The sequence below is a fragment of the Equus caballus genome, chromosome 30, assembly GCF_041296265.1.
Source record: "Equus caballus isolate H_3958 breed thoroughbred chromosome 30, TB-T2T, whole genome shotgun sequence".
Taxonomy (NCBI): domain Eukaryota; kingdom Metazoa; phylum Chordata; class Mammalia; order Perissodactyla; family Equidae; genus Equus; species Equus caballus.
Window position 1 is genome coordinate 19,060,113 of NC_091713.1, and position 227,315 is coordinate 19,287,427.

General features: G+C 39.9%; 2 protein-coding genes, 1 long non-coding RNA gene and 1 pseudogene across 6 annotated transcripts; 3 read left to right on the forward strand and 1 right to left on the reverse strand.

Moving 5' to 3' along the window:
- The first annotated feature begins 23,205 nt into the window (after positions 1-23,205).
- Positions 23,206-37,026, forward strand: LOC138921544 (uncharacterized). Its single transcript, XR_011434183.1, has 3 exons — positions 23,206-23,652; positions 24,482-24,568; positions 25,587-37,026. It is a non-coding gene; the product is annotated as an uncharacterized lncRNA (long non-coding RNA).
- A 5,198-nt stretch (positions 37,027-42,224) lies between these two features.
- MARK1 (microtubule affinity regulating kinase 1) lies at positions 42,225-165,080 on the forward strand. 4 transcript variants are annotated; one of them, XM_070256039.1, is made up of 18 exons: positions 42,225-42,383; positions 103,420-103,623; positions 104,790-104,843; positions 118,648-118,696; positions 119,776-119,841; positions 123,646-123,716; positions 126,751-126,807; positions 130,197-130,433; positions 130,522-130,641; positions 141,455-141,554; positions 142,633-142,745; positions 145,343-145,496; positions 145,800-145,993; positions 150,451-150,551; positions 151,992-152,156; positions 153,122-153,373; positions 159,070-159,114; positions 162,988-165,080. In XM_070256039.1, exons 1-18 carry the CDS (start codon positions 42,240-42,242, stop codon positions 163,340-163,342), a joined length of 2,481 nt encoding a protein of 826 aa, XP_070112140.1. In that variant the 5' UTR covers positions 42,225-42,239; the 3' UTR covers positions 163,343-165,080. The 4 variants fall into 4 exon arrangements, with proteins under 4 accessions (XP_070112140.1, XP_070112141.1, XP_070112142.1 ...); XM_070256041.1 differs by lacking the exon at positions 42,225-42,383 and adding an exon at positions 47,141-47,506; XM_070256042.1 differs by lacking the exon at positions 42,225-42,383 and adding an exon at positions 61,053-61,123.
- On the reverse strand, positions 72,923-74,603 carry LOC111771298 (HIG1 domain family member 1A, mitochondrial pseudogene; annotated as a pseudogene).
- Positions 165,081-181,884: 16,804 nt separating the features above from the next.
- On the forward strand, positions 181,885-193,742 carry C30H1orf115 (chromosome 30 C1orf115 homolog). The gene is made up of 2 exons (XM_001488950.5): positions 181,885-182,273; positions 191,266-193,742. Exons 1-2 carry the CDS (start codon positions 181,983-181,985, stop codon positions 191,383-191,385), a joined length of 411 nt encoding a protein of 136 aa, XP_001489000.1. The 5' UTR covers positions 181,885-181,982; the 3' UTR covers positions 191,386-193,742.
- Positions 193,743-227,315: the final 33,573 nt, after the last annotated feature.

Consider the following 227,315-nt stretch of genomic DNA (forward strand, 5'->3'; position numbering starts at 1 on the left):
CCGTCTTCAAGTCTCCCCTGTGAGACTGAGCTAAAGTTACCCTCTGTGGGACTTCCCATCCTGGCCCCACTTCCCCACTCCCCAAATCATTTTCGCTTTCATACAAATCCCCATCTGGGGAGCCCAACGTAAGATAGAAACCTCTTCTTTTATAGCCTAGTGCCGTTCATATTTTTTTCTTGTTTTCAGTTGTTTTCCTGCACTCAATGGTTGCAGTAAAGCGTTCCATGGGGATAAGCAGAGCCCTGACAGACTGCAGTCTTTACACTCCTCACCGTACAGTTCTTCACATAATAGGCACTAGACATTTTTTATTGCTTTCTCAATTGATTCTTAAAAACTGACATCAAGTAGTCTCAAACTATATGAAAAAACAAGGTGTTTGGAGACTGTGTGTATTTACCATGCAAAGGATGTTATTCACAGTCATTAGAATTTTAAAGTTATTGTCTGAATACAAAACTATGTTATACACATTTACAAAGATCTCAGAGAATATTTAGGTTGACATGAATATTGTATGAAATTATTATATGGGATTGAACAACTCAGTGTGTGCTCTTAGAGACGTTTTAGTGTTGAAGTTCCTTTTAAGAATTATTAACTAGTGAATAATTAAAATGTTGTCAGAATGGATTCAAAGCCAATTAGCTTGGTTGCAGATAAAAGGTCCTAAGAAATCCACGACTGCCAACAAGGGCAATTAATATGATTTTATTTGCATGCTAAAAAAATTCAGCATGGGTACCAAAATGTGCATTTTCTAGAATACAGTAATTTAGCTTTCATGCCCAAACTGGAAATGTGATACTAACATAAATGAATCCAATAATCGAGATGCAGAAAAATAATGGCATAGTAACAATAGCTCACATTTGGATATGCTTTATTACTTTTCAAACAAATTCTACAGCTCTTTTATCCAGATTGCTGGACCTAAGACCTGTTTATAACAGTTTATGCAGGCTATAGTTTCCTTCACTTTGATTTATGAATTTCAAATGACGAATCTGACATTTTTATACAAACTTAACTGGTTATTTGGCCAAACCAACTGACTTGACCTGTCATCCTGGTGACAAGCAGATAATTCCTGAGACAGTCTTGGTCAGTCTACGCCTTACTTAGGCATGCTCAGCCCGTCGGTCTCCAAGAATCAGATTCAGAACATGTAGTTGTGCAGGTACATATCCCCAACTCTGCATTCTACGAAGCACTTGGGGCAGGGGCTCTCCAACGCCTGTAAGTGGGCTTGCATCTTCCTTTACTCCTACTCTTTGTGTCCTTTGCTCCAAGATCTGTTTGTATATTCTGCTCTCCTAGGTGGCTCTCCCAGCCCTAATTCTGCCATTCTTCTCTCAGTTCTATCCACTGCCAACAGCAATGAACTCCATGCATGCCTTATAATAGCATCATACCACTCAAGACCATATTCAGTTGTGTTTCGGGTGAAAATGTTACTTCTAGAAAAGATATTTGGCTAAATAAATACAGAAGCTTTTCCTACTAGTGATATCAGTAGTAGTAATCGTAATAATTTTTCTACCTAGACTCCTTGTATTTAAAAAACTATAGTCAAATAGCGTCCTCAGGCATTTAATAAAATCTGTAGATGTCTTTTGATTATCAACTTAATTCAAAGCTCACGAGGGATATTTAAGTTTCTCTAGCATTCAAGCAAGTTGTGGGCCAAAAAAAAAAAAGGAAATAAATCTAGGAAGTTTTCTATACATTTTAAAACAAGGCTCTCTCTTAGCAAATTGGAGATGTTAGTTGAGGGTATTTTGTGGATGACCAGGGTCCCAAAATATTTTGAGCTGAAATATTCCAATCCCTAAGAAAAAGTATTTGTTTGGCTGAAATTGATAGGTTAATTGTTTTCATTTTTAATTTACACCTTAGCATGTACATAACCATTTATTGTCTACTCCATTCTACTCCTGGAAATTTAGCCCACTTCACCAGTCTTCCAATAAGATAATGACGATCATAACCTTTTGGAGAGACTCATTCATTGATGATTCAAGGAGGAAAAATTTGCATTCCTTTCCCCTATGGAAGCAGTGGGGCAGCCACATGTGCATATTCTTTTTTAAGGCTACAAGAAAGTATCTTGGCCAACTAACTGCCCACATGGATTTCTAGCTGGAAGGAGAAGCTCTTTTTTAGAGCCAAGTAAAGATTTCGTTCAATAGTTGAATGCTCAAGGTTAAGGTACTCAAGAAATATTTTTTGTTTTTTATGGCAGGGGAACATCAAGGTCATTATTTGGAACCCAGGCGATGACATAAAAAAAAAATAGATATTCCTTCAACAATGGCAATCTATTTCCTTCTTTGCCCTCAAGAAACCCACACTATTGCCCAAGTACATTTGAGAGCACCAGCCAGTGCCACAATTTATAACTTGCCCTCTTTGTAACAACTATGAAGTCTCGTTGGATTCATCTTTTGGTTTGTGCTTCATTTTGACAAATCACTCGGAAGACTGCCAGAGATAATAATCTCCCTTGAGGAAATAAATATTTCATACCATTGCTTTCCTCCCAAACTGAAACTCTGGATCACTACAATCTGGTGTAGTGTCCTTTCTTAAATCAACTTCTGGCATAAAATTTATCCCATGGATTAATGGAAAAGAGTTTTTACAAGTTGTTTACACATTGGTATAGAGTTCCTCTTATTAATATTTAGTCTTTTGACCTTTTTGAAGCATCATCAATTGTTGCTCTGCACTGTGATGGGATGTCAGCCAATCTTAGAACAGGTCTAGACAGAGCAATCAACCTGGCCGAGGACAATTCGATATTCAATCATTTAAGTGGATGACCGTAACCTGATGAACTGTGTGGTAGTTTGATTCAGATTTTGTTGTTGAGATAGACCAAGAAGCTTTGTCAGCTATGTCATGATCTTTCAGACACGGCAGGAAGTTGTTTCTACATGGCTTTAACCACCATTGAAGAAAAGAAATCTCACATGCTATTAAAGCAAACGAGCTGCGTCAGAGTGTTAGGCCATCGGTCTATATAGACACACAATCCTAAATAATAATACCATCTCTCATTATGGAGTACTTACTCAAGTGCCAGACATGACTCAACTCAATTCTTTTCATGTATTAACTCAATGAATCCTTACAATGACCCTATGAAGTAGGTACCATTTTTTATCCTTACTTTACAGATGGGGAAACCAAGACACACAGAAGTTAAGTAATTTGCCCAAAATCGCACAGTTGGTAAGTGGCAGAGTCAGGATTTGAACTGCCGGTGGTACCACCTGTCTGTAAACACTCATCTCAACATCTCAAAGTGCAGTGATCATCAAAACATAGGCCTAACACTTTTGGATCCCCTACATACTCTGGTAAAGTAAAGCTACATGATCTAAGTAGTGGGGCCAGTTCTTCATTCCACCCCACGTAGGTAGCCACAACTTCATATTCTATGTGCTGAGTCATTGTCTTTTCTATGCTGAGTAGTGGAGAAATAATAGGTGGCCCACCTTCAAGGAATCCTATCATCAGAAGTGTCTTTGCTACTGGGAAAGTCACAGCTTTAAGAGAGAAAGTCTGACTTTTACAGGATCTTCACAAAGATGCCACTGATGGTGACTCCGATAGTTCAAAGCATAATGTTAAGAGAGTGTCCTGTGCTGTTCGTTAAATTTCTCTCACACCTCTGCTGGCAAATCAATTGTTTTATCCTCCACTTAGGACTGCATTTTGCCGTTTTAGAAACTACCTTAGAATGACTTTAAACAACTCGTCCTTGGAGAGTTAGTTTCCTTATCTCTGAAGTGGGTGTAGAAATGTAGACCTTTAAATGTTATGGCAAAAAAATTGACAATGAAAGACATCTAAACCTTTTAATAAATGTTCAGGTATGCACAGCATTCCATAGCTGACTGATGAGACAGAATTTCAACAAACGCCTTCAGAAATGGACATTCATTTCTTTGTATATGTGGTTTCCTAACAGTTGAATTTCCTGGCTTTGATCATTGTAATCAATTCAGCTTCATTTAGGGATATTTCATTCTTCGTGCAACTTTTTTCATAGTGTCTGTTCTTATTTTCAACAGTCATACACATTTTGGAATTTCAGGAAAAAAAGAACCATGAAATATATTCCCTCATCCCTCCCTCTCCCACTAGACTGTAATCTCCATGAGGCCAGGAAGTTTTGTTTAATTTGTTCATTGACTTATCACCAACCTCTGGCACATAGTAGACACTCAAGAATTATTTGTTGAATAAATGAATCTATAAATGTACATATCCAGATTTTAGAGGGAATTAAACTATTTTTGCTATTAGCTTTTGCAGTCTCAAGATTCTAGGTTAGAATTCCAGCACTAGTTACTAGTTGTGTGACCCAGAGCAAATTCTTAGGCTCTTTGAAATGCAACTTTCTTATTTGAAAATTGAGGGTGATATCGAATTCACAAGGCAGCTGTGAGGATGAGGAGCTCATGGAGGCAACATGTCTGGCTAGTGTCAAGCACCAGCTGAAGCCCCAGCCCCCAGGAGGGCTCAATACGTATTAGCTCCCACCTATCTGTGATCTCAAAGCACTTAGTTATTTATGTGTAACAGGCAGGTAAAGTTTATTTCCTAGCCAATGGGAGGGAAAAAAGGCATGGTTGGCTAAAGACTATTCAGGAATCTAGCTATTTGACTACAGTTACACCTTGCTTGCCTCAATCTCTAGGATACTGAGGGATGACTTGAAATTTAGAACAAAGTTTGGAAGTTTGAGGAAGGTGACTCTGGGAAGCCTCTTCACAGTGCCTCGTTTCTTTGTAGTCACCCTCAGCAGCAAAGAAGAAACCATGGGTTATCAGCCCATGACTTGAGGTTTCACCCCTCTGGGAGGAGGCGGGACTGTGGGGATCAAAAGACACGATAAGAGAGCAGGTGACGACATGCTCAATGACTTTAAAATGTTATTTATAGTCCACTGCGTTGCTCACAACAATTTCCATTGCAACTTTCCTCTGGAATTCTTCGGGCTGGGAAACAGCAGCTTCAAAGTCTGCTTTCTTAAAGAAAACTGAGAGTGACCTTTTGCTGACAGTGTGTTTGGCGGGTTAGGGTGGTGGCTGGGCGGCTGACTCTGGATAAACATCTCCACATTGCAGTGTGGGTTTGCATGGCCTTCTTGCTCCTTGTGGTAGGGGACGCTGGGCTTAGAGGAGGCTGGAGAGGGAAGATTTGCCCATTTATGTTTGCAAGATAGTCTTACAGGTTCCAGAGCAAAGTTCCAGCCCCAGTCAAAGAGAAACACATATGTGCTGCATGTTAAACTCCTTCTGGGATGGTGTGGTGGGAGGGAGGAGAACACAGAGAGACGGATAACAGGAACCTTTGGATTGACGTTTCCAAGGAAAGCTGGTTTTGGCTGTCACCAGCATCATCCTTGCACTGGCAGCACGACTGCGGAGAAAGAGCAAACCGATAAGTCTTGGCAGAACACTTCCCATTCCTCAGTTTTTATAAAATATGTCTCGAGATGCTGTGTTTGGTGGGAAACTCTTAGCTATCACTTCAATGCCATTAATTCTCCACTACTACATTAATCATACAACCATCTCTTTAAGAGGATCTTGTTTTTTATTGTGACACATCTCAAGCAAGATGCTTTAAGAACATGTTGAATAAAACTGTTCCTGATTATGACCAGGACAGTAAGGGTGACTTGATTCTTCCAGTCTGTCATTATTCAGGTGGAACTGATCAGAGTGATGAGTTGTTGGAGAAAGCCAGGACCAGACAGGACCCAGAGTGGAGAGCAGTCAGCTGGCCACATGGAGATGAGAGGCCAGTGCAGAGGATCCAGACCAAAAGAGAAGGGCACACCAGTAGGAGATGTGTGCAGGCATTCAGATCAGCAGAGGTCCAATTCACAGAGGAGGCAAGGCAGCCAGAACCCAAGCCATCAGTTTCTGGACATTCATTTCCTTCGCTGCAGGATCCCAGACAGCAGTTAGGTGTATGAGCAACAGGGAATGACAGAGACGGAAATGATGTCAAGACCCCAGTCAACAAGATGGGCTTTCCACAGGGCTCAAAGCCCAGGGCCAGGCACAGTTGGACTGTGGGCTCTGTGAGGCAGAGTCTGCATGTCTTCCGTCTACATCTAGGTCTTGATGCCAAGGACCGTGCCTGATAGGAACACGCACCTACTGAATATTTGTCGAATGAACAAATGGAAGAAAACAAAGCAAAAGGCAAGCCAAGCCATCCAGGCTGAGCTAATATTGGGCTGGGCAGGCAGGCTAGGACTAGGTGGGCGTGTAGGCACTTAGGAGAACAACAGCCTATGGGTCCAAGGCAGCAGGACCAATTAAGTCCAACCCACCACCCCACCCCACCCCAGTGGGTGGGCTGAGGTGGAAGGACTATATCCTGGCCATGACATGACTGACTCAGGAACTGCCAGGGACAAGGCCTTTGGTTAGAGGAGGGCCATCCCTCCCAGGGACCCCATCCCCAAGGGCTGACAGAGGTTGATATCTATAGGTTAGCCTTGGAGGTGGTCTCCCTGAAGCAGGTTTCATTCCCTTGTGTGACATCCTTTTGTGACTCTGGCTCTGTCATGAAGGACAGACACTCAGATTACACACTTAGCGCGGGATGGATCTAGAGAATTTGAAGGCTGGAAGGGGTTTTGAAGGACATTTAATCCAACTTCCTTGTTATTCAGATAAGGAAATCGGGACTGAAAAGAGATTAACGACCCGGACAGAGTCCAAAGTATTTTCTCTTTTATTCTGTTTGTTTTCCAGTTTTACGTGGTTTTTCTTTTGTTCTGAGCCCCTAATAGGTTGCAAACTCCCCAAGGAAGCTATTTTCGTAATATCACCATCTCAAGTACACATGGCCTAGTTTTATGGGCAAGCTGTCTCAAATACAGCTGTTGGCTGACTGATGGAATGAGTGAGCAAATAATTAAAAGAATGCATTTTTTAAAAGGCAGAGTGACTTGTTTTGAAATTCTGATTCCCTGCATAACAAAAAAGGTACAGGGAGCTCAGTGTAGCTGCTCTTCCTCTCTTGCTTGTCCAGTCTGCAGGATTCAGAATAGAAGTTGTGTTCCAGGTAACACCACCTCTGCTCCAGGGCATGGTACTGGAAACAGCAGAGACAGCTCTGGGGGTTTATTATCTCTGAAGACAGCAGCTTCAAGCCCAGGCAGGAAGAGCCTTTTTATCTTAATTTAAGGGGACCATAAACCAGAAACATCACTTAGTTCTTTCTTTTTTTTCCAGATCTAAAATTTTGAGATTTTTATTAATTCAATTTTAAAAATGACATGGTATCATTTAAAAAATTAAAGCGTGCCCTCCATATCCTTTCTAGCTATGCATTTATTATGCGTAAATGAAAATTGATATTTTATAAACGACAACTTCATTCCTGTCGAATTTTGCTATTTTACAAGCTATCCTTCTTAATTTCATTAATAGTATGCTAAACTGATTTAGGAATTACTAGGCCATTTGTAATCTAAAAATCAAAACAAACAAACAAAACAAAACAAAACCAAGTTCACAGATACAAAGAATAGATTGGTGGTGGCTGGTGGGGGTGGAGGTGGAGGATGGTGGAAACTTCCAGTTACAAATTTCAGTCCTGGGGATGTAACGTACAGCATGGTGACTATAGTTAATAACATTGTATTGCATATTTAAAGGTTGCTAAGAGAGTAAATCTTAAAAGTCCTCATTATAAGAAAACAAAAAGAAAAAAATTTTTGTAACTGTGTAGGGCAACAAATGGTAATTAGACTTATTGTGGTGATCATTTTGCAATGTATACAAATATCAAATCATTATGTCGTACACCAGCAACTAGCATAATGTTATATTTCAATTATACTTCAATTAAAAAAAAAAAGAAATAGTCAATTCCAGCATTGAAGGCAGGCAAAAAAAAGTCATAAATTCTTCCTCAAAACAGTTGTTTTTTTTTTTTTGCGGGGAAGGATTTGCCCTGAGCTAACATCTGTTGCCAATCTTGCCTCTTCTTTTTCCTTCTCTCCAAAGCCCCAAGCATGGTTGTACATCCTAGTTGTAAGTTCTTCCAATTCTTCCATGTGAAGCCGCCATCACAGCACAGCAACTGACAGCAGCTGGGTGGTGTGGTTCAGCGACCTGGAAACGAACCCGGGCCACCAAAGCGGAAAGCAGGAACTTTAACCAATAGGTCATCAGGGCTGGCTCAACAGTTAGTTCTTTTAAAGTGGAAACTCCTCGTTTGGGAAACCAAGTCTGGCACGGTGGCCATACTGGCTAACGGTCTTTAGAGCATTGGCTTGAAGCCAGGAGTACACATCCTGGGGCCCTGAAGAGCTCTTTAAAAATACACGGCCAGGCCCAACTCTAAACAAACTTCAAGAATGGAGCCTAGGCAATCTATTTTGAAAATCTCCCCAGGGAGTTTTGATGTATACCTTGATTAACTGGATTAGAAGAAAAACCAAATTATCAGAGAGTGTCCCCTCAGTGCCTACACCAGAGAAGGTGAAATTTCCCCTGGAGTTTCAATTTTGAATTATCTTCACCAATTCCCACCAGCCCCTACCTCCACCAGTATCCGAATAGTCCAACTCCCGCCCGTTCAAACTGCTCTCACGAAGGATCTCTTAAAGTCATTCACACTACACTGTACATAACTGGTAAGACTTAATCCTTATTCCCACTTTAGGGCTAATTTGATTTATTTTTCTTTGAAATAGTATTATAATACAGCTGAAAATGCAGAGATGACATCCCTTGAGTAAAGCAGGGCCTCTGAACCTTGACACTGTTGAAGTATGGGGCTGGATACTTCTTTGTCATGGGGTCCATCCTGGGTATTGTAGGATGTTTAGCAGCATCCATGGCCTCTATTCACTAGATGATAGTATCACTCTCCCGAGTTGTAACAATGAAAAATGTCTCCAAACTATTTAGTGACTACTGGGGGGACGTGGGTGGGGAGGTGGGCACAAAGGGTGAAGGGGTGCACGTATATGGTGGCTGACAAATAATAACGTACAACTGAAAATTCACAATGTTGTTAACTATCATAACCTCAATTAAAAAAAGAAAGTCTCCAGACATTGCTAAATGTCCCCTGGAGGACAACCTGGCTCTGTCTTGAGAACCAGAACAATCCAATATGGCATATCAGTAGGCAATAGGGTGCTTAGTGCACAAAGGTAGACCCTGTAGGTATTCAGAAGTGGGGAGGACCATGGTGGGCTAAGAAATCTGGAGAGCTCCATATAAGAGGCAGAACCTGTTGGACCTAGATTGAGAAGAAGAGGGCATTAGTGCCTTCACTCGTGTTTTTGTACTCTACATGTAGAATGATTTGAATTTTCACTATGGTCAAAGGACAGGAATGACTCAAATTATGGAATTTTAGGCCTGAGTTAATTCATGGCCAAAGTGTTTGAAGAATTGGAGAGACTTTCCTGGTGCTCCCCAAATCTAGGTGCTCACCTAAAGGTAAAAATGGCCTTGAGGAAGCAAACTCTGGTCAAAAGAGGCTCTGGGAAGCTGGAGACAGCTGAGGCAAATTCCAGAAGTTGGGTCACCGAAAAGTTGCCCACTTCCCAGTGCTGTGACAATACTCCAGAGCCCTGTGACACTGGGCAAAAGACAGCCTTGGCCCTCTTGGTAGACCTTACTGTAGAAACAGTCACAGTTCAGAAATAGTGTTGCTGTTTGCCGTGAAACAATAAAAAATAACGATGAAGGGTGCAGCGCCAGCAGGCCAAAGAGGCCTCCACTAGGAGACGTTGCTGAAATCTGAAGGTGTGCATAGGGGTGGTGTAAATAACTTCCCCATTGATGAGTCCTGAATCAGAGGACAGCATTTCTATGGTGTCAGGCAATCGTCCTATTCAGGCTGGGGTGTCACCTGACAGGAGCCAGGGGAGTAATGCCCTGGGGAGTAGCTCCACTGTAACCTTCTGCCATGTCCTCTCAGGGCCTAGTTTTAATTACACCAGGATCCAGGGTTTCACATTTGTCCTGGATGACACTGTTCCTTCCAGCTACCTTCCCATTGTTTTATCTTTCTCTTGGGCGACTACCATTTCGTATTATTGACTCATTGCCATGGTTTCCATTTGATGTGGGATGATGTCACAGCCAGTGAGGAATAGAGCTCCCTGTTTTCTCTGTTTACAGCCTGCTACAGCTCTCTTTTCACACTTCTTACAGCACAGCTAATGCTCACGCAATCAGTTCTCTTTTACACGGCTCTGCCTTCCACTGGACATGTGATTTCCAGCAAAATGAAATGAAAACTGGGGTGCACAGCGTCAGTGGTGAGCATCCAGAGGCAGGTTTGGTTCATTATCACAGAAACAGCCTCAGGCACAGGCAGTAAAAAGTCCTGATACAGGATGATAAATTCTACATCTTTTAATAGTTTTTTTATTACACAAATAGAAAACTTTAAAACTAAAGGTCCATAAAAAGACATCAAAACCATCCATCATCAGACCACACAGAGCTCACTGCTGTCAACATTTTCACTCGTATCTAGACTTTGTTCCGTGCATATGTGTAGCAGGGATGGGAGTCCCTAAATGGAGATTGGGTGTGTGGACACGGCTTCACCCTTTATCAGACATAGAACGGTGTGTTTTGTTATGTGCCGATACGCACAGGGACTTCAGCATTCTGGATGAAGGAGAAGGGATTTATATGTTTACTTGGGGGAAAGAAATGAGGCTCTCCCAGGTCCCACTGAGTGAGTTTGAGACACTGTGGAAAAAAAAGCTAGATATAATTAGATCCGGAAGGAGCTAACTCTCCTGAGACTCTGGGACTCAGAGCAAAAGCCGCCTTGCTCTGGTGGCCTAGTTGGCAAAGAAGGACACAGAATAAAGGGAGGCCCTTTCTCCCTGGGTCCACCACAAACCACCATGAAGCTGAGGCAGCCTGAGGTTTCAGGCCTTCTGTGGCTCAGGAAGGAATAGCCTTTTGGATGTCTCCATGGAAACGCCTTGCAGGCACTCACCCTCAACGTGTCGGAAACCGAACTCTTACCAAATCCGTTCCCCTCGCTGTGTTCCCAACCGGTGAATGTCACCACCACCACCTACCAGTTGTACAAGTGACACACTTGGGAGTCACCCCAGCCTTTTACCTCACCCTCATCTTCCATATCCCATCACCCATCAAGGCCAGCAGAATCTACACTCCACTTTTCTCTTGAATCCATGTCCACTGCCACTGTCCTAGTTCAGAACAACATCATCTGGTTACCTGGATTGTTCCATAGCTTCCTAGAAGGAATGGTAGCCTCTGTCTCAGCCCTCCTCAATCCCTCCTCCCCAATGCTGTTGGAGTGGTCCTTCTAACACAAAATGGAACCATGTCACACCGCTGCTCAGATGATGTCAGTGGCACCTCATTATCTATGTAGCCTGGCATACAAGGCTCTTCACAGTCAAACCTTACTGGGCAGCCTTATAATTTTGCCTCAGCCCATCTCTGCATCCTATTCACTCCTCACGCTTTTATAATGTCAAGCCATGTGAAGCTCCCTGAACGTGCCATATTCTCTCCCCCTCCCTCTCTACTTTCCCCTACTTATCTTCCTAAAAAACACTCTCTTTTCAACTTTCATTTAAAAGATTTCTCATCTTTTAAGCCATCTCTGGCTCCTCTAAGGAGATTTAAGCATCTCTTCTCCTATGTTCTTATTGTAGCTTGTTCATAAATTTATTTTAGTTTCTTCAGATTCTACTGTCATTGTGGGTGAGCAGGCCTATGTCCTCAATAATTTGTAAGCCCCCTTGAGAAGAGGAACATGCCTTTTGATCTTGAGGTCTCAGCATTTAGCACTGACCGTCGTTAGTACACATGGGGTGTTCAGGAAATATTTGACATATATACAAATGAATGGATGAATAAACAAATGACAAACAAATAAACCCCAAATCCTAAACTTAAACAAATAAGCCCAAACTTTTGCCCTGTCCTTAAACTTTCCCCTCGGTGTGGATACTGCACATCAGCATAAGGCAGATTCTGCCTGAGCCTATTAACACAACAGGAGGTTAGGACTCATGGAAATTAGAAGCACAAGCTTCGGAGTCAGACCACCCTGAGTTCAAATCTGGGTTGTGTCACTTATTAGCCATATGACAGTTAATCTGCATGAGCTTCTGTTTTCTACTAACCTCGGGGCAGCCTTACAATCTTACTCCTCTCTATCCATCTGTGCAGCCCAACTCCTTATTTATGTGATGCTCCCCAAACACGCCATTTCTGTCTCTTTCTGTTCAATGAAAGGATATTAGTACATACTTCCTAGTGTTTTTGCAAGGATGAAATGATGTATTTTATGTAACGAATTTAGCATAATACCTGACATGTAGGAATTGCTCAATAAAAGACATTTGTTATTTCTATTATTTTTAGAGTTTATTTCACTACTGTGTCATCTAAGCACTGCAATAATTGTTCTTAACCTTTTTAGTGGCAAAGAACCTCTTAAGAGTCTTTCCACATAGACACAAATGTCACATACAATTTCAAGAATGTCAAGAAACTCTCCAAAGAGTCCCAAGGAATCCACATTGAGACTCCTCATACTAGAAGGTGGAAAAGCAAGAAGCATTATGGTTCTAACTGTCCTTTGCTTTTTAAAAAATCTGAAATGTAGTTGCAAATTGTCAATGACTAGGGGAAGGACCACAGATACATCTGAATTTCTTAATACCTCTGGCAAAATGCCATCAGACTAGGATAACTATTTGAAGAAAAACTTTGATAGTTTGGGAAATTCAGCCCAGGGACTTATCCTAACTTTCTAGTGAACCCCATTTGCTCCTCAGTTGTACATTGGCCCGTGATTCTCCTAAAACTTTTCAAGATGGATAAAGTCAATGGCAATCTGTTAGCCACAGAGTCACCTAAATTAGCACTATCAAATATTGCATTATAGGAAAGTTTTAAATCAAAATATGTCCCTGAAACCCCCCTAGAAATGCCTGGAGTCTTCCTTCCCTACTACAGAGATGAAATTGCACACTGCAAAGTAAGTGCGTTACTGAGAGGTAACACACATCTTAGAAAAATTCAGAAAAACTGGGTGTTATTCTGAGTCTCCTCCAGTCAGCCGGGAGTAGTATGCTCCCAGTGTCTGGAAATGACACTGACACTGTGGCAATCAAAACCTAATCGGTGCTTGCATTTCTAATAGAATTTATCAGGTACAAGTTTTTTTTTTGTCAATAGGGGAATATAGATTTTTTCTTTTTAAATAAATTTATCTTTTACAGCCTGCTACAGCTCTCTTTTCACACTTCCTACAACACAGCTAATACTCACACAATCAGTTCTCTTTTACACTAGAAATGCACTAGAAGCCCTCTTGAATTAATGAACTGTGATGACGAAATGTATAAAAAGTTAAGAATCCTTTTCTTATGTTAATAATTACCCAATAATTTGAAAATTTTCTAAGTTTGGATTTTAACATTTAAGGCATGTAAATAACAAAATACAGCCACATAATGTTGAGGTAATCTGTAATGCACTTAATTTTTCTTTCTACTTTGGTAAAACACCTCACTTGAACTGACCCTCATTTGGACTGAAATTAATATTTTAATCAAGTAGAAAATTGCTCATCTAAGATTGGCAGCCTTGCCTGCCAACATACAGTATTTTCTAGGTAATCATCATGGCTATAAACAGAATGTCAGAGCTGGGACAAATAAACATCTGTTGCATGACTTGAAAGTAACAAATTAAATGTTCAACTCTCCATTCATCCTTGGCCATTTTGGTGAAGACTGCTTATTACTTCCCAATATCCATCCTCTTCTCTTCCTTTACTAAGAACCTCCCTCTCAAGTTTTGACAGAACATACGGCTGATCAACAAAATGTGCTCCAGTTCCCACCAATGAGATGTGAGTAGGAGTGATTTGTGCAACTTCCCCACTGCATTACATCCTTAAAATCAGTTAGATTCAGTTCTTATTCCCCTCCTTTTCATTCTCAGGGATTAGAGTGAAGATGAGGTCTAAACCAGTTTTGACCATTGGGAGTAGAGCAGCATCCTGGGGGAGGGCTGACAAACAGGATAAAAGGAACCTGGATCCTTGGTACCTGGGGAGGCACAGCCACCTCTTTACCTTGGATTGCTTGCTGGCCTCTGGTCTGTTATGAGAGAGAGAAAACTAAACTTCTATCCCATTTAAGCCACTGTATGTGAATTTCTTTGTTACAGCAGCTAGCTTGTACCCTAATTGAGCCATGGTCCACTTTACGATGATACATGGTATGTTAGGTAGCCTCTAAGATGGTCCCCAACAATCCCTGCTCCCTGGTATGCACGCCCTTGTGTAAATCCCTTTCTGTTGAACGTGGGCTTGCTTAGTGACTCTTTTCTAACCAACAGAGTGTGGCAAAGATGATAGGATGTCACTTCCATGATTGTTTCAAAAGATTATAACTTCCCTTTTGCTAGCAGATTCTCTCCTTTGCTGGCTTTGATGATGCAAGTTGCCATGTAGAAGAGGCCTATGTGGCATGGAACTGAAGGGACAGCCAGCAAGACACTGAATCCCTCAGTCCAACAGCCTACAATGACCTCAATTCTTCCAACAACCCTGTGAGCTTGGAAACCGATCCTTCCCTGGTCCAGCCCGAAGATAACTATGTCCCAGCTGACAGCTTGTTTGCACTCTGAGAGACCCTGAAGTATCAGAAGTAGCTAAGCTTTGCCCAGATTCCTGACTCACAGCAACTCTGAGACAATAAATGTGTATTGTCTTAAGTTTTGGGGCGGGGGGTGGGGTGGTGAGGAAGATTTGTCCTAAGCTAACATCCGTTGCCAATCTTCCTCTAATTTGTATGTGGGATGCCTCCACAGCATGGCTGATGAGTGGAGTAGGTCTGCGCCCAGCATCCAAACCCACGAACCAGGGCCGCTGAAGTGGAGTGCGTGGAACTTTAACCACTCGGCCATGGGGCTGGTCCTCTATTGTTTTAAGTTTTGTGTTCATTTGTTATGCAGCAATAGTTAACTCTTGCCACAGAGACATAATTTTACTTCTGTACAATGATACGATGTAGACGTAGTGTGTTGAGGTGAGAAAGTTAATTTTAAAATATCAGAGAAGGAGGTAGGACCTCACAGAGAAGGTTGGACCTCACAGGGTACCAGTTCTTTGACGTGCCAGCGAGTTCCAAGGCATGATCCTCTGCTTTGGAGGTCCATAGACTTGATTTACTAGTAAGCCCAGAGTTGTTCATGCTCAGGGGAACTTAACTGGCTAAATAAACTCTCAAGAGGGTTCTATCTGAATCAGAATGCTAATTTGTTAATTTACCCTGAGGAATAAAACTGCCAAGTGGATCAGATAAATTATATCTTTATAAGGTGGAGCTTTTCAAGGCTCATTTCAATGCCACCTTCTTTTCTTCTTCTAGACTGTCTCCAGAAAAATCTCTAATAAGCATACACACACATATAGATAGATAGATAGATAGATAGATAGATAGATAGTTAGATAGATAGATAGATCTCACACATTTTCACATTCAGACTATCTTTTGCAAGCTCATGATACCACTGATTAGGCCATAGCTTGCTTTCACAATCAGCCATACCTTGATTAGATTTCTAGATCTGGTTAAACCCGGTTGGTCCTAGTAGACATCTGAAGGCCAAATGAGCCTGGATCTTCCCATCTGGCCTGCTTCCTTGGGGCTGAGTCTTGCTCAGGCACAAGATGACTTTTCATCCAAATTCCTTTGGAGTCCTGGCCAAAGTTGCCAAGGGCTGACGGGACTGGACCATGGCCATTAATGCCATCCATCTTCAGCACCCCTGGTGCCTATGCCTGTGTTGGCTTTCTATTTGTTTCCACCTACTGCTTACAGACAATGACTTTCTTGCCCACTGTAACAGGGACCTCTTGTGCCCCACCTCACGTTCTCTCTGTCCACCTTTTACTCTAGTCACTGCTGTGACGACCAGCTTCAGGTGGGTTTATACCTGATGGCATATTGCCTCAGCTGCACTTTGTTGTCTTTTGATTTCTACTGGGGGCCTCTCAGAGGTTTTAGAGTAGGACACCTGCAGAAAGCTGCTTGGTACTCACCCTGGTGCAGCCTCAGCGATGGGGAGTTTAATCCCCCTAAGGCGACCCTGGACTAATGAGGGAAGATGCCAGTGGATCAATACTGAGGTCCATTCTGTTTGTCTTCCCAGGAGTTTCTGAAGGCAGGATGGAGCCCTCCTCACCTACAGTGTTGATGACTCAAAAGTGTACCCTGGCCTTGGCTCTCCCTCTCTCCTTGCATCACCCTCCCAGTTCCCCAACTCCTGTTCCCTAGGATTGCTTCCCCAAATCAACTAACTACGTGCAAGTCCTTAACTCAGGCTCTGCTTCCTAGGAGAACCCTGACTGAGATTTACCCCAGAGGCTCATTCCCTCTGGGCCATCCCTCTGTGATGCCATCACTTACTGATTTCCCTGTCAGTGCTCCGCTGATGCCTTTGGCCTCTGCTACTACTGCTGGCATCCTACACAACAAAGAAGACCTGTTTACCTCCCAAGTCTTACATTTTACTTTAGTCTTCTCTACTTAAATGCCCTCCACTCCACTTTAGCATCCACACTGGAAATTGACATTACCTTCCACAGCTCCCTTTCTGAAATCTTAAACGTCAATATCCCATCCTTATACATCCATATCCTCTCTCTGTCCTGTTTCCTCATTTTTAACCCCATTCTCCCATCTTTAAACCTCATTGAGGCCTCTGGTTCTTGGACCACTCTATCTTCATTCCCTTTGAGCTCATTCCCTTCCCTAGCCATTCTAGACTTTAGACTTTGTTACTTCAATTACTCTGCAGGAGGGCTCTTTGCCTTTCTGCATCTGTATCTTTTGCCTTCTGGAACTTATTTTTTATCATCCAAATCATCCAATGATTCAATTCACAATCAAGCAGCTGTGCACTGCTGCACAAAATCACACCATCAGGCAGAATGGTGTCACTCTAGATATAGTCTCCAAACTCAGCTGAACATTCCTCACCATCCAACCCTGTCTAATTATGTGTCCTGCTTCTATGCTATCATAGCACCCTTTGCATTTGACACATACACACATCATTCAACACATATTTCATTAGCATTTATTATAAGTCAGGTGTTGCATTAAGTGTTAGAGATGGAATTCTGAATGACAAATATCGTCCCTGCCCTTTGTGATGCTCATATTATACTCAAATGATTGTACTGTACTTGGCTAGGTCCATCATTAGACTGACCTTGCCTTACTTATATTTAGGATCCAAAGTTTGTGGCCTATAGTAGAGCTTTTATATATTTTTGTTGTATAAATGAACAAATGACTGGAAAAGATAACTACTGCAGACAGCTAAGCCTATCTGTAATATCCAAATTTTCCTATTCAACACTTAAAGGGTCATCCGTTCTTAGGGTAACTACAAGGTCCATGAGAAGAAAAGAAGCATCATTTGATTATACTTCACTTCCCCGAGTGTTTATTGTCATTCTCCGTTTGGATGCCAAGTTTTAAAAAATCTGTAGAGAAGTTTAGCCCAAATTATGCCCAAGACAGTACATCTACCCTCATGTAACTTGCGTGAGCTTCCCTGTCCATGTCTGCTAAGTTTCTATCTTTTGGCCTCTGCCTCCACGTGTCTCTGAGGGTCCTTTCTTGTTGGCTGCTCTCTGTCTGCTCTGGACATTAATTCCTGGGTTGGGGCGGGGAGTGCTGCAGTACGTAGGAACCACCTAGAATACCATGCAGTTGCCTGTTGGTTGGAGGAGATCTCTCTGGCCAAATGGGCCAACAAATTAAGGGGAAAGCATGGCAGTGAGGAGGGTCTTGAGACAGATAAGGCTCCGGGAATTAAGAGGAAGCTCCCTTCCTTCCAACTCCAAATGTCTATGTCCAGAATGCTTTTATTTCAGAGTCTTTCTACCTAATTACTACATTGATGTGGTAATTGAGCACATGGTCCTATAAAGCCTGGATGAATAGCAGTCATCAGGCAATAGGAGAAAAGGAAGAAATTGCAAAGACAACAATTTCCCCTGATATGAACCATTGCCTCCTTGATGAGCCTTACCCAGACACATCATTTTAACCCGATGGCTCCAGATCTGGGTTATAGGAATGCCTTTTACAGCTCTCCTACAAAATCTCTCTTTTACACCTCTCTCTACAAAATCACAGGAATTTGTAGTGTTTCTTTGTAAGTTTCCTAGACCATGGGCACATTGGAGAGATATTTTCTTATGTAACTCCAGGACATGGCTATTACCAGTTATTCAACCAATTCTGTGCTAATTAATTATTTTCTTCTCTAAAACGCATAATATTCAGATAAAGAAAAGGGTTTCAAACCCAATTTGTAACACACCAGCATATTGCTATTATTTTGAAAGTTGGTCAAGAAAGTCTCAGAAAAATTCTTCAAGTAAAATTAATTTATTTTGTATCAATAAAATACACGTATTTTTTAACGTTTTCCTTTTTTTCCGATAGGCCTGTGATTCAGGTGAGGAACATAAAGTGAAGCCGTAGTTTGATCGTATGTCCCAGTTTTAGAGAGTTGGTGTTAGATGCCAAGGGGTGCCTTTAAGGTGTGTACTTCTGACTCAGGAGTTCTGGTTCCTCCAGGGAGAAAGGACGCAAAGTACCAGCCCAGATTGCAGCTTAGGTTTCAGTCAAGCACAAGATAAAGGAAGGAAATGGAATTGATCACAGAGGGTTAGAAAACCGAAGATGTGGGAGCCAAACACGGAACTTTCCTCTCCAGCCTCTCCTTTTTTTTTTTTTTTTTTAAAGATTGGCCCTGAGCTAACATCTATTGCCAATCTTCCTCTTTTTTTATTTTCCTCTTCTTCCTAAAGCCCCCCAGTACATAGTTGTATATTCTAGTTGTAGGTCCCTCTAGTTCTGCTATGTGGGACACCGTCTCAACATGGCTTGATGAGCGGTACCATGCCCGTGCCCAGGATCCTAACCAGTGAAACCCTGGGCTGCTGGAGCTGAGCGCATGGACTTAACCACTCGGCCATGGGGCGGCCCCTCCATCCTCTTCTTGACTATTCCTGTCCTGCTCCATTTGCACCCCATGTCACAGCCAAATGAGCTCCTTTGTCGACTCTCTTCAAGTTGCCCATGCTTTCTCTACTTCCTCGCCTCTCTGCTTGCTGTTACCTCTGCTCCAAAGACCTTCCCTCTCCCTTCCCACCTCTTCTCTATTTGTCCTGGATAAACGGATAAATGAGCGAGGAGGTTTTGGAATATTGTCCCATTTCACTCTGTACTTCCCCTACCACTTAGCACGTTATATTTGAGTTGCTTGTTTAATTGGGCATTTCCCTCAGTAGACCAGGCTTCTTGAGGGCAGGGACCATGTCCGTCTTGCTTGCTGTTGTAGCCCCAGCACCCAGCTCCACATCGTGGCTCATGGTAGGTGTACAGCTGACGCTGAGTGAATGAATGAACTTTCATCCTCCCCCTCTACAGAAGACTTATCCTTCTGAACGAAGAGCTTTACCCAAGTTTTGCCTGAACCTTCCTGTCTAACTTGGATTTGGGATGGCACTCCCAGCAATACAGCCTACCGCAAAATTTCCCAAACCATTTTAGACATCAAAACCCCTTGAAATTAGAATGCACTGATAGAACATCGACAAGAGGTCAAGAGATGTTATAGGGACTTGATTTATAGTCATACCAGAAAAATGATGGACAAAATAATTGTTATAATAAATTATTAAAATTTGATCAATCTTGTTTTTTATTTTTTTTAACTTTATGTGATGGCGAAACACATTTATATATAACCCTAGATGGATTTTTACGTTTGTTTGCCATGTAGGTTCTAGTTAGGCAAGTCTGGAAGAGCTGGGGGGACTAGAAGTGTATACCAGCGGGGGAAGGAGGAAAAGAAGATGGAGAAACACAGACAAACAGACCCTGCAGTTGGCAGGCTAGAAGTCAGTCTTGGGGAGCCACGTCTTAAGGGACATTTTGTAATGAAGTTATCCATGATGTGAAGGAAACATCTCCTCGGTTTCTACCACAAAATCTTTGGTAAAATCTACCTTGGACACTAATGCCCTATTGAATAGGTTTTCAATTATGGAAATTGGGAGAAGAACTGTCAGGAACAGCACAGGACAAACACAGAGGATGCTGTGGAGACAGGCAACTTTCTGAGTGCCCACTGGAAGGCCCACCTCAGCACAGTGATGAACCTAAATGGACCACATCTGGTTTCGAAGGCCTTAAAGGCTAATAATGATTATCATTGAAGGTTATCTTTAGAGCGTAGTAAAAGTGAATTATACCGCAAAGCACAGAGAAAAACTAGGCAGTTTTTACCCATCCACCTCAATGCAAAAGCTATATTATTCACAGATGCTGCTTCCAGCTCTCTTCTCTGTCTTTCAAAAATTCTAATGACCTCTCTCTGTCTCTCAATTTCTGTGTCATTCTTTTCTTTGTGATCTTTTTCTGTGAACTCATTGACCTTTTCATAGTTTCTCTCACCTTTTTTATCCCATTGGCACAATAAAGTTACAAGGAGCTAAATATAAAACATAATATTCTTTAGACGGTATGACAACAGAAAGCCTATTTAAAGTTCAGTATTCTTGTCTCTTTCATAAAATTGTCACAACAAAAATTAGGAAAACGGAATATTTTAAAAGGAAACACATAAAAATCTAATTTTACCTGTTAATATAAAATGTGATATCAAAAAGTACATTTTCAGGGGCTGGCCCAGTGACATAGTGGTTAAGTTCATGCACTCTGCTTCCATGGCCTGGGGTTCATGGGTTCAGATCCTGGGTGCGGACACACACACCATTCATCAAGCTGTGCTGTGGCAGCATCCCACATACAAAAAATAGAGGAAAGTTGGCACAGATGTTAGCTCAGTGACAATCTTCCTCAAGTAAAAAGAGGAAGATTGGCAACAGAGGTTAACTCAGGGCCAATCTTCCTCACCCACAAAAAAATACATTTTCATTGAAAACTGTTCTTGTGTCTTTTTTCATAGATTGTCGTAATTGTAGGAATGACTTTGTTGAATCAAAATCCCAACGTGAGGTGTAGCATTAAATCTATATTTTCCTTTCATTGCAAAAATCCCATGTTGTACATGTGTGTTAGAGTGAAAAGAAGAGCCCAAATAGCAGATTTGCAAAATCTTGGTAGTCTCGACTTAGATTATTCCAGAATAATTCATTGTTTTACTTTGGACAGCTTTCTTCTAGGAACTTTTAGAAAGCAAAAGTATAACCTTCATTTGATGGTTCTAACTTTTGATTATTTGATTATGGCACAGTTTGAGAATCTCGAGACTCTTCTTTTTGTTTGAAAACATTCTTCTTTGAGCCACAGATCTGTGGAGAATGAGTTTGTGTAGTATAAATATTTAATATATAAGAAACATTAAATATTAATTTATGTTGAAATTGTAAGACAAGATACATAACATAGAGCAACAGTCATTGAATAAATGACATGGATCAACCTGAAATCAATGCTGCTTATGCATCAATATGGAGGGAGAACATTTTGCATTCTTATATCAGCATTAGTCTTTCAAGGAAAGTCTTCTTGGGTATGGCAGATTATTACATAATATTTGGGGTCATCCTATAAAAGTATATTTTGCATTTCTCTTTCTGAGAACATCTAGATTAAAAGGAATCACTAGCGTTGGTCCAATTTACCTTGTTTTCTAGCTCAAGAGTGAATGTTTTGAGACACAGTAGTGTTTCAGTGAACTTGGTTTGGGAAATGCTTCTATGGCAGGCCAACTCTAAGATGGACCTTAATGATCCCTGCTTCCTGGTCTTCATACTCATGTGTAATCTCCCCTTGAATGTTAGTGGGATTTGTGACCTACTTCTAGCCAACAGAGAATAGCAAAAATGATGGGATGTCCTCCTATGATCAAGTTACGTAAGATAGTGACTTCGTCTTTCTAGCAGACTCTCCCTTTCTGGCTTTAATGAAGAAAGCTGCCATGTTGAGAGGTCCAAATGGCAAGAGATGGAGAGAGTGGCCTTGGCCCAAGCTAGCAAGGAACTGAATCCTGTCCACAACCACAAGAACTTAGAAGCAGATCCTTCCCCACTTGAGCCTTCATGTAAGACCTCAGCTCTGGCAGACAGCTCAATCAATCTCAGTGTAAGAGACTTGGGAACACAGGACCCAGGCAAGCTGTGCCTGAATTCTCAGCCCACAGAAACCAGAAGATAATAGGTGTGTGTTTTTAAGTCAGTAAGGTTGTGGTTATCTGTTACACAGTAATGGACAACAAATACACTGCTCTGACCTGAATTCTAAGTTAGAATTTAAATATTAATGCTGATAATTTTTCAGTTTTTATTAAGAATTTTCTTTAAATCAGGGGCTTTCAAGTATAATCTGAATTACAGGGAACAAATCCTCGTTCCTTTGGATGACATAAATTGATAAGTTATGGATGTTAAAGGATCCTGTCTTAAGTTGACCCTTTTAATGTGAATTAATAAAATACTAACTCTCAAAGATTGACCATAGAAGAATATCCAGCTCTTCTCCGGACTTTTAAAGGAGCTAGGAATTTTGTTTTCGTTGTATTTTCCCCAGCCCCGTTTCAGGCAGGTCCCATTCAAGCAGCTTTGCTGCATTCTCCAATTTCTACTTAGGCAGCTTCAGATCCAGACAAGACAACAACAGCTAATATTTATCAAGAATATACAGCTGCCAGGCACTGTATTCTATGCCTTGCATTGATTCATTCATTTAATGCTCTTAGCAACCCCATGAGACAGGTACCATAACAATCTCCATTTTAGAGATATGAACACTGAGGTGCTGAGGTTAAGCAACTGCTAGTCCTCATACCTGTCCTCATTGACTCTGTCCTGGGTCACTTCTTACTCAAGACTGATGATATCTTCCTGGATGTTAGATGGTTCTTAATCTGGGAGGTATATCATGGTCCCCTAGATTTTTCAAAGTACACTGAATCAGAATCTATGCAGTGAAAAAGGTATTTTGAAAAAGCTCCCTAGTTAAATTGAATAATCATCCTAAGAACTTCCTGTGAGAAACAGACTAGGAGTCAGAAGTACGAGGCTGTCTCCATGCCTGGCAACCATGACCACAAGGATTTCAACCAAACCATCAGCTGTACTTGGCAGGAAGAGAACCAAGAGTACCTCACAGCTTTCTCAAATTATGCTACTGTTATACAAAGAACGTGCTGATCTGTTGAGTGGTCACAACCATTTTAGGTACTTCCAGCAGACTAACGACACCATGGAAACTTCTGCCAATTTGGAAGGAGCAGTTCTGGGCAGGTGCAGCTTGTTCCCTTCCCTTTCAACACAGTGGGTAGGTAGTATGGGCACACCATGGGGGACTGGAGGAGGGGAACATTTCCATTCTTCTCCTTTGCCAGCTCAGGCCCTGATGTACACATGGCCTAAACCTCAGGCATTCCTGTTGCTGCCTTATCAGTAATGCTGGACCCATCGTCCGTTTATCAGTGTTTCACTGTTTTTCTTGGGAGATCCTTCCTTGAAATTACAGTCAAGATTAAGAAGTTCAAGTCCACAACTTGTTCTGTAAGTGTGTCAGGGTGCCGTGGGGTGGGGGCAGCTTGAAGTACGGAAGGAAAAGCTACTGACAGATTTTATTTTCTTGGCTTGACACCTGGCTGACTATCCCACCTTCCCTGACTGTACTGGCAGGTTTGGAATTATTGCCTAAGGTGGGAAGGCCACCCTCATTAAAGCAAAGAACACATTTTCCTTCAAAGCATTTGTACTCTTTGTGTCTAGTGTATCTTTATCTGGTACGGAATAACAGGGACACACAGGAGACATTTACCCTAATGCTAATCCATTAAGGTCAAGCATCACATAGCAGACAGCACATTCTATACCCACTTTGAGCCCCAAGGCAGCTGACATATTTAAAGTTGTGTTCTTGTTTGCTTATACCTACTATAAGTTCTCCACTTTGAACTCTTCGTAGGACTGCCTATAGTGTTAGAACATTCTAGGTTTCTCCCTAAAGATTTTTTTCCCTGTTTCTCCTGAGAAACATAAGAAGTCTCTCACTGAATACCAATAACGTAAATTGGAATTTTGTATTTCGAGAAGAAAATCTCCATCTCTCTCTCTCTCTCGACTTGGAGTATACAGGTGAAGGAGAAGGGTGGGGATTCTCTGTCTAGTTCTTCATCTGAAGTGCCATCACTGTATCTGAACACCTCGATATGTGCATAAAAACTCAGGTAATAATGATGATGATAAATGTTGTGAGTGATGTGCAAAGAGAAGATGCTAAAAGACCTACCAGTGATAAAATGACGTCCTGTATTTCTTCAGCTCACTTCCTTGATACCCTAGGGTGTCAATAAATAATAGCAGATTTCCTCTACCTTCTAAGGTGATGAAAACCTGATTGGAAAAACCTCCATTTGTGGTTCCAGGATCATCTCTTGATGGGAGAAGAGGAGATTGATGCCATAGGCTGGTGAGACCATATTTTGGGGGCTCTTGGGGTCTTTTAATGCCCTAAAAGTTAATCCTCCTCACAAGATGGCTTCTATTATTGGCTACTATCTGCAATACAGAGCACTTTTCTCTTGCTGCACTATGATGTAATACGTGGTTCTGTATGATCATAAAATTGGTTTAAATGCAATTATTTCAAGACTAGTTAATGGACATTTATTATTTAACAGTGCCTTTAAGGTCATTTGCAGCCAGGAAGGAAAAGCTAACTTCTCTATCCTCTCTACTCCACTAAGAACCTTATGTGCAGTACTGAGAATACTCGCTAATGACTTTGGCTTGTTTGTTAATTTAGGAGGTTTATTTCTTGATAAAACAGGGGTGCAGTTATTTGGCTACCTTAATTGGTAGCAAAGAGTCTTTTAAAGAGAAACACTTCGCTCCCATTATTGCACTGGTTTCTGAAAGGCTATAAGCTGCCATTTAGAGGTGTTCCCAGACTTTCTCCCCACATGAATTCACCTTTCAAGCTACCTTCCTCAAGGTTATTATCTAGTTCAGGCAGAGCCTGCTATTATAGAAAGCCAGAGAGCTTTCTCCTATTCATTGGTGACCTCTAAGACGTCTTCACCAATTATTGTTTTGATTCTAGTCTGTCAAAAGCCACTACCGGTAAAATCTATAATAATTGTTGCAACATCTTCTCCCTGTGATCCTTCATCCCAGGATAGCAGCTGGATTGTCTTTGAATCGACAGCAGTTCAGCCCTCCCAAATGTTATTAAGTCCCAGGGAGTGTTTATAACATCAGCCTTCAGATGGCTGCTCAGCTCAGGGCAACCGTGTTTTCTCTAAGGTATGTTGGGCAGAGGGACAGGGCTCTGCAGGAGGGAGAAAGGAAGGTGGCATCTAATGAAATTTCATTTTCGAGTTTTGGAGCTGGAAGGGCTCTTGGAGTTTATTTAGGCTGTCGTCATCATCAGTCTTTGTCTTAACAGGGTCAAGCAACACTAAAATCTTTCTCTCTGTTGCCTGCAGCAGTGGAATGTGCAAACCCAGACCTCACCAAAAGCACAGATCATTAAAACAAGGAGGGATCTCAAAGGATATTCACTCCCCCAACCCTGCCCCAGGAAGAACAGGAAGAGAAGCGATGCAAGGTCTATTTGTGTGGTACGGCTCTGGGCGCTAGAATATGGGGCATGGTTCTAACCCTCTATGGCTCCCAGCCTGGTAGGGGAAAACAGACAAGTCAATCACGCCTTCTTCTGACATGGCCAATAAGTGCAATTATAGAAGCTTGCGTGGGGCACTGAGAGCACAGAGGAGGGCATTTAAATGTGACCGTGGAGCAGGTCACTGTACGCTTCCTGAAGGAGGTAAGGCTTGAGCTCATTTTGAAGAATGAGTTAGAATCAACTGGTATGAAGATAGCTGCCTGGGGGCCAGGAAATCTGAGTTCTGCATCCAGCAATGTCATTCATATGACCTTGGACTAAAATGTCTCTGCGGAAAAATATGTGGCAAGAAAACCTTATACAAGGGCTCAGAGAAAAGCAAGACCATGTTCCTTTCCCAAACCTGTCTGTCCTTGGACCCCTTCAGCAGGCGAGAAGACTCAGAGAGGAGCTGTTCACTAGTGCTTGTCAACAGCGGGAGGCCCTGGGAATCTGGTGATATTTTTTGTACTTGAAATGACAAGTGAGAATAATCACTCTCTGAGGTCTTCTGCCCTGAAAACCATAAGCGTTTGCAAATTGGGAATTTCTCTGATTGCCCTCAGCTCTTGCACAAGCTGTTGCTGTTCACACTTCGGAAACTTGTACGGTTGCTTTAGCCAGAAGCTCTCTACAGCAAGATCCGTGTCCTTCTCCCAGATGTATAGACTCTATGTTGTTATGGCTTATTTATTAATTCATTATTAACATATACTAAGTTTCTTTTTAGTGCCATGCACTAGACTAGAAACAACTATACAATGATGACACGGTCACAATCCCTAAGACACGTGCAGTTCAGCAGGAGAGACTAATAAGAAAATCAATGATTAAAGGACAGCATCATAAATCCTGTGACAATAGCACACATTGAATGGACATAGAGGAGGGCCTCCTGGGTGGGACAAGCCAGAGAGGGATTCCTGAAGAAGACCAGCCTTGAGCAGAGATTTTGAAGGAGAAAGAGAAATTAGCTGGGTGTTAGCGGAGGGTGGAAAGGGATACGGTTAAAACAATCTTTTGAACACACTGATTTCTCTGTGCCATTTTGTCAGGTATTTTGAATACAATTCTAACTGCTTAGTACTTAAAAAATAATCCCAGAGGGATTTTCATCTTTTTCTCAGTTTTAAACTTAAGTACTTATGAAACTTGGTTTCCCCACGCAGTAAGTGTTTAGGATAATCTTACAGTTGGAGGAGATGTTAGAGATCATTTCTTCACAGTCCTCTCTAGGGCCCAAATTTACCATGCAATGTCCTTGAGAAAGAACTTCTCAGGTATTTCAACAAAGATAAAGTAACAATATAGAAAGAGTTCAGTAGACTTGAACTTCCTCTTGACATCTAGAAGAACATTAAGCATTAAGGGTTAAGAACATGGGCTCTGGAACAGACTGTCTGGCATCAAATCCTGACACTGTGACTTTCTAGATGTTGACCTTGAGCAAATTGCTTAGCCTCTATTATTCTCAGGTTCACCACCTTCAGAATAGAGAGAGGGAAGCACATCTACTTCATGGGATAGTCTTTGAAGTGGATTTAACACAGGACCTGGTACAGAGTAAATGCTCAATGAATTACACTCTATCTATCTATCTATCCATCTATCTAATATCTATCCTACTTACATAAACCCCACCCCTCACTCCTTCCTAAATAGGCAGCTGGACTATCTACAGTTCCTCCTCTTACACTTGAGTTAACATTTGCTCTCACTGAAGTCATCATGAAGCCTCAGGGAAAGCATAAAAATAAATTTCATTAGGAAAAAGATACGGCTACTTGCATGTTTTATAACAGTTTATGATGTGAGAAATGAATACCTCTTGGGAGATGATTGTAAAACTGGGAACATTAAATTTATGAGAAACTGCAGGGTGGACGTACATGGGCACCTACCCTGCCCTTTTTGTGTCTCAGTTGACATCCTTTCCAAGGACTAAATGACCCAGGATACATATGCCAGTGACACTCCAAGCTATGCAGCAGCAGTGATATGGATGAGTAGGCTCATGGGGACACAGCACTGGTCCTGTCTCTCCCTAGTGCCCACATAAAAAATTGCTGACATTCTAGCTGACCTTTATCATACCTGGCTTTTCTTCTCTCCACTCTCAACATAGACCTAAAGATGGATTAATATTTATTTCAACCAAACTGCAATTTGATTAGCACTGTGCTAGGACCTGAAAGGGAAATGAAAGTCTCAGGTGAAATAACTTAATCACAACACAAGCAAGTAAATGATTATGTTAATTCATATTGTGTTGGCTTAACAGTAATGCTATGGTCACTGGGGAAAGGGAAATAATAGAGTGAGTTATAATAGTCAGAGAAGATTTTCAGGAAGGAGTTGGATATTTAAGGTTAGTTAGGATAGAAGAATCAGGAAAAATGATTTAAAAGTTGAACAGGCATAAAAATGTAAACCTCCAGATTGGGTGCTCAGGTGCTGGGTCACACCAAATCGCCAAAGGGGATTAAAATATTTACCCCAGAGTTTTAGATGTTGAGGGATTCGACATTGACAATAATGTTTGCTCTCCTATGACCACAGTGAGTGACTTAATGCAGGTTCGAAGCTAAGGAGGAAATTAAGAGATGAGCAGAAGTGCAAGAGCAAGACGAGTATAAGAACACAGCAAGAAAGCTACAGAATGATACCCGGTTGGTCTGGAGTGCAGTGTTTTCTACGGGGAATATGGTTGGTATGAGAGTATACTCTACTGTAAATACTGGGAGTATTTCAGAGGCTCTTTAGGGTGGAAAGAAGAAGTACCTGGGTATATGAGTTCTGTGGAGATTGGTCACATCGTTTTCTCAGGCTCCATCAGAGATGTGGTGAACTTAATCGTGTTGAAGGGAAAGGTAATGTCTTTTAAGGTCTACACTAGACAGAGATGATGAAAGAAAAAGGAAGGTAAGATAGAGACAAGGGCATGACAAAATGGAAAGGAGAAGCAGAAAGGTGGTGAGGAAGAGAGGATGGGGCAAGAGATGGGAGACAAAAGGATGAGCGGGGTTTTTGTCTGCAGGCCTTTGTGGTTTCTGGGTAAATTGATTCAAAGGCTTAGGGCTGCAGATGATTGATAGGTATGTTGGTTAAATGATTCCCTTAATTTTTTTTATGTTTGCAATATTTCATTTAATAACAAGATAATTCTGCAAAAATACTAGCTGAAGAAAATGGTTCTGTGGGTAATTCAAACTCCTGTATCTCCACAAATAAAACTTAAGAGATGTTGGGGCCGGCCCGTGACCAAGTGGTTAAATTCACTCACAGCTAGAATATATGACTATGTACTGGGAGGCTTTGGGGAGAAGAAGAAGGAAAAACAAAAAAGATTGGCAACGGATGTTAGCTCACATGCCAATCAAAAAATAAATAAATAAAAAATAAGTGAAAACTCAATGGATGTTAACATTTTCCAATATTTGCTTCAGATCCTTTTTTTCCTTCTAAAGAAAGTATTCATTATACAGGCTGTCTTGACCTTTCCTCTGAGCTCCAGATTCACCTGCAGCTTGAATATCTCCAACTGGATGTCCCGTAGATAGCTCAGACTCATTGTGATAACGACTGAACTTGCTACCTTCCCCCTAGAATCTGCTTCTCTCCTGTATATTCCCTTTATTAAAGAAGAACGCCATCATCAATTCTAGTGGCCCATGAGCTTGCTTCATCTGCCCCACCATCACTTTGCTCATGAATGCACAGGCTGGTGCCTCCATCTTCCCCTCTGCCCTTGCAAATGGGTCTTTGTAACCACAGAAATTATTTGGGTATCTAGCCTTTAATATATAACAGAGTATATATATATAGATATAAAAACCAGGCATGTATTGTTCTCCAAACCCTCACTTGTCTCTATACATATTTTGAAGAGCATCATGCCCTTGTTTCAGCCAGCAGCTGCCTCGAGCAAGGATCTCTCCTTTTTTTAAAGATTTTATTTTTCCTTTTTCTCCCCAAGACCCTCCAGTACATGGTTGCATATTTTTAGTTGTGGGTCCTTCTAGTTGTGGCATGTGGGATGCCGCCTCAGCATGGCTTGATGAGCGGTGCCATGTCCGCACCCAGGATCCGAACCAGAGAAATCCTGGGCCGCCAAAGTGGAGTGAGTTAACTTAACCACTTGGCCACAGGGCCGGCCCCCTTGAGCAAGGATCTTAACACCTTCCTGCTGTACTTTGAGACTATATATTTCGAGAGCAAAAGGCAGGAATACAAACCTTATCAGTGTCCATTATCTTCAAGTCCAAAAAGAAGACTTAAATCCAAGTTTCTGTCATTTGTCAATTGGAAGATTGAGAGATGTGTCTAAAGGTATGTTTGTTTTCTGTGTGTATTGTGTTGGGTGTGTGACATTATTTTCCATTTTATCACATGTGATTTCCTCAGCCTAGAATGCTTTTCTTTCTCCAACTCTATCCTCCTGTATTAGATGTCATTTTATTTAGATATCTTCCCTGGCTCTCCACCCCTGCCCATGATGCATTAAAGTTGGGAGTCATTCTGTATGTGTCCATGGAGAATCTTTCATGGAGAATCTTCCATGGATCTCCATGGAGAATCCCTATAATGGTGTACTGTGATTGCCTGCTCTTTTAATTGTCTGCCTCCCTCACTAGAAGGCAAACTCTGGGAGGACAGGGTCATGCGTACCTTGTTCACCATTGATTTCCCAGGGCACAGCAGAAGCTCCTGCACTTATCAGGCACTCAGTGGATACTTGTGGAGTGAACTAAGTCTTTTCAACGATTCTCAGATTCCTTCCTCTTTTTTTTCCCCCTCCACTCTACTCCTACTTCTACTGCTCTCATCATCTCACGTGTGGATTATGGCAAAACCTCCACTTCCCTCCCCACCTCACAATTCTCATCCCCCCAAATCATCAGATGTACCAATGACAGGTTATCATGCCCATACTCTTCCTGTCACTTCCTTGAAAAGAGTTTGTAATTGTTTTCTATTGCCTATCAGATTAAGTTTAACTTCCTTTCACCATTCTAAGATTTTAATGCTCCAAGCTTACCTAAATATACAAACTTGAATATCTTCTATTCCTAAATATAAACTCCTATCTCTAGATAGCCTGATTTTCATACTAATCCTCCATACATTCTAAAATCAGGCTTGCCTCATTTACTTTTTGGTGTTTCCCCCGTCTTCTCTTTTCTCCTTCGAAGTTCAAGCCCAGGGCCTCCTCCGTGAAGACTTCTTTCAACCATTCATGCACACACTAATCTTATAACTTTATAACCATTTCCGAAATTTATAACCAGTTACACAACATTAGTACTCTGTGGTTTGTTTCTAATTTCATAGACAATTTCCTGAACTCCATTTTAAGATGCTTGACGTCAGGAACTGTGCCTTGAAATAGTGTATCAGAACTTGACCTACCACATTAGATTGACTGATAGACTCTTCTTAAGTCTCTTGACTGACTGACATCCCTGAGAAGTAGTCCCAGACATCTAAAAAGCCCTATAAGAATGATTTAAAGTTTTAAGTACTTTCAAATTAAACGTTACCTTGTTACCCAATGGAATAAGTAGGAATCCTCTACACACCTCAACTCCATCCCAGGCAAATATTTTTATCGGGAACACAATTGACAGTTGTGACATTTGTCATGGGTCCCAAGCATTGAGGCCATTTGACATTGCAGTCACCAGACGACTGGAGCTTTACTTGGCAAACCCAATAAGCAACAATCAAGAAGAGGTAGAGATGCCAATTGGTGCTGGAGTATAGTCAGGGCCTGTGCAAGCGCCCTCTACCCTCTATCACTAAGGAGATGGAGGATGGACTTTTTTACGCTGACAGGGCATGCATAAAAGAACGAATCACAGTTTCTGCCCTCTGGGCACTTGAATCCAGTAGGAGAGATAGAGGAGCACACACATAACCATAAAACAATTTGTGTCAGGTGGAATACGTGTATGTAGGGCTAAACTACAGAACATTCCAAAGACGTGGTCTAGGATACTGAAACAAAATGGAAAGTCAGGAAAAGAAGCCACTGTGCGGAACAAAGATGCAAAATTTGGTTTTGAAACCATCTGAGGTTAAGGCATTGAAGTAGAAATGTATTTAATTTCATTGGGGGTGGATCAGAAACAAGCGGCCTTGGTGGGAATGTAATCTGGCAAGTTGGGGGCATGGAGGTACCAACTGAATTATGTAGATAAGTCACCCAGAGGTTGTGAGTGAGTTTTCCTGAGCGTTATTTTTTCATCTCTAAACCAATGTTGATAGTAATTGATTTCTACTTCCTGTGAAGTTCTGAGAATGACTCTTAAATCTTGAAAGTGCTTTATTTAACTTGTACTGACTGATCAAGGGAGTGGGCTTTCATCTGGCTGCTGAGAAGTTGCTGGGAGGCTTCGATAGAGGGGAGGGGGCAGGAGGTTGCTCTCCCCTTGCACTCAGGGCGCTGTACCTGAAAGTGGTGGTGTCTTGGCTGACTGTGGCCCCTGCTGGAGGGCACTGATGGAGGTGGCACATCCAGGACGTGTCTGAATTTGTACACTGGTTCTTCTTTCAAACAACCAAACTGTAGGACAAAGCATCCTGGAATCTAATTAAGAAAGTTCACATCAACTCATATCATTGTCATAACAGCTAGCTTAAGCACATGTTAATTATACCTTGGTCTATTTATAGCGGAGTGCTTTGTTCAAAATGTTTTTATATAAGATGCCTTATATTTATACTTAAATGTGCTCTAGCTAGATAAAGCTGCCTCTTTTTGAGTGTTTTCTATATGTTAAGCACGGTATTAGATGCTTTACACACAGAGGGCTGGCTTCATACGTGTGCACCTGTGTGTTTAGTTGTACAACACGCTGGGCTCAGAAAGACCCTGTGCTTGGCTTATGCTCTGCTGTCGCCATCTGGAAATTCTGAATAATTTTTGAACAAGGGGATCTGCATTTTCATTTTACAGTAGGCCCTGTACATTATGTAATGGATGCTGTCTACACGTTATTTCCTGTAATCCTCACAACTCTTCTGTGTGATAGGATATTCAATGCCCGGCTCACGGAGTAATTTGCCAACATCCTTAACGCGCCTGAGCTGGTCTTTCCACCCCGGTCTGTGTGACTCCCATGCCTTTGTTCTCAGTCTGTGCTTCCAGATGAGTGTTGATCTGAATGTGCCCACAGCCTACCGCCATCAGGGTCACCTGAGGAGCTTGTGTACCTGCAGATTTCTAATAAGCAGGTTCTGTGGACAGAGCCTGGGAATCTGCGTTTTAATTCACTGCCCAGGTGATTCTTGTATTACACTCAAGCCTGAGAACTAAAGTCTACTTCAGTAGCTTTCAAACCTTTTTGGCCCCACTCACGTAAGAAGTACATTTTACCTCAAAATCTGGTAAACACACATGACAAAAGTGTCATGAAATAGTACTCGTCCTTAGTACATGTGAAGCCCTGGTGATTATTTCATTCTATTCTAATTTTTTAATGCCCAGAGTGATTCACTGTACAGATCACAACTTGTAATTTGGAAAACACGGTGTCTAGATGAAGAGGAAACCTTACCTAAGGCTGGAGGCTAACACTGTAGAGAACCGAGGCTGAAAGGGAGCTACTCTTCCATTTAGGATTGCTTAAATAAGAGATTTGAAACTTTTTTTTCAAGAGTTGTATGCAACTCTTGAAAATCTGATTAAAATGAAGGCCCCATTTTACAGGAAGATTCACATACGCACATGCTTTCTCATACCTTTTCTGGGAGTTTCTGGGTCTCCCTCGCTCTTAGACTCTGGATAAACAATCCTTAATTTAATTGTAGCTCCATGAAGAAGCAAGAGTAAGGAGTGGGAATCTTGCATCATTAAGTCACGGGGGGAGGGAGGGGGTGGAGCTTGAAGTTCCAGGAATTTATTTCTTTTCAGTCCTAAAGTCATAAAGACTGATACCCATTGGCTGTTCTTTATTTTCTAGTTATCTGATATCACAGGAATGCAGTCATTAGAGAAAAATGTTGCCAAAGGATAAGGATGGCTGATTGGAAGCATTTTTTGAGGAGGCAGAGGTCGTTAATCCAGGTGGCAGAGGTCTCTAACGACAAAGGGTGGGAAGAAGGAAGGACTTCTGGAGTCCTGACTCACTTGAGTCCCACTGGCTCTGGATCAGAAATTGGGCCATGGAGGACCTAGCATTTCCCTCAGATGTGTGTTTAACTTTTGACTAAGCACAGCCACTGCACATCTCAGGAATCCTCGAGAGAGCCCAGGAGTGGTGCACAATTTTGGAGTTGTTTGGGCAAGCCTAGATTATTTTATGCCAATTCCCAGTGATTAAGGAACTGCTCAGACGCATCTCTGGACCTGAAACAGAGAAAAAGGCTGAGAAGATGCTGTCTCTAAGCCTCCTAGCACTAACTGTGAACTTCTCCATGCATAGTCACACTATTAGAGTTAAGAAGAGTTTCAGTTGGAGCCGGCCCTGTGGCCTAGTGGTTACATTTGGCATGCTGTGCTTCATCAGTCTGGGTTCGCATCCCCAGCATGGACCTATGCCACTCATCAGCCACACTGTGGCGGCAACCAACATATAAAGTGGAGGAAGATTGGCAATGGATGTTAGCTCAGGGCGAATCTTCCTCAGCAAAAAAAAAAAAGAAGAAGAAGAAGAAGAAGAAGAAGAAGAGTTTTGGAGGAAGGGCACAGGAAAAAAATGATGGAAATAGAGTTTGGAAAGGGTGCTTGAGAGCCATGCTGCTCAAAGCATGGTTGTTCCACACCTTAGTGCCAAACTCTGAATTGTTCATTCGTTGTTCAGCAATGAGCTGAACACAAATTGGGAATGTTTAGAAACATATAGAATTTGACAGAGTAATTTTATGTCTGTTGAATCTGCAAATACATTTAAGCTTTTATTTTGTGTGTCTACATTTTAAATTTTTCTATGAATTCATTCTTGTTGTATTTGACAAAAGTGGCAGTCTTTGACAGATTTGAAATTTGGGAGAAAAAAAACCTGGCCCATTCAGCATAGATAATTTGAGAAGCACTGTTCTACAGCAATATATGCATCTTCAGACGCTGGGGGAGTAATTCAAAAACCAGAGCTGGGAAGCGCTCCCTCAGACCTGGGTCACATACAAATGAGTACAATTTTCAGTGTCATTTTGTTCGCCCTCTAAGAGGGCTGAGGTCAATGCTCTATTCTGGGGACTTTTTTCATGCCGTCACAGAGATTTTGTATTTTTACCATAAATAGGAGGGAGTACTTTCAAGCCTATATTTATATACTTATTTATCTTATTTATTTATATTTGCACTTATTAAGACTTTGAATGTATTTTATAAGCATTTACTGTGAAGTGAAAAATGGCTATCTCTATTTAATATAGGTAGAGAAACTGAGGCACAGAGAATAAACATAACCGAGACATGTTGACACCAGGAGCCAGACCCAGAATTCCGATCATTCCATCCATCTGGTATGGCTTAACATCAGACCCACTTCCTCCCCAGAGGAGATTCTGAGGCATTGGGATTGTGTTCATTTATGTTTATTGTTTAAAGCTCTTGCTATCGCAAATAAATGGTCTATAAAAATAACAGGCAGCAAAGCAAACACATTTCTCCAGTAACGCATTAAAGAATCTTATCAACATGAGTTTCCACATGTTGAACTGCAAAATATTCTTCCAGTGCAAATAGCTGTGGTCTTCTTTTGGGAAAGAATGTCAGAAAACACACAATAATACATTTCAACTATAAACTAAAATTGTATTCCGTACTCAGGGAAATAGAAAGCTGTGTGATTTTTCTTCTCTTCGGGTCTATAGACCCAAGGGAGTGAGTGATGCTAGAATTCAGAGCCGCCCAAAGACAAGGAGAATGAATGGTCCCATTGGGAGAAAACTATTAAGGAATTGAAACGACCGTGCAATGGTTCCCAGTATTATTTTCAAGCCGCCTCAGTAGAAGCTCATGGTCCCACTCAGGGAGAGACGACTTTCACAGATAAGCACGCACAGTTGAGTCCTTAAATATTTTTGCGCATGAATGATTCTTCTGGCCTGCTTAAACTTTGTCTCAGTCAAACAAATCTACTTGTCGTCTCCTGTCTACAGCGTGCTAATTCTTGCCTCTGTGCCTCTGCCCATGACATCCTCTTCAGAGAATGCCTGGCTCGCTCCTCTTCCTTTATATTGGTCATTTTTGTCTTTTAAAATGCAGCTTACAGCTCTGCTCCCCAGAAAGTCTTTTCTAATTAACCCCACATAACTCTGACCCCCTAGCTGTTTCCTCATAGCCTGAATAGGTGCATTTTATGCTATATTTCTACGCAGTTATTTTCCTGTATGGGTGCTTTTCACTTTGGGGGTCTGTGTGTGTGTTCAGATCGTGTGGCGGAGCAGTGAGATGCGGTGGGTAGGGATCCTGGTCTAACAGATTTGACTGGAGGCTCCTTGACAGCAGGGACGATTTCCTGTGGTGGCATCAGGGTATGGTGGAATCGGCCATATTCCACAAGTGTGTGTGACTTTGGGCAACTCCCCTAGGGTTGCTGTGGAGAGTAAATGTGAACTGCAGGGTGCTCAGTAGTGTTAAATAATAAGAGCCTTCTATTTTTTCCATGATTCTAGTACAAAGCTTAGTACGTGAGCTCCCACTTCCTGAGAGCTGGGTGTTTTTGTTGCTGTTGTGGTTACTTGCTAAGAATGGCCCACATTTACTCTTCCGAAATAGCTAGATGGTCATCAAAACTGACCCTGGCATTTGGGACACACTAAGTGCTCATCTATCTTGGGCAGGTGGTTATGAGGTTAGTATGCTTGCATGGGCTGGGGTCATTGCCTCCTTTCCCGGTATTTCTGGAGCATATCTAATAATAATAAGCAACAACAATAAATAACATTACTGAGAGATTATGGTGCTTAGAAGTATTTCATACATTTTCTGTGTATTAATGCACTTAACCCTCAGAACAACTTTGCAAGAAGCGCTCGCTACATAAATTGTGGGCCTAGGGCAGGACCCCTGTTTAAAAATTATTCATTATTTCAAGACGGCAAAACCGGAGCATTAAACCAAGCACAGGGCCCCAGTGAGTGTAGGGCACTGTATGATTGCATAGGTTGCCTGCCTATAAAGTCAGCCTCACCTACAGGAAAGGTACAAGTTTTCTCATTTTTGGCAGTTTATTTCTTTTTGTCCAATTGACAAAGAGGACTGGATGGTTCCTAAATCTTCTGAGGGTCCGCCCACCCTGCCACCATTTCCTCAGTGCACCAACTCAGGCATTTCCAGACTTTCACACACTTCAACTGCTAAGCAGATTCAGGTGGGATTTCATATCCGATTCCTTTGCTGCTTGGTGGCCTGTCTATTCTTAAGTGTGCACTGATGAATATATGAGTCATTTCCGGTGTGATACTTGCTTAAGCGATTTGACCTCCTCCCCCTAAAAGAAAAGACCTAATATCTTTAACAATAGAATTAGCCCACAAGATCTCACCCAACCATCATCCAGGTGCAGTTTCTCTCTATTTCTGCATATACATGTCTTTCCCCTTCTCCTGCCGCCTCACACACAAACACACACCCTGCAGGCTGAAAGTGACATCTTTTCATGATTTCTTTCCTATTTCTAGTTTGCCTTTGGTTTTAATTCTTATCTGATTTCATCCATATAAAAACATCTAACAAACTCCATAATGCAGTTTGGCCTGGATCCCACCTCTAGAGCCAGACCTGGTTTTTTTCACATATATAGCGGATAAGCTCACAACAGTTATTCACACATTCTTCTGTCCTTAGCACCTACTTTCATGTCTCAATTACACTTTTGTTCTCATATTCAGAAGGCTGACATCAGTTTTTAGGACGAATGAAATAGAAGAGAGATGAGAGCTACGGATGTGAGAGTCAGCGGTCCTTATGTAGATGCCCAGATGTAGATGTGAGAGCCTCAGAAATGAACGAAAAGAGGCCTAGGTTCCGGGCTGGAGGACCCAGGTTTCCGGATCAGGTTGTCATGAAATGTATGCTACTAGGAAATCATTTCACCTTTTGAGGTTCGGTTTCTTCTTTGAGGAATGAACTAAGAATATGAGTCTATTTACCAGATTTAGTGTGGATTACAGGAGATAATGTAAACAAAAGGCTTTAGAAAATACGCATAAACATTGGCCCTTTATTTTGTTTTGGTTGAGGTATAATTGACATGTAATGTTATATTAGTTTCAGGTATACGACATGTTGATTCCGTATTTGTATATATTGGGAAATGATCATCACAATAAGTGTAGTTAACATCCATCACCACACATAGTGACAAAATTTTTTTTCTTATAATGAGAGCTCTTAAGATCTACTCACTTAGCAACTTTCAAATACGCAATATAATATTATTAACTATGGTCACCATGCTGTATATTACAACCCTATGACATTTATTTTATAACTGGAAATTTGTACCTTTCGACCTCCTTCACCCACTTCACCCACCCCTGACTACTTGCTGCTGGCAACCACTAATCTGTTCTCAGTATACTTGTGCTTGTTTTTTTTTTTTAAGATTCCACATACAAATGGGATCATATAGTATTGTCTTTCTCTGTCTAATTTATTACATTTAGCCTAATGACCTCAAGGTCCATCTATGTTCTTGAAAAATGATGAGATTTCCTTCTTTTTTTATGGCTGAATAATCCCATTATACATATATATATATATATACACACTACATTATCTATTAATCCATCAATGGACGCTTAAGTTGTTTCCATGCCTTGGCTATTGTAAATAATGCTGCAGTGAATGTGAGAGTTCACATAGCTTTTCAAATTAGTGTTTTCGTTTTCTTCAGATATATATCCAGAAGTGGTATTGCTGGATTATATGGTAGTTCTATTTTGGATTTTTTGAGGAACCGCCATACTGTTTTCCATAGTGGTTGCACCAATTTACATTCCCACCAACAGTGCACAAGAGCTCCCTTTTCTCCACATCTTCACCAACACTTGTTATTTCTTGTCTTTTTGATAACAGCCATTCTACAGATGTAAGGTGATAGCTCATTGTGGTTTCAATTTGCATTTCCCTGATGATTAGAGATGTTGAGCATCTTTTCATGTACCTGTTGGCCATTGGTAAACATTGGCTGTTAAGGGAGATGATAATGATGTATACTGATGCTCCTTTATGAAACCTCTTCTTCACCTTTGTTTGCCTCTAGAATCTTTTGGACACAACAATTAACACTGTATTTTATTATTTAAATTCTCACATCATTCTATCAAGATCACATGTTCCTTAACTGCATGAGCCATGTGACCACACGTAGAAGTGATTCTAAAACAATGAGAACATCTCTTAAAATAGTTACTTCTCAAGGTTTTATGCTTATTCCAAAGATATCATCTTTCAGTGTTTTAAATGTTTCCTTCAAGCATGATCCAGCTTGATGAATACAAGAAAATATTGTTGCAACCATTGCCTTTCTAATGTTTAACCAAACATGAGATTATCCAATTTAATCATCCATACTATGCATCAAAAGTGATTCTGAATGACTCTTGGTTAAAAATAAGTACTCAGAAAATAAAGACCTACCACCATTGGGAATACACAAAAGCTTGTTCCATAGGCTTTAGAGGGAATTAAAGAAGAGGAGTTTCTAAGGTGTAACATCACATCAGTATATAGCTTCTCAGAGTGAGCACTCCAAAGGGTCAACTTTTGCTATATAAGTCTTGCTATATTTATGTAAAAATTGCTATGTGCTAGCATCAGCCCTTGTGCACGGTTCCTCTTTGAATAGTACTGAGCACATAGTAGGCCCTCAATAGTATGCAATTGATTTGTAGCTTAGTGTTAAGGTGGAATTAAGATTTGATATGAGACAAATAGATAGTAAAAGAATGGTTAAAAATATTGCAAAGGAAATACATTTTTTCACATATATGTAAACCTAGATTCTAGCCATGGTAATCTTCTGAGATGCGTATTCCATAATTTTAATGCTTTCACAAAGAGCCATTTATAACTTTAAGAATTTGGATGCTTGTTTGAGAACTAGAAAAAGAAGATATTGGCAAATAGTGGAAAAAGTCAAACCAGGATATTGTCAATTTGAGCTTTTAAGCAATGGATGGCAAGTGCCCAAGGAGTGACTACGGAAAGTTAGTTTGCAAAAGTTGAAGGACACCTAAACTGGGTCCTTCACTTATGAGTGGCAATATGCTAAGGTTGTCTGGAAGAAATCTGGGATCTGAAAACGTATGTTCAAACTCAGAGAACTTATTAAATTTATGATTCATTCCTCCAGTCAACATTAACTGAATAACTCGCATACTCTAGGCACCGTACTAGGCACTGGAGACACAGTCCTGGAAGCAACACTCACAGGGCCTCCCTGTTAGTCGTTATTATAAGAGCTATGAAGGAAAAGTGGAATAAACCACCTAAGTGAGTAATAGGGGGCTTCATTTTTATAGAGTGCTGGGAAGAACTTTCCAAAACTTTCTTTATCTGAAAAAAAAGTACTGCTAAAATGGTTATAAACATAGATTCCTATTTATTATATGATTCTTGCTGCTTATTAAAATATTGACAGTTTATCTAGGCTAATGGAAATAGGAAGAAAACTACCAGTGATTGAAGAAAAAGCAACTCATAGTGATGAAATGTAGTAAGTATACTGGTGTCAATATAATAAAGCTCGGAAAATATTACAGAATGTAGCTCAAATACAAGTCACCTGGTCAGCAAGCTATCTTTATTATGGTTTTAAAGTACCAAGCTACTGGTGGAACCAGTTGAAGCTGTTTATACAAAAGCTCATTGGAGAAAGGCCAAAATATTAAGAGAGCAAGCAACTACCTTTGGATTCAAGAAAAGATCTAGCCACTGCAATTCATTATTTAAAAAAAATTAAACCTGGGTTCTTATGTTTGTTAAAAGAGAAAAATACCCATGCATAACATAAAGTGTTATTTCGTTTATGGGAGCCTCTGGTTTTGAACTGTCTAGACACTGAAAGTGCCCATCAAAATGTAAACTTCATGTGGGCGTGGATTTTTGTATTTTGTCGACTGATCTTTCTGAAGAGCTTAGAATAGTGCCTGGCATTAGCAGGGCTCAATATTTTGAATGAATGAATGAGTGAAAATCAATGTAACAAATGAGGTCAATATTTATGTAGGAAAGAAAGAAAATCATCAAAATGTAGGTAATGTAACATTTAACATACAAAAAACAATTTGAAGGGATTGAATAAATGAAGTTGAGTTTATGTAAAGAAACTTACAAAGCTGATATTTTTATACCAACAAAGTAAGTATAAAAATATAAAGGAAGAGTTTATCCAGTATGTTGTCCATGAAATCAGATATTCAAATCACAAGGTTGTTTAAGAGGGTGTGAATTACATGATGTTCAATCTGTGTTTGCAAGTGGCAAGTGGAAGATAACCAAACTCTTCCTTTGGGGTGGCTCTCATAAGACTTTCAAAGAATTGTTTTGCTTCCTATGTGACATTACAAAGCTACAGTTTGGAAGGTACGACAATGTGGGTGTATCCACACCTCTATGAGTCTATTCGTAACCGATGTCCCTTTATTTGAAGATTATACTATTAATGCTGATTTTCATCTGCATTTTTTTCAATGTTGCTCAAGACCAGTCATCACCAATAGTCACTTCTGTGTCTCCTGTCTTTTGTTTTGCTGTCCCAATTTGCAATGCCAAATGATGCTGCGACACTCAGTCTGCAGAAAACCTTTTGCTTATGAGGAGTCACTCAGTTTCTGATGACTCTTCCCTGGTGTTGGTCTGCTAGCTCTGTTACTTTCAGCACTCTGTCATCATGTTGTTCCATTTTTGATTTTTCAACGTACCTTTGAGGTGCTTCCCCTTGACCAAGTACTTGCTGTCAGTACTGGTTTATGCAGATACTTGTTTAAAAGACTGTTTTATTGAAATATCAGGGATCAGCAGCCTCTATGTATGGATAAAAATGAATGATTACAGTAAAACCGCAGAGTGGTGAAATTAGCAGCACCATATTAAGGTACTACTCTGTAGGGAACAGAGCAGTCACTTTGCTACCTAGTCAATAATATTTATTGGGAAGATATTTTGTATACCGTGTGAACTCCTATTTACTCCGATGGTCCTTAGTTGTAAACTTTGATGATTCTCCTATAATATATTTTTCAATTCCTATATGAGGCTTCTTAGAAATTGAAAAGAATGTGGAAGTGCAGGAAATTTTACAAGATGGGACAAGTCAATAAAAGTCAGTTAGGAAATTGGGTGTCTACTAATTGCTAGGCACTGTGCTAGGTCCTGGACAAAAAGAATTAAATAAGACATACTCCCTCCCTTGACCCAGCTCCTAGTCAGGCAGGGGACCAGCCCAGTGCACGGTGCAAGGAGAGCAATAGCAGAAGAATGCCCGGGGTACAGAGGTAGTACAAGAAATCTGTGGGTATGGGAAGGAGTAGGAGTGTCAGAGAAGCCTTCCAAGAGAAGGTTTTAAAGACCAACTCTGAGTCCATCAGGCAGAAAAGAGGGGAGGACGTTCCAAAAACAGAGAGCAGACGACAGAAAGGTGCAGAGGAGTCAAGCAGTGTGGTGAGTTTGGGGAATTCCAAACAATGCAACATTGCTGAACCTTGCGCGCTTGTGGGGAACGGAAGGATATTAAACGTCACTTAGATATAGATTGCGTTTGTGAGGTGTGGAGGGGCCCAACCTAAGCAACTCCATTAGACTTTCTCCTGGGCTGACACTGACAGCTATGAAGACAAGTGTTGTGTGTATAATCACAAGGACTTTTCAGTCTTCTATGACCATATATACAATGTAAAAGGCAGCAGCCTTAGACAGTTTTTAAGACAAAGTATATCTTTTCTCTTGAGGTCCTTTTCCATTTCAGTGATTCTACGTTTTAAGTGGTGACTGTTGACTTGCAATAAAAATGTACCTTGTTGAAGATAGGAGAGCAACGGGACCCAGTTTATTTTGTGTAAAGAACTAATTGTTCTTTTCCTGCTGGACATTAAGCATGTTTCTCTCTGGCTGGGACAACTCTTTGATACCTTACAGAACTGCCCATCCTGTAGTTTTTTTGTGTGGGTTAAATCAAAGATTTTAAATAACTTTGTATCATACTGAAACAAAGTATGGTCAATAAACAGTTATTGGCTGGGCAAGTCTAGCACACATTTGATACACTTAAAGCACGTGATAAAAGAAATGTACAATTGTATGTGTTCATTATGAACTCTGCTGAATGTGTCATATTTGATGAATTCTTTGTTTACAAATGACTGCAATCTGTTCACACTCATTTGTATGAATTCATCGTGTTTTTCATTTAGCTCTCTAAAAAGAATATTATAATGCTAATTGCTGATAACTATTAGGTGAAGAATATTCCCTTTGAGCAATGCTTGGCATGTGGTAGAGTGGTACTTAATAAATGTTTGTTGAATCAAAGAACGAATTATTAATAGATTCTAATCAAGGCCTTTGATTCATCAGCAACTAAACTTCTTTAGTCTTAATTTTTACCTTATAGAGAAGTGCTGTCAATAGAGATATGACTTAAATCATATATGTAATTTTCTTTCAGTGTCCACATTTGAAAAAGTAAAAATAAATAGTTGAAATTAATTTTAATAATATATTTTATTTAACCCAATGTCAAAATATTGGGATTTCAATATATTATCAATATATTTTTATTAAAGAGCTATCTTAATACGTTTTAAAGATCTTTAAGGTATCTTAAACTCTTTTTTTCCCTACTAAGTTGTTAAAAATCTGGTGTGCATTTTATACTTACAGTATATCTCAATTCAGCTGATAAATTTTCAGCAGAAATACTCGATTTGTATTTAGATTCAGAATATTTATAGTTAAAAAGGTAGATTCATGTACTCATTTTTTCCAACATAATTAAAATTTTTCCAATATCTGAATCAATATCAGTTTTTAAATTTAAATTGTTTAAAATGAAACTGGGGGCCGGCCCTGGGGCCGAGTGGTTAAGTTTGCGCTCTCTGCTGCCGCCGCCCCGGGTTTCGCTAGTCTGGATCCTGGGCGCAGACATGGCATTGCTCATCAAGCCATGCTGAGGCGGCATCCCACATGCCACAACTAGAAGTACCCACAACTAAAAATATACACAACTATGTACCTGGGGGCTTTGGGGAGAAAAAGGAAAAATAAAATCTTTAAAATGAAATCAAATAAAAAAATTCAGTTCTTCAGCCACACTAGTGACGTGTCAAGTGCTCAACAATTGCACGTAGCTAGTATCTGCAATATAGGACAGTGTAGTTCTAGAGAATTCTGCACCATTGGGCTGCTGGTAGGCAATGCTCTTTTAGCACCTGTCAGTGTGGGTTTAGCACCTTGCAGATCTTTATTTTTCTTTTGTTTTCTCAGAACGTCAATTTTTTTCTGAAACCTTTGTTACTCTACCACTTTAGGTAGAAATCTCTAAATTAAACATGCCACATTTGGTTAATAATCCTAAAGAAAATTACTCAAAGCCTTAAAATAGTCCTTTTGTCATTTCTTCATGGTGACAAGCACAAGAAGTTATATGTAGTGACACAAGAGAATTTTGCTCAAGAGTATTCTCTTTATTAAAAATGATGGCTAAACAGTTTTGTTTTAATCACAATTCTGCCTCATGCCATTTTAAGAGGAGGAGAGCTCACGTAGGGTACACACTCAACTCCTTTTCAAAAACGCAATGACTTTTTCAAACCTAGGCTAAGTGAATTTTCATTATACATCAAGCCCAAAATTCTGGGTATGAATAAGGATTATTTGAATGCTACCTTTTGGATAGATAGAGTTGTTTCCAGTCTATTTTATCTGCCAGAATTATGGATTTGAGTTACCCACCCAATAACAACTTCCTTTGAATACAGTCCCACTGTTATAAAACTTGCTTTACGGGTTGATTTTAAAAATAAGTATCCTTTACTATTATTATGTAATACTCAGTAAGTTTCAATGTGTGAGCACAGTGTAGCAAATATAGCTAAGGGATTTGCCCTTGGCTTTTAATGTACATTTTAAAGTCTTAGAAGCCACTACGCTAGGATCCAGGGCTCTCCTTTGAGCTGTCTCTAGCCATTGTAGGTTCTAGGTATAGTGAACCTTACAAGGGTGAGGCTGTGGGTCTTGTGATTGGTGCAAGATTGAACAGTACTGCATATTCCAGTTATCTTTTTCTGTACACTATGAACCTGATGAATCTGTGATCTTGAATAAGTCAATTTAGTAGACTTTTTAAAATGGAAATAAATATGCCTGTCTGGGTCACCACAAGATAAAGACTTAGATACTGTGTGATTGGGCATTGAAAAGCAAAATCCAAGCTACCAGTTGAAGGAATGATTCATATTCTGATGGGGTTGAACACCTTTTCACAGACAGTTGTTAATTCCCATGTTAACACGATTACTATTGTAACACAGGTACTCTTGAGTGGCTGTAGCAGTCAAGGGTGACACTGTGGAAACGCTGACACTCTATTAGCAGCCCCTATAGGCAGCAGTGGCTCCAGTTGATCAGAAAACTACAAGTTTCTGCCCTGGCAACTTCAATACATCTTGGTGATTCAGGATTTCTGCAGAGGGACTGTAAAAGCTTGGCATTCCCAGTTGCACACCATAATTCAGGAGGCAGCCTTGCAGTTCCAAAGCCTGAATTCTGTTTGAGGAATGGTGATGAACACCAAAGGGATCTTGTGATTTTATTTGCTTTGTGAAATTGAGAAGTGTTTACAAGACGAAATGCTAAAGAAATAAATACGTAGATGCTGTTCTAGAAGTGAATATTTACTGGGTGGGAATTTTTTTCTCAGACAATCTTTGTATTTGCTATTTTTAGGTCTTTTGAAACGTTTTAAGGGTCAAGTGTTAACTTTTCAGAAACAACCTTTAATGAGTCAGGATAAAAACCATCTGGTGCAAGGATGCTGCCTTCAAATGGATGGGAAGTAGCTCAAAAATCGGATCTATCCTTTTCTATCTATTGCCGCTTTTATCTTTCTGCCCACCCATGAAAGGATGTGAAAAAGAAATATTAGAAAGAAGAGGAATAGAGAGAGATGGTAAGGTTTTTGTCCCAGAGGCTGTGTGCAAAACATAAGCTCTCAAATCAGACAGAAAGCAGCAGCATTGCTTTTTAGGGACTAATGGGCCCTGGACGATGCATTATGTAGGGATGTCTGCAGGATGTAAGGAGTGGCAGGCGGGTGGAAGGGTGAGGAAGACACCTGGAGGAGGTAGGACAGGGCCCAAATCAGCCCTCCTCCCTCCTTAAACAAACTCGCCCAAGTGACACTTCCTTGTGTCCCAGGAAGTGACGATCAGCCAGTGTAGACGTTGTGACTCCGGGGTCTCACCCACTCAGGGGGTGCTGCGGTGGGCGCCAGGCGACGTCTTCCGCCGGCCCCATTCCCGGGGCGGCCGCGCGGTCGGGGCCACCTCGCCAGCCGCCTGGCCTGAGGCCCTCGCACGAAGGATTCTCGAGCAGCCCCCGCGAGGCTGCGGACGCTTCTTGGGGCTTTTGTGCGCTTTGCCCAACTCTTAGGGTGACCTGAACCCAAGCTTCCCTGGAGAAGGCGACTGAGAGAGGGCTCGGGGGGAGGACACGAATCGAAAAAGCTTGGAAACGGGGGCGCAGGAGAAGACGACTCTAAGAATGGGAAAAGTCCCGAGGTGGGAGACAGGCGGTGTAGGCTCCCGGGTAGGATCGTGCCCAGATCTTCCCAGGGAAACAGACAAAAAGGGCCCCCGCACTGCATCAGCGCCCTCTCACCTCCGCCCGGCAAAACCCAAACACGAATAAAAATAAAAACCACCAGAGGCTCTCAGACGCCCGTGCTCCGCGGGGGGGCCCAGAAACGAGAATAAACACGGGCCCCGGCGGCCCGGAGCGCGGGAGGAGGCGGAGGAGGCGGCCCCGCATCCCTAATGAGGGAATGAATGGAGAGGCCCCCTCGCCTGGCGCCCGCCCACCCGGCGGCGGCCGCCAAGTGCCTCTGGGCGCTGCGTGCCGCGCCCGCCGCTCCGCGCGCAGCCGGCTCGGCCGCTCCTCCCGGCTGCGGCGGCGGGGACCGCGCGGAGCGAGGCGGGCTGGCGCGCCGGGGGCGCCGGGAGCGCCGGGAGCGCCGGGAGCGGGGGCGCCGCGGCCGCTGGGCCCCGCGCGCGTGGCTGCGGCTCGGCCGGGCGGCGCCGCACACCTGAGGCGGGGCGCGGGCGCGCTGTCAGGGCCGCGGCCGCCGGCCCCGCGCCGCGCTCGCCGGCCGCTGATTGGAGGCGCGAGTTCACCTTCAGCCATGGCCCGGGCCGCCTAGCGGGGCCCGGCCGCCGCCCCCGGCTCCCTGCCCGCCGCATCCCGGCCGGCCCGCGCCCGCAACCGCCGTCGCCCCGAGCCCTCCCTCGCGCCGCCCGCGGCCCCCGGCGGCGCCGCCGCGGGCAGCGGCTCCCCCTCCTCTTCCTCCGCGTCCTCTGCCCCGTCTCCGCGCCCGGCGCCCCGCCCGCGGCCTGCGGGAGCCGCTCGCCCCGGCCCGGGCCCGGCCTCGCGCCCGCCTCGGCGCCCACTGCCCCTCGGCCCGGCGCCCGCAGCCCCGCGCGGCCAGCGAGCCCCCGGCCCGACCCCGGCGCCCGCACAAAATGTCGGCCCGGACGCCATTGCCGACGGTGAACGAGCGGGACACGGAGAATGTGAGTAGCCGGAGCCTCCCGGGCAGCGGCGGGGCGAGACCCTCCTCCGAGCCCCGCTGCCCCTCCGCGTGGGCCGCCCCCTGGCCCAAGGGCGGTCCCCGCGCGGCAGGGCGTCCCCCTGGAGCCCGGGTGCCCCTGGCCCCCCTCTCAGCCCCCAGGCTTCTTTGCAAGCTCATTTCGCTGCTTGCCCCTCAAGGGTAAAGGTGGGGCATGTCACTGGCGCCCTGTCCTCCTCGGAGGTGGTCCTCCAGGAGAGGCTGGGGTGATGGAGGGCAGAGAGCTAGGAGGTGGCAGAGTGGGCATCCCGGATTGCTTTCTTTCTACCTCGGCATTCCCTTTCCCCACCCGACTGTTTGCTTTCCGATAACAGACAAGCCAGCTGACGACCTCGGCCACCCCTGCTTTTCTGGTTCTTTCACCCCTTTGCACCCCCGTCTCCCCCGCATTGCCCCATGACTTTGCTTTTTGTAGCATCGTGTCCACGTTTGGGGTCGTGAGCACCCAAGGGGGAAGGTCGGGAGTGGAAGGGACGAGAACGGTAGTAGAGATGGATGTGTGTGTCTGTGTATGTGAGTTTGCATCGCTGTGATACTCTTCCTCAGAGATGAGTACAAGAATTTCACCAACAGCTTCCGTGGCCCTGGGGTTACAGCAAAATGTTTCAAAGCCCTGTGAAGCCCAGGGCTTTTTATTCTTTTCCTGAAGCCAGTGGCAAGAATTCAGGGCAGGTTTTACTTTAAATCTCTCTCCTCCTTCTTGGAGTGTCACAAGGTGCGTTTCTTTGAAGGAAGGATTTTCTGTGTCTTTGATCAAATTGCCCTCAGGAGTTTTTATCTAGATGCAGATGTCCCTAGTGTTTAAACTCTTGAAAAAGAACAAGATTAGCTGTATTTCCACCTTCTGAAAAGTACAATTGTGTGTGTATGTGAGTTCCTTGGTGGGAAAGGTTTTTTTTGTTTTGTTTTGTATTGTCTTCCAAACCCTCCTGACCTGTAAATAGGGCCTTGGCTGATTTTTCTGACTGATTTTAAGGAGCTAGACGGGTACCAAGTTTTGGTTGGCTGTCCAGATCTCTCTGGTTGCCTAGTTAGTTCATCACCTCTCCAGCTCTTGGTGTACCACTGTCTTCGTAGGGCTGGTAAGATGAAATAATGAAGTGCTTTGCTGTTCTGAGACAAAAGGCATGAGAGAGAAGAGATACAAGCTCCTCTCTGAAGTGTTGGAGGGAGGGATAAACAGATTATTTCATCTTGGAGAGTAGGGGGGCACAGAAACTTAATATAATTATATGAAGGGAGAAGAAGTTCTAGTAAGAGACTATTGTTAAAGGCTAGGAAGGTGTTTCAAAGTATGCTTTTGTCCTCCCTCGTGTGGTGCCTTTAAAATGGTAAAGATAGTGTAAGGCTGCTGATATCGTAAATTGTAACTTAATTTGCATCATAACTATTTCAAAAAATATAATTGTATGTAATTTTGATTGAGAGATTGAAGAAGATGAGAAAGAGATGAAACATTTGATTAAAGTTGATTTTAAAGCCAAGTTGGTACAGAATTTTTCTAATAGGAACTCTAAAAAAATTCCTGTCATTCAGTGTGTCATTTCAGTGTGAATGAAAAGACAGATGATGACCTTTGTTTTTATTTGCAAAACACGGTGTGTGTTAACCCAGCAAGGGTAGAAAAACACATTGTTTTTATTTTCCTTTGGATTTTGAATAGTATAGCTCATTCCATACTTGTGTGAGTAAGGTACTGTATACAGACATGAGATAGCATTATAGAAATGTGCAGCAAGGAATAGTAGAAAATGCAGCATCGCATGGAAGACCAAGAAAAAGGATTTTTAAGCTAAGTAATAATAGTGTGTTAAATTTTATTGTACCTTGTGAAAATGATTATGCTGTGTAAACGCATTTGCTCTCTTTCTGACCGTGTTATTTCAAAGTCACTTTTATGATCTTGTCCCAATGTTGTCATTGTGTTGTACATAACTTATACCTCCATTTACGTTACTTTACCCACATCCTGATTTTCTCCTGATTGCTGTGGAAAATATCTATAGTACTGTGCTCTTAATTTGTCAGTAAGTATGCGCTGAGCTCTGTGTTTGAGCTGGAAGGGATATGGAAGTAGTATTTAAGATAAGACTCTCCCCTCAAGGAGTTTATAGGAAAGGTAGATATAATCCCAAAGAGTGTACAGTAGAAAATGCTGTGTAAGTAGGGCTAAATTGGTTTAGAAGTGCCGTAGGTGTTTATCAAAGGGACCACCAGTGATGCCTATAAAACCACCGTTGGTGTCTCTCTTTATTCCCTGGTTGGTAGTAAATGTCATTATCCATTCTTTCTTACCTCTCAGCAATGAAATAAAGTCACACACCTGCTTGTTAGCTAATTTATTAATGCCAGTATGGCAATCAAAACATACATTTGTTTGTAGTCGTTTTCAGTTACAGTGACATGTTTAAAAAAATGGTTGTGAAAATTTAGATTCATATGACTTTTAAAGGCTTCTAAGTCTTTTGGAATATTGAGGACATAACTAAAAACATTTTACTACTGCTAGAAATGTTTTAATTTAAACAAATATGGAATTTAAAAAGCCGTCTTTGTATTTTATTGTCATTTGCAGTTCATATAAAAATTTGTTTAGTCATACATGAACATATTTGGATTTTGTATCCTTGGGAATATTCATCATGTAGCCTTGCCCACGTCGCTAATGTATATTCAAGCTAAATTTAAAAATTCCAGAGAGGAATGTTATAGCACTGATCTGTTTACTAATACTGGATGTAGTAGAGTAAGGAAGAATTGCTTTTCTTTGAGAAGGTTCTGTGTGTTCTTTTTCAGGAGTATTTTCTTAAATGAAGGATTTGTGTGTGCATTGGTAATAGGCCTCGAATGGCTAAATACAACAGAACAACCAATGATTAAGTTGAAAAGCAGTAATGCTTCCTAGCGCAGTAGAAAAGACATGTTGCAGAGAATAGAATTCATTTATGCAAAGTGTGTTTGATTTTGTAGAGTGTAAGTCCAGAAAAAGAATGAGCCTTTGAAATATTTTTCTTTCTTCTGTTAGATTATATTTGGATAATTCCAGCATGCATATAGATAATATATTACCATTACTGTTATGTGCTTTGAAATGAAGCAAAAAAGAATTTTTTTTCATGTTTTGGAAAAACTCTGATTATGCTAATTTTTATGGATCCAAAATGTCTAGACTAGCTTTCTGTGGTGAAATTTTGATCAGCATGAAGAAAATTGATTTGCCTCCTTCTTGGGATGTTTTAAAATGGACTTTTGTTAAATTTATTTTGAAATTTTTAATAACGAAATTCTTGGCGGTGATTCTTTTCATAGATCTGAAACTCACTGGGATGACAAGTACTTAGTGTAACTAAAGTGGCCATCAGTAGTTTGCCCAATGGGAGCCATTGTTAATAGTGGGAACAAGCAAGAGGGAAGCATGCATGGCTTTGCCACCATCCTTGGGTTTGCTCAAGTAGCATGTGCATCCCTCATGTGTCACAGGACCTGTCACACTGCATTGTAATTGCTGAATTGCTTTGTTTCTTTTATTCTGTATTGCCAGTACCCAGCACAGTAACTAGTAATAAGACGAAAGAGATCAGTGCTATGGCCTTCCCCTTTTGAATTTTTTCACTTGTCATCAATATATACTAGTGACACTGGGAAGGGTAGATGTTACATGTTACACACTGAGAGACAGAAGCCTTCAGAAAGTTAAGTGAGCTGCCCAAGGTAATAATGAATCTCTGACATCTTCCACTGTTGTTCTGCTCATGTGGTTCCTCCTTGGAGGTAGTTTTTTGGTTTGTTTTGTTTTTGTCTTAGAGATTTTCAAAGAACATGTGAAATGATACGATACTTTATTAGAGGAAGAACAGCTATGCCATGCTCATCTCTACTTCTGAACCTTTGCTATTTTTCCCGTTTGGCGTACCCTGCTCCTTTCCCCTTATTGCAAACTTACAAATTCTTTATGGCATGGCTCATGTCTTTAAGGTTTCTGAAATGATAGCAGCCGGCATTTCTGTCTGCTCTAGCTAAATATCTATCTATCTATAGTCTACACCGTTAGTCTCCAAAGTGGGTGTGCAGTACAATCTGTTGTGAGAAAAAACGTCTTTACCTTCGTCTACTTCCCTTCTGACCTACATGCCACCATTAACTCTTCTTTTTTATTTTATAAACCTCAGGTTGTTTAGAATCAGCCACATCATTTTTAAGTTATTATATTTTTTTACCATTCCTTCTTCCATCTCAGACTTTCCTTCGGGCATCATTTTCCCTTTTCCTCATGAACATCTTTGAAGTTCTTTTGGTGAAGGATTGTCAGTCATAAACTTTCTTTTTTAAACCTGAAAATAATTTTGCCCTTATTCTTTTTTTTTATCCCCCTGAGGAAGATTAGCCCCGAGCTAACATCTACCAATCCTCCTCTTTTTTCTGAGGAAGACTGGTCCTGAGCTAACATCGGTGCCCATCTTCCTGTACTTTATATGTGGGACGCCTACCACAGCATGGCTTGCCACCCGGTGCCATGTCTGCACCCAGGATCTGAACTGGTGAACCCCGGGCCGCCGAAGCAGAACATGCGCACTTAACTGCTGTGCCACTGGGCTTGCCCCCTGCTCTTATTCTTGAAAGATAGCTTTGCTCAGTCTCCATTTCTTAGTTGATGGTTATTTTCTTTCTCTCCTCAGAAGGTAATATTCCATTGTCTACTGATTTCCATTGTTTTGGTTCGGAAGTCATCTGCCTGTAGGTAGGCAATCTTTTCTGTCTCTTTTTAAGATTCTCTCTTTTTCTTAGGTGTTGTATTTTCACTACAGTTGTGTTTAGGTATGGATTTCTTTCTTTTTTTTTTTTCCTGCTTGCTTTCTATGTCTGTGCATTCATATTTTTCATTAGTTCTGGACTTTTATCAACTGTTCTCTTTTTGGATGTTGCTGTGCTTCTGGTCTCTTTAGAGTTTTGTTGTGGGACTCTGAGTAGATTGTTAGACCTTGACTCTCCCATATGCATTAACTTGTCATTAATTTTTCCCGCAAGTTCATTGCCTCTCTGTGCTATGAACTGTTTAATTTGCTTAGATCTAAACTCTGTGGATTTATATCTTTCATCAGTATTGGAAATGTGCCAACCATTATCTTTTTGAATAGTGCCTTTCCTCTGTTCTCTCTAGTGTTTCTATTGCTCTCATTAGATATGCTTAAATATCTCATTCTAGCCTATGTATGTTTAAACTCTCATTCCTTTCCCTATTTCACTGTTTCTCTGTACTGTAATCTGTAGTACAATTTACAGTACAGTTACTGTATGTAATATGGTTAGATGTATCTTTTAGTTAGCTAAATCTCTTTATCTGTATTTAAATCACTAACTCCTCTGTTGAATTTGTTTTTATTGTGATAAAAAAACATAACATGAGATCTACCCTCTTAACAAAATTTTAAGTGTGCAGTACAGTATTGTTAACTATAGCACAATGTTGTACAGCAGATATCTAGAACTTTTTCATCTTGAGTGACTGAAATTGAAATTTTATACCATTGAATAGCAACTCCCATTTTCCTCTCTCCCCATTGCCTGGAAACCACAATTCTACTTTCCGCTTCTATAAGTTTGACTACTTTAGATACCACATTAAGTGGAATCATGCAGTATTAATTATTCTGTGACTGGCTAATTTCACTTAACATAGTGTCCTCAAGTTTCATCCATGCTGTAGCATATGATAGAATTTCTTTCCTTTTTATGATGGAAAAATATTGTATTGAATGTATATAACACGTTTTCTTCATTTGTCTATCTGTTGATGGACATTTGGTTTGTTTTCATATCTTGGCTATTGTGAATAATGCAGCACTGAATGTGGGAGTGCAAATATCTCTTTGAGATCCTGATTTCAATTCTTTTGAATAAATACCTAGAAGTGGGATTGCTGAATCATATGGTAGTTCTATTTTTAGTTTTTTGAGGAACCTCTATAGTGTTGTCCGTAGTGGCTGCACCATTTTACATTCCCACTTACAATGTACAAGGGTTCCAGTTTCTCCACTTCCTTGCCAACATTTGTTATTATCTGTTTTGTTTTGTTTTTTGATAATGGGCGTCTTAACAATTGTGGCGTGATAACTCATTGTGGTTTTGATTTGCATTTCTCTGATAACTGGTGATGTTGAGCATCTTTTCATATATCTGTTGGCCATTAGTACATCTTCTTTGGAGAAATGTCCAATCAAGTCCTTTGCCCTGTTTTTAATCAGGTTTTTTTTTTGCTAATGAATTGTAGGAGTTCCTTATATACTTTGGATATTAACCTTTTTTCAGATAGATGGTTTGCAAATACTTTATTCCATAGGTTGCCTTTTCACTCCGTTGATTGTTTCCTTTGTCATGCAAAAGCTTTTTAGTTTGATGTAGCCTCACCTGTCTGTTTTTTCCTTGGTTTCCTGTGCTTCTGGTTTTATATCCATGAAATCATTGCCAAGACCACTGTAATGAAGGTTTTCCCTTTGTTTTTCTTCTAGGAGTTTTACAGTTTCTGGTGTTATATTTAAGTCTTTAATCCATTTCGAGTTGGTTTTTGTGTATGGTATAAGATAAAAGTCCAATTTCATTCTTTTGCAAGTGGATGTCCAGTTTTCTCAGCACCATTTGTTGAAGCGACTATCTTTCCCCTCTTGTATATTCTTGGCACTATTGACCATATGTGTCTAGGTGTATTTCTGGGCTCTTGATTCTGTTCCATTGTTCTATATGTCTGTCTTTTTGCCCCTACCATACTGTTTTGATTATTGTAGCTTTGTAATATGTTTTGAAGTCAGGAAGTGTGAGGCCTCCAGCTTTGTTCTTCTTTCTTAAGATTGTTTTGGCGATTCAGGGTCCTTGTGGTTCCATATGAATTTTAGAATTGTTTTTTCTGTTTCTCTAAAAAATACCATTGGGGTTTTGATAGAGATTATATTGAATCTGTAGGTCTTTTTGGGTGGTATGTATTTTATCAATATTAACCAATCCATGAACACAGGATCTCTTTCCATTTATTTGTGTCTTTAATTTCTTCTAGGAACATTTTGTAGTTTTCAGTGTATAAGTCTTTTGCCTCCTTGGTTAAGTTTATTCCTTGAGGTATAGAGTTGGGTTATTTGAGAGTTTTTTCCCCAGTGTAGGCATTTATTGCTGTAAACTTCCCTCCTAGTACTGTTTTTGCTGCATCCCATAAGTTTTTGTATATTGTATTTTCATTTGTCTCAAGATATTTTCTAATTTCCCTTTTAATTTCTTCCTTGACCCTATTGGTTTTGTTAAGGAGTGTGTTGTTTAATTTCCACATATTTGTGAATTTTCCAGTTTTCTTTCTGTTATTGATTTGTAGTTAGATGCCATCAGTTTGGATAAGATATTTGGTATGATTTCAGTATTCTTAATTTGTTAAGACTTGTTTTGTGACCTAACATGTGATCTGTCCTGGAAAAATGTTCCATGTGCGTTTGAGAAGAATGTGTATTCTGCTGCTGTTGAGTGAAATATTCTGTTTATGTCTGTTAAGTCCATTAAATTTATAGTGTTGTTCAAGTCCTCTCTTTCCTTCTTGATCCTCTGGCTGGATATTCTATCCATTATTGAATGTGGGGTGATGCAATCTTGTACTGTTATTGTGTTGCTGTCTGTTTCTCCCTGCAGTCCTGTCAATGTTCATCTACTTAAGTGCTCTGATGTTGGGTCTATAAATATTTATAATTGTTATATCTTCAAGGTGAATTGATCCTTTTATCATTATATAATGTCTTTCTTTGCTCTTTTGACGGTTTTTGACTTGAAGTCTATTTTGCCTGATATGAGTATGGCCACCCTCTCTCTTGATTATCATTTGTGTGGAATATCTTTTTCCATCCTTTCGCTTTCAGCCTGTGTGTTCTTAAACATAAGTGAGTCACTTGTAGACAGCATAGAGTTGGAATTTTCTTTAAAATCCATTTAGCCACTCTGTGTCTTTTGATTGGAAAGAGTAATCCATTTATATTTAGAGTAGCTATTGGTGGGGAAGGTCTTACTATTCCCATTTCATTGCTTTCTGTTTTCTAGTTTTTTTGTCCAGCTTAACATCTTTTGCTGTCTTTGTATGTGTTTTGGTGATTTTTTTGTAGTGACATACTTTGATTCCTTTCTCGTTTTCTTTTGTGTATCATCTATATGTATTTTCTTTGTGGTTACCATGGGGTTTACATAAAACAGCTTATAGTTATAACAATCTATTTTAAACTGATAACCACTTAACTTTAATCTCATGAAAAAATTCTGCACTTTGACTTCTCCCTCTCCCACACTTTATATTATTGGTGCCACAAATTGTATCTTTTATACTGTGTACCCATTAACCTTTTTATAGTTTTTTAAAACACTTTTGTCTTTTAACTTGTATACCAGAATTAAAATTACTTATGCACCATCATTACAGTATTATGGTACTCTGTATTTGTCTGTATATTTCCCTTTACCAGTGCACTTTATACTTCCATATGCTTTCCTGTTGCTGTTTAGCACTTTTTTGTTTCAGCTTTAATGCTCCCTTTAGCATTTCTTGTAAGGCAGATCTGGTGGTGATGAACTCTCTCGGCTTTTGTTTATCTGTGAAAGTTTTTATCTCTCCTTCATTTTGAAGGACAGTTTTGCTGAACTGAGCATTCTTGGTTGGCAGGTTTCTTTTTTTTCTTTCGGTAGTTTGAATATATTAGCACATTCTTTCCTGGTCTGCAAGTTTTCTACTGAGAAATCTGCTGATAGGCTTAGAGGGGTTCCTTTGCAGGTGACAAGTTGTGTTTCTCTTGTTGCTTTCAAAATTCTCTGTCTTTGACTTTTGACAATTTGATTATAATGTGTCTCAGTGTGGACATCTTTGGATTCACCCTGTTTTGAGTTCTAATCCTATTTAACTTTAATCCCCTTTCTTGGGTTTCTTGAATCTGGATGTCCATTTCCTTCCTTATATTTGGGGACTTTGCAGCCATTTTTTCTTTAAATAAGCTTTTTATCCCTTTGTCTGTCTCTTTTGGGACTCCCATAATACGTACATTGATCCGTTTGATGGTATCCTCTAAGTCCCTTAACTTAATTTACTCTTTTTCATTATTTTTTCTTTTTGCTCCTCTGGATAATTTCAAATGACCTATCTTCAGGTTCACTGATTCTTTCTTCTGATTAATCAAATCTGTGGTTGAACTCCTCTAATGAATATTTCGGTCTAGTTATTGCATTCTTCAGCTCGAGAATTTGTTGGTTCTTTTTTATATTTCTTATCTCTTTGTTGAAATTTTCATTTTGTTCACGCATCATTTTCATGAGCTCATTGAACATCTTTATGTCAGTTATTTTGAGTTCTTTGTCAGGTAATGCATATACCTCTGTTTCTTTAGAGTTGGTTTCTGGAGATTTATTTTCTTCCTTGATTAGGCCATTTTGCCCTGTGTCTTTTGTAACTCTGTGTTGGTATCCACACATTTAACAAAATAGCCACCTCTCCCAGTCTTTCTGGCCTGGCTTCATACATGAAAAGATTTTCACCATTCAGTCCAACTGGGGATTCTCAAGGCTTCCTAACGTTTTCTGTAAATGTGTCTTCTCTGGACTTATGCATGTAGCTTCCTTATTAGAGTATTTGCTGGTTTCTTATTTTTAAGAGCTTGTAATCTCTTGCTCCTTCTGGTGTCTGTCTACTGTACCGTGGTTCCCCTGAAGCAGTGGCACACTGAGCAGTTCTTTTTGTTCTCAGCAGCCCCCAGGCATCTAGCATATGCCGATTCCCATCAGCACTCTGAGTTGAGCTGGACAGAAACCAGTCCCTTGGGCAGTTCCCTGCAAAGTCAGAGTGTTAGATGCACACTGCTCTCGTTTCTTTCTCCATCTGTTGCATTTTTAATTTCATTAATTCTGTTTTTCATTTCTAAAAGTTCTAAGGTTTTCTCTCAAACCAGTCTGGCTTTTTTAGTAGTCTCTTGGTCTTTGTTTATTTTTGTGATTTCTTCTTCTTTTTCTTAAACATTTAATATATGGTTATTTACATTTTGAATCGGGAAATTTCATTATCTGAAGTCTTGGAGATACAGCTTTATTGTTTGTGTCTCCTGATTCTCATCCACTGTGGCTTGTTTCTTTTTGCACTTGCTAGTCTTTGCTGATGAACTCATATTTGCCTGATTTTTATCTGTGCGAAATGGTGTGTCTGAATTGAGGATGACTTCCTCTAGAGAGAATTTGGGAGCCTCTACTGACCTGAGACACTTTAGTGTCCTATAGGGATCCTGACTCAAATGAGGGAGTTTGTAGGTTCAGCTTTCCCACCTTGTAGGGGTCCAGTGCTAAGTATTCGACCCCAGGGAAATGCTGGCTTTTGTGGTAGCTTTCAGATTTAAAAAATTTTTTTAATTTATTTTTCTTTTGAATGTTTCCCTTACTTTCTTCAAGCTGAGCAATACATTAAAAAAAGTGTTTTGTCTTGGAGGATCCTTCACAATATCTTGCCTATTATACTGCAGAAAGATTGGAATTAGCTTTTTGAAAGTAAGTGTTTAAAATTTCCCTGCTCATGTGATTATCCTGAATTATGTGTGATTTCTGAAATTCTCACATCTAACCTGTTTTTAAATCTTCTAGATCAAAAATCTTAGTAGATTTTGGAAACCATTTGTTACAATTATTAAAATAATAGTTTTCAAGAACAGCTAATTGTCAAAAGGGAAGGTATCTACTAACATGACTTTTATTAAAAATTTCCACGTAATTGGTGATTGGATTGAAATGTGAGAATCACAATTAAAGAAATGCAGCCAATGATGCACTACTTTTACTTGTTTGAGGTACTGTTTTTTAGCTATGACAGCCATTGAAATATCAGCATAAACTGAACTTACAATTAGTCCCTCAAATCTTTGTATCACAGATTTTTAAGCCAAGATTTAAAAAATTCAAGAAACATTTATATTTCATAGTATTAATAATGTGATTTACTAATCACTGAAAAGTTTGTGCCATTAAAATTTAATATATTTCCAAAAACTTTCATCTTTTTAATATGTTTTTAAATGTACCTGATGTGTTAGTAAAGTAATACATATGTAACTTATAAGTTACTGTCCCTATAGTGGTCTGTACTTAAACATTTTAAAGATGGAGGTACTTGATCTAAAGTTTGAAGGCCATTCTATACCATAGAGTTTAGCATTGTTCTATAATTCCTCTGTGTGTACACTTTTTCTGCCTAATTAAATTGGGGATACTTTGGGGTCAGGTGCTGCTTCCAGCATTACTTCTGTATATCCTGTACTGCCTGTCATAGTATTTGGCATATATTTTGGCACTCAACAATTTAATAAATGAAGATCTAGTTTATTCATTTATTCTCAAATACAGTGAGTCTATTAGCCAGCTGGGGAGATCATTTGAAACTCACATTCCCTAACCTATGCTCCCTCCCACTCCATGTTTTTACTCAGTTTTAGGGTGGTATCCAGGAATCTCAATTTTCCTAAACCCCCAGGTAATTCTGATGCTGCTATCCACTGACTAGGCTTTTGAAAACTCTGATTTATATGATGATAGTGATGATTACATTGTAATAAATCTTATCTTTCGATTAAAATGAGAAAAAGAACTATAGTTGATGGTTATATTATAGAAAGTGGGGTGGGAGCAATGATGAATCAGTCCTTTCAGTAGGTGATTAGTAGAGAATAGGAAATAACAGGGCATTGTCTGGCTTGGAGTTAATAAGATTCATGTGTGTAATATTTGCGGGTATAAGATGGTAGAAAGGGTAATGAGGAATTTCATTCCCTTCTTTCCCCCAGCATTACGTGGTTCCTGTATTGGTAGGGGTGGGCAGCAGCAAAATAAAGGAGTTCACCATGTAGTGCCTTTGGTTATAGGCTGAATCTTTCTTTTGAGAAAGTATTATTTAATGCTGTTTTGAGCACCGTGTCAGTTTAGTTCAGGTTGTAAACAAATCAGAAGGTTAGAAACAGTCCAAAGTTTTAATGAACTACCTGTAAAGGATATAGTAACAGGTTTATTTTAAATCTTTAAAGCATGACTACCTTTCTTTTTGGAATCAACAGTGCTGCTTTCACAATTTCAAAAGAAGGTTTGCTTTTATTTCCTTTTTTTCTTTGTTTCACCTCAATTGGAGATGATTGGGATACAAAGGCAATGAAACCTGTTCCCTGCTCTGGAGGGACTTAGAACCTGAAGAGAGAGATAGACATAGAGACAAGTGCAGTCGAAGGTTACAGTTCCTTGTCATCTCAGTGATCAGAACAAAGGAGAAAAAAGGAAGGGGGAGGTGGGAGGGAGCGCTCGAGAAAGGTTCATAGCCTTTGAACTGAGGCTTGAAAGATAAGTACTCCTTTACCAAGGAGCTCTGTGGAAAATTGAGTTGTGGGAAGAAGAGAATATTGGGCTGAAGGAACATTGTGCACAAAGGCCCTGAGTGTGAAGTTGAGAGGAGGGGGTGGCAGCGTTTAGTGAGAGGACCAGGCAGGAGAATAGGCAGGGCCTCACATGCCTTAGCAAGAACTGGTCCTGGAGGCAGTGGTAACCCTTGGATGGTTTAAGTAGAGGGTCAGCATGATTAGCTTTGTATTCTGCGTATGCCTGCGTATTTTAGAAATGCTCCAGTTTTTAAATTTAGTGGGCTGCTTTCTCAGGGTCCATGAAAGAGCTCTTAATATGGTATTTATAAAAACTTTATTTGGCATATTGGGAGAAGAGTTTGGTAAAATGCTAGTGACAGAGACTCCTTCCTTAACCCAACTTTAGTTAGGCTCCTCTGAGCCTTCTTCTCAACGAGGCTTTGACCTTGGTCTTCGTGTCTGTCTTGTCCTCGTGGGGCCTGCTAGCCCAGTCTTAGCAAAGAATTCTGCAAAGTCAGTTTAGTGAGAATTGCCCCACCCTTGATATCTGACCACTCTGGGTATCTAATCAGGTTCCTCATCCCACATCTTTGATGTCTAAGTTCTTGACCTGCCTTCAGCAAGAATCCTGTTCTGCCAGTTTAGCAAGAATCCCCAGACCCTTGATTTCTCCTCTTAGTAATTTTCCATCCACTGACTCCCGGACTCTGTGTCTTGGCTGTAAATCCCCAGCTGTCTTTGCTGTGTTCAGAATTGATCTCTCTTCCCTATTGTAATACCCTTGTTGCAATAATCTTGAATAAAATCTTACTTACCATTTTAACAGGTGTCAGAATAATTATTTCTTTCACACCAGTTAAGATCACATTTTGTAATGAAATCTCATACACATTTCACTGTGGTACTGTGTATTGGCAGTGAGGTTAAAGTAAGGTTAAAGAAGCCCATAGTAACCATAAAAATATTAGTAGACCGGAAAGCAGATCTCCTCCAGACCTAGGGCAGAAGAATATGGTGATATAAAGGGGCTAGGACGAGAATTTGGGAAATGCTAGGATTGGTAATTCGTTATTCTTTAATGGCCTCCTGTCTTTTTGATTTTCATCAGTGGTGAATACAGTTGACCTAAGGGGGAAGATTATTTAGCCACTAATGAGTCACTAGCTGGTTTATCTTGGGTAAGTCATTTAACCTTTCTTCCTTCTGGCACTTACAATATATCTCATTTTGGTACTTACCTATACACTGTCTTTCATACTTTTCTGTATAGAAATTATTTATTGACTGAATAGCACTTAGTAAATTATGCCATTGATCCTTCTGGCCACTCTAGATTCTTTCTGTTTGCTGCTTAAATACTGAAAACTAGAGGGAAATAAATTATGTACCAGTGGCCACTTGTTTAAACCTGGATAATTGACTTTCTAGTACATTCTTAACTGCTAGTGCCCAAAGGACGTGCTAAGGAGGCAAGCCTTAAATGGAGAAGGTTGGTACCTGCTTGGTTGATGGCTTCTGCCTTTCCGTTCTACCTTCCGCTCCAGGAGGGGAAAAAAACCAAGGGGAGGGAAAAGTATGGCAAGGAGGAAACTCCTCTTTCTATTCTGCCAGAATTGAATATTTATCATGCCTCTAATTCTACCTTGTATGTACTTTGGGATAGTGCTTTCAAACTGTAATGCAGTTTTCTTGAATCATTCCCACATGTGATGCTGCAAACTCCTTGAGACCAAGAATCCTACTTCTGATTCGTGTGTCAATCAAGCAATGGTTCCTGGCATAATTGGTTTTCAAAAGTTTGCAGAAATGCTTGCTGTATTGTATTAAAAACAGTAAGAATATGTCAGCAGAATACATTCTCCCTCTTAAAGTACTTTAGCACAGTGCTGTGCACATAGTAGCTACTTAATGGATGTTAGTAAATATATACAATTAAGATTCACTCATTCTCTGGAAACTTTTGAAGTATTTTAAGAATCTGAGGTGCCTTTAAAGATACAGTATTTGCTTTTAAAATTCTGGCTATTTTTTAAAATGAACTTTCAGGGTCTTTTTGAGAGAGATTTTCCCCTACCCCTCGTATTCATGTTTGTAAGTTCAAGTCATGAGTTAAAAATTTATTCAGAAAGTGTATTGACGTTTAAGTTGATATGATTATTAGCTTATATTAGGGAATAATTACTGGATTTTGTTAGATTTACTAAATATATCTGAACCAAAGATCTTAGAATAAAGCTTTGACTACTAGAGTGTTAAATTAAATCAAACCTAATGATTTAAAGAACAAACATCCATTGTGATTTTTAGCATGAGTTTGCTGTAAGGTTTTTGTACTTGTGGGAGTGAAAGAACTAGAAAGTTTCTAAGAGAAGTTAACAGCGTATTTTTAGATATAATTTAGGCAGATGCTTTCTTTTATCCCCTGGGGACTCAGTTGTGTCAGCTCGTAATGTTTTCTGGCGAGCAGTAGTGAAAGCCCTCCCAGAGGAGATTTTTGGGGTGTTGGGGGGTATTTTAGGGAGGAGTGCGTCTAGAAATAAAATAAATACAGCCTCACCCACCCGCTCTCTGCATCCTGGAGAGGAGTTATTGCCCTTTGAACATCCCAGTTCAGGGTAGAGGCAGTATAGCTTCTTGGTTAAGGGCGCATGCTCTGAAGTTAGACTTTGTGGGTTCAAATCCCGACTCTGCCCCTTATTAGCTCTGTGATCTTGGGAAGCCACTTAATTTCTTTATGCCTCAGGTTCTTTATCTGTAAAATGGAATAACAATGGTGCCTACCTTATAGAGTTCTCAGGTTTAAATGATGGAACACATGCAATGCCCTTTGAACAGGGCCTGGCTCCTGGTACAAGCTATTTGTTAGCTGCTGCTGTTGTTGTTATTACATTTAGATAAAGGAAGTAAATATGCCAAAGTTTTAAGTTCTTACCTCAGGGTGACTGCATTATATGTGATTTTCATTTTAAAAAATTTGTGTATTTTAAGGCATGAATTTATGTTCCTTTTATACCCCCAAATTATAAAAATTGTATTAAATTTTAATATAGGAAATTGTATTAAATTTACTTTGCAAAGTATAACCTTCTAGTTTACTGGAATGCGTGTATTAAGTGTAAGAAAGCCGAGTGGAAAGCCAGATTATCTGCAGGTGGCCTGGTGAACGAGGAATCGGAGCAGGCTGCAAGGAGGATAGTGCTTTAGTGACGCTGATGTTCTCAGTGGGAGTGGACGTACCTGTGGTATGTCATGCTTAATAGCACAAACTTTGTAGACAAGACATCCCTGGAGTTGGTTAATTCCCAGCTTAGCCATTTACAAGGTATATAACATTAGACATATTTGCTTATCTGTAAAGTGAGTATAATACATACCTGCTTGGGTGGGTTGTTGGTTTTAAGTTATTAGGTGTATATTACATACTTTGCAAAAGTAGGTGTTCAGTAATGGTACCAAAGAAACCGAGAATCAAAACCAGGGTGATGAGAAAATTCACAGTTGCCCATCAGAATGTATTTTCTCCTAGCCCACGGTGATGAAAATATGCAACTAAACTCATGTTCTTTGGTCTTGCCTTTTTCCCATGCTTACCATTTTCTTCATGTCAGTATATTCATCCTTCTGACTGAGTACAAATATACTTGATTGATTAATGCTTTAAACATGCTAATGGAATCTCTCTTGAGACTGCATTGATTTTACTGAACCCAAATATAAAGGCAGATCTTAAGTCAGGCATTTACAAGCTGAAGATAATTTGGTAATGTCATCGTGTATGCTGGAATATAATGTTCTTCTGTTGTCTTTTCTGAATCATAATGCTTATATTTTGCCCCCTGAGAAATTATAGATAATGGCTTGATGGGCAAGGTTTTGGTGGAGTTATGGAAAGTTCTTGTAATTCTGTATTTGTCCTCCTTCTCTTTAAGGAACTGCATTTGTCTTCATCTTTCTAAAAATAATGTTTGATAGGTATTTTTTTTATTCAGAGGAATTAATTTCACCTTAGTCAAGTTTATGTAATAGTGACTTAAATTAGAAATACAATCCCACGTTCAACTACCTTTTAAAAGTAAGAACATTGCAATCTTACTGTATTATTACATCTGAGTTTAGTCGGGGAAATAGAATCCTGCGAGCAATATAGATTAAGGCTTTTACTCTGCGATTGAAATGACACAATTGTGGGAGCTGGTTAAGCATTCTGTATATGGTTGTTGCTTTGGAGTCTGGTATTAAGAGGCTGAAATCCACCAGGCCATTAGTCAGAAAGGAAAGAGGAATGTGAAGTGAGGGAGAATAAGACACTTTGGAATCTCTGAGCACGAACGGGATCTCGTCTCTCTCTCTCACTGCTTTCCAACCTCTAAGATGGGTGGCTGCAGGACAAGCTGATGCCCTTCATCATAGAGCTGCACGTGCACCTGGATCAGGATTCAGAGCAGCTGAAGCAGGTGATCCAGTGGGAGTTGAAGGAGCTGCGAAGCCTGGCTGCTGCTCCATGTGCACAAGATGTGTCAACAGATCATCTGGGTCAGGTGTGAGCTGCAGCTGTGTCTGGCCCTGCACTGACCTTCAGAGCATATAAATAGCCACTTTTTCAGTTCTGCCTTTCAAGTCTTGTGTAAATTTCTCTCATGGCCAATACTAATCTAGGACCATAGAGGGAAGGGAATTCTGGGAAATACAGTTCCAGCTTAGTTAACGTACTAGAAGCCATCACAGCCCATCCCATGTTGCCTTCGCCATCCCTTTTAAGCATGAGATGTGGCTATGCTTCTCTTATCCATACTTAACTTCCAAATAAAGATAATAACAACATTATCCTTTTGCCTAACACGATGCAGCTATCCTAGGTGTACCAAAAACATGCTAACTCTCTCCTCAAAAGATGATATAAAGTCCTTTTATTCATCTTTTGGGTGATGTTCATATCTCTTCTGAGTCACACACTCCTTTTTGTATCCTGTAACTTCAATATTAACATAAAAAGTTAGCTGATGTTAATACTTTAATGTTGGGTGATAAGGAAATGGGGAAGGGGAATAAAAAGTAAGAAAGAATTTGTTAGTATATACACAGGTATATTCATACCGGAATAAGGAAGAAATACTCATAAGTATTACAGTCCTTGTTTCTGCAACTGGTCATTTGGTCATAGATGGTATTTGTAATTACCTCTTTCTACTACTAATTCCGTATTCCCTTTGCCTTTAGCAAATAGTTCTGCTGATTATAATTCATTGCCTGGTGAGGTAACCCAAACCTTCATTCCTACTGAGTCTGGGCCATCAGAAGTCTGGCCTGTATTGGGTTGTTGTAATTTTCCATTGACTTATCTCAGAACATGGGAGTAATAAGAGGTGCCCCCAGAGGATCTCCTGCATTTAGACATACTCCTTCTTAAGCCATTATGTAAGGGCAACCCAATTTCCCGGTGGTAGTCAGGATCAGTCACCCTAGCCAGTATAATAATCCCCTTCTTTGCCTATTGATTCACTGCCATGAAGCAGTCTCAACTTGCAATTTAATGGACCATTACTCTGACACCTGGTGGAAGCATTCCTCCCTTACGTACTAAGACTTTTACAGTAGCAGAACCCAAAGTTGTGGAGACTAGAAAGAAGAAATTCACTGGTGGATCACTAAGGGTAATAGAGGACCCATTTCTATCTCTTTTTTTAAAATTATTATTTAAAAATTTTTTTGAGGAAGATTAGCCCTGATCTAACATTTGCCACCAATCCTCCTCTTTTTGCTGAGGAAGACTGGCCCTGAGCCAACATCCGTGCCCGTCTTCCTCTACTTTATATGTGGGACGCCTGCCACAGCATGGCTTGACAAGTGGTGCATAGGTCTGCACCTGGGATCTGAACCGGCGAACCCTGGGCTCCCAAAGCGGAATGTGTGAGCTAAACTGCTGCGCCACCAGGCTGGCCCCCATTTCTCTCTCTTGATTCCTGGACTACAAATCCTAGCTGTGGGAGAAATAGCACCATGTATTAGTCACTGATTCAGAGTGCTCTGCAAGGTGTTGTTACCCAGGTGGCATCATAGCAGAATCTTTAAAGGGCTGTTCCACTGTTTTATCAAGCTAGCTGCTTCAGGGTATTGGGAAATATAATAAGACCAGTGAATTCTTCAAGCATGAGCCCACTGCCATGCTTCATTTGCTGTAAAGTCAGTTCCTTGCTTAGAAGCCACGCCGTGTGGAATACCATGATAGTGAGAAATGTATTCTGTAAGTCTACCCATGGTGGTTTTTGCATAAGCATTACGGACAGGGAAGGTAAATTCATATCTACAGCAAGTATTGTGATGAAAGTAGCCCAGTATAATCAACCTGCTACCAGGTAATTGGCAAGCCTCACCCCCTCCTCTGGGGAATTGTGCTGTCATTTGGGCAGCTCAGTATTGTTCTATGCAATTGACAGATGAGCCTTGGTGAATGTTAGTCTATATTGCTAGGAAGATGGGTGGCTGGAGAAAGAGGCTGATATCTACAGCATGAGTCGTCTTTGTGAGCATTCACATGGGACACAACTATCTCCACATGCTGTGATCATTCAGCGAGACCTATTCACATACTTCTTTCTTGTCATTAATATTCAGACCATGTTCCTTCTAGGTCCTTGATCATTCAGCCAAATCATTAGCACCAGTCTGTGGATCTCTAGATCCATGCTTCACACTCTCTCTTTTTCAAAGCAAAATAAACAACCAGGTGCAGTGCTTAAAGTTCCACCCACTGGGGAATTTTCTCTTCACCATTCTTCCTTCAGCTACTCCAGAGTGGGGCTGTAGTGCTACAACTATCCACTTTTGGGTGATACCAGCATATTATACAGAACCACCTGTAAACTTGAATTTTTTTATTCCTGTATCAACTGAGAACTCACCCTGAGGCCGTAGGTGTGGATTTAGACAGGACAAGCACTGTAGCAGGAGTATGGGCCTGGGGCATCTTAGCCACTTGCACGTGCAACTTAACTTATGCCTTCAGGACCTGCTCAAGCCTTACTCCATTTAATGGTAGAACGTTGCTGCACATGCCCAACTTCTTGGCTTGATGGATCAGCCAATACCCAGGTCAACGAGAAGCTCATATTGAATGGTAACTTGGTGGCCTGTGGTCTACTATTTAGTCTCTGCTGGGGTCCAACAGCAAGCTAGAAGTTGTTTCCCCAAAAGAGAGTGGTTATCTGCAGAGGATGGCGTAGCATTGCTCCAAAATCTTGAAAGTCTGCACCATGATTCACATATAGGAGCCTGCCAAAGGCTCAATACTTGATCTCTCTCTGCCACAGATGCTGCAAGCACCTGTGAGTTTTCTGGGTTCCATGGCAGAGCAGCTTGATGACAGCCTTAGACCTGTTCCAGATCCCTGTTTTTCTGGCCCCCATTTAAAATTGGCAGGCATTCGGATTACCTGTAATGGTGATGAAGTCTATGTTCCCTTCAAAGTCCATGTACCTGGTGTCCCTTTCTTAAGGGTAGGAGGGATCAGATGCAGCAATTTGTTCTTCACCCTGAAGAGAGATCTTGACACATCCCAGACCCTTAGACTCCTAGGAATTTCACTGAGGAGGCAGGCCTCTGAATTTTTGTGGTATTTCTTGCCTACCCTCTGGCACACAGGTATCTTATCAAGGGGTCTAGAGTAGTTGTGACTTCTCACCAGATCCAGTCAGTATAATATCATCAACATAATGGACCAGTGTGATGTCCTGTGGAAGGAAAGGTGGTGAAGGTCCCTGTGGACTAGATCAGTGGTTCTTAACTGGGGGCAGTTTGTCTCCCAGAGGACATTTGGCAACATCCAGAGATGTTTTTCTTTTTCACAAGTTGGGGGCAGGGTGCTACTGGTATGTAATGAGTAGAGGCCAGGGATGCTGTTAAACAAGCTATCATGCACAGAACAGTCCCCTACAACAAAGAAGTATTTGGCCCCAAATGTCTATGGTGCTGAGGTTGAAACCCTGGACTAGATTATGACGTAAGGCTGGAGGTCTGAAATAGCCCCGAAGTGGCATAGTGAATGAAGCAGCAAACCGCTTCCGATGTTCTTTACTAACCAGTATAGAGAAAAAGGCATTTACCCGCACAGGAGCTGCACACCAGGTGCCAGGGGGTATGTTGATTTGATCCAGCAAGGAAATCACATCTAGAATAGTAGCTGTAATTGGAATTACCAACTGAGTAGGTGTTGATAACTTACTGTCACTTTCTGGGATTTATCTGTCTTCTGCACAGGCCAAATGGTGAGTGGAGATGTGTGGGCTGCGTCTTGATGGTGACACTACCCTCTGTAATCCCTCCAGGAGGCAATATTGCTTTTGGTTTACTATTTTGGTAAGACCATGTAGTTCTCATAGCTTCTACCTGCCCTTTTCCAGTATAATAGCCCCTATATTAACTCACAGGCCAGGAAACCAGTGTGAAGGTTCTGGCAGGTGCTGAGTGTGTGTATTCCAGAACTGGGGAAGTAACCACAGGCCAGATTTGGGGATCCACTGGTTCCACTGTGAAATGGGCCTAGTCCACAAGTTCACTGATCATCTGATTGGCTTAAGCTCCTGCTCTGACTAGTGGAACGCAGTGGAGTTTTGGGTCTTCAGGAGTTATCGTTAGTTTGGATTTTTTCCCCACATCTCCAATGTGTAGTCACCCTAGTAAACTGCCACAACTCCCTTTAGGAGAAAGCTAGGAGGAAGATTTACAGTATGCATTTTGGGGTATAAAGCATTGTCTTTCCTCAGGGACGTAGCCTTCCCTTCATTCAGGGGGCTCTAGGTCTTTGAACTAACTCAAGTCTGTGACTATATTTGATTCAAGTCACAGTGTGAGGTGTAAAAGCACCTGACTGAGATCCAGGGCATAACGGTCTGCCTTCCAAATATTGCCCAATTTCTCATGGCCGGTGATAACTCACAACCATATAGGGAAGGGAATTTGGGGGAAACATTGCAGCTTAGCTAAGTTGACGGTACAAACCACCACAGTAAAGTTGAGTACAGAAAAGTTGTTATTACTCGTATGACCGGTACGACCAATTAAATGGTATTGACCATTTAACTTTCCAAGCTGATCTATGTTGCTTGTATAAAGTCATATCAATTGCTGCCTCAGTTTAACTACCCATTTGGAAGAGCTGAGATCAGGGCCACTGAGTGTGACTGTGTACAAGTCCAGGGGCATCATTCGCATGGATTGGAACGTGAAAGGTATGCCCTGGAGTTGTACAACACGCAACCTGGCTAGGGTTAATAAGTGACTCTGTGTGTGACCAAAGAGGATGAGGGTATTCCTGGCTTCTGATGGTTTGAGCTCTTTTTGATCAATGTTAATTGGCGATGTGCATTTAGAAGGTTGAGGCTTTTGAGAACTACTCTTGCAAGGCAGTGGTTTTGTACAATTTGTTCAGATAACACATAGGAGATGTTTTTCTCTATAAATTTTGGACAGTGTTCAAAACAGTAGCTTTGGCAAATGAAATGCCTCTGAACATAGTCTGTGTCTCCTAAAAAATGGCTAAAAATCTATATATTTTTATTCCTTGTATATTTAGAACAACTGGATGTATATATTTAGTGTTCAGCTTTCTAAACATCTAACGATCCCATAAAAACCAGGCATTTGAGTCACAGTTAAGTAAAAGGTTGACGGGTAGTTATTTTAAATTGAGATAACATTTACATACAGGGAAATGCACAGATTTTGGCACGACAATTCAATGAGTTGATAAAAATATATACCACCCCCACTCAAGATAAAGAACACATCCATTATTATCCCAGGAAGTTCACTTCTGCCTTTTTCAAATCAGCACTCTCCCCCAAATAGACAGCACTCTTCTTATTTCTGTCACTGTAGGTTAGAGTTGCCTGTTCTAGAACTTCATATAAGTGAATCAAGCAGTGCATTTTCCTTACTTCTTCCATTTATCTTGGGTGTGAGAATCATTTATGTTGTGTGTATCAAGTTACTCATTTTAGTTGCCAAATAGTATTCTTTTGTATGAATATAGTAAAATTTGTTCATCCACTCTCCTGTTGATAAACATTTGGGTGCTTTCCAGTTGGGGCTGTTAGGAATAAAGCTGTTATAACATTTTTGTACAAGTCTTTTTGGACTTATATTTTCGTTTCTTTTGGGGAAACACGTAGAAGTGGAATTGTTGGGTCTTAGCAAAGGCATATTTTTAACTTCTTAAGAAACTGGCAAAATATTTTCCCAAGTAGTTGTACCATTTTACACTCCCACCTACAGTGTACGGGAGTTCTGACTGTTGCACCTTTTCACCAACATTTGGTGTTGTCAGTGTTTTTTATTTTAGGCATTCTAGTTGGTATATGTAGTGGTATCTCATTTGTAATTTTCAATTTACATTTTCATACTTTTTTAGTAGGCTTATTGGCCATTTGTGTGTATTCTTTTGTGACGTGTATGTACAAATCCTTTGCCTATTTTTAAAATTGGATTGGTTGTCTTTAAGTTCTTAATTTATAGGAGTATTTAAAAATATATTCTGGATATAAATTTTGTTAGAGGGAAATTCAAGGAAGAGTTACAGTGGAGATAAAGTTTTGGGAGTCATATGGTGCAGATAGTGTTGAAAGTCACATGACTGAGTAAATTCACCTAGGGAAAATGTGTAGCTATAAAAAAGAGGCGAGTACAGTACTGTGGTGGACTGAGTTGACATGGTTCCTTCCTTCTTGCCGCAAACATGTAGATAGGCTTAAATATAATTAAAATATGTAACTTTGGCTTTAAAGGAGGCAGGAATGAAGAGAAATCAAAGCCAGAATGGTGAGCACAGCCAACAGCGTGACAATCCTCAGTGCTTTTGGATCTAGTGTAAGCATTGTCAAGTATGGAACCCTCAGGGGGACGGCAGATGTGGCATCAACACCACCTGTGCTATGGGAGCAGAAATGAGCCTCCTGTATGAGGCTTGAAGCCTAGATGGCTGCATCTCCATGCAAATAAAACTAGGAAAAACTCTTCTTCTTGTTGAAGGAGTTGACAAGGAAGCTTGCCATCTACCTAAGGCCTAAACTTAAAGTGAGGAAAAAGTTACTCTAACTCTGTGCCGTGTCTGGAATAGAAACCCTAAACTGAGAAATTAACATAAAAGTAGTTTCATGACTTTGGCAGACTCTGGTAGAAACAGATGAAAAAGTGCTTAGTAGAATTACAATCAAAATCTGGAGCTCATAGGACTATCACCATAAAAAACCCCACTATGGATTACATGAGGAAACTAACTGTCTTTGGGGAGCGTTAATAAATGCAAAAAACCAGAGAAATACCACCCCAAGAAGTGGAAAGAATGGAACAATTTGAAATAAATGAAAATATAAATTTGTTTAAAGTAATTTTTTTTAAAGGCAAAAATAAAAATCATAATGAAAGAGTGAAAAGAAATAAGCTGCTTAGGAAGAGAGCTAAATAGAAATTCTAGAAATGAAATATGTAGTCACTGAAATTGAAAACTTAGTAGAATGGTTAAGGAGCAGATCATAGCTAGCCGAAGATAGACTTGATGGACTTGAATATAGATCTGAGGAAATGACTTAGAATGAATCATAGAGAAATAGACGTTGAGGATATTAAAGAGCAATTAAGAAATATGGAGCATAGAATGAAAAAGTACGACATAGATTTAATAGACATTCCAGAAAGAGATAATAGAGGAAATCTTTGAGAGGCGCTATTTGAAAAGATGATGGCTGAGCCTTATCGAGAATTGAAGAGATATGTCTTCAGATTGAGGCACACCAAATACCTAGTAGAATAAATAAAAAGAAATCTATACCTAGTGGAATCGCAAACTCAAAATAGGAGGAAAATCTGAATAGCAGTCAAAGAGAAAACACGATTTCCAAAGTAACAACAGTTAGATGGACAGCAGAGTTCTCATCAGCAATAATAATATATTAAAAAATGGGATAATATCTTTACATAATGTGAGAGAAAATAACCATTAACCTCAAATTCTCTTAACTAAATGATCCTTTCAGAATAAGGACAAAATAAATGTATTTTCAGAGAAATAAAGACTGAGATCTTTTCTACCTACATATCCTTTCTTCTTCTTTTTTTTTGTGTTCACTTACTTTAATAACACTACATTTACCATGTTATCACCATGGAATGTAAATCCAGGTTAGACAAGAGAATTTTACAACTGCAGTAAAGCATTCTGTAGTATACCAAAACCTGTGTATAATACCTGACCAAACCAGCTTGCTCATAAATTAATCACTTCCATTGTAGGTAATTTGTTGAGTTTAACATTTATGATCCTTACAGAGAATATAAATATACTGCACACATTTAAAAGGTGTTTTTCATTTACTTTTGCATTAGCAGTGAAAATACATATTTCTATTTCAAGATGAGATTTAAAAATTATTCTACTATAACAGCAGCAAAAATAAAATTCTGCAATTACGAAAGAGCTAAACTGGGATCCATAATTAAGTTACTCTTACGTTTACGAGTTTGATTCTGAAATAAATAGTACTTCTAAGTAGCTGTTATCAGCTTTTTAGGTTTGGTTTAAATACACACACAGTGTCCATTGTGGGGAGGCTTACGATGTTATATTCCATGCACTGTTCTAAAAGGGTTTTTCTTCAAGGGCCAACTAGCCCTAAAAACCAAAGCACTCAATCAGTCCACACGGCAGGCAGAAAAGTTAACTGGGGTAAATAGGATTCCTACATAACATCAAAAGCATGTGCTATTCTGCAGCAACTGGGAGTACTCCAGGATTGGTGTGTTGTCTTCTTCAGAACTAATTTCATCAGAAGGGTGGAAGAAGGTAGACATTTTACCACTATCAAGTGCATTTAAAAGTGACATGTTTCTTTTGTGCTAATTTGACTCCCCTGAATGACCTAAGTTAGTGAACTAGTTACTAGTAATCTGGTCACCAGGCAAATCAAGCCTGCAAGAAAGGAAGCCAATATTCAAATTACCATGTTATTGTCTGACCCAAATGATTTATTTTCAACATAAACATATAAGCTCAATATGAGATGTGTAACTAAAGCAAGCACCACCAAGAAGACCAAGACAGCATCTCTTCTTCTAAGGTTTGGGTTTTTCCCAGAATTCCTGATACATGTGATAGCCCATACCAAGAGTCATTGCTCCCACAACAAAGCCTTGGGCTGCCACTCGCATGTGGATCAGGTGAATGGACATTTTAGTATTTCCCCTGCTCTTCAATTTATATAATCCACATGCAACAATTACTGCAAACCCTGCCATTCCAATGGGGACAAAGGGTGCCTCTTTAGCTTTTTGGATAAGTTTAGATCCCTGATCTTCATCACATGAAGAAAGAGATACATCTGTGTTGGTCGACATAGTGAGTGAAGAATCTTCCTAGAACACAGGAGTGCTCACCCTCCAACCGGTTTCTGACCCCTGCCCTCGTGTGCTGCCAGCCGGCTTGTGCCTACCCTTTCTTCTTGAACCACCAAAAAAATGTAGTTCAGGAAGAAGGAAATTGAATCTAGAAGAAAGGAGTTGGATGCATGAATTAAAATAAGCAAAGAAATTTCAGGTTGATAAATATAAATAAACACTGACTATAAAGCAACAAAAAGCAATTGCTTATTTTTAAGATGTTGGGGAAAAAAGTGAACAAAACTTGCTAGATAAGAATAACACGGAAGATGACAGGGGAAACATTGGAGCTAAAACTTCTGAGGTCTTGTGTTACTGGGAAGCAGGATAGAAAATGGATTTTTTTTTTCAGCATATTATGCATTTTAAAATTTAAGAGAAAATGTTTACCAGCTTGGAGTGGGGATAAAAATTAAACTAAATCTTGTAGAAGGAGGAAAAGGAAAAAAAAATTAGATGAAATAATCACAAAATAAATGTAAGAGAATTAAACTCTCCTATAGAAAGGGTTTCTCAGTTTGTATAAAAACTAATAAAACCTAACTTCAGCTATTTAAAAGTCATTACAACTTAATGACAAAGGTTGAAAAAAGGTCATAAAAATCTAGCATATTAACATTAATATCAGACCAGCAAGATAAGGGCGTTATTAGAGATAAAGTCATTATCCTAAATAATCAAAGATATTATTCACAAGGAACTATGTTACTGAGTCTGTAAGTATGTAACAACATAGCTCCAAATATACAAAACAAGAAATTTGACATATTTATCAAAAAAATTGATGGAGACAATTTTTAAAAGCATGAAACAGATTTTTAAAAAGTAATGAAGCAAACAGAAATAAAATTAGTAAGAATAAACACAATTTGAACAAGCAGCATAAATTTTATTCAATGGAAATGTGTAGAATTGTATCCTCAAGACAGAGTACACTCTTCTCTTTGAACATATGTAGAATATTTCAGCTAAAGTACAATTAAGATGAAAATTTATTACCCTGAATGTACATATTAGGAAATAAGGTAGTAAAAATTAATCAGCTAGTTTTAGAAAGAAAACTAAACAGGTTCAGGTCAGTTTTGCAACTTAAAGAACAGGTTAAACATAAAGGAAAGTGGAAAGAAATAAAGAAAATTAGAGCAGACATTAATGAAATAAAAAATCAAAGAAAAATGAGAGAAATTAGTAACATCGAAAGCTAGTTGTTTGAAAAGATGAATAAAATAGAAAGAAGTGTTCAGAACAGGGCCCTGGCGGATGCCAACATTTGCACTAGAGAGGGAGGAGCAGAGAGCACTGAAGTAACTGTTAGTAGATTAGGAGGAAATCTGGAGAGCGTTGTGTTGCAGAAGCCAAGAGAATAAAGAAAGAAGGGTCAACTGTGTCAGATGGAGCTGCTGGGTTTTTCAACATAGAAGTAACCGGTGACCTTGATAAGACTAGTGGAAAGTGGAAGCAAACCTGGTTGGAGTAGGTTGAAGCAAAGACTGAGAAGTGATGACAGCAACTTACAAACAACTACAAAAACTTCTTTTAAGAACTTTTTCTGTGTAGGGAAGCAGAGATGTAGACCCATAGTTGGAAGGGGACATATGGTCATGGGAGAATTTTCTCTTTTAAGATGAGATACAAGTGTATGTTTATATGCTATTGGACGAAGTCCATCTGAGAGGGAGTAATTGACGATGCAGGTGAGCAAGAGTAAGTGCAGGAGCAAAGCCGTTGAAAAGGTGAGACTGAAGGATCCACAGCATGGGAGGTGGTTTTGGTTTTTGATAACAGCAGGGACATCTCATGAAGATTGTGGATAGGCTGTAGTTTTGATGTGGGTGAATAACTGAGTGACTCTCCGATTGTTTTGTATTATTAATGAACTATAAAACAAAACATCAGTTGGCAAATGGGGATGTAAGACGAGGGAGGAGAAAGCTTTCATGAAATGAAAGTTTTAGAGTAAAGTGAATGTACCCAAAGTATAGAGGATTGTCAGCTGCTGTTGAGTCCTCATTTGGGATTTGTGGCCAACAATGTAAGTGAAATCAGGTAGCCCATTTGTATATGTGTCTCTAACAATGTTGAGCTGTACAGGTGTGGAGTAGGGGCATGCGTGGGTTTCACAATAGTAAGGGTTTGCCAAGGAAATATTGAAGAGGGATGGAAAGGAGGGGAGTTAAGGATATTTACAAGGGAGTAGAATAATAAAGGATCATGGCATATCACCTGAGGAAAGAGATAAGTGAGGACATGACAGGGTTGAATGGTAGTGAGAATGGGGAAGGGTCATGGATTAGAGATTTTGAGGTTGAAGAAAGCTTTGAATATTCCAGTGCAAGATATTGGGGACAGGAGTTGACCACATCAAAATGAATACTCTCAATGCTCTCAGCTTGTCTATGACAAGGCTTACTTAGAGAGGATGTGTGAAAAGTAAAAAAGTCACACACAACAAAGTCAAGAGCACAGTTTGGTTATAGTGTTTATGTCAGTGCATGACAAGACTTAAGCATTTTCGGGAAAGGTCCATACCGTTTTCAAACACCTGGTCAGAAAAATTTTGTTAATATTATCTGAGTTATAATTAAGATCTACTGAAATAGTAGACAATGGTTAATGAAAATTGGGCTTACGTGAATGAAGAGACACTGTGTCAATGAATAAAAGACCAAGTATTCTGCATTTGGAGTTTGGCCAGGCAGCTGTTAATTGTGTTCTGTTTACTTCTAGATGTTCTGGATTTCAGAATCTCACTGATAAAATTTGTAAAAAATAAACAAGCAAAAATAAAAACCTTTTGGGAATGGGATGCTGTTGCCAACTTTTTGTTTGTCAATTAAGTGGGGAGAAGCTCACCATGAGCTATCAACATAATTACTTATTTAAAGAAAGGACAGTTTAACACCAAAATGAGTAGAAGGACACGGCCTCAAAATAAGGGATGGTCCTTTTGAGAGTGAACTTTTGGCAATCTTATACTAACGTGTATGTACATTTACATACACAAATATATTTTCCTTAGTTTGCTGAGGACCTGTGTAAACTTTTATCTATTTGGGAATAATTCAGAAGCATCTAACCAGCTTAAATTTGAGAACCTAGGCAGTAACCCAGTTTGCCTTTTGGTGATAGTGTTATCAAGAAAAAAAGTAACTAAGGTAGAGTTGTAGCCATAATGAGTCGGAATTTGAAGGTCCACATGGAACTATGTGGAGATCTCCAGTAAGTGGTCAGCACCCTTTACAAACTCCCACCTCCCCTAACTCAATTATGGTCTGTACATATCCTCCTTTCTCCTCATAGTGCCTTTAAGTAGGAAACTTGGCCGGAGGCAGGCACTAAACTAAGATGCAAGTCTCTTGGCTAACTGGACTGCCTTTCACTGCTGTATCTACAGAAATGTGTTCCTAGTATGGTGCCCAGCAAATGTCTGAGGTGGACTTAAATGAAATAATCTGTCCCAGTGGCAGCTCCTAACAGTGGAAGGAAAAAGTTAATGTAATTCTTGATTTTGGTGAATAGTAAATGAAACCTTCAAAGAGGGTGACGGAAATTCTTTAAAGAAAGAACACAAAAGCCTGAATTATTTATTTGAATAATAATGGCTAACATTTATCGAATGTTTACAGAATACCTCTCTCTCTGTTGTATATTATTCATCCATTTACTCAACAAATATTTATTGTGTTCCTGCTTGGGTGTATTGGGTACTTTCTAGGCACCAGGGATATAGAGGTAAATAAGACAGACAAGATTTTTACTCCTATGGGGGAAGTCATATGACAACAAATAATTTTTAAAAATAATTTTAGATAGTAGTAAGTGATACGAAGAAAATAAAGGGGAATTAAAGGGTGGAGAGAAACTAGTGGGAGGCTGTTTTAGAATTGGTGGTCAGAGAAGGCCCCTCCGTGCACTCGGGTGACAGTTGAACATAGCTCTTTGAAGTAGTACTATCCTCACATCGTTTTCCACTTGTAGGAAGCTAGGAAGACCCAGGTTAACTTGCCCGAGGTCACACAGCTAATAAGTTGCAGTGCCGGGGTTCCAGCCAGGCAGCCTGACTCCAGACCCATTTCTCTTCATCACCATGCTAAACTCTTCGGAAATGAATAATCGAATCATATTTTCAATGGAAATGTTTTGTTTGAACCCAGTCATTTTTTGCTTTAAAAAACTGATAATCCTGTTTATACAGGCTGAATGCTGTCCTCCTTCTTTGTGCTGTCTTCCTTTTGTCGATTTCATTGTAAATCAGCACTTCTATTACAGGATCGCAGTAAAAAAGAGAAGGATTGCCAAGTTGAAATGGATTATATTCTCATTTATTAAAAACATTAGTTTGGTGAGAGGAAAAAGTAGAAACTATGGCATGAAATGGCTTTTAAATAGTCTGTGGATTTAATTTCTCTCTGTTCTCTAGGATTTTCATTTAATACAAATACTTCAGAGTTTTTGTTTTATGACTCTTTGGTCTGTAACTTCTTTCTGTGGCTTGGAGTGAAACTGTGTTTAACTAAAAGCTGTGTGTAATCTAGTGAATATTGGAGATTGCATCGAGGAAGCCCGGTCGTTGGGCTGTATATTTTTGGATGTTCACTCATTTATTCCACATGCGAGAGCCTGTTGTAGGGCAGGGATCCTGGACCAGGTGTTTTGCTTGATGTGAGACAAACAAATCAGCAGTTTTTCTGCCCTCCGGGATGTACAATTAATTATTTAATTATGGTGATAATTGCTGGAAAGGTGAAAGACCAGATGTATATGCAAATTGTTTCCTATATATATTATCCAAATAGGTCCCATATGGTACAAGGTAGGTAAAAGAAGATTTACTGAATGACAACTCAGGTGGCCTGAGAATACTGTTTAATGTCAGGACACAACTCTAGCTGATGGAAAAATAGCACCCTGTGTGTACCTATCTTATTAATTACTATGTCATATCAAAACTGTTTGTATTAGATTTTCCGACTAACCTTTAGTATTTAGGGTCATTTCTTATAATCATGTTTATTCTTTCAACAATTGTAGGTTCTCAATTAACATCAGTTAAGTTAAACTAAACAATCCTGAAGTAATTCTATTTTTAAGACGGTTTATTCAAATATCAAAGGGAAAATTCTCCAAAATGATTTCTTCTTTATTCTCATTCTCTTTTTTACAAGATTGTTTTCGCCTTTTTTCTCATTCTGCTTTTTTGAGAGAGGAAAATTCTGCTTATGTTATAATTTAGGTCAGAACAAAGCTACCTATTTTGTGCAAAAGGATACAAAATCCCAAGTGTGTACCATTCTGCTTTTATGTTTCAGTAAGGCATAGTTTGCAACAGCTCTGGCCTTAAGAATGGAATAGTAGGTGTGAAAAATGGGTAAAATTTAAGGGGGAAATGACTACATTTTAATCGTATCCCTGGGATATTTTTCCCTTCCTTTCTCACTGAGCACTGAAGCGGTGGCATGGATGATCAGTTTTCTCAGCAGTGGCCATCACTTGGCGCCTGTGAATGTCCTCAATCAGCTAACAACCGACTTCAGATGATGCCACAATAGTGAGGTCCTCCTGGGGGCCACCAGTATCCCGATGGTAATATCCAGAGAATACTACCTTAACACTTGCTGTGGTAAAGTGCTCTGTAACCTCGACTTGTTGACGTCGTCCTCAGAGTTTTGAGGACTAGGGGGAAATGCTGCCAGATGAGAGCGTGCCTGTACTTTGCTGTCCTGTGAGGGTTGGCTCCTTGGTGAGCCCCTGGTCTTGGATCTACCACACAGAGGGGCATTTGGAGCAACAAACTATACAATTGGGAGCAGAAGGAGGCAAAGGCCTCCCCAGCCCAACAGCTCTGGCTGAGGACTCTGCTGGAGGAACTGCCCGTGTCGTGGTGGCCCGTGAGAGATAAAATGGGATTTCTCCTTGTCTGTGGCCTTAGGAACTCCCACCAGACCTTTGACCTCTTCCTGCCGCCATCTTGTTTTTAGTTATTGGCTGGCAGAGCCTGCCCTGCAGGTGAATGAGAGCTGATAAGGACACGTGTTCTTGTAAGCACTGAGTTCAGGAAGGGGTCCCGAAGGACGGCTATAGATATTTTCAGACACTGGTAATGTTGGGATAGGAGGAAGGTTTTGGGAGGTAACTTAGCATTCTCCTGGAGGGCATAGGCTTTAGACTGAGCCATACCTGGCTTTGACTCCTGGAACTACTGTTTACTAGCTGTGTAGCCACTGGCAATTTGTCTTACTTGCCAAGCTTCTGGTTTCTCATCTGTAAAGTAGGTAATGTTATCAACTTCTCAAGCTTACAGTGAGGATTAAATAAAATCATGTTTAAAAAAGCACTAATCACAGAGGACTCTGTAAGTGTTGAGTAAATAATGGCTGCTATTATTATTGGACTAGTAGTGTCATTATTCCTATTTTCAGCAATTACAAGTAGTTTCCAGTGTGTTCTGGTGATAGTAAGAGTCAGGACAAAGTGAGGGAGGAGCAGCCAGATGAGAGAAGCACCATTTAAGACATAAATCTATGCTATTTAGTCTTGGTTGATCTATTAATGGATGATATTGAGTCACACGGTTTCACCATAGCTCTGACCACTAGAATTTTCTAGTTTGGATCTCCATCTGTAGGCCAAAATTTATTTGCACTTGAAACTGTTATCCATCAAGCAGTTTACTGAGAGCAAACCACTGCTAGAGATTTTTTTTTTGAGAAAGGACGTAATGGGAGTAGATGTAAGTCCACTGTGCTTGCCATGCTCAGTAAACGCGTTTGACTAAGCATGGTGTTTCCTAAGATTCACAGCATTCATCAAGTAAAGAAATCATGAAATTAAAAAATGTTTTTGTTGAGAGATAATTGACATACGTTATATTAGTTTCAGGTGTACAATATAGTGATTCAATATTTTTATATATTGCTAAACGATCACCACAATGTCTAGTTAACATCCATTGCCGTACATAGTTACAAAATTTTTTTCTTGTGATGAAAACTTTTAAGATCTATTCTCTTAGCAACTTTCAAATCTGCAAATACAGTATTATTAACTGTATTTACCATGCCATACATTACAGCCCCATGACTTACTTATTTTAGAACTGAAAATTTGTCCCTTTTGACCCCCTTCACGCATATCTCCCACTCCCCATCCCCCACCAACTTGTTCTCTGTATCTCCGAGCTTGTTTTTTTTATTCCTCAAGTAAGTGACATCATGAGGTATTTGTCTTTCTCTGTCTGACTTATTTCACTTAGCATAATGCCCTCAGGGTCCCTCCATCTTGTCACAAATGGCAAGGTTTCATTCTTTTTTATGGCTGAATAATATCATATTCCATTGTATCTATATGCCACATTTTTTTTGTCCATACGTCTGTTGATGGACACTCAGGTTGTTTCCAGGCCTTGGCTATTGTAAATAATGCTGCAGTGAATGCGGAAGTGAGTGTATCTTTTCAAATTACTGTTTTGATTTTCTACGGATAAATACTCAGAAGTGGAATTGCTAGATCACATGGTAGTTCTGTTTTTAATCTTTTGAGGAACTTCCATACTGTTTTCCTTAGTGGCTGTACCAATTTACATTCCCGCCAAGAGTGCAGAAGGGTTCCCTTTTCTCCACATCCTCACCAACACTTATTTCTTGTCTTTTGAAACTAGCTTTTCTAACAGGTGTGAGGTGATACTTCATTGTTTTTTTGATTTGCATTTCCCTGATGATTAGTGATGCTGAGCACCTTTTCATGTACCTCTTGGCCATCTGTGTGTCTTCTTTGGAAAAATGTCTATTCAGATCTTTTGCCCATTTTTTAATTGGATTGTTTTTTTTTTGCTGTTGAGTTGTATGAGTTCTTTCTATATTTTGGATATTAATCCCTTATCAGATATATGATTTGCAAATATTTTCTCCCATTCTGAGGTTGCCTTTTCATTTTGTTGATGGTTCCCTTTGCTGTGCAAAAGCTTTTTAGTTTGATGTAGTCCCACTTGTTTATTTCTGCTTTTGTGATCTTTGCTTATGGTGTCAAGTCATGAAATTGAACATTAAAACTTCAACACTTAGGAGGTATTCAGTTAACATTTGGTGAATAAATTCAGGCTTTATCTAATTTGCCTATCACTGATAGAAACTAACTATTCAGTAGTCTTTTTACTTTATTTAAATGTTTTTGATGACAGGTGATACATTCAAATAGGCAAAAAATTAAAAAATTGAAAAGGAGCATCAGTGAAAAATTTTCTTCTTAATCTAGTCCCTAGTTTCTTGAGTTTGCTTCCAGAGACATTTGATGCATGTGCAAACAGACATAGATATAGATCCCCCTCTTTACATAAGTGGCAACATTATAATGCTCACTTTTTTCCCCTTGATTTTTTTCTTTTAAGAGTATATCTTGGGGGCCGGCCCCGTGGCCAGGTGGTTAAGTTTGCGCACTCTGCTTCGGCGGCCTAGGGTTTCGCTGGTTCGGATCCTGAGCGTGGACATGGCACTGCTCATCAGGCCACGCTGAGGCAGCGTCCCACATGCCACAACTAGAAGGACCCACAACTAAAGTATACAGCCATGTACTGGGAGGATTTGGGGAGAAAAAACAGAAAAAAAAAGTATATCTTGGAGTTTATTCCATATCACTACATAACGATCTTTTTAGAAAGACATTGTTTAGTATGCTAGTGTGTGGATATATTTAACCAAGTTTCCTACTGATGGCTATTTATTTCTGATCTTTTGTTATTACAAATGTTTTATTGCAGTGAGTAAGCCTGTCTTATACATGTCATTTCACATTCCTCACAAATGGGAGTTTATTTTTAGGCTAAATTCTTAGAAGTAGAGTTGCTGGCTCATAAAATACTTAAGAAGCCTCCTAGAGGACATAGTAAGTATTTTTTGTTTTACCTGAGAGGGAAGGAAAAACATAGTTAGCATAGGCTCCTGTTATGTGGTAAGACTTTCAACATTAAAGGCTTCTTCAGGCCTCTTCAGATACCTGAATAGATGTCTGAAAGCTAGAATCACCACTCTGGTGTTCCTTTCGTTTTAAAACAGCTCTTATCAGGACTGTATTTCTGATAGCAGAGCTATTGAAAGGCATTTGTTCCATTTTGGGATATAGCAAGGGCAATAATTACACTAGGTTCCAGTATTGATCATGTGCCAGACCCTGTGCCAGATGCTTTGTTTCATGTAATTCTCATTAAAAACCCTTTGAGGTATAGATAATATTGCCATTTTGTAGATGAGTCAACTGAGGCTCAGAGGGGTAGCTTCCCCAGGGTCACATAGCTAATAAGTGGCGTAGGCACTACTTGATCCTAGGTCTGTCCAGCTTCAAAGCTTATTTTCTTGATTGCCACATGACTCCTGTTTTCTATCCATTTATGTTTGCCTGGTATTTTTTGGTGCATTCTGTTACTTTTAACCTTTTTGACTCCTTTTGTTTTAGATGTGTCTCTTAAAGGCAGCATATAGGTGAATTTAGGTATACCCCTCTACCAGCGTAAAAGCCTTTTTCTTTTGAACAGATTATTTTGAATAACCCACTTATGCTCCACAATATGATAGATATATTTAGTTGTGTTAAGTTATTTTACTTGAACCTTTTTAGTGCTTCTTGATTTTGCACTTTCTCGGGCACTTTGAATATAACAGTAAATGAAATAGAGAAATCTCTGTTCTTATCTGGTCGGGGAGGGGAGAGAAAGCTAATAAATAAATAAGTAGAGCAAGGGGGAATGTGGTATCACATAGGTCAGAATAAGCCTTCCCGAGAGGACAAGGTTTGGAGAAAGACTTGAGTTGCTGAGGGAGCTGGCCAAGCAGGTATCAGAGAAGATGGCTGCAGGCGGAGGGAGTAGCTAGACCAAAGGTCCTGTTGTACAAGTGTGCCGGACATGCTTGAAGAACACCTGTGAGACCAGTCTGGCTGGATCAAGGTGAGAGAGAAGGGGAGTGGTAGCAAATGAGGTCAGAGAGTTCATAGGGGGCCAGATTTTGTTGGTCCTGCTCAACAGGCCATCATAAGGACTTTGATTTTTACTGAGTAAAGCGGGGCAAGGTTAGAAACAGGGTGACATGTTCCCAGGCTGTTAGGAGGCTAAAGCTGTAATAAAGGTAGCCCAGACTTGGGTGGTAGCAGTAGGGATGGTGAGAGGAGCTGGATTCTGGATATATTTTTAAGGTAGAGCCAGCAGGACTTCTTGAGAGATTGAATGTGGGATGAGAGAAAGAGAGAGAGGGAGGTTTGGAAGGGTCTGAGTTAAGGATGACCCCAGACGTTTTGGTCTGAGCGCCTGGAAGGATGGATTTGTCATCAGCTGAGATGGAGAAGGCTGTGGTGGAGCAGGTTTTGCGGGACTTGGGGGTGGAGATGAAGTTGGGGTATGTTGAGGCTGAGAGACCAATGGACATCTAACTGGGCATATCAAGGTGGCAGTCTGGAGTTTGGGAGAGAGAGAAATTTTGGAGTTGTCTGCATATACATGTGATTTCAAGCTGTGAGACTGGATTGGATCACCAACAGTTAGTATAGTGTGGACAGGGAAGACGAGAACACGAAGATCTGAAGTCCTGGGGCCCTTCAGTATTAGGAAGAGGGGAGAAGAGAAGCAAACAACAAGGTCTGAGAAGGTGCAGTCAGGCGGGGGAAAATGTGAGAGCTGAGTAAAGACAGTGTTTGAAGGAGATCAGCTATTACAAAAGATGCTCATAAGTCAAGTTAGATATTTTTCCTCTATTCTGGTCTCTGGTTTTCATCTCTTTTCCCCCTCTTAATTTAATTTCTCTTGTTTGAGAGGTAGTCTAGAATAGTAGTTAGGAATGTGACTCCTGAAGCCTCACTCCCTGGCTTTCAATCCCAGCTCTACTATTTTTTTCTTCCTAAAATCCCCCCAGTACATAGCTGTATATTTTTTTCGTTGTGGGTCCTTCTAGTTGTGGCATGTGGAACACCGCCTCAGCATGGCCTGATGAACAGTGCCATGTCCGCATCCAGGATCTGAACCGGTGAAACCCTGGGCTGCTGAAGCGCAGTGTGCCAGCTCAACCACTGGGCCACGAGGCCGGCCCCCCAGCTCTACTATTTAATAGATAGCTGAGTAACATTGGGAGCCCCGTCAGGCTGGCTCCTGTGTCTGTCTGACACAACTCCGTTAATAATTGCCAACTTTCTTGCTTCGGGCACAAGATATCCCAAGTTTATTTTGTAAATCTCCTGCTCTCCAGACCTGGAATCAACCATTTTCCTAAAGAAGGTGCTACTGTAACTGGGTGGTCTAGGCCTTTTTTGTAGACAGAGTCAGGAAATAGACATTTTGTTAAAGTGAAAAAGCATGAGTTCATACTGATATTTCTATTTCAAATTTAATATTGCATGATTTGTACTTTGATTTTATACTGAAACTTTCAATAGCATTAGTATATAATTATTCTCTTTCTTTTTGTATATTTGTGTGTGTGTATATATATATTATATAGTTTCAAAATAATATCACTGTTAATCAGACTACTGAATGATATTTAGCAGTTCTTTGTCTAAAAGTATATTCCACCAAGGATGTACAGTCAAAATACAGTTCTAAAGTCACTTAAAATAATTTTTTTCTTTCTGGTTTTATTACCAGTTTGACATATAGTTAAATTAATTTGCTTCATTTTATTTTAAATATTTCAAGATTACTTTTTTCTTTTAGTTTTGCTTTGGTTTTTAAGTGTTTAAAATATTTACATGGAGGCCGTCCTGGTGGTGCAGTGGTTAAGTGCGCACGTTCTGCTTTGGCGGCCTGGGATTCGCTGGTTCGAATCCTGGAGGTGGACATGGCACCGCTCATCAAGCCATGCTGTGGCAGGCGTCCCACATATAAAGTAGAGGAAGATGGGCACGGATGTTAGCTCAGGGCTGGTCTTCCTCACCAAAAAGAGGAGGATTGGCAGATGTTAGCTCAGGGCTGATCTTCTTCTTCTTCAAAAATAATAATAAAATAAAATATTTACATGATTTCTAAATTGAAGTTATATAGCAAAGTGTATTCAGAGAAGTCTTACTTCCCTCGTAGTCTCCCTCGTAGTCATTCCTGTTCCCTCCCTCCCCTACAGCTAACCATTTTCGTTAGTCTTCAGTTTATCCTAGTGTTCTTTTGCAAATATAAGCAAGTGTGTGTATGTGTTGCAGAGAAGGTTTGTCGAAGTGTTTTTTTCTTTCCTGTTTCCTGGAGTAATTCTTCTTCGTGATTTCTTCCTCTAGTCCTCCCTCCCCCCACCATCTGGTGTCTAGGCACAGGTCCAGTGTTGCAGTCTTTTACATATAGTTCATCCTCTGAATGGGGGAGTTTTGCTCTTTGCTTAAGAGTAATGTAAGTGGATTCTTCTTGATTTACCTCCCCCTTTAGTGGAAACAGAACTTGGGCTGACAGTCAGGCATAAGTATTCGTAGTTTGATAGTCTCTTTTCAGTCTTTCAGCAGCTTGAGGGAAGTGGTGAGTGGAAGGGGACTGAGATTGTGGTGGAGGGTGAGGCAGAAGGGGTCAGGGAGCCTCGGGTGAGGGTATTTTCTTACAATAGTTTCACTGAACGTTAAGGGTTTTGGAGTCACATCTAGTCCATGGGGCAATGCTCCTTGGATTTTGGTCTTCCTTCCCAGAATGAACAGATTTACTATCCTTTTGACTAGTTAGGAAGTTGAGTTGGAGAAAGTTAAGACGATCTTACCACATGGTTCTTTTTTCAGGCACCAAGTGGCCTGCCTGTGCATCTGATCATCTTCTCTCCTTGTTAGGGATTATTAGTGAGGTCCCACTGAAACTGTTCACTTACTGTTTTTTATTTAATTTGAAGTTTGAGGAATGGCGTTGTGGCTGTATTATTATTATAACTTGTTTCTTTCCAACTTTATTTAAATTTTGGTGAGTTTTACAGAAGGAGTTTTGCAAATGTGCTGTCATTCTACTATTTGCCCCCAAAGCTCTAGTTCAAATTTTAATTTTTAAAAATGTCTCCAACTGTGTTTATAGCAATTAACATTTGAGTTTGAATCCCAGTAATGCAGCTAACTATTGGATTGAATTTGGGTAAGTTATTCAACCAGTCTAACAGAATGTATGGCACATATGGGCATTCAGTAAATGCTGCTTCCCTCTCCCTTTGCCCGTTCTCTTAGACAAATTCTTAAGAATTGCTCGTTTCATCATACTGAATAGTTAATATATGTGCAGATAGAACAACATTCCAAATATTATAAAAAGTACATTAGAAAAAGAAAGTGTTCCCTCTACTGCTGTTTCCCTGTCCCCTAGGTCCCCTCCTTAGAGAGAATGACTTAGACTTGTGTCTCTTGTGTCATCTTTTGGAGATATTCTATGCTTATTGAAGCATGTGGATGCATGCACACACGCGCACACACACTCACAAAGAGCATACCACACAGGCATAACTGGTTCCCTATGGATGGACATTTGTGCTTGTTTTATCTTGTGCTGTTACAGAAAGTGCTGTAATAAATATCTTTGTATGCATTCATCTTTTTTAGCTCATTTGTGACTGACTGTACAGTAAAGTACTAGAAAATGTCTAGTCTAACGATTGTAGGAATTTGATAGATATTGCCAAACTCCTTTACATAGAATTTGTATTGGTTTTTGCTCTGATCTGTGATATATGAGTGTGCCTATTTCTGCTGTAGCTTTACCGACCAGTACTGTCAAACTCTAGTCTTTGCTAATCTGATAAGTGAAAAATAATATTTCATTGCAGCTTTAATTTGTACTTAACTTATTTGGTTGAGTGTCCTTTCATATATTTAAAAGTCATATATATGTCCTTTTCTGTGAACTATCTGTAGCTATCCTTTGCTTATTCTCATTTTCTCATTGAGGTTTTTTTTTATTGATCTGTCAAAGGTTTTAATATTAAAAAATTAACCATCTGGGGGCTGACCTGGTGGCATGGTAGTTAAGTTCATGCACTCCGCCTCAGTGGCGTGGGGTTTGCCGCTTCGGATCTCACGCACAGACGTACACACCGCTCATCAATCCATGCTGTGGCAGTGTCCCAGTACAAAATAGAGGGAGATTGCCACAGGTGTTAGCTCAGGGCCAGTCTTCCTCACCAAAAAACCCAAAAAGCAAAAATACAAAAAAGTAACCATATGCCTGCCACATTACAAATTTTTTTCTCAGTTTATTAATTATCTCATTACTTTGATTTAAGGAGAGTTTTTTAAAAATCCAGTGTTTTGCTAAATTTGACATCATAAAATTAAAAAAAAAATTTTTATGGCTTCTCTTGTATGTCGTAATTAGGAACACATTTCCCATGCTAAGACTATAAAAACAGTTGCTAGCCTGTCATTTTTTGTAGTGCTTTACTTTTATGGCCTTCTTGTCTTTGTATTTTTTTTTTTACATTAATATCCTTCATCCATTGGGAATTTATTTTGGTGTTAGGAGTGATATATCACTCCTAGAGATCCAACTTAATTTTTTTCCAGTTGTTACAGTACCATTTGTGGAGTAATCTATTATTTCCCCATTGATATGAAATACTAACATTTACATTGACCTATCACTAATTCTTCTTTGTTTTTGGGTCTAAGGAAAATTAGCTGCAAAGATTCAGAAAGTATATCACTTACACATCTATCTGAAAAAATTTCGCAAACCAGAAAAAGTGAACCTAAGAAAGGGAAATGCAGGCATGTAAGAAACTACCATGAATAATGTAACCAGTGAAAATTATAGATAATTAAAAGTGATCTAATAGTGTGGCTATGAAGTTTAATGCAGTTCTTTAAAACATTTAAAAAATGGAATAGGCACGTGTGTAAAAAATCTGAAAAAATGCAGAAAAATTCTTGGAAATTTTAACAAAACATTCTGTACTGGTAGCTTCTGGTAATTGTCCTTCCTATATCCATATCCGCTCACCCACGTCTCTGACTCCACGTACCTGGCCACCTAGCAGCGGCTTTCTTAGCCAGTCTTGCTGTAATTGTTCTCTGACCTCATTCGACCCTCCAGAATATTGGCCTCTACTTCTCCCTGTCCATCAGCTCTTTCTTGTTGTTTCCTTCACTATCCAGCTTAGATTTTATGATCCATCATTTCTCTGAACTCATATATCTGTTCCCTTGGTAACCTGTCCGTGGGCATATGAGTATTGCTGAAGAAAATGACACAACCGGAGATTAGAGCCACAATAAATTCCCGGTCACCAGCCTTAACTAGATTGTCAGTACTGCCTAGCAGCCCTACTAGGCTTCTTTGGTTAACTTGTTTTTCCTCTTTCTGTGGAGATTATTTCATATCTTTTCTACTCTCTGCACACCTCTGTGGCCCTCTTCGCTCTTAGCAGGTGGCCTCACCCCCAACCACCCAGAGAAAGTAAGAGCCACCTATTGGAACTCCCTCAGCTTCTCCTGTCAAATGTATGCACCTTTCGCCATGTAGACCTGATTTCTCCTCCTTCCTGCTTGTTACAGGAGAAGAGATGTCTTTCTTCCTGCATCAGGGTGATCTCTCCATCTGTGCTCTGAATCTTCTCACTTTCCACCTTCCCCGGAACTTTATTTTTTCCCTCTCTTGTCTCTTCAGCCTCTCTCTCCACTGGATCTTTCCCTTGGGATTTAAACATGCTCAAGTCTCTCCCGTCTTAAAACAAGCAGGTGAACAAAAATCGCCCTCCACTGCATCCCTTTTTCTTCCCAGCTGTCACACTGTTGCCTCTTCTTCAGAGTCACACTTCTCACTGGCCTTATCTCTGCCCTAGCTGCCTCATTTTCTCATTTTCTGCTTTTCCCCAGCCCACTGCACCTTGACTTTTACCCTTAAAATTTTTAGAGTAACCACCAGTAGAATAGATGAAGGAGGTAGAGCTTCCAAATCACTGGAGGAGAAGAAAAGGAAAATCCAATGAATATAGGGAAAATATAGAAAAGAGAAAACGTTTAAAGTAAAAAACAAAACAAAATGCAGAAATAAGTCCAAATACGTCAGTAATTACAACAAATGTGATAGGTTAAACTCTTTATGGTGTGATCTGTTTATCTAACATTCTAGAAAAGACAAAAGTATAGTATCGGAAAGCAGATCAATGAGAGGAAGGCATTGACAGCAAAGCGGCACAGGGGACTTCTTGGCATAAGAAAATGTGTTATGTATTAATTGTTGTTGTGTTTCATGACTTTATATGTTTGTCGCAACTGTTCAAGTTGTACACTTAAATTTGGTGAATTTCATTGTGTGTTATTTACACCACAGTGAAGCTGACAAAAAGGAAGTTTAATAGAAGCATCATTATATACTACTTGACTTCCAATGAGTTAGCATTTACAAGATAGAGTCATGTAAACACAATACTTTTTTTTTTAAGATTTTTATCTTTTTATTTTTTCTCTCCAAAGCCCCCCAGTACATAGTTGTATATTCGTTGTGGGTCCTTCTAGCTGTGGCATGTGGGACGCTGCCTCAGCGTAGCTTGACGAGCAGTGCCATGTCCGCGCCCAGGATTCGAATCAATGAAACACTGGGCCGCCTGCAGCGGAGCGCGCAAACTTAACCACTCGGCCACGGGGCCAGCCCCTAAACACAATACTTTTTAACTGAAAATTTGATTATATTACATTAGGAGAATGAGAGGAAGAAAGGGGGGCTAAAAGATCTTAATCCTAACTGACTGTAGTAGGAAATTGGGAGAATGTCTAAGAATGATGAACCAAGAATTAGCAAGGAAAGCATTTTGTTTAGAATCATCTAAGCACATATTAGAAGAAAAAGCTAAAGGAAAGGACTGAGGAGCAGGCTTGAAGTCTGGAAGGGTGGTACAGGGGACTGATATTTTTTCTTAGTAGCGTGTTAGAGTTGTTTGACATTTTTGACCATGTGCTTATATCATTTTAATAAAAATTAAAAATTGGGGGCAGTGCATTGCTAGAAATAACTATAGAAAGACCAGAAATGGGCCTTGAATCCAGCTTAGTTGAGGGTGGAGTAGACGCTCTGATGTGACCTATGGCCTTTCCTGGGAGGTACAGTCTGAGCTGGGTATGAAAGGATGAGATAGGAGTTCACCAAGTGATTCTTCCAGAATGTGGTTCATTGTTAAGGATGTTTCTTCCCTCTTGTAACTTTGTTGAACTCAAGTAGTACTCCCAAAAGATATTTTATTGATTTACTTGCATTTTCTAGGTTTATGTTCATGCCGGTGATGGAACGATGTTACAAATAAATCTTTCCCCTGTATGTTTTTCTTCTTAAAAAGCCTTGCTGAAGTCCGACACTATGTCCGCAAGTCTTCACATGGTCAGTTCATCGCTCCCTTGCCATGGTCAGGCTATTTTACACTTTTAAATTATTTTTGTTTTTAGCTATATTTTGATTAATTTATATCCATGATGGATTGTTAATCAAAAACAGGAAGCATGGATGTTGAAACATAATCTCTTTTTAGATGATTGTAGAAAAATCGATATTTTTGCAAATTTGCTTAAAATGATTCATTCATTTACTTAAAAAATATAGACTGAATGGCAACTGCGTATCAGGTATTATGCTAAACGTTGGGTCTAAAATGAACAAAACACACAAGATTTCTACTCTCATGGATCTTACAGTTTAGTTGGTGAGATAATAAATAAATACAGAAATAAAAATATAACTATAAACTTATGATCACTATGAAGAAAATGACCAAGGTACAATAAGAACATAAATTGGAAGTCAGGTAAGACATCTGTGAAAAAAATTAGTATTTAGGATGAGATGTGAATGATGAAAATTTAGATCATTCCAGAAAAAGAAATGAAATAGATGTTTTTGCCATTGGGAAACAAAACAATACCATTGTGGCTACAGCGTGGGAGCCAGAGGAAACATGCACTGAGAGAGTCAGGCAGTGACAGACCCTTGTTGTCCCTAGTAAGGATTAGACTTTTATTCTAAGTGCCACTGGAACTATTAAGCAGTAGAATAAACTGATTTGCATTTTCAGTGATTATTTATGACTTCTATGTAGAAAGGGCTAGGAGAGGAGCGAAGTTGGAAGTAGGGATGCCACTTAGGAGGGGATTGCTGTATTCCAGGGAGGAATTTACTTTGGTGAGTGCTATAAGCAAATCTACAGAGTGGCTCGGACTCTGGTGGGGGCAGTGGAGTTGGAGAGAAGAGATATTTGAGAAAGTTTGGCCTGTGAACTGGATGGATTTTTGGATATGGAGGATGAGAAAAATGAAAAGATAAAGTTAGTCTTTTGCTGTAGGTCCAACACCCAGAATTACACTTGGCACAAAAGAAATAATAAATATTTGTTGAATGAAAAAAAAAAAAGCCTTGCTGGTCTCTCTAGCACTGCTGTAATGTTGAATGAGAGCATTTGATGGGATATTGTTAGCTTGTTTCTGTTTTTATGGCTTATCACTCAGTGCTGCTCCATGTTTTTCAAATTGAAGTGATAAAGTGTATGATTTTTCTTGTATAGAGTTAACTTTGCCTTCAAGTTATGTACGTAATTGACTGTAATGATAATTATTTATTATGTTGTTGACTGGTATTGGTGAAGATTTTCTTTAGGTTCCTTGGATCTCTATTAATAAATTGTATTGGCCACTTTTCTTCATTAGTATCATACTTTTTAGGTTTTAAATTCAAACTCATTTCTGGCTCCTAAAAATGGAAAAATGGCCACTTATAATATGAAAGTTTGGGAAATTATGCAGTTCTCTTTAGGGACAGGCAGGATCAGCACACTGTGTGACTTTGCCCCTGGATTCGTGGAGTGTGTGGCCTGGTAGCTGTTGGAGGGTTTTCATGGCAATTCATTTTAATAACTTTTTCTGTTTTCATTGTCGGACTTCATTTTCTGTGTTTTATCCTTCTACAAATAGTTACATGACTGTCTTATCAAATCTATTGGCATCTTATTGAAGTAAACTTTACTAAATAAGATAAAATGGGTTTTTTCCTATTTGTAATTTAGGTGTGGTGCTTACAATAAAAGATAACATATTTAGTGGGTCCATTCATGCAACAGCCACTATTTAAATGATAAAGAAATGTAAAAGGTATAGTGCTTTGACAACTTAGAAGCTCACAATTTAGTACAAGAGAGTTTTTTTTTAAAAGGCAGTTGCATTGTAAGGTATTAAGTGTTGTGGAGAAGAGTGTAGGGTCCCAGGTGTTGTAGGAACACACAGGAAGGGAATCCATAGGCCTTCCCTTTTCGGTAAGTATTCTTTTTCCGCTGTTTAAGTTTCTGACACTCAGAAATCTGCTGCTTTCACTGTAACCACTCATCATTGTGCTATTTAAAATGAGAATTTACCTTGTAACACAGAAATCGGGCAAGGAGGGAAGCATTATTGTACAATAATATAATAAAGGAAGCATAAAGGTTGAGAGAATTTTTCTGACAAACTCAGGTTTATTGCTGGACTCCTTCTGAGATAGGTATTAATCACTATTAATGAGATCTTATACAGATGTGGCTGTTCGTTAAGTTGTCCTTGATAAAACAGCTGAAGTTGTCATTCCAAAGAGAACTAGAATAATATGTGTGTGCAGTTTTTCAGTAAGGTAATTTGATATGTAGCGCTTCAAGGATCTAGAGAAAGTTCTTGACTTGGAGTGCGTGAACTGTGCTTCAAGGAATCTGTAGCCCACCTTAAGTTGATGGTGTTGTTCAGATCTTCTTCACCCTTACTGCTTTTTTGTGTGAAGTTCTTCTTTCAACTATTGAAAGTGATGTTAAAATCTCCAGTTGTTATTTTGGATTTGTGTATTTTTTCCCTTTCCTGCTGTCAATTTTTGTTTACTGAAACTGTTACTAGGCACATACACATTTAAGATTGTTATATCTTCCCGATGAATTGGCCCTTGCATCATCATGAAATGTGTCTTTTTACTTGTTAATACTCCTTGTATTGAAATCTATTTTGTGTGATTTTATTACAGCTTCTCAAACTGTCTTTTGTGTACTGTTTGCATAGTATATCTTTTTCCATAATTTTACTTTGTCTATCTGTGTATTCATACTTATATCTCTTGGAGACAACATATATTTGGATCTTTTAATTTAAAAATTTATTTGATAATCTCATTCTTTGAATTGAAATTTTTAGTCTATTCACATTAAATATAATTATTGATATGTTTTGGTAAGTCAATAATTTTGCTCTTTTTTTTTTTTCTTTTTGTCCCATCTGATTTTTGTTATTATTGGTGGTGTTCCTCTAGCTTCCTTTCTTTCCCACTTTTGAGTTAATCAAATATTTTTTAGTATTCCATTTTAATTCCTCTGTTGACTTCTTACTCATGCCTCTGCATTTTTTCAGTGCATTTTTTTTCCAGTGGTTGCTAGAGATTACAGAATGAATCCATGTGTACAGTCTACATAGGGTTAATATTGTACCAGTTTAGATAAAATGTAAGAATCTTGTAAGATCTTTTAATTCCCCTCACCTTTTTCTTATATACTTCCGTCTGCTTATGTTGTAAGCTCCACAATATGGTGTTAGAATTTTCTGCTTTAAACATTCATATGTCTTTTAAAGAAATAAGAGATGAAAAAATACGTACTCTTGTATATTTACCCACATATTTACCATTTCCAGAGCTCTTTATTCCTTCGTGTACATTTAGTTACCATCTATGGTCACTTCCCCTTAGCCAGAAAAACTTTCTTTAGCATTTCTTATAGTTATGTCTTCTGCCAGCAAATTCTTCCAGTTCTTGTTTATCTAAAAATATCTTTATTTTGCCTTCCTTTTTTGAAGAATATTTTCACTGGATAAAGAATTTTAGGTTGCATTTGTTTTCTCTGCAGCACATCAAAAATTTTCCATTGCACCTGACCTCCATTGTTTCTAATGAGAAGTGAACTACCGTTTATAATGTCGTTCTTTCGTATGTATTTTGTTGTTTTTCCCTGGCTCCTTTTAAGGTTTTTTTCCCCCTCTATACATGGTTTTTAGTAGTTTGACTGTGATGTGCCTACTTTTGGTTTTCTTTGAATTTATCCTGCTTGGGGTTCACAGTTTAGAGGAATTATATGGCCATTACTACTTCAGATACTTTTTTAATCCCTTTTATTCTTTCTCTAGGACCCTGTTTACAGATATGTTAGTCTGTGTGATACTGACCCACAGATTATAGAGGCTATCTTTATTTTTGTTTAATCTCAGTTCTTCAGCTTGGCTAATTTTTATTCATCTGTCTTCAAGTTCATTGACCCTTTCTTCTTTGCAATCTGCTGTAGGCCTATTCAGTGAATTTTTCCTTTAGATATTGTACTATTTAGTTCTAGAATTGCCATTTGTTTCTTTACTGTAGTTTCCTCTTCTCTGCTGATACTTCCCATCTGTTTGTTCTTTCTGATCACATTTTCCTTTACTTGTAAAGACATGCTTATCACAGCTGCTTGAAAGTTCTTGCCTGCTGATTCCAACTTCTGGACCATCTTGGACTCTGTCTCTATTGACTGCTGTTGCTCTTGACAATGAGTCACATTCTTCTGTTCCATTATGTATCTAGTAAGTTTTGATCATATAATGGACATTGTCAATAATACTCTATAGAGACTCTGGATATAGTTATCTTCCTCTAAACAGTGGTCATTTTTGCTTTACTAGTCCGTTAATTTGGCTTCACTCAGACTTCAAATTCAGCCTCCTCTGTGGTGGTCAGCAGCCAAATCTCCATTATTTTCTTAACCTTCTAGCTGTCTCCTTCCAACATGTTCCCTGGAGTTTCTCTTGCTCACTTTGGTTCAGGGCTCAGCAAAGCACCTATAGTTTATATAAAGATTTCACAGTTTTTTTCTTTGTGAAATCATTTTTGCCAGAGTTTTCTTTTTCACTCTCCAGCTATTTTTTTAGCCCCCAACTCCATCCTCTGACTCCATTAGCCAGTAAATCTTTTACTTTCTGCTTGAGTTTCAGTCACCTGGAACTAGGTGGACCAAGGTTTGCCCCAGGTGGAAACTGTAAAAATGAAAATTTCACCCTGTTTGGTTCCCTTTTTACAACGATCAACCTCCCTCCAGTTTTTGCCTACATTTTTTCTAGCTCTTCAGGGCCTTCAAACAATTGCTTTTAATATTTTATCTAGAGATTATGTTTTTATCTGCTAGGCTTAGTTAAATACAAACTATTCATCCATTGTTGGAAGTAGAAACTTCCCTTTTTAAAAAAATCACTTTGAGAAATAGAAATTTGGTTATTGTTTCTAAATTGCCGTGGCCTGTATTTGTGCTAATGTGAGCTGAAGAAAGAGTTGTTGTGGTGTGCAAAAGTAGCATATTCTAGAGTCCTGGGAAGGAGGGCTGTGGCAGCCCTAACTTCAGGTCTAATACATGATGTGATATCTCAGGAACGTTTGAATTTTCAGTCACCAAGCAGATCCAGTGGCTGTTATCAAAGACACGGTTTGCTTTGATATTAGAGTGAGTTTTAACAAATTGATATGGTTGACACTAACCATAGCAGAGAATAAGGAGCTGTATCTGTTCACCGTTGGATAATTTGGAGAGTTTGTTTTCTTTCTTTTTTTAGTATCTCTTTCAGTCAGTATCACCTTTTCAAGTGTGGTGAGAGGGCATTCATAAAGGAGAAAATCCAGTCCATTTTGAGAGTTAACAGGCTTCCTTATCTCTGGGACGTGTTTGCTCCTTCCTCATGGTTAGATACTAGGTATCCTCAACTTGGAGAAATGTTAGAGGGATCAAGATCAGTGGGTTTTTGAGGAGTGTGTGTACACATACATGTGGGAAGAGAATAAATAAATGTAATTTTATTTTTCAACTTTGATGTTTCAAAAGGAAAGGTAAATAGGAAGTGCTTATTTTTTTGAAGAATTACTTACAAATTAGTACCTCCAGCCCAGACCTCTCTCCTGACCTCTAGACTCCTTCCTTTCATTCAGGCCTTGACAAAATGTCACCTCCTCAGAGACCATCCGTGACCACCCTTTCCTGTTTCTTACCCTGCCTGATTTCTCTTTTTATTCTGTAGACCACAGTTGGCATGTTATCTTTTTACTTGTTTGCAGATTTATCATCCTTTGCTCTTCCCTCCACCTCCCTCTGCTAAAATGTAAACTTTCTGAGGGATTTTTTATGTTTAGTTTTCTTTCAATTCTCTAGCATGTTGGATAATGCCTTGCATATAGTAGGTCAAAGTAAATTTTTCTTGATTGAGTGAGTAAACGAGTCACTGAATAGTGAGATAGGAGGTGGACTTCAAAAAGTAAGATGAAGCAGACGGCTTTGGAGTTACTTTGGTGACTTTCTGTTAACTCAAGATTTTCTAACGCCGTTGTGAGTGCCATGTGGGAGAGCTCTTCCTGCTCAACTGTTGGTAATTCTGTGTATGAGAAGATGTAGTACCTGTCCTTTTTAATATCTGATTTGACAACAGTTGATGGGTAGTGAAAATCATAGACAGAAATAAACCTTATCCAAGCTAGTGAGGTAGCATGTGGAAGAACATCTTCCTTGCTTAGGAAAAAACCTAAGGATAATACATCCTTGTGGGAGGATCTAAGTTTAGCAATTAAAATTGGGACCTAATTTTGAGGTATATTTACCTGTGGCATGAATACAGGGAACAAAATTGTGGAAGCTTAGATCCTAATTGACTTCTAAGGCACCTGTTTTTCTTTGATTTCCTAAACCACATTCAGTAGCCCAGATCTTTATAGTCCCCAGGCAACTTTCTCATTTTCACAACAAAGTCAGAAATAGTTCAGCCAGTTGAAAAACTGCAGCCAAAATAAAACACCCAGTGAAGCTTTCCTTTTTCTTGCGCTGGCAGCATAATCCATCCCTTTTTTAAAAATAGGACAGTTATCTCTATTCCCTCAAAATTCCAGCCCTTTTGACTAACTCTACTTACTGTCTATGTGGTTTAAATAAATGTATGCCAGTTTTCTTTTTGGTATGTTCCCAGTGTGGCCAGTGTTGTCCTTGGGAGTTGATAACTTTCTGGATGATCATTACGCTATCCATGTTAGGAATAGCATAAAATCACGTCCACTAATTTTTTGATTGTGAAATTTTTTATCCAGAGAATAGGATGTGGAGGTATAAGCTCATAAAGACCACAACCTACCCCAACATACACACATTTGCACCTTGATTGATATTTATATAGGACCTGGTATTAACACTAGAAGAGTCAAAATCCAGGGGGACGTAACCTCTCTGAGCCGTTATTTTTCCTATCTGTAAAAGGGGGATCATCGGAATGCGCTTCTTGATAGAGTTGTTATGAAGATTAAAAGAGGTAATGCATATAAAGCATCTAATACAGCTCCTAGCACCTAATAACCCTGCAATAAGTGATAGCTTCTATTACCATTTTCCTTCTGGATAACTCAGATTTTGCAGTTCTCATATAGTAAAAAATTATGAAAGCAGAAATTCTAGTCCTAGCCAGATTTTCTCTTGATTTCAAAAGTTGTTTGATTCAGGCAGAAAAGAAGAACTGTTTAGGATGAAATTAAATTGTGAGATGGACATGTGGCTTATCATTTAATCATTTGTTTGTTACTTGATTTGTTTATGCATTCATTTGTTCATTCATTTTGTTAGCCAAGCTGCACCTTCTTTTGCCATTTAAACCTGGCTTGGTATGGTTGAATGTACAGGGATTTATATCTGTAACTTAAACAGTTTGAATGCTAATAGTATAAAGTTGTAGTTTTTCCTTTGATACAACTGAATTTTCAAAATGTAGGCCTTTGAAAAGGGTATCTGGTTTAATGTACTGTGTTCTTAGGTATTTTTCTTCTTTGAACTTACAAAGCATGATCTAACCTTGGGATTTTTCTATTTATTCATTTCACTGCGTGGAATGCTTTCCCTCTGTTTATCTACCTCCTTGACATCTTTTAGGTCCAGTTCCAACAGCATCCTTCCCATACATTCTGTCTAAAGTAGCACTCACCCCAAGTCCGTCCCTAGTCACTCTTGTCACGTCACCTCATTTTGTTTTTCTTTTTAGCCCATATTACCAAGTATAATTATCTTATTTTGGCTATTTGTACATTCTTGTCTCCTTTCACTAGAATAGAAGTTTCATCCTTCAGGAGTTTTCAGGCTACCTGAAAAAATTCCTTTTCTTTTCTTTTCTTTTTTTTTTTTTAAAGATTGGCACCGGGGCTAACGACTGTTGCCAATCTTTTTCTTTTTTTTTTCTGCTTTATTTCCCCAAACCTCCCCTGTACATAGTTGTATATCTTAGTTGCAGGTCCTTCTAGTTGTGGGATGAGGGATGCTGCCTCAACGTGGCCTGACAAGCAGTGCCATGTCTGCACCCAGGATCCAAACCCTGGGCCGCCGCAACGGAGCACGTGAACTTAACCACTCAGCCACGGAGCCGGCCCCAAAAAATTCCTTTTCTACTTGAGTTAGCCTGAGTTGGTTTCTGTTGCTTACAGACAAGAAACCTGACTGATACAGAAATTGGTACCAGAAGTGGTTGCAGGCAAGAGATGCTCAGGGAAATGGCAGAAATGTGGGATTAGTTGTCTGGTCTTGGAGGTGGGTTATTTTTATTTCTTTATTTATTTGTGTGGTTTTAATTAACAAAAACTTACATATAGTGCTTATCATGTACTTTTCTAAGCACCTTTATTAAATTATTTGATCTAATCCTCAGAATGACCATGAGGTAGGCTTTATTATTATCCCCATAAGGAAACATGCACTTGAAGGTTAAACAGCCAGCCCAAGGATGCATAGCTAGTGAGTAGAAGAATTTTGTTTCAGTTGGTATTGAAGGCAGAGGAAGTTCTATTATTATTCAGGAATTGGAGTCTAGTAATGTATGGGATGCAGACTTGAAGAGTTGATGAAACTGTCACCTATAATCAGGGCAAGCTTTAGTGTCATGTTGCCACTGCTGCAGAAAGAATGGAGGAATTCAAGGTCTATCGGATTGAGGTGACACCTTGAAGAAAGAAAATGACAAATCTGAATTTGTATTTTTAGGTAAAGATGAGGGCTAAAACTTGTAGACATTCCGTAATTGAGCTAACATAACTTTTTATCTCTACTAGTCTTAGGGCTGAGATAGTTCTTAATTAAACTCACTGTCTAATCCAGCATGAGCTGAATTCGTATTTTTGCCAGGTTTCCTATTGGAGAGTTAAGCGACTGATCAGGGAGAAGTGAGGTCAGTTAGCCCACATTACTCTTCAAAGAGTTTGTTAAAGAAAAGATTGTGCTCCTGAGGGATGCGGTGACAATCCTAAGGAAAGATGGTTTTTTAAAAAAATATTTGTTTGAGGGGGCTGGCTCTGTGGCTGAGTGGTTAAGTTCACGCACTCCGCTGTGGCGGCCCAGGGTTCGGATCCTGGGCATGGACATGGCACTGCTCTTCGGGCCATGTTGAGGCGGCATCCCACATCTCACAACTAGAGGGACCTGCAGCTAAGATATACAACTATGTACGGGGGGTTTGGGAGGATAAAGCAGAAAAAAAAATTTGAGTGAGAGTTTTATAATCAGAATTATATAATATAAAACATATGCTATATATTCTATTTTACTTTCTAATTTAAGATAGCTAAATGCATTTTGTGTAATTTGAATGGCTCATAAAATGATCATGCTTAATGTTGAAAGTTAGAAGATCTCATTTTAAAAAAAGGATTTTGGAGAATATACTACCCTTCCCAATTTAGGGGGTGGGATAAGAAGGAATGATATTTTGGGGAGAGCCCTCTGTCCTCTTCTCTGCTCTCCAAGTACAGACACAGCCATGCCTGTGCTTTTCCTGGAATCTACACTCTGTTGGTAGAATCAGCCAGAAACAATTTAATCCTGCATCCCAAAATATGATGTGTTACACTAGGGGTCAGCCAACTACATCCTATCGGCTGAATCCAGCCTTTTGGTGTGTTTTTGTATGGCCCTGAGCTAAGAAAGGTTGTTATATTTTTAAAGAGCTGGAAAAAAAATGAATATGCAGCAGAGACAGTGTACAGCTTGCAAATCCTAAAGTATTTACTGTTTGACTTTTTACAGAAAAAGTTTGCTGACTCCTCTGTTTTGCTGTTTTTGCTGGGGATACGAAATAGTCAAGGGTTCTGCCCCTATGTAGCTTACCTGATCAAGAGTTTCTCCTTAGGGATTTGATTATATAATAACCCCCCCTCTATTTTTTTGTTTGCAGACTCTACTAGAATTTGAACATGTCTGATAAAAATCTCCTAATTGTTCGTTGTTCCCTTATGTTTATCTCTTAATCTAAAAATTGTGAGTTTTGTGTATCAGTGGTCATTGCTGCGTAACAAATCATCCCAGCACCCAGTTGCTGAGACTAACAAGCATGTATTACTTCTCATGAATCAGAGGGGCATCTGAGGATCAGTTGATTTAATCCAGGCTCAGCTGGGAGTGGCTCTGCTCTGTGTATTTCTCATCTTCCTTCTGCCATTAGCCTGGCCACGTCCTTCTCATGGTGATGGCAGAAGTTTAAGACAGCAGGTTGAAACACAGCAAGGCCTCTTGATGACTAACTTGGAACTGGCATAGTGTCACTTTCAACTTATTTTATTGGCCACAGCAAATCATATGACTGATCCCTAAAGAGTGGGGAACTATGCCCTCCCCTAGTAGGAGGATATTGGAAAGATACCTGGCAAAGGGTATGAAAATTTGGGGCTAATAATGCAGTCTATCATAGTTTGGTTTAGTGTTATAGTTTGGTTTAGTGTTAGGATATACCCTGCAACCAGCATTGGGAGCTAGATTACAACTCAAATATTTTAACTCATCCTCCTATTATGCACATCAAAGATTTGGACAGCAAGGAATCATTCCTTAGAAGTCATTCTGTATGGGCATTAGCACAAGAGTCCTAAATTCCTTAAATTTAGCTAAGTATGCATTGAGTTCTTTCTTTGTGCCTAACATTCTATTAAGTTAGGGAGCTCAACAAGCTTGGGGTCTAACAGTGAAAATGCACCATGGACGCACTCTTAGAAGATGGTGTGGCAATTCCAATAGTAGAAGTTTTTCCTGGATGTATAGATAGCAGTAGAAGACAGGGGTAATCAACTCTGCTCTGTGAAAAGACGTAGAAAGCTTTGTTGAGGAGAGATAAGATTACATCTTGAAGGACGGACAAGACCACATTCCCTACAGAACAAGTTGAGGTGGAGAAGTACTATTTGTGGGAAATATCACAGCAACCTGTAATACTTCTGTTCTCAGAAAATGGTTGTAATTAAAATCTCTTGTTTGTGCTCAGATAGTAGAAAAGTCTCTAAGAGCCGCTGAATAACTTTGTATTTACCTCCTTTTCACATTGTTTATTGCAGTAGTTTTCAAACTTTGGCAGCATCAGAATCACCTGGGGGCCTTGTTAAACCACAGATTGCTGACCCCGCCCCCAGAGTTTCTTATTCAGTAGGACAGGAACAGGGCCAGAGAATTTGCATTTCTCACAGGTTCCCAGATGATGCTGGTGGTGCTAGTCCAGGGACAGCATCACGAGAACTATTGATTCTTTGAATCTTTCCTTTGTGTCTGGCACTCTACAATGTGGTGTATATAGAGATGAAGAGAAAACATCCCTGCCCTCGAATTGCTCACGGTGGGTGGCAGAGACAGAGAAGTAAGTGTCTAATAGTACAGTGGAATGGTGCTGACATATATGGAAGTACAGTTTGCTGTGAGAATACACCGAAGGAGCACCAACTCAGAATGAGGCCAGGGCTGCTGGTGTGTGTAAGACACTGAGAAACCCTTTGATACTGAGCCAAGTTAAAAAAAAAATCAGAAAGTAATAACAGATAGAAAAGTGACCTTGACTTGTGCTTTGCATGAGACTGGGAAGTGGAGTCATTTTTAATGTTGCCTCTAAGAAATTTCTGATCACAATTTTTCACAAGCTTTGGTCAAATACTTAGGATGACATGAGGAGTCTGAATTAGTTACTTTGCAAATAAAAGGTATCCCTTTCTTTTGCTAATTTGTTCTACTCATCTTCAGCTATGTTTAAGAAGCCAGTTAGAGAAAGATGTTATGTTTATCGCGTGTGATTCTATGTTTTCACAAAAACTGCTAGAAGTTTTACGTATGTCAGAATGCAGACAGGGGCTGGCCGGATGTACTGGTTAAGTTGGCACGTTCCGCTTCCGTGACCCGGGGTTCAATGGTTTGGATCCCAGGTGCAGACCTACGCACTGCTTGTCAAGCCACACTGTGGCAGGCATCCCACATAAAATAGAGGAAGATGGACACAGATGTTAGCTCAGGGCCAGTCTTCCTCAAAAAAAAAAAAAAAAAAAGGAAAAAATGCAGACAAAACTAGACAAGGGCAGAGTTTGTGAGGCAGCTTTACCTGGAACCTCAGGCACTGAGCCTGCAAGTGAACAGGCTCAGCTATTCATTGCAGTTGTAGGCTAGTGTGAGGCTGAGACAGAGTGACATGTTAGCCTCAAGAACAGCACTGAGGAGGAATACAGTGGGTGCTGGGTCATGGATCCAGGCAGGGTGATAGATAGCTCTTGCTTGGGCGTGGTAAGCTGTGTGTGAGGGGGTTGGGCAGGCGTCAATCAGACATCTACTTGAAGCTGGCAGCTGGTTGGTCAGCTGGCCAAGTTATCTGCCCAGCAAATGAACGAGTGACCATGACAAGTAATTGGGCTAGTTTACAGAAACAGAACTGTACTCTTAAGCTTGGTTTTCTTGGCATTAAAGACTCTGCCCTTTTCATGAAGCAATCCTAGACTGTGTTGTCATCTCAACCTAAAGGGGTAGTACCCTTAGAGGAGTAATGCTCTGTGGGCTCCTGGCTATCTAAGCATTATATTTTTTAATCACATCATATGCCTAAAGCACTGCAGAACATTTCATTTTAGATAGTCATATTCCCCCTGGCAAAGGGAGCCAAAGTCAAGTAGAAATTATAAATAGAATGCTCAGACTTTAAAATCATGTAGTGCAGTGTATTTTCACTGAAGATGAATTTTTAATGAAAATATTTTGCAGTTTTTTTAACTGTCCTTTTATAATGTACGTTAATTAACAATGAAATCTTGTAACCTTTTTCTTAGCATACATCTGTGGATGGATATACTGAACCACATATCCAGCCTCCCAAGTCAAGTAGCAGACAGAACATCCCTCGGTGTAGAAACTCCATTACGTCAGCAACAGACGAACAGCCTCACATTGGAAATTACCGTTTACAAAAAACAATAGGGAAGGGAAATTTTGCCAAAGTGAAATTGGCGAGACATGTTCTAACTGGTAGAGAGGTAAGTTTTCGTGATGCCTTTTAATATTTCCTTGGACCTCTCCAGAGCCTTGTTAAAAAGCTTTCCTGTAGCCGATGCCGGGAATAAATGACAATTGCAATATGCTAAACACGGGGATGTGTGTGAATGGAGCATACATAGGTAGCGCTATATCGTACCATAAAAAGTTGACCTTTTAGTCTTTAGAAAGACTCATCCCTATATAGTAGCATCTCTTATAAATCAGGTGTGCTACAGATGAGTTTTTCTCAGACTTCTGCCTTCCATTATATGGTTTATGTAAACATTTTTGATTACCTTTGCTTCCCAAACCCGGAAACAGGACTTTTATTAATTACTGGCTAGGGTAAATTTGGTATAAATACGTAGAAAGTTACCAGTTTTTATCTATTTAGAGACCACATTGAGCAGGTGTTGTTTTACAGATGGTTTTCTTAGGTAATAAGAGAATTGGGTTTCTAAAATCCCGTGTGTTTTACATTATGTATGTTTATATATTTAATAGTAGTAATTAATATTATATTTAATAACATATATTAAAGATGAAAAATAAACATCTAACATTCTATATTACATAATGCTTACTGGATCCAATTAGGACATTGTGAAAAATCTTTGTCAAAATGTTTTTAATAAGTTCCTTTTATTCTAGACATAATGTTATTGTCATTCCACTTGAATTTAGTTCTCTCTGTCCTTTCTGACCCCAGGAACTATTCAAACACAGGCTGCATTAGGCAGAGACTTAGAGGACATTCAAATCCATTTTGTTGGTTTGCCGTAAGAAGCTTGGGTATCTGGTCTCTCTAGCCACTTAATCATTTTATTCACGTAATACTTAATTTACTGGAAGCTTATAAGCTCCTCTCCTATGATAATTGTAATATCTTACCAAGATCATGAGTAAAAGATCAAGATACAGATGATTTTTACTTTAAAGGGAGAAACTTGGAAGAAATAAAATGTAATTTCATTGACTCGATCCAATAGGTTAAAGACTTGGGTCCATGGAATATATTCTGAGGCTGCCAAATTATCAAAACTTTACCATCCAAATATAGCTAAATTATACGTTGTTAGGAATGAAACAAAAGATGTTTTCTTTATAAGTTTTTATTCATTGAAATATGTATTCTCAAATATAGTTCAATGATTCTCTCTTTTAGGTTGCTGTGAAAATAATAGACAAAACTCAGCTGAATCCGACTAGTCTACAAAAGGTATTTAATTATTTTAATAGTAAGTAATTACAATATGAGTTTATTAATTAATACATGATATTGTGTAAAGTCAGTTATCCTAAATTTCCTGTTAGATACAATACTACGTTACATTAATATATGAAGAAAAGACATGATATAAAACATACTGTTTATATTTAGTAACATTTAAATAATATTATCAAGTTGTTATTTGAGAAATATCTACTACTCAAATGCATGTGCGATATGGAAGGAATTTGTGTGTTCTAATTCAGTAGAATAAAACTTTATATCAAATATTTCGAAGTATTCAGGATTCTGCTTTGTTAAAAATCTATTTGTGAGTTAACATTGTCCATAGGTGGGTTTCCTTTTGTTGCTTCACTCGCTTTTCTTCCTTCTACAAAAACTAGCTTTTCAGCTAACTTACAGGAAAAGATATGAACACTGCTTCAAAGGGTGAAAATCTAAAACGGCAGGGGGAGGGAAAAAAGCAATTAGGATGGAGATTACCTCGTAAACCTGGTAAAGCTGTTTCCTCTTGCCTTATTAATTGCTTATGTGGGAAACCTTCCTCAGGTACACATTTTAGTACTTTAAAATGAAGCAGATGTTTTAACATTTATGCTGTATATGTTAAGTTTGTATATAGTAAGATAATATACGTTGTGATTTTTATTAGAACATAAGATCGTAGTCACATATTTAAATGTTATATGAATAATTTTGGATTCCTAAAACAGATTGAATCTTATCATAAGAAATTTGTAGTACACTGTGTTTAACTATACCTGATGTGATTCTAACATTAAATTAAAAATTTGAGTCTGATAATCAAGGTTTTCTGCTTGGCTTAGTGCCAGATAATTCAGTTTATTTTATGTATTTCTACTTAGAGATCTGTCTTTGTAGTTATTGAGATTCCTTTTAAATTTGACAACCAAAATAACTTTTCATAGCGTTGATATTTCTAATCAGTGAGAATATGAAAGGGTTGCTAGATTCTTTTTTCTCTGTCAGTGTGAGATAATATACCTTATGGCTGTCTTCTGCGAGAAACTTCTAGCACCAGTCTTTCAGCAAACCATCATGCAGTAGTATGAGTTACAAAAAGGCATCCTCCCTTCTGGACAGATGAATTGTCCAAAGATGCTGTTTTTTCCTAGGCTGGAGCCACAGTGGGACAAATTTTTCCCGCCCTTCTGCTGGGAATCCTTTTAAGATGCACGAACAACATAGCTATGCCCACTGGCCCAGTCCATGGCCCACCTAGCTTTTCCACTTTTCCTGGATTAAGCTATATGTTACTTTGGTAAATTGAGTGCTTTTCAGTGACATTTAGAGCTACTCCAGGCCTGTTGTGCTAGTTGGATATATAGTAATGTGACCCCCACTCTGTCTTTCCCAAGAGGGCGCAGAGAAGGTTGTGGAACCAAAGTTAGGCTTGTTGAAACATGCAAACATGAAGCTAAATGTTGATTTATTTACTGAATAAAAAATGTACTTGTTGATGATAGGTAATTTCTGTTATAAGTTCTGCTAATCTTGCTGATAAAATTTTACTTTTCCAAACAGGCATATAAAGAATGATGACAATTTTGTTTTATTTAATCTGTGAAAATTAAAGCAAGGAAAGATTGGAATTCACTAAATATAGTCAGTTCACTGTGTGCATGTTGTTGTTTTTTAAATCATTTTCATTTATGTTCATAGATTTGCATTCTGTTGAAAGTTTTGGAAAAAAGAGATCAAGGCTTGATTAGTTCTCATACATTGTAGAACATTCAACATTTGGCCTTACCCCTTAGATGCCAGTAGCATCTCCCGGTCAGTTGTAATTCATTTGTTTTCCTTAGCATTGACAGTCAAGTTCTATAGGTAACAAATAGCAAAATATGCTCTATATGTCTTAAATGTGCTTGTTAAAAGAGAGGTAATGATAGTGCGTATATTTGAAATAATGATTCATTTTAATCTCATCTCCAGTAGTATTTGGTTAAATCTTGTTCTGGATTTGATCTGAATTTAAGCCGATTTTCCTTCTTTATCCTCTTGAGTGTATAACATTTATAGGAAATATTACTTTCCTTTGCCAACATCAATGATAGATAAAAGTAGTCTAAATTTGGTGCTCCAACTGTTCAAAACTTCTAAAATATAAAGTTCTTAAAAACAGTTTGGTCTTTGGAATTATTAAGCATCTTTGGCTTCAACATTGTTCACCTAATATGCTCCTTTGTTTGTATCACATATTTTGAATTAATGGAATCCAGTTTAATGAGTTTTCATAGTTTAAAAAGTATTGAGATAGATGCTGTATTACTGCTTCCTTTTTGGAGCATGAGTCCCTACTCATACGTTAGTGGTTTTTGGAGTGGGTCTATGAACTATATTAGTGATTCCTAGGGATCTTTTAAGCAGCCTAAGAGGAAAAGCAAAACAATGAAGCAATTTTATTCATAGTTCACATACTTAAAATGTAAGATTATTGTTTTCTCAGAAAATCCACTAAATTTTGAAACTTGGACACATTAGTGTATACACAGATGACAAAGTTTGTGTTAGCTTGTCTCAACTCACAGTTGGCAGGGTATGGTTTGCTGTCTTCTGTGTATTGTCAATTTGTATTTTCTATTGTTTTACTGTGTTGCATTGTATTCCCAATTCACAAAAATGGCTCAGTGGTTCAGAAGAGATTTGCTGAGTAGTAAAACCTGTAGTGGAAATAGAAACAAGAATGCTACAGCTCAGAATCGTGTCGTTAGGTAATAAAGAGGACTGCTGCCTTATGGTTACGGAGAAGGTGAACCTCTGTGCGAGGATAGTGGTTTTGCACAAGCAGGGAAAGTGTGAAAAAATTTCAGTAGTTGACATCTGAAAATTAGATTTATTAAATGAATAATCCATTTACTGCTAGTGTCTGGTGTGTTATCTATTGTATAAAGTGTTGTCAAATGGTGACGTAAGCCTTTTAAATTTGAGTGAGTTTTCAGATAAAGCCCATAGACCTCTCTGCTCAGCTAGTCAAGTTTTCCAGAACATCTGCGTAATAATCTCTGTTACGTTGATGAATTTTGTCACTCTAGGTAGAGAGGAGGACAGATCCATGGAAGCAATATTCAGAATTAAATTTCATTTAGTAAATTATCAAGAAACCAAACTTGTAAAAGCAATCGTAAAATTATTGACAAATATTTTGATCCAAGGAGAAAGCAGAAGAAGCTGTTTGGCAATATTCCTTAGCAGATATCCCTCTCAGACGTATGTTGAAATGTCAGTTACTCTCACATATGCATGCTTTATAGCACGTTTCGCTTTATCCCTGAACAAAACCACTTAGGTATTGAGGACTTCTTCCTTCTAGTCCTTTTCATGTGTGCGAATCAGTTGAAGGAAAAGTCTTGACCAATTCTTTTGTGGGTCAATGAAAACCTACGTGATAAGAGTTAGCATTTTGTGAGCTGGGTTGTAAACTGCAGAAGTTGTCTTTGATTCAGTAATAAGATAACACCAGGAGGGCTTTTTTGGGGGGAGGGGGATATTCTGCAAGGAATGATACTGCTACGTGAATAAACAATATTATACGTAATGCCCACTTGTTGCTTCATTCTCCATGAAATTAGTGGTCAGCAACATGCCTCTGATCTTGATTTGGTTTTGAAGGAAATACTGAAAACAGAGGTTATCGTAAAATCATGGCTATTGAAAGATGTCTCTTTAGCACAGTGTGAAGAATTGGTGGGAAGTAAATCTTTCCCACTGAACTGTGATGGATTTTGAGGGAAAAAGTGTTCAAACAAGTTTCTTTTAAAAGATGATACCGATAATGTTACTGCCTAGTTAAAATATCAACAGTTTAAATGTTGAAGATAAGATAACCAGATTTTCTGAAAAAAACAAACTGTGTTTCAAGCAGTCCACTGACCAAAAATCTGACTTTTCTAAACTTGTTTAGTTATAGACAAAGGGCAATAACATATGACATATTATTGGGCATATTTAACATACAAATGCTACATCCAAATATGAAAAATACCTTCCAGAGCAAGCATATCTGAAGAGTATATTAAGAATCCATTTACTGTTATCCCTCATCGAAACTTCCAGTCTTCCAGCTTTTTTTTTTTTTTTTAAGATTTTTTTTTTTTTCCTTTTTCTCCCCAAAGCCCCCCAGTGCATAGTTGTCTATTCTTCGTTGTGGGTCCTTCTAGTTGTGGCATGTGGGACGCTGCCTCAGCATGGTCTGATGAGCAGTGCCATGTCCGTGCCCAGGATTCGAACCAACGAAACACTGGGCCGCCTGCAGCGGAGCGCGCGAACTTAACCACTCGGCCACAGGGCCAGCCCCAGTCTTCCAGCTTTTGAGTGTGATAAGATCAGCAACCTGGAATCTGGTCTGAGAGCTACACATAATCTTCAGGGAGGAATACCTTTGTAAGGTTGGATCCAATAATCAAGCTGAATGTCTCTGACACATCAGCTAATGTTTGTCCCATTCCCATATCTATCTGCGATTGTGACTTAGGGATTTTTAATTTAATAGAAATAAAAAGTAAAAAAAAAAAAAAAGAAAACTAGAAGTCGAAACTGTCTTATGATTGGAGCTAAGTGTCATTGAGCCAAATACATGTGTTTATTAATTATTTCTTAATCTAACAAATATTTATTGAAAGAAATACATATTTCTCCTTGTGTTTTCCTCTGCCTTTTAGGTTCCTCCTTTTCTGTTTAAATAGAGTCATTGTCCTTTTTGTTGGCCACTCAGTGTGGGGGTTTCACAAGGCTTAGTCCTAGGACTTCTCTTTCTGTGTTCTCTTCCTGGTGTCTCAAAGGTAACTGTGGTTTAAATTATAAACTGTCGGCAAACTCACAAATTTATATCTTCAATCAGACCTCCCCTAAATTTGTAGTCTCTCAGAGATAGCCCAAATTCATTATGTCCAAAACAACTCCTGATCCCCATGCCACCACCTCACCCCCTTGGTCCTCTTCCAGTGTCCTCTCTCAGTGAAGGACGCTGTCCCCAAGTTGTGTAAACCGGAAACCTCAGAACTCTCTTTACTCCCCCCTCTTCCTCATTCTCACCACTGATCCATCCTTGAGTTGTACTGATTTTATTTCTTATGTATCTTTTTTTATGTCTACCTTTGCTTTTTTCCATCACTACCATTATAGACAAAGCTGCTATTATTTCTCCAATGGGCTACCCCAGTAACCTTCTTTCTGCCTCCACTTTGCATCCCTACACACACACACACATACATGCATGTGTGCACACACAGAGTTTAAAATGTAATCATGGATGCAAAATTCATCTCTGATTATACCATCCCTTTATTTAAACTTTTAGATGGCATTCCATTTTTGGTAGCATAGAAATCAAATTCAAGGCCCTACCTTCCTTTTCCACCTCACTGTCCGTTAACTCCCTCCAGCATCTCCCCACTCTGCTCATCCCCTGCTCTTCCAACTTCAGTGACTTTGTTTCGTTTCCTATTCATACTGGTCATTCCAGCCACCAGGCCCGTGCAGCTTTGCATCGTACCCTCTGCAAAAGTTAGTTAATCCTTACTCATTCCTCATGTTCAGCCTTAGAGTCATTGCTCAGGGAATCCTTTCTTGTCTCCACAACTGTTAAATCCTCCATCCTCCTTAAAATTAAGCACTGATAACCAAGGATTTTTCATAAAACATCACTTAATTTTTATTTGTTTTGGTTTTGGTAGTCGTTTTGGGTTTTGATGTTTGTATTCTTCCTCTGCCTCTTAAAACCTCTATTCTAAGTGCTTGGCCTTATTGGCTGTACAGCGTACATCTATTTCTTTATTCTCAGGAAGCTACGTGAGATTTAGTAAAATAGATATGGAAGAATTTTCTCTTGGAAGTGGAGGAGGCTAGGGATCTTTAAATCACCTATGATTTAGACTGACCATCTGGCTGTTTTAAGTAGTATTCTCAGTTATTTGAAGAGTCATACTCCTATTTTTTTCTAACTTGGGCAGATTGTTGACATAGTAAACTAGTCTATTTTTAATTTTTTGATGGGGACTGCAGAATGTCTTTCTCATTTTAAAAAAGTTGCTTTCTCATGATTTTTTTTATCGGGCTAAATGTTTCGTTTCTAATCTTTTTTTTAAAGAAGTAAAACGTTACAGATGCTCTTGAAGCCCTATGTGTCATTTCTTGGTTCTATTTCTGTCTTTTCCTACCTAGAAATTACTACTATTCTGAATTTGGTCTTTCTTATTCCCATTCAAAATTTTTTTCTGGTTTTCACGTGTATCTGTACATAAAATACTTAACATTATTTGTTTTTAAACTTCCTATTCTTCTGCAACTTGCTTTTTTCATTTAACAGTCTTACGGTTTTAATTGTGTTAGTCTATATAGTCTAGTTCATTTATTTTCACTACTATTACTATATGCCATTATATGAATATGCCATGGTTTACCCATTCTCTTATTAATAGATATACTACAGTTGGTCCATTTTTCTGTTGGTGGATATTTAGATTGTTCCTGGTGTTTCTGTGTTTCATTTTGTTTTTTTCCCAGTTCATTAGCTTTTTGTTATTGCTATTACAGACAATGCTGCAATGATCATTATTGTGTATATCTTTTTGTGAAGATGTACAGAATGATATATCTCTCCAAGAGGAATTGCTGGGTTGAAGGGTATGCGTATCCTCAGCTTTACTAGATAATATCAAATTGCTCTTCAAAGTGGTTGCACCAATTTATACTTCTGCTGACACTGAATGAGATTTACTGTTGCTCCACATTCTTATCAACACTTTATATTATCAGATTTCTTAATTTTTGCCAATTTTATGGACACAAAATGTTATCTCCTTTTAATTTCCGTGTTTTTTAGTGAGGTTGGCCATCTTTTCAAATTTAATCTATTTTAAGTTTAATAACTTCTCTCTGAAGTTATTTGATTTGATAGCCCAAACAATTACATTTATTGAGCACCAACTTGAGTCCAGAGTTGTACAAGGTCTTGGGAAAGACTCAAGCAATATGAAATTGGTACTAGTTCATAAGAAATAAGAATCTTATAATCTATCTATAAAGATAGAACTTTGAGAAAGTGCCACAGCCTATCATTTAAAGAGTATTTTCTTCTAGTGCTTTGCAATGAATAACTGACTACAAGTTGTCAGGTTTGGGAAGTAATACTGAGCATCATTTTATGTTTTTAGTTAGAAATCATCTAATGTGTGTTCACTTAATTATATTCAGATCTCTTTTCCTGAACTACTGTTTCATGGGAAGAACTTAAGAAGTTAGCCTGAGTTGTTATACTGCTACTAGTAATAACTTTATAAAATATTTAGTGTCCCAATAAGATGTCTGAAGGCTAAAAGAAGAGTAACACGATGATCCTAGAAACTAGAAAATTTGAAAGTGTAATCTGTAGGGTTCTGTTAATGTACAAAAGTCATATATAAAATCTCTCAATGAATGGCATCTCTGAGAAAGTCTAATTCTATCTCTTACAACTGAATGTCATCTACCAGGTAAAGCAGCGCCCACACTTGGCATTAATAGGCCAGTAAACTGCTGTCAAAGATACAGATAGAATTTTTGAAAAGATTACAGTAAAGGCAAAGAAGGACTCCTGCCCCTCCCCAAAGCCAAATCAGAGCAAAATACTTGACAGGCTAAGAAGGCTGTGTTGAAAGGTACCAGAAGATCTCAACATCCCTCCTATAAGCCTAGTTTACTGGGACTCTGATGACAGCCTGGAAGAGCTCTCCCAGTAGGAACAAGCTTGACCACTGCCTTTGTCACGTTCCCCAAGGCCACAGAGTTGTCCCCATCTGCCTCTGGAAGAAGCAAGCAGTGAAGTCCTGTGACACTGATGAGGCCAAGGGCAACATGGTGAGCAGGGCTGATGGAGAGAAGATGTGCGCATTTGACTAGCCCCTGAGTGTGGTGCTTTGGGTGTAAATAGAGTGGGGATTGTCTGTAAGCCATGTCTACTTGGCTACTTCCAAATAGAACAGGTTTTCCCACCATCAAAAGGGGTAACAGGCAGAAGGAATGGAAGAGGTAGGAAAGAAGAGAGTAAGTAGTTGAGAGGAGAGAAGGAAAATGCTCATAACTGAGGCAAATGTTGATTAACACTAATGGAGTTTGACTAATCCCGACCCTAAGCCCTAACCAGGAAGGACTCACTTGAAAAGGAAATCTCTCTCCACAGAGTTGAGGATTGTTTACTAGCTTCAGTTATCTGGAACAAAGCCAAGGACCAGGAAGGAAATAATAAAGGCCTCTGAACAGCTAGAATATCTGCCACACAGTTCGAACAGTGAAGCCCCTGCCTTTCAGTCATAGAAGACCCGTCTCAAGCCTTCACTCAGGACTGACTTCTCTAGTTCACCACGCAATTTTAAGAAACTCTGGCTTTAGTTTCTAGCCCACAGCAAAGTTGAAACAGTAAGTTTGAAGGGCATAGTGAATTCAGAACTTGCCTGCTAAACTTAGGATATCACAGTTTGAAAATGAGAAAGAAAATAATAGAGATAAAATTAGAATCAGAAACTCAAATAATAATGTGGAACTATTTAGTCTATTTGCAAACCTCAATTTTCCTTTTGTGTGCCTGGGCATATGATACATACAATAATTGACTTCCTTCCTTTCTTTCTTTCTTTCTTTTTGGTGAGGAAGATTGGCCCTGAGCTAACATCTGTACCAGTCTTCCTCTACTTTGTATGTGGGATGCCTCCACAGCATGGCTGATGAGTAGAGTAGGTCCGCACCCAGGATCCGAACCCACGAACCCTGGGCTGCCAAAGCAGAACGTGGGGAACTTTCACCACCTGGCCACAGGGACAGCCCCAATAATTGGCTTTTTAAGTAATAACTCTCCATTTCAGGGTAAACTTCTTATCATAGATCTAAATGTTCAGCTCTCCTTCTCTCAACCCTCTTTACCTTTCCTAAGGAAAGCGAGCACTGATAAGATTGACAGCCTTGCTAGTAAAGATCTGCTCTGTATATGTGACTCACCGGCTCTCGCCCTCTCTGTTCCCTTTGACTCATGCAGCTGGTGCAGGAGACTCTGACATTAGTGCAGATTCTGTCCTCTTTGCAGCCAACTGGAATATTAGAGTTTAGGAAGGGGTTAGGGGGCTGTGGAGGTGAACAGACGCCATAAACCTTTACTGAAGCCATGTGCTTCTAGTTAGTTGGCTGAATTCTCTAGATTTGGAGCATTAATGACCCAAATATAGCTGATACTTCAAGTGTTTCTTTGAGAGGAAGGGTGATTGGTGGGCCAGGATTCTGGCATTTCATTATCTTTAGTCAATATACCACTTAAAACACCATAATCACTTCTTCCAACGGCAGCCACTCTTCCTCTTTCCACAACTACCTATTATTTTTAGCCAACCGACGCTCAACCCACACACATGCTGTTGCTTGTTATGTTTTTTTCTTATTCCTTGTCAAAAACTACTGAAGGAGAGGAAACTAAGGATAGAACAATATATGCAAGACAACTTTGAGATGTAGGAAGCCAATGGCTGTGTAGTATTGTTTTAGCTCGCGTCAGAATTACTTTCAGATGACCTTGGCCTTTCCTATGGAGACGGTAAAAAGATCAGTGATTGCCAGGGATTTGAGGGAAGGGAAGAACGAATAGCTGGAGCACGGAGGATATATAAGGCAGTTAAACTATTCTGTATGATATTATAATGGTGGATATATGTCACTATACATTTGTCAAAAGCCGTAGAATATACAAAACCGAGAATGAACCTTAATGTAAACTATGGATTTTGGTGATAATGATGTATCAATGTAGATTCATCGGTTATAACAAATGTACCACTCTGGTGTGGGATGTTGATGATAGGGGAGGCTGTGTGTATGTAGGGGCAGGAGGGTAACTCTGTACTCTCTGCTTAATTTTGTTGTGAACCTAAAACTGCCCTAAGAAATCAAGTATACACATGCACACACACACACACACACACACACACACACACACACACTTCTGATGCTGTATTCCTCACCTTGTCCTGGTTCACATACCTGAGTAAGGCAATTTGGTCAAGGAACACCACTGGGGGACAGGTATTCAGTTTTGATAGGAGCCTAGTGGCTAACTAATAGCTGCTTTTTAAAACTTGTTAGCCACGTTAGGAAGAGGATGATGAGTCCAAAACCCCAAGGGCCCCCTCTGAGTGGAGACTGTCTCCTTTCATCAGACTCCAGTCACCAGAATCATCAGTAACAGAGATTTGTAGCTCAAAGCAGTCAGTAGGGCTGTGGGGCGCAAAGATAGAGAGGGCCAGGCACAGAGTAGACACTCAACATTTCTTGAGTTCTAGGCTTTCAAGTGCAGAATGGAGGGAGGAGGTAATTTGGCAAGACCTAATAAAGTAGAAGATGCATATACACCATTATCAAAAAATTAAGCTTCTACAGTTCTACCTTAGAGAAATACGTTAAAAATGTTTGTTATAGCACTGTTTGCAATAGTGAAAATATGAAAATAACTTAAGCATCCTCAGTATGAAAATGTATAAACTATGGTTTCATCATATATTGTAGTAGAACACATCAGTTATTTATAGATGAACCAGATCTATACGTAACAGGGATAGAACTCAAAAACATAATGTTGAGTGAAAGGTTTAGAAAGATATATTCAATATGACTCCATTTATATAAAGTTAAAACACAAAGAATAATTTTGCTATTTATATATACACGTAGAAAAAGTATAAAAGTATGTGGAATGTTATATACCAACCTTAGGGTAGTGGTTATCTCTAGCGTGAGAAGGAAGAAAAAGGGATGACGATGAGTCTCTAGCTTTGACCATAATGGTTAATGTCTTAATATTTTATTTAAATAAAATTATTCTTTAAAAATTCATAATTTTTCTTAAAGATAAAACTCTCATGCAAATGTGGCATGAATATTAACATCAGTTTGATGTTGGCAGTGGATACAGAGTTGCTAGATTGGTTTCTGTACTTTTTAAGAAATTTAAACTATTTCATAATTCTAAAAGTGGATGAAAAACATTCTTTCCAGACAGAGAGGAACAGCTTGTGCAAAGGCCCTGAGTAGAGAAGGATCTTAGCAAGTTCAACTGAGAGAAAAATGCTGGATGACTGGAGTGATGTCCACCTGGATGTTATGTAGAGTGTCATGAGATAAGCTTGGCCAGGTAACCAGGATCTTGATTTTCAAGGCCGGGTAGCCCAGGTTAAAGGTTGTGGATTTTGTTCTAATGGCACTGGGAAACCACCAATGGATTTAAAGCGATGTAGTGCTGTGCGGATAATGGATTGAAGGATGGGAGGACAGAAAAAAGAATGCAGAATGGATGTACAGAGACCAATGGGATCTAGTGACAGTGGTGCCAGTATGGATGGATAGACATTGAGAGATTTGAGATCAATTTTGGAGGTAGAGTCGACAGGTCTTGGTGATGTATCTTATGTAGAGATTTTGGGAGACTGTGTTGTTAAGGATGATTCTAAAATTTCTGTAATAAGGTGATGAATGGATATACAGAGCTGGAGGAAACCAGGGAAAGATCAAATTTGGTGTGAGAAATCAAGTGATGAGTTTGAATTCCTGTGAGACAACCAAGTGAAAATATTGACTGGTTACTTGGTTATAAAGGTTAGGATAAGAAGAATGTTCTGGATGAGAAATTTACATTTAGTAGACATCAGCAGATTGATGATAGTTGGAGCCATGATAAATCACCCAGGAAGAACACAGAGAGAGTAAGAAGACAAAGGGTCTAAGAACTAAGCCTTGGGGAGCTCCATGTTGAAAGATTGAGTGGAAGGGAGAGGACCCAGCAAAAGACTGAGCAGCCAGTGAAGCAGAAGGAATGTCCAGAGGATGTGCTGTCAGAGCCGAGGAAGGAGATGGTCTCAAGTACTGAAGACTGAGAGGTTAACTGCATGTTCTTTGTCCCAGTATGTTGAAATGAGAATGCGTTTCACAGTTACAGAAAATAGCGTAGCTCTCTTGAACGGGAATGAATTTTCTTTGACATTCCGTTTATTGATGTACAATTTTAATTATTAAACTTATAAGTATCATGGATTTCATAAAAATTTGTTTATATGAAGCAGACACACGCAGACTTATGTACTACCTGGATTTGGTATAGGAATTAATGAGGATAGCCAGGACAAGATTTTTGTGGTAGATAAGCCTTAAGTAGGTTTTGCCATTGGTGTGAAATTTTCTTGAGGCGTATCAGCACATTATATTTCTGTTTTTAAATTGTGATAAAATATACAGAAGATTTACCACTTTAAGCATTTTTAAGTGTACCATTCAGTGGCATCAACATTCACAACATTCACATTGTTGTGCAGTCATCACCATCATCCATCCAGAGCTTTCTTTATCTTCCCAAACTGAAACCCTACCCATTAAACAACAAACCCCTATGCCTCTGTCCCCCACAGGCCCTGGCAACCACCATTGTACTTTCCGTCTCTCTTAATTTGACTGCTCTATTCTAGGTGCCTCATATGTAAGTGGGATCATACAGTATGTATTCTTTTATGACTGGCTTATTTCACTTGGCATAACGTCCTCAAGGTTTGTTCATGTCCTAGTATGTGTCAGAATTTCCTTCATTTTTGAGGCTGAATAATATTCCACTGTATGTATGCACCACATTTTGTTTATCCATTCATTTGTCAGTGGGCACTTGGGTTGCTTCCACTTTAGCTGTTGTGAATAATGTTGCTGTGGACATGGGTGTATAAGTATCTGAGTCCCTGCTTTCAAGTCTCGTGGGTATATACACTTTCTCCACATCCTTGCCAACACTTGTTATTTTCTGGGTTTGGTTTTTTTTAAGCAGTAGCCATCCTAATGAGTCTGAGGTAATATCGCTTTGTGGTTTTGATTTGCATTTCCCTAATGATTAATGATGTTGAGCATCTTTTCATGTTCTTTTTGGCCATTTGTATATTTCCCTTTGAGAATTGTCACCTCTGAAAGCACCAACTTTAGATTTTATTCTGATAAAATGCATGTGTCATATTACAGACTTTTTAGAATATGACTTATTGGTTGTTCTATTTTTTAAAACTAGTTCTTGATTTTGAATCGATGACATAGTCAAAGAGAACATAGAGAAAAAAAATACCAAATCCTGTTTTCGAAAAATAGGCCTTATATAGTTTAAAAAGTAAAATAAAACAAAGGGAAATTTTAACATTCGTATTTTAAGTGGCTTATTTTCATTTTTGTTTTGGTTTTATATAAAGTGGTAAATATATTTTTATTATTCTTTAATCTTATTATATAAATCTACCTAAAAATGCTAATGAAAATAGTTTGTTTCCTTTTCAAATTTCATTTAAATGTAGGTTATATCATTTAATATTTCATAAAGTGTCTGATCAACTGGTAGAGATGACTTTAAAGAGTCAGACCCTCAAGGAAGGTTGTTTTTGGATAAAAATCATGTGAAAGACCATTTAGTTTCACTTCCACAGTGTTTTTCTTTTATTCCTAGAAATGAAGAGTAGTTGAGTCAAAGTTTAAGTTTTATTGTATGTGGTACACACACACACACACACACACACACACACACAGAATCGTTTAAGTTAATCTGGTTAAAATTATCCTGGAAACCAAGTCTCATTAAAGTTAGATTTGGAACTGAGAAACAAATCTCATCCCTTAGTACATTACCAGGACCCTGCACTGTCTTGTAAACGGTTGAATTTCTTCAAATGGATGTTTTGATTGGCTCTCTGCTTTAGTGTTCTTTTTTAACAGAAGTGTGTCTGCTTGTTTTCTTTAACAGTTGTTTCGAGAAGTACGAATAATGAAGATATTGAATCATCCTAATATAGGTACGAAATTTATATACACAATTAATGATGAAGTATTTTCCTTAATTTGAGGCTATTTGAAAAGATACAATTTTAAGAAGGTTTTATATAAAAAAGAAGAAAAGTGATAACCTGAGAAAGTGATACTTCAGGTAAAAATAGAGATGTTAACTGAAGGTTACAAATTGCTGTTTTCTACTACCTTACTATCTTCTACTCTCCACTAAAATATATATGACTTGAAGGTAATGCATACAAGTGTGTTTTGTATCTCTTTAATAAATCTCTCTAAGTAGATTGCATGCCATTTAGGTATTGATAAAAAAATGAATTCCAGATCATTTGATAATATGCATTTTAGTTTGATCATAGTTTATAGGCAAAGTAACTAATTAGAATTTTAAAGAAAGTAAAGAATTGATTTCAATTTTAGTGAATTTATTTCCGTAAGTTCTGATTTCCCCCCATATTTACAAATAAATATTGATTACGTATGTATTATATGAAGTCATTGAATTGTAAGAACTAAAAAGCAATGCTTTTTTTAATCTGTTTACTTTTTAACAACATATTCCTTGCACCTTTAAAACTTTTATGTTTATTAGAGATACTAATGTGATTGTTTTTGGTGTATAATTTCCACTACATAAGTCTGATAATTTATTGTTTTTTTTAACCAGAAACTTTTATAATATCACATAGTTTTGGAATTTTTTTGGATTTGTACCAAATATTATTTAACATTTTAAGATAGACTCATTATAATATAGTTTCTTTTTAAGCTTTAGTTAAAATTGTATTCTGATTTTAAGATTTTCCTTTTTATTACGTTATTCTAATTAGAAAAAGTAATGGTTTTTTAATCCCAGAAACGTAACTCTCTTTTGACCCAGCAGTTGGTTCCAAATCACTTCATGGTGAGTAGTTTTCTTCCATAGTAGTAATAACCCTTGAGAGAATTTTTAAACTTAAATTTGTAATTAATAATTTTTAGTAACTACTTAAGTTTTCCACTGGTTCAATGTTACCTTAAATTTTCTTAAAATGTATCTATTAGGTGCTAACCATTGCAGAGTTATATCTCTAATTTCTTTTTTCAGTAAAATTGTTTGAAGTTATTGAAACAGAGAAGACCCTCTATTTAGTCATGGAATACGCGAGTGGGGGTAAGGATGAGGGGGATTGAAAAGTTATCTTGGATGAGTCATACAGAATTATCAACACCCAAAGGTTCATTGTATTATTTATGTTTCCATTGTTGTTAATGAATCTGTAGTTTTATTAAAATGCCTTTAAGTGATATCTTAAGGAAAATTCAGTGTTTGCTTTCAAGATCTATTGCTCTTACATTTGGAAGTTAGATTTTGACTTATTTAAAAATTACTTATGGACATTTTTCAAAGCTCTAAATTTGCATTGTTATCTATGAATGTTTCAATTCTCTTATCTAAATATTATATGATAATATTATGATTAGAAGCTTTAGACTGTGAGCAAGAAATCTCAAATTTAGAATGTATTTAATAAAGTTTATAGTAAAAGCGTATTCTAGGTCAGATGTTTATTTCATTCATTGTTTATATATGACAGATTCTCAATGTATATACTTTTTCAAAATAATCCATAAAATGTTTCAATTTGAACGAGTATTGATCTATATATTTTACAAGTTAGAAGACTGAGTTGACAAGGAAATAGGAAGATGCATTTGTAGTAGAATATAATGTGTATTTTGACTACATAGTGTCAAAAACAGGAATGATTTCTAAACACTGAAATATAATAGAAAATTATTTTCATCTCCTGGACTTTCCCTAAAATGAGAGAAACGTCAGCTCAAAATCACTGTTCTGTTAGGCATAGTACTTAACGTTTTCGGAAACAGGTTTAAAATTTATGGAGTTAAATCATTTAATAAGTAAAAAGAGAGCTCTTGAAGGTTTTAAGGGCTCAGAGAATTTAAGCAATTGAAGGAGAGGGCAGCTGAAATTATTTAAACCACTTTGGTTAATTAACTTTTTTGCTAATCAAACTTCGTGTTGGATTGTATTGAGTCCTTTTAGCTAAAAAAGTATATATATTTTTATGGTGATTCAGATTTTATGTAACTAGAATAAAGAAGATTTATTCTAGCCTAGAGCATCTAAACTATGTGATTTTATATTCTCTTAGATTTCTAAAATTTTTTACTACAGATATATATTTTTTAATTGCTTTTTCAGTTTTTTATGCACATTGAAAGTTTTAGTAAATTTGGTTTTTTGCAAAGCTTTATTTCATCCTGAAAATATTTCGGTGTAGGTTTTTGACTTAATCTGAAAACCTGTGTCATTAATGTTTATTATTATAGGATTTTGAATAAGTATCGTGCAATTCACATAAAATATAGGTCTATAATAAAATTAATGAATCTAAAAATACCACGTAATGAACTATTTCTCTATTTTTCTATTCTTTAGTTAGATTTATATAATAATTTGTCAGCTTGGGAACCCTGAGTGTTATTTTTAGTTCAGTTATTTTTTTTTTTAGTGATCTAAAGTCTAAAGAAAGGGGCTAGACATGCTTTGATACTTTCGTATGAGAAATAGACTGCTAAAAGTCTGTGGACACCATTCTGTTTTTATGAAGGTCCACCGAAAAGCTGTGTTAATATTAGTATGTATACTGTATTAACGATCCATGGTAAGTACAGTCAACTCTCTATTGGTGCTCATGAAAGGGAGCAATGGCTGGAGTAATAGAGCACACAGGGTCGTCGCTTATCTCCTTCAGTAGCATTAGCTGGACAGGCAGTGTCGTGTAGAGAGCTGTGGACTGGAATGCAGCCCCAACCAGGTGGTCCATCACTCAATTCTGATTCCTGGTGATGGATTCTCTTTGGGTCTTGCCAGTCAGTGATCCTGTAACAAAACCATCATGGTTCTGTGGCAGTAAATCTAGAATCATTTTCTTGCCTTTTTAATCTATAAGTGGCAAGGCAACTCTGGAAAATAAAACACTTAGTATTTTTCCTCTGAAATTTCCAGATATTTTAGGATTGAATCTTACGTGCACACTACAAACCTAGCACGAACAAGAGTTGAGTCAGACAGCTCCCTCTTTGCCAGGAGTAGATCAGTTCATTCTGGTTCACTAATGGGGCAAAAGCTCTTCAGTGATTAGAAAAGTAGGGAACTCCTTTATGATTTTGAACCATGTTTAGTCCACAGGAGCCCATTCTCAGCCCATCTGAGAAAGCTTCTAACCATTAGAAGTAGGTTTCAGGGCCACTCTGGAATGGTGTGTTTATTCCTTCTTTCATTCATGCCAACAATATTTATTAACTGTTTACTGTGTACTAGGTAATATTCTAAGGGCTGGGGACACATGGGTGAGCAAAGACAAAGTCCCTGCCCTCAAGAAGATTACATTCTAGTTAGGGAAGCAAATCCTAAGTAAACAATATTTCACAAGTGAAGGACTGAGTCATGTAAACATCTGAGGGATGAGCATTCCAGGCAGAACTTAAGAGTAGTCCAAATCTTTGAACTCTTGCATATATCTTTCCCAGCCTAAATTCACATATGTAGAATTAACTGCTATGATGGGTCCACTAGGGCATCCATTCATTTCTCTGTTGTCATCATCCCATTTAATCATTTAAGTCTGCTTGATATATGCTGTCTGACATTGTAGATGTATTAGTTTCATCTGACATACGTCATTACGTATTTGATTTTTAATATTTTACTTATATCTTAGGACTGATATTTCATATATGTGTATGTAATATATCTGTATACCTGGATACAAATATATAATTTATTGAGTGCTTACTATGTGCCAGTCACTGTGCTAAGCACATGCATTGTTTCATTTAATCCTCACAACAGCTGTGTGAGAAAGGCCATAGATAGAAACTGGGTCTTAATGAAGTTAAGAAATCTTCATAGTGTCTCCCGATAGCTCCTTAAGGCTAAACCAGGACATACCAAAATTGGTCTGATTATAACGCCTGAGTTTTTAAACACTTTCTGTACTTTCTAAGAGCTCTTTAAGCCACTTTGTGTGTTTTTGATACACATGTTTATCTATATGTTGCAAATTATAAGAGCACAAAAAATAAATTTATCCCTTGCACTGAGATATTTTATTTTTAATATTGTAACTATACATTAATTTTTTTTACTATTATTGACTAGAGAAAAATGAAAAGCCTTAGACATGTAAACTAATGGATCTATCACAAGATTTCTACAGTTTCTAGTTATCTTTAAATTATTTCAACAAATATGTTTTGTCTGTCCACTTTGTGTTCTGTCATGGGGATGGAGATACAGATAAAGTACAGACAGGGTGATATTCAAGTAGTTTGCAGTTCATTTGGGGTAATAGGAGATGCGCACAGGATGATTTAATTCTGTATTATAAGAAGTTAAATACCAAAATAAATGAAATGAATGTAGTGAGAATAAGCATAATCAGAGTATAGGAAGGAAAGAAAGAAATCAATGTGGATGGAAGTAGTGAGACGGAATTTGACTAAGACTACATGACAAGTGGAATTTAAAAGAGAGAGATCCAATGTAATATGACTTTTGCTATTTTGTTTCAAACATAGGCCCCAAATGCAAAGCCAAATGTAACTTTTGATTGCCCATACTGTGGCGTCCCTTTATTAGAATGGATAATAAAGAGTTGACTGTATTTTTACATACTACTTGAAAGCAGAAAGCAAGTTTCCTTGGTTGTGTTTTTATGACTTTCTTAAAGAGTTTTGCTAAATCATAAGATGCTACAGGTATTCAATTTTATATATAATTTTTTCCTTTTTTTCTATTCATGTAATGGTTTGTGATTTACATAGAACTATCAGAAAATTGTAGGCCAAAACCTCCTTTAAAAACAAGACAAAAACTTGACGTTGCATATATTGTTAATTGAAAATCTCTGTGTATTTTACTGCCTGCTTTGCCTTTCTGATTCAGGTGAAGTATTTGATTACTTAGTTGCCCATGGAAGAATGAAAGAAAAAGAGGCCCGTGCAAAATTTAGGCAGGTATGGAAAGTAGTTTTCAACTTTGTTTTTTGATATTTTTAGTGATGTACAGTGCACAGTATCACAAACTGGACTTCAGAAGACATGGTATTTTAAAAAGAAAAATTCCTGTTTTCTTTTTAAGAATGGAAAGCTGAAAAAGAAATCTTTTCCTCCTTAATTTAAATTTAAAAATAGTTACAAATGATTATTTGTAGATTACCATAAATAGTGAAATGTTTACAGGTGAGACTCGTCTTATTAATTCCTTGATAGTCTTAGAAATGTAGACTAGACTGAGATAGATAGCAAAGAAATACTTCATCCTTTATCCAGTAATTCTTGCCAAGTATTATTAGTTTTATGTATGTAGTATAAATATGACTGTTTAAAGAGGTTATTATTTTATTTTCTTTTATAATTAGAGATGTCTTGGTGTTAGAACTCATATTTTGTAGATTTAAAGACTATGGTCAATTTTATTTAGTCAGGTAGGCAGAGAACTTTGCAAATGTGGCAGAAGAATATAGTGATATTTGTATTTCTGGTTCAAGTTGAATATGACTTGTTACAGAAATGATAAAATAAGAAAAAGTAATTTAAGTTCATCTAAGATTTCTTTTTTAATTTTTAGGAATGAAGTGATTAAAATTAGCATTCTTTGTAAATTACTGTGGAAATGAGAAATTAATGAATTGTAAATTGTTCATAAAATTGACTTAAGTAAAGTTTCAGCAGACAACTTACTGTATCCCAAACTTAACCTCTGTGAATGTTTTGAGGTGGGAGGATCTCGCCATTGAATAATGCAGTAAAACTTGTGCATGTGGATGGGGATTCCAGCAGGAGTCAGAAGCCAGAACTCTTTCATGGCAGAAATTCCACCCTGCTAGAGAAGTGTGTAATATTATAAACCTCCAGGTTTGACTGCTAGAGGTCAGTGGTCATAGAGTTTGGGGAGAATGACAGCATTCTCTTTAATTATCTTTCCTTTCTTAAGTCTTTAAGTCTCAGGAGATTTTGTCTTCTAGAAATGCCTCTAGAACTGCTTCATAGAGACCATTCCGTCTCATGTGAAATGCATGTTTGATAACCAAATGATTGTCTATAACATGCCTTCTTCACTGTATCAAGACAAAGTGATTTGAAAAAGATAGTGTCATTATCAGCGAGTTTCTGTCATCCATGCTAGCCCATGTAGTATGTCAATAAGATGTATTAATATTTACAGATAAAAGTGTATATCCATTGGCTAATGAACATGACTTTAGTGAAAATTGGATATTAGAATTTTGAAGCATATTGCTTAAGAGAACTAATACTATAAATGTTCATTGTAAGATTCTGCTGCATTTTGGGGGCTCACACTTCAAATTGATCATAGTCATTCACAGTGGCTCTGCTCAAAAACATTTAATGGCTCTGTAGTACCTGCTTAGTTTGGAATTCAGAGACTTTTACCAACCTGTCTATCACGGTTTGACTCCCACTGTTACCCTTTTCCCACCTACATTGTGTTGCCCCAACATCAGTGCCTTTCACCGCATTACCGTCTACTTCCCCATCACCAAATCTCCACGTTTTAAAATATTACTGTCCTTCAGGGATGGCTTAGATCATCCAGGAAGCATCTCTAACTGAAATTTTTCTTCATGATTCCCCCATTTCCCTGTACCTCTGCTTCTGCGATTCTGCCTTGTATTACAGTTACTCATATACATGTTTTCTTCTCCTAATCAGACTGTCAGCTCCTGAAGGGCAGGGTCCATGTAGTGTTAATTTTTGTATTCTTCTAGCAACAAGCACATTTTCTTGCACATAACAGGTACTCAATAAACTGTTGAGTCAAAATAAATTTAATTGAATTACATATTACTCATTGTGTGTTGATTTTCTTTTGAATTCATGTTTTCTCTGTTTGAACCATGTTAGTATACATTAGCATAACTTTATAAAACAGTACTGAACTATCAATTTCATCACTTCTACTTTGAAGTTCCTTTTTTTAACCCATGTTTCTTTCAGCGTGGTCATACTTCACATCACCTTTGGGTTTCTAACAATCTCATTTCTATCTCCATTTGTCAATGCCTAATCAATATTTAACATTCAAACTGGGTTTACATTTAACTGAATCCACAGAATTGAACGTTCTGCTGTGCATTCAAATGGTCGTCCTCCTATACATCAGATATAATTGTATGTACAAAATAGTTCTTGATTGCTCTCAAATTCTTGCCATTTCTGTATTTTATGTAGTAAATAACTGTCATAGAATGTTCATAACCTATTTCTCATTTGTGTCTTTGACCCTTAAACTGTTGGGTTCCTCCCTGTTTAGCCTTGTCCCCAAAGAGCCCTGTGTAATGGTTAAAAATCATGACTGTATACAAAATATAGTTACCGTTGTAGAATGCTTTGCCTGAATTAGTGACAAGTTTGAGATTGAATTTCTTTTTTCCTTCTTTTCTTTTGATAATTGGGTTTCTTTTTAAGGCTCAAAAATTTTCCCATTTCTTTGTATGTGAACAGCCAAATAGAGGGTGTTGCTAAATACCCCATTGATAAGTTCTTAGTCAGTTGACCTCACTAAAGAAACATGCTTTGAACACATTTTATATAATTCCTAAAATAGACTCTTGCTTTTTGAACTTGAATCGACTGTCTTGGGATACTGATTCGTGTGTACCAAAGCTCTTATTCCAACATTGGAATAAACCATTTGACCAAAACTATAAATTGTACACATTTCATCATGTAAATAGAGAAATGTAACAACCCATAAAAATCATCACAAACTCTGACAGAGAAATATTTTAGTGTATTTCAGCAAGAGACTACTGCTTTTCCACATTTTCCACATTTAAGAGTGAAAGTTTCATCACTCTGACTTTAATGTGTATAGTTTTCTGAACTAAATGAACAGTGAAATTATTAAATATTACTTTGACATCCAAGTTAGTAATTTATCTAAGTTGGAGGTGATAATTGGGGAAAAATTGCGATGTTTTACCATAAAATCATTTTGAATCTTTTATCCAAATGTTTATTTCAGATTGTATCTGCTGTACAGTATTGTCATCAAAAATGCATTGTTCACCGAGATCTTAAGGTAAGCGACTGATTTTATAACAAATTCTTAATTATTAACAGATATAGTATTAGAGCTATCTTTTCGTTGCCTAACTGTGCCAGGTACTATACAAGGAAATTAGTTTTTATTTAATCCTCATAGCAACTTTATGAAAGGCAATATTTTCACTGAGGAAATGAGGAAAATATGAATGAGGTTATCTAGCATTAAAGGCTAGAGGATTTGTTTCATCATTAATTAGCTTATTTTAACAGAGAAATGTGGAACTTTGTCCCAGACTAAGAATGCCTGAGGTCCCATTCAATCAGAAGCAAGGTCAGGGGACAAATCCAGGTTTGTCTGATGTAAGAGCCAGAGCCCATTTTTTACATCAAAGCTCAAAGAAGTAAGGAAATTTTTTAAATGTTTTTATGAACATCAAATGCTTGTGATTAGTATAAACTGGCATCCATTAGAATCAGAAGTGTGTGATAGTCAAGAAATGTTTGTAGTAATGAACTTGGAAGCAAAGATATCTCTTTGAGGTACCGATTTAATTTCCTTTGGGTATATTTCCAAGAGAAGGATTGCTGGATCATAGGTAGTTCTATTTTTAGTTTTTCGAGGTACTTCCATATGGTTTTCCATAACAGCTGTACCAATTTACATTCTCTCCAGCAGTGTACAAGGTTTCCCGTTCTCCACATCCTTGCCAACATTTATCTTTTATATTTTTGATCATAGCCATCCTAACAGGTGGGAGATGATATCTCATTGTGATTTTGGTTTGCGTTTCCCTGATGATTAGTGATGTTGAGTACCTTTTCATGGACCTCTTGATCATTCGTATATCTTCTTTGGAAAAATGTCTACTGAGGTGGTTTGGGCCATATTTTAATTGTGTTGTTTGGTGTTTTGCTATTGAGTTGTATGAATTCCTTATGCATTGTGGATATTAATCCTTTATCAGATATATGGTTTGCAAATGTCTTCTCCCAGTCGTTAGGTTGTCATTTTGTTGATGGTTTTCTTTGCTGTACAGAAACTTTGTAGTTTGATGAAGTCTCACTTGTTTACTTTCACTTTGGTTGCCTGAGCTTTTGGTGTCATATCCAAAAAGTTAATGGTACTGTCCTGAATATTGGAAATTTGCTAAGAGAATGGATTTCAGATATTCTCATCACACACACACAAAAATGGTAACTATGTGCGGAGATGATATGTTAATTAGCTTGGCTATTATAATTATTTCACTGTGTGTATGTACATCAAATCATGTACACCTGAAATATATACAAGTTTTATTCAAAGATAAACAGAAAAAAAAAGAAAGTAATGGTTGTGGCCAAGTAAGTTTGTTTTTATTTAATGGAGGTAGAAATATGTCCCTGAGCTAAAATAGTTTGTCTTTTTTTCCTTTTTCCCTCTTCTTCCAAATTTAACTTACGTTGTTTCTTACCTTGGAGTCTAGTTTTCTTTTTTAATTCTTTTCCTGTGGCCTCTGTCAATTACTAGCAGTAGTTTATATTATATTTGAAAGTACTGTACTGCATAGTTGTCAAAAGTCTCATCCTGGGGCCAGCCCGGTGGCTCAGCAGTTAAATGCACACGTTCTGCTTCGGCGGCCTGGGGTTCGCTGGTTCAGATCCCGGGTGCGGCCATGGCACCGCTTGGCAAGCCATGCTGTGGTAGGCGTCCCACATATAAAGTAGAGAAAGATGGGCACGGATGTTAGCTCAGGGCCAGTCTTCCTCAGCAAAAAGAGGAGGATTGACAGCAGATGTTAGCTCAGGGCTGATCTTCCTCAAAAAAAAAAAAAAAAGTCTCATCCTGTATTTGGCTTTATTTTTCTGAGATTACAGACTTTCTACTGCTCCAAATTTTTCTATTTCTCAATTTCCTCCCTCAGTCATTTTAAAGGGAGATCATTTCTGCAAAGAAAGGGAAAAAGAGGACTATTCCCCTGCCTGTGTGTTTGACTCCCAATTTATCTCATTTCTTATATGAAAAAAAAAATCACGTTCAAACCCTGTGTTTTCCTTCCAGTCGAGTGGAGGGAGTTTCCTGTACAATTCTGGAAGGAAACCTCAGAGGCTCCTCAAGCTCTCCTCCTCTGAGGCAGCTTGGGTACTTTGATATCCATCCAGACATCTTCAGAGAGACTGAGAAAAGTCAGCTTGCTCACACGTGGCCTTAGATATTTACAACGACCAGGCCCTTACATCAGAACATCAAAATAACCTGCTTTTATCACACAGTCCATAAATTATTTATGTTATGGTTTAATATAAATCTCCCAAATTTATGTGCTGTTATAATATTTATGTCATAAATCACACCACATTTTGTTGTGTATTTTTGGGTGTTGGATGTATCTCCATTTTCCAAAACAAATATCCCAAGCTAGCATACCTTAAAAAAAGAGAGGAAGATGGGGGGTGGGGGAGGGAAGAGCTCTATGATGGGCAGAGTGCCTGGCTGTCATGACTCTTGGACCTCCAGTGGTGGAGAAAACTCTGATCTTCGTTTTAGTCAAATTTTACTCCCTTATGTGATCTCATAAATCACTTCTACAAAGTAACGTATAACTTTGTTAGTCTGTCAGTTGTAACGTCCAGTTTGAAACAAAACATGTACAGAAGCAAATCCTATATTGAATTGCTTGCATTTACCAAAGGCACATTTAAAATGTTTCCTTTCAGTGATTCTGATGTGGGATTTTAGAAAACCAGCGTCTCAGAACATGAGGGGGAAAAAATCACTGCTTTCTACCAAAGTATACCTCTAGGAGAGGTCTCGTTTTAGAACAGGAAGAGGAAGCTTCAGACAGACAAGGTCTAATGGAGGCGGCACTGTATTGTTTCATTTTACTGGAAGAACAGGACTTTGTTGAGGAAGCGTTCTGTAAGAGAGGACGAAGGATCGAATTCAGTAGAACAGAACCTCTGCCTTGCAGTTATTTTAGGTATACTCTAGAGCTTTGCATTATTAACCAATGATACTCTATTAAAATGGAGCACTGTTGGGTAAACTTGTTGATTAAGCCCAAAATGGATTAACATTACCTTGATTTATAAGTTCTTTAGAATAGGTCACGTTAAGGTACAGTTCCAGCATGTTTCTTACCATGAAGAAAGAAATGGGTTTAAAATATCCTGTGAAAGAAAATGGGTTTTAAATAACCTTTCTTAGAGAGTTGCAGTTATGCATATAAATGAGAGCTTTCCTTTTTTAGTGTTAAAATTGAGTCTTATATTGATGTAATTCTGAGAAGCTATGCGTTGAAGTACCAAGCTGAGCTTATAAATTCGATATTACATTTAAAAATGAGAGGCAAGGAATATGTGTTTGGGATCTGAAATAATTATAGTGAACAGTTTATTTTACACAGGCTTTTTACATTGTCCTTTTTATTATCTTCCTCTTAGGCTGAAAACCTTCTCCTTGATGCTGATATGAATATTAAAATTGCTGACTTTGGTTTTAGTAATGAATTTACAGTGGGGAACAAATTGGACACATTTTGTGGAAGCCCACCCTATGCTGCACCCGAGCTTTTCCAGGGAAAGAAGTACGACGGGCCCGAGGTGGATGTGTGGAGTCTTGGCGTCATTCTCTATACGTTAGTCAGTGGCTCGTTGCCTTTTGATGGCCAGAATTTAAAGGTATCAGCTAAATCCAATATTGATGTTTTATCCCCAAGCATGATAATTTCAAAAGTCAGTTATCAGTGCTCTCTTTCGCCTCTTTAAGGAGCTGCGGGAGCGAGTCTTACGGGGAAAGTACCGTATTCCCTTCTACATGTCCACGGACTGTGAAAATCTTCTGAAGAAGTTGCTAGTACTGAATCCCATAAAGAGAGGCAGCCTGGAAGTAAGTCCTTTTTTGTACTCCAGTTTTAAGTTTAGCAATTAAAATATTCCAGGAACTGAAGAGCATTTTAAATAATTTATTTCCTGTGTCTTTTTAGGAAAATTGCCGAATCATCTAATTTGCCTTTTGTTTAAAGCTAGGGAAAGCGACATGCTTCTTTCACTGCTCACAGGTTGTCACAGTAGGTTTCTTTAAAGACTGTTATTTCTTCTTTGTCCTGCAGTGAAGTATTAAGTTAAAACAGCGTAAAACTAGAGATAAAATTGACTTCTAGTTGGAGAAGGAGGAAAACCTAGACTCTGTCAGGAATTGCTTGATCCAATACAGAAACCTTGTATTTAGTAAGTACAAATCTTTTGAGAATAAAAGAAGATAGTGGAAATTCTAATCCAGTAAATACTTCATGGCTGTATCTGAAATTAGTATCTGATATTAAAAAAATTCCTTAGAAACCTCTCGGAATCAGTACAGAAAACTTGCGATTTAAGTAGAGCATATTGGAAACAGGTATTTCATTTCTTAACACATTGTTGTGTTGCCTACCTACGTTCCCTATGTGAGGTTATTTAAAATAATAGACACTGTTATAAATGTACTCAGTATGTGACATCCAAATGACCTCAGAGGTTCGCATAACCAAAATGTCCAACCTTTTTTCCCCTGACACAGCAGTCAGAACAACTCATTTCTCAAGTATTTTTCCCATCTGTTTTTTAGAATGATATACTAAGATAATTTCAGAGATTCAGCATGTATTATTCATTAGTACTTTTTTGTCCTCGTTTATTTGCCTTAATAGATAGGGTAGAAAATTCCGAGAATTAACCTCATTTAAACTGTGCTTTTTTAGTGTAGCAGTGGGGCTTTCTGGCACGGACTCCATGCTGGTTAGGAGGCAGCCTTGTAGGGAGCCATCCCTGGGCACAGAGCTCACAGGTTAGTTTGGGCTGTGTAATTTTATTCCACAAATATTTTTCACGAAAAGACACAGTATGTTTTGATGGAGTTAAGATATGGTCAGTTCCATTGGGAAATTATTTTCAGTGCTTTATATCAGTGAATCAATTATCAGATATTTTTTACTGAATTGTTTGTTTAAATGTGATTACTCCCTTCCTATGATTTTTGTATTTTTTCCTTTGGCGGTAAAAGGTTATGTTAATAATGTTTTAATAGAGAAGCCTGTGCAGTAGAAAAGCCCATTTTCATATTAACTGCTTTTCTAAACTTACTTTGAATTGTTATTCCTAGTTAAAAAGTTAAAATTGTTGACTCTCATATCATTTCTAAAATTTTATGGCAACGTAGGTCTCTCTTAATCCTGCTTTCTGACCCACTTTTGTCATAGGAACCTGGTTTACCTGAATGTCACTTAGAAAATGTCCAGTTGAGGCACCAGCTCATCTGATGAGCAGAGCAAAAGACATACAAAAATTATTTGGGGGGAATAGATGTTACGATCTCTGTGGACAGACGATAAGATGTACTTAGTGTCTTAAAGGCGATTAATTTACAGTAGCCAGATATTTATGTCTTTCATCCTTAGTATTAAAATGTGAAGGATTAAAGTATTAGAATTTTCTGAGCTTAATTTAAAAGCCGAGTTATGATTATTGAAACATTTGATCATCAGAAGCTGAGCTTGATGTATTGAGTCTGGAACCTCCTGCTCCATCTTATCAAAACTAAGTTTTCAGCCATGAAACTATGAGTCTACATTGGAAATATTGTCATAATATTACAGATAATCACTATACAAAGGCCAATCTCCTTCACAATTCCCAGAAATAACTTTCCAGAGAAATCTGACACCATTTAAAAAAAAAAAGATTTTTTATACCAGACCTTAAGAAACTCCCTTTGAAATAGCAGTGACGTTGAAAATTGTCTTCACTTTTATTTTTCATACTAACTTTATTATCAACTTTCCAGCAAAAGAATCCACAAGCTGTGTTTTCAAAACACTAGTCTTCAGTGTGTAAACATAAATTTTTATACAGTGTTGATGTTTTCATGTCATGGTGCATTCTTTTTGTTTTTAACATAAGAATTTTTGGTGTGTACTTTTTGCTTTATCATAAACGTGAGCTCCTTCCTTGTCAATAGCGGTGTTGTTCTCCTTGGATTATGGATTATAATTTATTTAACTATTCCTTGTTTGTTGCATATTTAAGTTGTTTTCATTGTTTTTGCTAAAACTAATGTGATATACTTTTTTTCCTTTTGGGATATATGCTTAAATAAAGTCTCCAGAATTAGTAGGTCAAAGGGTATAAACAAACTGATAGGTCTTATAGATTATTGCCAAAAGATCACATGTGATCTGAGGCATTTGAAGGTACCTATTCTCCACAGCTTGTTTCAGTATTGGATATGATAGTTTCCAGTATTTGATGCCTTTATGGTAGTAATATCGTTTGTCATAATGACTTTAATTTGTATTATTTCATTAGAGATAATTCCCAATTTTTTAAATAACTAGTTATCCGTGCTTCTTCATGTATAAACTCTCTGTCTCTGAACTACTTGTCTAAAGAAGTCTAGTTAATCGGCCTTATAGATTTGTATTGGCTTCGTACATTTTAATATGGAATATTTCCCTTGTTCCTATATTTAAGAAAGTGAAACTTTATGTATTTTTTATGTCACTTGAGTATCATGAGTTATTTATTAAACACTAGTCTTTCTTCACTATATAATTTGTTATTATTGAAATTTGGTTTAGAGAATCTTGTTCAGCCGCCTATTGTCTTATTAAACTTCTAGTTTGATTTACACACCTTCCTGTTGCTTCTCAAATATGGCTGCATACTTAAGTATTTTTTAAAGCCTTATAAGTTAAGCACCTTATTTATCTTCCATGAAAATAAAATTAATGAAATTAGTTTTACATTCTACTTGCTTGACCTATGGTTGTTTCTAGACCTAAACAGTTATATAATTTTTCAGGTCATATGTATGAATACTGTCAGCACTTGCTCAATTGAACTAATAATGGGAGGGACAGCATCACACCTGATTTTTAAAGGATTTGTGTTTTATGTTGTACACTAAGGGTTTTTCCCCCCTATTTACTGGAATATCTACTGTCTAGATTTTTTTGTTAGAAAGAAACTGAAAAACTTTTCTGCCATCCTCTCTATGTATATTTTCTTTCATTCTCCCAGCCCTTAGCCGGCATGGGCTGTTACCTTTCAAAATAATGCAAAATTTGAGCCTAAAGCAAAGCTCCTCCTTATTGCTGTTTCTCTTTCATCTTACATTCTCCTCAAAAAGTATTTATTTTTACCATCAACACTGTTTTCAGCTGTTGCTAAGATAATCTTGAAAATCTTGTTTATGTCTGCCCAGTACAAGTGACAGTAAAAAAAATAGTTTATAATAATATTTTTTAAAAAATGAAAGATTTCTAAGTACAAATTCAGAAGTATCTACTTTACTTTACCAGGATTGAAACCATTTAAGAAAAATTATTTCCATCTAGCCATCCCTAAAGTCCATAATTTTTTAATGTGCACCTAGGTGTAGGGTGTATATTTCTGCTGTTAATTTATTTAATTCTTTATAATTCATCTGAATCAATTATTTTGCTAGAATTTCTCAGCAAGTAGTCATTTATGTTCATTGGCAGTGACGGCTGAAATAAACTTTCTTTTGTTAAATTTGGTATCTTGTTTGACCTCTTGTTTCTCATTTTGAGATATCGCAAGTGAAATCCGAAATGGATTCGTTTATTCAACTGATTCTATTGCAGTCTGTTGACCTAGTGCTTTGTGCCCTGCCTGAAACCACGTAGCCGGGGTCACCTGAACCCTCTCCTGTCAGCAGCACCTCCGTTTCCTGCGGACATTCCTCCCTTGGCTTTTCATGTTACCTCTGTGGTTCCCATGGAAGAATTTTGTACAGACATGAGGTTCAGACATCTGAGGGTGCTTCCAGAGGCCTCTTCTCTTTCATGCTTCCACATCTTGTTGCTTTCTATGCCTTGTTGTGGGGAACGACCTTCAAATTTAGAATTAATAGAGCTAATTCCCCTACCTGTTCCCCTAAGCAGATCTTCTTCCTTCCCACCTTTACCTTCCATTCCTTTTACAGAAGGAAAGTTTTCCTCAGATTTTTTTATTTTGCTTTGAAATAGAACTTTTTATGAGACAGACTTTGCTAACTGGACTCTTGGCGATTCCTGATGACTAGAATAATAAGACAGGAAAGCACAGCTGTGTTATTTCTCTGGTTGCTGCCCAGTTGCTTTTGCTCATCACTGTAATTTTTCCACTTTCCCTGGATCAGCCTTCCCTCAAATTTATTTTGTGTGGGGACTAGCAGAGTCAGTGCCCCTTCTACAGGTCCTCAGGTGGTTCTTTTCCCAGTGCCGATCCTAAAATGCTGCTCATCCTCCTTGTTAATAAAATGTAGCGTTTCTCCATTGCCTATCAGATAAAGTTTAAATTCATCATCTGAAAATACTGACTTTATCTCCCATTCTTTGACTGCATATTCCCTCTGTTCCAGGTCAAAGAAGAGAGCTTCCTCACTATTCCCTATTCACATTCCTCTGCCTTGACTTTTCCACCAATCCAAATACTACCTATATTTCAAGAGTCACTTCAAATCCTACCTCTTATGATTCCTTCCCTGAAAACTCCAGCCCACCCCCCAGCTTGCTCTTTTTGGTCTTTATTAATAGTCACAGTTTTGAATAGTTAATTCTGTTGTGTGTTCAAATATTTTCATGTTTCACGAGTAAATCTTATTTCCACAAATCAAAGACAAATTGCCTGAGTGTTTCATCCACATACATATTTTTCCTCGATGTGGACAGATATGTAGTGGTTAAGAAAGGAGCACCAAATAAACATAGTTTGATTGAGCAACATGTCTTAATTTTACTTTTACTTGCTTATCTTTCAACTGTCAGATCTCTTATTGCCCCTGTATTGCTTACTTAATTCACGGATACCCTATTCTGCGGGGCACCTGAGTTAAAATCCTCAGGGCCCTCTTGTATTCCACCTTTTCCCTTACTCCCCAAAATAGATTTTGTCATCAAGTGCTATAGATTATATCTCTACAGAATTTTTTCTTCCATTTTCTCATGTCCAGTTCACTCCTCTGTTGTCTGTCTCCTGGACATTTTAACAACTTCCTAAGATGTCCTCTTATTGCTAATGTCTTCTCTGCTTTTTATCTTACCCCCAGGGCTTCTGTAGCAGCCTTATTTTAAAACACTGCCCTGTTCAAAAGCAACAAAAAGCATTTGTGCTGAGAAAGATCATGCAAGGCACAGTCTTAATCCTCAAGGACTTTAAATAGAGTGAAGGAGATAGACCCATACACAACTAGCTGTATAAAAAGGTAGAACATGGTAACGGGGACAATACGATATAAACAGAATTCCATGGGAACACAGAGGAAGGACAGATGAGTAATGCAGACAAGAGGTTTTATTCATTCAGTCTACAAATATGTCTTGAGCATTTAAGGGGTGGGTATATTTAGGTGCTGGATATGCGATACTGATCAAATCACATTGGTCAATCTTTGTTTGAGTTTATGGTCTAATAGTGGAGATAGATAATTAAAAGGTAAACACAAAATGTTTACATAGTGACAAGTTGCATTAAATTGTAGGCAAAGATCAGAGTACTGTGGAAGAGTAACAGAAGGGGTCCAGATTTGTGTCAACATTGTAAGATAAAAAGGAACTTAGGTGGAAAAAGTTGGGGAAAACATTTCACACAGACATCTTTGTCTTTTACTCCACTGAGAAAATAGAAACCAATGGCCATGAACTCTTGATTCCCGCTACCATAGTCTTAACATTACTGTCACAGTGAAGAGGCGTCTTTTCTCTTGTCCAAGACTTAGCCATTCATTCCTGTGCTGGAGTTAGCACGTATGTGCCCTCTCAGTACCTTGCTCCTTCAGTAAAGCTCTCTCTTCTGTACCATCCAAATCTCCTCTCTACCAGCTCCTTTCCCTCAACCTTTATATGTGCTTAAAGATGTCCCGTTAAAAAATACAGTCATCCTTCAACCCCATGGTCCTTGTCCAGTATTCCTTCTTGCTCCTCTCATTCTGGCCAGACTTTTTAAAAAGTATCCCCAGTTATAGTCACCAATTCCTCGCCTATCCATTTGTCTCCATGCATTGCCTTCTGACTCCCAGTTTCACTACTCTACTGAAACTGCCCTCGGTAAAGTCACCTGTCTTTGTTGCTAAATGCAATAGATTACTTTTTTAGTTATCACCGTGTTTGACAGGACGCCACTGCCTCCTCTTTGAAAATCTCTTGCCTTGCCTTCCATGTCACTATGCAACTTCTTCTCCTCCATTTCTTGTTTGCATTATGCTTCTTTCTGACCTTTAAATGCTGGTGTTCCTTGAGGCTCTACCCTGGGCCCTCATCTGTTCATCCTTAATTCTATTCATTGTTTCTGGAGAATCCCACCCACTCCTACAGCTTCTGTCATCATCCGTTGGCTGATTCCTAACTATCCATCCCTAGCCCAGATTTCTCTTGAGCTTCAGAATAAAACGTCAAGGTGTTTACAGAACATGTTTATTGTATATCCCGTAGCACCTCAAACTCAGTTATCTGTTATGAGCTCCATCCTTCCCCATCCAGTCTACTTCTCTTTCTGAGTTTGGTTTCTCAGTAAATGGCATAAACCTCTGCTCAGTTGTCTAAACCAGAAACCTGGCATCATCTTCAATTTCTCTGAGCCTTTTCACCTCTCCCCACATATCCAATCACAGAGTTTTGCTGATTTTACCAGCCAAATATTGAAAATGTCTTTTTTGTTTTGTTTCCTCTACTTGCGTTTCATTCAGACTGGCATCATCTCTTTACTATATTCTAGCTAACACCTCTTAGTTGATTTCTCTGCCTCCGGTCTGGAACCCCTCCAATCCACTCTCCACACACAGGCCCAAGAGACTTTTCAAAATCACACTCTTCAAAGATACCCCTTACATGATTGAAGGAAACCTTCATGATTTGGTTTAAATTAGCCCTATTAATTTCCACCCCCCCATCTTGCTCCGCAACCCGTCTTATACTGTGCTCTTCAGTCATACTGAACTTGCCGTCCCCAAGACACAGCCTGTTGGTGTTTGCCCTGCACCCCCTTCACCTGCCGTTTCCTCTGCCTGGATCACGCATGTTTTTTTGCTTCCCTTCCAGTTCCTCATTGCATGATTCACTCTTATTTACTCTTCCAGAATCTTTCACTTACTTAGGATGCTACTATTTATAAACCTCATTCCATTGGTTATTCTTTTCAAACTCTTAACATTGTAATCTTAAATTTGAGAACACTAAGGACTTAATTTGAGTTTGTTTGAAAAACCAGAAGTATTATGTCTAGCTTATGTTAGTTTTTTTCTGTGGCCAATCTCATTTGTCATAAGAATAACCAATCTCCAAGAGCTCCCATTAAAAAGTAATGAGTTGATAAAAGGGCAGTTAGATTCTTTTGTTTGTACTGGTATGTGTGTGTGTGGTGAGGTGGGACTTGTTATAGATTTATTTGAAACATATTTAAAGGCTTTCATTTTTAAGCATCAACTGAGCTGCCACCTCCGTGTGCCTCCCTTCATTACTACATTTGTGCAGTCCAGCTATAGAAATGAGTAAATAAAGGCATCAAGGAGTAGGTGGGCTGGGTTAGAGCCTGAGAAGCACAGAGGGATTGTATGTGCTGTGTAGCTACCCGTAAGTAGTTCATTATATCCTTAGAGGGTTTTTATCTCTTCACATTCTAACCCAGGAAATTCTGCCGACAACACAGTTTTACTACTGCAGGTGCTGGTACCTGACCATTGTCTAGGGTTCTGCCAGACATGGTGTCTGAGAGAGGGGAGATGAGGAACCTTAATGTTTTGGGAAATCATGTGGCAGGAATTTGCAGCTCTGCTTTTTTCTTTTTTTTCTCCTAAATGTGCACCCTCCCCAACACTTTTCCCTTTATTGATGAATAATCACTAAAGACTTAGTGACAGCATTATTATTTTTTAAATTTGTAGTGGGTCTACTTTTATTTAAATTAGTTGGATAGTGTCCTTGAGTTACCATTGCTCAAAGTGGTTATAAGAAATAAGTTAGGACTGCGTAATCTTTCACTGTGTATATATGTACCACAACTTCTTTATCCATTCATCTGCTAATGGACACAGGTTGCTTCCGTGCCTTGGCCATAGTGAATAAGGCTGCAGTGAACACGGGTGCAGATGTCTCTTCGAGATAGTGATTTTGTTTTCTTCAGGTATATACCTGGAAGTGGAAAAAAGAAGGAAATCCTGCCATTTGTGACAACATGGGTGGACCTTGAGAGCATTATGCTAAGTGAGATAATTCAGACGAAGACAAATACTATATGATCTCACTTATATGTGGACCCTAAAAAAAATGAACTGAGGAAACAGAACAGATTGGTGGTCACTAGAGGTGGGAGTTGGGGGGTGGATGAAATGGGTGAAGATGGTCCAAACTTCCCGTGATAAGATAGTTAGTCCTGGGGATGTATGGTACAGCATGGCGACGGTAGTTAACAGTACTGTATTGTTTATTACTAAGTTATTAAGAGAGTAGATCTTAAAGGTTCTCATCACAAGAAAAAAATCTGTAACTGTGAGGTGATGGACGTTAACTAAATTTATTGTGGTGATCCTTTCACAATATATACGTACATCAAATCCTTATGTCATTTACCTTAAACTAATACAAAGTTATACGTCAAGTATATCTCAATAAAATTGGGGGAAAAAGAAGGTCCTAATCTTTTAAGAGTTTCATGTCTGCATAATCATATTTTAAGCGTATATGAATTATCTACAAATTTTTATTAAAATATGTGTCGTGTGACCAAGACCATTGGAAAACTCCTCCCATCTAGCACAGCAGTATTCTTATAGATCCCAGCTATTAGAGCTCTGCTCTGGAGTTTTTATGTTCTAGTAAATGATTATGGTAAATATTATTAAATGAGGGGAAGGTGCCTGAGCATTCAAGGAATTAGCCTCAAAAATATCTGTGCATGGAAAATTATTTTTCTAATTAGTAGAATATTGGCAAATAAAGTTTAGAGATGGAGAATATACTTTGCAGGACCTGGAAAAAGAATATTAATATATCAGCACCTAGAATGTTGCTGAATGAAAATCTAGAACTCTATATTAATAAAATGTTAAAAATTTTTCTAGATTAAAAGAGAATTATTCCCCTCTAGTTTGCCCTTTTTTGTGTGTGGTAAAAAAATACATAATACAAATTTATCTTTTTTACAATTTGAAGTGTACATTAGAATGTTGTTAACTATATGCACGATGTTTTACAGCAGATCTCTAGAATTTTTTGTCTGACGTGACTGAAACTCTATACCACTGAACAACAACTCCCCATTGCCTCCTCCTCCCAGCCTCTGGAAAACACCATTCTACTTCTTGTTTCTATGAGTTTGATTACTTTAGATACCTCATACAAATGGAATCATGCAGTGTTTGTCTTTTTGTGATTGACTTATTTCACTTAGCAATGTCCTCAAGGTTCATCCACATTATAGCATATGACAGGATTTCCTTTTTTAAGGCTGAGTAATATTCCATTGTGTGTATACCACATTTTCTTTATCCATTCATCCATTGGACATTTAGGTTGTTCCCTATCTTGGCTATCGCAAGTAATGCTGCAGTGAACGTGAGTGTGCAAATATCTCTTCAAGATCCTGTTTTCACTTCTTTCGAATATATACCCAGAAGTGGAATTGCTGGGTCGTACGGTAGCTCTGTGTTTAATTTTTTGAGGAACCTCTGTACTGTTTACCATATCAGTAACACCGTTTTACAGTCACACCAACATTGCACAAGGGTTCCACTTTCTCCACATCCTCACCAACGCTTGATATTTTCATTTTTTTGGATAGTGGCATTCTAACAGATGGGAGGTGATATCTCATTGTTGTTTTTATTTCCCTGATGATTAGTGATATTGAGCATCTTTTCATATGCTTATTGGCTATTTTTATATATTCTTTGGAGAAATATCTATTCAAGTCTTTTGCCTGTTTTTAATTGGGCGGTTTTTAAATTATTATTGAGTTATAGGATTCCTTTAAAAATTCTGGATATTAACATCTTATCTGATAATGGTTTGCAAATATTTTCACCATTCCATGGGATGCCCCCACTCGGTTGCCTTTTAACAACCAGGACTGACTGTTTCACAGCCTCAGCTTAAATTTTACTCTGGTAATTCACTGTGACCCGTGTTTTCACCCTAATTCTTACTAATTCCTGACTAGAGGCTTAAATTTTGATAACTCTCCCCTCCCATATTCTCTGAACTATCTTTATTGACTAACCCTGATTTCCATTCCCCATGATCTCTTCTTTCCTAATGTTTTATAAGTGGTGATTTTAAAATGCAGGTGTATATTTGGTAGAAGACCAGGAAAAATTATAGTCTCTTCATTAATCTTAAATGTAAAAATTTGAAGCAGAGGTTAAAATCAATAGGTTCTTATGTTAAAACTTTCAAATGTGAAAAGACTCCTTTTAGAGGACTATGGGCAGCAGGTTATTTTGAATCAGTGCATTTGGTGAGTGTGTGGGATGATGGTCATAGCTGTCATAAGATAGGTAAATGGGTTCCAGAGCCCCACACCCCTTGTTGGCCTGCTTATCAAACTGGAAACAGTCACTTTAGTTTGAAAACACATGATTCTTGCTGAGTGAACCAATAAATTTCACATTTGCCAAAATAAGTAGTTGAATGTTCTGATTGGCCAAACATAATGTAGAGTTTATTTCCTAGCAAATAATGAAAGATCGATGGATGAATGTTGGTCATGAAGAAGAAGAACTAAAGCCGTATGCTGAGCCTGAGCCAGATTTCAATGACGCGAAAAGAATAGGTAAGTATGTAAATATCGTGAGAGCTGCTGTCCCTGTGCTATGAGTCCTTTAGTCTACCAAAATAGTGTTTAAAAATATAAATAGAAAGCAATTTTTATTTGAAAAATACTTGAATTATCATCTTTTCCCCCAAATATGCACTAAACATTGCAAATTTCAAGTCAAGTTACTTAGTTTGTTCTCATGCATATTATAATCTAATTCAGCTGTCTTCCACAGGGATATAAAAATTAAAACAATGTAGATAAACTTCATTCTTTTCTTTGCACAGTCCCTATAGCAGGACGAATGACTGATTTAAGTAGCAGCACTGTTACCTAAATGACTAATAAGTATCAGCGAAAACAGAGCCTGTGTTTTAACCAGAAAGCAGAGGCACTGACTTAGGGATAAACACTGGGGCTCTCCCTTTCTGTTTCCCACGATCTCAGCAGGGTCCATCCTCCCATAGCCAGGCAGCGCGCTCTGCTTCCAACCTGTTCTCTTTCTTTTTCTTGCTCCATTCCCAAAGCCATCAGAAAGTCACAACTGAGTCATCTCAGCTGTGCTCCTATCTGGCTTGAGTTCAGTGTGGACAGGGAGGAGCATTCTAGGTGTTAGGAATCCTATCAGAACAGCAGCTTTGGAATTCAGGACTTCCAAAGAAGAATCAGCCTGCCTTCAGATCAGAAAGCAGAAATTGTTAAGAGAGGAGAGAAACCACTCCATGCACGGCTGAGAGTGTGTTGAGAGATAGGGAAGAGATTTTGTGTGTGTCACAGATGGATAGATACTGTGTTTCTGGCTGACAAGGAAACTCAGCTCAGGAATGTGCTAGGCAATGAGAAATGGAGCAGGCCCATGAATATATAATCCATGATACAGGTAACTTCTGCCTAAAAAATTGTGAATGTTATAGTATCTGTGACTATACAATATCTGTATGTTAATAATTCAGAAGTTTTTATAATTAATATTACACTTTAAAATTTCAAAACTTAGTTTTGATATATAATGTGGACAAATTTGCCTATTTTGTTGGTTTGTTTACTAAAAAAAATACATTTTCAGAAAATTTGCATTTTTTTTTATTTCTAGACATCATGATCACCATGGGTTTTGCACGAGATGAGATAAATGACGCCTTAATAAGTCAGAAATATGATGAAGTTATGGCTACTTATATTCTTCTAGGTAGAAAACCACCTGAAGTAAGTTTTTCACCTTTTTAGATTAATGTGAATTATTTCTTGAGCTAAGTGACCCCTAAGATTAAGATATAAATAACGTTAACAAATATATTCTATGTTGTATCAAAAATAATATAAAGACTCTAACATTCTTATTTATTAGAATTCAAAACTCAAGATGCTAAGTCCTGAACTGATTTCGTTTCCAAGTACTAAGAGAGATTCTGTTACCTTTTGAAAGAACAGGCCTAGTGCCTTGCTGGGCACCAGTCACAGTCTAGTCTTTGAGAATAACATCCCCCAGAGTTGCACATCCAAATGCAACAGCCCTGCCAAAGATAATATGATTGTCCTGGGTGTGCAGAAAAGACAGTGACTGAAACAAGAGAAAACGATAGCATTTAAAACAAGCTGTATGTCTTAAATGATTTATATAGGTGGGAACCCAGGAAAAGGTTGTTTGGTGATATTTTGCTTTGTAGAATGTCAAGCGGCTTTGATATATTCACTTGGGAATTCTCAAGGCCAGGAGAGATCTACAATAATGAGACAGATTCAGGAAATAACTGTATGCAAATGGTGATTAAACCATAAAAGCAAATGATCATTTGGGACAGCAGATATAAAGGTATAAATTCAGAGTCAGAACAGAGCCCAGAGCATTGACAGTTTGTTGAAAATTAGACATCTGTGGGAGGCATTTTATAGAATAGACTGAAATTATTTATAGTTAGATAGTAACTATTAGTGAAGAAGTACATTCAGCTGACATTTATTGAACCTACTCCGTACCAGAAGCTATGCTGTATACTGTGACTAGAGAGATGGGAAAATCTCTGCTCAGTCTAGAGGGGAGAGAAGCAGTCAACCGCATGGTACAGTGTGTACATGCTCTGATCAGGGGGCTGTACAGGATACTCTGGGGTGTACAGGAGGACAAGCGTTTACAACAGGCCAAGACTTGTAAGAGGTAGAGTTAACAGTACTTGGTAACCTGTTAGAAATGAGGGATAAGAAACCCTCAGATTTCTAGCATCGGTGACTGGTTTTGTAAGATGTATTTGCCAAGATATGAAATGAGTGGATTTCAGGGGGAAGATAGGAAGTTCATTCAGTTTGGGGTGGTTGAATTTGAGACACATGATGGATGGAGCTGTCCAGTGGACATTTGGTAGGAAGACTGGATCTGGATGCAGTGATTTGAGTAGCATTCCTCGATTTGGGAGTGGTCATCAGAGCACACAGTAATGTGTTAGGAGCTGTTCTAAGGGCTTTACACCTATTCATGTATCTAATCCTCTCAATGACCCTACCGCGTAGGTATTATTATTATAGTGAAGGAGGGGACTCTTCAGTGGAGACATTAAGAGCTGGAGGAGTGGTATCCAAGAAGCCAAATCAAGAGAATTTTAAGAAGTGGGAAATAGTACAAATGGTTACTTCTAAAGTCTTTGAACTGTTTCTACTTAGGTTTTAAATTTCCCTCATAAGATCTTTAATTTTCCTATTAATTTAAATATAAGGAAGCACTGATTCCCCAGTTATACGGCCCGGCCCATGCCTGAGTTAAAATGAACTTGGAATTGTGTTGAATATAAACTAAGGAGGCTCCTGTAAGTAGTAAGAGCCTCAACTTGGGAGCCGGTTCACTGGGTTGAGATCCCTGCCTCTCGCCCACCCAGCACAGGCACTAACTATGTGACTTAGGCAATTTATGTAATTTCTCTGTGCCTCAGTTTCCTGCTCTATAAAATGAGGATCATAATAGTACTTACCTCTTAGGGTCGTTGAGAGGGTTAAATGAATTAATACTTGTAAAGTCCTTAGAACAGCTGCCGGCACATTACTATGTTAGCTGTTATCTATTATGGTTTTCATCATCAATATTATGTACTGCACTATTTGTCATTAGTATCTTTACATATGAATTTAGATTTCTCTTTGGGATGCTAACGGTTCAGTCAAGAGTTGACTGGCAACAAATAACTTTTGTGTCACAGAGAGAGGGATAGCCTTTCATCCCCCAATTTAGCGTGTTAAGTCTTAAGCAGATGCAATTTCTTGATCAGAGCCAATAAACCAAATTTTGTTCTGTAAATATGTTGGAGAAAACAAAACAAATCAAAAACTGTGTGTGTGTATAAGTTAAAATTTTAGGTTTTATCCTAAATTTGAATCCCAACTATGCCTGAGTTTGAACCCCACTGATGTCCTTTGACTCTCTTAACCTCAGTTTTTCCATCTATAAAGTATAGGTTAATAAATCATAGGTTTGTTGCAATAATTCAGCAAAGTAACATAAAGAGCTTAGCACAGTGCCTAGTATATAATAACCATTCAATAATTGGTAGCTATTATTTGGTGTTTTGACTAAACTGAGGCTCCAAAGCCATTTGTACAAAATACCGGAATTTCATATGTACTGATGGAAGCACATTATAGCCACTTCCCTCTCTTCCTGTTTGCCAGCTCTCAGTTCTGTATCCAAACTTTTTTTTTTTTCCTCAGTTCTGATTACTCCTTGTATGACTTGGGATAGATTAGAAAATCAAGAGTATATATTGTTTGCATAAACATTCTTTTGTTTTAAAATCCTGTGGTCTTTCTTCTTCTTATAGTTTGAAGGCGGTGAGTCATTATCCAGTGGAAACTTGAGTCAGAGGTCACGGCCCAGTAGTGACTTAAACAACAGCTCTCTGCAGTCCCCCGCTCACCTGAAGGTCCAGCGGAGCGTCTCAGCAAATCAGAAGCAGCGGCGCTTTAGTGATCATGGTGGGGGAAAAGTCAAAGAAGTGAAAAGACAGACTAATTCCACCCAAACTTCTGTTTTTTCAGCATTCCACATTCACATCTTTATGTGCTTGTGTCATCCCAGTTATCCCAGGTTTATATTGCTGAATGATTAATATAAGGCCCTTTTCAGGGGCTGACCTTAATTGTGTAATCATTCAGTTTAAACTTAGTTCAGAGTAAAAAGTATGCCAATAAAGATATTTTTTAATACAGAGTTTTTGTTCATGAGAAGAAAATATGTCAGTGTTTTAATCTAATTATGCTTCTTTAAAAAAATTATAGCTGGTCCATCCATTCCGCCTGCCGTATCATACACCAAAAGGCCTCAGGCTAACAGCGTGGAAAGTGAACAGAAGGAGGAGTGGGACAAAGATGTGGCTCGTAAACTCGGCAGCACAACCGTTGGATCAAAAAGCGAGGTGACTGCGAGCCCTCTTGTAGGGCCGGAGAGGAAAAAGTCCTCAACTATCCCAAGTGTGAGTAAATATTCCAGCAGATTGCAATTTATTGTAGTTATGTGTTGTCAGAATTTTTTATACAATCTTTGAAAATTTTTATGTCTTTTTAAAAAACGTTTCAAAATTTTAAAGTGAATTAGACATTTAAAGAACATGCAAAAGAGGCTAAGCTTCTCATAAGTGCTATTTAAGGACAAAAAATAAAATATGAATTCTTGAAATAGCACTTACCTCAAAATAAAATAAAATATAACCTCACCATAGAATGGTGTATTCACCTTTCCTGCCTCATTTCTCCTGTTTGTAATATTAATATTATATTGGCACATTTAATTTTACGTTTACAAATAATTGGTTCAATTGAAGGCAGACTCCATTAATAATTTATAAAGTTAGTTCACATCCTTCACTTAAAACGGTAAAGTCTAGAAATTATATAATGGGAGCTAGAAGATAGATTGAGAGTTGAAAGTGATCAAATGACTCATTAAAATATGTATGTGGTAACACGCACGAAAAAGGAAAAATAATGAAAATTCAGAACCAAACCTCTGGACAATGTCCAGGAAGTGAAGATAAGGGTGGAGAATAATGGAAAAGATAAGAAAGATAGGGCTAAGTTTTAAAAATCAGGAGTGGTAAGCAGACCTGAGTTCAGGAACTTAAGGGCAGACAGTAGAAGAACAACAGTAGAATTTACAACTTTTAAACCAATAGGAGAAATATTGATCTAGCCCATGGAAAGTAGGAAAGGAGAGAAGAAAGGAGAAAAGTACTTTAAATAGAAACATGAAATAAGATAGCAAAAAGCCCATGTAATTGTAATTGCAAGTGAGTTAAACTCCCCACTAATTGTTTTATATAGTTAATTGAAATGACACCTTTTTAAAATATGTGATTCCATAATTGCTTCCTAGTTTACAAAATAGGCGTGCATAACCATTTTAAGAATTGATGGATATAACCGCTTACCTTCCAACTGATCTGTTTGGAAGTGAATGAACTTTAATAGGGTTTAATATATTTTTTGAAAAAGCAATTTTCATAAGCAAGCCATCATTTTCCCTTATCTAAACATCAGCTAGAGGACAGTTTCCAGAGCGTCGTCACCCCACTTAACAGAAAGAAATAATTTGGTCTCTTATTTTCTGCCACTCCCTGATTTAACCTGTCCTTTAACTCAGCTTGGTCTTGTTTTCCCATGAAATACTCTGCTGCCTGTTTCCACACCCATCTTCGTGTGGTGCTTTTGCCTAAAGCTCCCCCTCATGTTATGAAAATCCTGTTTCTATAGATCATTTCGAGTCCTGTCTCTTGGATGGAGCCTCCTGTGACTGAGTACTCCACATCTCATCGGCCTTTCTGATTGTTGTGTCGTCTTATGAGCTCTTGGTTATATGCTGTCTTGTATTGTTCACTGGTGTTTCCCATGTAAACCTCATCTCCCCATATTTATAATCTCCAGTTATATGTAGACATGGTAGCTTCTTCAGATCATTAGTGCTGAAGCCCATAGTGGGCATTCAGAGCACATTTATCAATTTAAAGAAGGCGTAAAAACTAAGGCCTTAGTTTAAATTCAAATTATTTATGCCACACTTATCAGCCATTATTTTTTGAAAACATAAGCCAAAAGATTCTGAACAAGAGAGAAATTTTGTTCTTAGCCACTTAGTACAAGATTTTTTTTTATTTACTGTTTTAGTTTTGGTAATTTGAGAAATCAAAGTAATATATTTTGTTTAACTTTAGCAGTTCAGAAGTGTCTAAAGTAAAATTAATACTCTCCCCTTTCCAATCCATCACTTTCTGTTCTTGACTTGCAGTATAACTAGTGCTAATCATTTGGGACAAATTCTTTTAGAGATTTCCCTTCATTAAAGAAAACATAAATTAATATCTATGTACATGTGGGATTATTTTATTATATTTCTTATAAAAATGAGATTGTGCTATATCTATTATATTTTAATTTTTCTCACTTAAAATACTATGGGTCCTTCTAGATTGGAACCCCTAGATCTACTACAGTCTTGTTAATAGCTGTGCATTATTTCGTCTGTATTAATAGATAGATTCATCATAATTTATTCAACTATTCTATTCGTGGGGTGTTCACAGTTCTCAATTTTCCAGCATGTACATCCTTGTACATTCGTGTTAACTGTTGTATTTCTGTTAAATAGGACCTCAGAAGTTTCGTTTCTGGCTGACATGCTTTTTTAAGCTCAGGTGCAGAGAGTAGGGCTCATCCCGCCCCTCAGCTCGTGGCACAGTCACCCTTAGTTGTGAAACTTCCGTCCTCACTCCGGTGCCCCCACCTAGAGCGCCAGCTCTGATGCGTTTTAATTTGTCTGTCCTTGGAATATGCACATTTAAGTTTGCTAGTAAATACCGCCAGAGTAATTTTAATGCTTGGGATAATTATATCTCCACAAGCTCATCAACAGGTTGGTATTATTGATCTTTAAAATTTTTGCATATCTGAAGGGCAAAAAACAAAAAATATATCCTTTTGTTTTTAATTTGCATTTTGCTGACTGTTGACATCGACAGTGTGGCCTGCAAAGCCTGAAATGTTCGCTTTCTGGCTCTTTACAGAACAAGTTTGCTGACCCCAAAACACAAAAGCCAAATACACAGCTTTAAACCCTTTTCTTTGAGGTAAAGGCCCGGGTGGAAGGAATTTGAGCGTTTACAATCCAAGCTCTGTCGTATTGTAAACTATTGATTGAACAAGTAAACATTCTTACCAGTGACTATTACTTGTCTGTAAGATTGAATATAATGGAAAATATCTAGTCCACTCGAATGGCATGACTTGGCTCCTTACTCTCTGAATAATAGCCTTAACATGCATAGGTAATTTAGTAGGTGATAGTTTAACAGTGCTTTTAATGTTTATAAAGTCAGAAGCCTTTTTTTGACCAATAGTAAAAGCTCTTAGAAGTATGATTCTGTTGACAGTATTCCTTAACATTAGTCTAATATGTTGACTTAAGGGTAATATCGACAGATGATATTTAGACTATCCAGTTGATGGACAGCAGTGGGGCGAGTTCTGAGTTGATGGTTGGTGAAATTTGTTGGTTATCTGAACTATTTGTTTTATTGTTTATCGCCCACAACTCTTACAGACGATAAGTGATGGGAGTGTTACTCGTTGTGAGAGAACTTAGGACTCTTTCTGTGGATAATGTGCAGGAAAATGTGAATAATGAACAATGTAAAATTTTGTGTCCTCTAAGAAAAGTATGAATCAACTTTTTTTGTAAAACAAAAGGAAGGAGATATTTCTTCTTTCAGGGAGACTCAGAAAGGTTAGGGCTGCTATAATGATGATTATGTAAAATATTTTACATAAAAATTACAGTGTAATTATATAAATATAATCACTTTAGTATAGAATAAGCCCAAAGGAGTAGTCTGCAGGGTTGGTTTCTTGGGAAATGCAGACAAATTTATATAAATTTTATATATATATATATATATATATATATATATATATACACACACACACACACACTCATTATATAAACGTGCACTATTCAAAGATTTGAAATCTGCACTTACACAATTTTATTTATATGATGGTTCTTTGATTCTCTAAACCTAATTCAAGCATATATCTATTAACTTTGTAGCCCTCATGATTAAACAAATTTTAAGTTAATTATGTGTTTTAAAGAATAGCAAAAGCTGGGTTAGCCAAAAATAGGGAATTTTTTCTCAATTGGTGTAAGAATTAAACAGAAGAGTATTTTATCCCTTTTGAAAATCATTACTATATAGTTTAGTGCTAGTAACCAGTCAAGGTTTTGGCAGGCACAACAGGGGTTTTAGATCAATGGTTGTGGGCAGAGTCTTACCCACAGTGAGGAGATTCTGTCCCCTTTTGCTTATTCTTTCTCTTTTCTCCAGAGCTCAGATTTGGCTTGCCTCCTAGCTAAAACCTTGGTGGCTTCAGCTGGGCCTGCCTTTGACCTTGCAGCTTTAGTCTCCTTACCGTTACCACTGACTATGGGGCTTTCCCAAGCAGGTGAAGAATGGCCACCCACAGGCCTCCCGGTGGGCCCACTACTTTCACTGCCACAGGTGTCCTGCTTGTGGTAATATTTATGTGGACTTGTCCCTCACTCCTATCCCCGTGAAGCTGCCTGTACCACTCTCCGCCCTTCCCACCACCAACTTACAAAGGAGAGAATAAAAAGCCAGCTTTCTTGTTGCTTCCAAACAGCTGCTTGCTGCTGCTGCTGCTGTAGGACAGTCAGTGTTCTGCGACGGGCTTGTTATGCTTGTCTTTCACTCCTGTGGTCTAACTGAGAGAGGTGTGAGATAGGGCTTATTAATATGATTCTGAGAAATTAAAATTCCACCATGGGTTTTTTCAACGTCATCGCAGCTTAAATTCATTTCTTTGGCTTTCCACATCTACAGTTAGAAGTTTTAAAAGGCATTTTTTTTCCTTCTTCAAGACCAATGTATATCCTGGAGGTAGCATGGCAAGAAGGAATACATACGTGTGTGAAAGGACCACAGATCGATACGCGGCATTGCAGAATGGAAAAGACAGCAGGTAAGTGTTTCTGCGCTATGTTAGCACTCTTGCTGTAACGCCTGCCACTGAATGGGTCAAGAGGAAAGGAAATACAAAATAGTAAGATTGCCACCTGCCATTCCTACTAAGGTGTCTCCCCTTCTGTCCCCGCGTGGAAAGATGGGAGAATACTTAGGGAAGACAGGAGGTAAATCTCTTAACCTGAGAATTTCTGAATCAAATCTGATAGTAAATATCTCCCTACAGCAAAGCAGCTCATACCATCGTAATTTGATCTTCATAATTTGAATCTTATTCTCTTGTATACCTGCTGCTTCCTTCTCACCTCCTTCCATCTCCTCTTCCCATCAAGTCATTATTGTATCCACACAGTGATGGCTTTATTTTCCTTCCTCTGCGGGAATGTGGTCATCTCAACTGATCATTGAGAACCAGGCAGTTCTCAAAGTGTTTTATTTTAAATAATGATAAATCATATTATTTTTATTATTTAAAAAATTTAGCTTTTCATCGTGAGTTGTAAGACCTACACATCAGTATAGTACCAAAGGACAGGAATCTTATTCTAATAAGATTCTATTCTTAGTTCCATCCCTGGTCATTTCAGTAGTCTGGGCAGACCATTCTTATATTTGTTTCCTCTTAATTAATAGACATCATGTAAGTGTTATTATAAGGCACAGGAGGTAAATGTATCTTCCGTTAGAATAAGAGCCTTTAGGCTAGAAAAATACTTGGGAATTGATTTCTGACTTATATGTTTCCTGTACTAAGTCCTAATCTATAGCTCCTTTAATCTGTAGCAGTTAACCTATTGATTAATGATATGAGCTGAAAATGAGGTTTCCAGAGATAGATTTTTTTTCTGAACAAGATTCACCCTGAGCTAGCATCTGCTGCCAATCTTCCTTTTTTTGTATGTGAGCCACCACCACAGCCTGGCCACTGACAGACGAGTGGGGTAGGTCCACTCCTGGGAACTGAACCTGGGCTGCCGAAGGAGAGTATGCCAAACTTAACCACTAGGCCACCGGGGCTGGCTCCAGAGACAGCATTGTTGTTATAATTGTGAATTCTTATTGTATAATGGACAATGAACCACAGCAACACATGGCACCAAACTGATTTTTAGAAAGTGAAAAATGTCTCCAGTCCTAATTACTTTATCCATAAGAATGATTCCATACCTTGTCAGGTTGACACATATTTATAGAGCAAGTGTGTGTGAGATCTTTTCCATGGGAGGGGGTGGAAAATTCACCCTGTACATTTTTAACAAGAATATTATTTGGTTAGTCACTAATAGTGCCACTAATGTTAATTTCTTTTAAGTGTTTTAGTCATGAAAGGTGTTAGTCAATTTAGACTTTTAAAAATCTGATTCTTAAATTTTAGTGAACTGCAACTTTTCTCTTTTTTTACTTTTCCATGGTCTTCTCAACTGTTTCATGTTGGAAGCCTTACGGAGATGTCCGCGAGTAGCATATCTTCTGCAGGCTCTGCTGTGGCTTCTGCTGTCCCCTCGGCACGACCCCGCCACCAGAAGTCCATGTCTGCTTCTGGTCATCCTATTAAAGTTACACTGCCAACCATTAAAGACAGCTCTGAAGCTTACCGGCCTGGGTAAAGTGCTGGTTGCATTTCCTTTTGCTGTTAAGACTTTTTAAAAATATATCACCATATGAAAATACATGACGGGCACTATCATATTAAGAGCTTTCTGAAAAGGTTCGGTGTTTGTGGCAGAGGAGAAGTTGGATTGTAACATCAATTTACTACATCTGCTAGCTGTTTTCAAAAATGTTGCTTATAATTTAAATCACTTTCTAGAGGAATCTTCAAGGATTTTATTTTAAATTCATCTGTAAAGTATTGCTGCCTAATTTATCATTTAGGTAAATTGAGTTTTTTATGATCTAAAAACAAAAAAATGTGAGACTGGGAGTTGAGACTTGGGCAATCATCCTAGCTCCTCCCAGTTTCTTGTTCTTAATAAAACTGGCCTTTTAATTTCCCTGCCAATGAAACAGACGATCTCAAAGAGCCTTTTCACGTATAAAATTATGTGACTATTTTTCTAGTATTTGTCTATGTTAGGATTTCTCAAGTTCAGGTACGTCTTTGATCATTAGATTTGTTAATCATATTTGTGGTGTCCTGTAGCATTGTGCTACCAGTGAAGCCTAAATTATAAAGAGGAAATGATTCTATTCAAATGCTTTTTGACAAACAATAAAACTCGTGTTCCACGTTGCTGAATAGCTTAAGAGAATAGTAAAAACATGTATGCAGTCCCTCTGGTGTCTGACACTGAAGAGTAGTTATCTCTGTATCCCTGTTTCAGTAATTTCTTAATCTTCAGTAACGAAATTTTTATAAAAGCCATTTAGTTTCAAACTGAAGTTTTATCCCTCTATGTATGATGATATGGTAAATACAGTTAACTCATGCATCGTGTCTCTAATGTGAACAGATAAAATAGGGCCGAATAAAAGTAGCCATAGCAATTTTTTTCTGGGTTTTAAAAGCATGAGTGAAAGTTTTCCCTGTCCTTCTTCTGAATAATATATCTTAATTTGTCCCCACAGTACGACCCAGAGAGTGCCTGCTGCTTCCCCATCTGCCCACAGTATTAGTGCCACCACTCCAGACAGAACCCGTTTTCCCCGGGGAAGTTCTAGCCGAAGCACTTTCCATGGGGAACAGCTCCGGGAGCGACGCAGCGCTGCTTATAACGGGCCACCTGCTTCCCCCTCCCATGAAACGGGTGCATTTGCACATGCCAGAAGGGGCACGTCAACTGGCATCATAAGCAAAATAACATCCAAATTTGTTCGCAGGTCAGTACCAGTGCACTGTGGTGTTTTGTTTCCTCTAGGAATTATAAAGAAGGCTTGCTTTTATTCTTTAATCTTTATATTGATTTTCCCAAATAGTTTCATGACATTTCATTAGAACTGGTCTTTACAGAAGTGTGAAGAAAAACTTTCTTTAAGAGAGAGAAAGAAAAAAAAATGGACAAAATGAGAATTTTAAAATTCTGTAAAATAGAGTGGAAAGAGCAAACCTTGACTTCAAAAATGTGTTTTAACAAAAAAGTTATCCCCTACATAAAAGCCTTGATTAAGAAAAAGGAATTAAATGAGTTTACATTTATCCTTTAAATAATATTTCTTAAGAATATTTTAAATTGCTCGCTAATAATAGTTTACCTTTTTTAAAAAATATAGTTTACCTTCTTTTTCTTCCTTGTAAAAAGCCTATATACTGGAGTCACAGAGATTACTTATATAATTTAACATCGTAAAATCTTAACCTCAAAACACAGTAAACACAAAATGAATACAGTAGTATAGTAAACTTCTAATAAAAGCATAAAATTGTACCTTTTTCTAAAAAGTAAATGTAAATGTACAGCACACATTGATTATACAGGTTGCCGAACACACCGCAGGTGGATGTCAATTTCACCTATTAGTAGGTCCTAGGAAATGCCTACTAAAGCCCCTTATGTCCAGAGCACTGTGCTAGGTGCCGAGCAGGGTCCAGAGATGCCGAAGACGGCACATCTGCCCTCCAGATTCGGACAGTCCTGAGAGAAGCAGACCTGTGAACAACTCGCCGAGATGTAAAACAGAATGTGTGGTGCGAGGAGATGTGGGCACCATGCTGGAGGAGTCCAGAGGAAGGCACAGTTGTCTCTGACTAGGGGAGAGTTAAGGCTCCCTGCCATATAGTTATTTGAGTAGAGCCCTAAGTGGTAGATAAGAAATTATTAGACTTGCTTTTAAAAAACATTAATTAAATAGTTAATTTTCAATATTATTAGTGTTCCTAGGATTTCAAAGAGTGGCTGTGAGGAAGAGAAGCAGCAGCTTGAGTCTCCTGCCTTTTCATGGAGCCATTTATGGACTCAGTTCCTGGGTCAGTTTGCCCAGGATCACATAGCTGAATTTAAAACTTTAAATCCTGAAAAGCAATGTCAGTCACTGATTCTGTACCATTTGGGTAGTTACCATGCAGCATGGCACTTTGTTAGAGAAAGATCTAAAAGCCCACCACAGGGTCAGCATGACAGTCAGGCAGTGGTGCTGGCTGCCCGCCCATCTGTAGGGTGCTGGTTAGATTATCACTAGTTTCTGCTGTTGGAACTTGGCTATTTAAAGCCGTTTTTAAAAGCCAGTACTTTCTCGTGGGTAAGCCAGGATTAATTTTAAAGTGAAGGAGAATAGGCTTTGAGTTTAATGCTTGATTACTAATTGTGCATTAAGCATTGTGCAGAATAAAATATTTCACTTTACTTTGCAATAAAATTTTAGATTTAGCGGGAACATAGTGAAGAGCACTGGACAAGAAGTCAGGACAGAATGTCAGAGCAAGGAAGTGCCATCGAGATAGTCTGTTGGGAGGTTAGGATAAAGGATTGTCATATAGTCATTTACCAAGTATGTGAAGACCTACTGTGTACTAGATACTCTACTGGTGCTGTTGATAGGGCAGTAAATGGGACTGACATTGCCCCTCCCTTCCTGGGAGCAACTTCTCATCTTGCAACATTCCGCATGGTTGAAACATTTTCCTCACTTGTCTTCTGGTTTTCCTCCTGCCTCTCAAACTAGCTGTCCCTTCTCAGGCTCATTTGCTCATTCTTCTTAGGTTGCCTTGCCTCTCCCCCCGACCTCGGAATGTCAAACTGCCCCAGGGCTCAGTCTTTGGACACATTCTTTTCTCTGGTTATGCTCACTCTCTTGGTGATCTCATTCAGACCCGTGACATTAAATTCCATCTTAACGTTAACAACTCCCACATCTGTATCTTTAGCTGAGATCTCTCCTCCGAACTGCAGACCCACATATCCAGTTGTCTGCTCAGCCTCTCCACTTGGATGCATAATAGACTCTCAAACAGAACGTGTCCGAAATTCAACTCGCAATCCTCTTCCTGAAACCTGTCCCGCCCTGTTCACCATTTTTGGTAATGGCGACGCCATCCTTCTGGTCGCTGGGTCTGCGAGCACTGGGTTATCCTGGACTGCTCCTTTTCTCATACCACACAGCAGTTCCGTTAGCAGGTTGTGTTGGCTCTGCCTCCACAGTATTTCCCGAGTTTAACTGCCTCCATCCTCCCACTGCTGCCTTCATGATCTAAACCACTGCTCATCTTCCACCTCCTAACAGGTCTCGTAGCTTCTGCCGTTGTCCTCTATTCTGTGTTCAACAATGTAAGTGCTCAGTTTAAAGCCCTCGACTTGCTTCCATCTTGCTCAAGGTATAATTCAGAGCCCTCACAGTGGCCTCCGAGGCCCCACATGGCCCGGCTGCCCATTTCTGTTCTGACCTCCTCTTCACTCACTCCTCCCCTGGCTGCTTCCACACCAGCTACACGGGGCCCTGTGCTCGTGTTGAACTTTGAATAGTGTCAGTTAGTGGAGGATTTTGGGGGCAGGGGGAGAAGGAGGGAAGGAGGAGGTGGTTTGCTGGCTTTTGTCAGCAATTTGGTAGTGTTTTTAATGTCTTCATTTTTAACATATTTTAATTAATTCTGGATTTGGTTAGAGAAGAAAAAAAAAATCACACTTATCCTCCGAGGTCACTTGTCACCTTGTGAACGAACAGCTTGGGCTTTACAGATAGGCTTGTGTTCACTGCAGTGCGTGAGGTCTCCCCTGATGTCGCATCTGGTAGCTTGAGCTTGGGCTCTCTGGGGCCTGCGCCACAGACGATTCAGTGCGGGAGGAAGAGCTGTGTCTCAGTCCAGGAGTGAACCTGCCGAGTTCTTTAGCAGCTGACAGCCTGGATGCAGTTGATCTCTCTGCACTTGCAGCCTATTGAACTTTTGGGATGGTTGGAGGCTTGGAGATAAACCAGAGTATTTCTCTGTGTTCAGGATATATTCCAGCCTTTTCATTTAATCTTCTCAACTCAGTTCTCAGGTTATCAGTCCTTCCCACTTGTCTCTTCTTCTTAAGTCCATCCTGGGGTCAAGCCTGCCTTTCTCTCTGTTCCCTTTGCCTTCCTCACTTCACTGTGTCCAAAGTGTGAAGAAATGACACTGACACCCCCGTGTGACCAGCACTGGAACTGGGCATGCTCAGGGGCGGGACTGACTTTGAGTCTAACTTGATTGCCAAGACAACGCACAGACTTTGGGACCAACTAAGCTGATGTGCTGCTCAATGCTTAAAAGGATGAAAAAATAGGATTTTATAGGGGAAAAAGTAAAGGATTTGGGGTTGAAGAAAGGAAGGATAAAGAATAGCTCAGAGTTAATTTTTCATGTATTTGAAAACCATTATTACAAAGAGGAAGCCAGCTAGTAGCTCTCCTCGGCCAGTAAGAGTGCTGTACACTGAAATAACCACACAAGAGAGTTATTCTCTGGTTTTAGGAAAGCAATTTATACTACAGTCATCTATCAAGGGAGGATGTAGACATACTATTTCAAAAGTCACTTAAATAGCGTTTAGAACCATGTGCTTTGGCTAGGTTCAGTATAACTACTGAATAAACTGGAGGTTATATCAAGCCTTAGGATTTCCTAACCATGGGTCACTCTTATACAGGGGATAACCTAATTATTTTAATTGACTGTATATGGCTCTATGTAAGATACTTGGCTCTTTTTAAGTTTTGAGTATTGGAGAGCAATGCTACACTGCACGTGCTCGGACAGCCACCTGTGCCTTCCGTTTCCCCAGCTACCTCCCACCGTGGCCCCTTATAGCTCACTTACTGGACTATTTAGAACCACTGCCAGCAGCAGGAGTTCTTCAATCGGTGTTCCAGTGGCGTCCAGGCAGGAACAGGGTATGGGGAACAATGTGATGAGTCAGGTGCTGTTTCAGCGATTGTAGCAGGGGCAGTAGGTGCAAGGGGTGTTTCATTCCTGATGCTCAAAGTTCAGCAGCAGTGGAAGAGAGGTCTGCTAACAGAGATTTATAAGGCAAAACATAAACAGGTCAGAAAAGTCCAGTGAGACATGCGGAATTTTATCTTAGCAGCGGGAATCAACAGCATTACCATCTTGCTTGCCCAGCTGATGGGCTGCCCTTCAGTGTGTGTCAGTTCATCTCCGCATAAACAGAAATGTACGCTCCACTTGGAGCCTGCTCAAAGAATGTTTTGTTTATTTCAGTGTGCTATAATGAAAATAGATTCGTATAGATGGCATTGAATTTTTATTATACTTGCCAATGAAAATGCCAGTTATTAAAAAGAGAAATTTAAGAAACCCCATTTAAATGTGAAAATACATCTTCTTAATCCTTTTTAATTCAGATAGGAAAATGGTTTTTGCACAGCATGTTTATCAGGAAAGGCCTATAGTTAAAGACCCTGAGAAGCATAAGGCATTCATGTTTTTAACCATGAGTTAAAGTTTTAGAGCGTAGTGTATGAGTGAGTTTTATTAATTTGGTGAGGAAAGTGGCCATGTGCCACATAACAATGTTTCGGTCAATGATGCACCCGCACATATGCAGCTGTGGTCCCATGAGATTAGCATCATACAGGCATGTTCGCCTAGGTGTGTAGCAGGCTGCACCATCTAGGTTTGCGTAAGTACACTCTATGGTGTTCACATGATGACAAAATCGCCTGACGATGCATTTCTCACAATGTATCCCCGTCACTAAGCGACACATGACTGTAATATAAACGTTTCTGGAATGGTAAAAACATTCACTTAAGGGTTAGAGTTGGTGATTTTTCCAAGCTGTCTAATAGTATTTTGCTGTATCACCGGCCATCTCTTAATATATTTAAACTGGTTTATAACTTGATACTCCTGTGTAGATATTTAATTACCTTTGAAAATGACAAAGTAGTTAAAATTTTGGTAGACTTAAAAAATATTAATTACATTCAATAAAAGGACAATTAGTAGAGTTTTCCTGGTTTTATTTCACAGGTGGATATTGAGGTAAGATCAATATTTCTGTTTAAGATTGAATTCATGTTTTTAAAAGACTCACCTGCTTTGGTAGGCTGTTGGTTTGCTGCAATATTTTATCATGTGCATGAATTATTAGCCTAACTTCTGAAATAAGTTATTGCTTATTTAAAGTTTGGATTTTTAGAAATATTTGTTTATGTGTTGAGCGTTATTTCTAACTAGAAGGTTAATTTATGTGCTTTGTAAATTGAGCGGCTACTAGAATTATGTGTAATAACAAATATGAAGTTGAATCTTGCTGTTGATAATTATTAAATAGTTTTAACTTTAGACTGAACTAAACTAAACCAAAAGATAAATTATGACTTTAAAATTGTGGCTGGGAATTGGAAGATAATGTAAAAAAAAATCCTAAACTGTCACCTAGCATCTCCTCTATGACAATACCCAGTAGACGCTCAATAAATGATAGCTGTGTGGTCGTGATGAAAGCAAGAGAAATAGTGTTAGACTGACTGCTAATAGAAAACTGTCATGCTAGAAGTTTGCTCAACAAGTTAATTTTGAAATCATTTTAGATGTAGGTTTTCTTGATATATTTTTTACTCTTATCATTAAATCTCAACCTCCACTTTGTTTTGAGGGATCCAAGTGAAGGCGAAGCCAGTGGCAGAACCGACACCTCAAGGTGAGGAGCCACTGTTAATACTTCGCTGCCAGGCCCCGTGTCCGGAAACGCGCTTTCGAAATACTTACAGCACCTAACAAACATGACTAGAGCTAATCACTAGATAGTATGTGCGTTTTAAAGTTTGATATTGGGATGGGTTTTTCTAATGTTGCCTAGCATTTAATGAAGTGTAAGTTAATTAACTTTGTGTTTCCTAAACATTTTGAATTGTATGCTTTGTAGAGAAGTATCCTTTCTGTCCTATAAAGTATGTCTTAGCAGAAGAATTAATAGATTAAAATGTACTGATCCTTTTCTCAGTAAAGGGATGTAACTAAAATTAGATAGCACAGAACTCTGAGCTAACCAAATATGTAGGAAGATTTGATATTAGTAATGTATTTTAGGGGAGTATTCAGTGGTGGACCACATTTTAAAACTCTGATTTTTGAACTTTTCATACCGGTTGTGCATTCGTTCTGGCGATGGGTCTCAGACTCGAGCACAGTCGGAATCAGTGGAGGGCTTGGTGAAACAGATGGCTGGGCCCCACCCCAGGGTTTGTGCTGGGGCCCTGGGGTGAGGAACTGACGCTGCTGCTCTGGGGACCACATTAATGACATGTTAGTCCTGCTGTTCATATTTAGAAATGGGAAATTTAAGAAACGAAGGCATCACGTTATTTTGAATGTACACCAGCATTAAGGGACCCGGTCTGAATCAGAGAAGCTCGATGAGCAGTCTTCCGTAGGGCAAATGCCCCAGCTGCATTCAGGAGTTATTTTTGACCAGCTGAATGCAAGCCTCAGTTTAATTTCTACTTTTTAAAATTATTTGAACTATAAAACATAATGAGTTTTGGAAAAACCTTATTGAGCCTCCCTATGTAGTCTTTTTTCCAAACTGTTGTGCATTTATTTATGTTTAGTCATAAGAGGTGAAACGCCCCTTTATTGAGTTAGGGACCTGCGTCACAAAGGAGGCAGGACAGAGGTATTTCACGTTCTTCCACCTACTAAATGCACTTGAAGGACTTTGTTTTCAGCCCCTTTCTCACTTAGTCATCACTTTTCAGCCCGCATCTTGCTAAATTTCCCTCAGAGACATTTAATAATGTGTGTAGTGTCACAAGTGGCCGCTGATATTGCAGTTAATCTGCATGCATTCTGTCCTTTTAACATGGCTGCATGTCCCTTTTGTTTGGTCGTTGTTGGGTTTTCTTTTCTTTTTTCGCTTTTGAACACACTTGTCAAATACCTACTGTCTATCAGGTACTTGCTTGCTGGTCATTTAATCCTTACTGCAACCAGGTGAAAAGTATCCATTTTACGGATGAAGAAACAGTAAGGTGCATAGGTGGGGAACCCGTTCTAATGAGGCCCTGTCCTTTCAGGGACATGTCAGGTGTGATGGGAAAAGGCACAGGCGCTCAATCCAGGCCGTGGGGGTGGGAGCTGTGTTCTACCACTTCCCTGGCTGTGTGTGATTTCAGCAAAGTCCCTTTAACTCCTCGTGCCCCCATTTCCTCATTCTCCCTCCTAGGATTGCTTTGAGGGGTGAATGAGTATATAATACCTGTTAGGCTCTTGGAACAATTCCTGGCCCCTAGTAATGCTCAATAAATGTTTGCTGTTACTGTTTGTATCGGCATTTCCAGGAACTTTCTACAGTTAACATTTCCGGTGGCTATGCCTTTGAGAAACACGTAGAAAAACATTTTGTATGTATCTGTCGTCGTAAGGTCACCAGGTTCCCTTGGTGGGACTGAAGGAAACCAGACCTGGAATAAAACACCTGATTTCCAGTCTTCACTTCTCAACTCATTAGCTCTATGACCTCTGAAAAGTAATTTAAGTTTCCTAGCCATCAGTTCTGTTTTTAAAATGAGTGTTGGATCAGGTGACCTCTTGGGTCCCTTCCAGCCCTAGCAGGCTGATTCCATAACCTGAGGTGTACATGTGGTCCTGGTAAATGACTGGTTGGATCTGGACCCCCAAAGAGGCTTAGATGCAGTGATCAAAGAGAGAATAATAGAGAAGACAGTGAAATAAATACTTTCCACGCTTATTTAATAGTCTTTGGAAATTTATTTTCTCTACTTATTCCCTTTCATATTTTCTCAAGCTTGCATAGTTTGCAGAGCTTTGGGGACTTAGATACCTAGGAATGCAGAGGGAAGCACATATATAAATGTAGACATGAATGTACATTATATCACATTGATAGAAAATGTATGTATGGATAATAAAATAAATAGAAGATTATAAACTTTCAAAGTATATCATTTCTTCTTCTCCTTTTTCTTTTGGTGAGGAAGATTGGCCCTCAGCTAACATCTGTTACCAATCTTCCTCGTGTTTTTTTCTCCCAAAGCCCCAGTACATAGTTGTATATCCTAGTTATAAGTCATTCTAGTTCTTCTATGTGGAATGCCGCCACAGCCTGGCCTAATGAGTGTTGTGTAGGTCTGCACCCAGGATCTAAACTGGTGAACCCTAGGCCGCTGAAGCAGAGCATGCAAATTTAACCACTCGGCCATGGGGTAGCCCCCTCATTTCTTCTTTAAATCACATATAAATGAGATAGGTTACAAGTTAAAATTGCAGCATCTGAATTTAGATAATTGCTTAACAAATTTAATTACAGGGTCTTCTGAATCATAAATAATCTATTAATTTTACTTTTCTGTGATTATTGGAAATAGGTTTTCTGGCTCTATATTATTTATGGGAGACCTACAATAAGAAAAATTCAGTTGAGTTGCTTTCATTTAACAAACATGTGTTAATCATCTACTGTGTGCCCAGCACAGTTCTAGAGACCTGAGATGGGTCAGTGAACACAGCAGACAGTAGTCCTCATCCTCCTGGAATTTACAATCTAATGGTAGAGTCAGACAATAAAGAATAAATAAATGTGTTCACTAGTACATTAGAATGTGATACGTGCTGTGGCGGAACGAATAGATCAGGGGAAGCGGGTTGGCCAGGCCAGGGTAGGAGTCGGGGTGCAGTAGGGTGGTCAGGGCGGACCTCATGAAGAAAGGAGCAGAGATTTGAAAGAATTACGGGAGTTAGTCATGCAGCTGTCTGAGGGAAAAGCATTCCTGGCAGAGGGACCAGCGTGTGCAAAACCCTTCAGGCAAGAAAATGCCCCGTATGTTCAAGGAATAGTATGGAGGCCAGTGTGTCCTGAGAGAAGTGTGCAAGGAGGAAGATAACAGGAGAGGAGAGGCTGGGGTAGGAGTGGGAGTGTAGGTCGTGTGGAGCCTGCAGACTATTTTAAGGGTGTCTTTAGCAAAATGTTGAGACCGTTAGAGGACCGATGTCTACGCTCCCGCGGCGCTGTGACCTGACAGCTCACCTCATTGCAGGACAGCGTTCTTGCTCAGCAGTGTCAGGGCTAAAATCCCCCTGGAGCCGTTACCACTGTCCTTGTTCTCAGTCCTTCTACCCAAAGCAGGTAGAGACAAGGAACATTTTCTCTATATTTCAAAAATGTGTATTCATAAGCAGACTGCTGGTGATCTCTGTGTAAATGTACAGAAGGTGGAGAATCTGCTTTTGCAAACTCACACAGAGAAATATGGAAAGAACTGAAAAGTATTAAGTTCTTCACTTCCAGCTACAAACTCATTTCCCACAAATATATTTAAGGAAATATGCTATTTTAGATTGAAGGTATTAAAAAAAAGTCAAGACAGATGGCTCCTGCGGTCTGTTTTTGTAACAGCAAGATGGCATAAATCTTTGTGTCTACCTGAAGGCAGTCTGCAAATTGGGTAGTGTTAGTAGGCACTGAATTATGACCACTTAGACTTCATGTGTGTCTTGATTTCTTTGCTGAATGGGATTTTTGTTTTCGTCCTTTCCCTGTGCCCTCTTCCTCCAGAAGTACATCAGGGGAACCAAAAGAAAGAGACAAGGAAGAGGGTAAAGACTCCAAGCCACGGTCTCTGCGATTCACATGGAGCATGAAGACCACTAGCTCAATGGACCCCAATGACATGATGAGAGAAATCCGCAAAGTGTTAGATGCCAATAACTGTGATTATGAACAAAAGGAAAGGTTTTTGCTTTTCTGTGTCCATGGAGATGCTAGACAGGATAGCCTCGTGCAGTGGGAGATGGAAGTCTGCAAGCTGCCCCGGCTGTCACTTAATGGGGTCCGCTTCAAGCGAATATCTGGGACATCTATTGCCTTTAAGAACATTGCATCTAAAATAGCAAATGAGCTTAAGCTGTAAGGAAACTCAAATTTACAGGATCAGGGAAGATACATCCATATCTGAGGTACAGTTTTTGAATGTACTGGTAATGCCTAATGTGATTGGCCTGTCAATCTCCCCATGTAGAATTCGCCCTTAATGCAATAAGGTTATACATAGTTATGAACTGTAAAATTGAAGTCAGTATGAACTATAAGAAATATCTGTAGCTAAAAAAGTAGGTTCACATGTACAGGTAAGTATATTGTGTACTTCTGTTCATTTTCTGTTCATAGAGTTGTATAATAAAACAGATGATTGCTTAAAAACTTGTATAGTTGTCCGGATTTCTGCACATAAATGTACGTTTGATGCTTTGAGTTGAAAATGTTCTTCCCTGTTATTTACATTCTGGTGGGTTTTTAAAATTCTTATCTCCATCATGCAATTTTGAAAATTGTGTCCAGAATTAAAAGTGCACAAAAATAGTCTTTACAATTGTAGCATGGACTTTTAAAAATTATTTTAAAATCATATTTAAATTTAATCCAGAAGCTGATAAATAGGTCAGCTTTATAATGCATAGAATTATTCCTGCTTCTCTTTGCTCTTATCCTTGGGAAGATACAAAATGTTTACAGTGTTGGCACTTAGAGTTTTTAAAATAAAGTACATGAAAATAGTAATAGCTTTGCCTTGAGCTAACTAAGAAGCACTGGGGAAAAAGTTAAACCTACGTCCAATTTCTTTAAAACTTTAAAGTGTTTTCTGGCCCACTGCTAATCATAGCAGCAAAATTAAAAAGATTCAATACTTCATCTGGCTAGTATAATGTAAACTGTCACTTAGATTTGCTGCCTTCTGAACACCGCAATGAAATTGCGGAAATAGAATAATATTGGGACTGTTTCATAGCACAAACTCATCTTTACAGTGTTGATCAATGCATCAGTTAAGAAATAATGCCACCTCAGGAATTAACTGGCATTGGGAACATTTGCCTCATTCTCCTCCCATCCTCTTCATCCACCTCGACACAGTAATATCTGTAAGTACTTAAGAGACTTTTGAGCAAAACACACTATTTATAACGTATATTATTGATTTATGCTTCTGTGATTGTTGAGTTTGTTCCCACGTAACCTGTTTGTTTTTAATATTTTGCCAGATTTCTTGTATTTATTCCACATCATTATGCCTATAATGTACAGCTTTGTAATTGGGCATTTGCCTACTTTTCTTTCCTAATTAGTGATACATGCGATGTAAAACCACTAGTAAAGGTACATTTTAATACTTGTTATTTTATACTGAATTAGCCTTGGAGGTTGACTGTGCAATGTTATTTAATGTTGTAATTACTGTAATATCAACATATGGGCCCCATCTGCACACTCCTGAGAAATAGAAAGTGGGTATTCAAATTTTATCAGTTTAAAGAGAAATAAAGCTGTGATAAATACTGTAATCTGACCTACATTGGAAATCTCTAAGTGTAGGTGATGTGCCATTCCATGATGGCCTCCAGACTAGGGTGAATTTTACCTTCTGTACTGTACTGTGATGTAGCTTTCTTCTGTAACAGTTCTGTTCTAAAATGAAGTGTATTTTTGCCTTAGCAAAGGATGGTGTTTGGAAAAAAAAACTGTGTAGCCCCTTTTTAACCTAGTGTTCATTCAAAAAAAAATTGATGCGAATCTTGATTCACTTTCACTGGTGCACACTGAAATTTTACTTGAACAGTTCTCATAATAAAGCACTTGTCTTTTGCTCTTTATCAGAATGTGGATCACCTGTTTTCAAATACAAAAGTATTCTGTATGGGGAGCTTATCTCGTGTGTTCTAAATTTAGTTGCCAGGGGGTGAAGCTGTGTGGGTCTTCAAGACGCTTTTTGAAAAGAGAAGTTGAATGTTTTTATAGGAATTCCTATCAGTGGAACATTTTAAAGAAATAGACATCTTGCCTTTTCCAAGGTAGAAACTAATGTTTTTTTACATATTCTCATGCTGATTTCTCACTTTTCTGTGTTGGTGGCAAGAAATTTTACTTCAATAATTCTTATGAACTAAAAATGAAATCTTGAAATTCACTTTAGATTTTCGCATTTTATATGACAACATAACTATTTCTTTTTTAAGATTTAGAGCAACTTGACAATATGTTTGTATAAATAAATACCACTTTATGTTCACCAGCTATGTGATACCAGGATTTCCTTGGTTTCTGTTTAAACATTACTTGATATAATACCCCTAATATTAAATTAACTACTTTATAAAGAGGGGGACACAGTATTTAACTTGATAAATAAAAAACTTGATAAATAATACAATGAAATATACTCCAGAATCTTGACCCAAAAATATTCTGTAAGGTAGGATTTGATTTAAAACCCAAAAGACCTCATTGTGAAGTGTTTTTCATCCACAGTACCATTTCACAATGTGGCAACAAAACTAACGTGATGAGTGAGACGCCAGTTTACTGTAAATGATTACGTCAGCATGTGTAAATTAATCAGGATGATCTCTGCCTTCATTTTTAAAATATCTATCGAGGTACCTACTGTGTCTTAAGATATATAAAGGAATTGTAAAAGATAGTTCCCACTTCTCCAAGATTTTGGTCCATTTGGGAAGACAAAATGTAAACACACAGAAAACCACAAAAACAAACCCAAATGGAAAACAATGAAAGTGCTCAAACAAGCACAGACAAGAGATGCCATAGGAATTCAGAGAAGGGTGAGTTCTGTGAGAACAGGAGAAAGGAACGCCTTTTGAGGGATTTGAGGATGGGTAAAATTTAAGAGGCAGAATGGAAAAGACCCTTCAGATGGAAGGAACATGTGAGAAAAGGCTTGAAGTTAGTAATGGCTGGAAGACACATGTTAGAAATGAGGCACTTATTCTAGAGAGCAGCAGGGTTCACATAGATTGATGAGCAGCAGATTATGTAAAACACTGATTATTACAGCCTCAGCTTGGACTTGATCTGTGGTTAGAGAGGAGCCATTAGGAGGCTTTTCAAGCCAAGGAAATACCTAATAAATTGGTTGTAAAAGAACAGCAATTCAGGGGCCAGCCATGTGGTGCAGCAGTTAAGTTTGCATGCTCTGCTTCAGTGGCCCAGGGTTTGCCGGTTTAGATCCCATGCGCGGACCTACACACAACTTATCAAGCCATGCTGTGGCAGGCGTCCCACATATAAAATAGAAGATGATGGGCACAGATGTTAGTTCAGGGCTAATTTTCCTCAGCAAGAAAAGAGGAGGATTGGCAGCAGATGTTAGCTCAGGGCTAATATTCCTAAAAAAAAAAAAAAAAAAAAAAGGCAATTCATTAGTTTAGAACTTTGTCAAGTGCCAATGTATCCCAGATTCTAGGTTCTGGGAAAACAGCAGTAACAAAAATAATCTATATCTAATGGAAATTCATGGGCAGATTGAAGGCTAGAACCAGGAAGATCTTTTCAGAGGCTATTAGCAATACAGCATGTATGAAATAGAGAGCCTAGATAGAGGTGGTTAACACAGGATTGAGAAGGGTGTAAAGGGGTATATTTGAGAGACATTTGAAAAGATGTGTCAACAAGATATCATGAATAGGATGTGGACTATAAAAAGGATGAGTGGGTGGCAGGGAGAGCTTCCTGGCATATGATTAAAGTTTTCAGTTTGCACATCGAGACTTCCACTTTCATCTGCCATGGAAAACAAGTACCAGAGTTATCCTTCCGCTTAAAACAAGAAGAAAACAGACAAAATATATGGAACACCAGATTCATACAATGTTTTCATTTTGATGAAATGTTCTCCAGACATTGGTCAGTGAAGGACAGTGATCCCTGAGGGAAAACAAATGAAATGAACCCTATAATTGACCCAGTCATCTGCCCAAGAGAATTTCCAGGCTGTGGCACATGGAAGGGGAACCCAAGTGGAACCCAGTGTATACCCTCCTGAAGGAGTCAGAGCTGAGAGACCAGGGAGACCAAGACAGCAGGGGTCTGGAGGGGACAGAGCTGTACAAGAACTCGAGAGATCTGTAGAGATCAGCACATGCATGTGAGAAGACTACGGAAGGCCAGCAAAAGAACCACCTGAAAGCATTGGAACAAACATCAAACCTCATACAGAAATAGAGCCTGTTCCAATCAGTGACAGTGAGAAACCTCATAATTCATGGGTCAGTAGGTAGAACACTCAGAAGTTTTGCCTCAGTAGTTTTGCTTAGTAGCAGCCCTAGATTCAATAGTGCTTTGGTCCTGCTTAACAAAGCTTAACCATATCCAGAAGGATAACTTAGTTTCTAAGTTACTTAACTATGTCCCAGATCAAAGTTCAGGAATATTAATAGGCACAAAAATGTGCATTCAGCAACATGGTAATCACAATATCTAGCATCCATTCAAAAGTTTTCCTGCATGCAAATATGCAGGAAAATATAACCATAATGAGGAGAAAAAAATCAGTTGAAACCCAGAAATGGTAGAGATGATAGAATTAGTAAACAAGGACATTAAAACAGTTGTTATAACTATATTTCATATGTTCAAGAAGCTAGAGGAAATACTAAATATGTTAAATAGAGACATGAGGGGCATTTTTAAAAAACACAATTCAGACATCTAGAAATGAAAATTATAATTTCTGAGAAGAAAAACACACTGTATGGAATTAGCAGATTAGAGCAGATTAGACATTGCAGAAGAGAAGATAGTTTCTATTGCTGTGTCTTCAAGTTCACTATCCAAAATGAAACAAAAAACAGCTGAAAAAGATGAGCAGTGTGTCAGTGAGCTGTAGGACAACTTCAAGCAGCCTAATGTATGTATAGAGTCCCTGAGGAAGAGGAGAGATGGGGGAGGAAAAAACACTTGAAGATATAATGTCCACAATTTTTCTAAATTTGCCAAAGCCATCAACCCACAGACCTCAAACAGTTAACAAATTTAAAAGGCATATCACAATCTAATTGCTTTAAAATCAGTGATATTTTTAATCAATTTTTTAAAAAAACTTAAGATCAGCCACAGAAAAAAGACATATTACAGAAAGAGGAACAAAGATAAGAATGACAGCAGATTTCTTGTCAGAAACAGTGTGAGCCAAAAGAAAGTACTGGAAAAAAATTAAACTGTCAAACTAGAATTCTATACCCAGATAAAATGTCTGTCAAAAACAAAGGTGAAATAAAGACTTTCAGACGTACAAAAGCTGTAAGAATTCGTCAGCAGCAGACTTAACACTACAAGAAATGTTAAAGGGAAATGTTAAAGGAAGCCCTTTAAGCAGGCAGAAAAGTATACCACATGGGAACCCGCATCTTCACAAAGGAATCAAGAGCACCAAAACTAACAACAATGTTTAGAGCAAAAATAGTAACAATGTATTGTAGGGTTTATAACATGTCGAAGTAAAACTTATGACAACGTAGCACAAAGATCTGAAGATTTTTTCAAGGTTGTTATACCATATGTATAGTGGTATAATATCACTTGAAGATAAATTTTGATAAAGATATATACTATAAATGTTAAAGCAACCACTAAAAATACACAACAGAGTTATAGCTAATGAAACAACAAAGGAGATAAATTGGAATTAAAAAATAAACCAAAAGAAGGCAGAAGAAGAAACAAAGGGAACGAAAGAACAGATGGGAAAATAGAAAACAAACAAGAAGTGGCACTTTTAAACCCAAGCATATCAATAATTACATTAATTATAAATAGCCTAAAAGCCCCAATTAAAAGACTGCAATTGTCAGAATTAAAAAAAAAATCAAGACCCAATTATATGCTGCCTAGAAGAAACCCACTTTAAACATAAAGACACAGTAAGTTAAAAGTAAAAGGATCAAAGAATGGTGACCTACCTGGTTTAGAGGTAAAATAATGCTTGTTTTCAGGCTTCAAATCCTAAAATCGTACAATAAAGATCATCAAGCTTAACCACTCTGTTTCAGAGATCAATAGATTGCAGCTCAGTGCAATACCTTAGATGCTGGCTGAGGTAATGGACTCTGAATGCAGAGATTATAAATTGTAACCTGGGTGAAAAGCTGGATCTAAAGGCATATTTGGGTGCTATCAGCTAAGATGTGATCAGAAACTCAAATAGAGAATATGTCCTTATGGTCCAATGAATGGTGCTTGGAGGAACAGTAAGTAACTATAGATGTTTTCAAATATGAGAATCATATACCCGGTGTCCATGGGGTTTGGAAACATTAAAAATGAATTCTCTTTATTTTACGCTATACATAATTTAATATTTTTCTTTCTCTAAATTAATATTCTAACTAAATTATTTATTGTCAAAAATTAGATTATACATATATGTAGAAACTTGTCTACATGGCATTTATAATTTTTTGTAAAGCCAACGTGGTTAAAAAATAAGTATTTTTTTCATTCATCTCGCCGGTCTCTAACATCATTTGCATTTTCTGTGTATGTGACAGAACACTACAATACCTTTTCATGAGTATAAAGCGAGAGGTGTGTGAAGGAGGGGGATATATGATGACGATGAATTATCTGGAAAAAAAACTTACAGCTAGTACCGTATTTCAACTTTTGTCAAGGCCCTTAGCATATACTGTGTAGTATGGCAAGAAGTTCCCCAAACCATTTACAGATATGGAATATCATATGTAAGAAACGTCGTCTTGGGTCTTTTAAAAAAAATTCTGCCTAGGGGCCGGCCTGGTGGCACAGCAGTTAAGTGCGCACGTTCCGCTTCTCGGCGGCCTGGGGTTCGCTGGTTCAGATCTTGGGTGTGGATATGGCACCACTTGGCAAGCCATGCTGTGGTAGGCGTCCCACATGTAAAGTAGAGGAAGATGGGCACGGATGTTAGCTCAGGGCCAGTCTTCCTCAGCAAAAAGAAGAGGATTGGCAGCAGTTAGCTCAGGGCTAATCTTCCTCAAAAAAAAAATTAATAATTCTGCCTAGATAGTAAAAGCTCTACTGTATGATCATTGCAAATAGACATATTCTGTGAAATTTCCTAAGTCATTGCTGCTCACTCAGTGGTTTGGTGGTAATATTTGAAATATAGACCAAATTTGTGGAAGTGGCATTTCAATCTTGATCTTTTATTTTTGTAAGAAGAAATACTTTTAAAAGAAAAGTGGTATTTACTTTGAAAATTGGAATACAAAGTTGAAAAAAGCTGGCTTTCGAGGCACCCTAGTCTCAGATCATTACTACCTAAGTCATATTTTAACTTAGATGGCGCCATGGGGAGCAAAGCAAGTGAAATGAAAGAACACCCCACCTAATTTAATGTTTGTGGGAAGTCAAATTTTCTTAAACACTTTATATAATGTCCAACTGATGTCTTTGTATATATGAGCAAAGCCAACTAGAGTTCATTACAGATTCTCAAGATGCTAATTATGTAACACTGGAGCCTGAGTTATATTCAGTTGATTGTTTTTCCTTTATGCCATCAGTAGTTAAATTATTCTACGTGAGGCATTCTGAAGTTGGATATCACTGTACCCACTTTGAAGAAGTTTTTCAACTCTAATAGTAATTTGTATAGATTATTGTTATCCATGTCTAGATTAACTGGTAATAAACTTAGTCCAAGAATCCATATATCATGGATTGAAAGGGCTCTTATTATGCTGAATCTACTATAAGCTGTCTCCCAAAGCTGGTCATGCTGCTGCTGCTTCAACAGCAAAGGGGACAAGGCCAGTGTGCCCTAAATATTTGCAGGGCCAGATACAAGAACACAAAGAAGACCATTGTCCCAAAGCACATCCCTCTTGCCCAGCCTCATCCCTCCCAGCTCCATCCTGCACTGGGAGGGGCCTGAAGCACAAGTATGGGGACAATCCATGAATCTGGGTGTATTTCATTTAACCAGTTATGAGTCTTTTCCATCCATGAGTCATAAAATAATTCAGAATAGCAATAAAAATAATCTCATACTCTATCCTGTTTAAAGAATAATTCCTTTTCTCATAAAAGTGACACCTGTTCCATGAAAATTTAGAAAATATAGATAGGCGGTTGCAGTTCAACATGGCAATGTAGGAGGATCCTTAATTCACCTCCTCCCATGGACACACTGAATTGGCAACTACGTATGGAACAATTCCCTCTGAGAGAAATCAAAAAGCTAGCTGAGCAACTCCTACACTTGGATGAATGAGAAAAAACCCACATCGAAACAGGTGGGAGAAGCTGAGACACAATCTTGTCATAAACCCCACTCCTGGCTCAGTGACCCTCAGTCGAGAGGAAACTCAACTTCCAGCTTCTCCGTGAAGAGAAAAGAATTTGAACCCCACATTTGGTACCCCAACTTCTAAGACCTGAAACCGAAAAACTAGAAGAAAACATAGGCAGTAAGCTCCATAACATTGGTCTTGGTGATGATTTTGTTTTGCATTTGACACCAAAAGCAAAGACAATAAAAGCAAAAATAAACAAGTGGGACTACATCAAACTAAAAAGCTTCTGCACAGCAAAGGAAACCATCAACAAAACGAAATGGCAACATAAAGAATGGCAGAAGATATTTGCAAATTGTATTATCTGATAGGGGGTTAATACCCAGAATATATAAAGAACTCAACAACAAAAACCCCCAAACAATCCAATTAAAAAAGGAGCAGAGGATCTGAATAGATATTTTCCCAAAGAAGAGATATAGATGGCCAGCAAGTACATGAAAATGTGCTCAACATCATTAATCAACAGGGAAAGGCAAATCAAGACCATAATGAGATGTCATCTCACACCTGTTAGAATGACTGTTATCAAAAAGACAACAAGTGTTGGTGAGGATGTGGAGAAAAGGGAACCCTTGTACACTTTTGGTGGGAATATAAAATGGTACAGCCACTATGGAAAACAGTATGGATGTTCCTCAAAAAATTAAGAATAGAACTACCATATGATCCAGCAATTCCTCTTCTGAGTATTTATCTGAAGGAAACAAAAACACTAATTCAAAAAGACATCTACACCCTCATGTTCTTTGCATCATTATGTACAATAGCCAAGACATGGAAACAACCTAAGTGTCCACTGATGGATGGATGGATAAAGAAAATGTGGTGTGTATATATATATGTGTGTGTGTGTGTGTGTGTGTGTGTATGAATAATGGAATATTATTCAGCTATAAAAAAGGAGGAAATCCTGATATTCACGACAAATGGATAGACCTTGGGGGCATTATGCTAAGTGAAATAAGTCAGAGAAAGACAAATACTGCTTATGATCTCGCTTATATGTGAAATCTAAAAAAACCCACATAGATACAGAGACAGACTGGTGGTTGCTAGGGGCAGGGGAATGCAAGGTGGGCAAAATGGGTGAAAGTGGTCAAAGGTACAAACTTCCCAGTTATAAGTAAGTCCTTGGGATGTAATGTACAGCATGGTGACTGTATTAAATATTGTATATTTGAACATTGCTAAGGGAGTAGATCTTAAAGTTCTCATTACAAGGAAACAAATTGGTAACTGTGTGGTGATGGATGTTAACTAGACTTATTGTGTTGATCATTTCACAGTGTACACATATATCGAATCATATTGTACATCTGAAACTAATATATGTCAATTATATCTCAATTTTTAAAAAAAGAAAATATAGGTAAGCCAAAAGAAAAAAAATAAACATCTTGCCATCCAGAAACTACTGTTAATGTTTTGCTATATATCCTCCAGTCTATTTCTAGGGAAATTCTCTGTATAATTGTAGTGAGTGTGAGGACTGGGGACTGATCAAGGAAACAGCATGACCGCAAGACGGCAGTGGCAGACAGTGGGCGTCATTTGGACAGGGAGCAGCACAGGGGGGAAGTCCCTCACAGCAGGAGCCCTTCCAGAGACAGCATCATGGGGCCTCCGCCACGAAGGAGAAAAGGACAAGGAAACTCCAGAGGAGAGGAATCGGGAGAGGAAGTGTCTGTGTCTCGGGCATGGCTCTCAGCAGCGTGGTGGAGTCTCTGAGTCAGAGAGCTCCGAAGAGCATCAGCAGCTTGGGATCCTTTATAGCATAGTATCGCTTATATGGGAAATCTAAAAAAAAAAGTCAAACTCATAAAAACAGAAGGTATACGTATATCATATAACTTTGTACCCTTTAAATATGTTACAATTTTGTTTGTCAGTTATACCTGAATAAAGCTGAATAAAAGGGAAGAAAAATAGAATTGCCATATGATCCAGCAATTCCACTCCTAGGTATATACTCAAAAGAACTGAAAGCAGGGACTCAGATACTTGCACACCTGTGTTCATAGCAGCCTAATTCACAACAGCCAAAGGTGGAGGCAACCCAAGCGTTCACTGACAGACAAATGGATAAACAAAATTTTGTATATGCATACATTGGAATATTATTCAGCCTTGAAAAGGAAGGAAGTTGTAACACATGCTACAAAAATGGATGAACCTTGAAGGATATTATGTTAAGTGAAATAAGCCGGTCACAAAAAGAAAAATACTGTATGATTCCACTTACGTGATGTAGCTGGTAGTCCATTTCATAGAGACAGAGAGTAAAATGGCGGTTGCCAAGGGCTGAGGGAAGGGGAAATGGAGAGTCATTGTTTAATGGGTATACAGTTTCAGTTTTCTAAGATGAAAAGAGTTCTGGAGACTGGTTGCACAGCAATGTGAATGTACTGAGCTGTACACTTATAAATGATTAAGATGGCTAATTATATAGGTATATTTTACCATGATTAAGAAAGATAACAGCAACAACAGCAAAGGGCAGACTAATCCCAGCTCATAGGAGGCATGTCCTCACTTTAGGGAGACATATATTCTGAAGAATGAGTATTGTTTTCTAAAATCATATGTATGTGTGTATATGATGTAAAATCATATACATATATATATACACATATGTTTCAGTGCCTGCAGCTCCATTTAGTGGGCCCCTTCCCATGTTCTCCTTTCAAGGTAAGTGATTCCAAATTTGTATACTTTTGGGTAACTTTGCATCTTAACATCTCCTTTTGTCTTCAGAGTGGACTGATTTGGGGAAAGAATATTGACAAGTACTAGAAAACACTGAAATTGAGCACGAAGAAGTTAAATCTTTCCTGGGCTAGAAGAAGAGAACAAAAACTCTGAGAGAAGCTTTACTAAGGGCAGCTGTGCATATTCAGCATAATCAACTTGTTTAAAACTACCCAGGTCCTGTCCCTCTTTAGTATATAAGTGAGCTGTCTTTCCCGAGAAGTCAAGGTCCAGATGTCAAGATTGAGCCTGACAAAGCCAAAGGCAGGCTTAAGATGAAAACTAACCAGAAAAGTCCAGACCGTCAAGGGAAAAGAAATTCGTCTTCAAGGCCAAACACAGGCTGGTGGGAAGGTGCCAACCAGCAAGGCCACACGCTCCCCATCCCCTACGTAAAACCCCAGCACACGCTCCCCTCCCCTACCTAACACCCCAGATGAAAACCCCTACCTTTTTCTCTTCAAGGAGGTGGATCTGAGTTCTAACTCCCATCTCCTCATCTGGCTGTCTTTCAGTAATAATAAATCCTCTTTCCTTGCCACAAGCCTGACATTTCAGTTATTGGCCCTACTGTGCAGCTGGTATTGGCCCTACTGTGTTTGGGTTCCATAACAACACAATGCTGGAGATTCTGCCCTGATGGCATTTTGATTTCACTAGCATCAATATGGTCTCTGTTCTCTCTCTAAAAAGACAGTCCCTCTTTTTCACTTTCCCTCCGGCTTTCTTGCAACCCTTCTCCCCATCAAATGAAAAAGGCATTCTTTGTATTATTATTATTCGAAAAGTAGATGGCTTCAAAATAGGCATACAGCAGATGTAATTTTTTTTTTTTCTAGGCTGTTTGTCAAGAGGCTGGAAAGGCTGGGCTAACCCAAGCCTTTTGGCTTCAGATGTTAAGTACAAAATGGGATCTAAAACTTAAGCAGTAATGTTTTCTTTAACCTTCTTCTTTTAAAAGTATGATCCTGTTTGTTAGGATGGAAAGGAATGTATGGAAAGAAATGAATCCATGAAATGGAATCACATGGAGCCCTTAGAATATGACTGGCACTTCGCATGCCCCCAGTAAATGTTAGCTATCTGAACACAATAAAAGTTTGCTGTTATAATATTTGTCTTATTTGTGTCCAACACTCTCTTTTACTTCGCTTAGTGCTCTCTTCTGAGTTATTCGTCTTTCCTTTATAATTTCTTTCATTACTCTTACTCATAAAAAGTCTTCTCCAATCCAGAGATTAAATATTTGTTTTCTTGCAGCTTAAAAAAAAGAAACAGACATGAATCCAGACTCAGAAATTGGTTCAGATTTTTCAACTCTTAGAGACTTGGTGTTTGCAGAATATCAGAGACAGATGTGGCCTGAGAAGTCATTTCATTCACGTCCTCATATCTCTGATGAGGAAACTGCATTCAAAGATGTTGCAAGTCATTTCGTCCACAGTCTGGCCCAGCCAGGTTATGCACTCCGGCTTCTGGAATCCCAGCTTGCTGTGCTGCTAGTGCTTTCTCACATTTTTATCAATAACAACCGCTTTCACATTTTTCTTTGTGGGCCCAATTTTAGAAAAGTTTCATCTATTGAGCTGCATTTAAGTAACAATGCATTTGTCAAGCAAAGGTTCTGGTCGGTGTGAGAGAGTCCCTGCTACCAGATTAAATGGATATAATCCCAGCCAAAAGCACAGAAATGCCACGCCATTTCTTTTCAAGTTTTTGACACATTGAAATGGTTAGTTCCAGTTATTACCAGATGGAACCACTAGAGGGCAGAGCGAACCCCTGTCCAGGATGCAGTGTTTGCGTCCCACCTGCACAAGACACCTCATTGCACTGGGAAAGTAAACGGCTCACGTTCCCTAGATTTAACTAATAACATGTCTCATTTCTTCTGCCTACAAATGGATTAGAGGCGAAGGTCCCTCACCACTTCAGTTGGATTTTGCACTTTTTTAATTTGCTTAGGTTATTTAAATGTCTTTCCATCTGGCTACAAAGTCACCTACTTCCACCCCATTGGCTCTCTCCCGTCCAAATGTAATGCTTTCATAAATTTTCTTGAAACTGATGGAATTCTGCGTTCTTTTCATGCTGTGCAAGTCTAGCAAGGCCAAAAAACAGAGATATTAAAATGATATGTAAAAAGAACAGTCTTTCATAGCCATATTCTTTTTATACCATATACTTTTTGCTCTTAGAATACCGTTATGATCCAATGCCTTTTCATTGACTCAATTGGTTTCAATTCTTTTGTAGTCATTTGTTCTTTTTTGGTGATCAAAATGTCACAATTTAGCCAAAGGAATCCTTTAACGCTACAAAAAGCCATGTAGCGTTTCGACAAAAAGGCACAAATTTTTCAAAGTGTCTTTGCTTTCTGGTAACAAGATATCCCAGTGCCATCTTAATGCCTGTTGTGTCCCAGACATGCAACCAGCCACTTTTCTAAGCCCCAATTCCTTCCAGTGGAGATTGATATTAGAGACCAACTGTGAACGCTAGGGGGGTTTCTCTGACTTTGTGCCACTGGAATGACCTGAATTGTAGGCAGTGGACAGAGATGGAAATATAAATATATATTACATATGATAAATATAATAAACATATAAAAATAAAAATATACCTAGCCCTAGCCCTAAACATATATAATAAGTTCATAGCCATTTTCAATTTAGTCCTAATGTTTCTTCACAACCATAATATTTAAATTCTTAACCCTATATCCAAACTATAATTATACCTCCTTTTATAATAAATGACTCATATAACTGTCACTCTGAAGCTCTTGATTTATAGCAAAGCTAACATGATTACTTATTTATTGGCCAATAAAAGAAATAGATTCAAAATTGTGACACCAGTCTTAATACTAACCATAAAACTGCTAAATGAAATTCACATTTTCTTTTGTACTTGCCTTTGTCCTTAGCACCATGGGATATAGAGTAAAATTACTTTGGTCCAGAGAACTCTGAAATAACTCCCACTCTGCGGGTTATGGAAGTTCCATCCACATATTTCAGTTCATTTTCAGTCTGGAAGGGTCAGCATTGGACAGTTCTGAGTTCTTAAGATTTTAGCTTCTACTTTCTACTTCTGGCGTCCTCTACAGCCCCTGCAAAAGGTACCTTGGTTTTATGAGTTGACATCATGAAGAGAAATTGAAATACCTCCACAGTTCAGTCTTCAAAGGACTGAGCAGGAATTTCACCTAGTCACTGTCTGGCTCACCTGCCATGACTCATTCCAGTTACGTGTGTGAGATTTATATATGTGTGTTCTGGACAAACCCATTCTGACTTCTACTATTCAATTTCTACTAATATATTTATAATCTACAGTTTCATGTTTCCAATTTTCATTGTACTAAATCCTGTCCTAATATGAGATTTTCAATTACCTTCTTTCTCCACCTGCCTGCCAGCTTCAAGTTTTTCTTTTCTCTGTCATGCATGATAGTGTTCCCTTCCAATCAATATATCGTGCATGCTAAGTGTTGTCATATCAAACTGCAGGTCTAAATTATAATAATAATTTATTTAGTTTTCACCGTATATATGAGCCAAGACAATTTTCCATGTTTCTGTTTTCTAAATACAGTATCGGTTGTTAAGATTTCTTAATCTACCTCCAGGAAGAAAATCATATATATATATACACACATACACATATATACATTAGAATATATATGTACACATGTATATGTATATACATATTCATGAATATATATGTATATTAGAATATCTATGCATATTAGAATATATATGTGTATATGTATATTAGAATGACATACCGTTGGCAAGAGAGAATACATACCAATGGGGGTTTTCTAGGTTTTGTCAAAAATATTCTTTTAACTCATAAGGTCATATTCTGAGCTTAATTCTCTACACATATATTTTCCCATTATCTTATTATTAAGTGCAAATAGCTCAGTCGTTTTCCAAATCTTCTGTGCTTTTTGGATAAATACAACCCAATAAGATATAATTCCATTATACTGTTGAAGAATTATTTTGAATGTTAGATGTTACGCCTTAGAGCTTTCTCCACAGGAGACTACTGATATAGAATTATCAAAGAGGCTCTCGCTCTGGTGGTAACATACAAATAAAAATCATATTCTATGGTGGTATCAAGGGGTGGTGGATGCAGGGGAGCCTGTGAACGAGACTCCAGAGGGACAAGCGTCTCATGGATGAGCAGCTGGCTCCGGCTGCTGGACAAGTCTGAGCCGGAGGGCGGGCAGAGGAGGGGCCCTGCCTGGCACTGAGGGGCAACTCCTCCGGGATAAGGAGAAAGAGCCAAGCTTTCAGTTACAGCGCGGGCTGGCAGCCTAGGCTGGAATCTGAAAGAACCCCAGATAAAAAAAGAGCAAATCATGCAGCCCTGCAATTGCCCCCTCAGCCCCAGAATCGTGCTGAGAAAGCGCAAAGGAGGAGCAGCAGAAAGCAGACAGCACCTGGGCTTTCTCGATCGTTCGCACAGTGGTGGATGCCAGGGCCCTGCTGGAGTTGAAGTCAGAGGTGAGCCCAAACACTGACAATGAGCCCCCATCCCCTCCCAGTCCAAACGCTGACGAGCTCAAAGATCAGCCCCTCACGGTAGCCACAAGACAGGAGAAGGCTGGCTCTCTCCCGGAAAGACAAAACAAAACTTTTAACACTTCTTCATATTTCAAGAGAAACAATTTATGGAAGACCCCAGTTTTAACGATTGTAGCAAATTTTAGTTGTAACATCCCTTAACTGTAACCTCATGTTTACATTGTATTTACCTCAAATCTGTGCTCTTTAGTTTGGTGCAGAAATCCAACCCCTTAAGAGAAATGAAAATGTCCTTCACCTGAAATTCCCAATTTTGCCTTCAACGGGATCTGCATGTATGGGATTACCACCTTAAGAAAATACTTAAAATGTTAAGTCAGATGTTACATTTCTCCTTTCTATATGCTGTCTGTTTTATCACCTTTTGAACTAAAAGATATTTAATATAGAAGGACTCAAATTAAAAATAATCTTTTAAAAAAATAAATTTTTTAACCTAAGAAGGGGTGGGGATGACCATCTTCCCTTTTTTGGGCTGCTCAAAATCCAAGACTTAGCTGGGGTGCAAAACTGCTCCCCACTCACTTTGAGTTGCAATCTTTGGAAAGTGAAACCTGTTGTATCTGTTCCGTTGTTTATAACCAGTCCTTATCAGCTCCAGAGATACACTTCTTCTTGAGCCTAAGCCAGTCTATAAAAAAAATAAACTAATAGTTTTAAACAACGTTAATTCAGAAAACTTCAAGTCCATACAGATCTCCTCCCCACTTCCTTTTTTTCCTTCTTTCCAAATTCAGACGTTTATTACAAAACCAAAGATTAAACTATAAAGTCTTTCTATGTTTACAAATGGAAACTGTTTTCACTTAAATATCTGTAACTGTTTCTATGCAAGTTATTCCAAATAAGCAATTATTCTTAAGACTCTGAGGTCTCTAAACTTTTTTTTACTCAATAACTGATGAGGTCTTTCTATGAATCTTAGCTCTCCAATGTTTTTGCCCCTTGAAAGGCAGGTTCCTTATTCTGACCAGTACGGAAAGATTCCCGTGGATTGGCACGCAGCATCCTTTCCACCCTCTTTCCAATGCGCAATGTCTAAGAGATGTTGTGATATTTGAATAATATTTTGTATGGGCAAAACTGCATTTAGATCCCATGGGCGTTTCAACTTTGTCTCCATTTGTACGTGGTCTAGGGTTCTCAAGTCAATTTTATACACAGAAAAGGGTCTGTTAGGGTCTCTTTTTGTTTATAAATTAATAGTTACATTAGAAAAGTTACAAATCCATGAATCTAATTTCCCTTAACCTTGTAAATTCAACTTGCATATATTTTTTTAAAGATTGGCACCTGAGCTAACATCGGTTGCCCATCTTTTTTTTTCTTTTCCTTCCCTTCTTCTCCCCAAACCCCCCCAGTACATAGTCATATATTCCAGCTGTAGGTCCCTCTGGCTGTACTATGTGGGATGTCACCTCAGCATGGCCTGATGAGCAGTGCCATGTCCGCACCCAGGATCCGAACCAGGGAAACTCTGGGCCACTGAAGTGGAGCGTGTGTGAACTTAACCACTGGGCCACGGGGGCTGACCCCAACTCGAATATTATTTTATTTTATTTACAAACCTAATAAAATTTAACAATCACCATAAGGGGGCTTTTACCATTCACTTAATTTAATTATCTTAAACATTTTCAATGACTTTTATAAATTTAGTATGTTTGATGTTCTTTTCAAGTACTTCAACTATGTACAAGACTATGTAATTCTTATAAATACAGTAAATTAAGCTTATTTTTTTATTCCTTTGAATTTAAAATTCTAAATCAATTACTTGATTATACATTTTAAGTTGGAATCATTAAACTAATTTTTATATTCTAATTATAAATGTAAATATTTTACAAATATTATAAAATTATAAATAATAAATATAAATTACAAATATTTTATGTGCTTATAGCAATATATTCAAATCATTCTTAAAGTTATCACACATTTTAATAATAAAATATTAATGAAATTAATAACTCATACTATTTTATACTTAACTCTAAGTTTCCAAGAATTAAGAGACATTTACCCACATTAGAAAATAAGCCATCCTGAACAGGTTGAGATTCACAGCACACTGAGAATGCAAATCTACCAGAGTGATATTCTTGAACATGATTTTAATGATTACATCACATAATGTCATATACTGGCGCCAGAACTTAGCTTGCCCATTCCTGTTGATTTGCTCCACTTTTTCACTGATGTCTGACTGTGACTGACACCGTGCACACGCTGCTTTGCGTTTCCGAATATTTTCTTATCGTAGATCCCTACAGAAAAGTGTAGTCGTGGAGCTGGCCTGGTGGTGCAGTGGTTAAGTGCACACGTTCTGCTTCAGTGGCCCGGGGTTTGCCGGCCTGGATCCCGGCTGCGGACATGGCGCCACTTGGCAAGCCATGCTGTGGTAGGCGTCCCACATATAAAGCAGAGGAAGATGGGCACGGATGTTAGCTCAGGGCCAGTCTTCCTCAGCAAAAAGAGGAGGATTGGCAGCAGATGTTAGCTCAGGGCTGATCTTTCTCAAAAAAAAAAAAAGTATAGTCTTTTTTCAGAACTCTTGATCAATATTTTCTGATTGCCTTCCCGTTTGCATCCCATGAATATTGTATTGATAATACAGTGTGACATGATACAATTGATATGACATGATCGTCTTGCCATTTCCTCACCAGCACTGAGTATAATCTTTATCATCATCATCATGATCATCATCTCTGCCAGTTTGAATGTGGGCAAATGAAGTCTCATTATTCAGGGTTCATTTGTTTCGCTGCAAGTGCGGTCGAACTTACTTTCTACGTTCTTTGTGCTTTGAGCTTTCCGTGTATCCCTCACGCCGCTGTCCAACAGGTGGTACCCGGACAGGTGAGGCTGAGCGCTCCTCGCCCCGAGGCCAGGGCCGGGGTGGAGCGGTCGCAATCCCGGGCCCCACGGCCAGGGGGCGCTGCGACCCCGAGTCTCCCGCCCCGTCCGGGCTGGGGCGGGCGGCGGGGGTGAAGGCGCAGGCGGGGAGCAAAGGTTGGAGTCTTCGCGCACCGACCTTCGGCGGAGGGGCCGCAGCATCATGGCGGTGGGAGCCAGGCTCCGAAGCAAGGCGGCGAGCGGCCTCCCGCTCCGCGGGCCCCGGGGGCGAGGGCGGACGGAGGGGGACGAGGAGGTGGTCGCCATCCTGGAGCACCTGGAGTGCGGGGACGAGGCGGCGGAGAGCGAGGCGAGCGCGCGGCGCCCGGGGGCCCGGAGCGCGCGGCGGGTGCACCTGGCCGTGCTCCCCGAGCGCTACGAGCCGCTGGAGGAGCCGGCGCCCGGCGAGAAGCCCAAGAGGAGGTACCGGCAGAAGCTGAAGAAGTACGGCAAGGTAGGGCCCCGCGCCTCCCGCTGCCCCCGGGGGTCGGGGTGTGCGGGGCGCCCGGCCCGGGCTTCCCGACTGATCGGCCGGGGGGCGCTGGAGTCGGTGCCCTCCGTCTGACCGCGCTCAGCCTCTCCAGGCCTCCCCTGCGCCCTCCTCGGCCTCCCACTCCCACCCCCTCGCCAGCATCCCCTACTAGAGCCCCCAAAACTGTTCGTCTTTGACCTGGGAAGTGAGCAAAAAGTTGCAAGTAAAGGAGGGAAATTAAGTGAGAGATTTCTCTGGGCGCCGCTCCACCCGCTACCCCGCTTCTGGCGGCTTAATGACATTCCCAAGGAGCGCTTATCCTAGTTGGGTCTTCTCACTCCCTTGTATAGTTGGTAGACGGAAATCTGTCCCTGTTTTACAGATGGGAATACTGAGGCCTGGGCGTGGTTAGGTGACTTGTAGAAGGTGACCGACCCAGTTGGAGAGTGGGGAGCAGCCCAGTTTGTCGGCTTTCCAGCAACACCCTCTCCGGGATATCCCACTGGCTGAGAATTGTTTGGGTTAGTCCCTCAAATATTCCCGAGGTTATTTCCGGGGCCTGAGAGCTCAGCAAATACATAAATATGCTCTTGTTGAATCTACTCTTCTCTTCTCCTGGTCGGCTATCTTTGTACTCCCCTCCCTGCAACCATTAACATTTGCCTTTGCCGGGAGGAAACAGAGGGGGAGAGAGAGAGAGAATGTGAATATGAGTATGGGATAAAATGACAGTTTCATGCTCAGAGATCAAAGCCCAAAGGCAGTTCCCAGGTCTGCTCCCTGGGGCTGGGCAAGGCCAGCCAGAAAAAAATCACGTAACTCATAGTGTCCTGGCCAAAGGCCAAAGGCCAAAGGCCATATGGGATTTATTGTCCAGCTGTATCTTCCAGTGGCCTCTTGTCATACCTGAAACCATCCAGTCTCCATACCTGGAAGCTTAGGTTTATCATCGTCTTTAAAGGTGTGTCAGCAGCTTAGGCAGCAGTATACAAGCAGTGGTCAAATAGATGAATAAAAGCTGTAAAGTTGGGACTTTCAGACTTAGGGTCGTGCTCAGACCGTCCTCCTTCTTTGTGGTCCCAACTGAACGCAAAGAAGCCGCATTTGCCTCTCAGCCAGTGAACTGATAATGTGGAAATCTCAGCTCAGAGGCTGGCACTTGATGATGTTTTTTGGGTGCTCACTGGGTGCCCGGCATTGTGCTAAGCCCCAGAGATACAAAAACGGATATGATGCAGTCCTGCCCCAGAGAAGTCTGCAGCCTCCCAGGGAGACGCTGGCATTGCTGGGGCACCACCATGGAGCTGCAGGGTGCAGAGCCGGGCAGTTAATCCTGAGGGATAAGGCTGTAAAGTCAGGGAAGTTTCAGGCCAGTGGTGACATGAAAACTGGGCACAGAGGATGAGCGAACGTTTCACAGGTTAATGGTGGGGTACTACTTCACACCCACTAGGATAGCTGTATTCATACACAAAAAAAGAAAGAAAAGCAAAGAAAATGGCAAGTGTTGGCAAAGATGTGGAGCAATTGGGATTCTTGTGAACTGCTGGTAGAAATATGAAATGGTGCAGCTGCTGTGCAAGACAATTTGGCAGTTCCTCAAAAAAAGTAAACATAGAATTACCATATGTTCCAGCAATTCCGCTCCTAGATACTGTCCTCCGGCAAAAACAGAGACCAGTTTAAGAGGCAAAGCATTTATTGGGATCAAAAAACTGCAATTCGGGGAGCTCAGATTAGGGTAGAAACCCAAATAGTATTCCGATTACAGGAGAGGGGCTGAGGGTTTTTATGGGAAAAAGGGAGGAAGATGAGGTGAGTTGTATTAAGGAAGAGTTCATTGGTGCTGGATGAGGTGAGGCTAGGTTTGTGCTTCACAGATGGGCTTGAGATGCGGTCATCAGGCCAAAGGCTAGACTCGGACTTCATTGATGGGGCAGTGATTTGATCATCAGCAAAGTCCAGTTTCATCAGCTCTTACAAACAGGATCTTCTTGTCCTTACTGACTTCTTGGAATGTTGGCAGTCTGGTCCGGTTTGGAAGATAAAGAAAACAAAACATGCAAGGCAATTCCTCTGAAATGGCTGCTCCAGCTCTCTTTTAATATGACTCGTGTCATCTTTTGTGGACATACCCAAAAGAATTGAAAATAGATACTCAAACAAATATATATATGCACACACATATTCAAAGCAGTATTATTTGCAATAGCTAAGTGGTGGAAAAAACACGAATGTCCGTCAACTGATAAATAAACAAACAAAGTGTGGTGCATACATGCAGTGGAATATTTTTTGTTGATGGTGCCGTTAAGTCAATTCTGACTCCTACGGACCCCATATCCAGCAGAGCAGCACCCTGCCCCATCTTTTTGTGCCATCCTCTCACTTTCTGGTGCTGTATCAGACGTGCTTCACTGCTATTCATAGGGTTTTCATGACCGATTTTTTCGGAAGTGGGTGGCCAGGCCCTTCTTCCTAGGCTATCTAGTTGGGAAGCTTTGCTGAAACCTGTCCACCATGGGTGATCCTGCTGGTATTTGAAATCTCAGTGGCAGAACTTTCAGTGTCTCAGCAACACGCAGCTGCGACAGTATGACAACCGACAGATGGGTGGTGGTGTTCCTGACTGGGAAACAAACTCCAGCTGTGCTGAGAGCACCGGATCTTAACCACTAGACCACCAGGCTGGCTACAGTGGAATATTATTCAGCCATAAAAAGGAAGTAAGTACATGCTACAAGATGGATGAACCTCTGAAACACTATACTAGTGAAAGAAGCCCGACGCACTAGGGCATCTTTTGTACGTATGAGTCCATTTACAGAAAATATCCAGAATAGGTAAATCCAGGGAGACAGAATGCAGGTTGTTGGTTGCCAAGGACTGGGGGTAAGGAGGAGTGGAGAGCAACTGCTGAATGAGTATGGCTTTTCCTTTGGGGGTGATGAGAATGTTTTGGAAGCAGATTGAAGTGGTGGTTGCACAACGTTGTGAGTGTGCTCGACACCACTGAACCGGGCATTTGAAAATGGTTAATTGTTATGTTATGTGAATTTCACTTTTTAATTTTAAAAAAGAGAAAAAAATTCACTGGATAGAGAAGGTCTGGCATCCAGAGTGCAGCTTCAGCTTCCACCTTCTCGGAGGCAACCGAGGGGGTGACCGGTTAGGCACCCATGTGGAAGAGGAAAACAGCCGGGCCCTCTTTGCTGAAAATCCATTCGAACAGCCACGGCTCAGCTAGAAACGCGGAAAGGTGATTAATTCCTGCTTTAGTGGCCAGGTGAAATTTTACCATACTTGGGTCCAGTGGAATAAGGAGTGGTCCACAAAGGGCTCCACATTATTAACAATCGTTTTTCCTTCCAGGAGGGGTGATTAAAGTTCCTATTCTTCTGTTAACTGCTCAAATCCTTTGCCCACATCCCTTCCTGCTTCTATTTAAAGAAAGGTCCTTGGCCTTTGTGAAATGTGGAAGGGTAGGCTTCCCTTCCCCGTGGCCCATGGCCCCAAGCAGGGCTCGACCCCAGTGCTGAGCAGTCCGGCTCTCCTGGAGGTCTGGGCTCCCTAGGCTGTGTGCCTGGGACTCCGGTTCCCAGCCGATTTTTAAGGAATGATACTGGTGTTCATACGGTGTGTTAATTGTTTTTAAAGTGCCATTTTCCGGGTCCGGGGGAGGGGAGGGGACATGTGTTTGCTGTGCTCTTACAGGGTGCGGAGCGCTCTGCCCCACATTTCACAAGCGTCATCTCTGAATCCTGCCAACAACCTTGGAAAGCTGTGGATCCCCATTTCGCAGTGGAGGAAACTGGCGTGTGAGGAAGTTTAGCCACTGTTCAAGGCCGCTCGAGCTGGGGGCGGGGCCGCACCTGGCTCCGGCTTGTGCACAAGCAGTTGGGGTGAGGGGATGAAACCCAAAGCTTAGCTTAAAGTAACAGGTCCCCTTTCCCAGGCATCTCTGAGAGCCACAGGGGAGGTGTAGATAAGGAAAGTAATTAACTTGTGTTAAGTGGGCAGCTAGAAGAGGGTTGGGGAAGGAAACTATAGGGTATTGCAGTAACCTTGAGCTCAAGAGGGAGAAAAATGTCCCCACGTTCCAAGTAGGTGGTTAGGTCAAGGGCACTGGTGGTGTGTTATAATCCCTCGGGCTGTGCTTGCCTCTCTCTGCCTCAGTTTCCTCAGCTGTAACATGGGATTACTGGTAGGGTGTGGTAAGGAGTATGTGAGTTAATGGGTGTTGAGATCTTAGCACGTGGCCTGTGACAAAGCTTCTGTAACTGTTGGCTGTTATCTAAGAGCTGGAGGAGAGGCCCAATGGCTGTTTCTTCCTGATTAGCTTTTAATGAGCTCTAACTCAGAAAGAAATCAGCTTTTATAACCTCCCGCCCGCCTCGGCTTTGTGCCTGGGACCTGACCAAAGGTCACCGCTGAAGGCCTGATCTTTCTATCAGGAGAAAGTAACCTTTATTGAGAGCTGGTTTCCTTTGTGAAACTGGAGGGGGCAGGGGATCTCTGACATCAGAGGGTTTGTTGAATACCCAGGACCCCCTAGAATGCCTCTCTCCCTGTGCTAGTTTCCTATGATGGCTGTAACAGATGACCACAGACAGAGTGGTTCAAGGCAACACAAATTTATTCTCCTACAGCTCTGGAGGCCAGCAGTCCAAAATCAGTCTCACTGAGCTAAAGTCGGCAGGCTGGTTCCTTCTGGGGTTCCACGGAAGAATCCATCTCTCTGCTCTTTCCAGCTTCAAAGAGGTCCCCTTCCTCCACCTTCACAGCCAGTAGCATAGCATCTGCTTGTCGCTTTCTCTCTGCCCCTCTGCTTCTGTTACTACATCACCTTCTCTCTAATTCTTCCTGCATCCCTCTTAAAAGGACCTTTGTCCTTATTTGGAGCCTTATAAAGATATATGAATCCTTATAATTGGGCCCACCTGGATAATCCATGATACTCTCCCCATCTCAAGATCCTTAATTGAATCTCATTTGCAAAGTTCCTTTTACCATATAAGGTCACATATTCACAGATTCTGGAGGTTAAGACCTGGGCATCTTGGGGGGCCATTATTCAACCTACCATGCTTTCCCGTGTTCCCACATTGCCCTCCGCCCCTCTGCAAGATTATTTGGGTCGAAAGCTCTACTAAGATCAAGGAATTCAAACTCTGCTCCCTGGAAGGATGCTGAAATGATCATTGAAAGATATTTACATTTCCTTTCATCACCTTTCTCAAATCTGTGTTTTGACAGTATTCCAGCTAATGAGCTATTTTTGTAGCTTTTTTCTAAATTGCAAAGATGAAGTGACAAGCAGTTTTTTTAAAAACTGCAGCTGAGGAAAATGGATGCACAAACACCCCAAATGTCAAGTGTAATGCAGGTCATCCATGGTTCTGATGGCATTGCTTATAAAGGATGCTCTTGACTGTTGTACTTGCTCCCAGAGAACAGTTTTGTTGTTGTTGTTATTTCAAACAGATAAGAAAAATTCTCCCACTGAATCTTATTATGCATTTATAGAGATGAATCTCTTAGCAACATCACTCCGCCATACACACACGCACACGCATGCACCCTAATGTCTCATTGAGAAGTTGAAAGGGCAGAGTCCTGGGAATCAGTGTCTAGAGAAGCCATTGATGCTCCTGGCTCTCCCAGAGCTCCTCCTTTAGTCCGAGAGCCACCAAAGGAAGCCCCAGGCCCTTTCTGGGTACTAGGGCTACAGTGATAAGCACTAGAATGTTCCTGCCCTCATTCTGTTATCGTGAGGATGATGAAAGCTGAAGCCAGGACTAATAGGAAAGTATACTCTGAAGAAACTTTCCTGAACAGATAACAGAATATCTTTGATTTATGTATTAGCACCACCCACCTAAACTACTATGTAATATAAGGAGGCAAATGTTGTTTTACAGTAAGAATAGCTGACGTTTGGGGCCACGTGTACTACCTGGAGTTTACGCCAGGCTCTGTTCTAAGTGCCTTCCTTGTATGAACCCATTTAATCCTCTCAACAACTCAATGAGGTGGTTACTAAATATTCCCATTTTATAGGTGAGGAAACTGAGCCCAAGGAAAGTTAAATAAGTGATTGAGCTGGAATTTAAGCCCAGGAGGCAAGCAGTTGGCTACAAGGTTACACGGGGCCTTCATTAAAGAAGGGAAGTATAATGTGGGGCTTAAGGACGGGGTCCCTGAGATGAGATTTCTTTGGGATTGGACTTCAGCTCTGCCTTTTACCAGCTGTATGATCCTGGATAGATGTAGCTCCTTCATGCTTTCTTCTTGTTGAAGCCTGATAGCCAAAGGCCACGAGGAACATACTGGCAGCCAATCCAAGTTAGGTTTACAGTAATGCACCACATAATGATGTTTCAGTCAAGGACGGACTGCACATACAATGGTGGTCCCATAAGATTAGTACCATACAGCCTAGGTGTGTAGTAGGCTACACCATCTAGGTTTGTATAGGTACATTCTATGATGTTCGCACAATGACAAAATCGCCTAACACGTTTCTCAGAACGTCTCCCTGTCGTTAAGCAATGCATGACTGTATCTGCTTAGTGCAACAAGGGAGGGTGTATGCCAGAGAAATCACAAGGTCTCAAAAAGTGGAGACCTCAAGTAGAGAGTGGAATATTTGAGTCTGAGCCAAAGATATAAATTTAAAAGTTATCCACATCCGGGAGGTACTTAAAATCATTGGAAATGGATGAGACCATTTAAGGAGAGATTATACTCAAATAAAGAAATAAAAAATAGAGAAGAGGACCCAGGACTGAGTAGTGCAGAACTCCATCAGTTTACAGTTTGGTAGAAGGGATAATCCAATAAAGAAAGCTGAGGAGGGGCTGTCTGTGAGGTAGGGGATACCAAGAAAATATGGAGCCAAAGAGGCCAAATGATTGTTTCATGAAGTATGTCAAAAGCTGCTGAGAAGCCAGGGAAGGGAGGAGAGAAAAGCGTCCATTGGATCAGGCAACATGGCAGTTGCAGATGGCCAGGACCAAGCAGTCTTGGATGGGTGACGCTAGGAGCCAGAGTAAGAGGGAACAAGAATGGAGGAAGTGGAGGCAGTATGTGGGGATGGCTCTTCCCATTGGTTTAGCATATGGAGAGCAGAGACCCCGGGTGGGACGTAGAGAAGGATGTGGACTCAAGGTGATATCTGAGCATTTGTGTAAGCTAATGGGAGTGATCCAATGGGGAGGAGGAGAATGATGATGCAGGAGCAGGGGAAGCCAAGGTCAAACCGAGAGAGGGTACCAACAGCAAGTGTCAAGTGAATGGCCTTGGGGGAAGAGGGCAATTTTTTCTGCTGGAACAAAGTGGGAGAAGCCAGGGCAGGTATGGGTTTGTAGACAGTGCCGGGAAGATGAATGGGTTCCCCAGTGACTTCTGCTCTTTTCAGTGAAAGATGAAGTGGGATCATCTAGTGAAGGTATGGAGACTGTGTGTCTGTGTGTGTTGAGGGTGGGGAGGCTTGCGGAGAAAGGAAAAGTAGTATCTGGGAGAGAGGGGAACTCAGCCTACTAGACAGACAGAGTAGGTTTGAAAGGCAGTATTGGAAGTCAAAGCGAAGTTTGTGACTGTGATCAGGGATTTTAAGTGAAACTAGGAATTTCAAGTGTTTATTGGGTAGAAAAGTCAGAGGGCCGAGAGACAAGATTCAGGTCATTTACATGGATATCACTGTCATCAAGAATGATGACAGAAGTTGAGAGTGGGGAAGAGAAAGACTTGGGGGCAACAGCACAATCAGTGTTAGTCGTGGTGGTGATCTTAATTTTTCTGTTGCAATTCCATCTGAATCCCTTGGACACCCCTGTCTAGCAGCAGGCCTTACAGAAAAGGAGGAGAAGGAGTGGATACCAAGAAAACATGGCCCAGTCCTTACCCTCCAGGAGTTTATAAGTATAATGGAAACCCAAGACTTCTGTGGATCACAGCAATCAGAGAATGTTACCGAGCTCAAACACAGGTTCTTGTACCTGTAGCACCGTAGGGCCAATAACTGAAACATCAGGCTTGTGGCAAGGACAGAGGGTTTATTATTATTGAAAAGCAGCCAGATGAGGAGATGAGAGTTAGAACTCAGCTCCACCCCATCGAAGGGAAAAAGGTAGGGGTTTTTATCTGGGCTTTTAGGTAGGGGACGGGGAGCATACGGTCTTGCTCGTTGGTGCCTTCCTGCTAGCCTGCATTTGGCCTTGAGGAGTGAATTTCTTTTTCCTTGATGGTCTGGATTTTTCTGGTTAGTTGTTATCTTCAGCCTGCCTTTGGCCTTGTGAGGCTGAATCTTGACATCTGGACCTTGACTTCCTGGGAAAGACAGCTCGCTCATATCCTAAGAAGGGGCAGAAAGACCTGGGTAGTTTTGAACAAGAGTTGATTATGTTAAATGTGCACAGCTGTCATTAGCAAAGCTTATCTCCAAGTTTTTCCCCTAGGGGAAATTTTATAACTCGTTAGCTCTCGGTTTCAGGAATAGTAGCACACTTTAAAGAAAATGTGGGCGTTGGACAGGAATATGCCCTGGTGGGAGGGGGAGGACAGGATGGGCTCTCAGATAAGGAGAATGAAGCAGAACTTGACCCAGCCTTTGGATGATCCAGTAACTTCGTTGGAACAGAGAAGAGAGTGGGCTTTGGTTTAAAAACTAAAACAAAAGTTGTTTGGTTTTTAGAACTAGCAGCCTCACTGCTGTTTCCAGGAGGATGTCTGAATCATGTGGAAATACGCAGTGCTTGAAAGCACTTTGCAGGATGACAAAGTCTCTTCTGAGCCCCCACATGTTCTTATGTTGGGGGGGGGGACGGGATGCCAGAGATGTGGAAAGGTGGTAACTGGCTCATTGGTCCTGGGAAAAGGAGGCAAAGTGATTAAGTATGTCGCCATGGTGCCTGAGGGGTGACAATGTGGCCTAAACTAACCCCGTGCTTTTCTCTTCTCTTCCAAAAAATAGAATGTGGGGAAAGTCATCACCAAAGGCTGCCGCTACGTCGTCATCGGCCTGCAGGGATTCGCGGCGGCCTACTCCGCCCCATTCGGAGTAGCCACCAGCGTGGTGGCGTTGGTCCGCTAATGGGAGCTGCTGGGGCAGACGCCACAAGAGTGGATGGAAGCCACTGCCCCGAGAACAGTGCAAATCCAGGAGCATTTCAGATTTGAACCCTCAAAATACTCGGAAGAAAAAAATGTCTGTGTTGAATTGGATGAGTGTTATGAATGAGCCATCCCCGCCCATCTGGTCACGTCTCTTGGACACGGATGGCTCCAGTGGACAATCCCGCAGAGCTTAGAGCTGGTTTGCTGACACCGGAGCCTTCATGTGAAGGTGGCAGCGGGCTGGCGTGGAGGCAAACACTTGACAGATATGAGCACTCTGGGTGGGAGGCAGAGTGGTGATTATGAGGGATAAGAAAGGGTTTTGACCTGGAGTGAGATGGTTATATTGTATGTCATATTCTCTTGGAAAGGTCGCAGGCTGACAGCCCTTGGCTGCCTCGGTTCTGAGGGCAGGAAAGGAGCTGTTTGTGTCTGCAGTTCTGCCCCCTATCTCCTTCCTCCACCCCTTTGTCACCAGGAGTTTAATTACAGGCTTGAGAAGAAGGAAGGAAGAAAAATCTCTTTGAAGGCTATGATGCTTTGAAAACTGTGTTGACGGTGTGTCATGACTGTTCAAAGTAGATAAAAGCTTGTCACTTTTGCCCTTCTCTGCCACGAACGTGCAGTTGGCCAGGAGGGAGCGAGGGATGGCAGGTTCAGTTGCAGCTTGTATGCGGAGTGCTCCTGAGGGCTGTCGTGTCCAGGCCAGCCACACGTCTGTGGCTGCCTGAGGTCATGGACCTCCTGACTCAGCTGCCCAGTACCATTAGTTCATTCCTGACAGCTGCTTAACTCCTCTTCCACGCCAGGCTGATGAAAGGTGCTGTCTTGGGAGAGAGGGAGACGCTACACCTGGAAATGAAAGTGTATGGTTTAGAGCAGGAACCAGTAAGTAGGAGAAAGGTATGAAGGAAGTAGAAGGATGTTGGATGAGAGAAGTGGGAGTACAGGAGCCAGGTCCGGGGTATCAGAACTGGGAGATCTTAGGTGGGCCCGGCCTTCGGCTCCAGGTGGGGGCCAGGGGAGGCTGGGTGACCTGAGATGCCATGGCTGGTGCTGAAACCCCTCTGAGGCCCATGAGCTCACATTGGCTGCCTTTGTGGCATCCTTTCCTCTTCTGTGCTGCCCAGTTTGATGTCATCTCACCTGGATTCAAAGTTAGGGTGGTCATGGATCTTGGGCCTGACACTCCCCAAGGATGACCCGTGGACTGCTATAGGGAGGTGAAAGAAAGAGCAGGTCCCTCTTACCATGCCCCTCTGCTAACCCCCATGAGAGGCCACTGTTCTGACTTTGTTTCCAGAATATCCAGAAGTCCAAAATAGTTATTGCTGATCAGTCTGCAGGATCGGTGACAACACCTACCCAAAAAGTTTCCCAGGCCATGCCAAGGAGGTTTGACTTGAGGCCTCAAGCCCAACAAGGTGGCACTGAGAAGTGGAGAGGATGGGAAGACAGGCAGATGGACAGAAAAAGGAATAGGTGCAGGAGAAAGCTGTAGCCATGAACCCAGACTCAACTTCCCGTTCTGGAGGCTCATGCTGAAGATGAACTTGGACCCAATTTCTGCATCAGTAATGTTTGTGAAGAAAAGAGAAAACAAATGGTCTTGTTTTAGCTCAAATGATAAAAGTTGATAGTGGTACATTTTCACACATGTAAGATAATTGTAGCTTGCCTGGCCGCACTGGGAGTCAAGGAGAAGAAGAGATGTAAGTGGAAGAAGAAGCATTTAGTAGTTAGTGGGAAAGAGATCCGGTCTCTGTGGCCTGCTGGTCACAGGAAAGGACGACGGGAGGAAGGAGCCAGTGGAGGGTTTGGAGGACGCCAGCCCCAGTGGCCCAGTGATGCTGACCAGCCTCGGAGAAGCCCACCAGGTTGCCTTGGGGACATGGAAGCGTGACCTGGAAAGGGACAAGAGGTGCTGAGGCTTGTCTAAGGAAGGCCTTCTGCATCCCACCTCTAAATCAGAGACACAATAAGGCCAAGCACATTTGGCCCTGAAATTCTTGAAGTCTGGTTAAGAATTAACCCAGAAATTTCGAAAGTTGCAATCTCGCGGGATTGTCCTGGGAGCCAGATTCCCATGTACGGAAGATGGACTTCTCTGAACTGTCGCTCAGCCTGAGTAGTCATTTCCTCAGCGACAGGGCATCCATGTTGTAGATTACCTTTCTGCCTTTTCTTTCTTTTCGAGGTTCTTTTAAAACATATCGGGGTCCATACCCTACAAGAAATTGAGTTTTAGAGCTTTCCCTTTACATGCTGGACCAAAAGGCTTCTTTTGTATCCTCTCTTGCCCTATTACGTAAGTAAAACCCCCAATTTCTTTAATGTTTCTGCGTGTGATGAATTTTTCTACCCCTCATTGGGGCGAGGAACCTCCCTGGGGCACCCAGGAGGAGCCAAGGCTGCTCCCCAGGGAAGGAGAGGGGCTCTGACACCTGGGAGCTCTGCTTGGGTGTTAAAGGGGGGCCATTCTCTAGAAGCCCAGCAGACCAGGCCTCAGTGTTGTCAGGACACTCGGCTCAGGAGTTGGTTAAAAATGAAAACTTCTGGAACCTCCAATTTGGCTTTAGAGTCTAGCGTGGGGCCAGGAAGCTGCATTTTCCACAAGCAGCCCAGAAGATTCTGAAGCACCTGTTCCTCTGCCTGAGAAGGGAAATGCTGGCCTCCAGAGGCGGGCTCCAGGATGGGAGGCTGAGGTTGGCACGAGCACGGGCGAGGGGCCTGCCAGGTGCCAGCCCTATGCTGGGCACGGGTAACATGCCCACGTACTGAGTCCTCACGGAAGCAGTGGGAAAGGTCTTGGTGGTGGGGAAGGTAGAGAGGAAAGGAGTGGTTCTGGGCAGCCGTCCAGGCAGGGTTGGGGGCCATGTGTGTCAGCTTGCTAAAGCCGAGGACCTTGATGTCTTCAGCTGTCTTGCAATCATCCCGGTTGTCCCCCTGCCCAGCAACTGTGCTTTGTCAGCGAAGCCCTGACTGGCACCCGTGACCAGGAAGCACCCAGAAGCAGGACTGAAGCTCAGACCTTCTGCAGATCTCAGATCTCCTCCTGCACCCCGAATAGCCCTGGGCATGGTAGTGCCCGCAGCAGAAATGGTTGTGGGGTTGGGAAACAAACCACATTGCAGTTTTAGATTTAGGCAGCTGCTGTTGTGGGGTTTGCACCCGTGATATCTTTTTCCAGCTCCTGACTCTGCGGGAGTACAGGTAAACTGAATTTAACTTTCGGATGTCATCATCCTCAAAATATTTTGAAATTTTTTTAGCTCTTCCCATAAATTTATAGTAGAAATTACACATAAAATAAAGAAAAAAATAAGGCCCTCAGCGTCCTTGTAAAGCCTGCATTTGAGACACTCTGTGGTTTGCCCAAATGGTTCTTGAGTAAAAAATCTCAAACGCTCTTGACCATTCACAGGGAAATGTGGCAAAAATTAATAATATATAGATTTGTGTGTGTGGTTTTTTTTAGAGGTAAGATGGTTTTTTGAGCCAAACCACTCCACTGAGCAATGTAGCCGTGGGGGAAAGGAGATCTCTTCAGATTTTCTAGAAGGCTTGGTGCCAGAGCCTGGTGGGTGCACAAGCCACAGAGGGGCAGAGGCTGGCAGGGGAAGAGAAGGTGAGAACAAAGTCTCGCTTGCTGGTGCCCGAGGTCAAACCTCCAACCCCAGGGTGCTCAGTGCGTTCCATCCTGCAGCTCCATCCAGGGACATAAATCAGGATCCGAATTCAACACCTCCAGGTCTGGTTTTGCTTTTTTTTTTTTTTTTTTTGGTGAGGAAGATTGTCCCTGAGCTAACATCTGTGCCAATCTTCCTCTGTTTTGTATATGGGATGCCACCACAGCATGGCTTGATGAGCAGTGTGTAGGTCCACACCTGGGATCCGAACCTGTGAACCCTGGGCCACTGAAATGGAACACACAAACTTAACCACCACGCCACCAGGCCGGCCCCTGGTTTTGCTTTCTTTAAAGGTGTTTCTCAGGTTATTCCTCTTGCATAACCTGTTGACAAGGCTCTAAACAAATGTATCTGGTTCAAAGCAGACGTAAAAATCAGGGCAAAAGTGCCGACAGACACAGAGCTAAGAGCTCACACCTCCTCGCTTAACTGAAATTAAACTTGCTGTTTAATTTCACAGTAAACCACTTCCCCCCAGACTTGCTTTCTTCACTTAAAATGGAGAGAAATAATTTGTTTTGTTTTCGTTTTGATTCCTTTGAGAGATGTTTAGAATTGCTGCAGAAGTAGAAAGAGGTGAAATAACACCCTTGTAAAATTTTTTATTTTTTGTGGGGGACTTACCCATTGGGAAAAACACTTTCCAGGTTTATCTTGTTTAATCGCAGTCATGGAGCTGGGAGGCAGAGATACCTTCTGTTGCTACCAATGATTTGTGCATTTTGAGTTCTTTAGAGGTGAAGAGAAAAATAGGTAAATTATTTATGAACTTTCTTTATTGCCATCATTCTTCCATACCAGATCAGACTTGAACTTGTCTTGCAGTGTTTTCATTTCAGTCAATCAGTGAGCCATTCCTGTGATCCCACAAGCCCGCGATTCCACCTGCTTCCCCTGGGCAGGGATCTGCTGCGCGTGGGACCAGCGAAGAGAACCAAGATGCGGTCAAGCATCTCCTGGTACAAACACTCTGTTGGACGGCTTCACTGCAGCATTTTATTTAATTCTCTACTTCACTTCCTCCTCAGTGAGCTAGATACTATTATTACTGTCTCGGTTTTCTAGGTGAGAAAACCGAAGCTCAGGGAGGCTAGGCACGTCTGCTCCAATGCTATGTATGGCAGGAGGCAGTGAAACCGAGACCCACGGCTGTGCGCCTTCTGCCAGTTTCAGCTGCCTCTCATTTTTGTTTCTTCTTGGGCTCCTGTTACTGCCAGTGACCATGAGGATGCGGGAAGCTTTAAATGTAACCACATCCAATGAGCATTCCTCGTTCCAATATTGTGATTCAAGGAGTTAGAAAGGCTTTCAAAAAATGACTCAAGTTGCTTACCAGCCCATCATACTCGATTTTTGAGATGCTGAGATTGCTTAGCTGCTGCTTTGCCAAGGTCAAGGCACAGAAAATAGCACACGGAGCTGGGCCCCGGAAGGCACCTGTGACCTTAAGTCAGTGCGGCTGAATTTACTTTATTTTGCAAACTTCCTTGGCATGATTTCTCCAGCCACAGTTACTATTCCCATTGACTGGTAACTGTGTTCCCTTAGAGCCAGCCCTCCATTGTTCACCCCAGGGGCCCAGGCACCACAATCCAAAACCCCAGGGCCGGCAGGAAGCCACTCTGCATACTAGGAACGGTGCTGGCATCGGACAACCTGGCTTCAAATCCTCCGGCCTTGTGACCTTGGACGAGTTCCTCGACTCCTTCCGATTTCAGAGTTTGGTTTGATTTCCTTTGAAAAGTAGAGTAAATGGCACCTACCCGAGAGGCTTCTTTGGAAGATCAAATATGGAGCTTACTAAGAACCGAGCATGTGGGACATTAAGTGTTTCCTTCTCCAGCTGCCCCGAGCCGAAAGCCACCTCATCATTTGCCCCTGACCTGCGGTGGGGAGGGAAAGAAGGCCTGAAGATCAGCGGTGGGGGGAGAGCGCGAGGGAGGGAACCTGGCGGCCGAGGGAGGGAATGGAGAAGAGAGACACAGCCTGCCTCTCCATCCACCACGTGGTTTTCTCTCTTCCCCTGAACTCATCCCTCATCTGCCGTGAGCAGCTTCCAGGTTCGTGCTCAGATTACCCCTTACCCTCTGCTTGAAAACAAAGCCGGCTGGAGCTGTTGGGGACCTGGGGTGGGCTGAGGGCTCCGGAGCAGCGGGAGGGAGAGGATCAAGAAGACGAACAACTTATCCGAGGTGGGTGGCGCGAGGTGACAGGAAAGGGTCTGTTTGTAGCTTTTAGTCTGTTCCAGCCACCCCAGATGAGGAAAGACTCTGAACTTCACCTTGAATTTGGTTCCAGTTTGCCAGTGGCCTTGTTTCCAGACGTTCAGACTCTCCTTATCCGTACATAACACGGCGATGCAGAACAATCCTGCCAGCTCCCCGGCACGCGGCGTTCAGAGGATGACAGGAAGCTGAGGGTCAGTGGGAGGGCCCGGGGGTTCTCAGGAGGGGTGCCAGGGGTCTCCACCGCCCCTCATTGCAAACACGCCTGTGAGAACCGGGAAGGTAAATATGCACGTCTGTCAATCACCCAAGGAGTCTCTTCATTCGTGTTCATTTGTTCAGAAAATGTTTTTATAAATGAAATATATTTGACATACGACATCGTGTAACTTTAAGGTGGACAACACGTTGATTTGATACATTTATATATTGTAATATGATCGCCGTTGCAGCCTCGGCTAGCACCTCCATGACGTCACAGAATTATCATTTCTTTTTTGTGGGGGGAATAATTGAGATCTGGTTTCTCCGCAGGTTGGATGATTACAATGCAGTATCATTGTCTGTGTTCGCTGTACTGGGCCTTAGCTCTCCAGAACTCACTTATCTACGTGCTAGTTGCAAGTTTGTACCCTTAAACTACATCTCTTCTGTTCTCCCCCATGCCAGCCGCACCATTTTACTCTCTGTTTCCCTGACTTCAGCTTTTTTAGATTCCACATGTAAGTGAGATCACACAGTCGTTGTCTTTCTCTGTCTGATTTATCTCACTTAGCCTAACATCCTCAAGGTCCATCCGTGTTGTCACAAACGGCGGGATTTCCTTCTTTCTCACGGCTGAATAATATTCCATTGCATATATACCACATCGTCTTTAGAACAAGTAAGTTTTGAGCATCGGCGTGTGTTGGTACCACGCTACATGGAGGGGCTGCTTCATTGGAGGCGACAGGATGGAGTGGTGACGGCTGTGTCTTGGTGTCAGACAGACTGTCGCAGGCTGGAGATTAGTGTGCAGATGGTTATTAGGTGGTGCCTTGGGATCAACCCCAAGGTGAAGGAGGCAGGACTGGGCAGAGGGAGAAGCTGAGCTGCAGTGGGGACCCAACAGCGGCCTCAGCCCACCCACAGGAGCTCTGAAGCTAGAATGGCCCTGCCGGGTTGACTCAGCTTGTCCCCGGATGGCCATGGATGTGGGCTGCTCTGGGACGGGCGTGCCTTGGGGTGAGGCGGCTCTCTGGAGCTGGGGCAATCTTGAAAGGGCTCTTAGCTGGAAAGCTTTCTGCTGACAACACTCCCAGCAGGTAGGGCAGAGTCCTTCCTCGAAGGCAGATCTGGGTAGCACATTGCCGTGTCCACTACTCTGGCTCTGAAATCTGATTCTACCGCTCACTCCCTGGGTGACCTTGGGCAAGAAGCTTAACCTCTCTGAATCACAGAATGCTTATCTGACAAATGCGGGTAATAACTTTATCCACTTTGTGGAGTTATCCGGAGGACAGGGTGAGTTAATTAGCATAACAGAGAAACTCAGACAAAGAGGTCCATGTGTATCATGGGGTTGTTGCTATTTTTCTAGAAATAACAAACAGTTAAGGTCTGGCCTTGAGGGAACTTGTAGTGGGTTGTACAATTTCAGGCAACTATAATCTGGTGCAATGAGCATGTGCACCAAGGGGCCCTTAGGGGCCAAGGGTCCCTTAGGAGGGAAGATTTCCCAAAAGGTAGAGATGTCACAGTGATGAGGATTTTCCCGCATCAACAGTTGGGACCTGCAGGATGAGCAAGCAGAGGGCGATGGAGCCGTGGGGAGGAAGAGGGGGTCAGGTAGTGGGAGTCACATGTGCAAAGTCCAGAAGGTGAGAGAAAACATAGTGATGGTGGGACGGCAGTGGGACGACCAAGGGTGGTAGGGGAGGGCAGTGGCCCCTGCCTGAGTCACCAGCACTGACCTTGGCAAAGGCCTTTACAGAGGAAGTGGCTTCTGCTGTGAGTGCTGACTTCCCTGTTTGTCCTTCTGATCGGCTGGGGCTGGAGCCAGGCCTTGCAGACACCCTGGGCCCTAGAGCCGTGGAGGCTGGTGGGCAGAGAAGCACCACGCCAGGCCTTGACCTCCAAGGCAGCGAGTGGAGGGTCCGCAGGCCCCTGCCCTGGGCCGTGAGGTCTTCACAGGCACTTGGGCAGGCTTCTCTTGCCTGGTTGGGGCTTGGGAACCATCCTCTGCTAACACAGGACGGAGGGAGAAGGGACCCGGGTCTTCCCTTCCACTTGCTCTCAGCCCCAGGAAGCAATCTGAGCACCATACAGGGAGTCAGGAAAGCAATCGGCTGTTTGGCCTGGAACCAGTCACTCCACCTCTCTGGACCTGGGCATCCTCTTCGGTACGATAATGGGGTTGAAGTGGATGGTGTGTTAGTTCCTCCTCGCTCTGGTATTCTGATCCTGAGGAATTTTCTCACAGCCTGCCGCTTCCAAAATCACTTCTCGTTTCCTTTGATCGTTGCTTATCTTTTATATCTTCGAGGGGGCTGTTTCCTATTCTGCCTCTGTCTTGACCTCTTAAAGAGCTCTCAAGGCCGCTCTGAGGATCACCAGGCCTGCCGCCTCCTCTCAAGCAGCCCCCCACGGAGGAAACAGAAGCAATAGGAATCTCTTCCCCGGCTGCCTGTCTGTCCCCTGCCAGGCAGGGGGATTCGAGCTGTTTCTCTGGCACTGCTGCTGTTTTCCCAGCCCCACCACACTGTTGCCCTGCTCTCCCTGTTGACCAAGGCTCCCCATGGCAGAAAGACTGCCAGGATGGATGGGCCAGGAGAGGCCACCCCCACCGCCCCCATCAGCCTTTGCCCCCTCCTGTCAGCTGCCACCAGCCCTGGATCTGGAATTCTGCTTCTCTCTTCAGGCTCAGCTCAAGGCCACCTCCTCCGGGAAACCTTCCCTGATCTCAGCAGCTGGAGCGAATCAGTTCCTCTGGACACACGCACAGCAGCATCATGCATCTTAGTCCCCATTTTATTCTGCTCTGCGTTAGAGTTAGTTGTTAACACGTGTCATTCCTCCATCTGTCCCCAGCCTGATGTTTGCATATAGTAGGTGCCGGATAAGTGTTTGTGGGAGGGAAAGAAGGGAGGGAGAGAAAGAACGAAGGAAAGAAAGGAAACAGCATAAATCTCTATTCGAAGCTTGGGAGTGCCTCTAGGGCAAAATCGGTCCCTGTTCATTGTTTTCTGGCCAACACAAAACATAAAAGAAAAACCTGCAGAAAGTGCATGGGCCTCAGGCACTTCCAAGGAATGGTCTTCTCAGGAGCAAGGAAGTAGGCCATTGGTTAGTGTGTAATTGCTGACAGCACTGGAAAAGTCACTAGGAACAAACGCACTCTTGTGCTCGGCTGTCCCTTGCCCTGAGTGTATGGAAAGTGTGTGTGGCCAGGAGGGTGGGACCCCGAGCTGGGGTTCAGGGGTCTGGTCATGGGGCTGCCCTAGGTATGATCTGGGAGTGAATGGAGTTTGTCCCGTGTGATGCCTGGCCTGAGTGAGGAGCAGCAGGATGCCCAGAGGAGTTGGGGGTGCAGTGGGAGGCTGGGGGCGCAGGGCTGGTGATAGGGCCATGATGCAGGCCTGTGGGCCATGGTGAAGACGTGGCTCTTGCTTGCAGCGAGAAGAGTGACAATTGCAGGCTTTGAGCCATGAGAGCAGGACCTGACTTATATGTAACAGTGCCCTGGGGGAGGGGCAGTCATCAGCCCATTTCACGGATGAGGAGACTGAAGCAGAAAAAGTGAGGAGCCCATCTGAGGGGGTGACTCTCCATCGCAGTGCCTGCTCCCTGCCACCCCATCCACGCTGCACTTACTTCTCTTTCAATTGCTTGCTTGTTTGGGGTCTCACTCCCTCCACTTGCATGCAAGCCCCGTAAGAACAGAGACTGCCTTGGTTCCCTGCGGCATCCTCAGTGCCTTGAACAGCCCTGGCACATTGTAGGAGCTCAATGAACCTTTGTTGATGAGCAGACAAGGACAGAGGAAATGCAGACAGCCCAGAGGAGGGTGCTGGTGCACTGGATGCTGAGTTCTCCCTGAAGGCTCAGCGCTTAAGGTTCCCTTGGGAATTCCTGGGGCTCTAAGCAGCCTGAGGTCAGATACGTGGGTGTCTGCTCCGGACCTCTTCCTACCCCACCACGGCGCTGTATCTGGGAGGGCGAGAGAAGGGTGCTTGGCTGTATGGGGCCATTCACTTATCAATTCCTCCCCTCCTCCGCATGGTCAGTCACTCAGTTGTCCAACGAGTGTTCCCTGAGCACCTACTCTGTGCCTGATGCTGGGCTGGGACAGCGCACAAGTAACCAAGGTCGTGGTGACTGTCCCTTGCCTCCCAGTGAGGGGCAGACCAATGGGAAAAGATAAATGAATCAACAGCTGCTATAGAGGAAGCCAGTAAAGGGCCTCGAGCCTCCGGTGGGTGGCAGGGAGTATTCCAGGCTTTCAGGAGGGAGGCCTGCAGGAAGGAGGCATTGTTCAAGAAAGGGAAGCCAGGGGGCTGGAGAATCATGCAGGGGAGAGAGTAGCGGGGGAGGTTCCACGGAGAGGTGAGAGTCAGGTAGCAAAGGGCCCTGGGGACCTTGGCAATGAGGGTAAGTGAAGGGCAGACTTTTGATGGGTTCTCAGTAGTGGGGCTGGTGACAGGATCCATTCTGTCATTTGAAAACACCCCTCAAATGCAGTGGGACAGGATGGGTCTGGGGTGGGTATTGTGGAAGTGAGGAGGGGAGGCAAGGGGCCACGGGGTTGTTCCAAAGAGAGAGCCTATTGCCTGGAGCAGTGGGAAAGGATCACTCAGGGATCTCTATTGAGAAAACAGAAGTGATAGGATTTGCTGAGGTGCTGTAGGGGTGAGGTAAAGAGAGGGATTAAAGTATTCTCTCCAGTTCTGGCGTGAGCTCCAGGGAAGACACCAGCCAGGGCAAGAAACAGAGGAATGCCAAAAGTCTTTTGAGCCCAAGGCCAAGACTGCTGTTTATTTGTTTAATTTTCACAATGCCTCTTTGCCGGGCCAGAAATACAACACACAAGACCAAACCCTGGGGTTTTCTTCTGCAGTCATGGTATTTCCTGTGCTGTTGTTGTCATTTTTACCTTGGAGCCTGGGCAGTCACATGACTGGCCCAGTCCCTGACCTTGGCTTCCCAGGGGGAGGTGGAAACACTGTACACACTCTCCCTGCTGGTCTCTCCTGGCTCGGAGGTCTGCGGAAAGGCGCATTCCAGGCCCCGGGTAGGGGGAGGAATGCCTAATGTGCATGCATGCGAGGCAAGGCTGTGTGGAGGCAAGTCATGTGCACACCTCAGTAAAATTCAGGCCCTGCTAGAGCTCTAATAAATTAATAAGAAAAAAGAACATTTCAATGGGAAGAAGTGAAAACCTCATGAAAATACAAACTTCTCTCAAATAAAATGACTAATAAACATATGGAATTAAATTCATCCTCACTGATAATAAAAGAAACAAAAATTAGGAAAAAATATGCCATTTTAACCTATCAAATGGACTTAAAATTTTTTTTCCATTGCTCCCTTATACAGACCCTTGGCTGGACCCAAACTTTTTCAACCTGTCCCTCACATTCTCATCCTTTCTGCCTTGGTCCACAACACGACCCACCTTTGAGGCCACACACTCAGCTCCTCTCTACTTTCTTTTTTATTTTTATTTTTTGAGGAAGATTAGGCCTGAGCTAACATCCACCGCCAATCCTCCTCTTTTTGCTGAGGGAGATTGGCCCTGAGCTAACATCCATGCCCATCTTCCTCTATTTTATATGTGGGATGCCTGCCATAGCATGCCTTGATAAGTGGTGCATAGATCCATGCCTGGGATCTGAACTGGTGAACCCCAGAAGCAGAATGTGTGAACTTAACCACTGCACCACCGGGCCAGCTCCTCTTCTCCACTTTCTTAAGAACAAATCTTCACCATTCCAGGCTCAGCTAAAGTTCTCTGTTTTTCTAAAGCTGTTTCTCTCTCTCCCTTGGGGAGCTCTCCTACCTCAAAATCCTGTACTTCTCAGCATGTCACTCAATTTACATCACCATATTGAACTGCAGTTTGATTTATCTTTGTATGAAAGGATCTATTTCCTCAAAAGAATGTCTGCTCTGTTTCTAAGTTGTGGCTGTATCCCCTGGCCCTAACAGGTCTTTTTATATAAGGACAGTTAGCGTGTTTTTGTAAACATAGATCTATTGAGATATAATTCTCATACCATACGATTTATCCATTTAAAGGGCGTAATTCATTAGTTTTTACTATGTTCCTAGGGTTGTGCAAGTATCACCGAAATCAAATTTAGAACATTTTCGTCACCCCCAAAAGAAATCATGTACCCATTAGAAGTCACTCCCCATTTCTTCCTAGCCCTGTACAACCACTAGTCTACTTTCTTTTTCTGTGGATTTTTCTATTCCAGACCTTTCGCATACATGGAACCACACAAGATGTGGCCTTTTAGGACTGACTTCTTTTGCTTGGCAATGTATTTTCAAGGTTCATCCATGTTGCAGCAAGTAAAAGTACTTCCTTCCTTTTTATGGCTGAATAATATTCCATTATATCAATATACCACATTTTGTTCAGCTATTCATCCACTGATGGGCATTGGGTTGTTTCATTGTCAAGAGTTTAGCCAAGCTACTCTAGGGTATTGGTTGGCCAAGTAGCCTACTGGGAGCTTAAACTGACTCTAGCCCCCCATGTACGCACATGCCCTAGATAGCAGTCAGTAGGGTCACAAGCACATGTACGTTCCTGATGTAACTTCCCCAACAACCCTTATGATCAACGGTCTCCCTTGCCTCCCTGTGCCCGTATGCCTTATGCGTCCCTTATATAAGACCTCCCTGGGGCCTATCAAAACCCTACTCTTTTAGTTTGAATTGACCAATCTGGTCCTAGCCTGAAAAATCCCAAGGCACTCCACCCACAGACTCTAATAAAGGTACGTGCCCCAGGTCTGCTTCTCTCTCTGCCCGTACCCTGCCTTGACCTCCCCATGTATGGTGTACTTCCTCCAGGACCTGTGAATAATAAACTGCTCTATTTCAATTTCTTTTGTGGTCTTTTGTTGAACGTCAGCTCATCATCTAGCACCCTGTGCTCCACTTAACAAACGTTAATTTAACAAAAGCCTAACGTCCATGTTTTGGTTATAAATAGTACTGCTATAAATATTTGTATACATGTTTTGTGTGGACATATCTTTTCATTTTTCTTTGGTATATACCTATGAATGGGATTCTAGGTCATATGGCAACTCCATGTATAACATTGTGAGGAATCCCCAAACTGTTTTCTATAGTGGCTGCACCATTTTACGTTACCACCAAAAAATGTATGAGGGTTTCAATTTCTCTACATCTTCAACAACACTTGTTATTATCTGTCTTTTTGAGTATAGCCATCCTAGTGGGTGTCACATGCTATCTCATTGTGGTTTTGATTTGTACTTCCCTAATGACTAGTGACATTGAGCATCTTTTCTTATGCTTATTGCCAATTTGTATATCTTCTTTGGTGTAATATCTGTTCAAATCCTTTGTCTATTTTTAATTGAGTTCTTTGTCTTCCTGTTGAGTTGTAACAGGTCTTTTTTTTTTAAGTAGCCACAATAGTTTAACTGGAATTGAACTGTTTATAAGATATTTACAAGACAACCAATTTTAATCATCAGAAATGGTGTCAGAAGTACGAATGACAACAGGCCGGTGGCGTAGTAGTTAAGTTCGTGCACTTTGCTTCAGTGGCCCAGCATTCAGAGGTTCAGATCCCAGGCGTGGACCTATATACCACTTATCAAGCCACACTGTGGCAGCATCCCACATACAAAATTGGGGAAGATTGGTATAGATGTTAGCTCAGAGCCAATCTTCCTCACCAAAAAAAACCCCAAACAAAAGTATGAATGACAACACAGACAGCAAAATGAAATGGGCATAAAACAAAGCTTAAGTGGACAGACAAGCAATTTCTCTTTTTAATTTATTAGCACTAGCTTAAACTTTGTTAAAGAAAGAAACAAGGAACTATTTTTTATGAGAATTTCAGGGCCTTCAGTTCAAGATTGAGTTTCACAGGGCTGGCCTGGTGGTGTAGAGGTTAGGTTTACATGCTCCACTTTGGTGGCCCAGGGTTCACCAGTTTGGATCCTGGGTGCAGACCTACACACCACTCGTCAAGCCATGCTGTGGCAGCATCCCACATGCAAAATAGAGGAAGATTGGAACAGAGGTTAGCTCAGGGCCACTCTTCCTCAAGCAAAAAGAAAGGAAGATTTGCAACAGGTATTAGCCCAGGGCCAATCCTCCTCACCAAAAAAAAAAAAAAAAAAAAACCACAAAAAGATTGAGTATCACAGTGTTGTTTTCCATGTAGGGAAAAAAAATAAGACTAATTTCCCCCTACACTCTAATACAATCTAATTTTGCTCTTGGAACTTTGCTAATCTTCTCTCTCACCTCTTTCTCATCAAATCTCCACATATACAAGTCAAAGGAGAATTGATCTAGAAGAGAGGACAATAAAGTAAGAGGTCCTAGGGAGAGGGAGAACCAAGGAAATAGAATCCACTTAAGTCTGTCCAGATAGCACCTCTGTAGCAGTTCTTTATATATGCTAGATACAATTCCCTCATCAGATATGGAATTTCAGATATTTTCTCCCATTCTGTGGGTTTTCTTTTCAACCTCTTGACGATGTCCTTTGAAGCACAAGAATTTTTAATTTTGATGAAATCCATTGTATCTATTTTTTTCTTTTGTCACTTGTGTTTATGGTGTCATCTCTCAAGAAGTCTTTACCTAACCCAAGGTCATGAAGATTCACATATTTGTTTTCTTCTTAGGAGTTTTAAACTCTTACATTTAGGCCTATGATCCATTTTGAGTTTATTTTTGTGTACGGTGCACTTTCAAATGTGCACATCCACTTGTTCCAGTGCCATTTGTTGAGAAGACTATTTCCCTTTCCTTCCACCCCTAATTGGATGGTCTTGGAACTCATGTCAAAAATTGACTGAACACAAATGTAATGTTTTATTTCTGGACTCTCAAGTTTGTTCCATTGAACTATATACCTATCTTTATGCCAGTATCAAAAATGTCTTGTATTTTTAGCCTTGTGGTAAGTTTTGAAATCAGGAAGTGTGACTCCTCAAATTTTGTGGGTTTTTATTTTCAAAATTTTTTTTCTATTCATGGTCTTTTGCATGTCTATATATATTTTATGATTAACTTGTCAAATTCTGCAAAAAGTCAGATGAGATTTTGATGGGATTGCTTTGAATCTGTAGATCAGTTTGGGGGAATATTGTCCTCTTAACAATACTGTCTTGCAATTCATGAACATGGGATGTCCTTTCATTTATTTAAGCCTTCTTTAATTTCTCTCAACAATGTTTGATAGTTTTCAGAGTACAAATTTTGCATTTCTCTTCTTAAATTTATTTCTAAGTCTTTCACTTTCTTTGATGCTGTTTTAAATGAATCGTTTTCCTAGTTTCCTTTTGGGATTGTTCATTTGCCTGTGTATAGAAATACAATTGATTTCTGTACATTGATTTTGTATCCTGCCACCTTGATAAATTCATTTACTAGATTTAATAATTTTTTGGTGATTACTTAGGATTTCCTATATGTAAGATCATGTCATCTGCAAATTAAAGATAGTTTTACTTCTTCTTTTCTAAGATGGGCACCATTTATTTCTTTTTCTTGCCTAATTGCCCTGGCTAGAGTCTCCAGTGCAATGCTGAATTGAAGTAGTGAAAGCATCCTTAATTTGTTGCTGATTTTAGGGGGAAAGCATTCAGTCTTTCACAATTAGGTATGATATTAGCTGTGGCTTTTTCCTAGATGTACTTTTTCAGCTTGAGAAAGTTTCTTTTTATTCCTAATTTGTTGGATGTTTTTATCACAAAAGGATGTTGGATTTTGTCTTATGTATTTCCTGCATATATTGAGACGATCATGTGCTTTTTGTCCTTTTGTGCCTTTCTATTGATATGGGCTATTACGTTAAATGAGTTTTGGATGATAAACCAACTACGTTCCTGGGACAAACCCCACTTGGCCATGTGTTGCTGGCCTGATTTGCTAGTATTTTATTGAAGATTTTTGCATCTATATTCATAAGAGAGAGTGTCTAAAGTTTTGTTTTCTGGTGATGTATTTTTATGGTGTTGGTATCAGGATAATATTGGCCTCATAGAATGAGTCGGGAGGTGTTCCCTCCTCTTCAATTTTTTGAAGAGTTTGTAAAAATTGGTTGTAGTTCTTTAAATGTTTGGGATAACTCACCAGCAAAGCTATTTGAGGCTGTTTTTCTTTGTGGGAAGTAGTTAATTACTGATTCAATCTCTTAACTTATTATAGGTCTATTCAGATTTTCTAATTCTTCTTGAGTCTATTTTGGCACTTTGTTTCTTTCTAGGAATTTTTCCATTTCATCTAATTTATCTAACTTTTATATGGTATTTCCATATAATCTTTACATTTCTGTAAAGCTGACAGTTATTTCCTCTCTTTCATTCCTGATTTTATGTCTTCTCTCTTTTTTTTCTTAGCCAGTAAAGCTAAAAGTTTGTCAGTTATGTTCATCTATTCAAAGAATGAATTTTTGGTTTTGTTGCTTTTCTCTATTTTTTCCTATCCTCTATTTTATTTATTTCTGCTACAATGTTTATTATTCCCTTTCTTTTGCTTCCTTTACCTTTAATTTTTTTCTTCTCTTTCCAATATCTTAAGGTATAAGTTTAAGTTATTGACTTGAGATCTTTCTTTTTTTTTTTAATACAGGCATTTACATCTAAAATTCCCTCTAAACACTCCTATAGCTCTATCCCCTAAGTTTTAGTATATTGTGTTTTCATTTTCACTCACCTCGAGGTATTTTCTAATTTCTCTTGTGATTTCTTCTTTGATCATTTATTATTTAGGAGTATGTTGTTTAATTTCTACATATGTGTGAATTTTCCAAATTTCTTTCTGGTACTGACTTTCTAACTTCATTGCATTGTGATTGGAGAACATATTTTGTATTATTCCAATACTCAAATTTTTTGAAGCTTGATTCTTTTATTCTTATAGAATATCCCTCTTGATCACTAGTAACATATTTTTTAAGTATCTATTGCCTGGTATTAATAGAGCCACATCAGCCATACTAACGCTAATTCTCTTCACTTGTTCCCTAGGATTGCGGTTACCAACTAGCATTATTCTCTTATTCAAATACATTTTTGCTCCCACCAATACCTTTGTGCTCTTTTTGTGCTCCCATGGATTGCTGTTTGCATGGTATCAATCCTTTTTGTATCTTTGAATCTAAAGTGTCTGTTATGTTCTTTTGTATTAAGTGAATATTTTCCAGTGTAACATTTCAGTTCCTTTAAATATGCATATTTGAAGTTATTTCCTTAGTGGTTGGTCTAAGGCTTACAATATATATCTTAACTTACCAGACTCTGTATCAGATTTATTCTAACTTAACTCATGTGTTTAGAAATGCTAGTTCTATATAACTCTACTATCTCTTTTTTTGTGCTATTCTTGTTACTGTTCTTATGTCTACATGTTAAAAACTCAACAATACGGTGTGAGAAGTATCACTTTGTACAATTTTATGTTTTTTTTAAAAAAGCTAAGAGAAGAAAGGAGAACAGTATATATTTAGAGGGTTTGTTATATTTACCTTCTTGTTTATCATTTCTTGTTCTCTTGATTTGTTTTTTTCAGATTGGAGTTGCCATCTGGTGTTGTTTCCTTATTCCAGTGCAGTTTTGTTCCCATACAACTTCTTTGCATTGTTATTGTCAATATGTTATGTTCCAGATGTTACATGGCCAGAAATACATTTATGTACATATTGTTTTATATAATTGCTTTTTAAATCATTTAAGAGAAGAAAGATGCAATTATGCTGTTTTTACTAATTATCTACATAATTATCTCTACCAGCACTTTTGTGTGTGTGTGTATTTTAATTATTGTCTGGTGTCACTGCTTTCAGTTCGAAGAACTTCTTTTAGCATTTACTTAAAGATACACATCTGCTGGCAATGAATATTCTCAGTTTGTACTTATCTTAAGATGTGTTTATTTTACTTCCATTTTTGAAGGATAGTTTTTCTGGATATATAATTCTTGGTCGATGGGGTTTTCTTCATTCAGTACTTTGAATATGCCATCCCACTACCTCGTGACCTTCATTGTTTTTGATGAAAAATCAGCAGGTAATCGTATTGTGGTTCTATTATACACAATGCATCATTTTTCTCTTGGTAATTTCAAGATTTTCTCTTTGTTTTTGTCTTTCAACATTTTGAGTATGATGTGTCCGGGTGTGGATCTCTTTGAATTTGTCATAATTGGGGTTGTTGAGTTTTTTTATATTTGTATATTAATGTTTTTCATCAAACTTGCAAAGGTTTCAGCTATTATTTCATCAAATATTTTTTCTGCTCCTTTCTCTCTTTCCTCTCCTTCTGGTATTCCCATTACATGTATGCTAATACACTTAATGGTGTCCCACATTTCTCTGAGGCTCTGTTCATTTTTCTTCATTCACTTTTCTTTCTGGCCTTCAGATTGCATGATCTCTCTCAACCTGTCTTCAAACTTACTGATTCTTTTTTCAGCTCAGATCTACTGTTGAATTCTCTACTAAATTTTTCATTTTTATTATTGTAACTTTTCAACACTAGAATTTCCATTTTGTTCCCCTCTTAAAAGATAAATAATACCTATCTCTTTATCAATATTCTCTATTTAATGAGACAATGTTTATCATATCTTTCTTTACTTCTTTAAGAGTGGCTTCCTTTAGTTTTTTGAACATATTGATAATAGCTGCTTTGAAGTATTTTTCTGGTAAGTCTGAAATCAGGACTCTTTCAAAGGCAGTTTCTGTGTCTGCTTTTTTCCCTATGTATGAGTCACAATCCCCCCTCCTTTTTTTTTTTTTTTTTTTTTTTGCAAATCTCATAGTTTTTTCCTTGAAAACTAGACATTTAAATATAATATATTGTAGTGACTCTGGATACTAATCTGCACATGCCCTTCCTTTCTTGGCTTGTTGTTGTTATTGTTTACTTTTTTAGTAACTGGGCTGGGATACAGTCATGTGTCACTTAATGATGGGGATCCATTCTGAGAAATGTGTCATTAGGTGATTTCGTCATTGTGCAAGCATCATAGAGTGTACTTACACAAACCTAGGTGGTATAACCTAGTACAGGCCTAGGCTGTATGGTACTAATCTTACAGGACTACCATCGTATGTGCAGTCCATATGTTCAGTCCAGTTGACTGAAATGTTGTTATGCAGAGCATGACTGTATTTTGTTGATGTCTGTTACCCCCACAATGTGTAGCCTCTGATGTTCTCCTCAGAGAGTGCAGCCTTGGGCATGTGCATGCACAGTCACTCTGGATGACAGTGATTTTAGCAGTGTTCCCTGCGACTATCTCTTTTTCTGATCTCCTTATTAAGCTTTCAGCTGATGTGCTGTGATTGGCATCACCCCTAACTGTTAACCCCCAGTAATTGCCAGCTGATTGCTCATACATTGCCCCATAGTCTGATCCACTTAAATTTGAAGCCTCTTTGGAGGGATAGTCTTTGAGGCCAGACTTTTGGGCTTGTTTTGATTCCCAAAGGGACTTTCGTGGCTGTATCTTTTCTTGTTTTTTCCTTTTAAACTTCTATCTGGTTTACATTTGTGTTGTTGCTTTTATGTTGCTACTAGCCTCCTCTTAATTGCTTACCACCAAAACTCATTATTTTTAATAGTATCCTTAGGTTTGAACTTCCCTAAACTCTATTCCAAATAAAATCAATCTTCTTGGGGAGAGCTCTGGAGCTCTCTATTCTTCCAGCCTGCTTTTCTCCCTGGGCAGAACTTCTGTGCCACTGATCTGGAGCTGGTGGTTGGGAGAGTGTCCTCCTGTAGTGACACCTGGCTTTACAAGTGGTGTGCTTGGTGGGGGTGGTAGCTCCTGGTCTTCTTGGCTTGCCTCTCCTAGTTTTGAACCTCCACCCTACAAGCAAGCTGGGGTCATTGGGGACCAGTATTCTTGGTCAGTCTTGCCTGGGGTAGGGTTTCTGCCCTGCAAGTGAGGGTTTGGTGGAGGAAGGGAGCCTGAGGCCTCTTTGCCACACTGGCCTAGAATAGAACTTCAGTAACACAGAGATGGGGATCTGGGAAATGCTGGTGGCCTGCCTCTCCTGGGGAAATACCATAGCCCTCGATAGAAGCTGTGGGAGAGGGAGCCCCATGTTCTTGGCTGCAATACCTGGGGTAGAGCTTCCACCTTGCTGAGCTGGGGATGGTGGTAATGGAGCAGGTTGTGGCTCAGATGCCACACACTCTCACTGTTCAGTCCCCAGAAGTTCCCCCATGCTCCTTCCAGTCACATCGCCTATTCTCCTCCCCTGTAAAGGAAACCACAATCCTGATTTTATGGTTATCACTTGCATGACTCTCCTTATAGATTTACCACCATCTTGTATATTCTTTAACATTATATCTTAGTTTTTCCTGGTTTTCAGACTTTATAAGAATGGAATCATACAGTATGTATTATTATATTTTTAAGATTCACTCATTTTTCTTGCATGTAGCTGTAGTTAATTCATTTTCATTGCTGTACATTAGTTTATGAACACACAGCAATTTACTTATCTATTCCTCATGTTGACGAATTTGGGTTCTTTTTGGCTATCGCCAATAATGTTGCCAAAAAACATTCTTGTATGTGTCTGAGTTTTCTAGTCTACTATTACTGCAAACCAAGCCTCTCTTTTTGTCATTTCTGTTGTTACCACTGCCAGAGATGCTTCTTTGGGGCTTCAGGATTTTGCAAAAAAGAAAGTGATCAGTTTGGCCTAAAGAAACTGGGGAACCATTGTTGATCTCATTATGGCCACCTTGAAGGCAGGGTTGTTTCAGTTTACCATTAGATCCTTAGTGCCTACCAGATACAGTTGGTTCCATGAATGGATTGTGGAAGTGGGTTCTGCACCATGTCAAGCCAAGCTAAAGTAGTAAATCTTTCCTGAATTTCCTGTAAGTGAAGCCTATATCTCCTTATTATATCTTCTAGTTAACCATTACACCACACACCCCCACAGGGTCATGATAAAGAGGGCCAGATTTGGGACATTTTGATGCTTCTCTTCTGAGTCCTTATGGGTTTTTGGAAATTTTTCATTAATAGTCCTAATAGTTGGCTAAAAAAGTTCTAGGCTTGAGACTAGGGCTCCCTGTATGACGCTTGAAATCTACAAGACCTTCCCCTAAGAATGTCATAATTCTAAGATACCTCCATTCCTGTCCATATGATTGAGGATAGCTTGTCCTTTTCTCCTTGTTCTTAAATATGGAAACAAGCTGTAAAAACTTTAAACTGGAAGGAAATATCTAGAAGCAGTGCACTTCGATTAGGAAAAATGCAGGATGTGAGAGAAAATGTTTGTCATCATGATGGTTTTTAATTAAGGGAACGAATATGGACAGAAGATGGATATTCAGGCCTTAAAAAATAAATATTTGTGCAGCAAAAGGAAGGAAACAAGGTCTCAACGTGACACATGTAAAAATTCTCTCTTCCTCTAACTGAGTATCCAGCATAGATCACCTGGGCATTTCTTTTTAAACTTCTCTTAATAGCTGTCCTGATACCACGGTGAACTCCCCACTCAAAAGTATGCTTTTTTGGCCTTTCTCAACAAAAGGGAAGGAATCTTTCTCTTCACTCCAGTCTAAAGTTATTTCCGCTCCCTTTGAATCTCCATATCACAAGATTCCAACCTCCCACATGACCTTTATCACTTTTCCACCTTGTATTATGTATATTTATTTATAGATTTATTTGTATGTGTATTTTACATACTTGATTGTAAGTTTCGAGGGACAATGCCTCCAGATTTGTTTTGAAAACCTAGGGAGTCTTGCATATAATAAATTCTCAGTCATAACTCATATGGATCAATATGACAGTTGGTGGTGAGCCAACAATGAGAAAAGAGATAAGTGAGGGGTAAGATGGGGCGGACGTTACCCAGTCTGCTGGTTCCTCATTCTGATTATTGAAAGAGAGAGACAGAGAGAGAAAGAAAAACATTTTCACAGTGTCAAAGGCTCCAGTGAATTATCCAAAGCAAGAGAGTTTATTTGGTTTTCTATTTGTCATGAAAAACTCTTTAAATGGCAGCATTTGTGGAGTTGAGTTATAAAGAAGCGTTCTCTGCCCGACAGCATTCATTCTCCAAAGCTCCTTTGTTAGAAGTTTCAATCTAAAATCAGCCAGGACTCCTTCTGTTAATGTCAACAAGTGTTTTAGCACATCATTCAGATGAATTTACTTCCTGTTGTGTTTCACAGGAGGATCAAGGATGGGCTGATGGTCTCAGATCGACACCCCACCTACAGTGTTCCTGCTTTGTGCTCATAAAGATTCTAATTCTGTATTCCCACTCCAGATCCATGAAAATATACACCTTTGGCTATTTTTCTTTTTTCTTTTCTTTTTTTTTTTAAAGACTTTATTTTTTCCTTTTTCTCCCCAAAGCCCCCCAGTACATAGTTGTGTATTTTTAGTTGTGGGTCCTTCTAGTTGTGGCATGTGGGATGCCACCTCAGCATGGCTTGATGAGCAGCGCCATGTCCGCGCCCAGGATTCGAACTGGCGAAACCCCGGGCCTCCGAAGCGGAGCGCGCAAACTTAACCACTCAGCCCCTTGGCTACTTTTCAATAGATGAGCTGTGCTAAAAGTGAGCTCTCTGTGAAGTTGATGGAATTTCTATAGCAGGATGCGTTCAACTCATTTTTTATGAATTAGTTGATAATATCAGTGTTATGTTTCATTGGATACTTTGATGGGAACACGAAAAGAGGACAGCTCTAGAGAAAGATCTTCCACATTTCCTCAATCCCTCACACTCTTATAAAGGGCATTGAGTGCCAAAGCCACCCCCTGAGGCCCAGGCCCAAAGAGAGCCCAGAAGTCCTCTAGAGAAAAGGCACAATGAAGGTCCACGCTGTTCTGCCCATTTTACGGTGGACGTTTACCAAGTGTCCTCAGACCTCTTCTCCATCCCCTAAACACCAAAACATAATCCCTGAATTGATGAGGGTAGGAGATTTGCATATCTCTCTATGCTACCTGCTCTCCTACCCATCCCCATCTTCCTCTCCACGGCTTAGGATAAATTATCCAGCATCCTGAGGGTTACTGTCAGGTGTCTCCCTATGGGTACTGTGCAAATATCCATTCATCCTCTTTCTTTGACCAAACCCTAGCTAGGCTCCTCTGAGCCCTCTTCTTGACTGGGCCTCAACCTTGGCATATAAAGACTTGAGCAAATACTAACATAGTTCCTAACAGCTCGAGGCTGTTTTCTTAGGGTGACCCTAGCTCTCCTTCAGCCAGCACCTGAAGATGGGGGCCCTGTCTCCCAGTCTCTGTGGGAGGGTAGAGGCTGACTTGGATAAGTGCCACTTAGCAAACCCAGATGGGTTCCACATGGACCGACCCCCTTCCTTCCCGCTTTGTGTAGTTTGTCACTTCCCTGATTCTACTGAGCCCCTTCTCAGCCCTGTCTCTGCTCCTCCAGTCTCCCCTTAAAATGCCCAGTCGCCTAGGTACAAACTGAAGTTGAGGTCCAGTTCATGCTGGACTCTTTTTCTTATTGCAATACTTACTACTGATTAAAACCTGTGCTTACCACTTTAACTAGTGTTGGACATTGTTTAACATCTTTGACAACATAAGGTCAGTTAAGACCATCTAAATAATCCCTTTATTGCTTGGGTTAAGGATGAAAGGGAGGCGCTGGCTCTGTGGTGCAGCGGTTAAGTGCACACATTCCGTTTTGGCGGCCCGGGGTTCACCGGTTTGGATCCCAGGTGAGGACATGGCACCGCGTGGCAAAAGCCAAGCTGTGGTAGGTGTCCCACATATAAAGTAGGGGAAGATGGGCACAGATGTCAGCTCAGGGCCAGTCTTCCTCAGCAAAAAGAGGAGGAATGGCAGATGTTAGCTCAGGGCTAATCTTCCTCGGGAAAAAAAAAAAAAAGAATGAAAGGGATATTGAATGATAAGGGATAAGAATGAAAGCTGATGAAAGGTACAAACTTCTAGTTATAAGATAAATTAAGTCCTGGGCATGTAATGTACAGCATGATGACTATAGTTAACAATAGTGTATTGTACATTTAAAAGTTGCTAAGAGAGTAGATCTTAAGAGTTCTCATCACAAGAAAGAAAAAAATTGTAACTATGTAAGGTGATTGATGTTAACTAAGCTTACTGTAGTAATCATTTCACAATATATACATATATTAAATCATTATGTTGTATATCTTAAACTAATACAATATTATACGCCAACTATATCCAATAAAGTGGGAAAAAATGGAAGGGAACTTCGCATATTCCTGGTGGGAATGTAAAATGGTACAGCCAGTGTGGGAAACAATTTGGCAGTTCCTGAAAAAGTTAAACATAGAGCGACCACATGATCCACCAATTCCACCCCAGGACATATACGAGAGAACTGAAAACATACGTTCTCACAGAATTTGTACACAAATATTTGAAGCAGCATTCTTAATAACATCCAAAAGTGGGAACAGATGAATGGATAAACAAAATGTGGTACGTACATACAATGGAATATCATTCCAAGAAGGAAGGAACTACCAACACATGCTACCAACGTGGACGAACCCTGAAAACATTACACTAAATGAAAAAAGTCAAACACAAAAGCCACATGTTGTATGATTCCGTGAATGTGAAATATCCAGAATAGGCAGTTCCAGGGAGACAGAAAGCAGATCAATAGCTGCCAGGAGATGGGTGGGTGGATAAGGGTTGGAACTGACTGCTGATAGGTATGGGGTTCTTTTTGTGGCGATGGAAACGTTCCGGAATGAGATAGAGCTGATGGTTGCACAATATAGTGAAGATACTAAAACCCACTGGATTGTACGGTTTATAACGGTGAACTTTCTGTTGTGTGAATTGCATCTCAATTTAAGGAAAGAACGTGACAATGCTTGCAATCTAAGTGTTACAGACTGGATCACACATATGCCATTGTTTTCTGGTCATAGAGGTGTACCTGGTTTACAAGAGTCCCCATCAGCAAAAAGATTATGACTCGCTGAAGGCTCAGATGATGGTTATAATTTTTTAGCAATAAAACATATATTTATATTTTTGTGTGTGAGGAAGATTGGCCCTGAGCTAACATCTGTTGCTAATCTTCCTCTTTTTGCTCGAAGAAGATTGTTGCTGAGCTAACATCTGTGCCAATCTTCCTCTATTTTATGTGGGATGCCACCACAGTGTGGCTTGACAAGCAGTGCTAGGTCCGTGCCAGGGATCCAAACCTGTGAACCCCGGGCTGCTGAAGCGGAGCACACAAACTTAACCACTACACCACCAGGCAGGCCCCTAGCAATAAAATATTTTCAGCTAAGATTTGCACATTGTTTTTTAGACGTAATGCTATCGAACACTGAAACTACAGAATAGTGTAAACATAACTTTTACATGAACTGGGAAACCAGAAAAATTCAGGTGACTCATTTTATTTCAATATTTGCTTTATCGAAGAGGTTTGGAACAGAACCTGCAATATTTCCAAAGTACACCTGTACTTCTGAAAGATGTTCAAGACTTTGGCAGGTTAAGTTAATAAATAGAACAAAAGGGAGCCTGGGCACTAGAGGTTATTTTGTGACTTACCATGGGTGAGGAGATGCTTTGAATAATTTTTGCTTGGAGGAGTGAGTGGAGAGGGGGAGGTTGGAAGGACCTAGCAACAGCCATTTACTTTATAGGGGCCCTGTTTTGGAAAGGACGGTCCCAAGCCAGGAGGTTCTCTTCCCTTCCTAGACAATGCTTTCGGCTATAGCCTTCATCTTTCACTCTGAGCAGGCTGCTGAGATGAAAAGCAAATCTTCCCAGAGCAGCCAAAGAAAAAAAAGGCAGAGAGGAAAAAAAAAAACAAAAAACAACCCTGAAAACTGGGAGAGGAAGCAGGATTCTGCATCCTGGCTGATAACATCCTCAAAATCAAGACACCTGGTCATGGGGATTGGAGGAGCCTGGGGAACACCCAGGGCCAGGTCGGCCAGAAGTGGGAAGGGCCCTGGCCCTCAGCATCATCGGTCCAAGCCCCTACAACTTTGCCCTTGACGACAAAGGATATCAGTGCCTTCCCTGTATACAGGCAGAGGGCCAACGAATTCCTTGATCATCTATTCATTTATCAAATATAAACTGAGATTTTACTGTGCCCAAGATCCACAGGTAGACGCACAAGCCCCATCTGATGGAAGGCCACCTTACAGGGAGGAAGTTTGCTGCGACAAGCCCACCTCAACTTCTTTTTTCCGGCCCGTCCATTCCTTGCTCCCTTCCTCTTGCCGCCTATTCCTGCCTCCCTCTCTTTGTCCCGGGCATTCTCTCTCCTCCATCTCCCCACAGAGGGAAAGCGGGAGGAAGGGACCACGGTGGGGGACCTGCCTCTTCCTTGCGCTTAGGTGAGACAAGGGTCTCAGCGTCTCCGCTAGTACCGGAACAGACACCTTATCAGAATCCTGACACAGGGTTGCTGTGAGGACCAAATAACGTTGTCTCTGATAGAGCGTTGCTGACCGCAAAGGATTATTCAAACGTCAGGAGTAATATAAAGGGTGGCTTTGTTTCTCCTCCTTCTATTTCAAAATACTTGGCCTGCAAGTGGCTCTCAGTCCCGACTCCTCCCTGACTTGGGCGAAGGGAAGTTGTGCCTTGGGACTCACTCTCAGGAAGGAAAGGACGGCTTCCTTTCACCGCGCTGTGCACCCGGCTCCGAGCGCTTCCTCCCCGCCCTTCTCTCCAAACGCCGCTCACAGCGCCCCCTGGTGGCAATCCGGAGCACCTGCCCGGGAGCCCTCAGACCCAGGGCAAACCCGGGGTGCCAGGGGTCTGGTTGAACTCAGGGAGGGCGGGAGTGGGACCCCGTGAGTAAAGGGGACAGCTGACTGTTGTCCTGCAGAATATAGACCCCGCATTGCCAGATATTTTGATTTTTCAAGACAAGCTAGAAACTTCCCTATTGAAAAAACCAAAACCAAAACCCCAAACCAACTGTGTAAGCCAAAGAAAACAAGCCATGGGGGAGAATTTGAGGCTGCAAGTCATCAAGAAGCCTTGATTTCTGTGGAAAAAACGAAACCCTGAGAATAGTTAATGCCAACACATAAACAAAGGAACAATCTTGGAAATAGAAATATTTTGTATAAAATATAAAAATCGTAACTATGAGCATTTGAAAAGGAGAAAAAAAGAACAAGATTATTTACTTACTGCTGAGGTTTTCCATTTATATTTGTTATAGTGTTTTTTTTTTTAAAGATTTTATTTTTTCCTTTTTCTCCCCAAAGCCCCCCGGTACATAGTTGTATATTCTTCGTTGTGGGTCCTTCTAGTTGTGGCATGTGGGACACTGCCTCAGCGTGGTTTAGACGAGCAGTGCCATGTCCGCGCCCAGGATTCGAACCAACGAAACACTGGGCCGCCTGCAGTGGAGGGCGCGAACTTAACCACTCGGCCACGGGGCCAGCCCCTATTATAGTGTTTTTTTACTTCTTATATTAACCAGCAGAAACTAGGAGATTTCAGTAAGAATTATGAGAAGAGGGGCCGGCCTGGTGGCCGAGTGGTTAAGTTTGCAGGCTCTGGTTCAGTGGCACCAGTTTTGCCAGTTCAGGTCCTGGGCGAGGACATGGCACTGCTTATCAGGCCATGCTGAGGCCGTGTCCTGCATAGCACAATCAGAACGACCTACAAGAAGAATGTACAACTGTGGACTGGGAGGCTTTGGGGAGAAGAAAAAAAAAGATTGGCAACAGATGTTAGCTCAGGTGCCAAACTTTAAAAAAACACGAAATTATGGGAAGGAAAATGCAAAATAGAAAAAAAAAATCTTTTCATTAAGTTATTTTTTTCCCTGCTATTTGGGAAAAAAACATCCAATTTTCCTAAAGGTACATATTCACCAGCTTCCAGAAGAGTAATGTCCATGAGGGTTTATTTGAACTTTCTAAGAAAGAAATTCATGCTCCTTAGTAACACATGCAAAGCCTGCAGAGTTTGGCCTGGTCCTGCCTGATAGCCCATCTCCGAGTACTTCTGTGCTGTCCTGATCATCACATCAAACTGCTTTCTTCTAAGAACATTCAGCCATTTTCAGAAAATTCTATTTCTCTTTGAGTTGCTCTTCCTCTATTTTCCATTTTTAAAGCTCCTATGCATCCGTCAAAACCCAGTTTACGTGGTACCTCCCCTAACCTTCAGGCACAGTAAGCTGCCCATCCCCAACCTGTGCTTTCAAAGTTCTAAGCCCATATCTCTAGTGTAACAATCATTTTGCTCAGATTATAATTATTTCTTCTACATCTTTGGGAATCTACCCAAAGGTGGGCTCTGACGGGATATAAAGCCTTGAAAACACCTCCTAGATGTGAAGCTGGTAGGGTAGGTTTGTGGTCTGTTTTACTCACCCAGAGCCTGGTATACCATCAGATTCATTGTAAGTAGGATAATTCAAACATATGTTTTAAAATACTTCTATTTTTGAATTTTTTGAAGAAGTAATACTTCAAATGGTTCAAAATGCACAAGGGGTAAATGTGGTGTGTACAGGTGAAAAGTTTCCACTTCTCCCATGCTTCCAGCCACCCAGTTTCTCTTATCAGTAAATAATGTTACACAATTTCTTTTTTTGTATCCTCTGGATGAAGTCCACATGCCTGTACGCCCAGTGCAATTCTTTCTACCATCCAGGCTTGTTTATCTTCCCAGCCCTCTCCCTCCACCCGGCCTTGGCCCTCTGCTTTCCAGCCTGTGCTGAATTTAGCTGTGTTCTGTGTCACTCTCTCCCTCTACCCTTTCATCATTTAACAAAATGTTTCTCATCGTTCGGCCTCAGCTTCCCTGTCTGCAGTGGGGGCCGGGTGTCCAGTGGGTTGAAGAACCCGCTCACCCCTCCTCCAGCTCTTGTCTCCTTGTAACCTAATTATTTACTGAGGGGATACTTAGTAGGCTCTTGGCTCCTTGAGATCTGCCGCTGTGTTCCTCCATCATTGTTAAAGACCAAAGACAGCGCCTAGCACAGGTCAGGGCTGGAACAAGGTTGCTCTCCCCTAAACAACAATGGGCCATTGTTCTCACTCTCCTCGAGGCCTTCTGAGCCCTCAGCCTCAGGAAGCTCTGAGACTCCCGTTTGGCAGCTGAGGCATAACCTCCCTGGGTGCCACGCCCACAAGCCCCCAGCTCCATGTGTCTCCTTGCAGCCTCAAGGAGGCGCCTGGCTAGCACACGAGTTACCCCGTGATCTGGTTGTGCTCCCTGTTCAACTCTCATTGAGAGGACGAGGGAATCTTGGTCACACTGATGCATGCACAAGCTTGTGGGCAGGCAGAGAGTTTTCCTATTAAGAAGGAAGAAAATGGCATGAATGTTTGCATTATCAGTCTCTTGTGAACCTTGTTAGCAAAGTTCCCTGACTCCACTCAACTCGTGGACACTGAAAAGTTAGACTGTCTACTTTAAAAGGCTAAAAGGCAGATTCTGAGCCCTGGTGAATTTGCCTAGTTCATCCTCTCAGTGAGGACTTTCTTTTTTTTTTTTCGAGGAAGATTAGGCCTGAGCTAACATCTGCCACCGATCCTCCTCTTTTATGTGCTGAGGAAGACTGGCTCTGAGCTAACATCCGTGCCTATCTTCCTCTACTTTATATGTAGGACAGCTGCCACAGCATGGCTTAATAAGTACCCACGATCTGAACTGGTGAACCCCGGGCTGCCGAAGCGGAACATGCGAACATAACCACTGCGCCACCAGGCTAGCCCAGGGACATTCTAGATGGACACCCAACTGTCTCTAGGTTGGTTTGTTTGTTTGTTTTTTGGTACAAGGATCCAAAGGCCCTAAAGAGGTACTTTGCTTTTTTTGAAATTAGCATTTTATTTACTTAAGTTTCAAATTCAAATATCTCCTTAAACTTTTAAGCTCATTTTACATAGCTTATTATTCCTCTTTTATCTTTCTTTCTTTTTTTTTTTTTACAATCACTTTTTAAAGGGGGCCTTTGATTAATGTTTGGCCCTAAAGACTTTTGAATTGCATTCATAAATTTAATCTGCTTTTCAAGTACTTCAATTGCTTGATTAAAAACAGACTTTCCCAAGTATTTCAATAGCTCGTGTAATCTAATAAATTAAACCTATAAATATGGAAATTCTTAGATTCTCCGAAACTTCCCAGTACCTTGGTTTACAAGCCAAGAACATTTTTTTAAAGTTTTTTTTGCTAGGTATGCTTTTCTTGGTGAGGAAGATTGGCCCTGAGCTAACGTCTGTTGCCAATCTTCCTCTTTTTTTTTTTCTCCCCAAAGCTACAGTACATAGTTGTATATCCTAGTTGTAAGTCCTTCTAGTTCTTCTGTGTGGGATGCCGCCACAGCATGGCTTGATGAGCGGTGTGTAGGTCTGCACCCAGGATCTGAACCAGTGAACCCTGGGCTGACAAAGTGGAGTGTGTGAACTTAACCACTATGTCACCTGGGCCTATCCCAAACATTTTTTAGTTAAGACATTTAGTCACCAAAAAATCAAAATCAAGTAAGCAATTACATAATTGAAATTGGAATCTTAAGGTTAATCTTTTAGATCTTCTGCCATTCCCTGCTAGTCTCTAACATATTAAATTCTCTTAAGTATTACAAATACTTAAGATCCCAAACATGGAAAGAACATTCTTGAATTTAATTAATTAATTAATTATAATTAATTTAAACTTTAATATAAGAACTTTTACTTACTTCTATATTATCTCTATAGTTAACTCCAAATCTTCCGATTACTTCATTGAGTAATTTTGGGTTTGGAGATATTATCAGAGATGGATGAGGTTTTCAGTTGAATAGAGATTTGGGTTGGGATGGGGGTGCTGAAGCTACAAACACCCAAAAAGATTTTCTTATCCTTTTATCACACTTTTATGCCAATAAGGAACTTCAAGTTCATGTCCTAGAAATGGGGTGGCCTCTCCCCTGTTCCGCAGGGTTCAAGGTACGTAACTGCTGATTCTCACTACTGAGGAATGTGCAGTCAGCCAGTTTTCACAGCACTTGACTGAGTTCAAATAATCAGTCGGCTGCTTGATTCCATTTTGCATTCTTTTCAAATTCTTCCTGTTAGCAGGGCCACACCCCTTGCAGATACCTAAATGCACTCCTCTTTGTCTATGTAATTTATGTATGGGGCTCACTCTGTGGTCACAGGTTTAACGTCACTCTCTGAAAAGCAAGATTCAGACTCACTACCAACTCCCTGCTCCAAACTCAACGAGACGATGAAGTTCATCTCTGGGAGAGGGTGTTACCTGAACTCTGGATGAGATGAGCATCCAAATGGATCCATTGGTTGCAGTGGAAACATACACCCCTCACTCCCAGCCAGCTGTCTAGAGGAAAACCATTATGAGCGTCAGATAAATGAAATACTCTCCAAATTAAGTGAAATAAATTATATGCATGTATCGAGATATCTATGTTGGGGTATACATTAAAAGAGGTTGCAGATGTCTTCAGTAACTGTGGTCATGATGCTTTTTTATCCCATTAAGATTGGAACCAACCCACACCTTGCACCCCAGTTTCATTTTTTGTCAAATTTTGGGTATGAGGAGTAGTCAGTGCTCGCTTTCCTGCTCAAGGCGCTGGACTGGCTGGTGAAAGGTGGCTATTAATGCAGTCCAGCCCACACTTCTCTAAGGAGCTTCTAGGCCCAGCCTGGAAGGATTTATTCTATAGCCTCAGCTGAGGAAGAGTAAGTCTGGAAGAAAGAGGCAGGAAAGGTCTCAACACAAAGGAGAAAGCTCTAGAGGTTGGGGGTTGGCATAACCCCTTCATGTTGGTGGGGTGTGAGGAGCAAGAGATGAAGTTGTAACAATATCAATATAGTATTATCATGTAGTAATACTTAGATGCTGGGTGGGAAGGAGACCCCTAGTCTCCCATCTCCTAATGGGACAGCCTGGGAAAGGGGAGGCATCAAGGTGTGTGTGGAACAGGAAATCTGTTCTGGATCAGAGGCTAAATGTAACTGTAGCCTGTAATCCACTACTGATTGCTCAATAGTAGCTAAGACTTGGAAAACAAGGGTTATATCTCTACCGTTATTGGATAAAATAAATAGAATTTAAACAATGACAGTCAGAGAATGTCCAGCTTCTCACTCCCCAGCATTAAATGCTCAGAGGGTAGATTTACAGCAGATTGGATGCTGTGACAACAGGAGAGGTGATCATCACTAGTTACCCAGCTCCAGCACTCACTGGAGCCATTAGAAGGCCTTCTCAGGAGCCCAGCACTGCCCCACCTGCGGGAACGTGGGACCCAGAACATATACCTCTCTGCTAAGTATTTAGTGTTCTGGATTCTGAATGTCTATAAGTATTTAATTCAGAAAATTGGAACAAACTATAATTGCTTTCTTGAGGGGGAAAACCAGATTCATTAATTTTTGACCTCCAATGTTTACTAGCTAACATATCTGGACCATGTGTTTAAAAGTTTTCAGATAAGCAAGGAGAAAAGGCTGGAATGATCCATATGGTGTTGCATTAGAGTTAGAGACATTGGTATGAACTCACGTCTAGCTTAATATAGTTACAGATGGTTATATAGAAATATTTATAGATGTGTGTACACATGGGTTAGTATACACATATATTTCCTTGTTCTGTCAGCTGGGAGTCTGAAAATTTACTTAGTAGATTTGTTGCTGGTAGTGGTATTGTGTAACTTAAAACTATTTTGTGTGCATTGTAGGGTATAATGATGTTGTTGGGGACCAGGTGTTCACTGTGGAAGTAAGAGAAAATATGGAGAGGAGAAAGATAAGAAAGTACCCTGTAATATTATCATTCCTATTTCTGCCCATTGAATGGGCCTAGAAGCAACCCAATAGCAATGAGCACACCTGTAGCCCAGATCTTGGTTTCTAAAAACCATGCTCTCTCTAAAAGGAACCAGATCTCCTTGAAAAAATGGTTAATTCAAGGTCTGGGGCAAGGAAAGTTAAAAGTAAGCCTATAATATCTTGTACTAGAAAATAAGAAAGTGCTCAAAGATTAATGAGATTAGTGAGGTCATAAGATCTATACTGGTCAAACCTGGGACAATTTGAGCATCAAATATTAATAATGCTTCAAAATTAATCCATGAATCCATAATGATGCCAAAAATAAAAGTGGAGGAAGGAAAGCTCTTCTTTACAGACAAATGCCAGGTACTCAGTGTAGTAGCGATAGTACTGGAAAAAAATCACTGTTTTATAACCATCAACATAATAACTGTTACAGGCAAGGATCATGAATGGATGCTAAAATAATTGAGTGAAAGTTTGTTGGAACATAAAAAATTCAGATAATATCCAAATATCAAATCACAGATATCTTCTTAATTACAATAAACACCATCTGGAGCATGTGATCAACCATAGCATCACCACAATTGGATAAACTGACGTTAGATGTCGTCTGACATGATGCAATAGAAAGTGTGAAATGTTACCTGTACATTATTCTTACTAAATGTTTTACCTGAATCTAATCATGAAAAACCAATCAGACAAATGTAGACTATGGAGTGTTTCACAAAAGAGTGATCTGGACTCTTCAAAAACATCAATGTCATAAAAGACAAAAGAAAAAAAAAAAGACGTGGACAGGACTGTTCTAGATTAACGGAGACACAAAAGAAATGACAACAAAATGCAATTTATAATCCTTGATTGATCCTGAATTTTAAAAAACAGCTATAAAAGACAGTTTGGTAACAGTTGGAGAAAGTCGAATATGGACTTTTATGGAATATGAGATAATATTATATTGATGTCAAATTTTTTGGGTGTGATGATGGTTTTGTGGTTATGTAGGAGAATGTCCTTGTTCTTAGGAGATACTTACTTAAATACTTAAAAGTGAGTGTCATGATGTCTGCAACCCACTTTCAAGTGTTTCAGGAAATGTACATATATATATGGAGGGTGAGAGAGATAAAGAGAAACAAACATGACAAAAGTTAATCATTTATAATCTAGATTAAGGAAATATAGATATTGTGTTGTACGTCTAACCTTTCTATATGTTGAAATCATTATAAATTATAAGTTGGGATGAAAAAAGAGAGAGTGATCAACAAGTCAAAGGCAGCTAAGGGGTCCTATGAAAACAGAAGAGGGAGGAGAGAGAGATCCTCCAGTACCTAGGTGAGGGAAGAGCAACAACCTAGAAGGAGCCGGGGTCCTTGAATGACTGCATGGAGTCCAATGACTCAATGGAGCCTGGCTCCATTGCTGGCCTGCACTGAATTGGAATGTAAGTGAGAAACAAACTTTTATTTTCTTAGACTATTGAGATTTTAAAGTTGTTACAACATTTTAGCCTACCTGACTCATACATGTGTTATGTGAGTTGAAAGTTCATTATCATCACACTCTGATAATCTGATTTGTACATCTTCCCAGGAGAGATTTACAGCTGAGTTGTCCTAACTATGCTTCTGTTGGTTGCTGGGCACCCACCCTTCTCATGAGGGCCTAGCTGGGCCAGGGCAATATTTGCCGTTTAGATTCTTTTTTTCTCTGCTTCCTGGGTTGGTACTCTAATCAACAGCCTTTTGTTTAGATAAATCAGTACCTCTAGGAAGACAGTGAGGTCTTATTCATTAGAAAGGATTCTTTCTTTTTAAGCAGAAGTTGCCCCCCAAAATGACAAACTAGGGGGGAAATCAACAACTCTGAAACACATATAATAAAGAGCAACTTTTTAAACTTACAGAACTCTCATAAATCAACAAGAAAAATATAGACAAGACAATCTCTTGCATCAAAAGGGAAAAGAAAAGCAAATAGCAAATAGATTAACAGACCTCCACTCCTGGAGATAGGCAAAATGGGTGAAGGGGTTCAAAAGGTACAAACTCCCAATGATAAAATCAATAACTCCCGGGGCTGTAATGTTCAGCCTGATGACTATGGTTAATACTGTATTGCATATGTGAAATTTGCTAAGAAAGTAGATCTTCAAAGGTTTCATTCCAAGACAAAAACTTTTTTCTAACTATGGTGACAGATGTTTACTAGGCTTATTGTGGTAATCATTTCGTATTAGACACAAATATTGAATCATTATATTGCACACCTGGAACTAATAGAATGCTAAATGTCAATTATAGCTTAACAAATAAAATACTTAAAAAAGAATCTATGTATAGCATTAGTCTTATTTTCTATAGACACTGGGAAAATTCTTTTTGTATTACTACTTAATGACAACATTGTTAGTTTTTACTTATTTAAAATAGTGAAAGTTAGTTTATCTGGCAAACCAATAACGTGAAATCTCTTTACACTGTTAGTTCCACGCTCACTATGGTGAGCTTCTGGAGCAGCCCTTGCATTTCTGAATCCCTATGACTTAGCAGTGTGCTCCTTGCAAAAAATACCGACAGTGACCCTTGAAGGTCATAAAGATGGACTGGAAAACTGAAGTACTTTCTGAACCTTAAAAAATTCTGTACAGAGTGATTTCAATGTAATTCAGAATTCGAATTCTTTGAAAATCAGTAATCGGTATCTGGTATATAAGATAACTTATTCTCTATTAAATTGTGTAATGCTCAATTACTTGAACAGAGAAATTATATCACCAACTTGCTAAACATGGAGTTGCATCAGTTAAGAAACTAAACCGTCAAGTGTGTGTGCATTAGCTTTTCTGCCTGAAAGTAAATGATAAGGCAAATCATCTATGTCGGTATCTTAAATTTTTCAGCAGAAGTGAGGACCTATATTATTAAAAATTCTAACTCTTG

Bases quoted from the DNA above. Each gene is read 5' to 3' on its own strand.
- MARK1 (XM_070256039.1), top strand. From the start codon at position 42,240: ATGGGAAGGAGTAGGAGTGTCAGAGAAGCCTTCCAAGAGAAGGTTTTA. The intron at 123,717-126,750 runs GTATGGAAAGTA...TGTTTATTTCAG, and splicing joins CCCGTGCAAAATTTAGGCAG to ATTGTATCTGCTGTACAGTA. The intron at 150,552-151,991 runs GTAAGTGTTTCT...TCATGTTGGAAG, and splicing joins CAGAATGGAAAAGACAGCAG to CCTTACGGAGATGTCCGCGA.
- C30H1orf115 (XM_001488950.5), top strand. From the start codon at position 181,983: ATGGCGGTGGGAGCCAGGCTCCGAAGCAAGGCGGCGAGCGGCCTCCCG. The intron at 182,274-191,265 runs GTAGGGCCCCGC...TCCAAAAAATAG, and splicing joins AGCTGAAGAAGTACGGCAAG to AATGTGGGGAAAGTCATCAC.